This window comes from Plectropomus leopardus, chromosome 7, assembly GCF_008729295.1.
Source record: "Plectropomus leopardus isolate mb chromosome 7, YSFRI_Pleo_2.0, whole genome shotgun sequence".
Classification (NCBI taxonomy): Eukaryota; Metazoa; Chordata; class Actinopteri; order Perciformes; family Serranidae; genus Plectropomus; species Plectropomus leopardus.
The window spans coordinates 19,623,526-19,906,840 of NC_056469.1; the positions used below are offsets into that span (position 1 = coordinate 19,623,526).

Consider the following 283,315-nt stretch of genomic DNA (forward strand, 5'->3'; position numbering starts at 1 on the left):
TAGCATGTACCGGTTAGAGATGTTCCTGTTGTGAGTCCATACTCCCTTCACTCCCTCCCTCCCCCTCCCCTCCTTCCCTGCACTGTGTCTGTTTTACTCTGCAAGGTTACCTGCTTTTACTTTTTTGGTGTTAATAATAGTACAGATGATGATGATGTTAATAAGTATTTGAATAACTATGAATAGTAATTTCATGTGAGAAAAAAAAAGAACAAATTCCGATGGTAATGAGCCGTGCGTGGGAAAATAATTTTTGTACTTTACTCTGAGAGGTCATACATGCTGAACGACTACAATGAAAAAAATGAAAAAAAAAAAAAAAGACATGTAAAGTTTTCGAAGTGATGTGCTCTATTTTGCCATGACAAGCTTTTTAAAAACGCATTTGAAACAGTCTGAGGGATTATTTCATCCAGGTCCAGAGGCAGTGAATGATGATCTAATTTATAATTTGTAACAGTTTATGTACTGGACTCTTTTTTGCCATGCTGTTAACTGCATCACACACACACACATTTACAGCATATTTGTCCACTTATCATAGTGTGTGTCTCTCCGACCAGCTAGATAAATGATTTGGATCCATGTCAGTCTCTGATCGTGGCTGTTAGTCGGTTCTTGTTCGGCCAGACCGCGGGGAGATAAAGATGTAATTAGCCGTTACCTGTGGCTGGCTAAGTGAAGGAGCCTGGGCTCCACCTGTCCCTCCTGCCAGCCAGTGATGGCCCCCATAAATCAAGCTCAATCCTGCCACTGACAGGAATCCGCTTCAAGGACAACCTTGCCTTGGTGCAACAGTACTCCCTCCGATGTGTACCTGTGACATGCAGGCATGGGCACTACAAACCCCTGTGGCACAATTATCCATCCACTGCTCCCACACAGCACAAACAGTGGGAGGTAAGCCCATATTTCAATACAGTGGTTTCTCCGCTGAAACACTGTCCCACTCACATGCAGCGACTATATGCAAATTTGCCATAACGAGCCTGCACGGAGAGATGAGTTTACCCCGGCTGAACCCTTACTACTGCGACCTTAAAGGGGAATTACTCAGTATTGAATCAATTGTCTGAATGTGTTCTGTTTGATTCTGTTTCAAACCAGCAATAACCCCTAACTCTACTGTGCAAGAGGTATCAGATATGGTTAAAGCTGTGGTGTAATATCTGAAAAAAATTACATTAACAAGGTATATCAAATAAGTCTGTTGTTGTACTTTTACTGTGTACAGTACTCTGAAATGATTGTGAAGCTCTGTTTAAATGGCCCTTAATCGAAAAACACTACATGTTGTACTCAAAAAGTCTTGCCCTCTGCGTTGTAGTCGGGTCGTCTGTGTGACAGAGCACACTCTTTGTGCATGCATCTTGTTGCTCCAAAAATAATGATGGATTCCATTTCAAGCACAAGAGCAGGTCGTTTTGTACGTGCTTCTTTTTTTTCTGTCTCAGTCACTTTTTCCATCCTCTCTCGGTCTTACATGCTGTTTTTGTTTCTTTTGTTTTCCACTCAAATTCTGTACACTGTTCCATGTCAGCGTCCCACTGGGTCTGTCAGTGGCATATAACATCTGTATGTACATAATCTGTCCTTGATGAAGAAAAACAACAAAAAATAGAAGAAAACACAGACAAAAAAATAACACACTGTCATGTTTCTCAATGTGGGTTTGAAAAAAAAGCACGTCAGTGTTCGTGTATGGGTGGATTTTGAAAAAAAAAAAAAGAAAAAAATTAACATCGTATGTTGTGTTCAGGTTTATGGGTAATGGGTCCAGATGGAGGGGGATATATGACTTGAAATAGTGGAGTGGTGATGAACAGAATGTGGGCATTTATACAAACAAGCAGCAAACGAACATGTTTTCATGAGTCATGATGTATCATGTAAATGTATCACACTTCTGGTGCGAGTGAGAACGACTGGAGAGGGTGTGGGCACGGAGGCAGCAGATCTCTTGGGTGCACAAAATGAGGGTAGAGGATGATGCTGTCGAGAGAGAGAACTCAGTCCGACGGGCCTCTGGGAGGATACGCTGACAATGCAAATCCAAAGGGGAGAGCCAGAGGGAGATGGGATGACACTAACCAGACTGTGAACCCTCCAGTTAGGGTGAAGAAGACAGACAGGCGCTTATATTGCATTTCCAAACTTGAGCGCTGTGGTCTTTCCCAGGGGAAGGTGTACCACACTCTATTTACGGTTTGCACTATGTAATATGAATAGCATTAACATAGCCTTGATCACAAACACAGTCTGGCCTACTTCAAGTATATAAATAACAACCCGACTGGGGTTCAATGAGTTTACAGTGATTTAAACAAGACGTTTGCTCTGCCCCTAATTGCATTCGGCGCACCCTGATGAGAAAGTGTTGATTGGCTCCTGCAGCTGAAGGTTGTGATCTGTTTACAGAATTTTTGTTAATAAGGTGCAATGAAGATGTTGTTTTGAGCTCACATAACAAGCACGTAGTGCCAGTTTACAGTACACAACATAGCGCTGCACTTTATCTGTACTTTTGTTCATAATAAGATTTAATCAGTGGGTGATAGCTGGAAAAGGAGGTGAATGTATATAGTTTTTTGTTAACATAGTGCAATGTTTAGACATGGATTTTAGGAATATGGTTTGTAAATTACCTTGAAATATATTTAACAGTTTTCAGAGCACTGTGCCTTTGCAGACAGGAGTCATGTAATTAAGCTCTAAAGGTGTAAGGACAGATACCACACATCGTTTCTGAACTGTTGTAGTAAAATAATTACGGTGCTTTAAAGCCAAGGCTGTAGAAAAGCAAAATAAGTGTAAGCCTCGGACGAAGGTTTGAATGTACTGCTTATTCGCTGTAGCTTTTTCTACAACACCCTCCTTACATAGAACAGATCCCGGACCGACTTTCAATTCAGAATGCAATGGTTAATCAATACATTCGACTCAATGGCTTTGGAATAGAGCAATTTCTCCCCGGCCGGCCGTACCAGGTCCCCAGAAGCTGAATTGATCAAGTGTCTATAGACCAGCGTTAGAACAGAGAGCATAATTCATCATGCCTGATACAAGACACCCCTAATTGCGCATCGATTTTAAACCCTTCTCTGAAACTATTTGGGCAAGCTGTAATGTCAGCTCAGTAAACTATGTGTTCAGAGCTGCGGTTCAGATCCAGGGAATGAAGAATTAATCATTTGTTTTTCTTTTCAAGTCAATCCCGGCTGGTATTTGTTTTTGCCACATAATAAAGTGTTAACCGTACATTCTCCCCAGGGCTCTTACACTCTATATGCAATTCAGTGGGTGCTGCAATGTTACATTTATTCGTAGGCAGAGATGTAACCTGGATCATATCACAGTTGCCAATTTCAGCAGCTATTGACACTGTGTATCTGCAGGCTTATGTCTGGATGTAAAATACACAAAGATAAGATGTGAGCGCGCGGTGCAATAGGAAGAAATCATATATAACTGATTATAATTTAATGTGAGAAATTGCAAGCATTGCAGAGTCAGTATAATAAAAGGCTTGTGTGACAATTATATATGACTGATTATCGTCGTTCGAAATCCCGTTGCTCACGTCCTTTACAGCAAAGCATGCCTAATTCTCATATATTATCCTAATTATCCATTGTTTACCAACTATCTACAGGCTCATTCACTTCACATGGGCAAAGTCCATGTTGCAAGTCTATTAAGGCCCAGTACTTTTCCATTACCACAGCTAATGAGTGCATTAGTATACAGCATGCTAGACAGGACTGTGACGGGGTAACCGTGAACACGAGCACACTTCAGGTGTTTGAAAATGGCATCAGAACTGTTAATTAAAAAGTCGCGTGACAGTTGCAGAGTGAAGATCAGGATTCATGTTTATTGATTAATTGCTGTAATTAGACAGGGATAGATAAATAGATAAATAGATAAATAGATAGATAGATAGATAGATAGATAGATAGATAGATAGATAGATAGATAGATAGCTGTAATGCTGCGTTTAGTGATATTAGTAGTTAAAAAGATTCTTTAGATATCATTCAGTTCAGGTGTTTTGTACATATACAAAACCTCAGCTAGCAGCAAAGATGTTGGGCCACCGAGACAGCAACCTTGCCCTCTCCATTACCGTGACCACAGATGGCGTCTTGTCAATCACTCACCTCCCGATGAACAGGAGCGTCTGGCTAATTAACAGCGTGCTGCACTCCACCAGCTGAGCAACAGTAACGCTCGCATGGACCGGGCGACACAATGGAGGCATCTCGCCCACCACGTCTCCCCTAGTCATTAAGTCGCCCACCTCACATCTCCAACATAGAAAGAGTCCCATTACTTGGCCTCTCTTGAATCACCAGCCCACGCCTGGCATTTTCCTTGTCAATCAACCGAGGGGTAAATATTGGTTGTGATGCTGAGAACTGACAGGGGAAACTTGGATTTCTTTCACAAGTGACAGCACCAACTGGTGTTTTTGTGCTGATTTATATTGCAGTTATGAGGTGGCGGGGCTGCGGTGAAGTCACCGATGCGGGCTACAAGTGTCTTATTACTGTGCAAGGTGCGCTGGAGGCTGGGATGACATGACAGGATGTATGATAGGGGCTGGTCATGTGCTGTGTGCCTCAAGAGGGGCAATAACAGCGAGCAGGAACCTCTCGCTGCAGACTAATGGAAAATGTCTCATTTGGAAACTAATAACAAATTTGACCAGAAGAGAACCCACCGTGGATAATTGAGGGAATGAGTTGGATTAGGTTAGTGTTGAATGTGGAACCCATCTGTCCCTCTCTACGCTCCTTCTCTCGCTCTCTCTCTCTACACACACACACATTTGGTTCCCTTCATTCTTCCTGTCCTCTGTTTCTTTTTGTGTGGAGATAACCTGTAAAAAGTTGTGCCCTCCACCACCCAGTAGTCCAGGTTTGCTCACTCTGCTGTCGCTGATTTAAATGATGTGTTTGTGTGTGTGTGTGTGTGTGTGTGTGTGTGTGTGTGTGTGTGTGTGTGTGTGTGTGTGTGTGTACCTGTGAGTCTAGGCGTGTATTGAGCTCCAAAATGAGCATGAGTAATTCAAGGGGCTTCACATGCGAGCATTAAACAGTAAGCGCATGTATGTGTGTGTGTGTGTGTGTGTGTGTGTGTGTGCGCGTGTGTATTCTGTGAGCTGCACAGAGCAGGCATGTTTGGTTCATTCATAACCTGAATTACAGGCATTATTGTGTTTCTCAAAAATCTCATCAATGTAAACACAAGAAAAACAATGAAAGGAACAAAACATTTGTCTTCCACCCTGACAGATGTTCAGTGCTGTGAAGCGATGATTGTACTTCTTTTTTGATCCGTTTAGTTTCTGAACTTGTCTTCTTTGACTTTTATTTTTCAGTGTGTTTTTCTTTTCTTTTTTTTTTTTTTTTTTTCAAAATCCATGAAGTGGAGTTAAAAATCATATCAAGTGGAGGGAGACAAAAAAATAAAAATCAGTTTTGTTTTTAACAGAACTCGCCGTGTGTGGTTTGTTGCTGGGAGCGAGGCTGTGTGTTGGCCCCTGTGGTTAGAAAGGAGGTGAGGTCAGGCGAGTTGCTTCAGCTTGCTTTTTGACTTCCTGCTGAGTAAAGAGCCTCAGCTTTTGTTGTGTCTGCAGGTTTGAGCTTTTTTATTAAGATGTGTGAATGTTTGGTTTGATCAGTGTCTGTCAGAATAAGTGGACAACATGGGATTTAAATGCTATTAGTGGGTGATAACTTCACAACAGAAATGATCTTTTGTCATTGCACATCATTAATATGAAAATTACTCATTTTAACCAGTTTGCCTGGGTCCATTTTGATTAACACTGGCTGTTGTCATGTGGTTAGTGTTAATTTCTCTCTGGGAGGAAACTCTCCACTTGTCCCCCGTAATGTTGATGACAAACATCTGTGTCTCCTTATCTTCAACTTCAACACAGCTCCACATGTTTAGTCATTTATTGTCAATCAAATCAGCTTTTGGGAGCTAATCTTCTCTAATTCATTGTAATAGCAAATTTCTGTTTGTTTATATCTGTCCAGAGACGACTTTTTTCAGTCTAGGGAGGAACACAATCAAGTTGTATTCCATTCAAATTGTGTGGGAAAAAACAAACAATCAACAATAATCCCTGCATAATATTTTGACAAAGGTTTCAAAAAACAAGAAAATAAGGGAATGTCAAGAGTATCTATTAGATATTTATAGTTAAATTGAGTTCAAACTTCACTTACACACACACACACTAGACATTGAGCCAACACAGGCTGTTTAAGTGTTGTTTGATAAAATATACTATAACACGGGTCCACAAAGAAGGAAGTGTATTCATCTGATATGTAGGATCAGTGGTATAGGTTAGTGACGACGGGCCTTAGTGCAGGCTGTTAGAGCGGCCCTTTGGGCTCCTCAGTTATGAAGCACACACGCATATACCTACACACTTAAAGATACACGCACAATTATACATATATATGATGTACCAACCATGAGTTGGATTTTACAGTAGTAATATGTTACCTCGGCTATTGTTTTTGCCAAGTCCAGAGGTAAAAGAGAAAGTGATCAGGAGCACAGACAGTGCTGTGACAGTCAAAGTTCTACAATGTGACAACAAGCGTGCGAGCAGAGGAGCTGTCCACTTCACTGTCGAGCTGAAATAACCGCACATTTTTTACAGCATTTTTAGTACAGAAACCTCACGACTCACCACAACCACACTCCTCTTTGACATAGAGGCAACAGAGTATAGTAAATAAGAGAGATGAGCGCTGCAATACCTATCAACAAACAACACCATGGCCCAAAAACTGGCCAGCTACAGCAACGCACATAAACAGTTTGCCCAAAAACGAACATAGACACAATGAAACAGGTGCTCGGCGGCGACCTGACTCTGAAATAATAACAACCGTTGAAACAGGGGCACAGCGGCCACATGATAGCCCAAATCCTAGGGATGCATGATCACATCTGCACGTCATCAGTATAGGCAGATACTGGCTTTAAAATATTGGATTCGGCCAGGGTGCTTTTACTTAATTTGCATAATAAATGAATGTTACATACATGGAAAAGCATTGCATTTTATGTCTCAATCTGCTGACGGGTCATCATGATAAGAGTATGCAAAATATGACGATAATTCCACTTCAGAAAAGACGAATGTTAGGTGGGAAAAAAGTGGATATATTGATATCTGTATTGATTACCAGCCAAATTAGTTGTTATATATCAGCATATCGGATATCAGCAGAAAAAAACAATATCGTGCATCCCTATAAATAACAGAGAAGAGAGCTGCAATACCTATCAACAAACAACACTATGTCCCGAAAACTGGCCAGCCACAGCCGCACACACACAATTTACCCACAAAAGCACATACACACAATAAAACAGGTGCTCGGCGGCAACCTGTCTCTGAAATAATAACAACATTTTAAACAGGGGCACGGCGGCCCATCAGTTACCCCAAATCCCAGGGATGCATGACATTATTGGCACAGTATTGGCTTTAAATATCACAGTCGGCCAAAATGTTGATTTCTGCCGATATCACACAACACTTTTTTTTTTTTTTTGAAAAAGTGAACATGTAAAAAACATAAACCCTACATTTAAGTTGTTTTTTTTGCACAGTTAATTAATATTACATCCATTAAAAGCATTTTATTTAATGCCTCCATCTGCTGGTGAGCCATCACAATAACAGTATGCATAACATGATGTTAATTCCACTACATAAGAGATTTGATGATAATTTAAATTAGGTGGGGAAAAAGTGGATACACCGTTAACGATCGATTATCGGCCAAATGAGTAGTTATATATCTGCATATCGGATATCAGCAAACAATCCAATATCGTGCATCCCTTTTAAAACCCCTTGGAAAAGACACTTGTACTCACCTATTTGAATGCTTCTGGCTCTGTCTCTGACTGTTTGGGCCTGCAACCGAAAGTAATTATCAATATATGTAACGCTTATCCATGCTAGGAACAGCCAGCATCTAGGCCGACAAGGCTATTAGTTAGCTTACCATAATAGTTCACAGGCTGACTATCCACCTGGCAGAGGCATTAATTTACTAGTACCCAACAACGTGGGCCTGCATAATACATGTATGCCTTGTCTTAAAATTTCTAACACAAGAGCCTAACGTTACATTTTCAGACCATCGTTATCCAGCTTGCTGCTAAAGTGGTTAGCCTACCTGCATGTTTGTTGACATACACTGACGGCAGCGGCGAGGGGGTTAATCCGCGGCGCTGGCGACTGTTTGAAAGAAATCCAAAATAGCCCGATTTCGGGAGCTTTGCAGCCCTCTCCTCCTGTTCGTTTCTCTCGTATCTCTTCTTACATCCGCTTTGGTGTTTAAATGGCCCGACGGCTCGCTTCGCTTAGGTGCGCGTCGCTCCTCAGGCATTTAAGATTTAGCGCGTCACCTGGCGTGGGTCCTGTCGTCTGGTCACGTGATCAAACAGAGACTCAAATTTGGACTGGTGCACTAGAAAAGTCTTAAAGGGCTCTGATTTGGACAACAGCATGCACAGATTATCCAGTAATCAAGCATTTGCACAAGTCAAAAATACCAAAGAAAATATGAAAATATTCCTTTGATAAATAGTTTTCAATAGTTTATCCGTAGTTGTTATAATATATGTTATAGTTTGCTTAATAGCCTACCGACTGACTGACTTTTTTTTTAGGGTAGCTGTGGATCTGAGGTGTGGTGGATTATTCTTTGACCACGAGGTTGGAGGTTCTCAGCTGTTACAGTCAACATGTTGTAGTGATACTGGGAAAGTCACTGACCCTTAAATTGGTTTTGATGGCAGTTCCATCAGTGTGCCAGTGTATGTGAATGGCTAAAAACTGAGTAGCGGGTTGCACCTTGCACGGAGGCTTTAGTCATTAGCGTGAGTGTGTGTTTGTGTGAACAAGTGAATTTGACTCTTAGTGTAAAAGCACATTGAGTGGTCAAAAATGACTAGATAAGCGCTTTACAAGTGAAAGCCCATTCATTCCTGCCAAAAGTCCTGCATCACATGCTCCAACATGACACAGGGCCCAGTGCAGTCGTACAGTCTATACTTATGCCTCTGTGTAGGATTTGTAAAGGTGACACTGATTATTGTCATTTTAAAGGGCAATCTGAAAGTGAGAAGTATGTACAGTTAACTTTACGGGCTCTTTTATTTGAAATAATTCTCTGTTGAAAGAAATTTGACTGATTGTTCAAGATTGGTTGCTTTTATCACTGTTTTTTAACCCCCTTAACTTAAAAAGCAAGGAAATATGTTACAGAATGCCCTTTTAAGAGCCAGGACACCTGCCAAGTTTTTTACTGCTTTTAAATGGGAGGTCAAGTGCTGGGTGGTAGTCTTGTGTTTACTCTTAGCCAACTGTTAAGGGTGCGGGACAAGTTGTACCTGACAATGCTAAACCACTACAACTGTATCACAGTCTAACCAGAAATATTGAGTTCAGAGCTGATCCTCTTTCCTAGCATTATTTTAGTCATGTACAGCTCTAAGTACCTGCACTAAAATAATCAACACCTCCTCCATATTTATCATAGACTGATATTTGCAGAAGAAAGCAAAGTATCTACCAGCAGCCATTTGTTTTCATGTCACACAACATGCAGTTCACATTGCTGCACTCAATAAGTTCAATTTTATTTATCTCAGGATGCTTGTGTGTGGCGACAGTGTCACCCTTGCTTTTGAGTATAACTTCCACGTGTCTACATTGAAAACAACAGATTTGAGGACGCCAAAAATAGGGTATGTGTACGGGCCTTAAGTCTTGACAATTTTCGTGTTTTTACATAGTGGACCCTTTGTAGTTTTCAGTTTAAAATGGCAAGTTTTAAGCAGATGTAGATACTTTTTTTTTTTTGGAAAGTTGAACTCACATTTTAAAACTTGTGTGTGTGTTTTGCTTTGATGGTGATGATTACACCTAGCATCACAAGTCTTCTCACCCCCGGAGGATGCAGATCTGAATTAATTATATTGTAGCTCATTAGACCACTCAGGAAATTCATATTTACAGCTATCACACAAGAAAAACTCAAAAAGCCTGAATCAAAACAAGAGTTTGGAATACATCAGCACAATCAGTAATATGCTGCAAATCCTCTAAACCAGCAGAAAGAATCTATTAACGCCTTCAAAAACATTTGGTTCAAAACTCAAACTGTGTTGTCATTTTTAAATTAATACTTCAATAATAATAATTAGTTGTTTCTCAGGTAACTGGATGTGAATGAAAACCCTAAATGTCCTAAGGAGAGAGAAAAAACAAACACTGCTTCATTTATAATTTCTGTAAGTACTTAAAATCTTTTACTTATTTACTTAAGATCTAAATAGTTTTGAGGATTTAAGGAGGCTTGACACTACTGTGCAGGGAAACAGAAACCTGTAGACGACCGCAGCAGCACTTGCTTATGTTGCTCTGTGGTTTCTGTCAACATGCAGACAAAGCGCCTGTTTGTTTGCCAAGACACTGACATATGTAGTTTTTTCACCCCAACGAGCTCTGAGACTCACGTTTCTGCTGAAGAATGACCTATTAATGAACCATCGCCTAACCATCGAGTGCAACAACAAAACAAGCTGACACCATCACATTTTTAAAGCACAACGAGCTTCAGACTTTCAGAGTGCCTGAGAAATTATTTCACCTCTCAAGCTCATTGTTGGGAACAACAGCAGCATGGTGAAACCGCCTCACCTGTGTTTGCTTCTTTTGTTGGCAGGTCAAGTACCAGGTCAGTCTGAATGCAAGTCAGTGGTGTCACAAAGTGTCGAATCTCTGTTAAGCTCGTTTGATATGACTGTTTGGACAAACATTTATATATATATATTTATATCATAAAAATGATTGAATTAGTGCATAAGTCTCTCTTCTGCTCCTCCTTAAGTGAATATAAGTAAAAGTTATAAAAATGCGACCTGTTTTTGGATCATCATTTTTGTGTTTGCTGGTCTTCTTTGTCGTGTGCACTCCAATTGTGAGCGTCTGAGTGTTTTGCTTATCTTATCTGCTGTATTTCATCATCGCACTTAATAATCACTTCATCACACTTAGCTAGACAAGCGGTCGCCACAATCAACTAGATACTCCAAAGCTGTTGAAATCTTTTGTACTTGAGAGTGCATGCATTGTTGAAAAAGAAAAAAAGAGTTTTAAAAAACAGCATTGTTAAGTGGAGTTTATCACATCAGGAGCCATCGATAAGTGTTTTGCATTATAAAATTGTGCTAAATTGACTTCCAATTTTATGCTTGAGGTTGTTCGAGTTTGCTGTCTGTTGCTCTCTGTCCCAGCTGTCACCGAGGCATACTAAACGCACATTTAAAGTATTTGTAGTTGACCCGCAGGTCTGCTCTGCACTTTTTTAAAGTTCCTTGTATGACACGTTGTATTAATGGCTCTGTCTTTAGCCCTGACAGCAACCCCGGAGGGACTGAGGGTTAGACAGTACCCTCCCTCCCTCAGTGTGATGCGGGGTGAAACGGCAACACTGTCCTGTCATTTCAAAGTTGAATCCCTCAAGTACGGGGTTCAGTGGTTCAAAATGAAACTGGACAAGCAGCTCATCCCAAAGTCATCGAGGCAGTCGGTTGTGGAGAAGAATCAAACGTCTTCCCTGGTGATCTCTGAGGTAACACTAGAGGATTCTGGGTGGTATTACTGCGAGGTGAATGTCCTGCAGAAAGACCCAGAGTGGGGCAACGGAACCGAGCTGGTCGTCTTGGGTGAGAAACAAATTGCTCCTTTCAGAAATTCATTAGAGTTGCTGTGCTTGGGTGATGTCGCCATGCTGGTAATTATGTCTCATTTGTATCTTTTTGTGCACCACAGCCGCAGCGTTTAGTGGAAAGCAGCTCAATACAGCGCAGGGGTGGACCATGCCTCACCATAACAGGAACGGCCAGGCTCAATCTATAAAAATTCAAGTCTTGTGAAATTCCCTCAGAGTTCATCTTTTTGCCTGAGCAGTTTCATGACAGATCTAGAAATAATCACCTCGGCACCATGCGCAGTGCCTTGTATTGATCTTGCCCAGGGAATTGAAACTCACCAGAAAACAAGGCAGGGAGGGATGGCCAAATTATTATGTGGAAATCCCTCATGCGGAAGAAAAGCATCCTTTTGCTTTTCTCTGAATGCAATGTTGCAGTCAACAAATGCTTTATATTTCATATTTTTACCCATTTTATTCTTGTTTAAGTGCTTAATTCCAAATTTACATTCTTACATATGATTTTAATTATTTTTTAAAATGTATTTAATATTAATGACTTTCTGTTTGCTGTAGGTAAAAAAACAACATTTACCAAGAATGACATAAAGTGCAAATTGTGGGTGTTAATCCCAAATTTCATCACAATTCAATATTATATCAACTCTTTGGACAGCAATACAATATATAAAGAAGTCTGCTACAACATGATTTTGACTTTGATTTTAACCCTAACCCTTTTTTTAAATAAAGGTGTGTCTTAAAGATAATGATGTATATTAAAGTTTCAACTATGCATCAGTAATATTAGCTTATTGGCCTTAAAAACAATATTTTGGTCTAGATTCTTGTTTAGAACACCTCAAGTGCAAATGGTCATTATAGATATTTGAAATAGTTGGAGAAATATAAGCAGTGAGAGTGATTGCAGGAAATTTTGGAATAGTGATGTAGTTATGCATGTTTTAATTTTTGTGCTCTTTTATATCCTTGTTCTTCATGTCTCAGAGGCTTTTGCCAATGCTCATTTTGTGCATCACGCATGCATGCTTTAATTTATGTGTTCTCATACTCTTCATCAACATATTTCCTCTTAATCCGACCTTGTTTTTAAATAAATGGCTGCATTATGACTAATACCACTACATTCGCTCTTTTTGTTTTTCTGTCCTATTTTCTCTTGCTGCATATCATTATTTGATGCTGCAATGACCCACTTTTACAGTCTGAATTATCTCATCTGACGTGTTTACTTTGTTCCTTTTCAACTGCTAGCACCACCTTCCACTCCTAAGATTTACCTTCAGATTCCCTCGGACCCCCAGACTGGTCAGTGGGCTCTCTTCTGTCTCACCGGGGGATTCCACCCCAGCGAGCTTACCCTCACCTGGACCTACCAGAGCACAGCGGCAAATATCGACCACCTGTCAGTCAGCAATTGCACCCTCCCTGCAGTTAACCCTCATGGTTACCTGTCTGAACAGCCGGCTGACAGAGCCCTGCTGTCCTCAGATTGGTTGGTGGACTCCAAGCTGCCGAACCATCCAAAGTGCTTCCAGGTGATGGACAGCCACAGCCAGAAAGCGTATCTCTTCAGTGTGTTTTTCCTCCCACAGAAGGAGTCATTGGAAACAGGGATCACCTTCACCTGTGGGGTGCAGGACCACCCTGCCATAACCACGGCTCTGACTGCCTCCTTCACCTGGGGTAAATAAAAAAGAGGAATCGATTTCATTTCATTTTCAAAATATTATAATTTTATATGGTAGAAATTTGTCTTGGAGGCAGTGGTGCAAAGAGCCGCTGACTGAATTATTTTTTTTCCACCTTTGATTTCCGTTTGGTAGTTTTCTTAAAATGATATCATAAATATTCTGCAGCATTAAAAAAAAGGACTATATGCAACTATATAACAGCCACCAGTTTTTTTGTTTTAGAGAAATCATGTTTTTTCTTACATCATTTTGGTATGACAGCTGCTTCTAAATATCACAAATCACTGCAGTAGAAAATGAGGAGTCATTGCGAACTGAAAAAAAACAAACAAACTCTGGACGTACTTGCTGAATTCATCTAATTGACCCAGAATCTGAAAGTGAACTGATTTGAAATGCTGAATGCATTTTCAGGTTTATACAAAGTCTAACCTTTGGCTTCAGCTTGCCATTAGCCCGCTGAAATATTCATCCAAAGTTCTCCTTAAAAAGAATTAGTGGGCACCTTGGGGCAGTGGAAACAAGTTGTATACACAACACTGACACATTATCTCCAAACGGCAACCTCCAGGGCTGAAAAAAGAAGCTATAGTACAAGTGTCAACCTGGGTGCAGTTCCTTGAATGGCCACTTGAGTTTTAAGTTTACTTTCCCAACTTTTCAAATGGTTATGGTCTCACTAGCTAATTTTAACATTCATGACAAGTGTATGGGCATAACATTTTTTATAACTCACCTGTTTAAATTTATTAGGGCTCGAATTTACTTATGTAAACATAAGTAACTTCGAGGTTGGGGCCCAGTGGCATAGTGGAAGTTGATGAGGTGGGTGTATTACTGGGGAGATGGGTGGGCTACCGAGATGGAAATAGATGTTCTTCCCTATATATTCCTATGTCTTTTTGGCTAATACTCAGGTATACTGCAAACAGCCAGAAAAGATGGTGGGTATGCCCCGTACACTTGCGTATACATTCCACTGCACCGCTGGTGGGGCTGTCTGTGAGGCGTCTCTATGGTCTTTAAGGTAGATCCACGCCTTGATAATCCAACTCCACGCCCTCTTCCAAATATGGCTCCAAAAAGACAAGCTGGCAAGAGTCAGAATGTAATCTCAAGGCTTCAGTTGGTGACATCACTGTGGCTATATGTCAGTTTTTTTTAATGCAGTCTTTTATGATCTCCTTTAAAAATTGATAGTAACAGTTGATAATTTCCACATCCAGCAGCTATGGAGCACCATTAGCATTCACGTGGAGTTGTGATTTTAGCCTCTTGACAAAAATAGGTCAATTATTAACCCTCCTTTAACTCTTTAACTGTAAAACCCAAGACTATGCTCACTTGCTAGTTGCTCATTTTGTCCGTCTGCTGTATGTTGCTGGACAGGTACTATAAACTAAAAGTTGATAAAGAAACTAAAAGGTTTTTGATAATTCTGTGTGGATTTATCAGTACATTCATATTGTACGTCATTCGTCTAGTCACTCAATCCATTATTAACATAAAAGTATTGATCAGAGGAGCTCTAAGTTTTTATGTACACAGACTTGTTCCTTTGACTGTATAATCTCATGCAGTTGCTCAACTCTTGCACTGATAGAGATTTTCTTGCCTTAGAAGTGCTACAACTGCAATTCACCCAACCTTGTAGAAAATAAGCAGGACCGTTGCTTCTGGAAACCTGCATGTCCAAAACACTTCTCTCCACTTTGCTAGTCTACAGGCAACTTCTCTCCAAATAACGCAGTCTGTACCGACACAGAGTTCAGGGACGACAGGGCCTCACATACCACAAGCTGCTTGTTCAGTGTTTGCCCTACTTGACTGTTAATGTGGGTCAGACATCGATCATTCCAAGGCAACAGATTGCCTGCAATACTGCATACTTGAACAAATTAATGATTTTCCCAATCAATGTTTAAACACCTCTCCTCCCAGCGAGGAGGCGAATGTCCATCAACCAAAGCCAGTTCAACCTTCCTGATTTAATTCTGTCGTGCTCAATAACGTGATAAGTCAGTGCTAATCAGTGTTGCTCTTTCCTGTTTTTTTCTTTTCGCTCTACTTTCCAGATGCCTCCCCTAACGAGCTGATTGTGTACTTGAACATTCTCAAGATGTGTTTCCTCTCTGCAATGACCGCCATCTTTTTATTGGAAGGTAAATGCGAGTAAACCTCTTAGCATGAATTACAGGAAGTTGTTAAAAAAACAATATTTAATTTATGTCATCTTGCTCTCAACAGCAGTCAAACATTACTGTGTGCAGGGAAAATGTGAGTACAATATTCCTCTCTGCCTTTGGTAAACAGACACACATACGCATACACACGGGGCTGTTTTTTGTACTGCCTTATCCCTGTAACCTATCGTACATTGTTAGAAAAAAGTCAACACTGACGCAATAACCAATTATTGTCTTCCAGGAAATACAAAATTAAATGGGAGAGAAAACAAAAAAAGCACCGCCGGGTGCTCAGTGCCGCTGATCTCTGCAGGCCAACCTTTGACAAACAACATCGCACGAACCAAGTCGAGAGTCATCACTGAAAAACGAGAATTAACTCTGACTGAACAATTAATTCTGCACTATCAGTAAATGTTTAGTATAATCCCCCTCTCTCTGTATTTGAAAGTTTCTAAACCTCTTGCTGTATATTCTGCTTGACTTTCACATACTGTATATCCTCTAAATATCGATGCAGTGCTGATTTCTTTCTGCACATCAAAGCTGTTTATCTCTATAACTCTTTATCACTGTGGCGTGCTGACTAGTGTGTTTTTGGATCTGTTCATTGTGCCAGTGGCTGGTAGTTCGCACATCTTAGTCATTCACTTGGGGTCTGTGTGTCAGAATGAATGCTTCATGCATGATCCACCTGTCAAACTGATACAGTGATCAGCTCAACCTCCGCACAGGCGTAATCCTCACAAAACAGGATTACAGCCGATGCCAGTGCTTGCTTGTGTGATAGCATTGTTTACATGCTCGGTGTGTGGGGTAAGATCTTGATTCACGTGTTGGGGGAAGTTCATTTTAAATTTAGGTCTGCCCACACTGCTAAGTGCACCACATCCTGCCAGAATGAATGACCTTTAGATGATGTATCTCATAAAAAACTTTTTGCCTAATTTAGTTGCTAATGCTCACAATTAATCCTTCTTTTAAGAACTTTTACTATTTTTTACAAATGTTATTATGTATTAAAACAACCCAATCACCAGAAAAAAATGTTGCCATTGTACGTTTCTCCAACTTTGGGTATATTACATGTGAACATTATTATGTAGATACATGAGATACACTGAAATGTAAATTCAGTGTAAAAACATCACTGTGGTTCGTGTGTTGTCAAGTTTGGGCACAAAAGCCATTTGGTTATAATTAGAAAAAAGTCCTGTTTTGGCTTAAAATACCCAGGTTTAATGGCACTATCCTGGCAGAAAACACAATGATTTAATCATAAAAAAACAAACACTTTTTGGGGCTCTATTGCCACAGGAAAAAACAGCAACTGGTTGAAAAAAAACACCCACGTCTCGAGGCTGAAAAGCCACAAGGTAAATTATTGACAAGGTGATAAAACACACCCACATTTGGTGCCCAAAAAGCTGCTTTAAAAACAGAGACAGTTGGTTAAAAAAACACCAGTGTTTGGGGGCTAAAAAGTCACGAGAAACACAGCAATCATTGTGTTTTGTTGTTTGTTGTTGTTGTTGTTGTTTGTTGGTCTCAAACGGTGGTAAGCAGCTCAGCAGGCGTCTCGCTGAAGTGTCATGCCATCCACCATCCCCTCAAGTCAGCTGATAAACTATGTCACTTTAAAAACGTTGATATGATATGTATGAACCTTAACCCGCACCCCAAACCCCTGAATGTACAATGCCTGCATTTTCTTCTGGTGACTGGGCTGATCAAAAAGGTATACATTTTAGACATTATTATCTTGTGATCAATTCTACATTCAGTCAGAGCAGTAGACATTTATACATACAGAGTTCACACTAGTCATTCACTCTTTCTGAAACAAAGTTATAACCATTACATGATTTGCTTATGAAAACAGTGCATCTGTGGTTCGTCTTTATGTTGTTACTTGTTTTCTTACTTTCTCATGTTCCCTGCACACAAATATTATCTGACAACTGCCTTTACAAAAGAATCTGTGAGTCATAAATTATGCAAAATACGTGTGTTTATGATTTGCATATGAAAACAGTAATTCTGTGTTTTGTCTTATGTAATTACAACCCCTGTCGTACAGCTTTCAGACGTATATTTCATGCATTCATACATATATTCATACATGTGTGCTACTTTAGTGGCGCACATGCTTCAAACAGGACATATATAATCAAAAGACAGTATAAATGTAAACATGAGTAATCTGAAATCTGCACGTCAATAGTCACAGCCCTGTAAGACAAAACACAATAAATGTTCATATAAAAGGAAAAATGCATATTAGCCGCATCCAGTGTGTGTCTTTGTACAAAGCCCTGTCATTTTCATCACCTTCTTTAAGATCACAAATAATGAGCATGTTGTTACAAACAGACGACATATGCTATTCATGGTCAAAGCTTTATCTCTTATTGCTTAGAGGTGACGTCTGAAGCTGTTGCTTGGATATTCATTTTGTTGGCACAGCACTCCACAACACCTGACTGCAATGATGGAGATCTTATGAAATCCTGCTGTTATGTAAGAAATATTTTTTATTTGAAATATGACGGTTCAAAGTAGCCTGTCTCGGTGGCTTTTCCATCATGCTGCATAAAAAGCTGTTGTGGCCTGCTCAGACAGGCAGAAAGGTTTCATCTGTTGTCTTGTTTCCAAATAAGAAGTTCATCTGAGAGTCAAACAGAGACACGTTTCATTGTATACAGTAAGCCAAGTCATTTTCTCACGTGTAAAAACATAAACATGACATTAATTTCCTGCCTCCAGGGATGAAGAAATAAATTAGTCAAGACAGCTGCTCACAGCTTTCTTTGAGTCCGCCTAGATAGCATTGATCTCCTCTTGTTTGTGTTCCTTATCTTTCGCAGTCTTGTTAAGCCCCCCCCACAAGGCCCAGAGCATGTGACAGGACATGCACCTGTTTATACGTCTCTTAACTCCTTCCATTACACTACCCACAGTCTTTCTCACAGCAGAGGAGGAAAAGTAGAAAATGAGAGGGTCTAGACAAGCATTAAAGGTGCTGCACAGCAGAGCTTTGTCTCTCCAGTCAGGACTTTTCCATGTAATATAACCGACAATGTGAGAGACGTTATAGGGGCCAAAACATAAAGCGAACACCAGCAGTGTTCCTAAAGCCATGCCAATGGCCCGCAGCCGCCGGCGCCGGTCAATGTGCTGCAGCTTGGACAGAATCCTGATGAAGTTGATGTAGCAGAAACTACTTATCAGAAAAGGGATGCAGAAAAGTACCACGCAGAGCTCCAGACGCACAGGCAGGAGGACCCTCAGCTGAGCCTCTGTGAAATTCTCATAACACACTTCATTCCTGTTGTCACCACTGGCAGAGCTAGCTGAGTCATTTTGGCCTGAGGTGGCGTTTGGAGAGTTTCCAGAGCCGATAAAGGGCACGATGAACACGATGCTCAGGTGGAGGAAGGAGAAAATCCAGAAGAAGACGCTGGCGGCGACAGCATACACAGGTCGCCGCTTCAGGGTGTGCTGTATGGGGAAAGCCACACCGAGATAGCGCTCTACACTGACTGCGGTGAGGAAAAAAGTGCTGTTGTAGATGGTCATGTAGAAGATGAAGCCAGACAGCGGGCAGAGGGGGTAGGGCATGTCCCAGAGCATGTTGTTCATCACTTCCTGCATCTTGAAGGGCAGGAAGAGGAGGAAGAGGAGGTCGGAGATGGTCAGGTTGAGGAGCAGGATGTCAATGGGTGTGGGTTTCTGCCTCACTTTCTTGCAGAAAGTGTAGAAGGCGAGAACATTGGCTGGGAAGCCCAGCACAAAGGTAATGATGTAGACAGACAGACAGAGTGCGGTGTGGCACTCCTGCATGGTGGCCTCGATGGAAGTCAGTCAGTCAGTCAGGGATCAGGGAGTGTCACATTATGTCCTTGACTCTGGGGGGAATGAAAACACCACGGCACTGGGAGGTTTGATCTGTCAGGCAGTCCGAACCGCAGGAGACGAAGGCTTTTTATTGGGTCAGTGGCCTGGAACAAACCCAGTGAGACAGCGTGGTTTTCCTGTCCCTACCGATAAACCAACGCTCATCGTTTCCTCGAGGGCTTTGAGCTCTGCTGATAATAGAGAATGGAAAGAGATTATCACACTGTGCAGCACAGTATTTCTACCTACTGTCCGTTTGACACTTGGTTTAAAAGTGCGCCGCTTTACCTTTTCTACTTTTAATACATTACATTTTAGCTTACAAGCTGAATCAAATCAAATCAAATCAAACTTTATTTATAGAGCACTTTTCATACATTTAATGTAGCACAAAGTGCTTCACAAGTTAAAAACATAAAACAACATCTAAACATATAAACCAACCCCACCTGTGGACAAGGACCCCCCCATTCAGCTGAGACAGGGCGACCCCCACGACGATGCCCCCACAGCCAGAACAAAAGGAAGAAGGACGAAGCCAAAGATAAACTCTAATTCCCTTTACTTCTATATTTCCTCTTAATGTCCTTCTCTCTTCCTACTTGAGAGTTCATTGTGGAGCTGAATTATCTCTTAATGAGGAGCCAGTGTTTGGGTTTGGCACATGGGTTTGTATACAAACCATAATGCCGTGTTATTGCTTCCTCCGTGTTGTAAATACAGTACAATGGAGCTTTTATCATTAACTTCCAGGCCTTGTTTTCAGTATATGCACAAATACTGGACATGTTGTTGAAAATGATGACCCTCATAAACATAATGACTTAACTACATCAGGAGTGAGAACGTCGAAGCTTTAGCTGGCACACCTCAGTCAATAAATCCATATAGAAATGCAAAATAAAGACTGAAGAAAATTTGTAGAACCTAAAAAACAGCATTAATTCAAGAGAAAATAACAGTTTTCAAAGCTTGTGATGTTAAGAAAAGTTTCTTACCCGTTATGTAATGAGCTGCAGCACCAAAAGTGAACGTGTGACAGTAACTCAGCTCTTATAGTCCAGTAACAAAGTGAGGGGGAGTTTTTTTTTTTTACACCGCTACAGAGGAATGTTAAGAAACCAAAGAAGTGCCACCAGCAACTTCCTCCTCGTCTGCGGTGGCGGCGTGTCAGTTTGCACCTTTTCTCACCACCTCAAGCTTCCTACTTTAATATAGTTTTAAAAGAAACCGCGTCAACAAAAGGAGTAATTGTGGCTTACCTTCTTCCACTGCGTGCTTCTCGGCACACCCACGTGTGGTGATTGCTCAACTGTTTTATTTGATCTTCTCTATTCACCAGCCTCCAGCTCCTACCTGTCGACCAGCACGTCCCCCTATTTACATGATAATCTAAACATCCAGCACAGATAATAGAAATTATTATTAGGGAGATACTGCTGCAATTTATCTCCCACGCTCACCAAACACGGTTTCCGTGGTAACAACTGGCCCTTTTGCAATATGAGTGATGCGGGCGGTCTCTGCAAGCCTGTCTGATCATAGGTTATTAAATCATATTTAGTTATCCGTGCCCACTGCCTGTACATGAAACGCCTCTTTATTATGAGAAGGAGAGAAAAAGGCATTTGACACAAAGCGACCTGCTGGCAGTGCACTCCCTCCCTGCACAACATGTGATGAGAGCAGCAGGGCCAGCTATATGGTTAGGAAAACAGGCACCAGTTGTTTGGATAGCCATATACTGTACACAGTAATAAAGATGCGGTTTATGCGGTTTATTGATGAGATTTTCTGCTGTGAGTTCATTCTGTATGTGGCAGAAAAACACCCAAAGATCAGCGACCTTTTCTGTTTTTACAGCCTAATATCACAACAGCAGGGTCAAGTTTCTATTAAATGGGTTAAACAGGTGAAAACCCAGGTAGTCATGGTTAATTTCACAAAGTGTGAGAAACAAGCTTTTGAAGTAATAATGACTCAGAGGTGTACAAAGAGCCCTTTTGATGTTGCTTAATGTATGTAAATCACTCCGAGGCACCTTCACTTGAGCTTAAACACTTGATTCCCATGTGTGAGTTTGGGATATTTTGTTTCCGTCTGACATCAGCTCGTTGGGTATTTGTCCCCGTTACCATGCCAGGCACTTCCTGCCCCTGCTCTTGATCTCATTCAAACAGCTTCTTTCAACTTCTTACATGCCTCTGCACCCCAGACGAGCGACCAAAGAATAAAATGTTTGAGTTTCAGGCGCTGTGTGCTCCTGTCTGAAATCATCACATTTGTATTCCACACATAAATGTGGATGATCACATTGTATTATGCAAGCCGTTGTGTTCCACTGTAAGAGCTGTTTTTACAGAGTGACATCAGGGGTTTTCTAAGATGCTGTTTGAGCACAAACTTTCCTGTAATGCTTGGTGATGTTTCATCACTCCAGGACAAACTTCTTCAGCAATTAGCCAGAGACAACTCACCCTCCTGGCAAGAGACGGAGGAGCAAATCAAAAGAGAAATGTAGACAGAAGCCCATTTTTGCACTTTCACATTCCATATTTTACTTGTTCTTATCATCTAAAATGATATCAGAGGCAGAATAGCATTTTTCACGAGTCTATTAAAGTTGTCTCCACTGCCAAAGGAAAACTTTACATTATGCACAGAGCTGAATGTGTAATATAAAGCATGCTAGGCTAGATCATTAAATATTTCCTCTTTTAGTTAATAGATATAAAGGAGGAATACTCAAGATTAAATGGCATCTGGCAGTTAGGATTGCTCATTGCAAACAGCTGAAACTTCTACTGTTTGCCAAGTGTGAACTCCCTGGTTGGGATTCCTTCAGGGTTCATTGTTCAGGAGGTTTTTACTGAAAGGCAAATTATTCACAGAGGTCTCTTTCTCCCTATAACAGATGACGAGTGACCATTAAGACCGGTATAAAAACACTGAATAAAGCTGTTTCATGTTAAGAAATCTTTGTGTTTCTGATACTGTGATACTGGCTCATTGCAAGGGGCTGACACGAAAACAGTGAAAATTCAAATTGCTTGATTTAGAGTCAGTGGTTGGTTTGTCCACTCTGAGCTACAGTAGAAACGTAACGCTGGAAGATGGCAATCTCTCTGGACGAGGACCTGCTCTCTATGGACATATAATTGGCTCATAAAGTAACAAAAACACAGCAATGTGATTATACACTAAACATATAAGTACTTATATATTATATACAATATTCCATGTCTGCCAACATATCCCCCTAAATCCTACACATTGGACCTTAAAGTGCAAAAATTAATGTCAATGTCAGCAGGAAGAGGTGGAGCAGTGCTGAAGCAAGGATTTTGGAAGGAATGAACTTCTCCCACCCCCAGACTCAGACAAAGTTTGGATTTTTCATATCATCCAGATACTGCTCAGTGAAAATATAATGGTTCAGCTATTTTTTAATGCACATTTTCTTTTCATAACATGAAAGTCCAAACGTAGTTTCAAATTCACCCTGCCTGAAAAAAAACAAAAAACATTCTAATGGGTAAAAACTGACTATTTGTCTTTATAAAGGCCTGGAAACACACACTGACTTTGTGGTGATTTGCCTCCTTTTGCTGTATTCTTTCTGTGTCTTTTTTGCTCATCTCTGTCTCTTTTCGGATGTTTGGACTCCTGTAGTTATGTTGTGACGCTTTTTGGTTGTTTTGACTCTTTTTATAGTTATATTTTGTCTTTTAGTAGTCTTTTTGTGTCTGCTTTATTTTTTTGCCCCATTTTGTGGTTATTTTGTGTCTCCTTTGGGTATTTTTGTGTCTCTTTGTAGTCCTTTTGTGTCTTTTTTGGTTGTTTGGTTGCTTTTTTTTGTTTTTTTTTTGTGTCTCTTTGCAATTCAGTTGGTATGTGTTAATGTAAGTGACATTTTGCAGATGAACTTTGGGCCCCTGGGCCTGTGCCCAGCAGGCTGGTGTTGGAGAAGCTGTAGTTATAGAAGCAGCAGCAGCAGTACTAGGTCACTACAGGGGGCACTAACGAGCCTTGTGGCAACAAACATGGCTGACTCATCCTTCCTGTTGCGTTATGTGTGCTTATAAATGCACAAAATAAACAAAGATGGAGACAGTTGTTGCAGGTAGGTTTGTAAAGGGGATATAAGGGCCTTTCCCCAGCAGTGCCAGACAGGTTGAGTGGTGTGAAAACAGGTTGTGAATGGCAGCGGCAGACCCACAACCCTGAGGTGCTTTTCAGAGTTTGGGACAGTGGGAATGAAGTCAGACAAAGCTGATGCAACAGGACGATATTTGTGAAAGAGCACACAAAATAGAACAAGGACACGGCTCAGATGCACAGCGTTGAGGTACAGAGAAAAGCCTGCAGAGCAGAAGTCTGTGGTTACTGAAGCAGTAGGAATAGAATCATACATTAAAAAAGCGACGAGTACAAAGCTTATTGTTGTGCTGATGTATCAGGTCCCGAATAAAAGAAACAAACTGCAGATGCAGGTTCCTCTCTCCACATCCAAACAATCCATAACACATCTTTTCTTCTTAAGTTTTCCATCATTTTGTAATTTTAAGTCAGTGTTATTTATATAGTCAATCACATTTTGCATCTGGGGGCTTTAAATTTGTACAGCATACAACACCCTCTGTCCTTTCACAACCTTAAAAACACCCAATAACAGGGGAAAAAATAAAAGAAACCGTAAGAAGAGCAACTGAGGACGGATCCCTCTCCCTGGATGGACAGATGTAATAAACATATAAATGAAAAAGATGAATTCAGGAGGATGTCAAGGAGCTTTTTCTGTGTTGCCAAACAGCTGAAGTGTGAGCCACATGACCTTCTCTCCACAGTGAAACCTGGAAACAGGACAGGCACACAAACACACAGGAAGCAAATTAATAATTTACTTTACCAAAATAGATCTACTTTATTGCCCCACAGATTTTTTTCCTCTTAAGTATCCCAGAGGTTAAATAGAGAGGGTGGGCAATAGTGCTTAATGGGGCTGCTAAATGAATTACATTAGTGAGTGTTTTAAAGGAGTGTTTTAGTGTCCCGTGGAGTCTCTGAATATTTCATCAAGGAATAAAATGTGGCGGAAACAGCTAATTGTTTTCTGTATTAATTAATAAACTCGTAGAAATTATTAATTGAAAAATAAAAGAATAAGTGTTGGCCTTCAGATTCCTGCCTGGAACCCTAATATGAGCCGCCATACTTTAGCACAATATTACCCGGGAAATAAATTGTCCGTCACTGCGTGTCTCTGCTTTGTGCTCACTGGGAAAGGCCACTTTGAAGTTTAATTGACATGGCTGTTATGAACAAAGTGTCAGACTGCTTGTGTTGTTAAAGAGCACAAACATGGGCAGCGTTCACAAGAGCTGCTCTGGATGTCCTCGAAAGCCTTTTGAAGAGCAGGAATGAGCAGAACGAGGAGGTTGGAGATGATCGAGTGGGAGAATAAGTGGACATGATTGTGTGCTTCCCCTCCTTGATTTACCGTAAACTGCGTGAATACAAATAAACTCTCAGCTTCCCAAGGTCTGTGAAAAAGGGGAAGGAACTTAAAAAAAAAACAAGTTTCTCTTGAAGTTGCTGACAGCATTTGCAACACCATATGAAGCAAACAAATACTCACATTTTTTATCATCTGCTAAGTTCTGCTGCTGTACTAAAGAAACATGAGAGGAAGAGTATTCATATTAGCCTTTACTTAAGTAAGCATGTCATACAAAAGAAATTCTCCATGACAAGTAAAAGTCCTACACTTAAAATACAACAAAGTGTCAGTCTGAAAGTACACATTCTGCAGAAAATTGTCCCGTTACTCATATGTTGTTTTATGTTACAGCTACATTTTTAGATTTTTGAAAGAATACTGATCATCAACTTGTAAGCAACATTTCACTGTTGTAGCTGCTCAAGATCAACAAATTTTAACTAGTTTACAGGTAGTTTAGTGCAGTGGCTCCCATCTTCAAGGTCAGGCCCTCGAGGGGCACAAGATAAATGTGTGGGATCATGAGCTGTGTAAAAAGCGATACTTCTCAAATATAATTTGAATGTAAATTTTTAACCCTGTGTCATGTTGCAGTCACAAACATTGTTTTTCTTGTGTGCATCCTGTGTGACTGTAGAGCCTAAAAACCGGAAAAATTATAATGAACTGAGGTAATTGGGGGCCGTGTTTTTTAAACTAAATCAAAACATCCATTTACAAACTCTCCCACAACTCTCAAAGTCCAATTTATGTTCAGACCTGCTTCCAAAGAATGCTTTTATTTGCTACAGCCTTACTATTCAAAACACTTTGGCATGACCAGTCAAACACAGGTCACCTGGGTAAGAACATGCATTGCTCATGCATTTTATTGAGCAGTCGTCATTGATGGGGTAATTAATACGAATGATAATTTTGTGGGTGAGTAGTTCCTTCAGTGGGAGAGGAAAATCAAAACAAATGGTTCTCCGACACAAATGTGTATTTTTTTTCTGATATGTGCTGTGAGTTTTCTGTCTTTGCATCCGTTTAGAACTGTTGAAACCCTCTGAGAAGTTTAGGAGGGGGCATCTGAAACATGACACTGCTATTTTGTGAAAGGTCAAACACAAAAAGGCAGTAAACTGGTCCTCTCTTTAAAAGGGGCTCTATGTAAATTTGGAGTGTATGAGCTGTCTGCACACAGTTCTCATATCTTTACATAGCAAAATAGTGGGGTTTTTTTCAAATAAAACTCGAATCTGAACAGTATCATTCCCCACTGAATTGTAGCAGAAAATTAGTAAAAAGCACCATCTCAATTACAGTATATTCTTTGCAACCAACTGTCAGAAGTCAGAAGTTGCTCTACTTTTATTTAGTTAGACACAGTAGAGACAGCAAGTCTTGCTAGCTCATACAGCTAATTTGTCCAGGTTCACAGTTTATCTGACCAGCGTTTTGCTGTGACGTACTCAGCTGCCTGTTATCAGCAGATTTGTTTTTGTCCACATCAGGAGAGACTAACCTTTGTCTTACACAGGACTTTGTTTACAGACACAACAGGTCAGATGCAATACACAAATAGAATAAATGCCTCCAAAATCCCCTTCCATCATGCCTCTATAAGACCTCAGCACATTTGAAATAAATAGTTAATTGTGTTACATCAAGTAGATATCTCAACAATGAAGAGATTGCGGCTCTGTGCTTCACGGACTTGAGCGTCCCAGAAGCCTCCCCGCTAATCCCTCTGTTAATACCCAGAGCATGAACCTATAAGCTTCCTTATATTTGTGGCGACAAAAAAAAAAATAACAATATAATTCTCCCATCCCGACAGAGGAGTTCAGTGGCTGCTAAGCCACCATATTGCTATTTGAAGAGTGACTTTGCTTCCAATATAGCTGGACTCATTTTATTTCCAGTGACACATTCATAAAATAAAGCTTGCTATGTTGAAAAGATAATCTTGTGCATTTGGCTGGCAGCCTTATCAAGTCTGACCTGAGTCCAAAGAACAACTGTTGGAAATCTGTGAGAAAAATAGACGACAGCGTGAAAGCCATGGAGGCAAAATAGATTTTCAGCCCCTGGCTCCCCGCCCATACCGACTAATCAGTTTTATAATGATCACATCAATTCCTTTTACAGAGGAATACCAAAAGGAAACTATCGTGTAGTCTCATTTCAAAGTGCTGTGCACTCCATTCACATTGCCAACGTGTGCAATTATCAGCCAACAACATGTGGCGAAGGCCTGCTTTATGTAAGTCCTGTTAACATGGAAACCAAGATTAATTTTCACTTTAACTTTGCTAAAGCTTGTGATCAATGTGCAGATTTTTCAGACTCTCTAATACTGGGAACAAGGCCAAGTCACACACCTGAACAATGTATCCAGGTCGTGGGTGTTTATTGGGTTATCTGGTGTTGCTGGGAACTCACAAAGTGGTTGTAAAAGCAAAGCTGATATCGAGGCTGATGGATGTATGGGCGTGCTTTTGAGAGTGGTCAGAGACTACGGTCGAACACAACCTTAATGTTTGCGGTTCCTATAAGCAATAACACTCTCGCGTCATCTGCCCTCCATAATGAGCCTGAAAATGATAAATATACACAAACAAGAAACGGCTTGTTGATTGTTTACAGGGCTCGTTGAACTGTGCTTTGTGCCAGCCATCTATTATGTCGCCTTTATTTGAAAACCCGGCCTCCATTATTTGTCCCCTTTTTATTTACAGTACAATTAGACCCTTGATTGCCAATATTTTTTAGCCCTGGCTTTCCCACAAAACCTGTCTCAATTAATCAGCAATGGTTCAAGGACTTGAATACAAAATGCTTTTAGTCAGGTCAGATCCAATAAAGGGAGTTTAGTTTTCATTGTACAACTGCGGAGAGCGATAAATATACTAAACTGATGTTGAAAAGCTGCTGATCCTCAGACTAGGAGCTTGGATCATGGAGATAAAAATGTCTTGAAAGATCAAAAAGCATAGCACTTAAAATGCATCTCATTATTGGAGCAAAAGAGACTTGAATCAATGGTTTTGTCAAACAGTGGGTGATTGGCGAGATAAAAGGAGGCCCCGATTGGTCTGGAGCCATGAGACGGCGGCATCACACTCATTCTTGGAGGTCGATGAAACTTGAAAGTCACTGCTTCCCTGATTAGAGTGTAAAATTGCTTCATAGATGCACAGAATACACTGCTTTAATATCTTAGCGGTGTAATAGAAGAGAGCGAGGAAGCAACTGTGCTTCAGTGTTCAGGTGTGATGAAATTTTAATGATCGCCATGGGGAACATTTGCTAACATTTGAGAGCATTTAGATGAGAAGTCAGCTGCTGATGTCTTCAAACCAACACCCTTCTGTAAAATAAGTGTCTCTAATACCAATAATTGCTCTTCATGATTTCCTTCCTCAAAAGAAATTACAAAAAGGTAATTGAACTGGGAAAAAAAGCTTGATATTATAGGGAAGAATGTTGGATATAAGGTACATAAGATTGCTCTTTTATTGTAGTGGCTCCACATTATCCAACATGTGAAAACAATCAGCATCATAATATGTTTTTTAAAATACATTCATGAAAACTACATTCAAAAGGTCACAGGAGAGAGAAAATCGTTCTGTAGTTTAGCGTGTGGTGATAGCCTCAAACCAAGTCGTTGCATGGACTGTGCACCTTGTTAGCGTTGAGCTTCTAGTTGTAGTTAAGCTGTACAAAGATTTATATTCTTATGATCAAAAGGCTTTACCATGTAGGAGTTACCTTTACATTAAGTTGAATATTTTTGTCTTTAAACCTGTAGTACTACTTATAATATACAAAGAGATTGATACCATTAAGATCAAATTACAAACAGTAATACTGGACTACACACATTCATTGAATTCTTTGATCCATTGTCAGAAATGCAATGTGAATCCAGATCGAGACAATAAAGAGATGTAATTACAGGATTAAAGTACTTTGAAAGACTATTGTTTTGTTTCATTTTATCAATAACAGGGATAACTTTAAAGTAGTCTGGGAACCAGACAAAACTGTGAGCTTATGTTTTGTTTGCTCTTGCAGATGCATCTGGTCCCCCTCCCTTTCAGACCCAGTTCTGGCCAATTACAACCATTTATCTAATATGGCGTAGGTTTGTTACAACAGCTGACAACTTTTAGCCTTTGCTGCTAAATGCAAATTACGTGATGATGTCATTTTTGTTTCACACACCTTTGCGCAGGGGACTCAACAGTGACAATAAACCTATCTAGGTAAGTGAGGGCATTGTCAAAAACAACCAAAATGACTGCAGCTGATGTGGAGCTCTCTGTTGAGGATTAGTGCAGCTTTAAATAAATGTACTGATGAATCCTTCATCAAAGTGTTTACACGAAAACTGGCAACGCCAAATACATTCATAATGTCATCTGCTAACGAATAGTGCCTTGTAAAGATTAGGGATTTATGTACAAGCTTTTAAATCCTTTCCACTTCAGGATGTAAAGATGAATAAAAAGATAATGTATGTTACAGTGCCTTTTTGAAGTACTTTTGCTTACTCAGGCTGATAGAACAAACAGCCTTTTTTTTGGGTCAGCAAAAATGTAATTTCCAAGAGACCCTCAGCATTCCTCAGAAAATATTGTCCTTATCAAAAGCTGTTCAAAAATATATGATAGTGAGCAATTTTATATAAGCGAACCCTGCCAAAAAATGTTGTAAATGTCACTGTTAACTCCCCCAAAGGCTTGCTTAACATGAGGTCACATGGCACAGCGGTGGCATTTTGAAGAGCAGAGATATTCCAAGGCTCTCTGGGCCACATTTTGTAACATAAGGTCAAGTAAAAAAATAGGCAGGAACATGTTGGTTCTCACAAGGTCTGCAACCAGTGTTTCTTTTCATCATCAGTTATTGTTTCTGAGTAATCATTTGTTATTAAATGCCAGAAATAATGATCACTGGTTAGCAGAGCCTAAAGTGATGTTTATAAATGACTTTGTCTGATAATAAAGTAGGCATAATTAATGGTTCTACAAATGAAAAGCCAGCAAAGGATTGGTAGTTTTTATGCATGACTAAAACATGAATAGATTCTCAAAATTAAGCTTTTGAGCTTTCACTTGAGTAACTGGTAGTTTCAGCAAAGTCACACATCAACACCCACCAAGTCTTGAACCCAGAACCATCTTATTGTACATTTTGGGGCCATCTAAACAGTAGCAGTGTTTACAGCCAGAGTTACTGAACTGAACGTCAGCCCGAGGATTCACATTATGTCTGTTTTGTTTGTTGCATCTTGTAATCAACAATAAATCCTCTTGTTCTCTGTATATTATATGGTGTGATGCAGATGGACCCATATGTAGGCAGGTACATGAAACAGGAGCTCAAATAAGTCATTTTTTTGGTTCAGACTGATGCAATGAAACAGCAAACTGCAAATCACACAACCAAATCAAAGATCAAACAAAGACTGAACTAAAAGCCAGGCCTTAAATACAATCTAGTCTGATGAGGGGATGAAGTGCAGGTGGGGAAAAGGGCCAGATAAGCTCAGGTGAGGGGAATAAGGTGATGAGGCAGAAGCTCAGGCAGGGAGCTGATTGTCTGGGGATAACTGAGGAGCAGGAAGGGACTAACGAGGCTGATGCACTTCAGGTGTGTAGACGGGCAAGAGAGGGGAAATGCAGCACAGGAACACAGCAGGGGCAAAACAGTGCACAAACCCCCCCAAAACAAGAAAACACAATCTACGGAATAATAAACTGAGTGAAAATAAAGACTAATACAAGTAACTTGAATGAGTCTTTTACTCTGTCCACAAGAGTCTGAAGACATTGGGACACAAACTGTGACACTCTAAGTGTCGGGTTATGCAAGATCAGAACTACTTTCTACGCCATGTTGTTCAGCCATGTCAGAAATCAGAGGAGTTTTGTGGTGTCCGGTGACTCAGTGGATAAAGCAGGCATCCCATATATGAAGGCAGTGTCCTTGCTGCAGCGGCCACAGGTTTGATTCCAGCTCAGGGCCTTTTGCTGTATGTTATCCCCTCACTCTCCCCCTTTCACGTCGTTGTTTCTTAAGCAGCAATGATGTGTAGACGATGAAGAAACCTCTGCTGACACTGACTTAGTTGCATAAGAATCAATTTATTACAACAAAGTTCAGCATCCACCAGGCACCATGGTCTGCCTGGGAGAAGATTCGGGACCAATGTGAATCTCTCTCCCTTACAACTCATGCATGTGTCTTATATAGGTACAAGTATCTACACATTTATCAGTCACCCATTGTGTTCAACCACAAAAACCCCAAGGGGACACATTCCATGTAATTTAAGCCATGTGTCCGTACTCCAGACATCAGACCCCAAGGCCTAACCATCCCTTAACCTTTGACCTCAAGATAAGACCCCTATAAACAGAGCATAATACACCTCACACACTATCAAACTTCTGCACTATCTAATAAAGCCAAAATTGCCAAAAAATCCTCTTAAAAAAGAAAAAAAAAATCAGAAGTGTTTATGGTTGCTTTGAATGGCCATACTCAAAGGTGGATTGAAAAGCCAGATAATTTTGAGAGGGGGGAGAGATGTTATCATTTGTTGTGTATCATATTGTGTATGTGGGGAGAATGGCACTCTTTTTTATTCTCTCCTGGAAGGCATTCATAGTGTTACACCCACACATTACTCACATGCAAAATATCAGAAATTATTATATCCAGAATGGAAAAAGAATGCTAGAAAGAGAGGTTCAAACCCTGGCTTCTTTCTCACCTCCATACAGCTGATGCAGAGAAATGATCGGGCACAGCCCATTGAAAAAATGTGCGTGGGGCTTTTTGTACCTTATTCAACCATCCAACAATTTCTGCAGAAAAATACTGGCAGCTTCAGGCCCTTTCCAAGTAGATCCATTTAATTACATTTTCACTAGATTTTTGTTAGTAACACTTTATGTACTGCTTTTGAATGCTACATAAGAGGGTTAAAAATAATGGTTGAAAACACACTAAAATCTAGATGTGAGCAAATAAAACAGCAATTAGGTGTTTATGAAGATTTTGTAAAATATATATATATATATATGTATATTTATATGACTTTGTCTTTGAAGCATCCAAATAGTAAATAAATTATTGACTGTACTCATTCGCAAGAGAAATATTGGCATTTTTTCTACAAACCACAAATACATTACATTTGGACATCATGTAGCAGATGGGTTGAAACTTAACATTTCAGCAACGCTGTGGTCAGGAAAAGATCATCTTCTGGCCTAAAAAATAAACTGTTTTGGTTGCTAAAAAGCAACTGAAAAGGCAGCAATGTCGGAGTAAAAAACAGTCACTTTTCATGATACTACCTCAATGGAAACACAGCAATGGGTTACAGATAAACACTCATTTTAGGTGGCTAAAAAGTTTCTTGGAGACGCAGCGATGACTCAAAACAACCAGTTTTGTTGTTGTTTGGTCTGAAGCAGTGGTCTGTAGCTCGGCAGGCTTCTTGCCATCAGTCGTCCCCTCTGCCTCTCGCTGACACAGTTAGTTTATGTAATGGAACTATGTCACTTTAGAAACGTTGAAATGATGCATATGAAACATAGAAATGTAACAGATCTGTGGTTTGCAGTTTGCAGTGGTTTGTAGTTACAATGCCAAGATTTTCCTCTAGTGACTGGGCTGTTGACTTCACCGTGTGACACAGCTGTATTCATGTTTATTGATATTTGGCATTCCCTTTCAATCAGGACTGTAAAGTCAGTGTATATATACGTCTTATGAATGCCAAATATAGGTGTTAAAACAGTGTTGCCACTTTGTTGTTTTGTTCTGAGGATCAATGCTTGTCATCGTTGACATGTATTTTTTGTAATTTGTTGTTTTCAACCACTAAAGTTTGTAGACTGAAACTGTGACTCAGAGCAATGCAAATAAATGTGACTTGATGTGATACAGCAATCAGACATGTTTAATGAGTTGCTGTAACTGAGATAAATTCATTACGGTTGGCAAATCTGCCACTCAAATCCATTCTCTATTCCTCCTGTGGGTGTAAAAAGATATATTTAGAATTTAAAAGTAGTCAGGCTGAGCTGCTGAGCCCCAATAAGTAGGGCAACACATTCATATCAAATAACACACATTCACACTCATACTGGGGCCACATACTGTATTTAATGAGGATGCAGGGATGTCCACAAGAGCCTGACCAATGCTACTGGCTATTAGCAGGTTAAAGATATCTGTATTAGCATGGATGATGGCTGGAAGTACATACAGTGCACAGTGCAGGAAAAACACACAAGCACATCATTATTGTTCAGCAGAATATAGTTCATAGTACTACTATAGCACGTGAGCTTGTTGAGCAGCTGTGCAGATATTGGTGTAGTCACACAGTACTTCAGAGCTGTAAAACACCCTTCCTTGAGTACACACACTGTGTCTATGTCATGAGTATTTTTGATTGTGTGTGCTCCACTTTACAGTCACAAGAAAGTAGGCCGACCAGTGAAGAAGTGACTGAAATCTATCCAGTTGCTGTCATGCAAATATAAGTCAAGTTAAAGCAGAGCATAGCCTGTGTCATACAGTTTATTTAAAGTTCACTGACGGCCTTGTGATAAAGGTATATGGGTCTACACTGCAGGCATGGCATGTAGGACAGAAATGCTTGTTTAATCGGGCTTCTGCCAGCACCATTACTCATCATGACACTGTCAAAAGAGTACGGCTAGGCTGAGCTGATAGATGAAGCAACTTCTGTGTTTCTTCACACAATTATCTGCACAACAACAGCACACAGCGAAACACATGCAATTTATCGACACTCATCGGAGCTGCAGGTTTGCTACTGGAGTCATCCGCTGATCTCTGTCACCTCAGGCTGGTATGTTGGCATATTTTAATCTCTTGTCTACTTTAAACTGTGTAGCTGGAGTGTCCAGTGCATGCATCGCACACAGATGAAATAACACATCGGAGGCTACTTCCCTACAAATGAAAAAAAATGTCTGCAATCAAACAAACTCTTGCTTGATACACTCAGTGGTTAAGCTACTACTGGCAAACTCGGTCCAGTGTGACCAGTAGCTTATAGTGGCTAATGTTACCTTTTATGTCTGATTCAGTTCACTTCTTCGCTATCTGTATCTGTGCTCAGAATTGGCAGATTTTAAACTGGAAGTACTTGTAGGCAGGACTTATACTGGAGATGGGTTGGGCTTAATCAGAAGTTATTTTAAGCCTAAAATTGATTTGGGTTGATCAGAAGTTCATTAATGCATTATCCGTAGGAGACAGACAACCATTCATACCTACGGGCAATTTAAAGTTACCAAGTCACCAACATACAAGTCTTTGGACTGTAAGAGGAAGAACCAAGAGAAAACCCATGCTCACATGGGAAGAACATACAAACTCCACTCATTAGAAAACTATTTACAAAGCAATTTCAGGATTAAGCTTTGGATCATTTTTGATCACAAGAGTTCGAATACAGCTAATGCAAAAGAGGATTTTCCCTAATCGTTAGTACAGATATCGATACACTTTATTCAGATGAAACTTGTGCTACTACAAAAAAGCTTATCATCCATACTGAAAATTTGCTTCATCCCATTATTCAGCTCAACCCTAGTGTTTACAAACAACAACCGGCAAACTGACAGTCCTGAGCGGTATTCCTTTAAATAAACAGCTAACAGAAGTGTAACATCCATCAACTTGTTTTTGGACATTAATCGTCTATGTGACAACCCTTATCTCTCCTAGAATCATTAAATATCCATGTTAAGCCTCCATAAGAGTCATAAAACTAAATTTGTTCAGAAGGAAACAAGTAGACGGACAGAGCTGAAGCACACAGTGGTCCAAAAAACACTAAACAGAACATAAAATTCACTATAAATGGAACCATTTATGACAAAAGCCATTAACCCCATTTTGTTAAGTATCCCTCCTCTTACTGCACTACGATGCTTTCTTTTCTGTTCTTGGCTCACATATATTTTTAGTGACTTGTGCATCTGCTCCGTTTTGTATGATCATCTTTCTTTCTTTTGCTGACTTTGGATTTTTATTGCAACACATGGCTTAATTATGTGAGGAACTATCTGTGCTGCGATTCCAAGAAAGTGCTCTTTCTATGAACTTCTGACAGGAGATGTGTGTGCGCTGCGCTTCTTCTGGCTGCTCATCTGCTGTGGTTTCAGTCTGTGAACCTCTGCTTCCTTTAAAACACTTGGTAGATGTCAAGTGTAGTTCCATTACAGGCGGGTATGACGTTAGTTTTATTTTTAGTCCTTTTTTTTACGAAGCAGCCCCTGTTCCAAGCAAAAATTTATGCTAAAGCTATGCATTCTCGTTTCTTTAAACATCTGTGTCTAAGCAAGGGAAACATCTGTAGTACTGATGTGTACCTACACCACATTATCCAGGACAAATGAATTTTCTCTTGTTGTATTTTATTGCCACAGAGGATATCAAAGATCTGTTGAAAAATGTTGAATCCGAGAACTCCTCGGGTTGGTTTCTTATTTATTTTACTAAGAAATATCGGCAAATAAGCCTGTCTTTATTCAAAAGAGAAGCCGCAGTGACAGTATGAAACACAACATGATACGCTCAGCCGAATCAACAAAAGATTACGATACAACACAACGCTCTTTGAAGTTATTGTGTTTGATATGTATCCCTGAAGGCAGCAGTTCACCTTTAAGCATCTATAAACAAGCTTGTGACAACTGAGGATTTCCTTGTTGCTGCACATGACTGTATTTTTCTCCTGTGCTTTTTATGTGCGCTGGACTACAGAGAAGAATAACTTTGCCGATGGCTTGTATTTTAATTTCAGCACTCACCATCAAAGTTGCACAGATGGTGAAGGCCTTGAGGAGAAAAAATGGAGGGGAGTGATCAATAGATAACCTCAGCAAAAACCCTCTCACATGGCTCCCCCTTGTGGGATGACGGGGCCCTGGCTGCCACGGTGCAGTTTGGGTACATGATTTACATTTTATGCACTCCCATCGAGAGCGATTTACAGTCAGTGAACTGTTGGGGATTCACTGTCCTGCTCAAGGACATTTTGATTGGATAGATGGCTGTGGCACAGACTGAAGCTATAAATTCAGGGTCATGCTGTCACACTTAAAAATGTTGAGGGTTTTTTTGTTCAGCTGCCCCTGGTGTGTTAAGTTAATCATAAATTTGTTTCATTTTATATTCCTCTGAGACTCATATTCATGTGACATTTCACTAAAGGGGGTCAGTGCACAGAGGCAGCGGTTCAGTGTCTTGCTCAAGGACACTTTGCACTTTGACAGGGGTGGACACATGGATCTCAAAGGACTTACCAGTTCACTTCAATGATGATATGGACTTATGAGGACTATCATGCCTGACCTTTTTCTTTCCCCTGGTGGTGGAGAAAAATCGCCATTATGGGGTGAACAAAAGAAAGGCAGCATCATGAATTTGTATTCACGTGGAGCCGCTAAGTAATTGGACTAAATTCTGTCTGGGCCTTATGGCACCTCCTGTGTTATTTCAAACAAAAAATGCCATCAAATCTATAAAAATATGTGTGCCTGCTGAGCTGGACTGAATTTAAATTAAAATTGGATTAGGATTATATTGGCCATCTTGTGGTATTAAGTTTTCCTGTGCAAATCTCTTGAGTAAAATCAACCCTGGCTGTCTGCACACTTGAGGCAAGAAAGCTCTCTGCTGCAGTTTGACACGCACCAAAACGAGCATTCATCAATACTAAAAAATGCCCTATTTGCACACACCGCTCTTGAGCTATGTTTCCCTTTAATTTATGCCTCCAAAGGGATGCGTAAACAATTACAATTACTTGCGGCAGTCACAGTAAATCATGGTAAATCAGTATACTAAAACAACACGAGGAGATTTACATGCAAATTGGCTCAGGGAAGGAGGCCACATCAGCGTTTGAGGTTTACTGGGTTGTGCGTTTCAAGACTACAGAGGGTCTTGTAATTTCAGTTGTTTGGGCCATAAACAACACACTTCACGCCAAAGACAGCAGGAGGAGTATAGTATACAAAGTGCTATTCGTAAATCGGCTCCAAACTTTTCATAAATCACAGCTTTCATCTGGAACCAGTAGGCAATGCTGCAACCTTTTCTAGTACCAGGTACTCAAATACACTCCATCTCCACTCATTACAGTGCTAGACTACCGTGAAGTGTCTCCAATAGTGAGCAGCAGGACTGTTCATCAGAGGTGACGTACAAGTGGGAGCAGGGGATTGGGAGACTGATGAAGCTGTGATCCAAACACAAGCTCTGCACCTCCACAACAAGCCGAAGGAACAGATTCATCTGAGGAAAATCAACAACAGTGCTCGGTGTACACAGGCGCCATGCATAATTAGCACTATAGACACAGTGAGCAGAAATATGCTCAGACTGCAAACAGCTCTGTGATTCAGAGGAACACCAGAATAAATAGGTGTTTTTGTGGTTTGACTTACTGTCAACATGCATGAGGATGTGTTTTTTGTGCTGAAAATCAAAAGACCGTCATGTTTGGAAGGATGCATTCATTTTGAAAGTAGAGGCAGAATAAAGTCTTGATTCTGCATTCTGCTGTGAATAGTCTAGTCGACTTTCAGTGTGATGGAAATGAGGCAGACAATGTGCTGAATTTGGTTTTAGCAACAAACTTCATCCAGGTTTATATGCAAACATCATATGATCGTAATCAAAAAATCTTTATTATAATTGAGAAAATAAGAACCCAAAAAATGTACAAATCCATCCCAAGGAACAACAATAAACACTGCTTTTAGCATCTCACGTGAATATTTAACATCTGTATAATCTATATACAAGCATTCATTTTCCTAAAGTTTCCTCAGTTTTTCAACTGAGGAAACAGTGAGGTAAATCTTACGCTCCAGATGTTTGGCTGAAGCCACCAGATGTGCTGTGTATTTGTTCATGTTGGCTTTCAAATTTGTTGAGTTTATGTATTTTGATGTTAAAGGATCCGTTTTTTTATTAAGTCCCACAGATAAAAGACAAGTGTTGATGGCTTGTAAAGGCAGTTAAGTTTAATCCATAGACTGTAATGTTCGTGGACTGCCATTTTGAAGCCTCGAATTTGGCATTTCAGCTGTCACCATCCTTTTTTTGGAGCCAGAAGTGACCACTTTTGGATGAGAGGGTGACACTTTGGAGGAATGAGAAGTGGATCTGACTGAAGGCCCAGGCAGACAGCTTGTCACTCACAGTAGCCTGCCCTAAATTAAGCATAGTTTTAAAACTTAATTAAATGGAAACAGATGAGTTATATAAAAATTCACCCTCATGCAGTTGCCATGAATGTTAAAATTAGCTTTAGAGACCAAAAGAGTTTTTTGTAATTTGGCTGCGAACAAGTTAGTTTCTGCTGTAACGCTGAGCTTTTTAATATCTAAAATCTAACATCTATGTGAATTGATTCACTTCTGGAGCCAGCTGCAAGTGGTCATTTGATGAACTGTTTTTGGCACTTCCTATTGGCATCCTTTATCTGCCTCTGAGGCTGATGCTTGATTTTTTTTATTTTTTATTTTTTTACACATTATTTTTTAGACAGAATTGTTGACAAAAGTTTGGGCACTTTAAGATAGGGGTTTATTTAGTCTGTTTTAGAGTCAGCCTCAAGTGGACATTAGAGGACCTGCAGTATTTATTACTTCTTTAGTTTTTGGCATGTTTTTCATCCCTAAAGGTTGCTTGGTTTAATCAGGCAAATTTACTTTCTAACCTAATATTCATTGACAATTCAACTGTTGTGCCTTCAAAGCATCAAATCCATTTAATATTAACAGCTTATTAATTTTAAAATATATTTCCACATCCTTACACTGTAGCCTTTTTTTCATCTCTCTCTTAAATTTCCCTGAGTGATAGACAGTAACTTTGATGAACGCCCCACATCGGCAGGCCCCGCCTTAAAGGTCCAGTGTGATTTAGGGGCAGACATTGGCAAAAATGACAAAAAGGGTAATATTCATTACTATGTTTAAGTTTATATTAACCTTAAAAATGGGATATTAGCATTTCATGACCATTAAATAAGCTGTTTATATCTTCATACAAGGAGGTCCTCTTCCACAGAGTCCACTGTGCTGTTTTACAGTTGCCCAGAACAAACAAACACCAATAGCTGGCTTTAGATAGGGCCATTCTCATTTTAGCATCGGCCATCCTTGGTGTCCTAGATGCTTGGCACACAGGAAAGGTTTCAGTTGGTTTCAGTCTACAACGTCACTGCTACATGCCTCCAAATCCTACACACTGGAGCTTTAATAGAAAATAGTGTGTGCCGCAGCCTGCAGTCTTCTCTCTCTTTTTTTGTCTCAGTCCTGACAATTTGGATGCTATAATGCATGAAGTTGGCTCCTAATGAGTTGGTCTTAAAAAATCCTGACCCACACATCACTAGTATATCACTCTTAGCCCTCTCCTTGCTATGACAGGGCAACTACAGAATAGCCATATTTTTTTAGTAATATGTAGCAAACGTAATGACTAGTTTTTAAAATAAAAGCCCTATGCTGCAGACAGACAGGGTATTTTTATCTTGTGGTCATCCATCATGATATGAATCAATTTCAAGAAACATAAACAGACATGTCACTCATGGCTTTTTTCGTGAATACATTTGAGCAACTTCGGGTAGAATTACCACACTATCTGTGCTTTCCTGTAAAATGTATTAGGATTTAGGCACATCTCTGGTTCTCAGCCCATTTGTTGCTCCTAAAGATGTAAATATTTAAAGAGGTTGAGAATAAATTGTTGGATTTTTTTGTTTGTTTGTTTAACAAAAGGCGAAGTGATTTCTTGCAACAGCTGGACTGCAGCTTTTAGCAAATGTTGCTTATACGGCTGTAAATACTGCATTATGTTCAAGACGATTTCAGATGGGGATTAATACATATTTGGTGCTCTAGTAAGAATTTACAGCAGTGGGAGAGATAAACTACAGTGCCCATGTTTACAGTAATGATGGACTGTGTCACCTTGTGCGACTGTGAGGCTCATTGATGTGTGTTTTACTTTTTTGGATAACGAACGGCACAGAGGAATAAGATATTACATTTTGGCTGCACAGAAAATACTTTTATAGTAAAATATTTAGAATTAAGGATTTGTTGACAATAAGAGAAATACAGAATATCACCAAACATCCAAATTAATTTGATAATTTCTTTTCCTGGATAATATTTATACCTACTGGTGCAACATAAATAATTATTTTTTTCTGTGCCCTGAGTTAAAAAACAAAAAATCAACGACATTATAAATCAATAAATACTTAAGCTATAGTAATAAAAGTAATAATGACATCTCATCAGTCGTGCCGTTTGTGACCCAGTGCAGACAGTAAATTGTTACATTGTGCTTTTTCAGCAGAAAGCATGGCAGCTGGAGTCTTTGTGCTGACCTCATTCATGCACGGGTGTGATTATTTTCCAAGTCATTTAAGTCACATAAAAGCATTTAATTAATAAGCGCCCATCCATTTGTGGGATCCCCTTCATAGTTAGCTGAGCATTACTTCTGAGCGTCGCTGAGGCGAATCCCCTTAATTGAGTAGTGTCATAAGAGGCATGTGTAAACAGAAGGCGCAAAATAAATAGTTCGATGTACATGAAGACCACCCCTACGGCTAATTTCTTCTTTTATAATTGTCACTGCTCCCAGAGGCCGAGTCCCTTCTCATTTATTGTCTATTAGATCAGACACAGATAGTCATGCAGGGACATCAAGGGCGTTTTGTCAAGGTAGTGTTGTTTAGTTTTGATGATGAATGGATTAGGGGATGTGGGCTTGGTCAAGAGCTATGGATCACTGAACTTGTCGACTCTGAGCAGGCTCTTGGCAAAGTTTGATGCATGACCAGTGCTTCAGAAGTAAAATTGTACAATATGCGTGTGTGTGTGTGTGTGTGTGTGTGTGTGTGTGTGTGTGTGTGTGTGTGTGAAGAGAGAGGTTGTTGATGTAGGGAACTTTTTATCGAAAAATCCTTTAGTATCATTTAGCTTGTTAAATTCAGTACTTTTTAAAGAGAGCAAATCAAGCCTCTTTTCTGACATAATTTTGTCATTTCTTTCTAAGAATGCAGGACTGATTTCTGAAAAGTTACATTCATCATTCCCATGGGAGACATGCTCATTTCTTTCAAATAAAATCTGACTTTTTGACTGAGATTCCAGGGTATGACAGCTTTTTTGAGAGCAGAACCTTGTGCAGTCAGTCTCACTCGGTGGTATATTGGATCACGTCTGTCAGCTGTTTGTTTGTGTCAGTGGATGCGGGACAGTTGCAGAGTGTAGTCTGCTGACATCTGTCATCATCTCGGTCTCCCTCTGTGAGCCTGATGCTGGAAAGACACAACAAGCCCTTCATTGCCAGCATGTCATGCAGAAGAGGCAGAACCTCTGACACACAATGCTACTTTTAAAAACTGCCACCGTGTCACAAACACTCAAAACTAAATACATTTTTATGGCACAGAGAAGACTGTCAATCGTAGAAATGCAACATCCATTTACAAGAGCTGTCAAGCATCCTTCAAGAAATGCAAACTACAGTCAAAAGCACAAACTGTTGAGGAGACACTGCAGGTAGAAACGAGTCTGTAATGCACACATGCACAGGAAGCACAACATGACATGACAGCCGTAACTGCACATCTGAGAGAGAAGCGTGGGCTGTCTGTAATATCTATAAACATATGGCTACTGTTGGCTACAGTTTGAAACCATCATGTTGTGTCTCACTCACCTGCTGCGGGTGGGTGACGTGGGCAGGGTGCCCGTGGCCACGAGCATGCCTCTGTGCACTGACATGCAAGTGGCCGTTTCCAGGATGGTGATGATGGTTGGCGTGCCGCTGTTGTCGGGGTCGTTGAGCCACAGGTATGTTAACAGGAGGTCTGGGGGGCTGAGGACCCCTAATTGGGGATTTGTGCTGGGTGTGTTTCTTGGGGAGGGTCTGAAACGTTGTGAGGGGAATGGCAGGAGGAGGAGTTGGTGGAACACGTGCCTGTGGTCCGGGCTGGAGCAGGGCGGCCTGGGTCTGCTGTCTCCGATTCTGAAATGTTTGAGCCCTCTCAGTGTGGGCTTCAAGTGCAGCCTGGGTTAGGTTACTGGGATTATGCTGGGCAGGAGAGTGTGGGACTGGAGCAGTGCCTCCTTGGCGAGGTTGATTGGCACCATTTATGACAGGCTGTGTCTGTTTGCCCAGACCTTGTGGTGGTGTTTGGATCGGTACTGCTCTGTGTTGCTGGGCCATGTGTGCCTGTGGAAGGTGATTAGGATCAGCCAAAGCTCTTGAATCCGCACCCCGCGGTGCAGTCATACCCTGTTGTTTCACCGGTCCTTGTGACACAGCAGAGCGGCCTACAGAAGCCTCCTGGCTCATGAGAGGCAGCGCCTGGGGGTTATTTCTGTGTGTGGCTTCCTGCCTGGGGGCAGTCTGGCTATGAGGCAAACCACTGATGTCTCGCTGAGCACTTTTCCTTTGTGTGTGGTGGCTCCTCTGTGTGTGCCGTTCAGCCTCAAACTGTGTTACACTACGAGTGTTTGGGCCGCGAAGATCAGCTGAACGGCTCCGTGTCTGTCTGTCCACCGATGGTGTATCCCGTCTGCTCGGAGCTCTGCTGCGGGAGGTGGTTCTGCTCTCAGGTCGTGGCTGAGATCTGTTTGCTGCTCTTGGCTCTCGTATGGGAGGATGGGTAGTGTAGTCTGTGGTGTCAGAGGTATACTCTGATGATGTGTGTCCTCTTTGAGGAGTGCCGTTAGGATACGCTGGTGTCCCTCGGAGGAGATCCCAGGAGTTTCTGTCGGGCCGGCGTTGAGGCTCTGGCTCCCGCTGGTATGTCTGTGTGTTGGCGTTTCGCTGAGAAATGTGATTATTGTTATAATGCGTGTATCCAGTCGGGATAAGTCCAAGCTGATCTAGTAGACCTTGTTCTACACGACCATTCAATCGGGGGTCACTGGGATAGGACTGCTCGCTTTGTATTCTGGGATTTGACTGTGCAGTTTGTGTCAGGTTTTGTTGGGTTTGTGAAGCATTATTACTGGCTGTATTGGTGAGAGGAAAAGAGCTGTCTTGCTGAGTCTGTTGGCCATTGGTTGGGTACGAGTTAAGATTGACATGAATGGTTGGCATTTGTGCATTGCTGTTTTGTTGTGCTGATTGCGGCAACGTGTTGAGGTTGACATGGACCGCTGGCGGCTGGACGCCGCCCTGGGCAGTGCCAGTCTGTATTAGAACGTTAGGATTCTGCTGCTGTGTGTTCGGGAGCGTGTTTGCAATCTGAGCATCAGTGTGTGTGAAAGCCCTGTTGTCATGGCCATTGTGTGGGTATCCATTGGCGTTCTGAGGGGCATTGTGTAGGAGTCCATTTGTGTGGGTGGGACCATTGTGTTGGTGTGTGTTGGAGTTATGCAGCCCGTTCAGCGCCAGTGTCTGCGGGTTGCCGGGGCTTTCACGTGGAGCTGTGTATAAGCGGTCGTGGTGGCGTGTGTGTGTGTTCAAGTGATAGAGGGGGGGGTGGGGACCTTGGCCCAAATCCCTTGCACCATTAGGTTGTGGATCCGGAGGCTTAATGGGAGCAGATGAAAAATGAGGCGAGGGAGAGAAGAGACAGCAAAAGAAAGATGGAAGGAGAGGGTTAATTGGTGAAAAGCCCTGTAGCACCATCACATGGATGAGATAAAGAAAAAATCAATAGTGAATCATATGTAAACTTCACTGCGGCTTACTATAGGCCTGGGATTTGGGTTTGACTTCTGCACAAGCACAGTCCTGTCATGTTGTCTCCGTCGTCCTGTAATGATAGAAATAATAAAAAGAAACCACTTTAGTTCAGGTACACATGGAAATACCGATCATCAAAAAGCCATTTACAAAGTATTTGAATTAGGGCTGTCAGTGTTAACGCGTTAATTGCAATGCCTGTACATAAGGCATTAATATTGTTTAATTGTGTTAACTGCCAGCTGACATTTCTGTCTATAAGAGGCTGTACCGGGCTGAGTTTTAAAGCTACAGTGATGATAAGTCATGATAGCTTTCTGAAGGAAAATAGAAAGAGTTTTAAATAGCGCTTCAAAGTTAGGCTAAATTTTGGTGACGGTCCCTTGACCTCTGACCTCCAGATATCTGATTGAAAATCAGTTCTATGGATACCTATGAGTCTTCCCTTAAAAGTCTAAAAGTTTTTACTGTCATTTAATTCCTAATCAAGGCAATCTGGTAAAAATTTCTTTACATTGCCAATGTGAATTTCTTGTCCGTTTTGTAACGCGAAATAATGGAACTGAAAAATTAAAAACTTAAATTAATCAAAACTGACTATTTTAATTCACCGATTAATCATGATTTTAAAAATGCGTTATTTGAAAGCCTTAATGTAAATCAATCTAATATGCAACAAAATGAAAAAGTTGACAAACAAGTTATTGCACACACAGACTTACCCCTCCTACGCACGAGGAAGACAATGAGCACGATGAGGAGGATGATGATTAGCAGCAGCAGCAAAGAGCCAATCACAATCCCCACCACTTCCCCTACATTTAGACATGTGTCTGAAACAGAGAGAATAATGTCAAAGGAGGAGAATTAATAAAGATAATGAGTCTGGAGCTCAGACAGACAAGAGGAGGGGAAGATTGTAGAAAAGGATGATAAATAGCAAAGAGAGACAGAGAGAGAAAGAAATGAAAATAAAAAAGGAGGAGAATGTGTGTGTGAAAGTCACTGAATGACTTTGACCACATTCTCACCAGATCAATCTCCCAGGATACTTTCTGTCCCTCTCCTGTCCTGAAGACAGATACAGGGACCCAGTCCAAAACCAACCGTCATCATTATCAGTCACAGAGAGGTCAGCGCCCACCATAACTCACCTACAATGGCCAAGTCTGTCCCCTGCTCAGACGTGCCTCCAGTGATGCTGTTTCTGGCCGTGCAGACGTAGCGGCCGCTCTCGTTCGTGGAGAATGTCTGAAGGCTGAGCACCCCACTGTCCGGCTGGCCAGATGCGACCGTCTGTCCATCACGTTGCCATGTGAAGAGGGCAGGGGGCAGCGAGTCAGACATACAGGTGAGACGCACCGTCTGTCCGACCAGCACATCTCCTCCCCCGACGCACTCTTGTGAGGTGTCCTTGGTCAGCACGGGGGTGTCAGGGCCATCTGGTTTGTTGATGATCAAAGGACATCGTTATCAGCAGCAAAAACATTTTGTTTACGACTACAACAAAGAAAATCTGTATTTTAAAAAAGCTGACACATGCACTGATTAAATATCCTGCGGAGGAGTTTATCAGTTTGTCAATTTTGAGGTTTATGTCACCTCGTCTGGCTAAAGCATTTAGATGAGACCCCTCGGTCGGTGTATTACTCAGCTAAAGAGATGTGTACTTTCAGGTTGAATGTTAAATCTAAAATCCTGATGGCTGCAACCTCTTGGATAAACATGCATCTCAACAACTCATATTTACAGAAGAACCTGATTGGCAGGCTAGGAGTATTACTCATACAAAATCCTGCAGACTGAGGAAAGTACTGCATAATGAGGACACTTCACAGACTGCTGTTAAGCACAGTTTGGTGTACAATTTACATACAGTATTAATCTTTGTTGAAGTGTAGAATTACTGAAAAGTTTGACATTTTGAGAATTACGCCTGTTCATTACTTTTCTTGAGTCTCTGCTGGTTGCCTTGCAACCTCATAGTGAGGTTAAGGTTACTACACAGGACTGAAAAATAGTCCAGCACATAACTCTCCATCAAACCACAAATTGTAGGTATTATACTTGAGTTTTTTTAACGAATGAAACAAACAAGAAAAATGTGATAAACTGTTATGTTTCCCTGTTTTTTCCTCTTTGCTGTGCAGAGACAACGGTTTTGGAAGAAACAGGAGGTGCTAAAGAATGCTTTTACAACTCTACTCGCTGACTGCAACTTGCGGTTGTCTATTGTGAAAACAGAGCAGATGTTGACTAAAATTTTCTCTTTAGATTTCCACAGTGTTTAAGTTTAAAAAGTATGGAAAAGCTACCGAACCAGTTACAGAAGTTATGTTATTATAATGGCAATGACCGCGGCACACACATATACAGGCACAGCTGCTTTCACACCTCCTGTGGACTGTACCCCAGCACACATGAATTGTGCCAGGGACCGCCTTTTCAACTTGATTTCGGCACAGTTTGTGAGCCTTACAAGTTGGCACACTCTGGTGTCACAGTCTGCACTTTTAGTGTCCCCCGTCCACCCTGACCGTCCCCCTGCGATCTCTGCATGATACATATATTTAGAGTTTCATTAAGTCAAAGACACATTGTCTCTACATCGTAACTAAGAAAGTAATATAGTAATATACAAACAAATATCTTTTGAGAAGGCAGGGCTGTCTGGATGAGCGAGAGATGCATTTTTCACTATTTTCTGACAATTCATAGACTGTCAGAAAGCAGGACTGCACCCTGTAATGGTGATAATACAGGTTCACGCTATGTGAAAAAAAATTAAAGTCTGGTGTCTGGGATAGAATAATACTAATACCAGAATACTTCTGAGGCAAAAGGAAGTGGTGACTCAGTGTTATTTGCATTTCTATGAGTGCATACTCTTTTGGCATGCAAAGATTTAACGCCTACGTTCTGATGTGTTCTTCATCTGTGTGAGGAAACCTCTGTTTGATGTTAGAGGACAACAATGTGGAGCCACTGTAGTTTGCTGTTGGGCTGATTGTGTGTGTTGGACATTACTGTGAGACTGTCACATCAGAATTAAGGGTGCGATCAAGACAAATCTGGGAGCAGCACAATAAAGCTTATGGAAGAATGTTCTGTGCAATCTGGGTGCAATTCAGCACACTGTAAGCAGTGCAGTGTAGATAGAGCAGATAAGCTACTGCCATTTGCAGTGGCTACAGCAGATTAGCTGCTGCTTGTCTTGATCAGTGAAAACTCACAGTAGACAGTGAGGCTCTGTCTGGCAGTTTGGGCGCTGACGGGGTTGCTGACGGTACATGTGTACTCCCCAGCATCACCGCGTCTGGCTGGGTTGATCACCAGAGAGCCATCGGAGATGGTGATCCTGGAGTCGGCAATGATGGCTGCACCTTCTTTGCCCCACTGGACAGTAACCTCTGTCCCAGACGTCCACGTACACCTCAGAGACACATTTCTCCCCTCCACCGCCACCGTGGGAACAAACAGACTTACCCCAGACACCGCGTCTACAGAGAGAGGAAAAGATGTTTTACCAGAGAGCTGCAAATTCAGAGTTACTCACAAAAGGTTTCTAAATTACCATAGGTAGAGAGCATGAGAGTATGAGAGAGCTCACTTCAAAAGTTGGAGTGACAAAACAATAGAGGGCAGTTTTATGTTTCTGTTGAGAATAATTTGTTGTAATCAAAGCAAGTGAGAGCTGAGAAGGGACAGGATTCAGATAGAGGCACAGATGGCGAATAAGGGGGCAGACGGTGTGAGTAGTAGCTGAGATGCCTCTTGGCGGCCAGCCTAAGTTAAATAATTGGAGAGGGAGAAGAGGGGGGCGTGCGGACGGAGAGGGCTGTGACTAAAAGAGAACTGCAGCAGCAAACAAACAAAATCTTTTAAGCCAGCAGCTCTAATCACTTGAATTTCTGTGGACTTTCTGCTTGCCTGTCACTAAGCAGAAGCATTTTATAGTTTAAGATATTTTAGCTTTTACTCATTTCCAGAGTTATGAGTGAGTAGGTAGGAGGTTGATAGTCGTGCTCAAGGACGCGGATGTTCTATGACAGGAACTAGCTGCTGTGAGTTTGGAGGATGTGACCTTTCGGCAATAATAGAGTAGTGCTTCTAACAGTTTGGTCACCCTGGCACCCTATTAGCGCTGGTGGTAAGAGAAAGACTGAAGCGTCATTCTTCCAGCGTGGGCTGAAAATAAAGAGACACTCAGCTGTTGAGGCTTCATCACAGTGCTGTATGTACAGTATGTAAATGTAACGCTACATTTAGACAGCTACACTATCAAACATCTAAGAGCATGAGCGCTGCATATCAAATGGGTTTCATTAGCATAAAGCCCTGAGCCACTAGCTTCATCCCCTCCTCCTTTTTCATTAATTTTACCTCGCCCACTATGGGTCACTAATTTCATTATACCTCCCAGACTAATTCTCTTACTCCCCAAATCCTCCCTCTTCTCTCTTTACTCCCCTCCGTTCCTCCTTAACATTATCGCTTCCCTCAAAACCATCCTCTACCGCACACTTCACCACCCCTCCCTCCTCCTCCTCCTCGTCCTCCTCCTCCTCTTCTTCTCTCCTAAGTGAACTCCCTTACAGACACACTTCTTTATCTCTTACCAAACACCCTCAGCTGTATTGATCTGGAGTTAGTGGTCAGGCCTGTTGTAGCGAGGGGGGTCACCACCACCGTGTAGTTCCCTGCATCTCGGAGCTGGGCGCCTACGATTCGGAGCTGGGTGGCAGTGATGGTGACCCGACCCTCGAACTGGGCCACGGGATTAATAGATGGGGATCCTCCACTCCACACACCCAGAGTGACTCCTCCTTGGTACTGCCATTCCATGGAGAACACCCGGGACACTGTCAGCACCGTGAACACGATCTCAGCACCAGTTTGGACCAGTACTGGATCTGTCTGGAACTGGATCTGGATCTGGTCCTGAGCCAGCACATTGGCAGACAGGAGGACTACACAAAAAATACGAGAACCAGAGGTGGATAGTAATTAGTACATTAATACACTACTGTATTTTATGCTCTTATTTGACACCTAGGTTTCTACTCATACTTTCCTAATTAAGATTTTATATTAAAAGAATGTAATGAGTTTATAAAATGTATTATCAATGATCAAACCACTGACTTTTTGGTTTCTAACCCTTTGACTAAATTTGTCTTGAAGGTTTTTACTGGGAGCCAAATTACCTGCAGAGGTCTCCTCCTCTCCAAAATAAATGGAGACGGTAACTTAAACTGGTATAAACACTGAATAAGGCAGTTTCACGTTAAAAATCAGTGTCTTTGCAACACTCTTCAGTTGAACCGGCTGCTGCAAGCTCACATGCTCCAACTTAGCTTTTCCTTCACAACTTAAGATCCACATGTCTAACGACTAAATAATGGTTAAAGACAGTTAAAAAACGACCCAAATCTAAAAAGTGACGTGTGATGTGACTTGAAACTGTAAAAAAACAAGTCAGCTGAAAGGGTTTTGGCTAGCAGGAGATGCACATTCCCTGCCGGGTGATACAGTTAGCAGGAGTAGTTCAGTAGAAAGAAAATAATTTCTACATGAAACCGCTCACAACAAGGTCTGTGAATTATCTTGAGTAAGTGGGTCTCTATTTTTTGAAAGATTCATTCCTGTTGAGTTTTTCAAATTTATTTTTTTGGCTGTTTGAGCACCTCAAGACTAGTGCCATCTAGTTCCATTACACTGGAGAGGAGGGCAACATCTATATGGCCAATAACACCAAAACAACCTAGATTGATAATCAGCACTACAGATAACTGGGAAAACACATATTATTGATTTTTTTTGGGGGGGGGTTATCACCTCAAGAACATGTTGATAATACTTCTGTACTTTATTTGTAATGGAGTGTTTTTAAATTGATGCACTGGTACTTTAACTTAAGCAAAGGATCTGAATGCCTCTTTCTTCACTGCAGAGAACAAAATCTATATATACACAGAGGCTGGGCTCAGGGGGTAGAAACCCATTAGTAAGGTACACACTCTTTTCTCCCTCGTAAATTTCACACCATGTTTTTTGGATTGTAAGTGATCCCAAGCTAAACATCTATTTTGTGTTTTTGTTGGCCTGACTTAACGTAAGCCGTGTCGAAATCATATTTGCTGTCTCTCTTCTCAAGAGTCAGTGGTGCATAGGCAATTTTTCAAAAACAATGTTGTTAGGATGCCATTGATTTAACAGGCATTTAACCGTTGTATGCTGTTTGTCCATCTGTAGTCGGTATGTGAGTGAAGATGGAAAAAAAACTCTGTGTTTTTGTATTTGGCTGCCAATCCTACTCCCCCTTGTTTGTGTTGATATTACAGATTCAGGCTGAGAAACTCAGGCTGAATTTTCAATGCCCTTTTACTGGCATATAAAGCTACCACGCAAGAACGCTTTGGCCAATGAATTACAGTGAATCAAATCAATATGGTCCTGATCAGTCTCACTGGACTGCCTTTACACGATTTTCACAGGGGAGCAGAGTGTAAAATGACAGTAGCCAACAGCTAGATGGATTGCGTTCAGCTTCTCACACTCTCAGAGTTGTTCGAGACATCAAAAGTGTTTCGGTGCTTGATTAAAAATATCACTGGCCTTGCTGCCGTTTGAGTGGAGACACAAAGATAAAGAGTTGTGACTCAGAAGTGAGAAACACCCTTGAATGACGCAGCACAGTGCCGATGCCTTCATGTGCTGTTGGATTGTTTTTAAAAGGCCACAACTCGAGAGCAATTCAAATCAGTTATGAGTTCAGCAGAGACAGTGACGATGGCAGAGAGCCCAGAAGTTATGCCAACAACTGAACTGATGATAAACAGAGATTAACTGGCAGAAAAGTTTTTCTAACTTTATGTGGCTGAACTTTAGGTTTCTGGTGGTCCAAATAAATCACCTCCTGTGCACCAAAGGATGTTTGTCAGAGACACGTCCATCAAATCGCAGGCGTGGTCTAATTACAGTTTTTTTTTTATATCAGTTTCAGATAGACAGCAGCAAAATGGATATTTAATTAAATGAAAATGTTGCCGATCATTACTTTAATTATTATCTTTCATGCATGACCAAAAAACGCTTAGTTAATGAACAAATTAGAATATAATTTACATTCCTGGTGCTAATTCTCTGTGCTCATCTTGCAGCACAAATACCTAAAGTAGATCATTTTTATGCATCCGACACTGTTTTATACCAGGGTAGAGAGTAACGCATTTGTTAGTTTGCATGGAAAAACTGATAGATACCCTCCTCATGTGATACGCATTATGAAAGATCTTTACAGACATAAAATGCAGTGCACTTCAGAGCACAGGAGTCATCTGGACACTGTTCTTAACATAAGAGTGGCTGAGCTAGCCCTGAAAACTGTTTTACAATGGCAGCAAAAGGGTGGACGCTACACTTGCGCGATGACACAGTCCCAATATCAGCCTCAACTGCAGTGGCATCGATGTGCTAGCCAGTGTGATATACACATGCACTAATATGCACATGTGGCCGTACCGGGCCCCCAGGAGGTGCGCTAGCCATTGGAGCCAATTTTTGTAGTGGCCTGACAGTGTAATTACATTCTTTATGTAATGAAATGTGGCATGACTTACATGGCGAATGAGGATTCTGTAAATCAGATTCCTCCCATCGCCCATCATTTCACCATAAGAATTTGATCCATGTGGACCGATAATACTGTATTTATAAAGTCTGCAACAGCTGCATAATTATATAATTTTACCCAGTGTTGTAGTGGCTTGTATACCCATCTCTCTTTCTGGCTGTTTACAGTGTACCCACCTATCAGTCAAAAAGCCAGAGGAATATATAGGGGAGCACTCGTTTCCTCTTTGGTAAATATCAACCCAATAGTACACCCACCTCATTGACTGCCACTACAACACTGATTTTATCTCCATTCAAGTAAGCTGATTGCCAAACCTCATGTTTCTAGGGCGTCTAGAGTACCAGATTATCCAGCTATTTTTATATGCGGCAGTTTAACTTTTTTTTTGCTTAATGCACCACCGATTCCCCTTTTCCACCACATGAAAGCTCTGGTTTTGGAACTGGTTTCATTCAAGATTTTTGGAACCTGGGTGCTATCTCACGAACCAGCCCGTGCTTTTAACAGTTTTGTGCCGATCTACTGCACAACAGAAGTACACAGTAGTGGTTGAATCGTGAATTACATTGATTACTTGCAAACTTTTGTCATGTTATTACAGATATATGTTTTTACCCAGAAAACAAGAGTGAACCAACTGTTCATGAAACCACTGGATGCTTTTTTGTCTGATGATTTTTCACTTGACCTCTACACTGTTGCCTTCTTCACTCTCTTTTTCAACCTGTAAAGAAGGACATGCCCACTGATGTTGTCATGGTCCAAACTTTAGGTCAAGGAAAACCTGAAGGAATAAACTTTTCATGTTCCAAACACATTTATTTTTGGTTGAAATGCTCTAAACAGTTCAAAATTGGGTGCAGGAAGTGATTTCATTTTGGTGGAAAAGGGTATACGAGCAACTTTTTTCTTAAGATAAAGAGAGTGGGGAGCGAAAGGAGGCGTCATGCGGCAAAGGGCTACAGGGTCAGAAATTAACCCAATGACTATGGGCCGGACCAGCTTACCACAAGAAGCCACAGAGAAGCTAGAAATACAACACACACAAAAGTGACTTCATTCTCCTTTCAGGACGCCATCACTCCACTACATTTTCACTTAGCAAATAGTCCTCTGCTGCCATAGAAATGCTCTGAATGTCTTATAGCGACCCTTCAAAGAGTAAGGCTGCCATTATTCTATATTTTCATTACTGCCAACAAATCCCATTAAAAAACAAAAAACAGTAATGTGTACGTCTGTCTCTCAGTACTTTGTCTTCCTTGTTTGTGGGACTCAGCAGCAGCCCCCTTTGTTCCTACTGAAGTCGTGAATCATTAAAAACTGCTCACAAATACATAGAGTTTCTGCAGGGGTAATTTCCCAGCAGCTGGGCATTGTGGTTTTAACAAAATGTTACTCAAATAGAAATAAATAGTGCATCTGTGGGGGAATATTTTCATCTACAGAGTAATAAACATTAGGTACAGGACAGCAATGACTGTTAATGGCACAGAGGAATAAAGTTAACAGGCTTTAGATACAAAAACAACACTTGTTAGCAGGATGAAATCACAGCCTTTGTTTGCGTGCATAGTAATATTCCACTATTATTAAGAAAATGACAATATTCTGAATATGATGCTGGCAAAGTACAATACAAGTGGGATGTGCCAGTATTATTCAGGTTTAGGGAGCATTACTTGGACATGTATACTGCGCATTCGGATTTGATCCTCAAGTGGGGTTTTTGGATTGGTACAAATATTGCAGCATGCTTCTTTTATTCTTTGTCTAATGGAATTATAGAGGAATGCTGTGTTCAAAGTCAAGCAAGTCCTCCAACAGTGGAAAAATCCTATTTTGATGCATAGAAACAAAATGGCACAAGCGGCTCCAGCCTTTTCACTTTTCTATATTTTGACATAATGAACGACATTTTAGGGCACGTTATTTGGAGTATGTCAATAGAAGTATTAGTTGAATGTTCCTTATTTATTAGCCATGCAAACCGCTCAGTAGGAATATTGTCTTTTTTGGAATAAGGCCAAAATTGGAATATTTTGTGCATCTGAGATTCTTGGTTTTGGTCTTTGCTTGAGAGATTATTTGAAAAATAAGAACAATTTAAAAAATCACAAGCTTTTTTTTCTTTAAAATTGTGCATTTTGTGCCATAAGAACATGAAAAAAGTTGCAAATATACAAAGTATTTATGTAAGCCTCATGATCATTAAAAAGTTGGGGTTTTTTTCCTAAACAATAGCCAAGTATCGGTACTGGCAGTAGGCCCATTGTCCATGCATGTACAACCAACAGCCAAAAACTGCAGTACTGCCCATCCCTATCAACAAATGACTAAATGGCATGTAAATATAGAGACAATGACTGAATCACCACAACTTCATGATATCTCGGAGCCTGGGAGGAGGACCTGAATGCATCACGTCGTTCAGTAGTCGGTGCACAAACGGGAATGCTGCCGCGCAGGTTTAAGAGCGGTTAGCTTTCTGCTTCAAATGCAATTGTTTTATAAACGTGCTTTGAATACCACATCTCCCCCTCCCTGGAAAGACAGTCGATACTCTTTTTTTTTCTTCAGAGACTTCTGTGAGCTTGTTTGAATGTGAAGGCTGCTGCCGGAGCAGGAGGAGGAAAAACCTGCCAGTGCAAATTGTTTTACAGTACCTGCCAGAGACAGACTGATAAGGAGTAAAGGTTGTCTCATGTCTTCAGTCAGGCCGGTCTGCAGAGAGATGAAAGTACAAAAATATACTAAATAAGTTTTGTTTGGTCATTTTTTTATAACAGTTTTTTAAACGGACTTTCTCCAATACTGTCTGTGCAGATTATTATTGTGCTATATGCTGCGAAATTCCCTTTAAACCTGACAAAAACAAATATTTTCTCCTGAGCAGCGATAAGAAGACGCAGCTGTGTGAAACTTACCAAAGTATTCTCCCCCTGCCTTCATGTTTGTTTATGCTGAAAAAAGGCTCCGTGCTCGTTTTTGCTCGATAACAAATGAGTCTACTTCCTGTTTCTCCGCTATTACCTGTCAAGGACGCACCTGCTCTCTTAAAGAGACCGCAGCCCTCAGCAGGTCTGACTAAACAAACTTTAGTTGGTACATTTCGGCTAAAAGCAGGCCACTGCACGTTTTAATACATTTTTATTTGATAGAATGTCACATTTTGGATTAAAAAAAATAAGTAAACAACATGTAAAAAAACCCCCACAAAACACAGTGCATTGATGTCGATTTAAGTACAAAATAAAATAAAATAATCTTCAGCTACAACAGCAACATGTTTTTCATACATTGCGGCATTAGTCTATAATTATCAGATATAATAATATACCTAAGTACCTATAGTATCCAAGCAATTGAGTGAAGCTATAGCACTTTTTTTAAAAAAAAGTTACAAAGTGCTTCACGCACACAATATTTAAACATATAAATAAAAATTAATTACAATGTAGAAGGCAGCACAATAAGAGACAGGCAAAATAAAAACAGACAGATAGAATGTGATGTGTAATAACGAAAAAGTCACAAAAACTTTTACTTTGATATTTCAAGTACATTTTGCTGATAACACTGTTGTGCTTTGAGGGTAGTAGGGTTTTGAATGCAGGACTTTTCATTGTAATGGACTATTTTCACTTAGTTGTTGGGGTATTTTTACTTAAGAAGAGGCTATGAATATTTAAAACAGCATTGTAACACCACTAGGCCTACCATTGTTTGTAGTACTTTGTAGTGTTGGTGTTATAAAAGAGTCTCATATTACAATTTTTTTTGTACAAATCATTTTAAACTCTAATTTAACTAGTAATTAAAGTTGTGTAAATGTAGACGTACATTAAACACATAAAGCATCACGTAAAAACCTCAATTTAAATTGATTCTTTATTGTCCTCAGAGGAAATTTGCTTTTACAGTCTGTACAGTCAAACAATCCTAATAATAAACACACAGGATATAAACAAACAAGAAAATTACAAAAACTCAAGTCTAAAAACAGTGTCCTCAGGCTATTTAACGCTCTAACAGCTGAGTACTTAAATAAAGTACAATTGTATTTGAGTACAGTGCTTGAATAAATGTGTCTTGTTTCTTTCCACTGCTGCGTTTAATGATAATGTAATTATTGAGGAGCAAATAATAGCGCAAGTAATATAAAGTATATATAATCTCTAAAATGATACAGTAATTATAGAAAAATGTTTCATATTTTTATATTCCTTGTATTACAAATACACTTTCAAGGAGTATCAGACCATTATAAATGTAGTGGATTTAAACTTTTTTTTATTTTACTTTTTTTTTGGAATAATGAAATTCATACTGATGAGATGATGAGATACAGCGCCACACTGATGGCAGTTATGCAGATCACTTTTCAGAGAATAGAATGATTTTATTTTCTCAACATGCTGATTATTTTCTGTTTGACTTTTATGGTTGAAGGTCATTTTTATTTGCTCTAGTTACAGAGTTACATGCCAGCTGTCTGATAAAGTGGTTGATATCAGGTAACGACAACTTAATGCTTGTTTATTCACTTGTGCAACGACATGGATGTGAAACGAAACCAGACTTTGCGCATAGAACCAGAGGCATGCGATGATGCCCGATGAACTAAAAAACAATCTAAAGTGGGAGCAAAGTGTTGATGTTTTTCAGCTGATGTATTAGTGCCACCCACTGGTTAATCCCAGCTAACAGCACTCTTCTGTAGTCAAAGAGCACAGTGGGAGCCACAGCTGTGATTCCTATGATTATTCATAAACCCTCTGCAAATACAAATGGATTTATAATCAGCTTTAAATCACTCGTTACATCTGTGCCCCGGGATGCGTTTCATGAAGTGAGAAACCGCGGAGCCGACCCCTGAATAAGTGATGTCATTATGTTTCTCTGCTCCAGTAGTGTAGAAGAGGTGTGTGGCTGACAAAACAATCTCATCTCAAAGTCTGTTTAGTCTCTGTTTGAGATTTACATAATCTTGTTCTGAAAGTTATTGCAACCAGCTGAGGTTCAAACTCTGATTTGTGTTAGAAATTCCCAGAATATGAACTAAATCAGCAGTTCATATATCATCTATAAACAGGTGCTTACTCGAGTCCCATGACTTGGACTCGAGTCAGACTCCTGTCTCAGATTTGATGACTTTAGACTTGACAAAATCAAACAAGACTTGCAGCTTGACCCAATGTTCAACACTAATGACTTGTGACTTTACTTGATTTAAGCCTTCTAACTTGACAATACTTAATACCCTTAAAAAAGCTTTTTTGAAAAAAAAAATACAGTTTTCATGATTTTTGTAAATTCAATATTTTATTACAACACGTTCTCATTCAAAATCTTCACATGTTGCCGCTTTGAAGTGGACTTTAACGTCTACATTTTCTGGGATGGTGCTACTGTGAGTGAATCAGCTCCTTATATGACGTCATTACCAGCAGCGTCTCAACCTGACGCCGTCCTTCTGCATTTCATGCAGATGTTGCGGCTGCCTGTTCAGTTGCGGCTGAACAGTTCTGTCCAGCCTTGTTCTTACCTGGTACCATCCAACGATTTTATGCACACATCAAAGCTGGCACTGTCAAAGCGGCCGTATTTTCTGAGTTTGGAATGAGAATGAGCAAATTATTACACTGTTATTAAAATGGCATTTTGGTGATGAGTGCATTTATGACTTGTTTAGAAACTGAAACGCATAGTTGAGTACTCAGGACCTGAGTGCAAAGACTTGAGACTTACTTTTGTCACCCCATACACCTCCATCTATAGAGCAGATTTTTTTCCCTCCAATTTTACAGAGACTGCATATTTCTACAGTGAACAAGAATAAAATCATCGGCATTCCCCTTTACATGCTTGAAGGTGTTTCTCAGTTGCATGCAAAAGACAATTATTGAAAAAATAATAAGAAGAATAGAGTAATTCATGTATTACCCCCTCTTTACAATCCAAAGCCAAGGCAGTGTATTGTGTCTGCGGGGCAAATACTGTTCGAGCTGGATAAGAAGCCTTCAGTACAAAGCCTATTTCATAATGAGCTCCAACATTGTCGTGGTTTTCCTTCAACAAGAATACCACTGCATTTTTATCTCTGTTTACAAACAGTGCAATAACAGTGGTGTGAAAGTCCAAATCAAACATGGTGTATTGTTGTGCTTGTTTGGACACAGGTCGGATGAGGAGGAGGGGGGCAGGTTGGGTTTTACAATGGAAAGTTCTTATTTAAAAACACAAAGCTGAGAGGAGCCTTTACTGTACAGGAAAGAGGGGGAGTCAGGGAGGGGAGGAAACTGCTTAAAAACAAGGTGACGCCTAAGTGACTCACTGACTGGACCTGACAGGCAGGGAGAGCGCAGCAGAGACAAAAGTCCTAAAACTTTAGCCAGTTTGATTTTGTTTTGCAGTAACAACTGTAGATCTGTCGTGGATCTGCGAGAATAATCTAACTAGATTATTCCCGCGATGCAATGCTTTGAAGACATTGTTTTATTTTGGGCCATAAATCTACTTGCAGAGTGAACAGGGCTGCACCTTAACCTCAGAGAGTGAAGTGGCTGGACTGCATTGTTTGTCTCAGTTTTGGAGAGGTAGGTGAATACCACTCTGGGGGCTTTTGATGTGAATGACTTCAAGGTAAACAGCAAAGGGAATTCTGGAGACATATTTAATGCATGCAGGTTGTGTTCCTGCACAGCTATCTCGGCTTCTTCTCACTGTGTTTTGTTGTAGCAGCTGTGCTTGGGGGGGTTCATTTTAGTTTTGGCAGTAGACTCATCCCTATTTCGTTCCAACTTCTGATTCAGTCTGCAGTGCCAATGCTGTTGTTGTTTGGATAGTTCGCAAATAAATTAAGAAGCAAAAACAGAATACCCTAAACATTTGAATTACAGTTTTCTAATAGAGGGACACGCTGCTTTAATTGTTTTTTGCTCTCATTTTAATTTCACATTTTCTCTGGAGGTAGTGTTATTATTCTTGCTGTAGTGGCACCCCTGCTGAACAAGTACAGAGGAAATGTGTGTGTTGTTGCTGAGGTCATGGACAAATTCCTCTCTCTGTTCTCTGTCTACATCAGCAGGTGTTATGGATCTACAGTATTTCCTGAGCTGGAGAGTTGCCCTGCTGCTTCTCTTGGGTAAGCCTTTTTTGTTGTTGTAACCACCATCCTAATGATTTCTGTTAAAAAAAAAAAAAAGCAAGACCTGCTTCAGGAAGAAAACAAAATATATGCAGTCGTGCACCCTGGCACAAATGCAAAAGAACTCTTGTAATCTGCCTTTTGTGTTAATGCCCACACTGGCATTATTTACATCTCCTCCATCCTTTGCCTATCAAGTGAAGACGCTTGATTAATACTCCTCATGGTGCATGCACAGAGGCGTACCAGGTCCGCTGCTGATTTGACACAGATTTTAAGATAGTGATTTGGTTTGATGGATATCACATTAGGCATGGATGTGATGCGCCATAAATCATCTCTTGACATTGTTTGACAGAGAGCAGCCATACATATTCATAAAGTGCTTGCTGTGGATGGAGATGAAGCGTTATGCTATATTGTTTGTGTTATTAGCTTCCTGTTTGGCCAAAACAATGCAAACCCTCTCAAAGCCAAAAAGGTCAAAACTGACGGATCATTCTGAAATACAAACTGTAAACTGAGGCACCGCTGTGATGCAATAACAAATGGTCCGATCTCTGTCCTCAGTGCCGTGTGGGCTCCACTGTATGACAGTGCACATCCTCAATAAGGAGCCTGTGCATGTAATCCCAGCATCCAGTGTGACTCTGAGAGCTCGGATCGAGCATGGGCCCTTGGAGGAGGTCTCCATGGTGACCTGGGAGCGGGAGCCTGAAACTGGAAGCAGCCACGAGGGAGTGACGCTGGCCACGTGCCCCGGCAGAAGCTTCAAGTGTGCTCCTACGAGGCCAAATGTTGGTGTGAACTTGGATCAGCAGGAGACGACACTTCAAATAAATAAATTCAGCGAAGCGGACAGGGGGGTGTACTCTGTGACTGTGACGGATCACAAAGGGGCCAAGACCCGAGCACAATGCATCGTCAGGAAATATGGTACAGTATGATGCACAGCATGTAAGCTAATTAATTGTGAAATGTTACGTTACCATTACAGATATTGCTGAAACAATTAGTTAATTCATTGATTTCTATCATTTTGAGAAGCATACAAAAAGAAGTTTACTTTTCAGGGTGATGCTATGAAAGCAGAAATATTTCAAATGCTCATCAGCTTACTATGTCCCGGCCTTTCTAGTGTTAACTTCAACAATTACCACCAGTGTAATGAATTTGTTTAATTTCACGCCAGCAGACATTGTTTCTCTCTGATTGTGGATGTCTCATTTAACAATGAAACACTTGAAATTAAATTTGCCTATAGGCTTTGCTTGCCGGGTCTTCCTTTTGTTTCTGTTTTTCTCTACAATTCTGGTTTTATCGTAGCTTTCTAGTTTTCTGTCAAAGCTTCTCAGCATTTACTCTCATCTGTCTGCTCTAACAGTATCAATTCATCAGCTCCACTCTCCTCTACATCTGCTCTCTCAGCTTCCAGGGCTTTCCATCATCCCATTCTCCGACATTATACCTCACTCTCTGGCCTCATTATTGTCTCTGAAACTGAGCCAGTTTCTCCTGACAGCATTAAACGTCTCTCATGATTCTTTGTCTTAGACCGTCTTGGATAGTCATGTGCCATCATTCTTATTTTATAACAGAGATGCCTGCGGCTCCTTTTTCTATCTGTCTCTGAGTTTTTACCTCTGTCCTCATCACCTCTTTTCATTCTTATCCTCACCTTTCCCATCTGTCTTTGCAGAGGCAGTGCACCACGTCTCAGTGAGCATCAATGTGTCTCACTCCTCGCTGGTTTGTGGTGAGGCTTGGGGCACAGATCCCCACTTCAGCTGGCTCCACGAGAGAGTCGCCATCACCCAGACTGTGGGTACCGTCTCCAAAGACGGAACAACACTGTTTGTGACCAGGAGTCCTATCTGTGGCCACTTCACCTGCATGGTCAGCAACGAGCTTGGCTACAGCTCTGCCACCTACACTGCAAGTATGAGTTGACCCCATATTGCTTTCCTGTTCTTCTGTATGAAAAGAATAATAGTCTTGCAAATGTATGGCCAGCAAGATAGATTTGTTTACCTTACTCATAGCTCACTGATCAATATTTTTTATATTAAAAAAAGATTAAATGTAGTAAGAAAGGGCTCACTTGTAGTAACTCCCCCTTTTTCAGCTTTACTGTTTTGTTTTCATTGTCACGGCTTCATTTCCAGTTTTCAGCTGAAAAAGCTCTGACAAGAGCTCACTGTACACCTGACCACCACCAATGGGCAGTCATCCAAGGTTAGCAGCTAGCTGATGAACATAGTGGAGCATTTAGCAGCTGAAAAGCCACATATATCACTCAAGAGTTGGTGAAGACCACAGCAATGATAAAATGCAAGTACATATTGGACTAATATTTTGCCAGGTGGTCAAAAGCGTGATCTAAATGAATGATGTGACATGATAAAGTGATGATAAAGTGACATCTAATAGAATTCATGCAAATCGTGCTTTATATTCATGTAACTAACCAACCATATATGAAGTAGTACATTTTAATTACATCAGTAATATAAAGGGACGGCTATCAGCACTTGAGCACTTCGATATGGGCCAAATAACCCAGTGCCAAGTGGTATCAAAACGTTTCCAGTCAAACAAGACCTGCATTTAATGATTTTTACGCCAAAGGTCTGATCACGGACCGTTTCAGCTCCCTGCTGGATCAGCAAACTTTCTGTTGCTGCTTTCTCCAGTGCCACTCTCCTCCAAATAAAATATTATTTTCAATATCATTTTCAGGGTACAGATATTGCAGTTTTTATTAAATAATACCCAGCCCTAGTTATATAATAAACATAATAGAACAACTACTTTGTAAAGTAGACAGGCATGCCTTTTTATACTTTCCATTTTGATAGAGTAAGTTAACTTTCCTGATAATACATCTGTACTTTGGCTTGTAATGTATTTTAAATCACTGTATTTCCACTTTTACTCACAAAAAGTATCTGAATTCTTATTTTACCAATAGAGATTATGAGATCATGATAATCCTCATCCGTCTAAACTAACTGATTGGATGAAAGGTGGCTGTGGTATCTTGTTTAAAGTCAAGAGACTGAGTTGTGTCGTGGAGATTCAGAAATCTGACTGCTTTATACCGTGCCTTGTGTTGATCTCGAGCCGTGTCCCGATGTGCACTTTGCTCTCTGTATTGTATCACAGGTGGTATTTCAGTGATAAAGGATTTTCCAAAGTGCGATCAATAAATCACTATCACTACTAACACTGCTACCACTGTTGCTAAACAGGCGAGACAAATGCAGTTCTACAAATCTGCCAAGAGGCGTGATGTTCCAGAGACAGTCGGGGTATTTTTAGGACACCTCCTGTTAGCTCCTGCTGTTGCAGGCAGTTTAGTGACTGTACAGACTTGTTGCAGGGGACCTTCTCGGCCTTTTAGTGCAGCCATGTCAGATGATGTTGTTATTTCCCCCCTCATCGGGTGTGTTTTTCTTGGTTGACAGCACCTTGTGAGACAGAGGGCAGAGGGACAACAGCAGCTGTAGTGTGTGCCGCCGTCCTGCTGCTGCTGTGTGGAGGAGCGCTGGCATTTCTGCTGTGGAGGTACAGTAAAGCACGCAGACACTGGCAGGCATAAATCTCATTTCGGGCTATGCTCTGATAATAAAACCATACACTGATAGAAAATAAGACACTGGAAGGAGCTGCTTTAAAGGATATAAAAAACTAAGGGTATAAGACAAAAACAGTAAAATGCTACACAGCTTGCATCCAAAGCGATACACATATGGCCTGACAGGCCAGACTGTGTCTGCTGACAAAACCATTGTCATGTTTACTCAAGCCGGTGTTTGTCACTGCTGTTTGATCTAAATTTGACACTTATATTCTCTTTCAGGCGACGCAGTCACAGTTACAGAGGAGAGAGACTGCACGAACATTTAGATGACACCATCTGAAACAAGCTCTAAGGCCCACTTGTGTTACTCAGAGAGAAGAACAGGAAATAGACTGGACGTGTGAGGCTGAAACTTCCTGCCCTGTGAGCAGTATGACCTTACTTACACTGCACTGGAACAATGTGATGAGTGAACTGCTTTCTGGGAAATAAAAAAAAAATGTCTAAAAATGGATATTTAGCTTGAAGTGCCAGCAATGTCTTTACACTGCCTCCTGCTGGGCTGCAGCTGGCACTGCACATTTAATAACCATTTTTGTAAGCTTGTATCAGCTGTGCTTTGTATTAAAATGTTACTTCAAATGTTGCCTTCATAATAAAATCCCCTCAAAGAATGTGAAAAAACTCTGCAGTTATTTGAATGATTTTTTAAAAAGGTTTTAAAAGACAGTTTTACGTCCAAGTATCATTGGATAATCTGTAATTCATTTGATATTTAAAAACAAAATACATCAAAATATCATGGTTTACTGTTTTAGTTTGAAAAGTTTTCTGACAGGGCTTAATTTTTTTCTTTAAAGCTATACTGGTTTATTGTCCATTACAGTTCATAAGCACACTAGGCAGTTAAAGTGAAAGTTGAAGCCAACTTTCAGTCCTGTGTCTCTTGGATGCCTGCTACATATGGTCCAGCGCCTTGTTGCTACCTTTTCATAAAGCTCCAATATCACCTGAGTTCTGTGGGGTTACACGCCCACAAACATCCGAACACAGAAAATAAGAAAAAAAAAAAAGTAGCAGCTCTGTAAGGAGGCAGGCTGGGGTAGTGGGAAGACACAGGACCTTCCTCTGGATGTTTGGTACTGTGTACTGTGTAAACTTTGACAAGACTCTGAGTCATTTTAACTTATGTCCTCACCATGTTTCTTTTCCTAAACCTAACCTCCACAACTTTACATTTATTACATAACTTAGCATAAAGGACATAACGTCATCTATAGGTTATCATACAAACATCGGCATTTTCATCACATAAACTGTTCCATTTGGATACATCCGCAGGTCATAAGTGATGATTAGGGAGGGATTCTGTATATAGTTGTTAGGAAAATCCTGCATAATGGACTGTAGCTTTAAGGAAGACACTTGTTTTCTCTATTATTCTTTTGCTCATCCAATGTTAAATGTTCGATTGGTCTGATGCCCTCAAACTTATTCAATAAAGGCTGAAGATAGTTGGCGATTAAGAAACTGTGACAACAGTATTGCATAACAAAATTAATGATAGGGGTTACAAATCTGAAAAAGATTAGATAGAGACTATCACATTGTCCCTCTTTCCAGGATAAAACAAATATCACCAGTGAAAGACGCATAGTATGGTGCAATGCAACGGTATGGTAATACCTTTATTTAATCTATGCATGTAATGGAAATAAATCTCAGATCAGCTGTATTGATCTGGAGTCACAAATCAGTCACATGGATCAGTTGCTCCCCTGATTAGGCTCAAAATGTGACTTGATATGTCCCTGCACCACTACAGATACAGCTTCAGAGATTTATCTTGTGGGATCCTGTTAATTTCTGTTTTGTTCAAGTGTCTTTACTGTTCATCCAGGAACTGCACATTGTGTGTGAAAGATAACACTCTGAATACACAACCATCTCTGGCAGTGTTAACTTTCACAGTACACCCATCACGCAGCATAAGAAATGAACCGCCTAACCCTCAGCATTGTTATGGCTTTGCTGCGTGGATCTACACTGGACCACATGGAGGAAACGGGACCACAGGAGCCAGAGGTGAAATGCAGGACACGTTGTATTGGGTGTGGGAGGAAAAAGCTATTGAACATCTGCCATGAAAGTTTAGGTGTGCCTCGGAGAGTTTTAGCCAAAGATCGTTTCTGCCTTCTGTGACAGTAATTTGAAATACATCAAAAGAAAGACGCTCCATTTGCGGCTACAAAAGTCTTCAATACTGCCAGACCTTAAACTAAGAATAGTAGATACAGCTTATAGCTCCCTGAGGCTATATCCCAAGGTGGAAAAGACAATGATGAAATATTATGAAAATGGAATAAAAAATGTAAAATGATGGGTGCTGAATACAGATCATTCACCACAGAAGACTGCTTAAGTTTATATGCACCTTCTAATGCACCTAAATGCCAGATTCATGGGAGTGTGTAAAGGTGCAAATGTGGACAATACATAAAACGTAGTGTGTGCAGAATATCCCCTCTGACTGTATAAGCATTAAAGAAATGGCTCCCCCACCCAGATTTGTACCCTCGTCACAAGCCCATTAGCACAGTCCCTATTGTATTGTTAGTCTACCCCTGTGACCCCTTGCACTCACGTGCCTCCTATCAGACTAGATGGAGATGTACAAGAGGCTCATCCATCATGTGGAGCTGCCTGCACACTGCAGAACCTCCTCTGAAGCTCGACTCTATTGCTGTCCAAAAACTACTAAACAAGCATAGCAGAGTCACATTGTTGTAGTGGGTGGCAGGCTCCTGCATTATGATGAACACGACCACTTTAGTTTATTTTGAGTCAGTCCATCCTGCTGCTGCACAACAGAGCATCAAGTCTGTGTGCGAGTAATGTTTGCTAATAACCAATGCTCTTTCAGGATATGAACATTTTCCTTGTTATAAATCATGAAAAGTACATAATCATGACCCATTTAGGACTTTTTCTCTTCGGTAAAAACAAGCTGGCTTGGGTCTAAGCAGTGGTGGACTCAGGATATCAGAGGAGCAGGGGAAAAAGTAACAAAAAGGCAATAATGTGCATGTTTTCTTGTATGTAGTGTCTTTTGTCAACTGCAAGAGCAACCAAGAGGGCAGTTTTATCATATCTTTATGTACAACTGCAATTCTAAAAAATGTTTAGTCTCTGTTAAGTGTGAATAAAAATGAGCTCAAAGATTTGCATTTGAAATATGTTTAATTGAATACAGTACAAAGACAAGATACTTAGTAATCTGTGTTTTCTCTATATTCACTGAATTTGATCCCTGGAACATGTTTAAAAAAAGTTGGGACAGCGTCATGTTTACCACAGTGTTACATCAGCTTTCCTTGTAATGGCACTTAGTACATGTTTGGGGACTGTAGATACTAATTGTTTACATTTGGGAAATTAAATTCTCTTCATAACAAACCACACATTCAACGGGAGACAGGTCTGGGCTGCTGGCAGGTCAGTCTAATACCTGCAATCTTTCATTATAAAGGCATATACGTTGTAACGTGCAGAACATGGTTTGGCATTGTCTGTCTGGAATAAGCAGGGACGTCCCTGAAAAGGACTTCATCAGGATGTCAGCATATGTTGCTCTAAAACCTGTATGTACCGTTCAGCATTCATGTGCTATTGGCACTAACACACCCCCGCACTATTACAGATGCTGGCTTTCTTCGTTCTTTCCCTCTTTACCTCGGAGGACACGACATCCATGATTTCCAAAACTAATTTGAATTGTGAACTCGTCAAACCAAAGCACGCTTTTCGACTTTGTGTCAGCCTGTTTCAGATGAGTTGGTGTTTCTGGATGTTTTGATAGATGACTTTCACTTTGCATGTCTTCGCTTGCATTTGTATATGCAGTGATAAATTGTGTTTACCAACAATGTTTTCAAAAGTGCTTTCGAGCCCAGGTAATAATATCCTCAAAACAATCATGTTGATTTTAAATGCAGCACTGCCTGTAGGATCAAAGGTAGCGGGCATTCAATGTTGGTTTTCAGCCTTCTCCCTCAGGAGCAAAGATTTGTCCTTATTTTTTGGTAACAGAGATGTAATGATGAGATATACTGTCTTCAGTGAGAAAAGATTTATGCTTGTATTAATTTTACATAATATCTCAATTTAAAATGATCTGTATATAATCAAATTTATTATAGATACATTTACAGACTCTGAGGACTGACAAGTGTACAATAAGTGAAGAATAGCTGGGAGGGACTAACCGTTCGAATGGTCTGCAATAATTCACACAGTCCATAAAATAGAAAACACTGTCTGCTGATCCCTGACAGCTCAATAATATCTTATCACCATCTCTGCTTTCAGTCGCACATGCACGCACACGCACACACACACAATAGCTGATTCATAGATTCAAATTCTTGTTTGTGGGGTGCATTGTTCTCCAGAGCCATAAAGAGCAGAGCACTGATTCATGACACATCCATGAGAAACATCAGCGTCCAGCCTTCCCTCTGCTGACCCTCGATCATTCAATGTCTCTGTGCATTCCAGCGTGTTACTCTTATCACCGCTGCGTTTCCTTGCCAGAACTATACGTATTCATGTAGATAGAGATAGAAGTGAAGGGCTGACAAAAGGAGAATGGGTGGCGTGGTGTGATTAGAGAAAAACGTGATGGCTATTTCTATTCAGAGTTTCATAATCTAAGCATGTTGTTATGAGCCACTCCGCTCTTCAAGCAATAGTTCAACATTCTTTGCAAAATTTTATTTGATTTTATTCATTGTTACATTGATAGCTACCACTCTCATTTCTGTACAGTAAATATAAAGCTACAGTGAGCTAGCTTAACTTAAGTACAATTAAATACACAACATGTATATCTTTATGATAAGGTTTTTGTAGCAAACAAAAAAAAATGACGTACGTAGTGCCTCTGAGAAATGCTCTGGGCTTTTAACCAACTCCAGTGGCACCCCTTCTACAACATTTTTGGATTTTCCAGCCAATGTTCCTTTAGTTAATATCATGCCAAAAGTATTCACTGCACAGAGCTACGACAGACTCATAATTTGAACAGGGAAAAAAGAGGTTCAGCCTAATTTTAATAAATTCAAACAACGTTCAGTTTTGAAGGTCATCAGTTATTGAATATCAAACCTGGCGTCCTGTCAATCAAATTAAATAAAAGAATAGAGGGAGAGATGTAAAATGTGGCCCAACTTTTTTTTTAGATGGAAACCACCCAAACACAAAAAAGTGGTTAAATAAAAATAATAGTAATAACATTATATATATATATATATGTGTGTGTGTGTGTGTGTGTGTGTGTGTGTGTGTGTGTGTGTGTGTGTGTGTGTGTGTGTGTGTGTATACACATATATAAATACATACATACATACATACGCACACACACACACACACACACACACACACACACACACACATACATATATAACCTTTAAAAACAGTTGTGCCGGACAAATTTTTAAAAAACCCTCAATTTTAAAAAAAAAAAAAAAAAAAAAAGGGAGGGGGGCATAAATCTGCACAGACAGCTGTTGGCTGCAGCCGTATATTTATTGGACAGACATGAGAGCGGTATAGATCTTTCCATCCAGCGCTCAGCAAGACAGCAAGCAAGCATTTTCCACAAAACTACTCCATAGGTGATTGTCATTTTGGCTCAAATTTTTAAAAAGTTCATGAAGTTTCAAGTGCATCACGACAGATCCGGGTTACTTTATGACTTTTTTAGGAAAATTTAAAAAAGCCAAATATTCCCTCAGCAGATAGTCAATCACAAACTATGCTTACATAACACAAAGACTGTGGTATCATTAATTCAGTATTTGTGCTGATGGTGTCCAGCAGGCGCCAAGTCCTGTGCTGGGATGGTATTCTGGGTGTCTTCTGCAGGTTGACATCTGTGATGATTCCCTGTGCTACAGAGTCATTTTTCATCTTTGGGACAGAGCAGATAGAGGCGTGCGGCCCATGAGTCACGTTGTTTTCTCCTGTATATCATCGCACACCCTCCTGACAGAAGCAACGATGGAGGTTAGAGGTAAAATAAAAACGTCACAGGCACAAGATACAGCGCTGAAATAAAGACGTCAACATCCTGTGATGTTTAGGAAACGTGACATCAAGCCTACTCTTGTCCATAAACATCCTTCTGTCCTTCTGAGACCTTTTCATTCAGACCTCAGCGTGACTTTTCTCTGGATTCTCTTCCCAAAACACAGGCACACCCTTTACATCCTACTGTACATGTTATTGATGAGCCCTGACAGAGGACGCAGCACCTCATGCTTTTCTTATCAAGCCACACTTTGTCCTGGTGCAGTGCTCCCACACCTGGTGAGAGCTGAAACTGCAGAGCATACTTTCAATCCAGGGTGAATTAGAATTTAAGAAATATGACAAAATGGTCAAAATTTCATACTGGTTTTAAAATGAGCTCTGTTAAGTCTAGGAGAAATAGGCTCAACAAAGAAGGGATCTTATTTTGAATTGTCCTTTCCTCTGAGAGTCAGTGAAAGGTTTAGGTCCAAGATACATGTCAGATCTTCTGATCCAGTATGAACCCAGCAGACCTCACAGGTCAGCTGGTTCACAATAACTGGTTGCTCCCAGAGTATAACATAACATGGGGAGGCTGCTTTTAGCTTTTATGCAGCTCAAATGTGGAACAAATTGCCAGCAGAGCCAAGATTTGAGACAATACTGAGCACTTTCAAATCTAAGGCCATTTTATAGTTGTTTTTAATTCATTCGCATTATTTTTTTTTTTTCATTCTGTGTGCTTTTGCATTTGCCTTTGTTTTTCTTCTGTGCTCTGCTTGCTTTTATTTTTTTTATCATGTGTTTATTGTGCTTTTACCTGTGTAATCTGTAAAGCACTTTGGGTATGAAATGTGCAATATAATTAAATTTGCCTTTTAATTAAAAGGTCTGAAAATGTGATGTGCTCTTTTGTGACTGGTTCATCTTGTAGTAAAGTAAATGCAAATTGTTCTCAGGTGTTTCATTCTTGTAAAACAGATTTTAATCTCAATGAGACTTCCTTGTGTAATCATCGAACTGTGTTCACCGGGTCCTCTCAGAGCCATCCTCATGATGAGGCCTCTTCGCTGAATTTTAAAGCAAGTTTTGTTTTGATTGTGAATCCACAACCTGTCACTCAAATGTGGCTTGTTGCAGTGTGATTGTGAATATAAATGCACAGAGGACCTTTGTTAAACTGCAGCTAAACTGGTCAGTGACAGATCAACAGTCCCCATACGTTTCTGATTTTCCACAAAACACCATAACAGATGTTTTGCGACAATCATTTTTAAGGAGCTTTCTGGCAAAAGATACTCTAAGTATGTTTTCTTTTTCATACATCCTTGATGTTTTTTTAAGAGAGAAAAGGCAAAGCCTACAACAAAACAAAATTGCAGCAGTTCTATCACACACAGAGTCTTGCACTGCAGTGCTTCCCTTTATAACCTCCAGGTCAAGCTGTTTCAGATGCAGCTAATCATCGTTACCTAATCATAGACACCTGCAGAGATGTCAGCTGGAAGCACACGAGGAACAGAAAAGAAGAAGAGAGAGCACAAAAATGAACACCAAACAAAACTAAAAAAACTACTAAACTATAAAAAAACTTTAAAGAGAATAAAGATAAAACAATAAACTGAAAAATATGTAGCTGTCTGTGTCATTCACCTAATCAGCGGCGTGAGACACCTGTGCTGTTCAGTCAGCTTTGTTTGTTAACTCATTTATAAAAATGGTGATTCAGAGGTGTATTAAAGCTGACACATATTTGCAGTTGGTATTTATTTTAATTAGAACCATTTGTGTAGCTGCTTTGGTAATTATGATAAAGTGCTGCTGCCTGAATTGCTGTTGCATCAATATTTGACTTTGCAAAATGCGGCGAGTGAGAATAGACATGACAGATCCTCCGCACGCTGACCGAAAGACTTTAAAGAGATCTGAATTCAACAAACCTCTGCCTCAGAAATTATGAAATTAATATCTCTGACAGTCTGAAAAATAACATCAATATCTGTCCCAAAACAGCAGCAGGGTTGGCTGTGATTTTTATTTTTATTTTTTATCTTTTAATCAGAGTGGTTGATGAAATCAGGCCTGACTTATATTTTATGCTGTTCTACAAGGCAAAACTAATAGTTTGTGACATCTCCACTGATTTGTAAAATCACTAATATCTAACAGCAATACCAGATTTTGTTAAACCCAAAATTCAATAATTTTATGTTAACAATGACAGAAAATGTGCGCCAGATTATCCACAGATGTCTCTTACTCTTCCCAAAAAGTACCTGGTTATTTCAACCAATTAACAAATACAAACAGCAGTTTCATGTAAAAAAATAAAATAAGTAAAATGTTTTTCTGAAGCTGAATTCTTTTCATTTGACTGTTTTGAAGGCCAATCTCAAAGTGTTATTTTTACAGCTCACTCTGTAACCCTTATTCTCATTGCCTCTCTTTTAACTTAACCAGTGAACCAGGAGATTGTTTTGGTTTTGCTTGTTTGTCAGCAGGATGATGGAATAACTGCTGGCTCAATTTTCATGAAACTTGGAGGAAGTTTCTGTCAACATTGATAAATAAGGCATTTGGCCGTGCTGAAGGTCTGTGCACTCTAAGTGCCCTTCTAGTTTCGCCTGTGCACCATGAGCTACACCCAGGAGTTCCACATGGATCTGTACTCGGACCTGTGCTCTTTGTTGTTTCTCAAGTATTTGCCAAGTGTGTTAAATCTGATGCATATTTTTTTTTGCAGATAAGATAAAAATATTTAGAATAAGTACTAAGGACACTGGCATAACCCACCTTCAAGAAGATCCCTGCAGCATGAGTGATTTGTGTGATTGGTGGTTACTGAAATTAAACCCAGAAAAATGTCAACATTTACACACTGGAAAAATCAAATGACATTAGAGTTAATTAAACAATTGAAGATCTGGTGGTACAGCAAGTGGAAGAGGAAAAGGATATAGGTGTAGTTGTTGACAGTTCACTTGAATTGCACATGCACATTTCATAAAAAGAAAAAATTAAAAAGGCAAACTCTATGCTGACGATAATCAGAAGACGTTTTCAAAATGTATGCAAAGAAGTATTTTTAGATCTCATCTTAAATTTGCAAGTTCAGTCTGGTGTCCTTATAAATTAAGATATGTGGTAAAAATGAGAAAATTCAGTGGAGAGCTATGAAACTAAGGTCTGGAAGAGATGTCATATAAGGAGAGGTTAAGAAAATTACATTTATCATCTCTGGTACACCGGAGACACAAGTGACAAACCAGCGCTTTGTTTTTGTTTTCTGTGAAACACTTGCAGCAAATTTGCAAGAAACTAGACACATTAAGCTACAGCTCAGCAAAATGAGAGTACAATAACCAACAGCAAACAAACATCACTGAGCAACAACACTTCCTGTCACTGAAACACGGAAAGATGGATGCTCTGTGTGAAACCAGATTCTCTGCAGGGTGGGACTCAACACTGATTATCTTCACTTCCTGACTGTCATAAACGGCTCAGTCTCCCTGAGCTAAGCTACGTCCAGCTGACAAAATGATGGTGTTCATTTCCCTACATCATTTAAATAAGGCAGAGCCACTGTTTACACAAACAGACATCCCTCTGTGGGCCTAAATGCAGCTGCCAAAGTTTCTTGCAGCAACATATATCACTGTATGAGGTACAATATCACAGTGACCAATCACATCACATGAAGCAGAAAAGTGACTGCCTCTGTCATTTCAAGCATTTTACACATTAGTCTAGTCAGTGATGTCAAACCAGGTTCTCAGCTCTGACTTTTGTCAAATAGTAAATAGTTGTGCACACAGCAAGTGTTTCATTAGAGGGCGTAAGGTTAGATTTGAGTTTAACTCTAACTCTGAATCCAGTGCAACAACCTTAAATTACCAAAAAAAATCAACTTTTTGAAATTTAATAAGAAATTGTCCAGTAGATGATGCAAATCCTCCACAACAGACTCACAAACTCCATACACAAAACACATACAACAAAAATATATAATACAATATAGTGCATATGAAAATTGCACAAATAGTCACAAATCAGCTTTAAAACAATACAAATCCTCTGTTGATCAGATTTTATGCAATCAATTTCTAAAAGAGTTCAAAAGAGTCCATCGAAAATCCATTTCAATTGAGTTAATCACTAATATAATTCTGGTACAAGAGTGAATATGGATTTAGCAGTAAGTCCCAATTCCAAACTTTAATAAAAGTATACAAAATGCAATTTAGTCATTTTTACAGGGCACTGTTTAAGCACTTGACACAAAACCGTGCGGAAAAATAACAGAAAACGTGCCAACAGACACTAACCAAACTGGGATTTCTGGATTAAGATTCACAATATATTATTTTCTAGTCATTTGTTTTGTTTTGTTCCACTGAATTTGATTTTCAAGTCAGCGTGGTACTCAGTCTATTCCTCCAACTTGATGGGAAACCTACAGTGAAATTTAGAAAAGGAACTATTTTATATTTTTTCTTTATGTTAAATATTGCAGTGCTACAAATTCTTAAACCTATGACACTGACATTTATTGATAAAACCTGTGGAGATATGAAACTGATTTAATTAGGTTTCAATCATTTAAACATCATTCCAAATTCCATTCAAAGCATCTTTGCACATTTTTAAAAGTCCCACATGCAAGAATGTAGGTTTTGTGTCATCACTGGGGGTGTGTGTGAAGCTTTGTTAGGAATTACAGAAAAATGTATATATAAAAATGTGTGTGTGGGCAGGGGTGGGCAGAGTGAGAGGACAGGGAGAGGTCTAATCAGGCAAAACAAAATCACCTGTGTAAGTTCACCACAGCTGTGCAGAGAGGCTTGATGAGGCCTCACTCTCTGCTGCCACACATATCACACCTGTAATCACTTGAGCTCGCTAGTGGAAATCACTCTGCAGACCAGATTGTGTCTCTTTGGTTGTTCATGTGTGTGTTTGTGTGTGTGTGGTGAAGCCTCCTCTAAAATTACATGTGTCTAATCAGTATTCCTTCATGACAGAAGACATTACACTCTCTTTGGACTGTAACGAATACAATTAATAAAGTAACTGTTTTATTCACGAGAATGAGTCGAACAGACAAACAGTATACGGCCTCTGGCCACGGCTGTAGCCGGCGTGGAGGTATAAAAACTGCTTGATGGATTGCTGTTGAATTATGTGCTGACATTCATGGTCTACAAATAAAAATCCGAATGAGTGACTTTTCCTCTAGCACCACCATGTGGTCAATGTGACTTTAATGGTGTCTGACCAAATACCTGCAAAACTAATGTGATTCCCATTAGAAATAAATTGTGTTTAGTGCTAAGTAGCAAATGTTAGCGTGCCGATACAGTAAACTAAGATGATGAACTTGTTAAACATAATCACAGTGACCAAAATCCATACAACATACTGATACTGATGAAGATTTATAGTAGTGTGTTTACACTAGAAAAGGGACAAAATAAATGACTCAGAGCAGACAGTAAACTAAATGAAGCTTAATGAGGGTCCAGTCAGGGAGACCGTCTTTACATTTAATCAGTTAACAAATCATTCTGCTACAATCTCCAGCTTCCACTTTATAAATTAACTAAATTAAAACAGCCAGACTTTGCCATAATCTCCCTGAGGCAATCATAACATTGTTGTTACATCACCCCGGCCCTCCACAACCTCCTCTGGCTCGTGGTTAAACACAGAAAAAAAAGATTGTTTTCACTACCTACAACCGCCTTCAAATCCCCAGCGCAGAAGCTGGGCTGACAGGGTGTTTTCAGTCCCACATTTGCAAAGCATATAGTCTGACCTTCATTCAAAAAGTTTGGACACCCCTGATGTCAAGCATCTTTGAGGACACTGAAAAGTGCAATGAAATCTGATGTATTATTAGAAATAGTATAATACCCTTAAACTTGTAGCAGTCCTTCTGTATTTAGTATTTTTTGTCATTTTCCTTTTTTCAGTCGATTGTTGCTGGATGTCACAGCTCCTCTGAGCTGATTGGAGGGTGATTCAGATCACCTGTTACGCCGGCTGTGGACTCCTAATTGGGAACTTAGAGCAGCCTGGTGCATTTTCCCTCTGGGCCGATTAGAGTGTGACAATTCCTTTTCTGACTGTTTAAAGAGAGGTGAAAAATCACGTAACTACGTCATTTTGACCCTTCCTCAATCAAATGCAGACCCGATGTTAGCAGAGCCAGACACTATGGTCTCTGGGCCTTTTGAGACTTTAATGTTGTCCTGTTTGGTTTTAAAATGCAAAGAATAACTCTCAAAGAGTTGAGAATATTAAAGAGCCCTTAACACTCAGTCACCTGCATCTGGGCTGATTTTATGTAAGAGTCTGCTTGCCTCACCATCACCCAACACCTGCAGACTTTATAGTGATTTTGGTCACTGAGGCTCAATATGACACCTAACCCCATATAAACACATTTTTTATAATTCCATTGTGAAGGCTCTCCTGAGATATGTCATGAGGAAATATATATTTAAATATATTTTATTTTTGGTACACTGACTTAATACAGCATACTATGAAAACTAGTATGTAGTACTTATGTGCAGAATTACTATGTAGTATGGGTTTGGGATTCAGTATCTCGGTTTTGTAATTGTGATGTGCTTACATGTCTTCTGCTACTGAATACATTCCTAAATATTTGGTTAGAGACTGTTAGTGTGGTGCAAAAAGTTTTTGAGCATCGAGAGGGACGTTCAACTTGTAGAAGATGTTTGTGGTAATATTTTGTATTCTTTAAAAAATATTCTCACAACCCGAAAACCTGCAAGTGGGTTTGAAAAATCTCCTAAATCACACAATTTATCTCAGCCAGAAACTGTGAGATATGGTCATTTATGGATCAGGGAAAATTATTTGAGGCTCTGAGAGGGTCATGATATAAAAAATAAAAGAGTTCACACCCTAGCCACCTCTCTACTCTGATAAAGTACAACACCTTACTTTGAGTAGTTTCTCAAAATGACCTTAAAAATCTACAATTTCACTTTGTAAACACAAAACATTGATTTATTTTTCAAACACTATCCCACCAAGACGCCCAAAGTAAAGCAAAGCATTTTATTGCAAGTATTAGTCAAAGATACACTTCAAACTGAAGCAAAGCAACACTAAAAGGCCAACAACCTATAAGAGAGAGTTACAAAAGAAAGAGACATTTAAAACTGAGAGGAATAGAGCTGTTGGTACAACAGAGCCTTTGCAACATACAGAGAGACTGAGACATGGATCATCTGGTGGTGAAGGTTCGACTGTTCAATACATCCGTTTGCTGGTGCATCACTCAGAGGTATCAGAGTCCAAGATCTTAAGTTTGAGATAAGACCGACACAAGAGTGATGCTGAAAAGAAAAAAACAAAAACAATCAGCATACACAAAATCTTTTAAATCCTTGGCCACTGTCAAATATCTGTCTTCAAAACCACTGTGTGTATACAAGGGAACGACGGCACCAGGGGCCTAATCTCTTGTGCAATATTTGGTTCAAAGTCATTATTGGAATGCTAATGGGATGAAAACAGGTGAAACGTGAAAACCATGGGAGTAAACATTACAGTAAACATGTTTTAAACCAAAATGATTTGATTTATAAAGGACAGAGGGCCTGTTTACTTTGGGACACTCAAAAGTTCCATGTCTCTGATCCTCCAATAGGGTGAGGGATGACCAACAAAATAAAAATAAAATTAAAAAAAAGAACAGCAATTCATCACAACGCAGTTCATCCTTGGTTCATTGTACAGGCACAGGTCTCTGTAATCCAGCACTCCTGTCAGGCCCGGCTCAAACTGGATCTGGAAACGCTGTTCTTTGGATTCGCCATCAACGGCAACATAAGTTTATCACTAAAAGTCAATTAGCAAATGTTTCCATGTCATTCGGAATATTTTAACTGAATTGTCCTGAGACAGTAAGCACTGCTCATCTGGTTAACCCTTTCAAACCTGGATCAACATCAGTTTCTCTTGTGCTGCAATCAGATGCATTTCACAAGTATTTTTACTTTTGAAACCGAGCAAATATGTTAAATTCTCTTCAGAAACATAGGGGAAAAATGCAATGTGCAAATTGCAAGAAATTGATAAAAAAGGAGACAAAAAAACAACCTGAAAATCAATGTTAAAAATAGGAGAGAGCAAGAACAAAAGAATATATTAGGAAATTATCAAAAAAGGTCCAGAAACTGTTTATGATTATTAGTATTATATATTCAAAATATGTTTCAGAACGTATGTATTTAAATTTTTAGTCCTTTTTTTTTCCAGGTCATTTCCTTGTTGTTTTTTTTACTTTCCTTCTCTCGCTAATTTTTAGGTAATTTTCCTGTAACTTTTTACTAATGTCTTGCTATTTTTGGGTTCATTTCTGAAGTTGGTCATCGCCTTCCTCCCATGTTTTTGGAAGAAATCAGGCCAATTTGCTCAGGTTTCAAATGGTTAAAACAAATGCCAGGAATCGTTTCCACATGCTGTTTGACCCGGACCTTGTTTCTGTTCTGACATCAGTACAAATGGGTCACAGCGATCTCTGAAAGCTTGTTCGTACATCAGTAAGTTCTGTAGCAATGTTAGTGGTTCACATGAGAAAAGAGAAGAGATGAGGATGCCGGTTGGGGAATCGGATCAAGTATGTAGGCTTGTTTTCTTGGTAGGCCACCCAACACAGGCATCGCAAAGTCACATAGAAATCTGACGATTATGTAAGAAACGCACTTAAGGCTGAGGCATGTTTTTTTCTTGTGGAATGAGACCTGTTCCTGCTGTAAAAATATTCTGGCACAGGAAAAAATAATTGACAACTCCAGAGGAAAGAAGCGACACTAAAATTTTCACCGTGATCCAGAGAATTCTGCCCTTCCAACACCTTTCTTTCTTTCCTCCACAGCTTTTTCCATATATTTTTTTTTTAACTTCACGTTCTCCCACTTGCCTTTTTGTTTTTTACTGGCTCGGGGACTTTACATGGCTAACGTACCAATTAGCAGCTTGGGATGAGAAAAAAAGTCAGCTATTCGACACTCAGGTCAGTGTGGTTCAGAAATGGTTCCCTTCGTCAGAGATGAGCTGCAACATGTGGGGGTTGGCATTTGGCCTTCTCAGGTGGTAGCAGAAGAGTGGAGGGTAAAGAATATCAAAGGAAAGGAGGAGGGGAAGTTGACTTAATGTCGCCAGGTCAAATCCACCCCGTCCCTTTCCTCCACCTCGTACCCCCCTCCATATTGTTGTGCTTGCGTGTCTCGGAGAATAAGGCGTCAACATGGAGGGGGAGGGGCTTAAAAAAGGCCTCATCCTCCTGGCTCCGCCCCCACCATGCTGCAAATATGATGCGGAGACTCCAGCCGCTTGAATGCACTCTCAATAAATACACCATAAAATATTCCGCATATATATATTTCATATATAAATTTAAAGAACGACACATTTAAATAGGACAACAAAATAAAAGTCGGCTCAAGAACAATTTTTCAAAATCGGATAAGTGTTAAGACAAAACAGAGAATATTTTTTACAGTTATACTTATTTTGACTCTAAAATAGTTACCGTATAAGAATATCGCAATCAGGCATTACTCAAGCATTATATGTCATAATAAAAGCAATTTGCAGTTTTTCTTTCATGTAGTATAACATATGCAGCATACCAAGGTAAGTGAGGTGCAGTGTTTTTTGTTTTTTTCTTTTGAGATCTCTTGTAATAGAAAGATTTCACCCCCTGGACTGAAAAGGTACCCACAGAACTACAGACCACCCTTGGTTTTCTTCTTTTTTTTCTTTTTTTTTTAGTCGACACCCTACCGGCTCAAGACAGGGATACTGCTGGGCACAAATTCCCTCCATCGGGGACAAGACACACGGCAGGGCATTGCACTAAGATGAAAGAATGCCATGAGCTGCTACTAGGGCTGGGCATCGTGAGAAAATACTGACACTGGTTCTGTTTATTTCATCTCTAAACCTGCTGTAAAATGACACTTGAATGAGAGCTCACTAAAAGGCAAATTATTTTCAGTCATTCATGCTTTTTCAAGGAGTTTTCTATCCCACTTGTGTTGCTTTCTTAAGTAAAAATGCCCTTCAAGAAGAAAACATTCCTCAGTGCAAGAATTGTAAAAACCTCTGGACTGTTTTTTTTTTTTTTTTTTTTTTTTTTTTTTTGGGGGTGCATCAAAAGGTTGCCAATATCTGGGAGGTACTGATATCGTGTTTTGACACCCAGCCCTAGCTGTAACAAAGTGTCGAGTGGTAACTCCAGAGGGGAATAACCACCACCCGAGAGCAGGCTGACTCAACCGAGCCACCAACAAAGTCACGAGAGCATGAGGCACACTTTTAACGACCGACTGCTTTGTTTGGTAACACACATCCCTTCAACTCCTCGTTTACACTGAGGTTTGGATCCTGTCCTCCTCCTCCTCCTCCTCGTCGGGGGAAGACTGGAGGGACAGAGATTAAAAACCTCTTGGCTATGTGTCTGCGTGAGAGTGGCAGTCTCTAAAGTGCTGTGCTATGTTTGTCATTCGTGGGCTGGGCCGTGTTACACCACGCTAGTGTCAGCTATGACCCCCAGACCGCCCCACCACCCCCACCCACCCCGACGCACATTCCACTGTACCAACGACACCATTGGTCCAAGACACTAAATGCACTAGGAAGCGAAAAAGCTCAACCACAACCATAAACTTGGCATGTATTCTATTTCTATGCAGGCTTAATGTCTAAATACATGAAACATGAGTTTGCATTACCCTCTCGATGAAACAAACAGTGAGTGTGTGTGTGTAAATGCAGCTGTTCCTGCACTGCAATGTGTTCTTGACAAGGAGATTCTGCTTTTTTGATTTTCCATTTTATCTTTCAATTTAACAGCACCATCAAGAGGAAAGGCACTTTCTGTGGACTTTTTCTCACTCCATTGCTACCTTCCACTGCAAACTAACCAAAATCAGGGATACTTATCGATTACTGGAATACACCTTCACTTCCATTTAAAGAGGGGAAAATTGACCTTTTTCAAGTTAATTTAGCTATTTTTCATCACCAGACAGTTGTCACTTTGCAGGTTTGATGTTTGATCCTTCCATAAAAAGACATGTCTGTATCATTAGCGATCCTAATTGAGAGCCAAAGGCCACAGCTAGCTGTGAGCTGAGTGTACCCTTTCATTTCAATCACGTCTAACAAGTCATTTTAATAGAACTGGAAAGAAAAACAAGTCTGTTCTCCTGCTTTGTATCACAGATGTCTGCTGAGGACAAATTGAGCAGATAAATATTGTCTTTGTATCCCTTTGAGCGTTCTGCACTTCCACAGGCCCCAAATGGTCTCGCTCATGTTAGGTCACTTCTCTACTAGCTGATATTTGCAAAGCAGAGCTGATGGCATTTCAGTTGTAAGCGAGGCAAACACATCTGCTATGTAAACATGTGTTCAACTGCCGTCGAGTTTATACACAAACTGAACATCCATTACCGTCAGCACTTAGAGTTAAAAATGGATTCTCGCAATCAACCTATAGACTTCCAACAAAACCTGCCACATAAAGTTAGCGTTGATCCGCCTGTCTACATCACACATACTTGAATGAAAAACAGAACCCACTGTATCTTACAGACCAGACCACACTATTGTCCTTCAGCTCTAATCTTTCTCACGCCTCCCAGGGGGATCGGATGGGATTGTACGGCCTAGGAATGTAGTCCTCTGGCACCGGGGAGTAAATGTTCGGGAGCAAAGGGGAAAGAGAGCAACAATGAGATTACAGGCTTTGTCACACCGCAGATTTACCGGCAGGGTAACTCTTTGTGTTTGCGAGCACATGAAGTGGCTCGTGTAAGGAGAGGAGTCTGTGAGGAAACCAACAGAGGTTGCAATACTACGTAAATCCCCCCGAGGCTTTAACACAAAGGAATAGAGAACTACTACCCTTGTGACGATATTATTTGATCACACCTGTCCTTGAAATGGATCAAAACTTTCATAACCACATTCCTTTTCACTCTCCCGCCTGATAAGGAGCAGGCGTCAGCACCAGTTGAAGCGAACATTCAAGAGCAGAAACTCAATACATCAGTGGACTCTTCTTCTATTCTACCGTTTGTCGTCACAAAAGCGTCTTAATACAAAGCCGTTCAGAGTACAGTATGTAATATTCTCTTTCCCGTGTTTCTCTCCTCTACAACAAACCTCCGACTGTGCGTGCATCGACACAAAAAAGGAGAGAAATAAGCATTCAACATCTTGCGTTTTTTTTTCTCCAAACATCAAAGCAAGAGGCTGTTTTAAGTCCACATCCCGATCAATAACAGTATGACAGTCCAAACACGCCACTAGTTTCAACAACCCAACCACTGTTCACACATAAACTATACAGTGACACAGGAACAAGTCAACAGTCTATTGCAATAATAAAACTTTGTTATTATACCTTTTTAACCATTACTTATCATGATACATTTATTACTAAGATTAATAATTAGACTATTTTTTTCTGTTAGCAAAAATAAGTGGTGTGCATTACATAATTTAAAATGTACAAATATACTTTCGATCTGGCTTTTTAAAAAGGCTTTCAGACACTAGTGAAATTATGAAGGCTCAAACCCACTGGCTTCTACGCAGGAAGGCTCGCCTGTGAAAAGCAGTCAAATGCAACAGCTGATGCAGGACCTGACGTGAGACCTCGCAGTCCGAGGGGACGTCTGCCACTGTACCGTTAACAGATTCTCAATGCTGATCATGTCTACAGAAGGAAATCCTAAATCTCCAGCACCAGTCATAGCAGTGGGGCCTTCTCCTGTCCGTAAGTGAGTGAGGTTAACCGTTTATTTACTACTTTCCTACCCACCTGCTCATTTAGAGTCTCATAAAGAGGTTCAGTTTCAGATTCTAATTCAGAGTAGCACCACACCTGTGTTCAGTCCCCAAACACAGCTTCTTTTAGTGCAGATAACTTTTAAAAACACCCCCCAGACGAGCTTCAGATGTGCAGAGGAGCCAAGATGTGACTACAATCATTTCATATCAACAGTCAGCTGTACGTCTGCTGCAAATATTGGTCACTAACTTCACTCCTCAGTGCTGTTCTAAAGCCAGTCACAACTTTGGGCCGGATACATGGACAGGAGTTAAACACGTCCTGGATGCAGGATTTCTACTGAAAGAAACAGATTATTGAGACAATTGGTTGACGAGGTTGACTCCGTGTCCATGAACCCAGCCTTTTAGTTACAAACACACTGTAGCAGCTGAATCCATGTCTGAAGATTAAGCAAAAAAGACGACTCGGCCTACTTTGCTTGAACGCTGCTCTGAAGCAATGCCAACAGCTAAAACAGCTGTGGAGGCTAACACAATAAATATATTCATCTTAGCATGAGTTGAATGAGATGCACAGAAAAGTCGGGAGAAAAAGAGGCATCGGGTGAAACTGTCTTGCTTTAAACCATCTTATGCTGTCCATGTTTTGGAATATGCTTTTTGATTATTCCACCCCACTGAAATATCTTATGCAGCTTTTAACACTTCCACCAGGCACTTGAATACAGCCTCTTTGTGGCCTTTACACTCCACTTAACTGCTGTGGGGCGAAAACCTTTTAGGAATTAAGAAAATCAGCCTCATTAGCAAACTGAGGATCAGGAATTATGAAATTATGCCCATTGGTGATAAAGTATCCTCAAACCACAGAGGCGCATAAAATCTTTCAATTCAAGTAAAAACATGAAAATCACCAAAACTGCAGTTGCACCATTTATGCCCAACAGCAAGGGCAAACTCATAAAACATGCCAATCAATCGTCTCACAGAGGAGCAATACATGAAAGTGCCTAACAAGTGGCAAACCGTTCTCCTGTCGAGGACACTCACTCTCAAATGAAATGTCTAACTGTTCGTTTGAACCATTAAGTCCCCTAAAATCCACTTCCCTTCGTTCAACTGATTATTGCACTAGAGGAAACCATCGACGTGATCTCTATTTACCCACCATCTCAAACTCAAGACAGGGAAAGTGAGATAAAGCACTGAGGGAAACGAATGCATGACGACGACTAAGATTAAAAACATAAGCTTACATGATTTTAAATGATTAAAAAAAAAGTCATAACATGTTTCACATAATGTAGAAGAAAAATAACAACCAGAATCAAATAACAGTGTTATACTTTAAATAGATCCATAGAAGGCTGCGATTGATATATCAGCCAATATAAATTGCCCCTGTTTAAATGTGACAGCTGACTGCTAAAGATGAATCAAAACTGATCTGAAAACTTAGAGGACAACAACTCCGTGTTGTGACTTTAAAGGGGCATTTATACCTCGTCGCCAACAGGTGGCAGTGTGCTCAAAAGAACATGTTGCTCCGTGCAAGAAACTGGTGATTTCACACACTGGTGAAAAAGTGACAGAATAGAGGAAACAAGAGGGAGAAGGAAAAATAAAAGTGGCAACTGGGAGGACCTCAGGTCCACTGACACACCAACACAACAACTCCAGAGTCGGAAACTCCGTTCTCTGCTCCCTCGTTTCAAACACTGGTGAGAGTCAACAGAACGTAAAAGTTTTGCTGCTCCAACTGACTTGAGGTACTGCAGATGGCAAAGGAGCAGACTGATAAACTATAAGTTTGCCAAAGGAAGGGAAAGTACAAAAAAAAAAAGGAACACCCACGAGGCCACAAGTAAAGGATACAAACAGGGAAGAACAGATAGGAGGGGCGATGAGAAGGGGGCCTGATGAGGGCGAAAATAAACTGGTTGGCTGGTTTAATATTGCATAATAGTGCTGAGTTTCTCTCTTGTTTGTTTTTAAAGCAGCGTTTGCATCCTCAGTCCAGTGTGGGGGTGCCTCCTCCCCTCCCTCCTCCCTGCTTTCCTCTGCACAGTGTCAGGTCCGGATTGACTAGGCGTGAGTGTGTGTGTGTGTGTGTGGTGGGGGGGGGGGACTTGCACATATGAGGACTCCTTGACTGGCGAGCCAGGTGTGCATGTTTGTGTCTGTTTGCGTGTTTGTGTAAAAGGGTGGCAATGGTTGGGGAGGGTTGGTGTAGCTCAGGCGAAGTACATGGTCCTCAGGGTGTCGTGGTGAATCTGAACAGCTTTGGCCAGCGCCTGGGGGTCCCGACCGTTACTCTGACCAGACACGTGGCTGCCCTCAGCGCTGCAGAGAGGAGAGGAGTGGTTATGGTGCATGACAAAAACATGCAGGAAAACAGCGCACACGACTGCTATGAAAACACTTTGCTATAAAAATAACACTTCAGAGTTCAGGACCTTCACATCCAGAGTCAAAATAGAAGAGCCTCTTGTTTACGCCACACACACACACACACACACACACACACACACACACACACACACACACACACACACACACACACACACACACACACACACACACACACACACACACACACACACACACACACACGGGGCTCTGTTCAGTCTCCCATGTCTGTGGTGTGTTTCCAAATCCAACCCAGTTCTGGGCCATTCACGGTGGATCGCATGACATTAGCGCCACACACACACACACACACACACACACACACACACACACACACACACACACACACACACACACACACACACACACACACACACACACACTTTCTCACCTGTCATGTTCTTTGTCCACCAGATGGTAGCGGGCACGGAAGGCCACCAGGTGGGCGTAGTAGGCTGGCGCAGGGATGGAGACTGAGCGGGTACAGCGCACATAAGTGTGGCACAACTGGTAGGTGAGCAGCTGGAACTCGTCAGCGGTAAAACAATTGTCGTCCCACAGTACATGGTAATGGGAGGGCCGACTGGTGCCCTGGGAGGAGAGAATTAAATGACATATTTGTATTATTTCTAGATTCACGTTTAAGAAATGATACGGTAAGTTTTGCCATTTAAACATGTATTTCACTGCTTGAAAAATTGTCTTTTCTGTGCCTCTGCAGTAAAAAGGTGCAAATACTTAAATTTCAAAACTTAAACTTTAACCTAAGAAAAGAGAAGAAAAGGGCTTTGGCTTTTGATTTTGTTCAAGAAAAAAAAAACTACAACTACCACAATGCAGTGTGCTGCACCAGACCAACAACGGTCCCGCTGTCAATTGTTAGGGGGCTGGTAACAAACAATCGTGTATTACAGTTAAACAGTAAGTTGAAATACGTTTCTGAAAACAATTTAGGCGATTTTGCCCGTTTTATAAGCACTGCCTGATTTTACCTTTTAATCTGAATTTTTAAAGTGAGAAAGGAGGGAGGCTATCACTCTCAGTCCGCTTCTATAATGTTTGTGTTGGTGGGCTTAAAAAATGAAGTACAATGAGCTGAGCTGAGAGATGAACAGGGTGATCTGTGCACTGGAAAGATGGAGGGAAGTTAACCACAGTTCATTTACACATATTAAGCACATTGTCATGATATAAAGCTGGTTCAAAATCGGCAAATTATCTAAATCAAGCAAGTTCATTTTGTCTTATTTTTTAATTATTTGTTCTGTTTCTTTCGACTGACAACTACAGTCATTTGAAACATGTCAAGGTAAAAAACAACATCTGCAAATTTTCTCTGACAGAAAAGAAACAGAACAAATGACAAAGTATCTCTTTAAATGGTCGATTTGGATTTTGCTTTGGTGGACATAAACCTCAGGACATCATGACTACGGCTAAGACATAAAGCAAGTCGCAAAGAAATAAAATGACAGTCTATCAAACACATAAAAACTTTTCTCAAAATATGGATGAATAAATAAAACAAGCACTCCCTTAGGGATGCTATCAGCAGCTTGAAACAACTATGATTTATGTCCCTGTATACATCCCATTATAGTGTCTTATAAACATGAAAAACAGCACCATGGTGATTTATGAGTTAAAGATACAAACAGCTTTTGGGTAAGTGCTGTTACAGAACCTTGCTGTCCTAGTTCTGATACTTCCAGTCTTTTAGAAGATGGAAAAGTTAAAAAACACGGTTAGCTGGAAGACAAAAGTCTTGCATAAGCTTGTGTCCTGTTTTTCTTGGCATAATGGTGTAAATACCAGCAAGGGATGGTAGCTCCTAGCATACGATTCTTGTTGTAGTTGGCACCACTTTGTCAGTTCCTGGGGATCTAACTACAAATAATAACAGGAAAGGGGGAAAAAAAACACGGAGCATTTCCTCTCTTCTCTTGTGGCCATTTTTTTTCTGAATCCTGTTTACTATCTATTTGCAAGAATGCGTAGCTGTGCAAAAGCACACAGTCTTCAAATGTGGAGATTTTTGTGAAGGAGAGCGAAAAAGAGCAGGCTGGGCAGAAAAGACAGGAGGTTGGTCTGACCTGTATTCCAGCGTGACTGCAGAGGTAAAAGTCAAACTCGTAGGGATGCGTGATGTCCGTATCCACAGTAGTACCAGCAGGAATGTTTCCACTACGTCCAACCTGACAAAAGCAACGTTAAGGTCAGTTAGTCCCTCCTAATGCGCTTTGACTGTTTTTCCCCACGTTTCACCATAAACAACAAGAACAGAAAATGGAAGATGCAGAAAAAGAGCAACAGGAAATAAAGCGTTTAAAGCCCTAAACACTGTCAGCAGGTAAAAACTCTAATCACAGGAAAAAGAACTAGTTGATGTACCGAGACAGGCAACAGTGTACCAAGTGCTTCCCAATCAACCAATTAAAAGCCTAATGCTCTAGAGAGCCTAATGCTCTGCTCTGAAAATAAGGTTGTTACTAACTGAGTCTTACTCTAGGGGCCTTGAGTGCCACTCCAGAGCTCTCGGTTTGCATTGGGCCCTAATGCTTTAATCGAATGTAATTACAGGGGTTAGGAGGGTGAACAGTCCAATTGACAACAAAAGGTAATTAAGGAAGCCCATTTCGAGTACTTAACGTGCTGGCACAGAGCATAAAAAAGAATATGGACTAGCATATAACACTCTGTACTGACTTTAATGGGGATCCTAGCTGTGTCATATTTAAAGAGAGTGACAGTGAGTGTGTCTGTGTTTGTGTGTGAGTGGTGGTAACTCACTCTCTCGTTGCGGTCGGCACAGAAGAGGCGTGTATGGTGGCGTTTTTGCACAACAATGTAGGTGATGCCTGGCTGGTACTCCTTCTCCAGGCTGATGCAAGCCTCACGAATGGCCAGCAGCTCATAATACAGCACCTGAGGAGGAAGAAGAAGAAATGTTCAGAGAAACTACCCTTGAAGAAAAATTTTTTTTCACAGCATATGTATCTATCTGTGTGTAATGACAGGGACATGAATAACCCATTACTGAGACTTATATTACATGATCAAATTCAGGATATGGTGTTTTCATGAGCTCAGAGAAGTTTTTCATCTTCCTGCATACATCCCAGTTTCTTTCAGAGTGCTCCTGCTAGCATCTTTGGATTACTCATGAAGGGAACATGATATTTATACACAGATGGGATACTCCAAAACCTGACCATAAATTGGTTATTCATGTTCCTGTAAAAGCTGTCTCTGTGTCGTTTTAGTTTCATGTTGACCTTCTCATCCAGATCTCCTAGCATTACCAACGTAACACTGCGAGTCAATTCAAATTCAATTTTAAAATATCGCAACATATGAGAGCCTCTGTCCTTAGACCCTCAAAGTAGAAAAGGACATTTCCCCCAAAAGTGAAGTCTTGTCGTCTGTACATGTTGTGAGAAATTAGGTCCATGACTAAAACAACTGTCATCTTGTTTTTGGCCGAGTGAGCAAATGTGCTGAGTATAACTGTCTTTTATATTTCAGCTCCATATAAAGATAAACCACTGTCGGAGTAATGTTACTAGCCAAATCAACCACAGGGCTGCTGAAACAATGTTTGATTTGAAGTGAACTAGAAGTCTGAACTACAGAGCAAAGAGCTAGCGAAATGAACTGTCTCTGTCTAAAACATCTAATTTCTTTTTTTTTATTTTTTAAATTTTGGCTGCTGTCTAGTTCCCCCCCCCCCCCAATATCAATCAATTGTTTCCTGAGACAAAGTGGGAGCTGACCTGTCTGAACTGGCCTTCTGAAACTCCATCCCTGTAGAAAATGATCCTGGTCGGCTTGTAGCGGGTTGACTTGTAGAACTGGATGAGCAGTTCCCGCACCATGGAGGCCAGGTCCTGAATGACCTCCTGCCTGGGCCTCTGGACCCGCACAGTGGCACAGTACCTACTGGGGTGAGCATCCATACTGCCAACCACCTGAAAGAGCGATGGGGGGGTGATAGATTGCAAGTGGTCAATCAAGGGTGAAAATCAGACAAAACAATCATAAGTCAATGCATTTCACCAACAGGTCAGGTGTGAAATGAAGATAAAACTCACTGCTGCAATAGAAGGCTTCTTCCCATCTCCAGCAGGTGGATGTGTAACATCTGCTCCCAAGAAGATAACTGGCTGCTGAAACACTGATGGTCTAAAGATTGAGACACATAGCAAAAATGTTGTTTATACTGAGTTGCAGTTTTTTTTGTTTTACATCTGTAGAAATGTCAGACAAAATCTTTACATTCACAGCCAAAGCTACGAGAAGTTGGCGTCACTACACTAGATGGTTATTTATGTCTATGTAAACACACTTTCTATGTGTGGTGATGCTCACCACACGAGGAGAGAGAGAGCATGACTAACCGTTGGTGAGGCACCAGGATGTTGTTGATGCCTCCCAGCTTCACATTGATCTTGAGGCAGAGGTTGGAGAGCGTCTGAGGCGACGTCTTCACCACGTTCTTCACCTGAACACACTGCGTGGCCATGCCCAAGAGGGTGTCCCCCACACGCTTTACCTCCGCTATGGGTAGTTAGAAAAAGTGAGTGTCAGTAAAAAGCAAACAGCTATACATATTAAAAAAAAAAAACTTGCAAAAGTAGCATGGACATTATAATGTTGACGTCAGTTCTCAATATCTAGCACTCAAAGCAGTGGAATATTATTCAACTTATGATAAGTATTTGAGTATAACAGACGCAAGTGAGCAGTCAAACATAGGAACACTGCAGGATTTAAGAATAAAAAACATGTACGTACATACAGTCTGTGAAAAATATTCAAAGACAGAAAATATAACAAAATGTGGAAAGAATATTTGTTTTAATAGAGCATAAGGCTGTTTCACTGAAATGCACTTGAGACAACGCTGCACCAGCACTCAGTCCCAGAATAGCATTAGTGTTTCCACACAGTCAGTCTTGACAACCAGCACATATCTAGGCTCTATTATGATATTTATTGTAACAGTTTTCTGACCATAGACAGGGGTCTTTCCTGGCAGAATGACGATGATGAGCTGCAGTCCGGCGTAGGTGTTCTTCAGGTGTCTGAACATGGGCTCCACGCTGTCCGCTCCCTGGGCGTATTTACAGAAACATGGCTGGCCCTGGATGGGCATCCCAGCGTCCTTAGAGATCTTACGGAGCTGGTCTGTGAAACCCCTACAAGAGGAAGGAGCAGGTGGTGAGGATGACGAATCAATAGAATGGTAAAATCAACTACAATCAAAGCTGCAATCTTGTGCATGTTTGCTTGGAAAATAATAAACACAGGCAGACACCTGCAAAAAAAGCTGTCAGCACAGCATAAAATACGCTTCCATGTTAACACACATTTGTTTAGCAAATGGTATATCAAAAATGTTTTACATTAATCAGTAAGCTTAAGTAAAGGTTTTAACATTTTGAATTTTATTATCCTATAATGCCAAATATCTATATTAGTGTATTGTGTGGTTTTTCCATGCAGCATGAGGCAGTTTACGGTTTTTGGGGTATGTTTATAACATCTGACCAGGGACTAAAAACAAAAAATATCCCATCTCTACCTTTGACATAGTTACAGTTATCTTCATGATTAAGTACTCTTCCTTTGGTATTTAATCATAAAGTGAAATATAAACAAAACTGTCAGGCTCACTTTAGAAACACTATGGCTATCTGCAAACTGATAACTGAGATAAGAAATGCTATCACTTTAAAACAAAATTATAGATTAATGCAGTTAATCTATGGAGACAAGAAAATTCAACTAAAATAATCTTTTTCATCATTACAGGTAATGAAAGGAAAAATTAAGTGATTGGAATAGTCATCTAACAAACGTCTGTTTAAGTGAGCACCATCACTGCATGTACAATGACAGCAGAATCTCAGAAAAACACTTATGAAAACGGGAACTTTTTTTTTTTGCAAATTATCGTACTTGAGTATTTCTTCCCGACACTGCCTCTGTGTGGCGAAGCAGGCGATGGCCCACATCTTGATCTCCACCCCGGTGTGGAACTGCTTCCCCCTCATGTCCCACACCCCGTGGCTGGGCGTGGCTACAGTGCGGTTCTGAAACAACATTGCAGTCTCACCACATGTACTCGTGATTATGTGGGCAAACACTCACATTCATACTGTTCATACACGCTCGTGCTTGAACACGCAGACAGACAAGTGTGCACTCACTCACTCACTCACTTACACACACACACACACACACACACACACACACACACACACACACACACACACACACACACACACACACACACACACACACACACACACACACACACACACACACTTACTTTCTGAAAACCCAGAGAACCCAAACACACTTCATCCATACCAAAATATATTAACTCATATTTGTACATAAATTCATACTTTGAAAGAAAGAAACATCTCAGTCAAAGAAACATGCATTTGAAAAAAAGTCTTTGTGATAACTTTGGAGTAAAATAACAGATATCAAAGTTAAATTTCATTGCAAGGGAAGTGTGATGCACTGTGACGTAATCTAAGGTGTGTAGATGAATTTTGGGTGTGTATCGTGAACAACATAGTGTACGTAATGGTGTCATAGTTCTCACAAATACACACAAACATATGTATAATATTACTGCACAAGTGTGGTTCTTTAAAGAAGATAAACAGACAGATGTTAATCAACCCTGTGGTTTAGTCTCATTAAGTTGCTTCTTTATGCAATTTTTGACAACCTCTTCTTTAACCCAACTTTACAGCTTCACCGAGGAAAATTTACATTGGGCAAGTTCTGGCTATGGTTATATTTTAGAAGATATCCAAATGTGATTTGTTTCATGTTTTAAAGAAAAAAAAGTTTCCTTTTCTGTTTTTCCCTCAAAAAGGAAATGCCACTTTTTGAATGGTGTAATCAGTGTTTAACTTACTGAGACTCAACCACAAAAACAAAAGCCAAAAAGACTGACATCATGAAGTACAAACAGAAGCCGGTGTGTTAGTTCCCCTCAGAGACGGTGGAATAAAGGCTGAGGAAGGGGAGAGCATGTCAGACAAACAGAGAGAATGGGCGTGATTTAAAGGAAGGGTACCATAAAGTGCTCTGTGCTCACCCTGCCGCCGTACTGCAGCATGGGGGCGGGTAGCACTCGCCCCGTCACGTGGGCCATCTCGTCGCGCACCTTGAACTGGAATTCCTGCACAAAAGGATCTGCCTCGTAGTTGGCACTGCGCACCTGCGGGTGAAAAGAGGGGGGGAAATGATTCAGGCCACTGTAGTTAATGACAAAATGAGCAGAGGATGTGTTAAAAAATCCGAAGGTCGTCCATCATTTTGACATATTAGAATACTGAGGACAATCGGACAACCGTAGCTATAAGTACATCACACACCTGTTCAGTTTGTGATGCATGCACATTAACTGGCTATTTATTAATTAATTAATTTTTTTCTGTCTCGATTGTGTTTAATTCTGTTATTAGTACTATTATTTCTATGTTTACTGCCAATATTCTTGTGTTTATAATATTCTGCATTTACTCTTATTGGTGTGGGTTTTTATTGTTATTTTTGTTTCTCTTCAGCAGAAATGAATGAGGTTATGTCCATATATCATACGATATTGCCCTTGTGTTCACATGTGGGTATATTTACATAAGAATGTCACTAATATTTTAGCCAACATAATGCCAGAGCAAACTGCAGGGTTTCCTTCACCATGGATTCATTTTTACAGTGCCTAAGCTGAAGGAACAGAAAAGAAAATATGCTGAGTTTTTTCTGTCTTTTCTGTTCTTTTTAAAAGTTAAGTGCTCATTAAAAGGGTGTACCTTGCATTTTAATGCTACTATCATATTATCATTAAATCAGTGGGATCAAATGGTGTTAAAATAACAATAACATTGTTTATCACAATTAATTCTGGGACAAGATATCATCCAACAGAAGTAGTTAACTGTGAAAAGTCTATGCACTGTCACTGTCCTGTTCATGTTTTCTCTCCATTTATAAACGAGAAATCTATAAGCTTGTTCTGTCCATTTATTTAAGGAAAAAGAAAATAAATTAATGAAAATTAAATACTGCTATATATATATTATAATTTTAAAAAATGAAAATGACCGATAGTAATAGATTATAACCGAATATTTTCAAACTTTAACCTTTGTGTAAAGGTAAATACTACTGCAGTACTGAAAGGTTTTAGTTTATAGACAATGTGCTCTACAAGTGTCCTACACCTGCTTACTCATTGTGACATTTTGGGAAATAAGCTCATTTGTTTTCTTGCTGAGAATCAGATTATAAGAACAATATCACTTTCATATGTGACAGTTACTATTAGCTTCTTCTTCTCACCTAACTCTCAGCCAAAAAGTAAATAAGTGCATTTTCCCAAAAACTGAACTATTCCTTTTTTAGTTTTTATGTTTATTATGCTTGTAAAGTTAATGAAGCATTGCTTTTCTGCACTTGCCGGTGTATGTATGGTTATTAGTGTTTCTTTGTGCAATCCATCCATTGGTGTAAAGGAAATGTAAAAGGTTAATTATTAACATGCCAAAAACTGTCAGGTGCCAGCACCTTAATCCAAAATGATGGCGAGCATGTGGTACATGATCAGCCCAGCTGGTATGACATCCAAATGTATTATAGAATTAATTATGCAGCTCTGACAGACACAGCCTATCAGCTTGTTTTGTCCTTTCCTGTCTCTCAACCTCTGCTATTCCACCCACACTGCCCTGTCAGTTTCAAGCAACTGTGCATCTAAATGAAAACGCCACCACAGTGCTGTCGACAATGATTTCCTGTGAGCAAGTCCAGTCATTTTGCTCCTGAGTGAAGAGATAGGGAGACGTGGTTTAATAAGGTAACAGCAGGTACTAAATGTGCATTGCTTATCTGATGGTGACCAGAGGCAGTGTACAGCCTGTCAGTCTTTCCATAAACAACACGCTGCAGACACTGGAGCAGCCTCACACACATTAAAGCCATTACCACTCTGGTATTTTGTTGACCCTACGTAGTCTCGCCTTGTAATTGCCAAATGCAATGGACAAGCACGCAGACATGCCTCTGTTAACAATATAAAATGAGGATCTGGGAGAGGTGATTACAAAACAAGCAATTTGATATCAAGATGAGCAAGATGAGCAACATGGCAACCAAGTGCTGATAAGCTTAGCAACGCAGACATTGGATGATGCACAAACACTACTTGTTTTTGTGTTCTGCAACTCTGTTTTTTTGGGGGGGGGGTGGGGTGGGGTGGGGTGGGGGGGTTTACCAACAGTAGGAAAACACATTACATAATGGTTACAATTTTAACCATACTACTTTTTTCAAGCATCTACTCAAGCTCATCAAACTCAAGAAAATAAATGTCACAGCCTTCAATCTATATTATGTTGTTGCCGAGGAAATATTTGACATCTACAGTGTACTAACTAACAGATGCCTTTCAGTGACTACGTTTACATGCACAAATTATTCTGACTTTTCACCCTTATTTAGAAAAAGACAATATTCCTACTAAGCTGTTTGTACGGCTAATGAAAATAAATATTCCTCTAACATTCCTATTTACATGCAACCCTGCATACTCTGATTGATGTGCCCTGACATGTTGTTTATCACATCAAAATATGGAAGAGAGGAACGTCTGGAGCTGATTTTTGTCACTTTCCTCTCAAAGTTTTCCAATGGCGGTGGACGTGTTCCAACATGTGAACACAGCCTATCTCTCTCATTTCTTCAACCACAACATCTTTGTATCGCTGCATATCCAAAAGTCTGTTAATATCTAAGTCTTTTAAATTATTAAAAAGTATGCGTGTTTCTCCTTCTGACCAGAAATGTGGGCTTTTCATTTGTGCATGCATCTTCACTCTTGCAAACTATTGCCAAGATTAACTGTGTACAATGCATCCATGACAAAAGCTGATGTAAACAGGCCTTATGTCGCAATCTGCTGTAAAACCCCCAATGAGATGCCTATTCTGAATGCGCTCTATACATGTCAAAAGAGTGCTCCTAAAACTTATACCAGCAAATATATACCAGCATATCCCACATGTCCCACATGTCAAAACAGGATGTCCTGTTTACATGACCCAAATGAAATTCACAGTATTGTCATATTCGGAGTAGAGCTGGAACATAAATACGTAATGTAATATTCAAACAAGTATTCAGGGCATCTCTGGAGTGATAGAAAAGTTCTTGATCCAACTCACCAGCCTGCTGATCTCCTCTTGTCTGTCAGGTGCAGAGCGAGCTGTGGCTTTGATCATAGTGGAGGTCTGATTATCTGTCAGCTTCTTGATGCACCTCTGACCAGCTACAATGTTACACACCTGCAAGAAATAAAGAGCCAAAGTTTGATCATTTTAGTTATTATTTAGCCAGCAAACGACTGCCTGGTCACAGCTGAGCTGATCAGCTCCATATTCATTCAGCTGATACACACCTGTGGATTGCCACATATACCTTACACTACATGAGTTATGTTTCAATTTAAACCCAATAAAAAAATAATAAAATGGATAGTATCTGGTTCTGACTGACCTCTAGGGGCAGGTAGGTGTGCTTTTGCTCCTGGCCCACTTGTAGACAGGGCAAATGCGGGTACTTAAGCTGCAGGTTGTACTTCTCCCTGAAGTACTGGGCTACTGTGCGCTCTACAGTCTGACCATTTTCCAATTGTAGAGGGAACCTGCAAAAAAAAGAGCATCTAATGTCAAAAACTACACCATGACTGAGCACAATGGAATTAGACTGATTTATTTTTAAGTATGAGTAGGATGCCCTTTGCTGATCTGTACCTGATTAAGCAATGTTTTCACTGATTGATAAAAGCTATATTAAGCTAAATCAATCTAATCTTTATTTTTTATTTATTTGCTTTATATATTTAAAACAAAAAAACACGTAAGGAAAGCAGCGATGCAGAGTGCTTCAATTCAAAGGTATTAAATTGTCAAGCATATCTTTTCTAATCTACATTTTTTAGTAACTTTAAACTACTTTTAAGTATTTACTGTGTGGTAGAGACACTGCATCTCTGAGTCAGATAAGGGGCAAAAAAGATGATAAGAAGTATTCATTTGATTTGTAGTGGCACGGGAATAGTTTTGGCCAGCTGCCATATTTCTATCAATAACAGATGAGCAGGAGCCAGCCCATACTTATAGGATAAGGACAGGAAAAGGCTGGAAGTCTCTGTACAGAAAGCCCCTTTTAGACATTGAATCTGTACTGGAATACTGAATTACTTAAAAGGGATATTCTTCATCCTTTATGGGGATGTCCAATCAGTTTTGATTGTAAATGTAGTCAATCTAAGCAATAAATTCCTCATTGTGCTTTATTGACAGAGAAAGCTGTGTTCACAGTTGCACATCTAGCCCTGTCAGTTAATGTGACAGTGACAAAGATGGATGTAGCTACAAACTACAAGTTGGGTTTTGCCTCCAGGTAAACAGGGGGTTTGCTCTCGATAACACTCAAAAACAGAACTTCCTTGTTCTCTTTACATGTACTGCATACTAGTTATTTTTCCAAAATCAGAAATGCGTCCTCCTACCCCTAACCCGCCGCAAAAAAAAACAAAACAAAAAAACTTAGAGTATTTTATGGATGAGGATACATTAATCAGTGTTTTGGCCGACTCAGATATTCAGTTGCATTTACTTGAGCCAGCATACAACCGAAGAAATGCTGTCAAGAGAAGCCGAGGCTGTGGTTGTATTAGCCATGCAGGAGGATACAGACAGCAGGGACCCTCCAGAACCTGAGCTGCAGAGAGCAAACACCAACTGATGGTGCCTTGGCTCCAATTTCCCTCTGATGCCAACAGAAACTGAATCACTCTGCTGCACTGAATGTCAGTGTGGACAGTTTTTGTTGGATGTAGTGGGCGACAACAACCCTGCAGAAGCCCATGTGTATGTTACTATGCGTAAAAATTTTACTTCTCACTTGGGCAGAGGTGTGCTGAAGACTTTCTTCATGATACAGAAGATAAACTGGAAAAGATAACCAAGAATAGTGGGGCAATCTCGAAAGACAACCATTGAGTGAGTTTAACGGTATGTTTTGGAGGCACTGTTCACAGAGCTTAGCCAGCAGGAGACCTTTGTTGGTAAATGAAACGCACACTGAGGAATTAATTGCTTTAATAAACACTGACTGACATCCACATAAAAAGTGGCAAATTTTCTCTGTAATGTAAACAAACAGTGACAGACTTATAAACACACTAATCTGTCAGTTTATAAAAACTAATGCACTTTAATAAAACAGTCCTCCAATAAAACTTGTTTTCATGAAGGTTAAAATGCTCAGCTTTTGTACTGTTTTAAAGTGGTGATAATTCAGCTTTATGATCATCACTGAACATTATAACCTTCTTGACAGTAGGATTCATTGTTACTTTGGTATTGCACTGCATTAGTTTTAACTAGGTGCATCTCAACCTGGAAACTGAATTTAAGTCAGTTACTATTTATAAAATCACAGCCAGCACGCATTAACAACAATTTAGAAGTGTGTGGCTACCGTCAAATCTCACAATTGCGGCTAAAATATCATTAAGTACCTTCACTCCTAGTATTCTAAAAGCATGTTGTTAAATGGCACACTGCCTTAGATATGGACCATCCTTTTTAAAGGCAATATAGTGATGTAATGCCATTATAAGGATAACACACAGCGAGGTACTGCTGTTAAGTCTGTGGAAACACTGAAGATCAACAGTCACACAAACACAGGGATACTTCACTAATAGATGACTAATGATGACCACATGGTTATAAGATGAGTCAGCTATTATCTGGTTTGTTTGGTGGTGAATTGGTGATCGCATCCTCTGCGCTCCCCGCCCACATCCCATCCACACACTCCGCCCAGAGTCTCCTGTTCCCTCGCCCGCCCGGCGGCTGACTCACGTTTGATGGCTGGCAGGCCGACGGGTCACGTTGCAGACACGGTACTTCCTCCGCATGGTTCCACAGTGCGTCACCTCCACCTTCAAACCTGGTGAATAATAGAAAGTGCTGGAGTAGCATTAAGACTGTGTGTGTGAGTGTGAGTGTGAGTGTGAGTGTGTGTGTGTGTGTGTGTGTGTGTGTGTGAATGGCTGCGACACGTGCTCTTCCTGTTCCTGCTAAGCTCTCTCTCTACCCCACACACATAATACACTTTTATTCATCTAATTTAACTCTCTTTCTCATGAGCACGCACACTTAACACCCCCGTCTCTACCTTTGATTTCTTTGGTGAATTTGACCCGGTGTGAGTCTGTGAGAGGGCGAGGCTGCTCATCTATGTTGTGGATGTCCAGCACTTCACACATGAACTGGATAACTGGCTGAGCCTTGTAGAAGGCAGTGGCAGACACTGCAAGATAACATGAAAGAACAACAGTCATTTAAGACAAAAAAAACACAATATATTGTAACATAATATACTATAACAACACACTGTGACAAAAACTTGATTCTGTAATGCAACAGAGTTGTACCACTGGCTGCAGTCACATGATAATTTAAACTGGATGGTATACACATTGAATGTCTGCCTGAAGAGAAATGTAAAACTTTTCTGCAGTAAAAAAAAAACTTTGACATTTGAGGTGAATGTGCAGTTTGTTAGGCTTTTTTGGCATCGTGCAAGACAATGTGATGTCATGATTGACAGCTATGTGTTTCAATCAGTATGCCTGCTATCTATGACGCTGCTCGCGTTTGGTCAGACAGGTGTATGTGTGGGAACTCGATAACGCAAGGCTCACTAATGTTCAAACTCTGGCTCCAAATGACGTTATCAGCCCAAGATGTTCTTGGCCTTATCCGGGATATTTTGGCCAAATTACTATTACTATTATTTTACGTTTAAAATCATATCAACATTGAAACTTTCACACAATGAACGGACACAACACTTCAAATAAAGGCAATGCATGAATACCAACTGAATTGTTACACAGAATTGGAATATGTCTTTTTAAATGTGCAGTTATTATGAAGCTTTTGTAGAGGCGTATCACATTATGTTTGTATAGTCAGACCACCATGTTAAATTAATGTGGCAGAAACACTTATTGAACACAGGAAGTGCAGTTCATGCAATATGAAATGTGGAGATTGTCCCATTATCAAACGTAGGCAGGTTCCTTGTATTCTGATACAATACTTAATAAATGGATAGACTGAGGCACTGAGAAATAAAATTTGATAGCCAAAACAGTGGAGCAAGAATAACATCAGAGATAAAAATCTAGGGGAAACAAGAACAGGTAAGATGAAAATAAATCCAAAAATGGACAGGAGAGATAAAGACAGCGTGGTGTTGAAGAAGTTGTCGATGAATAATCCGGCTCAGCTGTAGTGATGTAAAACAAAAAAAACTCTATCTGACGGTGTGTTTAAAGAAAGCACTGCTGGCGCACATCCATGAGGCAGATGAGTGCATTGTACACAGACTGGTTTGCATAAGCGACGTCACTAACGATTGTCCTTCCCACGCATTGTGATTTAATTGCTATGTATTTGGAAATGTTTATGAGTCATTCTTACAAATGTAAAATTGAAAGGCCTTGTTTTCTCTCTAATTGCAGTTATTTTGTATATAGGCTTTTGATGACCACGATACCGAGTGTGGGAAGCAGTGTTTGTTCATGCACATGTATTCGAACAGGCTTAACAGTTTGGTTTTTTTTTTGTGTAGAGTGCTATGCGGAAGAGTTAGAAAACAAACGCTTTGCAAACACTTGGAGTTCTAGTTTGTCATTGGAGAGCAGACAAGAGACTTGAGACGACCAATTGATTTCTAAGGATGAGAGGGCGGGAAAAGGACACAAAGAGAGAAGCAGAGAGGGAAAGATTCAAAAAGAGACAGAGGCTTCAAACACTTGGCACAAAACAAAAGCTGTCTCAAGGAAATGCTCCACGCAGCTACCCTCCTGACCCAGGCAACACCCACCAGTCTCACTCATGCAGGCACAACCCCACACACACACACACACACACACCCACACACACCCACACACACACACACACACACACACACACACACACACACACACACAAGCTGCCCTCTGTCTCCACAGCAACCGGCTAGTCAGTTCCCATCCAACCAAAAACCCACCTTCCTCCAAGTTCCTCTCACACTCTCACACACAGTTGGTCTCCAACAACCTCCTGCAGTGTGCATATGGCAAAACACATTCTCCATCACCCTTTCTGCGACTTTTTTTCCACAAATAATAACAGCTCACTACGCCAACTCATCAGAGTTTTTCTACTGACAATGGGCCAGCACTAAAGCCAATTACCAAACTGTATCTTTAACTTTTCCACTGGTTTCCCGAAATCTGGTTCTCAGCCAGCAGAACTGGCTCCACTCTGACAAACTGGTCAATTAGTAAATAACGTGATGTCAGAGAAGGGCAATGCCATTGCCATGTAAAACTACACTCATTTAACAGCCTTTACACTAAACATAAGCAGCATGTGGATATTTGAGTTTAATTTGTTGAAATATTAACCACATTCAAAAGCACCTATATCTGATTGTAGGCTTGGGCAGTATCATTTTTTTATAGGGTAGATATTTGTGTAAAAAAACAAACAAACAATCAAACAAAAAAAACCCCACACAAAAGCAACGCTGCTGGTGATTTAAGTCACTGTATTATGTATGACAGATTGATTCTTTATTTGGTGTCATGCACACAAACATGTGCCCAACCCGAACGGATTTACAAAACACCAATACAATACCGTTGCAGTGACAAATCCAAAATACGTTATCTGATAAAATGCTCAGCCTTCTTTTTCAGGCCCAGCAAAAATAAGTGCCACAAAAAAGGTTTCCCTTCTAAAACATAAGTTAATTTTTTTTCATGGTCATCATCCTTAAAGAAATCAATATAAATAGGGGTCATTTTAATGAAAAGTACACCCCTTTTGTCTTCATAGGTCAGACAGTAAATCAAAAAATGAACCTCATTCTCAGATACTCCTAAGTTACACAAGAAACAAAGTCTATCCTCTGGAGTGGCATTAAACCTACTGCTCTCTGAGGCTAATGGTAATGTTCCTCAGTGTAACTGTGCAATGAACAACCTTGTTTAGCCTACAATGCTCTTTGCCTAATATGCAGTTAACCTACTTAAACAAGTCTTGCTGGGTTTAAATACTTGTGATAGAATAATTGACAGATAGCAGCTGAGCGAATTTCTTGCTGGGTGACACCAGATACCGACACATCAGTAGGCTGAGTGGAGATGTGCGAGTGCTTGAGGCAGAATGGCAGCTGAATGAAAAGCATGTGGCATTTGTAAACTGCTTTTGTAGTTGAAGAAAGTCATCTCAAAAGGGGGGGAAATTTTCATGATTGCAAATTTAGTCATATTTAAATTATTAGAGGGACCTACCCTTTTTAGGCACAACTTCTGTAATGCCACCTGAGCCTAACAGATAGTTTCACTCTCAATCCAATGATGGTGTGCTGCCTTTGAGAGTATCCTGCAGACCTTATTCAGCTCCAATGAAACAGCATTCTTATGGGTGTGATACTGTCACATTAGAATTATGTTAAAGCTATTTAATTTCCCCAAACATAACATCACAGAAGGTAAAATGAACATGCACAAATCTCTTTAAAAATAGCCTGTATCATGGAGGATCCATGGCATTCTAATCTATCTGCTTAATTATTAAAATCTCATTCCCCCAGCTGTGAAAGAGGAACAGACGTAACTATTTCTGTGTGACCATACAAGAGAACACATCTTTTTTAAACAAGGACTGAATTACAAAGAAAATATTGAGTCTTGAACATATTTCGATATTTGGAAAAATGAACAACTGTATTAGAAAACATAGTTTTTACTGCGTCTGAGTCAGCTGGCATTAAAAAAGCAGCTGTCATAGCTTTCTGCTGTATTTTATCCTCGAGAAGGCATCGCAGCAAAATAAATGCAAGGTGGAATTTGGTTCTCACCATCAATGTTAAGCATCATCTTCCACATGGCGGGCCGCACAGATTGATGAAAGCCGAACCAAACCTCTCTCCCGCCTCCAAGGGGATGGTCATAACCCTCTGGAGCAGAGAAGAAGGATCGACCCACCGGAGTGTACCTAGATGGAGAAAAATAGCAATTATTAAGGAGGAAAGAGATTGAAAGAATGAAAGATAACAGGGAGGTTCAGACAATTAAAGGATGTTTAAAAAAAAGGCAAAGATAAAACATGTGACGCGAAGGAAAGGGCGCAGGAGATGACAGGAAATGTAAGGTTAGTTCAAACATCCTGAATTGTGAATGTAGGTCAATAAGTGCTTTAACAGTGTCATGTTCAGCCGTTTTTCAATACGGCCTGAAACTACATCAGAGAAATGAGAGGGTAGTGACACTATCTGGACACATCCCGTCCCTCTTATTACTATACCCATGAGACACATCAATAATCGTACATGGGCTACATTTTTCTCGGTGAATCCTGGACTGACACTGTGTCATGATGCCATTGCAATGCAATAACGAGACCCTGGTGGCTGCGAACAGGGCTAAATGAAAGGTGTCGATGTAACTGCTTTTTAATAAGGCTTTGAAGAAGATTTTCATTAAAGTACTGGTGATACTGTGCTAGACTGCACTCTTTCTGGGGCTTAGGAACATGATATCAAGGGGAGGATGGTATGAGGTCAAGTATGGCGCTCCGTGAAAGCCCATATAAGCTGTGTTTGATTTCCGTTGGGATCAGAGTGCTGATATTGGCGCTGCTCTGACAAAACAAATATATAGTATTTACTATGAGTATCAGAGAGATCATTTTGTGCAGTGTGCTCTATCTTTTGACTTTATGTTTGCTGAGTAAAAATGAAGGAGGGGAGACTAGCAAAGCATAAATGGGTTGTTCACACTTGACTGGATTTGCTGTTAGAGACATTTAAAGATCATTCCTTCACATTATCTCCCACTTATCTAATAACAACGATAAATGGTCTATTTAAGCCTGCAGCACTCACCAGGAAGTCTAAACCTTTGTGAAAAAAACAAAAAAATAAAAACATCATCAGCTCACTTCATGGAGGGCAGGTGTCGCAGAACCACATCCACTGCATGCACAGGGTTGGTGCTGATGGGCTTGTCCAGCTCCAGGGGATCAGGCATGCTGCGGCCAGTCAGCACCTCGTGGAGCATGTGCCAGCTGACCAGGGACACAAACTTGATGGAAACTTTGAAAGGTCGATCTTTCCCACCCTCACCTGGTAAAGTGACATCCAGGTCCACCTGGGGGGGGGGGCATGACAGGACAATGAAGGTTAGACTAAGGCATAGTGCATTTAGTGAGGGTGGATTTTAAGTTGTGGTTGTTAAGATTTAGTTTATTTTTTTTCATGTCTGAGTCCTTTTTCAGCTCACCCCTGTGGGGGCCACAGGCAGTGGGTTGGCTGTGTACAGGCTCCTCTTTCCATCATACACTGGCCTGCGATCCCCGAAGATTGTCACCTTAAAGTGCTGCACCATAGAATCAACCACCTCCCTGTACGATGAACACAAAGTCAATTTCTGTGATACTGAAGGCAGTAAAATGTTGAAAAAGTTTAAGAGTTCATAAACAGCGTTTAACCTGCCAAATCAACAGTTATCAAGAAAGAAATTATTAATGAGACCATCTCTAAATCAAAGGTCATAAATTTAATTTTTTTGCAATCTTTTTGTCCATTTGCTCACTGCAACATGATTTATATTGGATGTTAGTTTAAACGGCCATTTCTAGATGTAAATACTGTATTATTACTGACAAAGGGTGCAGAAGAAGAACTGTTGAGATATTAATCAGAGGCTCCAGCCTACCTGTTGACTCTGCGGGGACACTTGTCAGGCTTGATGTCCACCTCGTAGAGGTAGACATCCATCTTGGGGATCTCCACCTGGAAGCAGTTGGCCAGCAGCTTGATGGGCTTCCCCATGGTGCCATAGCCAGGCCGCCGAGGCATGGCGAACAGGGACTGGGCCCCAACGGCTCCTGAGAGAAGAACAAGTAGGAGAAGAAAAGAAAACTTATTGTGGAACCAGTTTAAAGTCATTCAAGTTGAGGTTGTGCTGAATGTATGCACACAGTGAGTAAGTCATGTCATGCTAAGCAAAAAATTTGTAAAGCTCAGGTGATACATCAGCACACTGACATCAACCGGTGCTGGGTTTGTCACAGATACAGTAACAGTATCTATAAGCATGTTTATTTAATAAAGACAACTATTTGTCAGCATAAAAAAATACCAGTTGTTGGGCTCTGTGTGGGGAAGCAATGACGTTATACAAAACTTGGAACTGAATGATGCCAGCTGACTTTTTTTTTTTGAAGGGACTGCATATATTTTGTCATTTTCAGTTACCCTGTCAGTGGCTTGTTAGCACTGGTCAGTGAAAAAAAACACACACACACTGTAACAAGATAACAAGTGCATGATGGTGGAAAAAAACTTGACAGTGAAGTTCCAAGCAGGGGGAACAAACCAAGTAGCAAACCAACCAGGTAACAAACCAGAAATAAACATCTCACATCAACATTATAAAACATAAACTCACCCACTAAACTCTCAATGAAACGGTTATGTCACACTTTCATAGAGTGCTCCCAGGAGGATGTTTTTCTGTGGCCGACATGGAAGTTAGGGCCCCCTGTTTCTATCACCAAAAAGCCTACAGGATTTTTCCACTGGGTTTTGGATTATTGTAGAAGATAAGCCCTGTGGCAAATAAACCCTTATGATACTTACATGTTTTATTCAGCTAAATAATTGTCACAAATGAACACTAGTTTTATGATTTTTGAAGCCAAAATGCAATCACCAGAAGTAAAAAGCTAAAATTAGTCTCAAAACATAGTACACCATGGGCGCATGATTTAACAACGCCACCACAAAAAGGCGGTAAAGCCTTGTTCAGTGTGATGAAGTTCTGTAGTGGCATTTACCATCACTTTTTTAAGACAAAAGAAACCTTCAAAATTCAAACGTGGTGTATTTACTGACATATGGTGTACAACCAAATGTTAAAGTCTCTTAAGCTTGTGTTAACCACAGAGCTTATTTCAGGCATCTAACCAAAAACCCATTGACTCTGAGATGAGGTAAGCCAAGTGGTAAGTGGCAAAATGATCATTTGTCTCCAGGTTTTAGGACTCATTCCTGGGGCACTCTATTATAGGAAGGAAAAGACAAAAGCACGGAGATTATTTAAACTGATCAGGGTTTAAAACCAGTTTCAAAATGAACAACAGAATGGAAAATCACATCCAGAATAGTAAACACTGACGTGCAGGGTTTCATGGCGCACCGACTTTGGACATTACACATGGACCGACACAAACACTGAAAACACCCACACTCCATATATGCAGCATCTGAATCAGGAAATACACTAACTGACAAATGAGGATAATAAAATGAAATTACTGATGAGAGAGAAATGCTTGCAATGTGCTGATACGGAAATTCTGCCTAAAACCACAAACATCGTCACTGTCACAATTTCAAAAAGAAATACAAGAGCTGAATCATACTGAAGAGACCTTCCACTGAAGCTATTACATTTTACTGTGAAGCAAGTAAAAACTGTGGCCCTCTAAGATGACGGATGTGAAAATGACACATTTCAAATGATGTAACCTCAATAACTGTGTAGAAAACGTAAAGCTAATTTGTCATGATAGGATTTTACTATTTGAGAACCAGCAGGCAATCAATGTATAACGATTAACCTCAAAAATATACTGCTTCACACACACTCGCTCAAGCAGTTGTTCTACAACAGAGCAATACAGGGCAACTTTAATGACTGCAAACCGTGTAATACTACTCACAGCAAAGAATGTGTTAAACAATCTACTTACTGGGTTACACAGTTCTTACATTTGTTCTAAAAAATGGTTTTACTGTATATATATGCACGCGCACGCACGCACGCACGCACGCACACACACACGCACACGCACACACACACACACACACACACACACACACACACACACACACAATGACCATGAGATGTCTTGAACATGAGTCACTTTGATCTAGAAACAGAGTTCTGTTTAACTTCATGTGCCACACTCATGTCCCTGCTATTTTTGGGTCTGCTGCGGCTTGCCTTCCAAATCACACTTGACAAAACAAATGGCCTTGCTGATGTGCTAATACAGTGCTTGAATTATGTTATTGAAAGTTTTGCTATTGTTATGCACTTGCCATCATAGCTTGGCAAGTGTTACTTTGTTTATGCCCCCCGCAGCTTTTTCTTTTCTCTTTCAGTTTTATTCAACTCTCGTTCTGTCTCCACAGCCGTGGGCCTCGCACTCTCTGGTCTCTACTAAAAAACTGCCCCAAATGTGTCATTGATAAATGAGAGTCATGGTTGAGTGTGATTCATCACCGATTTGACTCATAGTCTAACGTGTGGGTTGATGTCGGGGTTGAGGGCCCTGCTGAGGGGAAGTTCATAAAAAACCTCCCCACAACAGAACAGAAACCTTCTGTGAGGTAACAGCAGACAACATGAGCAACCCTGTTTGTTTACAGTCAGGCTTTGGAAGTGTGTACTTTCTGCCCCGCACCCTTTTTCTGTTTCTCCTCTGGTGGGCCGCAGAGCAGAGGCTAACAGGGTTGATGGCAGGGTTAAGGCCTCATGTTTGAAAAAGCCTGCTGGGATAAAATGATGAAAAAGAGAGGGAAGTCTGGAATTCCTGCCACGGCTGTCCCTCTCACACTAAAGCAAGTGCACACAAACTTTTGTGATGGTAATTCACATGGGGCCCTCAATGAAACCTGTGAGCTAAGCCTAATTTCACACACACAGAGTGACAAAAAGAGGGAAGACAGATATTCTGGTAAATCTTCATTAAGGCTACAGAAATAAACTTGTCTGCCACGGATTGTGATCTGTCCTAATTCAGTCCCCCAGAGCTCACTCAAGAAGCCCTCGATTCAAACTTCAAGAGGGTCTTCTGCTACCGAGAGCACCTTTTTCTCAGATGGTCCTGGTGAAGTCGGAGCAGCTGGAGGATTGCAGGGAGTGGCGGGACTAAAAAGTGGGCAGGGCTGGTGTTTTCTGGCTTACATCTGCCTCTTAGAACTGGCTTCCATTCAGCATGAGTCACAGAGCCACCACGAGCAGAGAAACACACAGTAGAGCATCTTTAAGGCCATGCTTCGGGATTTAGCAGTGGATGAACTACAGCAGGGATACTCAACTTAATTTGCTTGGGGGACACTTTTGCAAATGACAGCAGGCCAGGGGCCAGTCGCATCAGCCGCATGAATGTTTCCATGTTTTTCTAGGATTTTAGCGTCTTTCTCGAAAAAGAAAACCTGAAGCAAACAGAAACACACCACACACATATGTGTTTTGGTATCCCACCCACCTACAGAAACATACAAACACATATAGCCAGCTAGTTTAGTTTCAGTATGAAACCCACACACAGAGACTTACCGGAATTTATGTTTACTTACCGGATTTATTTAATCTATTTTATTTAATCTAATTTATTTACCGGAAGCTATGCCTACACACAAATAGAATGGGCTTATATTCCCCATTTTACACCCTGATTTTTCAAACATACAAATTATTTTTGAACCAGATCAATCTCCAAAGCCAAACTTTCAAAAAGGTGCCAGATCGCACAGACTAACCTATAAACACAGACGGAGCCTATGTCACGCACATGGTGGGCAACATGCAAAGATATTTAAAATCAACCAGGCATGTCACACAGATGTGTTCTGCAGCATGTTCTGAATAACCAACCTGACCTCGATCACATCAAACACCTCCCTCTTATCTGCCCTTCTTGGAAACGGTGTGTGTCTGTTCCTTTCACAAAACAGACATAACAAACATGCTTGTCCACAGGTGGGAGCGAGGGGGTCAGAGAGGGACATTTAGCTGGGACAGCACAGTACTTCAATCTCAAGCCTTTATAAATTTGAGGTCTGTCCTATAGTTCTGCCACCTGCAACAAAGCAGATTCAAAGTCAGCTGTAGTAATTACTGAATACTGAATGTTTGAGACACGTGAGCAGAGTTATTACGTTATGACTTAGATAAAATAGCCACGGCTTGTTCAGTGTGTGGAAAGATGTACAACCCTGACACAAAACAAAGATGCCTGCATAAATTTATAGCAACATCCACATTCTGCAAGACTACTTATCAAGAAAATGTCAGGGATACAATGACCTCAGCTGTTGGTGGTTGACATATTACTGTCGGGAATGACAAATAGTGAAAACTCAACCAAACCTGCACAGGCACATCAAAGGCTTACTGACTGTTTGCACAGTGAGTGGAAGAGTTCAAGGAAACCTTGTTGTGTTGAAAAATGCCGCACTGAGAGTGTGTGTGTGTGTGTGTGTGTGTGTGTGTGTGTGTGTGTGTGTGTGTGTGTGTGTGTGCACGTATGCACTTTCAGATAATTACAGGAAGGACATGCTTTAACTAACAGAAGAGAGTAGATTTCATCCTCTCCCTGTCTATCAGTATGGTTTTCATTTCCTGAGCCTGCACATTAAGAGGGTGAGAGACAACAAATGAGGGCTAATCCCTTTTTCACTCAATTAAAATTAACTCTATTAGTGTATTTTAGTAAAATACAAAAAACAATTCATGGTGTGGATGGAAATTGCCCCTCAAACCTTGGGCCTATTTTATCCCGCTGAAAGAGAAGCACAAGCATCGCTGTATCCCGTTATTGCAGCAAACCTATAATTCTAGTTCTGGCTTATCATTATTATTATACAACCTGCTATTTGATTAAGATATGCAATAGCCTTTTAAGATACATATGGGTATAACCTATAGTACTTTCAAGTGAAACAAATATTCATAATGTAATAAGACAAAATCTTTTAATGTTGCTAATATTCTACAAATTCTCTGGATCTGTGCAGAGTAAGCTCTATGTTTTAATATCTATGCCTAAACTCTTTGGGCTTTAAATGTGGCAGCCTCAAAATTTAGGTAGTTTCCTCTTGCAAAAATAAGCTACTGTGGTCTGCTTGAATCTTTGCCATATATACTGTACTCCAACAGTAACATGGTTTCATGAAATACAGTATCAAAACATCCATAGAAACTTCTCAAACTGCTCCTTCAAGCCCTGCAACATAATCCACCTTCCCGCTGTCCAGCAGCATGCCCAACATGCTCCAAACACTCAAATTTTTGCCAATCTTTTGCTGAAGCCACAGCTTCAGTTAGCTGCTTAAGCACTGAGCTGATTTTGTGTGTCACTTGTGCGGTTAGCTGGCAGCTGTGCTTTTGTACAAATTCTGCCGCTTTTTATTGGTGGATCACTCTTACATAAGTCAACTGGTTAGGTGAAGAGTTGCTGGCCTCCTTTGCAGTTTAAGCAAACTTCTAAAATAAACAACATAATCAAGGTTAGTATCAAGGCTTGTAACTCTGTGTGGCAACTGATTAATGTTTAGTATTAACGTTTTTATGAATTTGTTCAATTTGATCCAAGTGCCGCTCTGGTATACCTGTGCATTAACACAAGTAAGTTTGAAAGTCTATTTCTCTTTTTTATGATTTATCCATAATTATCAGGACTTAATAGTTAAAAATTCACATGCAATTCCATGGTATGTGCAGCACATAACATTAAATAAGTTGTGCGAGCAGTTTACAATGGAAAATGTGCAGTAAGCACAAAGCAAAAATTTAACATGTGACACATTATGGTGCTGCATAGAGACACCAACAAATCGTATCCCTGATGTTAGTGATTCATGCTCGTCTGGTACAGACCCCAGCAAAAATGACGTCATCATCATTTTTATTTATTTATTTTTTCCATCATTGAAAACTGAACGAAAAAATGGCTATTCCTTTTAAAATCCCAATGCGTAATGCAATATTTGTCACAGAACTGCGATATGATTTTTTTTGTGCAGCCTAATTAAGTGTAAACCAAGCTGAGAAATACTGTTCAGTAAGTGAGGCACCAGTGCTACGCCAACATAGTGCACATGGAATAAATAAAACGAATAAATATTATATAACACACCAATTATTGTGATGTCTTTCTTAGCTTATAAATATTTTGCAGAAACATCTCAGCAATGTGAACTTGTTCCACTCTGCAGCCTTGCAACACAACACAGTCACACTGTACAGAGTAGGCTGGGAGCCAGAAAAACTGGATAGTGAGAAGCTCGGCTGCGATCCAGTGCCTGCAAACCCCTTCGGCCACATCCCCCCAAGTACACAAACGTCCACGTTGCTAACGAGTGCACATGTCCACACATATACAGGCCCACACACCAACACACGCACACACACACAATACAGCTGTTGTGTTTCTAATCCAGAGAGGCCTGAGCCGTAGGAACAGGCTGAGTGCTCAGCGGCGGGGCACAATGGCGTCAGTCACAGCAGGCAGGTCCTAGAAACACACACACATGCACGGACATACACAGACAGACTGATAGCTGGCGAGGAAGGACTGATGCATGTCACACACTGTCAGACTCCTCCCTCTTGTTCCCCTGATCAACCTCGAGAGTGTTTCATGATGGCACTCTCTGCCACAGGTAAACACCGGCAGACAGCCACATACTGACAGGCTGACGAGGGCCTGGTCAGTCACAACAACATGCAAAAATGTTGAAATCCCCTTCAGGATGAACCTGAGGCTGAGTGATGGAGTGCATGTGTGAGAATGAAAAGAGTGAGGGAGAGTACAAGACAGAAATATTTTCAGAGAACAGGAATGAAGCGGGTGGGGGGATTTGGAGGGGTTAAGAATCAACTGTAGTGAGAGGCTGCTCTGACTCAGTGGCATTATGGAGGGCCCTACAGTCTTACTGACACATGTAGAGGCTGGATGGATGGATGGATGGACACACACACACACACACACACACACACACACACACACACACACACACACACACACACACACACACACACACACACACACAGTATTCAGTTTACACATGAAGTGGCTCTGTTGAACTGAGCAGGAGATCCTGCTCAGGCAGGTTAAATGGAGCCTTCTGTCCTCACAGTCCTGCTAGTCCGGCCTGAGTGGAACAGTGGACGGGGGCCAGGGGTTGTTGACTTTTTCTGTTGACTTGGGCAGGATGACTGCTCTGTCAATCTGAGAGTTTACATGCAGTCTAATAAATTAATTAGAACCAAAACAAGGTAATACTCAGATTATATCAACTGTCATGTCAGCATCTTAACAAGAATCTTACATCGATTAGTTTGCCTAAATCAGAACATTTGCAAGATGTATTTGCAGAGGATTTGAAGTATCTGCTGCCTCTACCTCGGTCCCCACCCTGATAAACTGGAGTCAAAGAATACGTTTCAAATTGATGCTACATGACAAGAGATAACTGAGAAAAAGGCTGATTTTGCTCAAGAGGTAGAAAACCTACAACTACCAGAATGCTACGCTCCTGCATGTGGATGATGGAGTGTGGATAATAATCTTGACATTATCTTGATTTTTGTGTGATCAGCTCTGCCTAGTTTTACTGTTTGATTTTGTTCTGAGCTTGAGAGAGAGAGAGGGGCAGGTGTGTCTCTTGATCAGCTGTATAATCTTTGAGTTAGCGGCTGGCAGCAGGCAATACGAAAATGCGGAACTACAGCATGTAGTTCGAGTAATAGCCCCAACAGCTGGCGAAACTCCTCCAAATTATGTAATTTACATCACTTGGAGGAGTTTCTCTGTGGCGGGGAGAGGGATATCTAGGTTCTGGTTAGATAGAGGAAAGTCCACCACACTTCCTCTATACATACTACCCACAATGTTTTAATACAAAGTTGGTTAAAAATTAAAAAGTATCTCTTTAACTTTTTATCTATAATGCTCAGTTGATTGAAAACAAGTATCAACACGTTTGTACAGCGACAAAGTCCCTGTTTCACTAGACAGTCTGAACCCCTGACTGCATACAGATTTCACTGGGATTATTTTCTTCATGAGAAATGAGAAAAAAAAAGTTCATTTTGACTCACTAATCTTTCAACTTTTTTTTACAACTGTGTATTATAAGCATAAACAAAAAAGGATTTCAAGTCTGAACTCAGAGACAGACAGCTATGCGAAACCAACTTTAAACTTTACAGAAAGAACTCGTGATGGGATTGATCAAATCAAGTCGTGTGCTCATTGCGTGGCGAAGTGCACTTGTTTGCCACTTTGGCAGAGAGACAACCGCTCATAGTGTTTGATTAATGGTTTGGCAGACTGATGAAAGGAAGACAATCACTAGCCTCTTAAATGTTTCCCTCTGGTTTTTGTTTGTTGCTGTTTAAACCCTGTCTCCTAAACACAGGAGTAAAAACAGGGCTACATTTTTAATTACAATCAGCCCAAAAACATTTCAGCCAAACTCTTTAATTATATACAAATATACCTTTAATTTATGTGGAGCAAATGACTGTTTTCCCCTTTAAATTATAGAAAATGTAGTTGCTATTGAACTCTATTTGAAATATCTTCATTTAAAGACTTTGGTGAGGAGATATTTAAATCTCTGCCACTGATAAACAGACAGACTTCTGTCTGTCCTTCAGTAAGCAGCTCGACAAAACACACAGACTTCCCCCTCCAAGTCCCTCTCTTCCTGTCCATAACCTCCCCCTAAATGAGCCCCTTGCAGTTCCCCCAAAAAACAGATCTCAGGGAGGGGAAAAGCAGGAGGAGGAGGAGGTGGAAAAGAAGTGTGGTCTGGCTGCACTGGCTTCTAATCTCTGTGACACATCACAACCTCCAGCCTTCCTCCTCCTCTTCCTCCTCCTCCTCCTCCTCCGTATCCCCCCTTCTCCAACATACTCACTCCATCCCTCGACTTATCCCTGTCTACCCAGCCCACTTGTAGGAGTTTGCCGTCAGCCCCACGCTCTGACAACAGCATGCGTCACCCAGAGTTGCCTCTGTCTGCTACACCAACACATGATGAAGACTTTATAGGGAACTTCAGAAATCCATCAAATATACTAAACAGGGGGGCATAAATCCACAATACTAGAAAATACATTACAAGTATTTTAGACTTTTAGCACTTTTAGACAGCAAAGAATACTATTACTAATACTAATACTAAGAAACTATTAGTGGAGAGTCAAAGTCAAACAGCACCTGCCCAGGTTCAATTCTAAAGCCATTTTGGATTTCAAAATTTAAAAAGACAAACCAAAGCTTGATTGTCCACCTCAACACCAAAAGAAATGAGGGAGTCCAGAAACAGTGATGCTGGCTTTATTAAGAAATATATAATTAAATACTTGACTCAAAACTGCCTTTATGTTCAACCTAGTATGATACTGAATATCACTAAAAGCAATTATTACGCATTTGTTAAATAACTGCAATTAAAAAAAAAATGTAATACATTAAAGAGCTGGGATACTTAAGATGATATCACATTGAGGTATGATTTATGTATCAGCAGCTCCCAGTAGATTCTGGTCCATAATAGCTTGTTTGATAGAATATTATTGCCAATATAAAAGCTAAAGCTATTCAGTTTATTATCATGCATGAAAAATAAAAGCATTAAATTCTCGCATTTAAGAAGCATGAAACCAGACAATGTTTGGCTAAAACTACTAAAATGATTACATGATTAGCTAGATGTTTGCCAATTATTTTTCTGTCGACTGACTCCTTGGTTAATTGACGAATCATTGCACCTCTATATTTCATTTTCTTCACTACAAGAAGAGCAAGAGCAAATCTCTCTTTATTACAGAAAGCCTAAAGAGAAACGACAAACTGAATTCTCCATAGAAACCTACAACTATATGCCAATGGTTAGCCTTATGGTTGGCTGGGGTTGAGGATGGGGGTTGTCTATTGTCAACGGGCTGCTTGAATGAACTGAGTATTATGGGGAGAGACTGCAAATCAAGTACTAAGCCCTACCACAAAGCCGACCTCACTGTCTGTACAAAATCCACAGAGAACAAACCTACATGGAGAATGACAAGGAGGACAAGGAGTTTCCCACTGAGGCAGAGAGGGGGAAACAGAGGCAGTAACCAAGGGCAGCAGTGGGGGGGGGGGGTAAAACTGCCTGTGAATCAAAAAAAAAGAGCGGGAAACACAGGAGCGTGAGAAGGAACTGGCTGAATAACACAAGTAAGACAGCAACAAGACAAAGAAAAGAAAGTATTTTTCTGATATCCTCAAAAACATCCAAAAAAAGGTGTTAATAAATAAAACTAGCACCATTCCTCTCAAGTGTTAATGGGCGACAAAACCATACTAATACCAAGCTGAGTCATCTCCAGCCAACTCAAATCCCACCTGGCTACAAAGTGCAGTGTGACAGGTGGAGGGTGGGGAAGACCCCCTGCTGTTCAGCATCTGCCATCTCATTGTCTTCCAGTAAGCTGCATCTCTTAATATAGTTTGTGTGTATTTGTGGGATTCTGTGAGAGGAAAAACCTAGTCTCTTGTCTCACTGACAGTCACAGGCTACCCATCTATACTGCTCACTCAGCTGGAGAGGAACACCTTAATAAGGGCAATGATCTAATTAAAAGAATAGTCTGGCATTTTGGGGAATACACGTATTCTATCGCATAACCCCCGTACAAGTTGACATTAACACACAGTCTTTTGGATTCAACAAACAAGATGTTATTGGTGAACATTAAAGGTATTAGCAGCCAGATTTGTTTATATATAGACAGAGCCAAGGTAGCTGTTTACCCCTTGTTTCGAGTCTTTATGCTAAGCTAACCTAAATGGCTGCAGGCTGAAGCTTAATATCATAGAGCAATGACTACTGAACAATTTCTTTAAAAGCTGACCTGCCCGTGAATCAGCATGACTTGCCAATAACTGCATTCTGTATACGAGTCAAAAATTGTGAGCAAGAAAATGTTAAAATATTTCTTTTACAAGATTAAGTCAATAATTTGACATTTCTGACCAGTTCTGATGTTGCAACTAAGCCATAATGTAACATTACATCAATAGCAAAGGACAAGCTATTTGTGGGCATACCGCTGGGTTAGCACATCAAAATGGATTTGGTTTGCTTAAGGCTCAAAAGCCTTGCTCTCATTATATCCCCAGTGCTAAGCTCTCCAGAGCCGTGGTTTCCATGCCACATGTGCTGCTGCTCAGACGACTGCTGTGGAGAAGAGTGACTGTCAGTTTCTAAGTGGGCTGTGTGATCAATTTGCATTTTCTCACGCTACTCTCCGGGCCACTGACTGACTGATGGAGGACCCCCTTTTAATCATTCACCCAGGTATAGGACTCACTGGTTCGGCCTATGGTGGTTTGTGATATGTGATTGTGAACACACAATATCAAGGGGACCTATGTGGACAAGCCACAACATTATACAGTAAAACATGCGTCTGTCTGACTGTATTAATGCACTAATGTCTTCCAAGTGAAAGCATCCACCATACTCATTAATACACTTAATGTAAGACTGGTTAACAGCATGTTCCACATGAAACTGCATCTGTTGCGCTCTCAGAATACTGTGCTGCAAGCAAAGACCAATACACTCATGGCGAGTCCCCAGGTCTATGGTGTCTCTGCTGATTGGGGAGCATAGATGTTATGATGGAAGACTACACAACTAAAGTAAATATATATCTATGATAAAACTAGAACACTGTCATTATAAGCGTAAAATTTAAATATTTGGTTGAAGCAACTCAAAAGAGTGTTGGCAGACATGGTCAACAAAGCTATGCCAAAATTTAGTCGAGGACATCCTTTTCACGCTTTGAAGAACTAGGTTAAATCTAGAAGAGTGGGGTGAAAATCAATACAGTATAGGATGGGTGCAGTATTTTATGTGGCAATATTGTATTGATATACAGATGCCAAGTATTAATATTTTTACAAGACGATTGATCCACATTGCAAATACAAATTAAAATTTCAGAGGCTACTAGAACGATAAAATCAATTGCTTTTTCAGTCCAATAAATACAGTTTGCATGCAATAAAAATGACTGAAGTGAGATGAATGAACTGAAAACTTTATCTTTTATTACACAAAACAGATGTTGCAGATGGGACATTATTCTGCAGTTGAAAAAAAAGGTTAAAAAAATTGCAATATATTGCAATATAAAATATGAATTTCACTTGTGAGAACACTCCACATTGAGTCTAGTGCAGAGAATACTGTATAAGTCAGAACTAGGAAAATTTAAGAAAATCCTACATCATGGTGTTTTTGAGACTTGATATGGAAGTTGCAGCTATATTGCAGGGCTGACAATTGGTGCTCTCTCAAAATATTTATAAAATAATATTTTAGTCATCAGTAATGGGGCTATAATGACTAAGGGGGTGAAGGCAACTAATAAAACAGCTGGAACAGTCTGGCAAGTTCAGAAAATTACATCACTTTACTGTAATGCAGCCTTTAAAGCCAGGGAAGCAGAGCACTTACAATATTATGATATCCGAAATCTAAGACCTTATCTAGTCTCATATCATGATATTGATATGTTGCCCAGCACTGCTATAAGCTTAACTCACACACCTGCCCAGGTGTCAGTCACATAACTGTTTTAGTCTGTTTGACTTCAATGTAGATGCTTGATAACTGGGAAAACACCTCCTGTTCCCTTGTGCTACAGTCGATGAGAAATGTCCCAACTGAGAGGAGCAGAGATACTAATGAGACCGTGGGCAGCAGAGAGGGATCTCCTCTTCAGAAGGAGGGTGTGGGTACTGTATCATGTGTCACGGGCTGATCAAGAGTACCTGGCATTCAGTTCATGGTCACACAAGTGGAAAGCTTCCGTTACAGCTGAGACAAAGCCAGGCGGTTCGGACTGTTTAACTGCCACTGTGGCCAAAAAAGGGACAGTTTTCTGGCCATGGCTTAGGGCTGACCATTGCTATCATGAGAACAGGACAGGAATTTGTCAGGATACATGAGATTACTGCTGCAGATGAATATGTCAGTTAGAAAGTTTGCAAACTAAAATTGGCTTAAACTTACAGCTAATTTGTTCCAAAAACAAACAAAGATCCTGTCCATGTTTTTAGGAAAAACACCTACCTACTCACTCGGGGGATTAGACCAGGGGTGTTAAACATATGGCCCGAGGGCCATCCAGAGTGTCCAGTACGGTCCACTGGTTAACTTCTTCACAACTAAGATTGATTCACTCATGAAAGCAAAGAGTTCTTTCAGGAGTAAGTTAAACAGTGAGTGGCCTACTTCATGTAAGGCTTTTCCAGCCTGACCAAAATACAGTTCTCTGACAAAACAACAAATACTTATTATGGTCAAATTTAAAGATATTGAACACTGTGCTAAACATTGCGAATCAGCAGCTGCATCAGATTTCTATCTTAGAACAGTATTGATGGAACCCTACTGCTAAAGCACTCCCAAAACGTTTGATTTGTAAATGGTCTGTAATCCAGGAGACACAGTAACTTCACCTCCTCCTCGATAACCTCCACTTTAGTTTGGTGTTGTGATGCCGGCATTACTACACAGGAGTGGAGATGTATGCACATGTGAGTAGTAGACTTATTGGATGTGGAAAAACAAGCATGTTGTTGAAATTGCACTTATTTTTCTTAAGATATCTCAGGCCGTTCATCATCTGTTTTGTAAAAGGATGAACATTTCAGAATGCACTTGTATTTCTTTACACTAAAAGAAAGGAAACATTTGGAAATGTTGTTATTTATAGGTTTTCTGCAAAAGTTTCACAGGAGATTAAATTGGGCTGCCTGCAGGCCATGAGCTATAATGAGTTTGACATCCATGGATTAGAAAATAGCATTGGCTAAATGTTTTATGCGCAATGCAGGTGCATGGCATAATATGTTCAAATCTCAGACTGTAGGTAGTGTGGGAGAAAGTAACTGCTAAATATGTCGAGGTCAGTGTGGGGTGACCAAAACCTTGGGCCATGAAATGACAGAAAGTCTATCCACTGTCACAAGTTCTCAGTTTACTAGCCATGCTAGGTTTAAGCTGAACACATCTCATTTTGCACCATGAAATTATTTAACAGTTTGGGAGACTTCCTGATAATGCAGGGGAATACCAGACTTAACCTCAGGACTAGTTTTATGAAGCCCACACACACTGATGATACTAATGTCTTTACAGTGAGTGAGACAGAAAGCTAACTCGTCAGCTCTCTTGAGGAATGACTTATGAATTCATTATAACAGCCAGATATTTAACTATTGGGTTCAAGGAAGTTTAGTTCAGTCTTGCATGACGTGGAATATTATTCACTGTTTCAATTGTGACTCATGTTTAGGCAAAATTACAGCATAGGCTGGGAGGTCAGTCCATTTTCCTTTCAGAAACGGAAATGAAAAAACAAAAAAAAGAAATAGTTCTTTGATTTCAAAATCCAAAAATGAAAAATAAAAAACAAGCTATTTACTTTTCAGGATTAGAAGTGAAATACATTATAAAAATGCCATCTAATTTTCTTTTTCTCCTGTCAAAAAAATAAAATGCCAAAAAAAAAAAAAAACAAAGAAAAGAAACCTTCTCTATATTCTTATATACATGTTCAAAATAAATTTCCAAATCAAATCAAAATGAAAGTACTGTTCCTCTCAACCTCTGGTATTATGATGAATGACATTGCAAACAGGAGTTAATGTATTCTTTGCCATCACTGTGATGTTAGCTACTGTAATTACCAGTATTTTCATCATCTCTGCACATAGAAATACCGATTATAGGTAGGCAAAACTGGCCACAAAGACACAAAACAAAAGACCGGTCCTGTAAACAAGGCTGGAGATGCAATTTCATGGACTATTAAGTGGCATATTTATTCTGTACCATTTCTGACCCCCAAAACTAAAAATGGCTTGTTTGTCATTTTTGGATTCTGACATGATAATCAAACAACTGTTGTTTTTTTGTTTTATAATAGTTGTAGTTATAGTTATAGTTATGTTATAGTTTTATAACATTAAAAAATGTTTGAAAGGAAAATCCAAAGCCCAAATAGTACGCTGACCCTGAGAGACTCCTTGGTTTCAGTTTAACACCTTCAAGCTTCAGCAGGGTTGGGGGAACTTGTTTGTTTTTTTAGGGGTTTTTTTTCTGTGGTTTAGGTGAGGGACGTACAAATTTGAATGGTAGTATTTTGCATTTATTTTAAATAACCTCTGAACCTCAAATCCTGCTAACAGGTTAAAAATGCATGTTTTCTTAAAAAACCTGCAAAGTCATACCATTTATCAAAGCCAGCAACTGTAAAAATTGAAAAACAAAGTTTCAGTGTTTTTAACGCATGCTTTTTAAGGAAGATTTGAATTTTGCTTGAAAAAAATTGATGTTTTTTTTATTATTGACAACTAACGTAGTCAGTTTGTGATCAGCATTGGCTCCAATCCTACCTGAATTTGAAATAGCCTAAATACAAAAAAAAATATTATTTATGGTGGAGGGAGGGTGATTGATTAGGATACACATTTACAAGATGAAAAAAGACCCCCTCCTCTGATCAATAAAGTACAGTCCCTTAGAGGGTTAGGTCAGGTTTAGGTAGGGGTAACACATATTCAATACAACACCGGTGTTTCATCTCAGCAGCTAATGCAATGAAATGTAACTTCCACTGACACATGCACTGTAACATTGTCGACAACTTGACTTAGTAAAGAGACGTTACGGAATAATTTACCTGTAGTTCCGATTTCCATTCATGAGGTCTCTGCCCGGTTCACTTCCCGGATCACAGTAGTCAAACGTTAGGGACTCTTCCTCCGTTCAATCCGGTGTCTCCTTCGGCAGTGCACCGCCTCTGCCGCGCTGGATGGCCGAGTGTCCTGCTCTCTGCTAGCACCTCTCCCTGCAGACTGTTAACAGTGGCCCTTCGGTACGGTCGTGTCGCCGGCCGGGGGTCTTCGGCGTCCCCGCGTCCGCACACCGCCGCTCGGTCAGCGTATCTAATCCGATTTTACTGCCACGGCGAAAGCTACTGGTGGCTCAACGCGACGCTGTGGCAGTGAAAACCTGCTAGTTAGCCAAGTTAGCTCGCTAGCCAGGCTTAGGAAAAGTGTCAGGGACGGACGAGAGGAACTGTCAGGATATCATCACAGCGGGGTCACAGAGTCCAGATGAATTCCTACTGATGGATGAACACTGACAGAGACGACATAAATTGGTGTCTTTTGCACAGCGAGCCTCGGGGTAGCTACAGTAATTAGCTAACAGGCTTGCTCGGCTGTTGGACAGTTGGAGTCTGACAGACGACGGCTAACGTTACTTTTATCGCGTTAAAAACAGCCGTCGACGCGGCCACGGTCCCTCCGCAACATATCACAGCGACGTCGTCTTCCGTAGTTTGTGTCCCGGTGCCAAAATAAAGCTGTCAACACCGGGCAGTGTCCGCCGAGAAGTGTCAGGGTTTTCAGTCTGGTTGACAGATCAACTCTGCGGGGCTTCGGTAAGCCAGCTAAATATGGTGAAGTTGCCTTTCTGACACCGACAGGAAGAGGTGGGCTCTGTGTCACCAGACGTCAGAACAAACAACTCCGCCCTCACCTAAAGGTAACCCGGCGTTTAAAATGCTGTGAATAAATTAATGGATGAAAATTGTCTTTTTTTCATGCATAAGACTTGCTTTGAATTATAGGCTACATTTGTGGTAATTCATAGTTTAGGGCTACATCTCCTCTGTAAACTGTGTAAGTTGAATTTAATTAGGGACTGTTCGTTATTTATGAGAGCGGAGGGGTGGTGCAAAAAGGGGGAAGCCTGTCAAATAATATTTTAAGCACTATGGCAGTATTTATGGGTGTTTTTTTTGCTTAGAAAGGGACATGCAACCTTTAATGGCTGTGTTTTGTATTTATTTTGTCACCAATTTTAAAGAAAGGCATGTTTTCTTTAACCGTGTGAAACCTAAAACGACGTCACTTTTGCCTTTCACAAGTATTTAAACCTTTGAACCCTCAGCAAATTGGTGTGATTTCTTTCAAAAACATTAGGGGGTGGCAATGGGCAATTTGGTAGAAAATGTTCCACAAATTGCAAGAAATTAGTAGATTTAGAAAATAATGTTTGAAAAGCCAGAGGAAAAAAGAAAAAAACCTAGGGAAATAAATATATTCATTATTATCATAATTAAATATTTAATGGTGTGCTACAGAATTATTATAATTTTTAAAGCAATTTTTCAAGTCTTGTTTGCCTTAATTGATTTTTTTGTATTTCTTTTAATTGTTTCTGTCTGTTTTGTGTGTGTGTGTTTTTTTTATTTCAAACAGATTTTTGAGTAATCTTATTTTTTTTTACTAATTTCTTGCTAATTTTTGGGTAATGTCTCGCTTCGCTGCTCATTGCCTTCTTCCCATGTTTTTGAAAGAAATCAAGCTAATATTCTCAGGTTTTAAAGGGTTAATAATCACACAAATTACACCATTTATCACAGCCAGAAACTGAAAAAAAAAAAAAAAAGATAATTGTTGGATGCTTTAATCAGAAAAAATAACCAAATCTAAATATTAAATAGTAATATTTGACAAAAATCACTTTATTCTACATGCTTCTTAAAATGTTGCCAAAAATAAACTGTTTGCATTAACTAACCAGCGTGTATGTTGAGTTATAAGCAAGTACAACAAACAACAGAAGTAATAAAAAACAATTTTATTTTCTTTAAAAAATAACCCGCCCCAACAGAGTTCCCATACTATCACATACAGAGCCAAAATAATATGCTTCCATGTCCTTTCATTCAAATCTATTGGGAAGTGCTATGACAAGGACTGTTCTTGATCAGTGGCTTCAATATTGCTTAGTCAGACAGTGAGGCTGTGTGGAGAGGAGTAAACTCTCCAGTGTCCACATGATGCATTTCCAGGGTGACTGCCATTTTGTCTCCCCCCTTTGCAAGGTGCTTTGTGGCTTCAGTGAGTGAAGAACTGCATCTGGTTTCAGTGGTACTGGGAAATGCCCCCTGACTGATTTTTCTATTTTTTTTCCCAGCACAGAATGAGGGGTAAAACATTGGCCCCAACTGTGAAAGGCCCGGCAACTGGTGAGCCAAAATACATAACAGGTTAATATTATATATTTATATATACAAATCACCTTGGACACAATGAAGGATCAGTAAAACGGTGTACAAAGGCATTTTGATTATGCAAGTTAATAAACATGATTTAAAAATCAAACTCATCTGATCTCTTATCTTTTGATCCCTTTCAGCTCAAAGGGGCTCTGGCCATCAGACAAGATTTGAGGCGCTTAAAGGGCAACTGAGGTGGAATTTTGAGACCGTCTCCACAGTGCCCTCTTGAGGATACACTCTGACACTAGTCACAATATTCATAATAATAATGACAAAGGAAAAAGCAGTCTTTATAACCATTACACAATCGAGGCAAAACAACTGACAGGCAGTGGTGAGCGCAAAGGCTCCTACCTCTAAGGAAACCAAAATAAGGTGGCTCAGAATATCCAGTCATAAAAATAATTACATGCATTTTTTTCCATAAATCCAGAAAGTGACTTTATGTAAAGGCAGGGCATATTATGTAACATTAATAGTGGCCCGTCCTGTTCAATGTAGCAATCCCCTATCTGTGCCGCCCATGCACACAGAGCACCAATGGGGATTGGCTAACACAAGCTAGGGGATTGGGGCAGGGGATGCTGCAGGTGTGAGATTTTAAAATAGTCAGCGAGGATAGAAGGTGATGATGGAAAGAATGAGGAGTGGTAGTTTGGCTTGAAGGGAAATTAATGAACAAGTGCATTTGAAGAGGTTGGTCTCTACATGCTTAGAAAAGAGACGGAGAGGGCAGAGATGCGTGTGCTTCTGCTATTCAGGCGATGAGTTGTAAATGCCTGCAGAGGGAAGAGCTTTGTGTAAAAATGTGGATAGGTGTGTGTATAGGTACGCAAAGAAGTGCATGGGTGGAAGTTTAGAGTGCACTGCGTGGCGTCATCTCCACTGATACATGTTGGAATGTGCAGAATGATCGTAGCAAGGTCGGTCGCTGAATGCAAGTTCAGCTTTGCAGCACTTAAGTGTTCACAGACTTCATATTTGCCTGCATTCAAATCTACAGAGGAGTGTTGACCTTGCCTATTGCCGTAGTTACCTCTTTGTTCTGAAAGCTATGCAGGTGTGGGTGTGAATACTTCAAACTAGTCTGTGTCAAGCCTCCGAACAGGCAAGTCTCACCATTCTGAAGAAAGACAAATCAATAAGTAAATAAAAAAGTGCCTCGTAAATCCTAAAAGAGCATCGCATACAGAAATGAAAGATTATCTTCCTGTTTAAGTGCCCCTTTTCCATTGGTTGGCATTACTTTTGGCTGGTTAATAATGCTGGTTTAGGTGCATGGGGTGCAAGTATATTTGATACACTCTATGCAAATGGTCCCTCTATTGTTATGCTAAGCTTGCCTCTATAGGCTAAATCTCTAAGGGACTGACCAACCAGCACAGAGAGTGCGGCAGGACTTCTCTCCTGTATCTACGATATGCTACAACTGCTCTCTCTGTCTCTGCTAAAAGAAAGACCAGAGGACTAGCCTCACAAGTACTAACAAACTCTTATGTGCAGGACTGGTGGCACCTACATGCTAACACTAAGTGCTAATGTACCATACCTCAGACTCCTCAAGGCCGTTTAAAAAAATAACATTATTCAAAAACATTAAAAACATGAATGTAGTTCATGATAACGATAAAATGATATATGTAAGTGTGCGTGCCCAGTACCACCCTCTGGAGGACCCCCACACTAAGGGGCTTGGAACACTGGCATCCGGCATTCGGATGGGTAGAGAGGCAGCATTGTGGTGGCAGTTAAAAAAGTTTTTTTGTGAATTTTTTTTTTTTTTTTCATCGCCTACTTTCCTCCCATCCGTATTGCATACTTACATACACAGGAGTGTGAAGGTAGCGTACAATACAATTACATAATCATAATACCACGTTTAAAAATTCAACATAAAAAGAGCAATAGTCCTGGTAAAGTAAAAACAACAAAATGACAATAATAATAATATTCATAACCTTTTGAGTGCATGAGGCTGTAGAGTCTGTGTTTACAGGTGAAGGGCTGTTTGTTTCTCGGATGTTGGTGAATGACTGGCAGGTCTGTGGAGTGTGTGTGGTGGGCAGTCATTGGGAATAAGGGATGGGGATGAGGTGGTCGTGAGCCGTGGGCCCACTCAGGTAGAAATGAGGTGGGAGGGGTCAATGGTGGTGATAGTTGGTGTAGCTCAGGCGAAGTACATGGTCCTCAGGGTGTCGTGGTGGATCTGAACAGCTTTAGCCAACGCCTGGGGGTCCCGACCGTTACTCTGACCAGACACGTGGCTGCCCTCTCCACTGCAGAGTGATGACAGGGGGAAAAGTTTTAGAGAAAGTATCGGTGACACTTAAGCTACAACCACACTAATATATTTCCATTTTAAAACACTGTCTTAAAACAAAAAAGATCTCTGTGCATACAGGCGTTTTAGCAGCGTTTCAGAATGAACCTCTGTCCACAATAACACAACTGAAAACGCATATCACAAGACCATTCTTTTACACTAGGGATGCGTGTTCCAGTATAAACAGAAAGCAGATTGTCTCCTCTGCAACTGGTTGCTTAGCTGCAGAAAATATTACGCAGATGGCTAAAAGTGTGACAAGGGATTTCTCTGCTTGAACCAATTTGCAAGGTGGAACTGCTTCTAAAAGTAACATGACTGTAAGGATGTCAAGGAGGAAAAAAACAGATTGTATCGTAAATGACAGCAAAATTCAGCAACAAATTAGAGCGGTACTGTCAGGGAGCGTTATCTATCGCTGAAGAAAGTGTTGGCAATGGAAAAGGAATAACTTTGCCCAAACAAGAAGGATAAAAATCCCAAAAAGGTATGTAGACCTTGCTATAACGAGTTGACGTGACAAGCTGAGACTGATAGGACCCTATCAGGAAGTAAACATGTGTCTAAGTCATTGTTTCCAAAAGTCTTTTACTGAAGCGCAACCGAAGAGTTTTGAAACTAAAACAGAGTCAGCTGTGTTTTTAAAGGTTTCGGTTTCAGCAGTTCCAAAATGCTGGATGCTAGGCCTAGATGTAGCAATAGTTATGCCTTAAAAACAAAAACATATCAGTGTGTATGTATCCATTATGTGTGATTACCATAATAAAGCCATCAATAGCACCGTTTCTCAAACCCAACAGTGCTACAGAAAAGCTCATTAGACTGACAACCATTAATATATTACATAACTGGAAATTTACAATTGCCGTGGGTCCAGAGAATGCTGGGAACAAAAAAACATATTACAAGCAATCAGCATCTGCGAAAGCCTGTGTAGCATCTTTCATAACCACACTAACCTGTCATGTTCTTTGTCCACTAGATGGTAGCGGGCACGGAAGGCCACGAGACGAGCATAGTAGGCTGGCGCAGGGATGGAGACTGAGCGGGTACAGCGCACGTAAGTGTGGCACAACTGGTAAGTTAGAATCTGCAACTCATCAGCCGTGAAGCGATTGTCGTCCCATAAGACGTAGTAATGAGACGGCCGGCTGGTACCCTGGAGACGGGGACAAGGCAAAACAAATGAGATGAAACATACTCAAATAACTGGCCGTGGGAAACAATTTAATGTGATAGGATGACTTTACGGGGAAAAGGCTGTTACTCCTATTATAAGCACCAAAACGCTCTGTTTCAGTTATTATTACCTGTATGCCTGCATGGCTGCACAGGTAGAAGTCAAACTCAAAGGGATGAGTGATGCTGGTGTCCACTGTAGTCCCTGCAGGAATATTCCCACTCTTTCCAATCTAGCAAAACACACCAGATGATCATTATTAAACATGCAAAAACAAGAATTTAAAAATAAAAAATGTTAGAAAATAGAAAGCTTACCCGTTCAGACTTGTCAGCACAGAAGAGGCGTGTGTGGTGGCGTTTCTGCACCACAATGTAGGTGATGCCTGGCTGATAGTCCTTCTCCAACTTGATACATGCATCTCTGATGGCCAGGAGCTCGTAATGGAGAATCTAAGCACAAGAACATTGTTGATTAGCACTCTAGCTATAAAAAAATGTTTTAACTTTGACAGCATTGCATCATAAACTGATATTATATTGCTATCGTGATATGAGACTAGATTTGGTCCTAGAATTTGGATATCGTAACATCATAAGTGTTGACTTTTCCTTGTGTGTATCTCTTGTGTGTCTCCAGGTGCCCCCCCTCCTTTGGTGGCTTGGTTTGAGGAGCCAAGCAGCTAGTGCCAGTGGGCTGATCAGCAGGCATGTAGACTGTGTGTTGGATGGTTTTTGATCTGCTTAAATTGTGGTTCAAAAATGTTTATTAAAATCCCGGGTTGATTTAATATTTAATTTGTGGACTTCTTGGGTTACTAGCACTTTTTGAAAAGGTAGTTTTCAATTAAGATCAGCGTTTTGTAATCCTGTTTCTTTATTGTTCTTAAAGTCCTTTTTTTTGCTTTTACTTCAGTTTCCCTTGATTCTTTCTCACTGATTTAATTTTCATTTTTATTACTCCTTGTCCCCGAAGCATAATCAGCTTTAACACACCTGGTTTTAAAGGCTGCATTACAGTAAAATGGTGTAATTTTCTGAACTTACCAGACTGCTCAAACTGACTTTACCCACTTAGTCATTATATCCACAATTTGAATGATTATTTATCAAAATTCTCATAGTGTAAAAGTTTTTTTAGAAAGCACCAACAGTCAAACCAACAATATCGTCGCAATGTCAATAGAGATCTTTGGTCAAATAAAGATTTCCTCCATATCACCCAGCCCTATTAGTACATCAACCATGAAAGAACTCCCTTCAGTTTTGACTTCCATGACGCCACATTACCTGCGGCAGCTGTCCCTCAGGAACTCCATCTCTGTAGAAAATGATCCTGGTGGGCTTGAAGCGGGTCGACTTGTAGAACTGAATTAACAGTTCACGCACCATGTAAGACAAATCTTCAATGATCTCTTGCCTGGGTCTCTGGACTCGCACTGTGGCACAGTATCTGCTGGGATGAGCATCCATACTGCCTACCACCTGGAAGAGAGGGCAGGAAGGGATTGACAGAGTGTAACAGTGCACTGTCAGCATAAGTGGTTTGATTCCCACCAGTAACACATATGGAAAAAATGCATTGGGTATTATAAGTTGCTTTGCATAAAAGCATTGATCAAATGTATGATAGAGAAACACAGAAGGTCATGTTACTGGACTGCATCTCAATCCACTGTTCTCAGTCCTTTGTCCGCATGTGTATATTTGTATGTTAGCGTCCCCTAGAGGCCACCACTGGGAAGTGTGGGAGACTCATCATTATATTTTCCTTTTGTCAAATTCTTCCGCTCACTACAGTCCTTATTTTCGCCAGTTTTCTCCTCAGTCAGAAGAATCGAGACAGGCCCACTTTCCTCTCCCATCCTCTCTACGTGTGACTCGAGGGTTTGTCATAATTGCTAGGCAACAACACAGCCAACCACAGCTGAGCTGAGGTCAAGGGAGGACGAGGGTTGACGTCATTTCCTTCTTGAATGTGAGTCAGTGATGAGCCATTCGTTTCCCTTTATCCCTCACTAACTCCTCTCTTGCTACGTTCTTTTTATTCGCTCAGCTTCACTTATTGTGTATCCGATTCAAAAACGAAAAGTCAGACTGACTGCAGATTCATGACAGACTTCCAGTGCAGGGCGTTTGCCTCTGATCTAACGTATCAGAGAAGAAACAAAACAAAGCACTTCAGTTCACTTCACAGTTCTTCAGGCTAAATTGCTTGTTTATTGTTGCCTTAGCACACAATACTTATTAAAACTGTAAATTAGGGCTGTGATGATTTTAATGAAAATGCCAAAATCAATTACAAAAGCCTATCCTAAATTACCACAGCTCAAGGTGATACAATAGCATCTAATTTCTATTGTGCATTAATGATACTATAACAGTCCAATTCATAGGAAATGCTCACATGAACTGAATGTGATGACATTTGCCCTACAGTGTTTTAATTAACCTCTCATCTATGTTAAATATTGAAGGTGTTAAAGCTCTTCTGCCTCAAACATACTGCTTTTGGCTGCAGGATTCTTCCTTTACAAGCAATGCTGTGCGCCATAGCCTCCTACTGCCACCGTCACCAAGCAACAACAACTGTGTATTTGCTTTTCTATGACATCTTGAGGTCATTTGCATTATTTACATGCCCTTGTTGTTTTTTGATTTGCCTATAAAAAGGAGTGCCCCTGCCAGCTTAGCATCTGGACTGCCATCAGTGATGCTACACTGTGGCAATTATCAACAATTATTTTGATTTTTTACCATGCATAACTACTTATAAATGAATAATATGTCTTTATGGCTTTGAAAGGGATAGAAAAAGAGAAAAAGGTTCAAATCCCTGTGCTGGCAACCATCCATTGTTCTTGTTTTGATGCTTTTTTAGCCATCTGTGTGTCGGAGTTGGCACAGAGCTGCTGCGTCTAACACAAACAGCAGCAGTGGACAGAACCTGTAGGACATTTATGCAGATAAATTCTGTGAAATGTATAAATTAATGACTTTGGCTGCCACTTATTATAGATACACCACCAAGTTAAATGTTTCAAGCTGCTGTTCCTCTATGGTCACTACCATAAAAAACTGACTATATTGAAGTCAAAGAAAAAAGTTCTCTTGAACTAGAAAGTCAATATTTTTCACAACAAAAATCTGTGTCTCAAAAGCCAATTTCTCTTCTTTTAATGTGTCTTGGTGGCAGTTTTAGAGAAATATTAGATAGAGACTTTATTTTGATCAATTAAGCAATAATTTAGTCTTTAAATAATAATTAAAACTGGTAAATGTCCTCGACAAGTTGCCAGAGCACAAAAGCTCTCCAAAGTCCCCTACACACAATTTAAAACAACACGCCCTCATTTGAAAAGTGGCCTGTGTGACATTGTGATGAACTAGGGCTCTTTAATGAAGGTGTTATATCTGAGACTCACAGCAGTAATGGAGGGCTTCTTGCCATCTCCAGCAGGGGGGTGCGTGACGTCTGCTCCCAGGAAGATAACCGGCTGCTGAAACACTGCTGACCTGAGAGAGTGAACAGAGGAAGAGATGCAAATTGCACATGCTCATAAAAGCAGTGAAGATTTTGACGAGTTATGTCATCATCATCACAGGCTGCGATGCTGAGATGGGTCAAAATACAGTGTGTCATCCAGCAGGACTTTGAGGAATTCAAAAACTTTGATTGTAACGTGTACATTTTTGCAATAAGAGAAAACAAATACATTTTTAGTAGGGAGACCAAATGAACAATAAAAAAACTGTGTCTTAGCTGTTCATATTGCAGCCGCCACTTCAGTCAATAGATTCATAAATATGACAAACTTTTTATGAGACAGTTATAATTATATGCACGTTGCAATTTAACAAGCCCAAAATAACATCTTCAAATGGCTTCTTTTGTACAGCCACAAAACCTAAAGAGTCTTTGATTAGTATCATAAATGATTATGAAAAGCAGCAAATTTTCTTATTAAAAAAAGCTGGAGCCAGCAAATGTTTGACTGAAACAGTTAATTGATTGTCAAAATGGCTGGCAGTTAATTTTCTTTCTATCGATTTATCGATATATCGACTAATTGTTGCAGCTCTATGGACAGCAGTGATCCATGGCAGTAGTCTGGCATTGATAGGTTGCACAGTGTTTATAAATGTAACTGTAGCATTATTAACATTCTCACTTTTGTCCTCTTGCCATTAATGTGGACAACTAATACAAAAGCAGCCCAAAGAAAAGCTCACCTTTGGTGAGGCACCAGGATGTTGTTGATGCCTCCTAGCTTCACATTGATCTTGAGGCAGAGGTTGGAGAGCGTCTGTGGCGACGTCTTCACCACGTTCTTCACCTGAACACACTGCGTGGCCATGCCCAAGAGGGTGTCCCCAACACGCTTTACCTCCGCTACATTGACAGTTTGGAAATGGCACAAAAAGCATAGTAGTCACGCACACCCAAAAACAGTTTGAGGCAGTTGCTGGACCAAATGCTCAGAGATAACAATTAAACATGAAGAAAGGTCCATGCACTGTAGCTTCCTGAAGTGCAATTTATTAGTACATTTCCAGTGATGCTCTTCTTCAGACTGAGGAACTTCAGCTACACCCGCCAACCGCATCACCAGGCAGAAGGAAGTGCTTCCTTCTGCCTGGTGATACAGCTGGTGAGTGTAGTTCAGTAAAGAGAAACAAGTTCCTAAATGAAACTGCTCACAGCAAGGTCTGTGGTTTGTCATGAGTAACTGGGTGATGACTTTTTTGAAAGAGGCACTGCTATTGAGTTTTTTAAATGTTTTTTTGTGGTTTGAGCATCACAAGCCAAGTGACATCTATATTAGAGAGAAGGCAGACAGTTTTACAGCTAATGTCTCCTGAGGTATTATCTAGCGATACAGGTAAGAGTAAAAATATGGAATTTTGATTCGATTTGACTCCAAAAGTACAGACTCTTATCATGACAGATTGTATATAAAGGAGAAAAAAATAACATAGCTTACCATAGACAGGAGTTTTTCCCGGCAGGATGACGATGATGAGCTGCAGTCCAGAGTAGGTGTTCTTCAGGTGTCTGAACATGGGCTCCACGCTGTCCGCTCCCTGGGCGTATTTACAGAAACACGGTTGGCCCTGAATCGGCATTCCGGCATCCTTAGAGATCTTACGCAGCTGATCTGTGAAGTTCCTGAAAGAAAAACAGCGTAGATGAGACACAATTCAGCAATAAATGTCATACTTAACCATTGTTTCGTACGGGAGGATATATTATTTATTATATCATCAAAAAATGAATCCCCGTGTTATAGGGATTCATACCAAATGTAAGCTACATATGGCACTGTGGATGCACTTTTTTGTCTCTTACTAGCAGCAACATTAAAAGTGGATCTAGTGACTCACCACTTTTCAATGCAAAACAGCCAAAGAATGTTGTGGGGGGAAAATGATTTAATTCCCTTCCATGACTTGCCACTGTTACTCCTCATTAGTACTTACTTGAGCACCTCTTCTCTGCACTGTTTCTGGGGGGCAAAGCAGGCAATCGCCCACACTTTGATCTCGATGCCGTTATAAAACTGCTTTCCCCTCATGTCCCACACTCCCTGGTTGGGGGTCGCAATGGCACGGTTCTGTGGAAGAGAAGCAGAGAAGAGAAATTTGAACCAAATCAGGTCAGATCTACTGCAAAAATATATATGCTACTGTGTGTGTGGGGGGAAATGCAACTAACGCTGTCCCTACTTCAACCCTCTCCCATCGTAACTCAAAATCTAATTTCTTTTTAAAGACAATAAATGAACCATGTATTACCCGTCCTCCATACTGCAGGATCGGGGCTGGAAGCACCCTGCCCGTCACCTCAGCCATGTCATCTTTCACCTTGATCCCAAACTCCTGGATGTACGGGTCCAGGTTGAAGTTGGCATTCTTCATCTGCGGAGAGTGGAGGACCATCCATCATATCTCAAAGTCTATGTGTCTGTTACACTGTAAATCACTAAGTCTTACACACACTTCTATTCACTGCTGTTACACCAGTAGTCTCTCCAACTCACCAGCCTGCTGATCTCCTCTTGTCTGTCGGGTGCAGAGCGAGCTGTGGCTTTGATCATAGTGGAGGTCTGATTATCTGTCAGCTTCTTGATGCATCGTTGACCTGCTACAATGTTACACACCTGAAAGAGTAAATCAAGAGCCACTGGGGTGTAAACACTGGTTATTCACATCAGCTAATCCTGGATGTATCTCAAAACAGTGTTTAAGTCAGTGCATATGGTGTACATAAAACAATAATCAAAACTTTAAATGATACACTTAGTGATCGTATCACAGTTAAAGGCTGTCCAGACCAAGAACAATAACTATACCAGCAACTAAAAATGTTAAAAACAGTTCTAACTTAATTGTATTGTGGAGTCCGCATCACAACTATAATAACAACAGCTGCAGCGATATTATTTGGAGGTTAAAAATTGCACCACTGGATCATAAAACAGTCTAAAAGACACTACCAGGATGCAATCAGACACACCATCAGAATCAGAAGTGTTTTTTAATAATAGAGATGAGGAGACGGTTATGAATGGCCAACACTAGATGGTAGGCTATCTAGCTTGACCTGCAGTAGCCTAATGCCAACTGTCAAGGAGAATGAACCCCTCGTGGCTATCACAGGAGTTTCTATCAAACAAACTATTCACTCTCCTACAAAAGTGCTTGAATTGTACACAGCAGGAGGTAGGTACAAAGAATGTTCATGAGTGTGGATGCTCACATCTTTATCCGTATAGTTATCATTCTTGGTATGGACAGCCCTTTATTCATCCTTGAGCCCTTCCTTACCTCCAGAGGCAGGTAGGTGTGCTTCTGCTCCTGCCCCACCTGTAGGCAGGGTAGGTGGGGGTATTTTAGCTGCAGGTTGTACTTCTGCTTGAAGTACTGGGCCACTGTACATTCTACTGTCTGCCCACTTTCGAGCTGAAGGGGAAACCTGGTAGAAAAGACGAGAAACATAAACTACTGTGTGATCAAATAAAAAGATGAAGACGTTTGCTTTGCCGTGAGATTTTGAGTGGAACCACTCCTGCAAGGGCATGAGTGTGTGACACATCAGTGACCTTATACCAACAAATGTCACTGTCATTGCAATGCATCACTGGCCAGTTCCCGATCAGCTGATTCATCCAAGTTCATGTTAAAATGTTGAAAGGCGAAAATGACAATCACAACGTGTCAGACTCCAAGGTAACATATTAAAATTACATCCTCACGTTGAACAAAACCCTAAAAGAGGGTGATATTAACTCTTTGAAACCTGGAGCAATATCATCCTTCTTGTGCTGCATTTAGATGCCTTTCTCAAATATTTAAAACTTTTAAAACTTTTACTTTTTTTCACAAACATGGGGAAAAAAGCAATGAGCAACCACAATTTGCAAGAAATTAGATTTAGATTTTAAAAATTACTATTATTATTAGTTTATTATTAGGGAAAGGACATATTTCTAATTATCATATTGCATGAGAAAAATTATGTTACAGATTTTTTAAAGAATCTTGTTTGCCTTGGTTTTTTTTAACTTTCTTTTTTTTTTAAATTTTTTTTTATTATTATTTTATTTTATATACAAATTTTCAAGCAAATTTCTTGTAATTTTTTAGTAATTTCTTGTCAATTTTGGAGTCATTTCCTCTTTTGTTGCTCATTGCCTTTTTGAAAGAGGGTAGTTATGCACACATCAATTTAACAGTCCTCATTTGACCTGACAAAGATCCAAGCAAGACTGAAACGTCTTCAATTAACTTGTGTGACATGGAGTAAGTGTGCAGGCGTTACCTTTTTCCTTATGTAAACTCATTGCCTTCTTCCCATGTTTTTGGAAAGACATAAAGCTATTTTATCTTTTCTTACTTTCTCTTCCCACGTCTTATCTGTCGAACTATAATTTAACTGTTTTTATAAGATGAATCTTTGTTACTTTGTGATGAGGCGTACCCAACACAGACACTTAACCAGGTAGTCGAGAACCTTTTGAGGAAATCGGGGACTCAACATGCCTTTTTCAACAGCAAGAACTAGGGATTAATATAGATCCTCTAGCAGAGTTCCAGGTGCAAATAATTGGCGGGTAAAGAGAGACAGAAGTAGAAACATTCAAGAAGGCCAGTGAGCACTTTTTTTTTTCAAAAACAGTGCTGAGTGTCGACTGTGAAGACAGACGTTCAAACAGTATCACGCAACAGTAACTACAGAGAACAACAGGATGACTCTGTTGTTCTCATGTGTGAAAATGCCTTTCAAACAGCACCTTCATTTTTTAATCAGCGTCACTTCTCCAACTTGCTTTTTTTTTATTCTTCAGATGTGATGGAATCATAACAGGATTGTGAAAAAGGGGAATTTGTAGTTCATATTTTACTTCCTGAAAATATCTCCTGTAGCTCCTCGTACCTGGCACTATTTGGTCAAAACAAGCTATGAGATTATCTCTATGGCAAATTGATTATTCATATCTGAACAGAATATAAGAATCCATAGGGCCAATTTGGGGATATTCTACAAATGCAGATATTTGCATAAAGATAGATAAGACTATGTGATTAGTAATTCGATACTGTCTGCGTACTTACGTCTGGTGGCTGGCAGGACGTCGGGTGACATTGCATACTCGATATTTCCTCTTCATTTGGCCACAGTGGGTCACCTCCACCTTCAGGCCTGGTAATACCAACAAAAAAGTGATGTAAGTAAAAATTAACACCATCAGATACAGAGGAACAGACATGACAATTAAAAGTGCTTCTCATGAAATAACAAAGCACAATAATCAGGCGTGAGCAAAGAACTGGAGACAGCGGCATGACAATGCACAGTCGCCCACCTTTAATCTCCTTGGTGAAGCGGACCCTTTGCGAGTCAGTGAGAGTCTTGGGCTGCTCGTCAATATTGCGAATGTCCAAAACCTCACACATGAACTCAATTACAGGTTGGGCTTTGTAGAAGGCCGTGGCAGACACTAGAGGGGGACAGAGAACAGCAATACATCCATCCAGGTCACTGAAGAGCAATTGAACTTCATCTCTGAGTTTTTATATCAACATTTAAAGTGTTTTCAAAAGCCAATTTAATATTACAAGCCTATATTTATGATATCAGAATTATAAATCATACAATGGCTGGCGGTTTAGATACTCTTTGGTCCCAGAGAAAATTTTACTTCTCACCATTTCTGACCTAACAATATGTCTGTTTGTGCCCAGTCATGCAATGTCAGTAAAAAACAATGAGATCACTGGCTGACTACACACGTTCGCTCACTTCACTGACTCACCATCAATGTTAAGCATCATCTTCCACATGGCGGGGCGCACAGACTGGTGGAAACCAAACCAGACTTCCCTCCCCCCTCCCAGTGGGTGGTAGTATCCTTCAGGTGGGGAGAAGAATGAACGGCCCACTGGAGTGTACCTAATTGGAGAAGGAGGTGGGGAGGTGAAAATGATGAATTTGCAGAAAAAAATGGACTTGATTCAAAGCATGACCTCAAAGTGACTTCATATCCTGTAAAGTTGTCATCTCATGTGGATTCAGAGTAAGTCAACTCATACAAAGATTTGAACAAAACAAGAAAACTGCATGGAATACCCCTAAAATGGGACAAACAAGAAACAGTGGCGTATTTGTCTGAACACACACAATAAATGAGAAACATCATCACTGAAGCGACTACTTTTTCACAAACTGTGGCTCAAAGACCTCTTTTTTTGACCATTTTCAGGTCAAGTCCTCAAGCCAATTTTATCATTATTCCTCTGCTCAGCATTGTTCAGCGAACACTTTCACACAGGTCTCAGCTAACGACTTTTGTTTAGTGGCCCTGACCCCTGGAGCTATGACGGTCTGATGCATGTGAAGGGAACAACCCAGTGAACCTTGCTAGATTGCACGCTTGACAAGAGCATGACTTTCCGATCTGCTTTGAAGATAAACATGCATATAACAGATTATCCAACTAAACAGAGAGTGTGACAGGGTGTTGCAGTATGTGTATGTATGTGTGTTTGTGTCTAGAAAGGGTTCCTGTGGTGTGCTGTACCTCATAGAGGCCAGGTGACGCATGGCTACATCCAGGGCTTGAACCGAGTCGAGGGGGACCTGCAGCCGACCGCTGACCAGAGTCTCCTGCAGCAGGCGCCATGACACTTTGGCCAGCCAACGGATGGACACCTTGAAGATTCGGTCTTTACCCTCACCTGGGATGGTTACCTCAAAATCCACCTGGGAGAAATAGGAAAGGACAGAAACGGAGAGGAGAGGTAAAAAAACAAGGCTGCAGGGGAGGGAGAACAGTAACCAGGAATCAAATGAAGACGTGCTAGCAAGAAAAGCAGAAAGCATACCAGAAACTGTACTTCGTACAGGATTTATTATTCAAGAAGGTATTTTGCACTACAGCGTGGTTCAAAAGCACCGTGCCTAGGTAAGGCAGGCAGCAGCCCATTAGCTTTGCTTAGCATAAAGACTGAAAACGGAGGAAAACGCTAGCCTGGCTCTGCCTTAACATAACAAAATATGCCTACTAGCATCCATAAACAGCACTAAATGGCAACAGTGCTGACAAATCAAACAGCATTAACCAGGAGGGTGGGTGATACGGTTTACCAGTGACATCATTCTGATATCAGCAGTCACCGCTGTATGAATGCAGTGCAAAGCGGTGGCAATAAGCAGGCGACTGGGATACACTCATGCACCAACATGCATGCATGGCTGAATCAGCTCACCACAACAAACCAAAGACAAACTCAGATCACAACACGCACATAGGGGAGCGTAACTTAACTCTCTGCTCAAGGCGCCATTACTTCACTCTATCTTTACATAGCAAATTGTGATTATCTGCTATATTAATGTTCTGAAGGTTGCATAAAGAAGCCTAAAACTTGAAGTCTCCAACCAGACAGTGTTCCATAAAACATAGATGTTTGTGGTTGTTATGAATACAGGGAGAGTCATATGTACTCTGCAGGAGATAAATAGCATTTTCTATTCAGAGCTTTTTTTAATATAAGCCTTCTTCCTCTAGGGAAATAGAATAACTCTCATTTGAACCGGGTTTAAGATTGACTTTATTGATCCCTGAGGAGAAATCAGTTGGTGATTATGGTGTGGTAGTGTAAAGCTGCAAACATCTACCTTCTCACTCCCAATTGGAAGTGCTAGCACCGTGTAGATGTTCTTCTTGCCGTCGTACACTGGCTTCCTGTCACCAAAGAGCTGGGGCTTGAAGTGTTGCACCATGTATTCCACCACCTCCCTGTAGGAGGAGACACACACAAACACAGTTTGGGGTTAACATGCGCCAGAAACAAGAGGAGGCCCCCACTCTGCCAATTAAACGCATCGCCTGATCAGGATGCTCTGTCGTGATCACAGGCGGGCGGGGGGCTCTCAAGATGATAGAATATTGATCATGCAGGATGCAGCTGTTGGGTGCAATATCTCATGGTCACAGGGGGAAAAGCAAGGACAAAAAGAGCGAGGGTATGGGCGGGGGGCCACCCTTCAATGCACGGTGCCTTGGCCTTCATATAAGTGTGGGGGATGAGGAGTCATTCTGAAAGGAAAAGGTCAAAGGGCTTGACCTTTGCATGCCTTCTTTAAAGCGTTTTCTCGCTCCCTCGAACCAAAAGAGACCCTGTCCCGTTAGAGATGTTGGTACGAACACACGCAACTTTCAGGGAGTCTTCTTTAGAATTTCAAGTTTTCAGAACAAACAACTCCGATTACAAATAGGAAATTACTGATTTGTTCATTTGTTTGTTTCTGTTGACATCCTTGTTAATTAGAACAACAAAGCTCAAGGACTCACAGAGCGCTCTCTTTTCTTTCTGCTGAGATCTTCAAGGATTTGAACAAAAAGATTGCTTGTTTAATCAAAAAATGAATGAAAGGCTATATGAGGACACTAGTATTGGCTCAGGGCTGTTTTAATAGACAGACATAAATAATGTCAAGTTATTTCTTTCAGGTTTTGAGGAAAGTAATTACTTGGTCTTGAGGAAATATGCAAAGACAAACTGTTAATTTATTAAAGCTGCGCAAGTCCAAATAAGACACTCAACAATAATGGCTACTCCATGTTTGTATAATAACATGTGCCTTCTAATAGCCAGATGCTATTTTTGTGCAGAAAAAAAACACAGACTACCCAGCAAGGTTTTCTAAATTGATTTTGATGTCAACATTTTACAACAGATCTCTCCACCAGATGTGATTACTGATGATTCTCTAAAGGGCCAGTGCTGTAAGTACGCCACATCGGGGCAGTCATCCTGAGAGTTCACAAACTGAGCAACTGACAAAACAAAGTTAGCATCCTTCCTGCTTTTAGGCTGTTCCTGATAACTGACACACCACTCAACACAAAAAACATGGAATATGATAATAACCAATGAAATCTTGTTGACAGCCACCTCATAGTGTGACACTTTAATTTCAATCTAAAACAGAGAAAGCAAAGTAAAAGAAAAAAAATTCAGTCATGCCTTCATAGAAGGTTAAATTCTCCTGGATCAAACATGACGAAACAAGGCTGCAAGACAGACTTCCACAAGGAATTTTGTCATTTATATTTATGTATTGTTTGTTGCTTGGATCGAAGTACTAACATTAACAAATCATAACAGTGGCAGCTTCTTTTGTTTTTAATTTCTTACAGCTTTTAAAAAAACATGGATGGGGCCAGTAAAAACTGTCAAGGGATTAATAGTTTCATGGAGAAAAAAATGCTGATGCTTCCAGTCAAGTAGGAAGTAACACAACAATCCCTGCTAACCTGAATAATTAAAAGGGATCCTAAAGGAAAACTCTTAAAAAATGAATTAATGTATTTGAATTACTTTTTTGCAATAAACTTGCTCCATTCTATTTTTTTGTCATTTACAAGATACCTTCATGTTCCTGCATCTTCTCACAAAGTTGATTGGAAAACCACTATAGAATATTTATTTGATTCAATGATATCAAATAAACCATCTCAAATCATCGACTTTATCTTGATTTTTCACACAACCATTTTGATTTTTCCTGCATCGGACAGCCATGATTCAGCCGCCCCAATACAACGCTTTCTTCAAGCACACTCCGCAACATAAACATCATCCAAGGTGAAAGGGTCAGTTAAGTTAAATTCACTTTTGACTCCACCATCTGTCCAGTCCGGTCACTGTGGCAGAGCTACTGCAGGAGGAGAAGGCTCCCTGCTTCATATGACCTGAAACCCATGCATACTTAAAGGGAAACGTGGCTATTTTTCAACCCGGGCCCTGTTTTTCCATGCTTTTGTGTCTAAGTGACTAATGGGCACTGCAATTTTTGAAACTGGCCCAGCATTGAGAAAAAGGGCTACAGCTTGCAGCTGCAAAGTGGGCCGCAATGTAACGACTCGGGGCATATGCATCCTCAATGAACATCCATTAGAAATTGCTTGTTTTTGTCCATGACAGGCTCAAAGTATTATAAGTATCCGACAGTATCTTGGAAAGGACCCTGCAGAGAAATAAAACATTTTTCTTTACCCTTTGCTTGATCCAGCCAGTTTGTTACTGCTTTTCTGCAACAAATCAACCATTGCAAGACTACAGAACAAGACTTCTCCTTAAGCAAGATTTAACTGGACACAAACAGGACAGATTGCTTTTAATGGACGTACATTGAGGGTACACTATTGCCCTGAAGGATTACATTGCAACTGCCTTCACAGCTGCCGGCTGCAGCGCTCTTGACCAAAATTGTTGTTTCCATGAGTCAGTTAGGGTGCTTTTCAACTAACTTGTTTGATTCCTTTTCTCTGGCCATTACGGTTCATTTGGGCTGGTGGGAAAACTGTAAATCGAAATCTGGTGCGGAAAAAACAACCCAACCAACACCACTTAAAAAGGTGGGTCTTGGTTCACCCCAGGTGGACTCTGGTGCAGTTTGTTTGTGGTAAACCAGCAGAATCTTATGATAGCAGATGTGAAATTTTGGATTTGAATTTGAATTTTGGATTACTTTCCTTGATTAAAAATCTGTTAAAACTCATGTGCTTGTATCTGACTCTTTGTACCCTGTAAGATCATTGAGTCCATTAAAGTTCGTGAAATCATTCCCACAATAACAAGCCCAGAATCATTACTGTACAAGACGCCTCCTTTTTGTCCTGTCTCTACCTCTTATTCATCACTAACAATTATGCTGATAATCAGTTATTTTTTTTGTGAGCTCTTTGTTGTGCCAAAGAAGCAGAATTGGAATCTATCGGCTATCAGTCTGATGACAATAGACATTAAATGATAGCTGCACACAAATGCCGATATTTAAGTCTTTATTTTTGGCTTGATTCTGCACAGACGCATGGACTTTTCACATTGCTTTTTGCTCTTCAATGCCTGACGAACAATTACTGTAGGTATGGGCAAAGAGTATAACGTTATCTTTTGGAAAATATCTAACATTGCCTGGAAATATCAAAAGCATATCACAAGGTTCAGGTTTTTGCCCCCAATTTGAGTAATTTATGACTTAACATCTTCTTATACTGCATCCTAATCAAAAATGAGTTTTCCTACATGACAGAGTCCCATGATGCAAACATAGCACATTTAAGCTAATAAGACCAATCTATGTAAAGCATACTTGAGCGCTCTGCTTTATCTGCACCTGATTTATTTGTCTTATTTTCCCCCACATAAAAACATCGTAATCATCCTTTAAAAATAAATAAATAGTTGTTACAAAGCTGTTGTTGCTGCCTCATAAAAGACTGACAACTTAGTGATTACAAGTGAATGTTGGGCTTTTATTATCCAGTTTCAAAATGTTCCCCACTGCAGACATTTCAGCTGCTTGTTAACAACTTAAAATGCATGCCTTGCTGCCACAAGTTAATCACCACTGGTGACACATGACAACTGACAAGCACTGATCTTTCAGAATAATGTGGGACATCACAGACAAGACATACAAGAAATACCATGACTGTGATCAGACGAAGGCGCCACATGTTCTGTTACCTGTTGACTCTTCTCGGGCACTTGTCGGGCTTGATGTCCACCTCATAGTGGTAGACGTCCATCTTTGGGATCTCCACCTCGAAGTAGTTCGCCAGCAGCTTGATGGGCTTGCCCACGGTACCCATGCCTGGCCGGCGGGGGGCATGGAACACCTGCTGCAGGGGTGGGGGGAAGACCCCCATGGGCACTGGACAGTCAGGAGGTAGGGAGCCATCAACAAGGACAGGTGACAGAGGGGATGAGGTTCATAGCAAAGGGAAGAAGGAATGAGGGAGCGTAGAAGAACAAGACAAAGCAGAGGACAGGCACAGGCAAGGCAGGCGCCACAGGAGATTAAAAAAACAGTTAAGTGAGGAGGTGGCAAAGGAAGTGGTTTTAAACAGCAGAGGACAGGGCAGAGAAGGCCGAGACATGTGGCATAAGTCGGGAAGGAAGCGTGGGCAGGGGCCAGAGGACATGATAGGTGGACACCACAGTGGAAGGCAGGAAGAGGAAGAGGGCGAGGGAAGATAGGAAAAGAGAGAATGGAGCAGTTAAATAGCAAAATGTGCATTTGGGGCCGTGGAAAGGGAGAGAGGTATGTTGAATAAGTGGTAAGATAAAAGGTGATGGAGGTGGTTATTGACAATGCACAAGGGTGAGGAGGAGGAACAACCAGATGAGGTCAAATGAGGACAGACAAGAGGGATAGGAAGATAGAAAGAGACATTTTGGTGGGGAAAGAGAAAGGGATACATTAGAAAAAACTCTGATTTATGTAGCAAAGAATGATTTTTGAAGATTATTCATCAAATGAATTTTTGTTGCGCTTATGATCACATCCCTGTTATACATATTACCAAAATTTACAATAACTGATGGACTTTTGAGCAAATTAATCATTAACCCCTATTACACTGCCTCCTCAAGGCAGACATATCGTGCCGTTATGACGCCTCGCCGCCTGTGTTAAAGGTATGACTATGATCACAGAATCAGGGGACAGAGGTGTCTCACCTTTGAGCCAGCACGGAAGATAACATGAGTGCCAAAATGATGTCTGTGTAAACAGGACAGGCAGCAGGACGGGACTATTGGCTATTGTATTGGACAGGTGTGGCAATGTGTTATAGGTGCGACCCACCACAGGAGATTTACAAAGCAGATAGCAGCAATTAGTGGCTAACCCAAAGTACAGCGGTCATAAATGTCCGCAAATTGGGAAAAAAATCACGTCCAGGAGCTCCTTTCCCTTCGAGCAGAGGACAAGATCTGCCACCATATAACAGAGACAGTAAAAGATTGTTTTTGTGATGTTATGGCATTGTCATTTTTTACAAAGCGCTTATGTTGTATGTCACACTTGAGACAGATGCTGCTGTGTGAAACGACACCTCTGCGATGCCGGCATTCTATCTAAAAACTGGAGCAGCATCATGCTGCCCTTGTTTGGCTCCATGTAAAAATGCAAAGGCAGTGCAAAAAAGGGGTTTACTCCCTGCCCTGTAGTACAATCTCTGTGTGAGAAGGGCTATACTGAAGATGTCAAAGAAGGCTCTCAGAATGCATTATGATATTTCCCACTATGATTTGAAATTTTGGAATATTTAAAAAATTGAGACAGTGATTTGCAGATTATATTGATAATGAAAGTAATAATTAGTTGCCTTAAACACGTGTTTTTCACATTTAAAAAAAGGTCTCATTCTAAAATATGTCCTCGTCCAACATACACTTCATTTGTCAGATATTTTTCAGTGGGGTAAATTTAGCATTTTTTTGTATTTTAAGGTTTTAAAAAGCAGGATTTCCCTGGGATAAAAAAAAGCAACGAGTAGCCTTCAGCATACAGCTTAAATTTCACTGATAATAAGTCACCATCAGAAGAATCCATACCAGCATCACATCTTAAAAACAAGTCTAAGCCGGTCAGGAGGTCTAATACAGAGAGGATGCTAGACTGGGTGCTATATGTGACTGTGACTCCTGCCTGAGAGGGGCCCAGTGCCTTAACCTCTGGGTCCCCAGAGAACAGCCCTCCTCCACAACAAAGACCCCAGCTGCCCTGCTCCTCCGTCACACACACACACTCACAAATTCACGGGTGTACGACAGAGGGAGCGCCCTTGCTACAGCGAACGCACACCCTCATACACACAAACACAGGGGGCCCCCTCTACATTCCCAGCCTCACCATGGAGACACCACGGCAACACAGCATTGTCATGGATATCAGGGGACCTGTGTGTGTGCGTGTGCGTGTGTGTGTGTGTGTGTGTGTGTGTGTGTGTGTGTGTAGAGCTGTTGGAGGAGATGGGAGGAGGCAGGGTGCTGCTGTGGTCATGTTGAAGAGACCTTGGCCGTTTTGGTCTTGCACTGAGCGTGTTCCCACATTGGGCCAAGGCTCCTGTGTATCCCAAACTGGAAAAGCCCTGCTTTAAATAGCTGCTATAGAAATCCAAACATACCACTCAGTCATATGTTCACTAAGCCTTCGGGAGATACCAAACTGACATATACAGTAACTTTACCCAGAAAACACTGAAAGATGCTCTGCTTAGTGTGTGTGTGTGTGAGTGTGTGTGTGTGGAATCACACCTCGATACAACACATCTGACAAACACCATAAACACAGACACCAGGCATGTGTTGACTACACATACAGTATGCACAAGAGAGCATGTATGTGTGCGAACACGTTGAGTGTCTAGAGTGAGTTGTGATCGTTGCACACTCACACAATGACACACACATTTCGCCCTCATGCCAGTGAAGGCAGATGGTGAGAAGCGGAGCCAGCGCTTTCACATATCCCAGGACAATAGCAGTCTTTCCCAGGCGGTAAGACTTAAAGCAGAGCTTTGGTGCTGCATCATAACATGAAGACACTCACTACTTACTGTCTTCACAGTGACGTAACAAGCAATAAGCCCGAGTCACATGGGAATGACTACTTTAAAGTCATAGGGGAGCATGCACATTTTTGAACATTTTACTTTGGTACAAAGATGGCTAAATTTGCCCGTTTCATGATCCTTTGGTCCGCTCTGCGATACAGAAAAATTTAAGCACATTTTCAAACACTCTTTGGGGGCAACAGAAGATCCCAAGTGTAGCTAATGATAAAGGATGAGTACTACTCAGCTTAAATGCAAGCACAGACTGAAATCGAAAAAATCCATCACAGTGAAATGAGCCTCAAAACAGGGAACAGTAATGAATGTTTACAAGGAGACCCCTTCCCTTATCAGGAGATCACAACAGGCCAAGTACGTGAATGAGAAGGAACAGCCAATTATGCATCAATTGTTTTGGCCAAACTATTTGGCTCTCTGAATAATTGGCTGTTGACCATGAGCTAAACATGGCAATCAGCTCAATCTTGGAAAATAGCACATTGAATAATCACACTTCAAACACAAAGCAGACTTTGAGATGAGGGGCCTTGGGGACCCTTCCCCCACCCTAAAAAATAAAAACAAGCCTATTCAACTGAATACATGGTTCAGTGTCTGGATTGACAATGTAATTTCAGGCCTACTTATAGTAAAAAAAAAAAAAAAAAAGAGGATATCTAGAGAGGGTTCAAAGACAGTTAACAGGGTGAATTAGTTCACAACAGCACCTCTTAACAAAAAGATATGATTTAATATATAAACTCTTCAGAACAGATTCAAGGCTGTATTATAAATGCAAGAGTTCAACATTTTCCACAATAGGTGGACTTCAGACCTCGGCATGAGGCCAGCATTACCTAGTTTGTGTTTTAATTGGCTGCTTCCACACCTCAGTGTCATTCAAGAAAACTGCTAAATAAAGCTCATCACTGGCCCTGATAACCAATTGCTGTAGATCTGAACATGAAGCATGCAGAGAAAAACCCCACATTTAAATGTAATGCGCTGCACGCATGCCTCCCTGTCTTACCAAGTTTTAAAAACAGGTTCTGTCAACTCTAACAGCAGATGTGCACATACCCCAACTGAGGATTATTTTTGGTTTCACATAAATTAATAATTCATCTGTCTCCGCAGATGTTAGGCTTGTGTCCCTCATGTGTGCATGTAATGTGTTAAACACTCTTTAGACAACCATAATCTGTGTGCAACCATAACCTGTCAGTGAAAAGGGAGGCTGGTCTGCTGTGTGGGGGCCTGTCAGCTGCTGCCTGAAGGCGGGCTTCACCTCCATTGTTTCTCTGTCGGACTGTTGGATTTTATGCCCATTATGTATTCCTTGCAATGTATGTTGACATTTTCTGTTATATACTTAATTTCTATCATACTAAAACTATACTGCATGTACTGTATTACACACACACTGTTTTTATACTGTTATATTTGATGCACTTTTCTATCCCTGCCTATGTTATATTGCTGTATCCCATATTAGGGTTGCAGTGATATACTGGTTGTTAAGTTGACGGTTATCATATGATGTGCATTTGCTTATGTATGATACTGGAAAAGAAATGCAACTGGATGGAGAATCTCTGTTTTATTTGAGTTATTTTCAAAAGTGCGATACTTCCATCAATAAAGGATTTCCAGTTTCAATTGTAGAAATAAGATGTTTGCTCAAACAAATCTTACCCTTCTGTTTAATGACAATAATAATAATAATAATAATTCTGTAATACTGTGATAGTGCAATATTTTCTGAGATGTTTATTTTGACGTGAAGATCTCATGCAGATGCAACCCTAACTACAACTACACTGCATTTACTGAATTACACACAGTTTTTATACCATTAGATATGATGCTCTGTTCTATTCCAGCTTCCATGTGATATTATATTACTATTTTTCACTTTATATTATATCTCATGTCGCATACTATCATAAGCTACCATATTATACTGCAACATGGTAATATATTCTTAGATTATTTTTGCATCATATTCTGTATTTTTCAATATCACATCCCACCAATAATACAGACAAACACCAAGTACCAATATTTTTCATCTTGGGATGATAACAATAATAAAAAAATAGTTTAGAATTTAATCAAACATGTGAAATGTAGTCGAGTAATCAAAAAGCTATGCAACGCTGTCAAAGTATATGCAATGTGTGGCTGAGAGCTTTGATAGTAAGTAAAAAGTAAAAAAAAAAAAACTCATTTGGTATTGTATGGAATGAGCAAGTTTTTATGTTTGATTTTAAAATCACAATTAATCGATCGTTAATCTCACCAATTGTAAAGCCTTATTTAATCATATCAGTCTGGTGTTCACTGTTAACACTGACTTGCTGCTTGTACTGTCACTTTAAGCATACTACTCTCACTTTACCTTGCAATTTCTTGTTTTAGTTTCATTTTATTTTCATTTTAGTTTAACGTACCTCTTGTTATTCATTCTCTCACTTTTCTCAATTTTACTTGTGCTTTCTTAGTTTTTATCTGTGTCTTTACCTCTTCCCTCCTCACCCTGATTCCCACGACCTCCCTGCCCCCGCGCATGGCTGAGGATAATGTGAGCCCTCCAAAAGGCTTGTCCATAGCAGTAAATCTAGATAAATAATAACGCTCTCTACAAAGTGGTGTGCATGCAGACTGCAAGAGAGCCCCCTCCATCTCCCACTCTCTCCTCTGTAAACGTTGCGATGCAACAGACGGGGTTGTCACCAAGCCTCCCTCTAACATCCCCCTGACGCCAAGGCCAGCAGGCTCCGGTGCCCCGTTTTTCCAGCTGCAGCCTCTATCTGCAGCCATAACTCAGGTATCCGGGCTGATAGTATGTTAAACCACTGAAGTAAGAATAAACCTACCAGCGCCAGACGGTCCCGGCTCCATCCCATTCACTTAGCCGCGCGGGTACAAGCTAGCTTGTCCGGGGTGCTGTGGCCAAACCGCCGGCCCCTTCAGGCTGGAAGCGTCTCAGACTTCCAGCCCCCTCCTCACGGCGTGTAGGCTTCTCCTTTCTCGGTGTACCCCCGCCCCCTGCCCCTGCCAGAACCCCCCAGACCCGCAGAGGAGTTGAGGCTAACGGCGATAGCTGCCAGTTGCTTGTCTGCCCGCTGACCCTGGAGGTAGTAGCGGTGGGGCTGGAGGGCGATACGGCTTTATATCCGAGCTCTCTTGCCTCCGCGGGGCGGTGCGGTCCCTCCCGGCGCCGTGATCTGGCCGATTGTCCGCGGCGCTGTGGTTTCTTGACGGTCTGTTGTGCTCCTGCTCACCGTTCAAGCAGGATTCTCCAGCGGAACAAAAAAGGCCAGCCCCTCACCCCCCAAAAAATCTGAAACTTCTTCTTTGCCATTAGAAAGTGCAAGGGAACTGTTGATGAACTTGCTGTCACACCCCAGAGGTGGAAGACGGAACTACACTGCAGATATGCAAATATATGGGCAAGTGTACCCAGTGTGTTCAAAACCTGATGAAGATATCACGAAATTAATGATCACACTAATTACTACATACAGAATGTATAACCATAAAATTGTGGACTACTTCATAACATTTAAAACTATTCCTCTCTCTTAATGTTTGAAGTTAGAATTAAAGTTTGATTATCTCAGGGGTCTCCAAACTTTTTTTGAATGGGGGCCAGATAAGGTGATGTGAGAAAACCTGGGGGCCGGCCACTTCTTGCATGATATGGGTTATTTTAAAAAAAAAAAAAAATCACAATATAATGATATCGACACATCTAGTTATTCATTTTTCTCCTGAAAGCAGTGTCTCTTTCTATAAACTTTATGCTTTTTTTCTTCATTTATTTGCTCATATATTGTCTTTTTAATTAAAAAAAAAAAACACTAGCTCTCACTGCATAGTCCCTACGTGATGCATGTCTACAAACTGTATTATAGTCTTACCATGACGGAAAAAAACAGAAAAAATGCAAAGTAATCTTGTGTGATTAACCACTTTTGTGAGGCTATTATATTTTGAAAGACAAGCCATGGGGCATTTAAAATCTGTCTGGGGGCCACAATTGGCTCCCGGGCCAGACTTTGAACATAACCGTAAGAATTTAACCACTTGCAATTTATAGCCTACATGGTCGTCTTTCTCCTTTTACATGGCATTTCTGCCTCTCATTTTTATTATACTTCGCACATATAGGTTCATTTTTTCGATCAATTTTCTTAGTTGTTGTATGTGTTTCAAAATTGTTTAACTGTTCTTTCTTTATTTAAAAAAAAAGTTTTAGGTGTTTTATTAGTCTTGTTGGTGTGATGTTTTTGTCTTTATCAGCCCCTTTTCAAATAAATAGATACATTTAATCAACACAATCCCTTTTTAATCCTTTAATTATTATTAATTTGTTTGTTTCTTTGTTTTTTTGTGTGTGAGTTTTGTTACCTGTGCAAATATATAGGTCTAGATTATACTAAACTTTTGTTTTTAGACCTAAATCCATAGGGCCTATAGGTGATGAATGTCTTAGTGCTGCATATTTATCCAGCAGATCCTTCACTGTCTCCATTGGCACCTCTTCCCCCAACTGAAGCCTTCAGCTCATGTGATGTTCCACAAAAAATGTGTGTTGGTCCCATCCTTTTCTCCATCTCTATGCTGCCATCGGGTCAAATTGTCCAAAACAAAAACTGTTGTTTTTTTTTAATTGTTATGGCGATGACACTCATATTATTATCCTCCCTGAGGCATTACAATCCCAACAAACTGATAACCGTCAATCACTGTCAGGACACAGAATCCTGAACGGCAGAAGACTTTGATCAGCTTAATATGAATATCTAAAATGTCATTACTTGGGCCATAGCAATGAACCTCCCATCTTATTCCTTATCTGACCATGTTAGTCACTTTTGCACTTTTGTTCAGTCACATGATAAAAAATCAGTGAACTGCTATTTATGCATTTTTAAACACGTTTGGGTCACCATACATTATTTGTTTGTCAATACTTACAATGTCCACGCAAATCATTTAAACTTCATGACAACAAAGCCATCTTGGTACAGTATACTAAAAAGTAGACTACACAGCTACTAGGCTGTGAATATAAACATATAGGCCTACGTGTCAGTATTAACCCTTTGAATCTCTGTGGTATGTTCAGAGGCCTTTCAAAGTATTTGAACCTTTGACCCATGAGTAAATTGGTCATTGGTTTCAGAAACATGGGGGAAAATTAGCTTGACAAGAAATGTCCTGCAAAGTACAAGAAATGACTAGATTTACAAAATTTGACAAAATTTAAATTTTTTTGGGTAGGTTAATGTCTTCTTAATTTACTCATAGTCTTCTATCCATGTTTTTTTTTAAGAAATCCATTCACTTTGCACAGGTAAAATAAAAAAAATATGTGTAAAATAACACATACAGGACCAGTTTTTCTGCATGAGTATTTTTAGTATTTAGTTTTGAGTAAAGTTTCAAATGATATTTCCATAGCCAGGCCACCTCTGAAAACACTGATTTTAAATCCAGGATTTAGTGATGTGTAATATAATTTATTTGTTATATTATTTTAGGGCGTGGTATTTTCAACTTTTACTCCTGATATTGACTGTTAGTGGCATTTTAGTCAAATAACGGACTCAGATCTATCTTTGACAACAGGATGGACGCTGCGCTCACGTCCATCCACATGGTTTGAAAATCTAATAACGTCTGACAGGAAGTCGTCACAGCGCCTCTACGTCACTTTACTCCAATGCGGAAGAGGTCGTCATCGTAAAAGCTGTGAGTTGGAAGGTCTGTGAGATGAGATAAAATTACAGTAATTTTGACAGTAAAACAACATGCGGTTCTATAGTTTGAATGAATGAGGCGGTTTTCATTAAGAGTTGGAGTTTTCTAAACGATGTGTGACTCGTTTTGGGCTTTTTCAGCCTCACAACAGCTAAGTTCATTGCATGTCTCGTGAGCCAGGCTGGCAGTTAACGGACAGTCAGTCACTGGCTGCAAGGAAAATGAATTTGTATATTAATAAGACTTTTTTTTTAGATAATCTCGTCGTATAAACAGTTAGTTGGACAATTTTTTTCTGTGGTGTACACGGTCGACGTTCATAACCCTTTAAAAAAACATTTTAATTGCCTATTTCCAGATCCTTAAAGCCTGAAAATGTCGTGGATACGGGAAGGTGAATTAAATCTGCTTGAAAAGATTTCAGCAAATATCCTGAAGGTAAGCCTAAATGTACATATTATCATCTACCCTTTTGTACGTACCTCTCAATTTTGACGAAAAAGAAATACCCAGCGATGTTTGGAAAATCCAGAGGCTCTTGAGACAACATTATACACTGGTTACAGAAAAAACCGGGATGACCAAATAATCAAGTCAGTTAAAACGATTCTTAAATAATGTCTTAAGTTGCTCCGCCGATTTCAAAATTGGAGCCAATATAACTGGAAATTCTATTATATTTTGATATAGTTATTGTCTTACACAAAATGAGAAAGGAGATGTCATTTCTTGCTTTTTTGTCATGCTGCAGATTTTTTGTTTTTTTCATCCAGATGGTCACAAAAGGCTTTGAGGACTGTGCAGGTGTGTTTTGTTAAAAAAAAAAACTTGCTTAGCTCTAGGACTTGAATATAATAGTAACACATTAGAAGCACAAAGTGGCTACTTCTATGCCTTTTCCACCAAACTACAGAGAACAGAAATAAGCAGCAAAACCACAGATTGCATTGATATCCTGTGCGCTTTTGTTCAGTTAGTACAGAATCCAAAAGACAATTATGCACCAAGTATTTATGACACTGCAGCATGCTCTGACGATTTCTCACTTTAATTGGTCATTTTAGCCCCCGCCCGTTCCTGCAGAAAATGACACATTCACTAATGCTGACGCGGTTTGCAGAAGGTCAAGGAGAACCTGTTATTATTTTGTTCCAGCTGAGAACCAACCTTTTGCTTTCTGAACCAATTTATTTTGGTCGAAATGCTGTGAACGGTCCAAAATTAGTTGCGGGAACTAGAACGGAACCATCCCATTTTGGTGGAAAGGGGATATTTGTGTCACCCAAAAGCAATCAGCTCCACTGCAGGGCTGAGACCAAGGATTATTATTTTTAATAGTGCAAAATACTTTAACAGTTTCCGAGAGCCCAAGTTGACATTTTTAAGTTTGTACAAATTATCCAAAGGCTTCATTTTGAAAAACTAATAATTTTTTCCACAGCCTCACAGAGAACGCGTGTTTTGGTTTTGAGTTATCAAAAACTTGACCTTTAACTGTATTTTGCAATCTTCATGGTCCATGGATGGAAGCTGAAAGATGAAAACTGTGAGATGCAATTGTTAGCTTTGAAAAAAGCTTGCATTTTGACCTTGAGCTAAGATTTCTGTGGTCAAGAATGAAACTAAAAGACAAGGAACTTGTAACTTTTTAGAAGCTAGAACGAGAGAATGTTTGGCATATTATCACAGTTATTTCCTTACTAGTTTTCTGTCTACAGACTAATCATTTCAGCTCTATACAACTGTGTCTATCAGTATTACCCAAACCTCTTGTGTCTCCCAGGCTGGACCCATGCCTAAACATGTGGCCTTCATCATGGATGGTAACCGTCGCTTTGCACGGAAGAAAAATATGGAGCGTCAGGAAGGACATATGCAGGGCTTCAACAAGCTGGCAGAGGTGAATTTGCTTGGCTTCTCAAACCTTATGTCACCTGGGCATAAAAGAGTTCACTCATATATATGTTTAACCTCTTGTCCTTTCTGCACCAGACATTACGCTGGTGTAAGCATCTGAACATCCAAGAAGTTACAGTGTACGCCTTCAGCATCGAGAATTTCAAGCGCACTAAAAACGAGGTGGATGGGCTGATGGAGCTAGCCAAGCAAAAGTTTGAAAAGCTGTTGGAGGAGCGGTGAGTTTCAAATTAAGGATTTAAAAGAGCACTGTGCTGTTGCTTGTCACATTTTATGCATCATATGATTCATAGCTTCCTTAAAGTTAAGTTGAGACGAACCAAATACAATAACCACTCTGAAGTAAGTTAAGTGTCTTTGGAAGGCTGAAATGAAATGGGCTTCCTCTTTGTATCAAATAACTGGTCTGAAGTCTGAAATCTGAGGCACACAAGAGGGTAATTATTTAAAAAAGCCTTTAATATCTCATGGCTATTTAGTCAAAGTAGCAGTTAGAAACATGCCTGCAGGTTTCATCCATTACGGATTTATCAGGGCAAGTCCACACTTGTCAAATGCTTTAAAATCAACAAAGATTAAGGTTGTGTTTAAAAACATCCACGCTGAGAAAATATTGTCTTTTTTTGCTGCTGCTGCTGCTGAACACTGCAACAGTTGACAACTCTGACACCAAAATACCTTCTACTACATTTTACATTGAGTGAAATGCACTGCAGACTGATGCCAGAATATCCAAGAGGAAGAAAGGGATACTTATAAATAGGAGTGCACAATATCAGTTGTTTCCATTGCTATTTTTGCTGCAATACAACCAGAATATAAAGAAAAACTAGATTCTGCCTAGAATTACTCTGTACTCATAGTCCTTAGTGCAAGTATAGACGTCCAAAAACACATTTAAACCAACCAGCATGGTGACTGTTAAGGTACATGAACTGCAGTTCCTCAAATGGCCACTAGATGTTGGCCAACGAAAACTTTTGAATGCTTTTTCTTCATGTTTTTCCACAAGGAGGAATATTTTACAGATGACTCATTTCTTGCCTTTTGAAAAATAAGCAGTCTTTTGTCAGTCATGTGTAGCCTGTTAGCTAAGCTGATCAGTTATAGTTGCTCATTGAAAATACAGACTCTGTAGATGCTTTCCAGAAGACATTGTGGTATCAAAAGCTGAGTACACTAGTTCATATGTTTGTCTTGGAGGCAATTTTTAAAATACTGTTTTTGTTGAAAGCACAAAGGCTGAAAGCTTTGCTTGTTTTGTAACATACTCTCTTGAATGACAAGAGTAACAAGTTGGTGAAGATTCTCAGTCATCAAAGTCGTGGTAATTCTGCTTCCTGTGATTCCTGAGAGTCCCAACAAATCTGTCAAAATTAAAGTAGGTTCTCGAGAGGTGAAACATCCTCAAGAAACTCAAGCAAGTCCAGTTGCCTTCAGTATAGCACTTAGAAAAAGTGTAACCTGTCACGCCCAGTTGTGGTGCAGCACAAGGTTCTTTGTTTTGACTAGAAAAAAGAAGTACTGGAATACTTTGAAAAAAAAGCACTTTTTAGCAAAGGTCCTTGAAATTCAAAAAGGCTCATAATGGTGTATTATGTTTTTACCAAAGTTTTGTCATCATGTCAATTTACTAAATTGCTCAGCTTTTTCGTTTACCAACACATTTTTTAAATTCTACCAACACTTATACCAACATGCTGGTTATGGGCTTTTGAGCTTTTAGTGTTTTCTGCCAGATGATATTTATTAGTTTGGTGTTGTTTGTGTTTCTGTCTGTAGCTAATTTTGCATACTGGACCCATCAGCCTAATATTTTCTGTGCATTTAGCAGGGTTTTCTCTGCCATTATACAGCTTGGCCACGGTGCCTTAGCATTTTTGCACCGCACCTATGCCGTTATGAACGTAAAACTAGCTGTAGAGAGCTGTGGACGAGCCAACACATTGGAGGGGTGATGTCCTGCCCACTGTCGTAATTTATTTTTAATTTGTCCCCAGCCAGTAGGCCTGTGTTGGCATGGCTGAACTTAACATGACCTAATGGAAAGAGCCGGCTTTCACTGTGGTTTATTTCCTATCTCTTTAGCGGTGCGTTGATGTAATAGCTCCACCAAAAACTAAAAGTGACGCCAAAGTTATAGCCGGCATCATTTAGTTTCACTACTTTCAGATGGTTATATTTTGAAAATGATATTGAAAATAAAAGTGCTTGAAAAAGTCACCTCAAAATTGCACTTTTCTCTACAGCAGTAACACTGTGGAAATTAAATCATAATTATAGGGCATATTGGATATGATCTGGAGTAGTCCTAATACCAATAACATCTAATTTAACATTTATGCAACTAATCCACAGTTTCAGTATCAGGACATCTTGCAGCTTTTCTTATTATAACGGTGGCTTGTTGTGTTATTGTGTTGAGCACAAACACTTGACAAACCAGCTTTACACAGAACTCTGGACTGCAGAATGCTTCCGAAACTGCACTCACTGACTACTCACTGGGGGGGAAATGCTGACAGACATGTTTCAGCAGCTGTGTCTGGATGGAGTGGTCGGCTTGTTCTCCCTGTTCTTCTTCATGCTTTTCTTGATACATTCACACACCTGTCTTTTCTCCTGTAGGGACAATCTGGAGAAGCATGGTGTGTGTATCCGGGTGCTGGGCGACTTGAATATGCTGCCACTAGACCTTCAGCAGCTAATTGCCAAAGCTGTGGTCATAACCAAGTCGCACAATAAGTATGTTTCGTTCATTTGCACCACTTCTACTGTGGCCCTAATAATTAACGACTCATACGCTCATACAAGCTACATATATGTTTTGCAGGTGTTTCCTGAACGTGTGCTTTGCTTACACGTCAAGATATGAAATCACCAACGCTGTCAGAGAAATGGCTTGGGGAGTGGAGCAGGGTCTGATCAAAGCAAGGTAACAAATGGCAAAGACAACACTGAGTTGATCTCTCTGACATCTTGTTTAAATCCATAATGCCACATAGAATATAAAAATCGACCTGCGGAGCGATTGCTTTTACAAGCTGTGTTTGTGTTGTTCTGTTGTGCTCAGTGATGTTTCAGAGTCGTTGCTAAGTGAGTGTTTGTACAGCAATAATTCTCCCAATCCCGATCTGCTCATCCGCACCTCTGGAGAGGTACGACTCAGCGACTTCCTGCTTTGGCAGGTGAGGATCAGAATGACCGCGTGGAAATAATGAATGAAGATTATAGTTGTGGCCTTGAGAGATCTCAGTGATTGCTGAGTCTCATTCCCACATCGTCAAATGCTGAATGCCTTAGATTTGGAGTTGGACTAAACTACAGAGCCAAAAGGGTTGGTTTTTGACAACCTGGGAATGAGATCCAACAATCATATGCATTTCTTCAGAATTACATACTGCACTGCCAACTCTGGAAATATGATTTCCCAGGCCTTGTTAAGTGTTTGGCGATCAAAATTAGGTGCAGGAGGTCATTTTCAAGCACAGTGGCAGTCAAACTTGTATTTCAGGTTGTAACAGGTAGCTCAAAGTATTCACCTCCAAGCAGATTTTATACAAGACTCATAGTTTATATAGACGTTGCTGCATTTCTATCTTTGATTCCAACAAAAATGTCTCCAAGATCTGTGAATATGTGTCAGATGTAGACCAAACAGCAGACTTGAAACAAGTCCATTTTTTCCATTAAAACTTATGTAGTGATCTTCATAGTTGGGTAGAGTCACATTATGTCTGTCATTTTTATCTTTATCTGCTATGTAGCTCCATCAAAGGTGAGAGCTGAAAATTGGATTTTACCATCAGAAATTACATTTCTAACAAAGGTTTACTTTATGAAGCTATTTGTCTTAAACACATTATTTGGCCAACAATGACTGCCTTATTTTAATTAACCTTAACCAAATACAGGGGATTTTTGTCATTTGCATTCTTAATATTAATTATACAATAGACTGTAATAGACTTCTCTAAGAAATGCGGGTTATTTGTTTTCACTGATTTTTCTGCATTTATGACTTTGTTAGCATGGTATTATCCAACAAATCAGGATTGCAATGTATGATACAAAGTATTAACCAAGAATTAAATGCTTGGATAATATTGTCAAACATTTTACAGCTTCTCCTCTGAGACTTACAATGCCTTTCTTTTGTTTTACGCTCTGCAGACTTCCCACTCCTGTTTAGTGTTTCAGTCAGTTCTGTGGCCGGAGTACTCGTTCTGGAACCTGTGTGAAGCCATTCTCCAATATCAATTAAATCACAAGTCCATTCAGGTAAGGCCTCTATTGTGACGCAGTTGTCATCAATATGGGACTCTGCATTTGTTAGGGTACACAGGGTAAATAATAACATCTCAGAGTACAGTGTCCTTGAAGCAAACATAGCTTTGGAGAGTGTCTTAATGACAAAGAACTGCATTCCTCTGTCATGTATTAGACTGTAATGTTGTAAAACAAATATCTGATAGACAACTTTTCAGTCAGTGTAGGAGAGGATCGATGAGTGACCCCAGTTTTCCTATCTTTGCCATATACATGTTTAGGTTTTTCCTTGCCAGCTTTAAAAAAATATTTGCAGTTACAAGTGTTGCACAAGAAATTTAGGCAACCAGTACTAAAGCACATAGTCGTGAGTCTTATCTGGCCTCAGTGAGTTGCCATATATTGATTTTGGAACTCTCCAAGAAAAAAGTTTTGGTTATTTTGGTGCAAACATAAATAAAAAAAAGTCAATTAAAAACTATTGCATGCATTGTTGCAAAGCAGCATGCACTGTGATAACTTAATTACCTTGTCTATAAAGCTTCAGCATGATATAAAGCATAGATTCTTCCCCACTTTTTTAACAAGCACACAAATATCTTGGGCTATTATTATTTGGTGAAAGAGTTTGTGTTGCCAACCATCTGTCACATAACTTGTACTGTCTGTAGTGCATGTAATGATTATTGCGAGTTAAATACAACTAAAACAAATAAGGGCAGGCGTGTAATGTTTAAATGGTAATAAGTAAAGCTTTTTTTTTTCCGATACATGACTAACTGGAATTTTAATATGTGTTGTATTTTAGAAAGCCAGAGACCTCTATCGAGAGGATCAGGCCTTACAGCAGCTAGAGGCAGATCGTGCCTGTGTAGCAGAGCACCTGCAGCATCATGGGAATGGTAAGCCTGCTGACGCCCAGAGAAGACAAGAGGCGCTGCTGCACTACACCACCTGCCGAGAAGAACGGATCCAGGACTTCCTAGACGCACTGAAGCACAAGAGAGACTCTTTCTTTAATGACTTAACGAGCAACGCCGTCTCTGCCTAGGAGGGCGAAGAACAAACCCCATGTTGAAGTGGGGATGAAACCTCTCCTGTCCTCATCCCAAAAGGGCTTTCTGTGGAAAAGTGAGGAACGAACAGTACCTGGGAATGATGTCATTGTGTTACTGATCTGTATGAGATGAGAGGGTAATTTTACCCCTATGGGGCTGTAGAAAAATGGATATTTATGATTGTAGATTTAAAAAAAAAAGTCTAATTGTGGAAATGTCTGGTCAAGATGTAGTTAAGTAATTGTGTAAATTGTCTGTGAAATGCATGCCATTGATTGGAAGATGACATATATGAGTGAAAGCCAGGGATCGCGTGTTTTCTCACACGTTCACGAATCAACCGTCCAGATTAATATAGATCAGTGCAGTTTTGCATTTTTGTTGTGGCTTAAAGGAAGTGTTGTTTTTTGAGTGTGATGTGTGTGATGACATAACTAGATTTTGACCAGCTTTCTTTAACAGAATAAAGCAATTACTGTATGTCAGATATGAGAAAGTAATATACAGTTCACTCTTTTGTACTTACAAATGTCAGTGCTATGGCCATCTTAACTTGTGCAGCAGAAAAATAGCACATTTTAAGGTCCATGCTGCTGTTGTATACCATTTTAGGGGACACAAAGTGACTGTATTTGGTTTCCCATGAGATTACTGAGGAAAAGCTTTCAGCAGATACAGACATCAAGTTAACCTTTAATTTCTGTGAGTACCTGTTGTAAGTATTGGAGCTCTTTACTAATTGACGTAGTAAATATGCCATTTAAATTAAGACATTTATTGTGTATACAACATCAGTCTGATTATACATAGTTTTGATTTTTCTCAAAGCAGATCTTTAGTTAACAGTTGTATGACTTCCAGTCATCTATCTAACTCAAGTAAAGGAACTAATATTTTTCAACAATGTTTATTTTTTTTATGTTCATTAAGGAAAACAAAAGACTTAATAATTCTCAATCTTCAATTTTATCTCCAATTTATGTCAGTCAGTTTTTCTAAATCCAAGCTGCAGAGCTTGATCCACTTACTAGAATAGGGAATATTTATATCAACAAAACTTAACTTATATTTTTAGACAGGCAATCTTCGTGCAGCTGATGGCAGTTTTATACAACAGAGGAAGTCGTATTGAAACGTTTTATACTAAAGGTAGTAATACCACAGTGTAAAAGTACCCCATTTTAAGTAAAAGCATGTAGGTTTTGATACTTAAAGTATCAAAAGTATTTATACACGGTGGTATTGCCATTTTACTAAAGTAAAAGGTCAAGGTACATCTTCCATCACTATTATTGTCTAATGCAGTGCCTTTTTTCGATGATAATTTTAAACCTCTGAAACCCAGAACAACATCAATTTACCTTTCCCAAGTTATTTGACCCTTGAAAGCAGATGGGTTTGATTTCTTTCAAAAAAACATGGGTTCAAAGGAAATGTCTTGGCAATAAATGCTCCACAAATTGCAGGAAATTGGTAAAAGGTGACAAGAAAATTTCTTAAAAATCAGTTTAAAAAAAAGATTAGAAAGTTATCAGAAAAAAAATGAATAAATGATGGGAAAATGTTCAGAAAATTGTATTTATAATACAATAATGTCAATACAATATAATAATGACAATAATTTTATAAAATTATGTCAAAGAAAAAATTAGAATAAATATATACTTTTTTTTTTTTTAACTTTTTTTTTTGTTCCTCATTTTCAGGTAGCTTTTTTGTAACTTTTTAACTTTTTTTTGCCAATTATTGGGTCATGCGTTGGTAAGCTGATGTGGCCTTCTCGCCATGCTTTTCAAAAAACAAATCAAACCTATTTGCTCAGGTTTCAAAGGGTTAATCAATAATCAATCACAAAACCGTCGACTCAGCGCCCCCTCGCGGCTCTCAGCGATGCTTTCCAGCCCGCCTCCTGGCGCTTTAGCAGATGGGCGGTGCCTGTGTGCACGTGACGTATTTGCATCCAATGACAGGCATCGAAACACAAAACTGGTTCGAACCGGTTTCGTTCTTATATTTCAGCGTAAACTACAAAAACATTCGTTTGCATTATACATTCGCCATTTTACGCTACGACCGAACGGTTGTTGTGTGTTATCTCTCCGGAGAAAATCACGTTTTTACGGTTCTATTTTTGTGATCTTTCTGTGCATTTCCTATCAACAACATGGGCAAAACGAAGGTAAGATTTTTTTTTACAATTATTGTTGTATTTTAAATCACTGCACTAGCTTATTGACGTGGACTTGTTCCCGTCAAGCCGCGTTTGATATTTGCATCAGAGGAACGTCATCATCCCTAACAAACGGTGCAGCCATGGCGGTCAGAGAGAAGAGACCTGGGCGGGCATCCTCCCGTTCGTCGAAAATAAAAGTTTCTGGACTAGATAGTCATGTGAATTATATTTTGATATAAAATACACGACTGATAACGCGTACTATGATATTTTCACGCCCTGCGCCAAAGCTCTGACAAGTGCAGCCGTTGACATTGCGCTGTCTTTTGGCAGCAGGTTGAGGAGGAGGAGGAGGAGGGGGAGGGGGGATTTTTGACAGGGTAAAAATCCACGTTACTTCGTTAAATGGTGCGGTTGCCACGTTAATGTGAATGCATAACTTTATCGAAGACGTCACTAGGGGAGGGATTAGCAAGCAAACAAAGTAAGTTGAAGTACAACCTGCCAATTTGAGGAAGGAGTTGGGGGAGGGGTGGTCGCATTTATTTTTTTTTTTAATTTTTTCACTCTGTTTTGAAAATAAAAAGTCACGCTTGCCTGTGCGTGTTGATTAAAAACAGGTTTCATGTTTCGTCTGCTAGTTTGAATTTATTAAACGTTGGCGTAAAAAAAAAAAATCAAATCGATAGACAATTTTGTCAGACAAGTGCGCATGAGGAAATCTAATGCAGCGACGTGAAATGGTGTAATATGTTGGGGTTTGTTTTTCAATCATGACGAGGTTGTGTGTGTGTTTTTTATTTTTAAATTTTAATTATTTATTTTTAGCAGGAGCAAGTTAATTTCGAGTATTCATTTTGCAGCGTGCGACAATATAATTAAATTTATTTTTTAAAAATATATCTGACATTAAAAAAAAATCAGAAAAACGTGTGAAATATCAACAGAACTGTAATTTTAATTCGTTTGCAGCCTCTGCAGGCTTACGTTTGGCTGCGCTTATTAAACGGCGGTAGCTACAGATTAGTAAAGAAGTAATCTTATCAGTTTCCCAACAGCTGTATGTCGGCGCGCACTGATACAAAACAAAGGAAGCTGTCAGGGCGCCAAGGCGGTGTCATGGTGACAGCCCAAATTTGAATTCAAATATGCGCGGGAAGTTCTTTGTGACGATCGTCATTATTTCTTAATTAGTCTTTAGGTTTTGTGGGTTTTTGGTTTTCTGCCAGTGCATGATCATGTCTGCAGAAATATTTATACTCTGTGATTTTAAAATTATAGTGTTATTTGAGTTGTCATGTGAAATGCTGGTATTTAAATTTTAATAATTTGTTTTTCTTTTTTTTTTTGTCTTTCAGACTAACTCTGAGGTTTGTATAAAAAAAAACAACACCTATTTACTTATATTATTAACACTGTTTTGATATTCTGTTATTGCAAGAGTATTAGGCAATTTTTAAATTGATTGATGACAAAGATTTGTTGTTAAAAGCTTCCTTTAGTGTTATTTTAGTGTGTAAAGTAGTTTTGACAGAAAACGTCTGATGCTTACTTTAGGACTGTCATTTTAATCTTATTTAGAGTCTCTTTTTTTGACTACCTAGTAGTACATCTGCAACTATCACTGATTCTTTTCTTTTTCTTCCTGTTTCAATAGCCAACAAGATTCTCCGAACGGTTGGCAGGGGTAAGCTCCTACTTGTGTACTCTTAACAGCAACTTTCCTGAGTCTGTGTGCATTGCACTTACAGTCTACAGTCTGTCTAAATTATTTTTTATGACCTCTTGTGATTACAACATAAAACAGGGGGTCTGTTCAGATTGTCACAAACTAATGACATGCTCAGTGTCACTGAAAACTTTTTTCACTGTAGCCCATATTCTTCTGTGTAATCTGCAGTTACTTGATACATGAAATTTCTGTCTGTTTTTGCAGAGACCTAAAATTACGGCGGAGCTGAAGAAAAAAGCTGCTGTAAAAGTATGAAACTGATAACACTCGCTGATCTCAACTGAACATCTCTGTGTGCTGTATAGTTTGTCACATGTGAAACTGATTCATTGCCTTTGGTTCCCTGAAGGGAAAATAGGTGTGGTTTAGTTACTGGGAAAGGGGAAAAGACCTTTGAGGAACAATGTAGATGTTTACATTTTTCTATCACTTCATTTTTCTGAAATGTGATAATTATGTACGAGCCGGATCTATTTGTAATCAATTGTCATGTTGTTTTATAGAAGGCAGCCAAACCAAAGAAGGCCAAATCAGCTGAAAATGGGAGCACCAAGGCTGAGGTTTGTTTCTTTAATCAGAGATAACTTACACAACTTTCATTTCTGGTAATCAGTGCTGTATGTCTATTAAATAATGTGTGCAAATGAACAGAACGCATGTTTTTTAATCTACGTAAAAGGGGGCTGATGACTGAAATGTTTATCCAAAGTTTGTTAACCTGTCTCAGAAGGGTCGATGGGATGAAAACAAATATGAATATGATATGATAATTGATTTGGAGAAATTAAGTTGTGGATTTCAAACCTAACCGCTAGCCATCACAAAATGTGTTATTCTGACTCCTTTTGTTGTTGAACTTAATTTGAGGATGCAAATGAGAAATTCAACAACACAGGGCACAAAAGTTGCTAAAGTTTTCCTAATATGGAAAAGTGCAGATATATTTGGATAGTCTGCACCTAAATGGAATTGATTGCATTTGTACAGCACTTTTCCAGTTATTCAACCAAAGTGCCGCCTGCTCCTCAGTTTTTTAAAACACGTCTTCAAACACTGAAGGAGCACCCACCTGGAGAAATTTGGGGTTCAGTAATTTGCCCCTGTTGACTAGAGGAGCCAGGGATCGAACCACCACCCTTCTGATAGTGAACGGCACGCTCCACCTCCTGAGCCGTGACCACCACCTGTATCTGAGTGTGATAGCCAGTGGAAACTATAAAAATGAAAGTTTCATTTCGGCACAAGGTGTCTGCAAATTCTGAAAATATGAAGTTTTAAGTTGCGGTTTCTTGGTACACGTGATGTTTGTCCTTCCTCTGACAGCCATTTGCAATCACTTTGTGACTTGTATAAACAAAGCTGGTCATTTTTTTTCTCCCCACATTTTATTTGATATTAAAAGCATCTGAAAGGTGCGTGTCTTATATATTATATATTTCATCTTACATATTGCAATATATAAGATGAAATTGTAGCATGGTGATGATAACTGAAAATGAATGCATTTTTCATCGCACCAAAACAAGCAGTGCAGATAACATGCTGCTTTCTTTTCTTCTATCCGCAGGAGAAACAGGCTGAAGCCAAATGAAGGACAGCTGATGTGCTCACTCTGTGTACTTGGTGATTGTACAGTTTTAAATAAGTATTTTTACCAAGTTTTATATTACCAATGTCATTTATAGGTTTGGTTTGGGCTTGCACTTGATGTAACAGAAGTTTGTTGTCACATTCATATCCATTTTATATCCATTTAAAAATGATTACCGTCCATATCTTGTAGAAGTGGCATTTTCAGTTTGTCTAATCCCGTTTTGTTTTTTATTTTGAACTGCTGAATAATATGTTTTTTTTTTATCCAGAAAGTTGGAATTTGAATCTTATTTTAAACATTATAAGGCAGCTAAAGCATATTATTAAAATTTGAAGGTTGGGGGGGAGGGGGGTAGGAATTCTCTCTGCTATCTCCTTATATTTTAATGTTTAATTAATAAGAAATTGCTTACCAAATGTTTTGAAACACTGTATGTAGACACAAGTTCCAGTCAGTGATTATACCACAGACAATACCATTATTAGGTCAAATGACTGAAACATCCCAAAAACATGTATGATGTGAACCTCGTCATCTGATGAAGTCCTGTTAAGTTATGTTTCTGCTCTGACTGAAGCTTTTCTGACTTTAATGGTTGATCTTAATGTTCTTGAATAAAATTTGTCAAAATGTCCTCTTGTTTCTTTGTGTGTGTGACATGAAAACCTCATTGAAAAAGCAGGAAAAATGGAAAAATCTTTGGTTAACATAGATGTACAGAGACAGTCTTGGTGTCCTTTCAAGAGCTGGTGCAAAATGTTTAAATACACTGATTTTAGCTAACAAATCCTCATATTAAACACAGGCTCCTCCAGCTGCGTAGGACTTTAATTTTAAGATAATTTTAATTCTATTTAGATTTTTTTTCTCCTTATCTTTACTGGGGGGCACGATTAGTTATGATTGCAAATGTTTTTTGCTATACTCAGTTGAACAGAGTTAAAAGAGAAGACCTTTAATGTTCAACTGATCAGCTTTTTTTCCCCCAAAATATACGGGTATTTCTGTATTTGATGCCTGCAATACAATTCAAAAAAGTTGGCACAGGAGCAACAACAGACTAGAAAAGTTGTGAAATGCTCGAAAATCCCTGTTTGCGACAATCCACTGGTAAACAGGTTAATTGGTAACAGATAAAATTATTGGGTATGAAAAAAGGCTCCCTTGAGAGGTGCAGTCATTCACAAGCAAGGATTGCTACTTTGAGAAAAACTGTAAAAAGTCCAACATTTTAAGAACAACCTCAGTCAACACACACTTGCAAAGAAATGAGGGATTTCACCTTCTTCAATCCATAGTCTGTAATAATGAGACAATCTGGAGAAACCTCTGAATGAAACGGACATGGCTGACAACCAGTACTGAATTCCTGTGACCTTTGACACCATTAAATAAATTACTGACTATAAAGGATATTACTACAGTTCAGGAACACTTTAGAAAGACACTGTTGGTGAAGAGTTCATTGCTGCATGATAAGACTACCATGCAAAGTGAAAGCCAAATAAAATCCAGGAACGGCACGTTTTTCTCTGGGCCTGAGCTCATCTGAGATGGACTCGTACAAAGTGGGAAAGTGTGCTGTGGTCTCACAAGCTCACATTTCAAACTGGTAATGGAAATCATGGACCAGTGCAAAGTTTATAAGCCAAAATCCCTGATGGTATGGGGATGTGTTTCTGCTCATGTCATCAGGGGTCGCTTGCAAATCAGTAATGGCACTGTTTATGCTGAAAGGTGCATTCATGTGTTGGAGCAACGTGCTGCCATCCAGACAATGTCTTTTTTATTACTGCTTACTTCAGCAAGACAATGCAAAACCACATTCTGCACGTGTTACAGCGTGGCTTCATAGAAAATGATTATGATCATCATTTTTAGAATAATAATAATTCAACTGAATTTAGGTCAAAACAGGTTTGTCAGTGCATTGTTTATGTTTATGTCTTTATGTTTTGCACAACTTTATTGGAATCGGGGTTGCATTTGAATGCCTATGTATGTAGCTGACAGGAGGCCACAACTTTATTTGAAGCAGTAACCACAATGTAAAACACACCTGCATGTGAAATGTAATTTACATTTGCATTTTTGTTAAACTCACAGCACTGGGTATGAACTGCATTAATGGTCTTTTTTTTTTCTTTTTTTTTTTAACTTTAGCGTTGCATCAAATTGAATTTTTGAGTTTGTCCAGGTGCTTTTGAGTAGTTCACCCCAACTTATACTCTGCATATGCCAACACATAATACAGAAGCACAGTGTGAAATACTAAAGTTGACTTGACGCCTGAAAACTGAATTATTAAGGTGTACTACAACTGTACATCTCAATACTTGAGTTATAAGTGCTTTATTTACTTCTCAGCTGTGGGGAACCATCCGTGTCTCTGCTCCATTAGTACCAGTGGAGGGCAGTGTCCCCTCACTGCACACACATGAGATACTTGTACTTCATTTCCAGCGGGGGCCTCTCCCTCCTGCAGCATGTGCAGCCTGTGAAAGTCGGTCAAATATGACGCGTTTTGTTTTGGATTCTTAAGCCAGCCTATTTGCTCAGATAGGCTAAGGGACAGGGTTAAGGTGCCGCTTTTACAAAAACGTTTTGACGTTTCCTGATGTATTTAACATCCTGCGAGCTCTCATAGTCTCCTGAAACCTAGAAGAAAAAGAGTTTTCATAGTTTGAGGTTTTTTTTTTTAAACAAAATAAACAAACATATTTGCAGTAACTGGATGTAAGAAACATGTCACAAATATATTTTATCCCCCAAATCGTTACTTGTGTTTTATAACATGTCCTTTGTAACTGATACTGGGTCAATCTTTTAGCAAAAGTTACATTTACAGAGATGAACACCACTGAACACCACAGTCAGTCTTAATGTGGCAATCATCCACTTCAGGTCGAGAGAGGCACAGCAGAGACAAGAGGACCGCTCTCTCTCTCTCTCTCTCTCTCTCTCTCTCTCACACACACACACACACACACACACACACACACACACACACACACACACAGTATCTTGTGGGACTCTGCAACAACGTGACTTAAAGGAAATAATGGACATAATCATGAACAGTAACAGGGATAACCCATGCACTCTGTATTCTCTGCAATGCAAGAAACAAAAAAAGGTCCAGATAAACTGAAATACATGTGAAATGTGACAAAAACCTGTACTACAAGTCATGTTATTTTCAGTCCTCCTTTGGTTTCAGATTAGTTTTATTCATCGGGCAGCTGAGACAGAAGTTCACAACAAAAGTATCAAATGATCTCTGAGGATCAGCACTGAAAGCAAGGTTTAATACTAAAGGTGTAGATTTTGTTGCGGGATGCAGAGGACGTCCCCACTAAATATTTAGAACATGTGCTTCTGTCTGCCCGAGTAAATACACGAAAGTAGCGGAGGGCTTTTATTTTGAAAAATAAAAGACATTTACATCATACATTTATGCAGAAAAGGCACAAATGAGTGTTTACATAATCAGCAAAATACAGGATGGTAAGTGTCTGATGCTGGTGATCTTACCTCAAACAATGGGTTGTGGGCTGGTCTGATCAAGAGATCTGAGTGACAACAAAGGTGAACAGACCTCATGAAATTCTCAACAAACTACATAACAATACAATCTGATTCAATCTGTCCCAATCTCTTTCACACCTCTGCTTTTGTAACATCTCTGTCTGCAGTGGGGGGGGGTGTCGGGGAAATTTAATTCACATGTAAGTTCGAGAAAGCTTCTCAAAGATGTCCTGGACGAGTAGCTTAAAGAATTTACACAGCAGTCTGTTAAAATACTTTGTCTCAGTACACAGCTCGAAGTCTTAGGAAACAGCAGGAACTTAAACAGCAACAAGAAAAGACCAGATAAAACTGGAACTGCTCACTTATTTCTTCTGAAATATATTTTGATGTATTAAGCTGGCATTTAATTGCCCTCTTTTTGTTTGTTTATAATGTGTTGTGCGTTGGTTTAGTTAATATATAATATATATAGATATAGATATAAATATTACAAGTACACACATACTACTTTCCTATTTCTGTGGTTTTAAACTTTGATTTTTAAACTCTGGAGACACTAGTTGTTGAGAGAAACATCGTAGTAGCTGATTCAGAGCTTTTGGTCAAATTACTCGATCTTTTAAGTCACATGGAGTTTACTGTAAGGTTGTTATGGAAATGTAGATTTTTAATTTTTAATCTCAGGATGTGAAAAATCATACAGATAAAAGGTCCTTAAAGTGTTGAGGGGGGACAAAGGGCAGATTTGAACATGTCATCCATCTGCAGAGGAGGATCATGTGATTCGATCAAAAGCTCCAGAACAGCCACGATTTGAGACTGTTTTATTGAGACTGTTTTAATGAGATTGTTTTATTGAGATTGTTTTAATGGGATTGATTTGTCAACTACTCAGGGGTTTACAAAACACAGAGAGCTGCACTTTAAGGCATTTTCATATATGGTCACTTTACCAGATATTTACTAATATTTGAACCAAACAGGAAAATATTTAAACGCCTTGTATTTCTGTCAAGGTGACTGGAGCAACACCCTTAATCCTGCTGGTTGGGGTCAGAGGGTTCATCTGCATTCCTGAACCAGCAGAATTTGATGTCCAACACCTTCTGTGGAGTAAACACATACTTTGAGTCAGTTAAAGGGTTATGTCACTTCATGTGGAGGCGCTGAGGGAAAGGTGACACTAAAAGCATGTAAGGGGTGACAGAGGCAAAGAACTGCAACATAACTATGACACACAGGTCTGGTGTTTTACCTGTATTAAAGGTCTACGTCAAATTGTTTTAGATAATAATTTACAAAAACAATCTCAACAAAAGGTGCACCCAGTTGCTGTTGTGGAGCTTTTCATCGTGTCACACAATGCTCCTCAGAAGTCGAGACTGTTTTTCAGCCAACATGGACGAGAAGTCCCCCGAGTATCACCTTTCACCCTGAGTTTACCATGTGTTGTGACATGTGTTTCCTCTGCAGTAGCTTCAGTGTGGACGACACCATCCTCTCTCCCAGCTTAGAAATGAAGAGACTCCAAAACAGCATTTTCTCTGCTTAGTTCAAAGACTCTGGTAAAAGTGATGGTGGTTTCTCACAGTCCCCAATAAACAGAACACAAGTCAATACTCATCCAGAAGAAAATGATGGCATTGTACCCATCACAGATTTTCACAAATAAGACCAAAATGGTGCTACAACTTTGATTTTAAGTTGACGGGTGTACATGGACTGCATTTATATAGCGTTTCATCATAAGCACTTTCAAACAGACCCTTTTCACAATAGACATTTTGACTTGTCATTGTAGAAAAAGCACAGGTGTATTTTTTTGATGTCTGCATTCCACCATCGGTAATGTTATCAGTTTCACTTGCGCTTTTCCAACTATGAAATGTCAAAATGTCTCCTGTGAAATTGTTTTAAAGTCAACATGGACAAGAAGTCCTTAAGTGCTTAGAGAAAAAAGAAATTTTAAATCTGGCAGATTATTATGACAGATGGCACGTGGCCTCCATCTGCTGAGTAACAAGAAGTGATATTTAAGCTCAAAAATATCAAAAAATGGACTTTGTTTGTGTTACGATTGTTTTTGTATTTGAACTTTAAATCTCAACTGATGCAAATATATTATATCAACTGTAGTCAACAAGCACTTTTGTATATCTGCAGTTATGATGCTCACTTACCTAGAGCATTCACAATTCATTTTTAGTCCAGTAACATTTTGTAATGAAACCGTACTAGTTTTCCACAACTGCTTTGACTATTTAATGTTCCAAATTTCAGCTTAATAAATAAATGCATTTTAGCCATTTAGCCTACACTTCCATAGTGTGCATAAGACATGGAGGCCTATGGATCTATGTGTTGGTATTTTGCGATATTATGACATAAATACTGTAATCATGAAGGAAAAAGACAAAATGTACCAGGATGCCACCAACACGTGAGCGCAAAAACGTGGACGAGTCCATTTCTCCCAGACGTGGGGGGGTCTATGTATTTCACATGCACACTGGCATGCGTTGTGTGTGTTGCAGGACTCAGAGTGCCCCACCCCCCAGTCCATACAGCTCATGTCCCGGCTTCCTATAAAAACTTTACATCGCGGACACGGTGTACCATTCACCCCAACACCAGCCGAGCGACCCCAAAAACCGTCCCAAACCCCGCGGCAGCCGCAGGTAAGCACTTTGCACTTTCACAGAAGTACCTATATGTAAATAAATAAATAAATAAAGAAGTAAGCGGCGAGGGACACGCGCCCTAAGCTGGTTCTGCATCCGTGACAAAGAGTGTCCTTTTGTCTCTGTGGCATGTTGATGTGGCAGTTTTTACTTTGCCTTTCACAACTTGAATCTTTTTCCTTGTTGCAAAGCTGTTGCATTGAGCTGCTGCTGTTCATGTGGCCTCTGAAACTACAGAATTTAAAGGGCTAACACACCTGAAATGGAGAACTGCGAGGAAAAGATTAGCCATTCATAAATTGACATTTTTTGGTGAAAAAAAGGAGAGAAAAATCAAAGTGTGACTCTGCTATGATGTATTATGCAAATAAATGGGACCAAACTAAGATGAGCACTGTATTGGAGATTTCTTTGTTTTCTTGAACAAAATGTCCAGGATTTTTTTCTTTTGTTTTTAGCAGTTTGTTCAATTGGTATGAATACTGTTTTTTAAAATGTCCATTGTGCAACATTTTCATTGTCTAAATTTAGTCTTTAATGGAGATTTTTTATAGTGACTATTGTAACTGTAAAAACTGACTTGCAAGTTTTGTTGCTTTTTGCATCCAAAAATCATGAAAATACTCAGTACTCTTTAATAATAATCTTTGCATTCAGTATGTTTGTGTAGTCAGTTGGTGCTGATTTGACTCAGGCTGTATGTGGAGCCCCTGAGCGCATGGCATGTCATCTGTACATTTTGTACCCTGGCAGTTTGAAGACTGGAAAACAGAGTGCGCATCTCATTTTAAGGTGTTTTCTTGGTAGTACAGCCAGTTTGAGCTCGGAGTGAAAAGGTACTGCTGAATATAGATTGCATTTTAATTTCTTATCTGGTTTTGATGAAGAGGTCTGCAGGCATTTTTAACGGCACAGAGAGCCATGAATGTTTACCTTTTTGTCCTGCTGTTGGTCAGCTGTTGCTGTTTGCATCACAGATTGGATTATAGTCTGGATTTTTGGGTCACTTTACCTATTTGATTAGATTAACACACAGATGTCAGTTTCAGTGGCTTTTAACAGTAGGAGGGCAAACTGATTTTTGTTAATGCTAATTTATAATCTTGAGATTTGGCTCATTTAACTGACAAAGCTTCATTCTTCCACTTGGTTTTCTCCCAGTTCGACTTCTTTCTTTGTTTCTGCAAGTCAGCCATGTTTGCGTCCCAGCTGGGGCCCAAAATGGAGGTTATGTCTTGGGTTACACTTTCAGCAACTAAGGGAAAACACAATTTGACCTCTGACCTTCATATCTGAGTGCCATTTAAGGATATAAAGTTATACTCTATGCAAAAGTATTTCCCCTTAACGCACACTTATGACCTACTGTAAGTGCTTGGTGATGCGTTTATCTGCAAACTCTGCCCCCTGCCCGTACTTTTCTGTATTTTCTTCTAATGTGCTGTGGTCGGGACGTTCCTGGGCACGGTGCTCAGTTAAGATTTAATAAAAAGCACAAACAAAACACAACAAGTATAGGGAGCTGAAAAATCAAATGGACAAATACGGAGTTGGATTTACTTTTGCTGGCGGTTACAAAAAGTATCTGAAAATCCCTGCATAGTGTACCTCTAAATGGTGTTTAGGAAGACCGTTTGTACACCAGAATAGAATAGAATAGAATATGTTTTTATTGTCATTGCACAAGTACAACAAAGTTACTCATATTATCTGGTTCCAGCTTGTCGCTTGTGATCAGCTACATTTTCAACCCCAAGGTGCCCTTTTAATTGGCTGAATCATAATGGAAACATGTCTCGTGTGTTATTTTAAGAGCTGAAATGATGTGCTGATCAAAATAAAATAAATAACTCTTTTGATAATCCGTCAGTCATTAAGATTATTTTTTCTCAAGCAAAATCAGGAAACATTAAGCTATCACTTTGAACTCTGTGTCGTGAACTTGCACTTTTTCTGTCTTCTGACATTTTATTGACTAAACTATTAATTGTAGAAATAATAGATCATTAAAAATCATTTTCAGTTGCAGCCATAATTTTTTTTTTACAAAATTGTATGGAATTCAGCACAACTTTGTGTCTTTGGGTCTTGACAAGAATCAAGTGTTTTCTGAGTTAATAGTGTGTAGTGACACTGTGTTTACGCGTTGAAGTTTTAACATTCATGTTAAAGGCTTCGATTCATTAGTTTGCAGTTACACACATCAGAAAATCTTGTGCACACTAGCGCCGCACAGAGAAACCATGGCAACAGTGGTGTACATGCCACAGTCATGAGTGTGGCGGATGCCCAGACAGTGAAGCGGAGTGATTGCACAACCACACAGGTTGATGATGTATTCCTGAGCTGTCGTTGCCCGGCTGGAGATGTATATTTTACTGATAGTCGTGCTGCATCTCCTGATGAATCTGTCTTTTCACGCGGCTGTTATCTGCGCTCACTCGCAGGAGATGCCCTGCTGCAGGCGGGTGGTCTGCACGGGGAGTAAAGAGTGACACGGGAAGGCGGGACTAAGAGGAAGCAGGGAGTGATGATGACATTTCATTGGCCGTGTGGAGTTAAGTACACAATGTACCCAGTAGATGTTGTGGCTCCGCTGCAGGCTGATTGACATCCTCCAAATCAATTTTATTTAACAACCTTCATGAGAGAGATAGAGGACATTAATTCAGGTTCCAACCCTGTTTGTGTTTTCACCTCCTCTCCTGATGGGAAGGAAAGATTTCTGTCGTCTCGGCATTTCTCCTCTTTAAATCATCTTTAGACCAGTTTTGTAACGCTTAAAAATAACACGCTTTCTCCCATTTGTAATAATTATGAAGTAGTTCTGCCAGAAAGAAAGAGTCAGTCCTCAATGCCTGAGTCAACAGTCCTTGTGTTATTCATTGAGTCTGTCTGCAGCTGGTGTTTGAAATGTGGTCACAAGTGATACAAACGTGGGGCGCGCCCTCCTGCTGTTATGTTAGTCCTCAGGTAAACCGGAATAGCTCACAGGTGATTCACCTGGATTCCTGCCGAAGCATGTAGGGAACCACTCCTAAACACTGAGCCACTCAATCAGCTGCCACTGACGATTTTCTGCTCCAGACTGGTGACTTAAGACTCTGAACACACATTACCCATGAAGATTATCGTGGTGCATCGTGCTACAAACAGTTGAGACTGTGAGCAAGTGGAAATCATGCAGATTATTAACCTCACCAACATCTTTGTTTTTGCATCCATTTTTCATGAAATGAAAACATCTAAGACTGTTTCTATAAACACAAAGGACTTCTCTCAAACTTTGTTAAAATTAGTTCCTGAGCACTTCTTTTCCAAGAAAATCCATCCGGCATATCAGCTTCCTTATCAAACAGCATGATTACAGCACAGTTGCAATAAAAGGTCTGTCTAAAGTGTGCAATTTTATCTTGAAAAAAGAAGTTATTAGGTACGCTGATCTTTGAATTTTACAAGACTTAGGCTACAGATATGCATCCCTTTGGTCACGTAGGATGCATCCATGAAGAGGATGATTAACCCTGAAAGGCGAGCTTTTTCCTACTCAGTTTGGTCACGACAACAGACTGCAGTCAGGTCAAGACCCTGATGAGGACGACAAGAACACAGATTAACTTCTCTGAGACAGTTTCTTCGGTTGCAAAAACCAATCGTTGCATCAGCTAGCTGCTCTCGGGCGATCTTGCAGGTAAAGGCGCTGGATGTAGATGTCTTGTACCACCAGATTCCTGGAAATAACATTGGAGAAGAAGATGTCCGATTAGAGAAATGAACATTTAGATGACCAACAACAACTCTGGGGGACGTTCCTGCAGTAGCCTTGTTTTGTCTGATCAAACACACATTTTATATTGACCTTTTATTGTGACCATCCCAAAGCACACGTGTGTGCTAATGATGGTGTTTTTTGGAGTTGGCAGAAACCAAGATATCTTGACCACTAATCTCTAACATGTGTCAAACTCTTAAAAACATCCTACAACTCCCATAATGCACTGCAATAGCATCAATTTGCAGAGAGTCATATTCCAAGCTTTAACTTAGATCTTAATAATAGTGGTGAAAAGACTCCCAAAAATTATCTTGCCTTGTTTTTTATTTTTATTTTTTTTAATTAATGCTAGACAATGAAAATTGAATTTTGCTAAAACTAATTTTTGGTATGGAGCCAATGTTTTGACTTTGGGTCAAAGTCTTGTTGTGTTTTTTTAAGGTGTGTTGTGTTGTGTTTGTTCAAGTGCTTCACTGTACGACTCCAAACAGTATGAACACCTTTTGTGATGCTGTATTTCGGTTTGGATTTTAGGAGAAGCTAAAACTCGGAATTGCATCACGTAAACATTCGCTCATCTCAGTCTTAACTGCAACTATTTGTTCAGTGAAATGGAAACAGATTATGTAACACAGACAGCTAAAAGAGCAATCAAAACACAACTACAACAAATAAATGTTTATAAAATAGGAATGTACTGTCCCATGTTTCTAATCTGAAGCTTTGTCAGCTCCTTGATGTACAATCTGGAGGTCTGGGACATTTAATTTCTGCTCCAGATTGAGATTAAATGGACACATCAGGTCAGTTATGTAACCCCATACTTTCACATGCATTCTGCTTTAAGAACGCACTTGTGACGCTGTATTGTTTTGTTTGCATTACTCCTATTTACCTTGAGCTGACTTAAGTGAGCAAATCATATCTGACACTCACAGTGGGTTTTTCTTGTTTTAGGAGGCAGCAGGAAAGGGGTGTGTTTGGGAAAGCGACCTACTGAGAGTAATGCATTTCGACAGTGTGTATGCGTTTTTCAAAGTGGGCGTGTGCTGAGGGCGAGCCCGCAGATCTGGTTGGGTGAGAGAGGGGCTGTATAAAAAGGCGGAGCACAGCGCAGGAACACTCAGTAGTACAAGTTTATCACTCTGTTGGGCATCCGATTTTCAGCGTGGTGAGGAAGTAGAAGCTCCTGCCGCTCTGTCTCTGGCTTTTTTTGCAATCAGAGGGTTTCTGGAAGGTGAGGACTCCAAACCTGTTTGGTTTACACACAAGACCGACTTTTAATGCACGGGGTAATATTGAAAGCTTGGATTTCTTTTTCTCGTAAGGGGTGTAACTTTAACCAGGTTGGCACTTTAAAGCTTCACATGTTTTTTTTCTCCTCAGTCTTCCTCCTCATCTTCCCTTCGAACCTCGATCACAAATTCAGTTATCAGTCCCAGCTGACTTTCCTGTTTGTTTTTCATTATAAAGACCACCTGGAGGTTTATATCTTGTAATGCATCCTTGCACCAGTGAAAACCATCCAGTTAGTTTAAAAATGTTAAATCTTGGCTTTTCTCAATGGGGATCATTTTGTTCTTTAAGTCATAGTTGGATAAAAATTCATCAAGAACTTTTTCTTTGGTGATTTTATTCAACTATTAATGTCCAACAAGTGTGTTAAAACACCACTTTATTCATCTGTTAAACATGGGACTGTCCATGTGTGAATGAATGAATTTGTTCTTTGCTGCGCCATCAACTGACGCAGTGTGAATGGTCGCTCTATTGCTTTGGTTCAAACATGATAATTTAATAACAGAGGGGCAATCTGGGTGGAAATGGTGACAAGTAGGTCAGATCTAAAATAATTATATAAGCACTTAAATGTTGGGTTTGTCTGCATGGCGATCATATCGGATCGGTGCGTGAAAGTTTTGTGCCATGGCTGCAGGCGAGAGATGTTCCTTCCTCACGCATAGATCAGATGGTTTTGGTTTATTTGCAAGTCAATAGCAATGTCCTCGTCCTCTTTTGGCAGCAGTGCTCAAAAACTCTATTAAAAGTTTGGCAAGGAAAGTATCTGATGCTTCTATAGAAGCTGAGTAATGGACTTCTCATGTGTTAGAGACTCAACTTCTGTTCACTTTTGGCAAATATTAAGTTTTTCAACTGCGTTTTTCTGTCAGATTGCTGCGTAGTCACTCAGTGAATTCTCCATTTTCTCTGCAGGTCTTAAGAGCCGCCCTCCGTGTCGACCCATCTCACACTACATCCACAGACATGATCATCAGACTGGGCAGGCTGACACCTGGATACTTCCGCCTCCTCCAGGTATGTTTCACCACACGAGATATACTGTAGATACTCTATTTGATGCATTTCTGCTGAGTACTTTATACTGGCACACTAATCTACGCCGAGCCATCTGTAGGAGCGCCGTGAAGCTTAAATTCTTGATGAAGAGCTTCACAGCCCTCATTTTCACTTTTAGCAGGTTTTATTTTAGCTGTCAGTGTGTCCACCCCTTTTCTTTATCCCTAACGAGCAGTTCTGCTTCCAGACAAGGGGCCCTGCGCTGTCCTGTGATCCACAACCCGCTTTCATCACTAGTATAATTAGGGGTGACACTAATCATTGCGATATGATTTCCTCTAAGTTTCCTTTGTTCGTCCTACTGTCATCATAATCTGCTCATCAGTGGTGACCGCCCGTGTGTCTCGACCATTGTGTAAAGTCTGTGTTCGCTTATTTACACTAATTCAGACACAAAGGCTGTCCCCTCATATAGCTTTACACCGACTCAAACGCCTAACAGACCGGAGAAAAGTGACTGGCTGTTACATAAGGTTTGACATGATGGCGGGACGGTAAATTTTTTAATTTGTTAGTAATGAGTAGGTATACCGGGAATTCAAATTTTAAATATAGAAATGATTAGATTTCAACATATGGTTTGACTTTGTAAAACATTTTAATGAGTGTGATCACAAAACCCATTTATGAGGTCCCTGGTTATGATCATTATCATGATATGGTGTTTACATGAGCAGAGAAATCAGGTTGTCCATTTCCAAAATACAACCCGGTTTCTTTCTTTCCAGTGAGCATATTTGGGGTTCTCATAAATGAAATATGCCATTAACATGCTAAAAAACATCAACCGGACACTCCAAAATCCTGATCATAAACACGTTATTCACATCCATGTAAATGCTGTTTGCTTCATGGCAGCATTTCCTCAGAAAATCAAATACACACAACTGCTAACAGCACAGACTGAGGAGTGAAAGACTGACACATTAGCACAACACTTCATCTTTTTTAATCTTAATCTACAGTTGATTTTAAATTCGTATAAAAGAGAGAAGGTAGCTGTTTGTACGTTGTGCTCTACAGTCAAATCTCCGGGAAAAGAAAAAGTGTTTAAAATGTTTTAGAATAAGGTTGCTGGAAATATTTCCTTGTTAACAAGCTCTATAAGATAAAACAATAATCCTCAATGTTCCAAACATAGTTGACAAAGCTGCCACGAGCTCTGAAAACTTAAACTCCAGCATTTTGCTGACAAGCCCACTGTGAGTGCATGTGTACTGTCTTCACATTTAGGGCAGTGTTGGCACATGCCTAACCTTTAAACATTCCTGTCTCGGTGCTCCGGGGTCTACAGGGGTTATGGAGTGCAAGGAGGAGCTGCACATTTAGAAACACACAGTGAGGTATGATCCTCTGTAGGCGGTCATTCTATACGATGCGTGCTGTTGAAGTCTGGGAGCATGATTTGCTCCTTATACTGTGTGCACAGAACATTGTGTTCCCCTTTTTGTTAACTTACTCCCCCTCCTAAATTTTTAATGACTGTTCTTGCCAAATGTTTGGTCACATGGCAGCAAGCTTTGGAGCTAAAGTTTGGTCTTTAAGGGAGAATCCTCTTAGGACAAAATATTTGCTTTTTTTTTTTAAAGGTTAGTCCCTTCGGGCTGTAGCGTCTTTATTGACAAGAAACACGTCATGAAAGGCTCATTGTTTCCACCAACCTTTGACCTTCGCCCTGTTTGTTTATGTCTCTGCAGAGGCAAGTGGCCGGTGAGGTGCAGACACAGCCGCAAGACCGCGCTGTCAACCAGATTGCCATGATGTTGGCCATTATGGGCCTGAGTTTGTCCTACTACAGTGCCAAACAGATGACAGAGAAGGTTCACGCCCAGCCGGCACCCTGAAGAGTCTTGACCTCTCTGATCGTGGAGATAATGGATGAGCCAATGAGGAGTGGAGGAGCGAGGGGAGCAGATGCAGTGGCACAGCAGTGTCTTCCAGAACCGCACTTTTTCTCACCTCACAGTCACAGTCGCACTCAGACACAGAATTTCTGGGATCCCGCAGAGACTCTGGGGCTGCTGTTAAGAGTTTTCTATGCTTTCTGTTGTCAGGACCTTGAGGGGTTTGTCGGGGTGTCTCACTCGGGGTTCATGGATAAGACTGGTTTAATGGACCAGTTGGGGGGGGTGATCAAAACCAGGTGACTGCCAGCTGGGTCTGACCGTTAGTCGTTACAAAGGTGCATGCTTGCACGATGATGTCAATACAGTTCTGAGCTACAAAAAGGGGAATAAACTTTATACTGTGAATTTTGCTCCAAACCTGTCCAGATAGTGTAAATAATAAATGAACAGTAATGCCTTTTTAAGGAAAAAGCTCACTGCAATAGAGATGTACCTTGTAACGAAGTGATGACAGACCCAGAATATGGCTAAAGAGGATGAACAGTTAGCTCAACCCTTTTTAGATTTTCTGTATTTTTCCTTCATGAGAAAACCTTGCAGAGCCTCGTGAACAGATCAGGAGCTGTATTCACAAACTGTCCATATATACTTGTGAAATGTGTCTGTCAGGTGTCAGAGATTCAGTGACTATTTGCGCACAAGAGCAGTAACTTTTCAAATACCACAACAGATCTTAGGGACTAAAACTACTCAAGACCTTTTTTATGATGTTGTTTTTTTTTTTCTTTCCTGTGATTTCAAACTGTTTTAATATAAATCGAAGAAATCCTGTTAAGAAGATGTGTCATGACTTTAACAAGTTGAGAGCCCTTCCTGCAATATCTACAACATGTTAATGCAAACATTTAACTTTACTGAACATAGCATGGGTGTGCAGATGTTGAAATTGAAGCTAAATCAATGAGTCTGTCTTGTTTTTATTGATGAATGAATGTATTTCTTTATTTTGTAATGATTTAATAAAGCTGTGAATATTTTGAAATGACATGTATAGTGGATATTTAGTGATGTTATTAAAAACATTAACTCTGATTAATCAAAGCCACAGTTTCTACGCAAACCGAAAGAGTCGCTGAGTTGAGTTTGAACAGCTCCCTTGTTGGTGCCAGAGGCTGCAGAGCCACAGCATTTCCTGTATCAAAGACTCTGTGTTGTCTTCTGCACGCAGTAGGAAATGGTGACATCACCTGCTAGTGTGCCCTCCTCACACGCAAGCCCAATTTTATAGTGAATTTGCAAAAATGTGCCTGTGTAGAGATGGCTTTGTTTGTGCTAGAAGAGGAAACCCATCCAGTAAAGGCATGTGAGGAATGAGAAGGCGTGAGAACGTGCTCATCAAGTCTTGAAGTTTAAAATAGACTTTGAATGTCCGGTCTATGTAAGTATGTTGTCGTTTGGATTACAGACAAGAAAAATTAAAAATGGCAAGTGTGTCAAAGGGACAGTTGGTGACTGTTTGATAAAGCAATAAAAAAAAAAAGCCTCACATAGCAGAACTAATGAGATGACAGAGTTCTTAAACAAATAGATGCTGGAAGAGATCAGAATTCAGCTGGCGAGCTTGGGAACATGCCTTAACGTGATGTCTACGGTTTAAAGAACAACTTGCAGCTCGGGCGAGATCATTCCCCCACAGTGACTTGATGAAGTGGCAGCCATTTTCATCACCTCACAGAGTTTATTTATGAAACATTCATCATTTTTTAAAGATTTATTTCCTCAGTGCATCAGAAAGTGTGAGAGAACTTGTTGGCCAGAAAGAAACCCAAACACCTGATTCCCATGTTCCCCTGCAAAACCTAAAGGTTTGAGGCAGATTGGTGACGGTTTTTCCGCACGTCCGCCCTTCCTCTAGCAGGGCGTGGAGTCTTCACAGTGCGCATGCCTGTTTACTGTCTGATGTGATGCCCTGTGACAGGCTGAGACCTCGTTGGGTTCCACGTGCCCTCTCTGCCCACGCCATAAGCTCCTCCCCATCGTCCTCGCCCCCATCGCACATCACTGGGCAAAAAAATCTCACTTTGCCGTCTCAGTGATGCTCGGCTCAGGACACGAACCTTAACGAAGGGCGCCCATTGGCTAACCGGTGATGCGTCACCAAAATCGGCCTGCTTCTGAGCCACAGAGACAAAGGGATGGGGATAAGGTCATTGGTGGGGAATGTGGGTGAGGAGGGTCATTATTTGTGATGGAAGCAGTGGCTCCATTTCCCTTTGTTTTAGTTCGTGTTGACATTAATTCTCACAACGAGGCTGAAGATTACGCTCAGCGAGAGGTGGTCTTAACTGTCAAAACCAAGTGAAATTCAGTCAGTGAGATGGTTTAGTTGATGTTTTAGAAAGCTCTCGGGAAGCTTTTTGTGAAAAACGATTATTGAGGAATGGGAGGAATTCAGAGCTGCAGGTGTAAACACGAGACACCAACAGAACTGTGAGGCTCGTTCTCAGACGACTGTCACTTTCAATTTTCACACTGTCAGAAGAGCAGTCATGGAAACGTGCTCAGGTTGTGTGTGCATGATGAATATGTATGCCAGGATTTGTTGCTTCTGTATGTATCATCTTGTACATTTAACATGACCTTATTATTTACAAGCTGTATAATAATGAAGATTTTATATATTTGAACTTATTCAGGAAGCTACCATTAGAGGCGTTTTTAGCACTTTAGCTCTATTTTTTGTCAAAAAGAACTGTACTGTAGTCCTTTTCATGGGGGGTGAAGTGATTGTACCCCACGAGACACCCTGTGAACATATTTCATGTTTTGCTGCTGATTTTTGTTCAATAAAGACATTAAGACATTATATTTGGTGAGTGAAACATTTTCGTCCAGTCCTCAGAAGAAAATGTTGGCACTGTACATTTTTTCAAACTAAGAATATGTTAAATTTGCATGATTCATAGTATCATATCAATGTCTCTAAAGTAACGTTGTCTTTGGAAGGTAGAGGGGACAAAGGATGGCTTGTCTTTTTAGTGAGGCACTTGCCAAGCTAAAACAAGCATTTTTGTTATTTGTTGGTCTCTAACAGTGGTCTGCACTGTTAGAGACCAACAAATAACAAAAATGGTTGTTTTAGCAAGTCATGTGTTTCCATCAATTTTATAGGCCACAAACTCAGGTGTTTTGATGTGTCAAGAGACATCATTGCTTTTCCAGCAGGGATTATGCTCCCAAAACAGGGTATTTTAATTTAAATTATCATCTTTTCCTAACCATAAGTTTTTTTTGTACCTAAACTTTACCTCAGGTGCGGTTGTTGAAACGTCACAAAGTACCCGCTATGAAATAATGTTCAAATGTGTATTTCTGGTTTACAAAAACATATAATGCCAACAATTTTTTCTGATTAGATTGATTTTTAACCATTGTCTTGTCATAAGTATGCTCCTGGAAAGTCACTTTCATCATATAGATTTATAAAGGTTTGGGTTAAGAACTCGTGGCCTCGGGCTATGAGCATTTGAGGCCCCTGTTTGGTCGATTCAAAACAAACGGATAAACACTGAAGTCCACGTGAGTTTTATCACCATATTTGTTAAACCATAAAGGACAAGTTAGACTACGTAATCTGACGACAACAAGGGCATCACAGAGAAGCAAAAGAAACTGGTTACTTTACATGTTAATGCTAGCTACTGGTCGACCCAGTTTCCCAACCGGAACCCAATTTTTCTAGTCCACGGGTTGTTTCAATGTTGCACTCAACAGCAGTTGTTATCTTGAAATATGTAGTATGTTTCACCATCTTTGATCACTTTTGACTATATTTAGCAAGCGTTTTGACATTTCTGGGCCCAAATCTGGTGTTTAGCTGGGATGATATCTGTGGGAAGTGTCAACTATGAGACTAAAAAACACAAGAGATGTGCAAGGGAAGGTTAAAAGAACTAATCTGTACGACGTGTTGCTGTTTATAATTTTGGTAACTGAGTATAATAACGGTGCACATATTTTAGATCATTCCTGGATGGTGATACTAGCTATAGCACTTGGTTGCTCATGAGAAAAATGATAAAAAATAGTTGTACGATGAAAAAAAAAAAAGAAAAATTTAAATCCCAGCTCCTTTCTAACCTCAAGAAAGCTGTGCAGCCACGGTGAGAAATAGGTATATATGTCAAATTGTCAGTTGTAGAAAATTAAAGAAATGGTTGGACACAGCCACCCTAAATTCAATGCTTTAAAGGTGAAGGGGGAGAGGATTTCCGATGCTGTTGGATCATCAATCTATCCCCACTGTATACTGAATATGACATATAAAACAGTATATCTGAATCATTAACAGTCACACAGAAAGAGAGTCAATCAAAGTCTTGCAGATTACGGTCGTGTTTATGTACACAGATCACTTCAGGTCACATCTCAGCTGAGGAGCGTGCACGTGCCCAGCTGGAGCATGTGCTTGCCGGATAGGGGTTCACTCTGTGGTGTCCTCAGGCCGGGGAGCCGCTGTTGTGACTGGCGTCCAACGTGCCGACTGCAGAGAACACAATGTCTCTTAGACCTCAGACACCCCCATCCCCCCAACCCCTGCAGCACAATCAGCAGCATCCGCTTTTATTCGCTGCCACATCAGAGCCAATATTTAAAAATACGCTTTTACATTTAAAAGGCACTTATAATAACTAAAGCTCCATAATTTAGAGATCAGGACATTTGTTTTGTATTTGGATTACTTGTACAGGCCATAGGAAATCTGTCATGACCCCAAAATAAATCCAAAAAAAAGGTGCTATATGTTAACCTGAAGCTGTAGTCATAGTTTTGCTTTAGCTTTTAGCAGTTCTGTATCTCAGCCCTCCAGGTCAGTGATGTAGGCTGCCATGTTCTGTCAACTAATCTCACTGATTTTTTTTTCCCTATCTCCCTGCGGCTCCCTTTTCATTAGGATTTACAGAAAAGCAGCTTATCTCTGGACTCGAAGGCTGTTTGTTTCTCTATTTATGGGCTCAAAGGGTTCTTCCTACTGGGGTTTATAATCATTTTGCTGTATGACTGTTGCTAATTGATGTCAGCCATTAAGAACAAACTAAAAAAGGAAAGAGTGCGGTAATAGACATCTGACCAATATATCAAATTATTTTTAAACATGTTGAAATTACATGTTGACTACTGGCCTTTTAGTGATAGTCAGAGTTTTACAATATTGAATTTGACAACAGTGTACAATATTGTCATTTATTCTAATATTCTGGGGAAAAAAGACAGCAATATAGACTAAAGGCCCTATTTGCCACCACACCACAGATATTGACTGAATTACATTTAAACAAGTTGACAATAATACTTTCAGACATGTTTTACTTTTTTTTTTTGCTTAGAAAAACCTTTCTTCCACTGGTTCAAGTGTATGTCAAGCATTTTGCCACACTAACGACACAACTGGGGATGGATATGTTGGTCAGTCAGTTGCTCCATCAATAATGACAGGAGTCTTATTGTTCCATCTGTGAGTGGTGTTAATAGGCAAAAGTTAGCAACATGCTAAACCAAGAAGGCAAACATGGTAACCTCAGTTAGCGTCATCACTATGAGCATGTTAACCTGCTGTCATTGGCCTTTAGCTCAACCACACAGAGCCACTAGTCTGGCTGACTAGTGAATAGACTTTTAGTCATTTTTAAACCTAACCAACAGTGTGTGTGTGAGATATTTTTGCCTCTGCACCAGCAGACCGTCTGTCCATTTGTCTGGCCCATTCTTGTCAATGTGATATCTAAAGAATACCTTTAGGGAATTTATTCAAATTTGACACAAACACTCACCTGGAGAGTTGTGTTCAAAGGTCAAGGTCACTGTGACCTTGCATCTGTCTCATTTTCATGAATGCAATATCTGAAGATGGCATTGGGGGAGTTTCCTAAAATCTGGCACAAACATCCCTACGGACGTCAAAGGTCAAGGTCACGGTGACCTCATACAACATGTTTATGGACATAACTCAAGAATCCTGAAGAACCACCTTGAAACTGTACTGATTGTATTGATCTTCTGATTGTGAAGTTTCCATGTTTTGTCATGTAAACTTTATGACTGTAAAGTTTTTGTTCAAATGTTTGTGACCACTTCCTGTTTTATTTTGATATGTGTTCTCATTGTGTTAAGTGCTACTTTTACTTCCTGAGTTTTCCTGCCTTTCTTGGTTGCCTCATGTGCTTCACCTGTGTCTTGTGTCACTCACCTGTGTGTAGTTAGTAATCAGCCCTTGTGTATTTAAAGCCCAATGTTTTACTCTGTTCAGCTGCCAGATTGTCTTTGTCGCCCTTGTGTGTTCATACTTTCCAGCCTTTTTCTTGTGTTTGTTTACCTGTTTTTTGACTGTGCTCAGATTTATGGACTTTGTTACTTCTGTGATTTCCCTAAATTGATTTTTCTGCCTTCGCTGACTGCCTACACATAAATGACCCCTGCTTCCTTCAGTAAAGATTTGGATTTGATTAACTGTTCATGGTGTTTGGTGCTTTTCTCTGCATCTGAGTCCCATGTTCGTACTACATCATTACAAAGTGTAACATTACTGGTACATGACTGGGGGTTTATATAATTTTTCTTTTAAAAACCTTATAAACATTCCTGCCCAGTCACACAACCTGGACACTACCATCTATTCATCTGCCCCTGTACATCCAGGAAACACATGGAGGGAATCATTTGCACAACATGTTTCAAAACTTTAATGGAAATCACGAAAGGAGGAAGTCGTGACTTGGTAAACCGCAATTACTCAGCAGCATCACGCAAATTTGTGCCAGCAGGATCATGAAAACATATGATGCAACAATCTGAGTTAGGCCTATACAGCATTTTATTTCAGAGCAGATTTTGAGTATTTTGCCTGTTGGATGTCGTCCATCCGCCTTTAAAAGATCAAAAATGGGAAGCAGCTTACTTCACCACAACTAAAACAAAGAGCAACAACCTCACTCAATAAAAAAAGGATTATGATGTAATTAAAGACTGCTTCCGCAATGTAAAAGCGAGCATCTGAACAAATGTTTAATGTCTTGAATCCAGTCTGGAAATTAACATTTTCTTACATTAAGTTGGTTTGGTAATTCAGTTTCAGGAGTTTCCAATGTAATTGAGCCTATTTGAAGAATGCACCGATATTAAGTGACACCTTCAACTGTTTTGAGTGAAAAAGTTAACTCCAACAAGCTGATTAATGGTGGAAAAACTATCCCATCATATTGTAACATGAGTCTAAACATTCTCAGTGTTTTCTGCATTTATTTATCCCTCAGTCTGAGTTCAGACCTGCTAATGAAAACCCTCGGCATGAGAATGTTGTTTCAACTCCCCGCATGCTTTTCATGGGCACATTTTTTTGCTGAGCCGCTGTAAGCGAGGTGCAGGGACAGTGAGCTGCTGATTTCCTGTCTGTATTGGTGGGGAATGCTTGTAAGAATACCAGCGGCTGTGGGAGCAGAGCTGGAAATAGATGGTGGTTTGGGAATTATAGACAGCCCTGTTTTTAACTCTTAGTTCTGTCGTGAGCAGATATAGAGTATTTAAAATGGTATGATGACTGATTTTTAGTCATAAAGGCCTTTTTAAGAGCTTCATGTGTTGAAATGTAAACTCTATTTTTATAGACAAAAGTGTGTGTGGGTGTCTCTGTTCAGTTTGTCTCTTTTCTTTTTCCACTGTACAACCTCTCCAGTATTTACACACCTTTTCCTCCCTCTTTCTCCCCAGCATTGCAATACTCTGACCCATTTTTTTTTTACTGTAAGGGAAAGCAGTACCTTGTTAGGAACAGGTCACCTTCCTCAGCTACATGCTAATGTCATACTTTGACATACATCACTGAAAGGGTAGGTCTATACCGTAAGGCAAGTGACCTACTTTTCAATTGTAAACAGGATCTTATATATGTTGTTACATGACACAGACTCACTTGCACTTGTCTGCACACTCACTTTACATACCTTTTGACTTCAAATGACTCTGTCTTTGATATCAGTCATTATGACATGGATCAAGGGTTTTGCTTAATTAAAAAAAAGTCTCAGCCGGTCAATCTAATTATTTATTGTTTCAATGTTTCAACTCTAGAACTATCTCTTAAATCCTACACTTATTGTAATGTAGTAGGAACTTTTCTGGGAATCGCTCCATCGCTCTGCATTTTCTCCTAGTTTTTGATATCTCATTTTGAGAGTATAAATTAATGTTCTACTTTATATTTACAATATCCTTCTGAAATGCTGCTTACTGTATCTTAACATTAACTGTACCTTCTTGTCCTCTAAAATGTATGTTTATATTGAAATAAATTCTACATAATATCATTACAGTTGATATGACTTACTGTTGAAGTGCACCTGTCTTATCCTCTGCTAATGAGCAGGTGATGATGCTTAAACACAGAGCCAATCGCATAAAGTGATATGCAAAACACATAGCTTGCTCCTTCTTTTGTTTTTAAAAGTAGTTACTATTACTGAGGTTCAGGAACAAGACCATGCTTCTCTCTCCCACTGATTCAAATCACCTGCACCTTAACCTGTGCCTCATCAGTTAAATTACCTGCTGTGATGTATAAGTGTCAACCTGGGCATGCTGGTGTTCGCAGGAACTTACATTTCCTCGATTCTTTGTATTTAATTTTTTTTTTTGCTCTTTGAGCACCAAAAGCCGAGTGCCATCTATTTCCAGTATATAAGTGGGAGGGCAGACATCACTACGAGCGATCTCTCCAGTACTCAGCAACTCACCCCAAAACAATCTATATTGATTAACAGCACTACAGGTAAGAGGAAAAATAAGTATTTATGATTTGGAAGCGAGCTGTCCCTGAGATCATTATTCTGATATTACCTGGTTATGGGATGTATGCCATAAAAACAAAAAACTCCTTTTTTGTCTGACAGCCATACGCTCAGGGTGGGAGTTGTTAAGTGCAGCAACAGTGTTTCATAATTTGCCATGCTGTTGCCACATGGGAGCAATTGGAGCTAAAATGTTTGGCCCATTTGCAAAGGAAGGTTTACTCAGTAAATCTCAGCCCAGATTTTTGCCAGTAGGTTGGGGAATTTGAACCAATAACTGTCAATAATGTACAAATTAAATACATAGTATGTAAGCCTTGGGTTACTTTTTGCAGTAGTTTAGTTTAGTTTATTTGTTTCACATAATACAAAGCACAACAGGGATAAAACATATAAAAAGTACACGTTTGAAAATATGAATAGTGAAATACAAGCAATCAAAATATCAGTACATTTATTTGCTAAAAAATAAAAAAAAGTATAGGGTTAAAAAATTGCAAATAATCATTTTAAATGTGTGAATATCAGTTCATAAAATAGTTGATACATTTTTATCAAAATAATAATTATAATACTGACTATTTATTTTGTCCCTGCATCAGCACGTTGGCCCGTTTGTACCTGCATCTTTTGGGCTTTTATATGTTTTTGCATGCTACAGTGTTTATAAAGCAAATTCAATAACAACTTGTAACCTGGTTTACATTAAACAAACGTCTGTTTGTTGCTGCAGATGTTGCTCGTGTTCGCATTAGGCATCCACTGCTCTGTTTACTACAATCTCTATTCACAGCCCTTTCCCCATTTCCTTTCCTGTCACGGCTCTATCTGTAACTCGCCCGGCACCTGATAAAGCTCCACTTACATTAGTAGCTGTAGAGCTCCTCATCCAACACTGCTATACAGAGAATGCAGAGTTAAATGAGAGCTGCAAACTTCCAATCCTCTCATCTCATCGTCACCATCAATCCCTGCATCTAATCTTCTCCTGGCAGCCTCTTCTCCTGTTCACTGATACAAATATGCAGGTTAATTTTGGAGGGAACATTCAAAGACAGTTGTGGATGGATATTTGAGAGAGTCATGCCACGTGGTGCTTCATATGGATACTGGTCGTAAACTGCATCCAGGACTCTCAGTACAAGAAAATTTACAGCCGTGCACTCTTGTAAAGTTTGCCCTTGACCAAAGTGGCTCCTCATTGGTCAGAAGAGCTGTCTGTTAATTGATAAATTAAGCTCAAAGCTTGGAGATAGGTGAGGACGAGAGGAGGCAGTTGTGCATGTTCCATCATGGCAGTGACAGTTGATGCTGTAAAGTGAAGGAGGCTGTGACTGGACGACACTGAGGTCATTTGGCTCTGTTGCATAACATGATTCACGGCTCTGTCATGTATACTTCACATATTTGTAAACTGAGATATAGTGCATATGTGTATTGCACAACATACAGTGTGCCAATGTCTAGTACACATGTATCCTTGTGAACTACATTACAGAATGAGTTTTTTGCTTTTGCAAAATGTTTCGTCTTTGTTTTGTTTCCTTAGGGGACATGGCCCTGGGGCTTTTAGAAAGGCAACTGTCAGAGAGTCAAAGTCAACATCACGAGATCTGGGTTGTTTTTAAGTTAAAGTGGAGACAATGTCATCCTATGATGTCATATTTTCCTAATAGTCAATCAGTTGTGATATGTTCTGCTTAGATAAAAAACAACTACTAACTGTTAGTGCAGATACATTGAAATTTACCTGTGTTGACTGTACACTTAAGTCTGCATCTATGCATAATGAGCCATGTGATTGTCTGAGTCTATCACATCTGTATGAAATCATAGTTTTAAACTCCTTTCTGTGAGCCTGTCAGTGTGTTTTCTTCTTGGTCTTAAACTTTAAATTCCTGTCGAGCAAAACAGCAGTCCTGCTGTCGGGGAACTGCCTCCAGCTTTGCAATAAAAACCCGCCTATAACCGCTTCAGAGCGGTTTGAACAGGTTAAATCCTGGAAAAAAAAAATGCACAGAGGAGCGCACAGCCTCTCAGTTTAAAGAAGCGGTTAGGACTGAAGAGGCTTTTCCTCAAAAAGAGCCCCTAATGTGTCTTCAGGGTACCTTGTGAATTTCAGTATACAAACTAAGGCACATGTAATCCCACGACACGTGAATGCAAATGCAATATTTTTCCCTGCTTACCTGTGAGCGTGTGTGACCCTCTCGAAAGTAACTCCGCCTGTGTCATGTTGCCTGTGTCATTATTTGATTAAATCAAAGAACAATAAAAGGTGTACTTTGGAAAATAGTATTAATGAATATAATGTTCTGTAATGGTTAACAGTTAGAATTAAAAAACAAGCAAAACCAATTTAATTGTCCTTATATTGATGAGACCTGCCGTGGCTTGGGACCCTCCAAGACAACTTCAAGATGTGTTCTTGTGTTATAACTTTATGTATGAAATCAATTTTATTGCAGGGAAAAAGTTACTTTATTTCAATATATCCTCATAGTTTAGAGTCTGTCGTCTCATTAGGTAATGTAAAAATCATGTAGGTCAAATTTAGAAAAATGTACATGGTTGGGCTTTGTCATGTTACGTACTTAACGTCAAGTTACATACTTGATGTAAAGTTATATAGGTTAGATTTAGGAAACGAAAAGTGGTGACAATGAACCTAAAAATAACTCATAGCTCACTTGGTTTCACACAGGGCATGATCACCAGTCTCCTGTGGAAAAGTCCTGTGTTTGTTTGACCGATTCACAGCCCAACCTGCCTTCTTTTTTAGACCTTTGCTCTTTCCACTAATTTTTTTTTTCCACTTACTCTTAGCGTTTTGATTCGGTTCTTCGACATTCAGTTTTCTGGTGCCAAATCACTCCAAATCCTAAAAAATGAAACATTGAGAAGTGATAAAATGAGATAAGAAAAAAATGTTTATTTTGAACTTCATCATCTTAGGTTTACCCTTATTATTGAAAAAAAATCTTGCTCTGTAAATACTGAGCAACGCTCTTGTGAAAAACAAGAATGTTTGATGAATTTAAGAGTTTAATCATCTTATGTCAGCACAAGAGGCTGGCTTTAGCTGATTTGAACTCCTCAGCGGACTCGTCCGTCTTTTCTTTGCTGGTGATCTAATCATCTGTTATAGACTCAGTGCCTTTGGTGGAGTGAAGTGGTGGTGAAATGTCGTTTGTGTATGCTTGTGTTTGACAACACAGAGGTCAGGACTTATGGTTCTCTGTAAAGCTGAGGCTCACAACAAAGACTTGAGTGATGCTGGTGAATTCACTGTGCTGATCTAAATATATGACATCACAGTAATAGTGTATAGCCACACATGAAATGACAGCCTGGTCCACTAATGTCTATTTTAGATCATCATGGATAATAATAAAAGCATGCAAACTCTTAAAATGGGCAGTATTTCCCTTTAAAACAATTCTTTTACCTCAGACAATGAGTTCTTGAGCAGATGTTTAACAAAAGAGTATATATAATAGTGACCCCCGGGTGTGTTTAGGAAAGTTGTGACTACCAGCCTTGAAAGTTCTAATAAAACCAGAGTCAGGAAGCCAAGATGTTGATGGAAACATGACAACAGTAAAATCCTGTTTTGGGAGGTGAGAGAAGCTGTGAATCGGCATTTATTGTGTGTTATGCAACAGTTGGCACAATTAGAAGCGACTCTGCCAAAACTTGCACGTCTGCAGGGTCTCATAAAACATGAGAAGAAAGTAGAAGGGTGTGTGATGCGTGCGAGTAAGTGTTTCTGCAACGTGAACTGCACTACATTATCTAACGGCTCGTTTTTACACATGCATTCGGTACACAAAGAGACAAACATATGCTGACACATGATCACACATACACACATTAGTGCACATGTAGGGTGACGGACACTTTTCAGAAGTCATGTCCATTATTTCTGTCGCAATTAAGGTGCTCTAAATACACAATGGGTCAAATATGGGTTTACACAAATCCACATGTGATGTTTGATTAGTTCATTGAGAACCAGTCTGGTAACTGTCATGTGTACTTTTTGTACTTTCGTCTTTGTTGTTTAAAAATGATCCAGATCACCAGATCTTACCAGCAGTCCATGTGACATGCTGTATTTACATTTAGGCTTTGTTTTTATTTGCATAAACAAACTGCACATGTTCCAATATCCACCTGACTCTTCTTAAGACATGACATCATTTTAACAAACACACAAAACAAATAAATAAACTTTGTTGATGTTGCTGACATTTTGCGGGAAAACTTTGATGGTCTCACTCTGGCTGATTATGACCCTGATCTTAATCCCACAGAGGGGAATATTTCTCAGCACCTCTGTCCCAATATATTATTCATCAATATTCACTGTAATAGATAAAGCTTCAAATAAGACGAAAGTAAACAACAGTAGCTCTTAACTCAGGAATGAAAGTATGTGAGAGATCAATACATGATTGGTAGGAAACAAACTAAGAAAAATGTTTTTTATTGATACATTTGATTCTAATTCTGGCCTTTGTCTCATCCGTGTTTCTTTCTTGTAAAAGTTTTACTTCCCCAGAGCTCTACACAGAAATTGAACAGCTCATAGATATACCATATTCAGCCTGTGAGGAATACTGTATATCTATAGTGAATATGAAGCTGCAGCCAGTATGTGATTAGTGGAGTTTATCATAAAAACTGCAAACAGGGTCATATCTTGTTTTTTGAAAACTGGACGAAAAGTTATTGTTTTACAGTAGATTACATGTATGTCTTGGCTAGGGGCCAAGTTACCTTTGGATACAGTAAGTCAAACTGTTAAGGGGGTTAAGGGGTTAAGATAAGAATCAGGTAGCCTTGCTCTGCCCAAAGTTAACAAAATGGTCAAGAATTAGTAAATGTACAACCTCATTTATAGCCCGCACTTTGGTTTTCCCAAAGTTAGATGAACATTGTCCGGCGCAGTCACCAGATCAATTGTTGGCACTTTACATTTCTGCATACTATACATTTCCACTATGATATTGTTGCATAGACTGTAAAATAAATATAGATGTCACAACAGCTCCCCAAATGTTAGGCCAAAACATAGATCACCCGCAGGTGCCTGGCTGCAAAGGTCATAAATCCCACCCTGTTCATGTTAGCAGACGTGACATGGGCCAAACTAAAATGTCAAAGAACACATTAAATACATTTTTCCCAAAGATAGTTTCTGTCATTTTAGGTAGTTATGTGTGTTTGTTTTTTTAATAACTTTGGTTTTTAATTATTTATTTAATGCTATTAAAATGCGGTTTGACCTTGTGGGGCCATATGTACTAATCACAGTCAATGATGCTACTTCTTAGCGATACGATGGATGTATGGGCAGGAACTCCATAATGCAGAGATACATGACGTAACCAATGAAAGATATTTTGGCTTAAATATTATGCAGTGGGAGTAAATGGAGATGCTCCCATCTTTTTATACAGTCTATGTGTGTTCATATTACAGGTATATGAGCTGACTTTGTTATCAGGTTGGGGGGATGGTGGATGGCGTGACACCTTGGCGGGATGGATGCCAAACTCAAGGCCACTGTTTGAAACCAACAAATTACAAAACTGGTGAGAATTTCTAGACATAGTTGTAGTGAAAAAATCAAGTAATTTTAGTCAAAACCTGATCGTTTCCTAAACTTAACCCTGTAAAATTTTAACATATTACATATAAAACATACAGAAGTTCGATATCTGTAGTTTACATAAGTGTACAATGCCAGCATTTATTCTGATGACTATGTTGCCCGTTTATTCTTCTATACTGAACTTAATATGTTACTGTCTTCGCACTTGTTGTATGCTCTTTCGAAATCATATACAGACTTGTCATCTTATTCTCGGCAAGAAAATGAAAGCATAATTCTTCAAAAAATGTCGAACTTTTCATTTAATCTTCTGTATTACATACGACATACGGTACATGTACAGCAGGCTGAGCAGCTGCTCCACAGTCTGACATACTGACCTGCATACTGAAATTCCATCGCGTCAACAACTGATAAACCCACCTATAGGTGGAAGCAGATGTCAGATGTTTTTAAACCGAAATGTTGAGTCACATTTGCTTTGACCTTCAGCAGTACAGTATAGCGCTGAGGTTTTTCTGACGCGACACACAGCAGAATAAGTAGAGCAAAGTTCAGCAGAACTCTTGACTCATGTAACACATGGCTCTGTGTTCGAAGACCAGCTCGTTCTCATCTGCCCTTGGTGCTGTCTTTACATCCAGGTCTATTTCGGGTGGCAACATTCTGTTCGATGAGCTCTTACACACTTACATCAACTTAATAAAATCCCAAGCCCCCACAAACCTACACACACACACACACACACGCACATTGGTGGAATTTCTTCATCCAATCCAAGTCGCTGCGGGAGTTCGGAAGACAGGCTCTTAAATGGACGAGCCTCACCAGGACGCCAGTGGACATGAGCGGGTGGGAGGGGGAAGGGAGGTGACATGATACTGTACATGGGGATCTGAGAAGAAGGACGAGCACAGATGTGAGGTGGTCCTCAAGTCCAAATTAGCAATGCGTGTGATGTGTTACTGAGGAGGATTGCTTGGTGTTTTGGTCACTAACATAAATGCATTTGTAGAAACCAAAGTCAGCAATGTCACTATGTACAGTTATTCCAGTACAAATCTGAGCTACTTGTACTTTACTTGAGTACCTGAACATTATGCTACTTCAGACTTCAGACTTCTACTCCATTACATTTCAGGGGCAAATATCGCACCTTTTGCTCCACTACATATATTTAACAATTTACTTCATCATTTCAACCACAAACATGTGATGTGCTGCTAAAATCTGATGGATAATTAGGTTTAATTAGGTTTAATTAGGTTAAATTACCAAATTATTCACAGAGGTATCTTCCTCTCTAAAACAAATGGACCAGGTAATTTTAACTGGTAAAATACTGAATGAAACAGTTTCACATTGAGAAAATCATTGTTTTTTCAAAGCTATTGTCGCGAAGCGTTGGACAGTGGCGAATATAACAATGCAAAAACATGAAAGTGTGAAAGGCCTTATCTAGAGCCAATGTTTGGTTCGTCCACTCTGGGCCACTGTAGAAACATGGCGGTGCAACATGGCGATCTCCGTAGACATGGACCCACTCCATTTGCAGGCTCATTCTAAGATAACAAAAACGTAAAAAAAGCATTATTTCAGGTGATTGTACGCCAAAGAAAACATACTTATTATACTATTTTCCATTCCTGCCGGTATATTCCCCTAAATCTTACACACTGGACCTTTAAATTTATTGGTGGGTACATTTACTCATATACTGTAATTAAGTACAGTATTTAGGCGCTTGCGCTTAACTTGTATATTTATATACTAGTTTATTGTCTGCCACTTTGTAGTTCTACTCCATTACATTTCAGAGGGAAAACACAGTACTGTTGCTTTTACATTTATGGAAAGATTACTTTGTTTTAAAGTATGTCAACTTCATTTCAACTTTGATGAAAGATATAGTGCATCATTACAAATTAAACTACAAAGTAGCCCATATTCTCTACCTCAACCAAGTAAAGTGCTACTTGCACATTAAAGCATCAATCTTAATGGCAAATTAAATATATTATAACCACAGAATGGGCCATTTATAGTATTATTATTATTATTATTATTGCTACCTTTACATCAGTAAATGATCTAAGTACAACTAATAGGTTTCCTTTGAGAATGTACTTTTTTAAATGATTTTTCTTTGGCTGGCATTTCCCCTTTTTATTGATAGTACAGTTTAAGAGAGAAAGAAAAGGTGGGCGAGAGAGGGGAAGACATGCAGAATAGAGCCGCAGGATGAAATTAAACCCGGGACGCTGCTGAGGCCTCAGTCTTTATGGGGCCCACGCTCTATAAGATGAGCAAGAGGTCGCCTTCTGAGAGTATACCTTTAAAAAACAAACTGTCTATGTATGATTTAACATTTCTTGTGGATTAATCCTGCTGATGTCAGCCCTTTGATGGACACTAAGCTGGAGGGAGACACTGTGCAAAGCTCAGTTCAATGAATGTAACTTGTGTCTTTTTAAAACTCATGTGATAATGAGTTTATCTAATGAAATTCCTCTGGTTACATCTTTTGCTGCTGGTCTAGATTTATTGGAGGGTTGGCCAACCATGTGACAGGTCAGCAAAGACTGCCGCCGTCTCCCCTCCATCCCCATCCCCCACACTGTTCTCCCTGTTGTGCTGTTGGGAGACAAGCATGTACAATAGAGGTTGAATTGATTTGCTTCAGCCTTCTTGTCTTTTGTCCACAGGAGTACCTTTCATGAAACCAAAATCTTAATTATTTCTTTCAGGAGTGATCTGTCTCTGGCATGGTGACGTGCCCAGAACCACACAGCTGTTGTTGGCCTTATACATCCACATGACCAACAAAAAGTTGAAAGGAGGTTGAGAAGTTGTTGATCTCTCAGGTGACTTTGGAGCGTGTGCATGTATATAATAAACATGATGCATTTGGACACTCTGTTCTGTACATTCAGTTCCACATCTCTGAAACACAAAACTGGAGCATAGAGTTGTTTCAGTGTCACCCCCCAGTGGTCAGAAAACACAACAAACACAAACACAACACCAAGAAAAGATGCGTCACATGCATACCATGCACATGCACATGTGAACTCAGGCACCTACAGCCACAGACCCCACAGAAACAAGCATGGACTTTGGTTCATATGTCAATGATGGAAAGAAGTAAATGTTTGCTTAGCACCTAAAAAGAATCCTTCTTGGCTGTCATGAAATTATATTATTTTTGTCTGACCAGGTGTCATTGACAGTCATGCAGAGGAAACTTTGAGAAGCAGAGCCTGCAGATCAGTCATCAGTATTTAAAACTATCTCACAGTCTCTATTCCTCTCTCCTGCCAGATTCTGGAGTGAAAATTTGAGCCCATGTGTCGGAGGAGGAGCAAAAAAGGTAAATATGTGAAAACTCTAGGAAACATTTACATGTCAATAGTTAGCGTGTGCACAGATAGCACACAAGACGTAAGCTGCTGTGAGACATAGGTGTTGACCCAAATTCACAGAGACCTTTAAAATTAAAGAACTCAAACAACTACACACTATTACTGGATACTTTAAAGGGACAGTTATCCCAAAAATGAAAAAAATAATAATTTTTTTCTCTTATCTTTAGTGCTGTTTATCAGTCTATACTGTTTTGGTGTGAGTTGCAGAGTGTTGGAGATGTCGGCTGTAGAGATGTCGGACTTCTCTCCAATATAATGAAATTAGATGGCACTTGGCTGGTGGTGCTTAAAGTGCCAGAAAATTTATTCAAGAAACTAAACAGCAATGCCTCTTTTTCCAGGAATCATGATCCCGATACTCAAAATAATCCACAGACCTTGTTTGAACTCTTTCTTTCTACTGAACTACACCCACAAACTGTATCACTGCACAGAGGGAAGCATGCCTCTACTGCTAGCTCAATGTTACAGCTCAACTGAGATGCTATTAATGTTCACATCTCGTGCTGTCACAAGCCTCTTGTCAATAAGCAGATAAATGCCTCCTTTTGCACATTGATACTGTTGCTCAGTAGGAAAAAAATGTATTTTTTGGTGCTTTGAGCACCACAAGCCGTGTGCCATTTAGTTCTATTATATTCATGAGAAGGCAGACATCTCTGTGGCCAATATCTCCAACTCACACTACACACGTTCAACACTGTGAAGGACTCTTGAGCCACCTTGTGGAAATCTAAGGCTATGACATTTAACAGTATGTAAACACAAGTTATTCTTGAAAAAAAGAAAAAAGAAAAAAACAGAGTATTTGTATTGTAGCTCCAATGTGGTAGTTCTACTACTCCTAACTCTAATCCTAACCTAATACTACAGTATATATCAAACCTTTAGGGGACAGAAACATAAAACTAATTTTCTCCCTGTAGCATGACAAAAAACTGGTTTGGTACAACATATTTCAAAATATACTGAATATAAATATAGTCATTTTTTTCTTTCCAGAGCTCTGTTCACATCTGAGCTTTCATCTCACATGCTGAGTACACAGAATACCTCATCTGATAAAGATGAGAATATATGGTATATAAAGAATTTATGGTATAAAACCATTTTATAGTAATGGAAAATAAATTTGCTTAAGTACCATACTTGAATACAATTGTGAGGTTCTTGTGCTTAAATAAGTTAAAATTACATCATCAAACATACATTACATCAAAATTAAATTAAATCACCATTTTTATTTCCTACTACCTTTTACATCAACACCACTACATTTCAGAGAGGAAATATTGTTTTTCACTCCACTAAAACATTTGTTTGGCACCTGCAGTAACTTCACACATTAAGATTTTCCACACTAAAAATAATTCTCAAAAATCAAACAGTATATAAAATAATAAAAATAAGTTACAATATTGTAAACATGCTGCATACATATTATTACTTTAACATGAATATAATAATACAAAATATGCAATAAAACACACTGAGAGGTGCCATTCAGTTGTGATTCTTCAAGTACAGAGTATTTTATAATCCTTGTTGTATCTACAATAGGACATGCAGTACGTAGGTCTTTAAAGAAGCCGTGCTGCATCTATAACAATGCACTCACTGCCTCGGTTTGGTGTGTTAACTCGGGTTAAGACCTGGGTGTGCCTTTTCCACTTTGAAACATGAGCCACTCTGGCCACAACCGACCTGGCTGCTCTTCAAATAACAGACATCCATCAGTCTGCATGTCGTCCACAGAACTGCATTCATAATTGATGTTGATCCTATGGATCTGCTCGACCTTTCAGCTGCATTACTGTCCAACTGTAGGTAATTAAAACCAGGAACAGGAGAGCTAAAGGAAGACTTAAGTCACATGTCTCTGATTAATCAGGATTATCATAAAGGCTACACTTCATAGTTTTACATACATGCAGGGGCGTAGATTTTGTTTGAACATTATAGGTGCAACACATAAAACCTAATTTACAGCATTCTGATGATTGCTTAATGCACCAATTTGTGCAATTTCTTCATCAGTTTCTGCGTACACGTCTGCATAAATGTATAGTAAATGCTACATTCCAACTGAAATAGACATTAAATAGTTTTGGCAATACTTTATTTATTAGTAAAATAAAAGTGATAATTAGGAGGAAAAGAGTTCACAGGAATGCTTCTTTTGTTAATTTCAAGCAATTAAGCAAAACCACATGTATCTCTGTACTCGTCTGTATTGTTGTGGGGTGAAACCCGATCAGTCATCAAAGCTTTATACATCTCTCTTTATCTGCGCGACACTCCCCTCAGTCCTCTCAGGTTGCCAAGTGACCAGCCACAAAAAAACCCGACTTTGCTTTGCACCTGAAACTGATTGGTGCTCGACTGATATGGCTGTGGCAACCAATGAGAGCAGAGGAGGAGGACTAACAAGGAAGTGGCCAGGTAACAGTGAAGCTGATGCTACAAACTTGTGTTTCCATAAATAAACTGCAGGTTTGTGTGTGTGTGTGTGTGTGTGTGTGTGTGTGTGTGTGTTTGTAGTTAATTCATAGGGAAACACAGATAAACAAGTAGTTAGTGCATGTTTCAAAAAAAGTCTTCCTATATCCTATATAAAAATCAAGCCATCTGAACATGAATATTGTCAGTACTGTGCATGTGTCTCTGTGTGCGTCAGGGTTACAGGAGCCAGTCTACCAACACTGGCTGACAATGGACCTCTGGCTCTGGGAAAGAGACCCTCTGAAATATGCATGAGGAAATCCACACCTGTTTCCAGGTAACCAAGGCAGGGATTCTGAACCGTGACGCTGAATTTAGTCTGTGTGTGTGTGTGTGTGTGTGTGTGTGTGTGCGTGCGTGCACCTGTGTGGGCGCATGCACGGACAGCACAGCTTTTTAGCTTTACCTGTTCAGACACTCTGTGGGGACGAAAGCAGCTGTCATCTCCGCTGGCTTGACGAGACGAGACATAATCTGCGAAACGCTATGAAACAGTGCAGCCCTCTGTGCTGAACTGACCGTGTTCCCTGAACTGCTGAGAACGTTTATGCATGGAAACAGGTCAAAGTTGGCCCAACTGAGACGAGCCGAGGCTGGAAGTGGAGACTTGGCTGGAGGGTGGACCACAGAGACATAAAGAGGTCTTCACAGGTCTGCGGCCTGAGCATCTAACTGTGCAAGTATGAATCCAATGTGGAAAGTTTACAAGAGCAAAGTGCTGAAGACTCTCAACCCTGAGTATGAGGAGGGCACTGCTGATGAGGTACAGACTCTACAACTTTCTCACTTTCTCCTTCTTACTGATTCATACACATGTATAAAAGTGTCAGAAAGTTGATGTGGTTGTTGGCACTGAAGTCAAAAGGTCCCAAGGTTTTGTTGCTCATCATTTTTTATTCATCGCAGGGTCAGATTAACTCAGGATGTTTTGTATTCTCTGCAAAGGGAACTTTGAGGCAGAAGTAAGGCCTACACGAGACTTCCTCCAGTGTATTTTGGTCATTTTGAGTCCTGACAGCAAAATTATTAACCAATAAAACCATGTTCTGGCATGCAGATCTTCTGTTTCCAGATATATTTACGGCCCCAATGAAGCATATTATAACTGAAGTGTTGTACATCACATCACATTTAACTAAATACTTAGTACAATTTCTAGGTATAGTTAACATCTTATGCTGCTTTATGTTCCGGCAACAATTACATTTTAGAGGACAATATTGTACTTTTTACTACATTATTTTTATCCAGTACTGTAGTTTCCAGGTTATGTTTAAACCAGTGGTTCACAATCTTTTTGGCTGGTGACCCGTTACAAACACTTCCTTTTATAACCTTCCCAGATTGTTTTATTTGAATACATTTTCAAGGCCCAGTGAGGGAAAAGTGTCCAATTTTTCATTGAAAAAGACAAAGAAAAAAAAAAGAGAGAGAAAATTCCATTAACTAACACACATTTGTTTTACAGAGCATGGTTCTTCTTCTTTCAGCATTCATTATCTCATGATGTACCACTTTTATTTGACATCTCTTTGGTTGAGAACCACTGGATTAAACTACCAGACAGTATGTGAAGTAAAATTAGCTCCATTTTTGAGAACTACAACAGTTAATGCTGCTTACACATTGATGCATCACTGACAGTATTTTTTCTCATGTAGGATTTGAACACAGGACTCTAACTTGTACTTTTATTTCAGTATTTGACTTCTTCCTTCACTACTTTTCCTAGCTACGCCCATACTCCATCAGAAGTTTGATAACAGCCAAACAGACACAGTGTTGCGTTGACCCAGATCTCTCGAGGACTCAGAAACTCGATCCTGCACGGGAGATGAACAACGGATTAGTTGGCATTCCACTGACTGACTGACTGACATGGCAGAGAGGAGATGCACAAACACCAACCCACCGACAGCTTCAAATTTAGTTGACAGGGGAAAACTGTGTATGTGTTTGAAGAGATAGTTTCCAATTGGATGCATGTGCAGAGTTGTCATTGGTGCTATTTGAGTCGACATTGCTCCACGCGCACTTGTGAAACATGAGACAACAAAAGCGTATCACTGTGACCTCATGATGTCAAAACATACACATATGTGGAAATAGTGTAAAAAAAAATCAATTTCCAAAGACTAAATTACTTCAGGCTCCATGTCTTCTATATTCTTTATAAACATGTCTTCATGTGCACTTTTAGGTCCAGTAGGTTTTCTATGGGTTGTAGTGTCCATGTAATGCACTAGATGGCGACATATGTGCACAAAACCTGTGCATCCGTTGTCACATCAGGAGACTGCTGTGTGGACAGGTCCACTTTGTCTTTTATCTCTGCTGTCACAGGTCACAGAAGTGGGGAATGATGTGAGTCCAGTGCAAGAGGATGAAGGACCCAACGCAGTATCCCAGCTGGCCAAGAAAGTGTGTGAACATTTGCAGCTCTTGCTTAATGTTTGGACATTTTATATATGTAAAAAAGCATCAAAGTTAGACCTATGAGACAAATAATGTAGTCATTAAAACTGTTAAATGTATCCCAATGCACAATATCATGATAAGTGGTTGTAAAATCATTAAAGAAGTCGTCACAGTTGTTCAGCTGAAACAGCCTTCACCTACTTTGACCTTTGACTCCGAGTGTGTGGTTGTCCAGATGCAGGGGGCCGGGACTAAAAGCTGGAACAGACTATCATCTCTCTTCAACAAAGACGATGAACACCAGCTTCTCGAGGAGACTGAAAGCCCTCCAGTCGCCGACCAGTGAGTGGAAATATTGCTCTGTTGTCGTCTGTCCTCCTTCCTCCTGGACAGATGTTGAGCTTTCACCTTGTGTCATGTGTGGGGTTTGTATACATGGAATATTTAGCTTTTTTTTATTCTTTTTTGAGGGGTGAGGAGTCTGTGTATGATATGTGTTAACAGTTTCAAAAATATTGGGCACTTCAAGAGACTCCAGATAATGTTGTAGGTTGAGATAAACTTCAGTGACAGAATTTGACTCACTGACAAATCAGATGACAAAAAAGAAAATTTGATCTAAAATCAAAATAAAGTCAAAATTTTGCAAGACTTGGCAAAATGACCAGGGCTAAATTTACTTGAAAGGTCATTGTAATAAGTTTATGTTAGATTAGACTATTTGCTTCATGGCATAATTAACTGTGAAAGTTATCTGTCCGCTAAATATGAAGCTACCACTACTCAGTTTAGCTTAGCTTAGCATAAAGACTGAAAACAGAGAAAGAGCAAGACTTGCTTTGTCCCAGGCTACAAAATCTGATGACCAGCACCTCTAAAACTAATTAAAATTAATTCACTTCTAATTGATCTAAACAAAATCTAAGTTTACAAAATCAGATTGTGGTATTTCATTACCTTGGATGAAGCCATTGTAGCCATATTTCCCTGTTTCCAGTCTTTATGGTAAACTAAGCTAGCCAAATGCCAATCTCACTCCCAACTCTCAAATGCCGATGCTTGTTCAGCGGCCCTTGAAGTCAGACAGCGGCGCCCTGAGGCAGCCTGTAGCAGGTATGAGATGCACCACGCAGCTGCATTTCTGAAACTGTGGGTAGCTGTCACAGTATAAAGAGCGAGAAAATCCGTGTAGGACAAGCGGGGGCATAGGTAGGTGGATGGGTCTAAAAACCTTCGTATATAGTGAACATATAGGCAGTGGTATCATCCAGCTGTCAGCAAGTGCAAAAGTGTATTTCCCACAATGTCGACCTGCAGGTGACCTTATTTTCAACCAGTTTGTCCACCAACTTATTTTTGCTGTTTCAGTCCTCAGAGCAGTTCTACCTCTAAGTAATGTTTGTTTGCCTGAAACTGTAATTCTACTTACTACCAGTGTGTTAAAAACTAGAAAAATAAACTAAACTAACTAAACTAAAATGTAAAACCTACATACTTAACATCTGGTTGACAGAGGTGAGTCCCAAGCCAAAGCCGCCACTTATAATTGACTCTTAAAAATAACTCCACCACTTTCTCTGAATCCTCAGTCCACTTGCAGTAAAGCCGGAGGAGCCTCCCCCTCGACCCACTAAGCGCACAGCATTCTGGGATAGCTTTGCAGCCAACTGGGCTGCCAAGAAGCAGGCGGAAGCTGCAGCCGCTGCTGCTGCAGCGAACGAGGCGGCAGCAGCAGGTCAGGGTGAGGAGGGGGCGACACAGGCCGGAGGGGAGGAGAGCCAGGATGGGCAGATCCCTCAGGGAGAGGGGAGTGAAGGAGGAGGAGGCGGCGGAGGAGAACAGAGCAGCAACAACAGCTTCTCCAAATATGTCTCCCTGGGAGGAGGAAGTGAGAACGCATCATTCAAGTGGAACTTTGTCACCAGCAAGCTGGCAGAGCTGAAGACCAAGAGCAACTAGCTGCAGTGATGAAGGAATGTGGCGAATATAAACAATATGATGAAGGAGTTATGTAGATGAGTGTGCAGAAAGTTTGAGAAAGAGGCTATATTTTACACAGGATGTCCTGAAAACAAACTCCGCAGCTATTGTGAAAGTCCCTTTTTATCTGAACTACTGAACTCATGTTCGGGCTCCATAAATGTCTTTTTACAACCAGCAAGAAACATTCTAATAAATCAGTTTTTTATAACCGTGACCCCTCAAGGAGGAATACTATTATGTATGATGAAAAATAAAAACTCCTCTGTCCCTGTGAGACACAAAGTTAGGTCCTGGATTTACTCTGTAATATACTTATTGAAACCTCTATTCCAGTATGAAATAACAATAAATTTACTTCACAAAGGGGACTTCAACAATGGCTTGTATGACAAGAGAGTTGCATAAATTGATGAAATTGTTATTATTACTTGGAGATAAGGGGGAAGTACAATGCAAATCTGCCTCCAGAGTTTATAGGTGCCTCTTTACCCATTTGAGATGCATCATGTAGCCGACAGTAGTGTGGTAGAGGTATATACAACAGAGTTATTACTTTATCCAGAGTTTAACCTGGTATATTGGCAGCAGAATACAACCTACTCTCTTGGATTTGTATGGTGACTTTCCTTAAGTGCTTTTTAAACCACAAAAAGGCGCCCTCACACCTGTCAGCAAACTCGATCTAATCTGTCGTTTAGCAAAAACCAGATTAAGAGATTAAAGGCTGTGATAGCAGGATTAGTTCAGGATTATCTCACTTAACCTGCACAGAGGGCAGGGGATTTCTGTGAAGAGATTTGGCAGAGTGACACAAATATTACATAATATTTATAAACCATTTTTTTCCTCTCCTCGGACGTCAGGGAAAAAGTGTTGCACAACTAAATGAAATGTGTGAAATGTGTGTCAGGTCAGGTGCGCTGACATTGATGACTTATCTGACTTTAATTTTCTGATTGTGACTGAGACTGTGCAAAGTGTGAGTTTTTAACATTCCTAATTTTGTGACATAAAAGGCCTTACATATTATTTTATCTCTGATTTTGGTTTATGTATTTGATGTTTGTTTTATGCTGTTTTGTTTCTGGTTTGCTATAATAAACACTACTTCAGTAAAAGTTCCAACAAAGCATAATAATTAATTCACAGCCCCTCTGCAATGAGCAGCATCAGAAAAACACAGATTATTTAACGTGCAACTGCTTTACTCAGTGTTTTTACCATTTTAAACAGCATCTTGCAATCTGCAATTCTCACTATTTGCCAACAAATGCACCTAAATTTTACACACTCTTCCTTTGACTAATGTGAGGGACAAGTTTTCTTGTCCACAGAGTTGCTCAAACATCAGAGTGAAAACAACCTAGTTCACCTAATTAGTGCATCATTTTTTTTCATTTTATTTTATCTTTATGTTCATCAGGGAGTCTTACAGAAATCATTTTTAAGAGAAACCTGAGAACAAGAAACATTCACAAGAACACAATCAGAGAGACAAAAATGACACAGGAGCAACACAACAATGAACAGAAAAACAACAGATGACAAGGCTTCATAATCTCCACTGGGATAAACAATATTTAATTAAAGCACTGATAAGTTTGTTCTGAAACGTGTAAAATCTTGTTTTAAATTCTTTTCCCGAGCCACAAATAGCATGACTAAACAGTTTTTCAAATTTTCTTAATTTTATGTAACATACTTATTTTTAGTTCCCCTGTTTTTTTCTTCTTTTTTTGTCCAGTGCATCTCCAGACCCTCTGATGCACAAACAAGTTGCACCTGAGCTGATTGACTCGTCAGGCTATAAAAGAAGGCAGGTGGCGAGGAGCACGAAGCCTGCTGCCTACGAACACCACAGTCATTGTTATTTTGAAGCCCTTTGATTTGAGATCATTGTTAGCCCTATTTTAGGTGTTATTTTTGGTTCACTTATTTTGATAGTTTTTGGGGGAAAGGGGCTTTCCTTGTGCTTTTCTTGAATTTGTTCTGGGCCACAGTTTCTCTTTTCGTTTGAGGTGCAGATTGGCTCTTCAATACAAAATTTAAAAAATGTGACAAAAGCAACAGAAATGTGAAAAGTAGAAGGCAACACACACATCACTTGCTTTATTTTCTTTGAGGTGCAGGGAATTTATTGACGCTTTAAAGTGCGGTAATCCCCTTTTCTTCATAATAAAATCAGCAAATACTAGAGCATGATTTTAATCAGTATCCAGTTTGTTGTTCCTCTAACCAGCAGGGGGCTCCCTTTACCCTTTAACTACAAAACAACTGTCTCCAGTATGTGTCTATCTTGTCTCTATCACATATACACCAAAGCCATCCTTCATAAAAGAGCCAAAAATATGAGTTTCAATAAAACTCTGATCTTTATTTTCCTTCTTTTCTTTTCTTTCCTGTTTTTTCCCTGATCTACGCCCGTTTCCTCTCTCACTGTGCCATGTTTCCTCAGATACAACACAGTTTCCTTTTCATTTTAAGGGCCTTTGTTGACGTTTCCATTTGAATTTGACGATACGCCCTATAAAAGGTGGATATTACGTGAGCAAATGCACCCAAAGCTCGAGTTCATGCTTTTTATATTCGACTGGCCTCCATTATTTCCATGTGCTCCCGGTGTCAGTCAGATTTCAGGGCTGTCATCGTGGCTCCTGTGAATCTCGGTGACTCTCGGTAGTTTGGTCCAGACCTCCACAGTTGTCAGTCTCTGTTTGAGTCAGAACAGATCTCCCCCCCGCTCGCAACTCAGCGACATGTTCAGCTTTTTGAATATATTTATGTAACTCACCCAGTTTCTGTGTCAGAGACCATAAAACAAGCCCGGGAGGTAAATTTATTCCACAAAAGCTTATTTTCATCATGAGAGTGGCTTGTTTGGGGGGAAAGCTGATGAATGCTGCCGACTATCTGATGCCTCTATGCAGAGCTGAGGTCCACACTGCAGCTTTATGACACCAAGTGAGCAACGCTCAGTGGAAATGGGGTTTGTAGAGCATGAAAGCATCAGATACTGAACAGTTATGGTTTGCAGTCTGTGCAGAGGGAGACTGTGGTGGATGAAACGTCTGCCATGTCTTAAATCACATTTAAAATGTGTTTGCTTTTTATTATCAGTGGGATTTTTTGTTTGATTTGTTTATAAGTGGAGATAAAACAAAACCAAAGACTCTCAGCAGCTTTTCACATACTATATTTTTCTTAGTAACTTCCAAATAGGAGGTAAACAAGTGTAATTCGAGTATAATACTTTATGAGAATACTCATAAAGTAGAAGTGTTAGACAATAAGTCTCATTCATCATTACCAGGCAGCAACTAACTTAACTACAGGCTAAAAAATGAAGCCAGTGCGAAAATGCCAAAAGCTGCCGTTCATCAAATGGCCTTTGGAGGCTGGCTCCAAAACAGACAAAATCCCCCTTAACGCCCGAGTTAAAAGGCCCAACTTTGCAGCAGACATAAACATGCCACTGGAGCTGAATTTTATTTTTATTAGTCACCATCACAAACCGCAATGTATTTATTTTTGTGGCACAATCATTTGATCCATTGTCAAATGTTCTGTATATGACATTAACATAGAAGTAAACCACATATTTATGATTTAAAGACATAGTGGAGTAATGGTGTCTGAAGCAGATAATGAAGTGACGCTCCCTCTGTGAGTGTTGTAATCTGAACTTCTTTGTGGTTTGTTTTAGTATTTCGGTCCAGCCGTGCGTAAATCTTCACTGATCTGCATTACGTCCACATGGCGGTTACCGCTTATATTTAAGACGACATCATCGTCCAGCCTCCAGTTCCCAAAAACATTTTTATTTCAACTCATCAAGTTCCGCCTCTTTGTCAGTGGACCTACACGTCAAAATATGATGCACTGTGTACCCTCCTGCATCTGGTTTGGATGTTCAGGGATGACATGCCAATTATTGTGTCTTTTCAAAAATCAATTCTATTTTCACAGAAAAGCACAGTTTCTGCTCATTAGATGCATACAGTCCTTTTTAAGGACTCAATGTAACACTTTGTGTTTAAGGTTTATCTCTTCAAGACAGGCTACTGCACCAACTGTGCATCATTCGCAGAGTGCAAATTTATAGAATATCATGCTGCTGTGTTTGCATTTTTGTAGGATATCATACGAATCACTCTACAAGGATATGTTTTTAAGTTAGGTTTAGAAAAAAATACATACATGAAAACATCATGGTTTGTCCTAAAATAAGCCGGCTGATGGTTGTTAACAACGTCATGTCACATCACATCCATGATGGGTTCCCTCCTGCTTAATTCTGAAATTTCAGCATTTTGTATAGAGCCCCTTTAACTTTTAATGAGGTAAAAAATGTTTACAAAAAAAACATTGACATACACAACATAAATAATCATGTGGGAGTATTTTTACATTTTAACACTTTACACTGAAACTTATCAAATTTTGATTAGGTGAAGCATTTAAATAGAAAGTCGTACAGTTCTGCTGTTGTGGGACAATTGTAAAAATAAAATGATGGAGATTAACATTCATATTTTGTCATTATGATCATGATGCTGAATGACTTGTATCTGTTTCATATTTATCACATGTGATAAATGTTACAAAGGTTAGTCTTCAAAGAGCATAATCAGTCTTCATTGTGTGCAGATTGTTTCCATCTCAGAGGTCCAAACACACAGACACACACACACACACACACACACACACACACACACACACACACACACACACAAATACACTTAATCTGCCTGATTAGAGCTCGTCTCAGGACTGTGCTTGATTGAGCTGTAAACCTCACCTGCAGCATGGCTGTCAGGATAACAAAAACAGTGTGCAAAGTTGTAAATTACGGAGTTTGATAAAACATTTAACCGTCATTAAGCTCAGTCGTTGTCCTCACAGCAACCACAACACGGTTTCCCCTCTGCAGCTTGTTTTATTTAACCATAAATATATAAAACAAACAATATTTCCAGAGTGAGAGGTCAACCCTCTCTGAAACTGGCTGCACTTTGGAGGGCCTTGTGATTTTGCAGGTCAAATTTAAATCAGATTGAAAATTCAACATATCACTTGAAAAAAATGTTGGCATTTGATATTTCTAAAAACAAGTGATACATTACATTTGGACTTTATTTTGTAAAGGACTGGTTCCCTTCTTACTCTTAAGGGGATTAAAAAAACACACTTAAACTCAACTCAACCTTTCTTTCAAAGATAAAACTTACAAATTCATCTAACCGGATAAAGACACTGTGAAGACTGAAACACAACCAATGTTCACAGTGCCTTCACCTTTTGCTAAACTCTTGCTCATCTTGCAGTAGAAAAATATGCAGCTGATCAACCAAAGAGCTAATAGATGCCAAGCATCAGGAAGAAGAAAACCCTGAACATTTCGTAAACAAAGCCTATTAAACATGTATGATTAATAAAATAAATAAATAAAATACACAGAAAAAGAATCATATAAAAGTTCCTAAAAATTAAAAAAAAAAAAACCCATCACTGATTCCAGCCTCACAGGAAATAATCTGCTCAAAATTCACCCAAATAGCTTACAAACATCTTGCAATTATTCTGTTTACTACTTAGGTTATTTGTACAGTTTATCTGTTGTTCTGCAGTGTTGTTTTGAAATATTCATCAATATATCACTCAGACTGTGATCGTCAATTTACTCAATGATAGAAAAAGGGTCGCTCAAGAAAAAGGTTGGGACCCTCAGATGTTACAGATACATTGAAACTTAAAATGTCTTAACAATACTGTCGCTAACATTTGGTTATATTCAGGCCCAAAAAGCACTTAGTTATGATTAGGAAAAGGTCATGCTTTTCAAGCTTCTATCCCAGCTGGAAAACCACCTATCGATTGTTAAAAAATTACCCTCATTTGGGGGGCTAAAAAGTCGCACTAAAAACAGCAATAATTTGCCTAATTACTTCTAGTTCTGCAGCTTGGCAGGATTCAACAGTAGGTGACACACCATCCACCACCACCCCCCCTCCACTGGCTGATGACAGGCTCATATATTACATCACTTTTTAAATGATGATATAAAACATGCAAATCTAACACATTTGTGGTTTGCAGAAATGTACAATGCCACATTTTCTTCTGGAAACTGGGCTGATATTTTCCCAACATAGCAACACTTTCTCATCCCAAGTCATCACATGTTGCCGCTTGGCAGTAGATCCACCACTTCTGCATCTGTTGTGTACGTTGCAGGATGCCACAACAGAGATGTCAACAAATGCATATGGTGGGATGATGCAGAACGTAGTTACGTCAACACACAAGCACATGGCAACCAACTGGACGTCAACAAATGCACATACTGGCACGGATGGTTAGGATTAGGTGACAAGGACACAGATGGTTAGGACTGGGGGAAGGAGACACATGGTAAGGTTAGAAAAAAAAACCCATCACATTCAGATGGAAGGTGAACACCGGACTCCTGCATGAACGCCCAGGGTTTGTTAGATCCAGATCCTTATAGTACTTTGTTACCAGCAGCATTTCATCTGATGCCATTCAGCTGCGTTTAATGCAAATGTGACAGGTTATTGCCGGCCGGTTGCCAAAGGAAAATAACACTGCAAATGGTTCTGTCCAGCTGCATTTCATGCGCACACGAAAGGTGGCGCTTAGTGTTGCAATCTTACACCAAAAGCAAAAGTATTTAGTATGAGTAGCAGTATTTTACACTTTTGGATTGAGAATGGACTGAACATACACACACATTGGCATTAAATGCCAAGGACATATTGTGTCAGGAGGCGCCGGGACCTTTTTCATGCGTATTCATTAGAATGAAAGCCCTTAATAAATCTATCTCCATCTCATGTCCCCACCAACTCTTTTATCACTGGTGGCCTTTTCAAACAGGTGTGTTTGCTGCCCTGACTCTCTGATCCTGTGGCCTTTGCCATTTGGCTTTGTAGCACAAACATTTCCCCTCCCCTCCTCCTACACGGAAAAACATTCAGACACGTTACTTTCTTTTTTTCTGCTGATGAACAGGGATGACTAAACCACTTCACACCTTGCCCCGGGCTCTGTTCCACACACACACACACACTGTAATTACATCAAACAAAAGCAGCCCACAACGCTGTGTGAGCCTGCGTTAATTGTAGCACATAACCCACAATGCTTTTCTTTCTGTCTGCTGCCTCATCTGGGCAGGAGATGGTCGGAGAAGATAAGATAAATCTGTTTACATCTAAGATTAGCTTTTGTGGTGGGAATACCTTTGTCATTATGGTGATAAATGGCAAGGTAATCATGGCAACAGGTTAATGCTTCAAAGGTGTAGTGATTCTGAATAACTTTTACATCACATTTGTTTAAGTTAAGTGCATGAGTTTAGACAAGCTGAAATATACTTTTAAAATTAGATTTGTATTATACATTTCATAATCCTCTGAGGGGAATCTGGTTATCCACAAAACTCATTTCTTTGCTGCTGAAAAAATAAAAGAAAAAACATCACATGAGGTCAGTGGGACCATTTTAGAGACATAGTGCAGTATGATGAATTTAGGTCAAACTACCATGTGATTATGTTGTAAGTTGAAGTTGCATTTCCAGCGTCTGTCCCTTTGTGACTCCTCTTGGCCAGCTCGAGTCATGAATTATGCGGCCAAAGAGACCGGACTGTGCCAGCTTTGGGAGAGTTTGTCTTTAAGATTACAACCTCAACTTCTCAGAGTTATTAAACTTATAAAATCATATTAGTCAGGGAGAAAGGTGCGTAAAAATGTAGCCCCGAGATGTCGTTTTTTCATCGTCTACTTTGTTTTGTCTGTAAAATCTGAGATCAGAAGTGAGCTGTAGAGAAGATTTATGGGTGAAGTTACAAAAAACTGGAAAGGTGATATTTGACTTTAAACCTCACACACAAATTTCTGACATAAAAGCCCCTCACAGACAGACAGACATGTCTGGTAGCACTCAGGTATGACGACTGCGTCTCAACAGACACGCTGACTCACGCACTTACAGCAGCAGTCCCATCTGGAAAACCGACCTGCGGGTGCGAAGATGTACACAAAAACATGCTGTCTGAGGATTTTCAGATACTCGCCTATAACTGCCACACCTGCTCGAGGCAAGAATGTGGCAACAAGTCTGTGGAAACACACAAACATACACTGCAGTTTGGAAATACTAGTGAATGACACACTTCGTCACTGTTTGTCTCCCCTGCAGTACATTTAATTTTAAATGAAAAGTCTCTGAAGGTGGAAAGACATGAAGTTTATTTGTTAACTTAAGTTTGGGAGCAGGACCACGCCTCAACCACACCTCAAATTACTGTACCTGCCTGCCTACTTGATCAACCCATTCTGCTCTGTTAGTCTCAGATCTCTTGGCCCACCCTCCCTTTCCCTTGTCTATTTGCGTTCCTGTCTCGTCCATTCCTTCCCCTCTCCCCGTCCCTACGTTGTTTCCTTCTCCCCCACGATTCTTGTTGTTCATTCTTGTCCACGCCTCTCCCATGTCTCGTTCTAGTCACGTCTGGGCTCAGAAATCAGATCGGGTGGACACGCGTCAAGACGGTACCCCCACTCTGAGTCTCCCTCTACCCGGCCATCAAGACAACCTCCCAGACCGGCCTGACAGTAGACGTCCCTCTTCTTCCACCACCTTCCCCACTCACAACAACCATACCTTCAGTTTACAATAAACCTTTGAACGACATATTGTTGCGGCGTGGTTCTTGGTAATGTACTGATTTTAAAGAGGTAAGCCCTCTTTATACAAACCCTCCTATTTTTGTAGCAATGCAGGGCAATTCTTCTAGATTAAAAAAAATAACCAGGGAGTTTTCCTCTTAACCGGCCTACTAAGCCAACTGACCTCAATTCAGCTGAGTGTATATTTCACCTGCTGAAGACCAGACTCAAAAGGAAAGTTCCTTAAAACAAGCAAGAAGTGAATATGGCAATAGTAAAGGGTTAGTACAGCATCACCTTGGGGCTATGTCACATGTATACACATACATTTCGTTACGTTTAGGAATGCGTTGTAAAAAGGCTACAATGCCAGCACTTTTATTTTGTAAGCCTCTATGCCTTTTAATGTTAGTACAGCTGAGGAGAGACAGGAAAGGTGGGAGAGAGGGGGGGGATGACACGCAGCAAGGGGCTGCAAGTCAGAATCGAACCTCGGAGGCTGCAAAGGCCATATGGACGAACAAAAACCGAGACTTTGTCTTATTCCTCAGTGTATGATACCAACCCTGAAAGACAGCCTGGGCTTTCAAGAAATTTCAATGTAAAGCTATCTGTGGCAGTATTTGACACCCAGAGCAGCTGACGTAGTATAAAGTAATAGTATAAATGTGTGAAAGTCCCTTTAGGGTGAGTTGTGGTGGATGGGACAAACAAACACAAACTTTCAGCCAGGACACGAATGTTTGTCTCCCATGTGAAACCAAAAGTCAGTGCTGTTTTAACATAAACACTGTGCTGTTTTATGTAAAGTTATGTAGGCTCTCTTACATGATTACTTTATTTAAGACACATTAAGTACTAATTGTAATCCAATATGTAATCCAATTTTTTATAAACCTATCTACGTAGATTTGTTGCCAAGACATAACTGTGACTGTTTGACAACTGTAACCACGTGTTACAACAGGTTTAACCCAGGCGTCTGTATCTCATGGCAAAGACACAGTGTCGAATTTTGACAACCTCGGAGCAGCACGTTGTGGATATAAGCACCTTCAAATGAGTAGTGACAGTCAGCATTTCAGACTTAATTTGCAGGACTACAGATCCAACACAAATATTGTTCATGTGCTCACATAGAGTCTTCAAGAAAATATAAGTTATTAGAGTGATTCCTGACATCTAATCCTGAGACAAATCTACACCACCACCAAGATCATAACTTGAAGAATTGACTTTGCAAATGCTTGGCAGCTTGGCCTTTTTAGAGGAAGGAAGCTTTGTATAAGACCTCTGCCAAGGGACTATGCATGAAAAATAGCCTCCTGGTTAACTCTGGTATTTTTATACTTTATGTATATATTAATTTGCACTGTCCCTTTTAAATAAACTAAACCTTAAAGATTAAAGCTCCTAAATAAGGTGTTTACCACACTAATCTTGCCATATTCTTTTCTCTTGATTTTCATTCAAAGATTAAGCTCAACATCACAAACAGTGCTTCATACAGCATTTTAATGCAATGTCCATTTGTGCTGCAATTTGACCACACGATCTCAAGAGGCTGCTAATCTCCTCTCTAATGGTTCTTCTTGTTTACAGTAATTATACTAATGTCCCGAAAGTAATGTGGTCGTATTTAACTGACTGGACGTTTCAGAACTGCACAGAGGTCACATTTTCAGGCGGAGGAGTGTGAGCGATTAGCTGTAACTTTTCACCAGACAACACTCTGATAGTTTTATCAGCTAAAAGCAGGAAATCCCCCAAACAAACATGTAGTCACAGCAGTCGTCAGAGTTAATCTGAAATGTTTGCCGTCTGCAGAGATAAGAAGGAGGCGACTTGATTTGTTTTTGAGTAAGTCTAACACTCCACTGGGTTATTATGACCTCTGTCTTTCAACCTGTTAATCCTCGAGAGATAATTTGTGGATCCCTGTGAACGTGTGGTTTAATTATATGAAATGCTTGTCACTTGATATTCAGGTTAATCCTCAGAAACATTTCTATTTTGAAGTTACGGAGCTTGAAGTTGTTTAAAATGACAACATTTAAAGATGCTTAATTGTAGATGTCTTAATTTGAAGTGAAAACTCATCACAAAATATAAATAAAATCAGTCTTTTTTGGCTTTTTAAAAGGAAGCAGTGGTGATTATTTAACTGCCGTGTCTGAGAGGTTTTCAAGGAGAATGGAGGCAGGGAGGTGAATTATTCAAAGACTCACAATTCTCAGTCCCTCACCTCGTGTTAAGGAGGTTCTCACAGGATGTTTCATCCTTCTAATCTAAAGGCTCAATCTCAGTTTTGTAATCTCATGGCTCTTTAGGAACGGATTTAGGACCCCCTTTGAAAAGAAAACCTGCCTATACCCCCTCTATTTCCCAGTAGAGGGGTAATCTCTCGGCTAAACCACCCCCCTCTGGCCACCGAAAACACAAATACACACAGGCATGGGCACGCAAACACACTCACACACACACACACACACACACACACACACACACCCTGCGACCCATCATCTATCGCCATCTCTGCTGAAATCTGATCAGCCATCTCCAAATGTAGGTCTGTCTGCTGTAAATAGATTTTTCTTCAGCAATTGACACTCTAACAAGAGCTCAGGGCTTAACGGACTGACCACAAGTCGATACACTGCCAATCAATATGTGTGTTTTTGTCTCGATTCATGTTTGTATGTGTTGGCTGTATTGATCATTTCCACAAAACGGGGACCACCTACCCGGAACAATGCTGAGCCTGTCGAACATGAGCCTTGGCATTTCCATACATGACAGAAAAAAAAGCAAAGCAGCTGAGATGTTTGAGACTCCGAAATTATAGTTTGTGAAGTTATTTTAAGGGAGCAATGTGCCAGAAGGTTACAGTTTTTCATCAGTCACACTGCTTTTCAAAGCTTTGTAATGGATGTCATGGTTGTTGTGGTTGCTCAGACAATAAACATGCTGGTGTGTGTGTATATTTGTGTGTGATCTTCGGATTGTATATTTAGGTGTTGTGGTGTGCTGGAATGCTAATCGATTCTTTAGCCTTCACACACACAGTCCCTGTCAGGCTCGAGTTACTGTTGCTACAGCTGTTTGGGGTCGTTGTTCTTTGCTTTTGCTCCCGACCTGCAGCTACAACCTCTAAAGCCTAAACACACACTCACACACAGAGCTCGCCGTGAGAACCGACTCCAGAAAGACACTGAGAAGGCATGTAGAAAATGTATCTGAAAAAACACTATTTCTGAGGATGATAGAGATAAAAAAAAATATGTCTAATGTGCAATATTTATATTCTAATGATTTTCACAATCAATTACAAAGTATATGAAGATTCTCTGTTATCCAGTAGGATGATGTAGTACTAGTATAAATACTAAGTCAATGGTAACTGGATATACTGTTTTGTTGTTTTAGAAGTTTTGCCATCTGAAATTTTTTCAGGTGCTTTCAACTTGCAGCCTCTGTATTCCTAAAAAAGTGCTCATTATATTGTCAAACAGTATAAAATTTCCTCAAATCCAGCACATTCTCACTTCAAACTCATCAAATCTCAGTGCTCAGTCAGCTGCCTTACACATCAAACTATGACGCTTGAGGTATTATGTTATGAGGTTATGTTTTTTTTAAAAAAAAGCTTAATGATTTAGCTTAAAATTAGTGTTTGTTACCGACGTTATGTGACTTACATCACATATGTCACTAGCATAGTGCGCTACACATATTAAAACAGCATTATTATTTAAATAACTTGATTGACTTTTGAATTCACATAAGACACAAACAGATGTCTCCTGGGTGAAAGTCCAGAGTTTGTTTGAGCCATCCACCCCCACTCTTGCCTATCCCATGCAGAGTTTTTCACTCTCAGCCCAGTGCATCTCATACCGACACTAAAGGGTGCCTTGGTGCATTGATATCTGACCAAGTGTCCAGATTTGACGAGTTTGGAGTGAGATCGGGTTGCTAAACAGTAAAACAAAAAAGTAGCAGGTGGTCAAATGTGAAGAGGTGTTAAAAGAAAAACTCTGGAAACATTTTGGGAACAACTCCTTAGTCTTCTTGCACAGAAAAGATCAATACTACTCTAATGTTTAAAAGTGCTATCAATCTTCTCATCAAACTCTTGGCAAGACTATAATAACAAAAAGCAACTAAAATGCTTAACTGTTCCTCTAAAGGTCTTCTGTCAAGTCTTTTTTCATTCTTCACATCACTTCTGCATATTGTGCAACACCATACAAGCCTTCATGACCCTCTGAAAGAGTGCACTCTTATCACCATACGATAAATTGTGTTAAGTCAAGACATGGAAAAGATGAAGCACGGTTCACAGTTTTACTGACCAATTAAATTTCTTATTTGAGAAATATACAGAAAACAAAGAAGAAAATATATTTGCAGGGTTTTTCCATCACACAGACCTCATATACCACAAACTCATCATGCATCCCTGCCCAGCAAATCGAGCCTGGAGGAACCAGTGGCCCGTAACATAACTAACCAAGTCGGAAATTACCCATTGATGCACAGCTGGAGACTTCACTGCCCCTGTTTCTCATCATGTATGATCAGTGCAGGTATGGAGACACACAGGGTTAGAGCGTAACCCAGCAGACATCTATTCACAGATATACATGCCCATATGGCTCACCTTACACTCCTCTCTTTCTCTGCTCTTGCAGGAGTCGTGCATACCCCAATCCAGCCTGTCATCAAGAAGTCATTAAAGCCCCTCCGTCTCTCCTACGACTGGTCGTTCCTTTGCTTTTCCCTCCCAACAGAAATTCCTCCATTCCTTTGCATGCTGTTCTCTTGTCCTTCTGTCCATCTCTATTTCTGACATGGGAATCTGGGGTGTCACAGCCTGTCTGGCCGTGGAGGCGGTGGGGATGCAGAGACGTGGCGGAGGAGACAGTGTTACTTGATGAGGAGTTGATAGAGGCTGTCAGGAGGCAAAGCTAATGTGGGACAAGGCTATTAAGGGGAGCTGGCATTTATGAAAACTTGTTTGTGTGAACATAAAACAACTAAATGAAGAATGTGGTTAATAAAAAAAATACTAAAACTATAATCTGACATGATTTCGTATTGGAGGATAATGCACAGGAAATGTGTAGATGAAACAAAGCGAAAGCACAGTGCAAAGGAATAAAAGTCTGATGGCAGGTGGGGCACACACACACACACACAAACACACACACACACATTTTCACACAGATCCATTCACAGATCTACGTTTTTATGCATTTTTCATTAAAAGTTATATTTTTCCTGAGAGAAGAGGTAGGAAGAGAACAACTGACATTACTGAATGCAAGCTGGATAAATTACTGAAAAAAAAACTAAAAACAAGTAAAATGAAAACGCTTTAGTTAGCTTCAAGCCCTTTGGGTCTCACCAAGACACGACAGGGTGCCCTTGGCGTCAATATCACAGACGAGGGGCATGACAAAGCATCAGAATATGACAACCTAGGGAGGGAGAAAGGGCTGGAAATGTTGTAGCCACAAATAAAAATTCAAAATATTTAAATTAGAATAAACAAAAAATATAACAAACTAAAAGTAGTACAAAAAGAAGAAATAAAAAGGAAATATACGTACACTATGCACAATGTATTATGTTGTTTTATAACTCTTCTCAGGTGCAATATTTCAGCCGCCAAGCCTCATGTCTGTCTGCGCAGGTGGAAAAACCTTTTGGAGATTCACAGGATAGCAGGCCTAATCCTTTCATTCATCTCCACTGGAAGTCTTCATAGGAATGACTAATTGTTCCTTTCAGAGTCTCTACACCTGTGTGAGTGACACAATAATTGGCCGATCAAACACCCTATTCACTCACGCTTCTTCCTGCGAAGACGCCACTGTCAGAGGGCATGACCTCAGTCCCAAAGCTGGGTGTCAGATACAAACATGTTTTAGACGGTTCAATTCAAACTCAGCTGTGGCCTTCACTCATTGAGTCACTCACGCTGCAGAGCTTCATGTATCACCTGAGGCAGTTTAGATCAAAATGCTTCACAAAAGAGGGCAGTCTCCTTCCTGTGGTTCTATAAAAACGTTTGTTTTATTTTTAAGAGGATTACTTCAGGCCACATTGTGATTTAAAGTTGAACATCACAGCCAGTGTGTAAATGTGATCACACCACTGCCACTTCTTTGATTCACACGACTGCTGATGACAAAAGTTTGCTTTCGTGAAAAAATATGCACTTGGATCTCAGCTTTTCCATGAATAGATCTACTGTACGAGGCTGCAGAGTTTGATTTAACCTCTCAGCTCCTCTGCCTATTAATAAACCACAAAAAAGTAAACTTGTCTTTACATAACTCAAATACGCTGCAGCGTGTTACGTCACGGAGCTGCATTCCTCACTGGACTTTGTACAGTAATTCAGGATCTTGGCAATAAGTCATGGGAGCTCCTGCTGATGGACTGAAGAATGTAATTAGAGGAAACAGTCTGTATTAGACCACATTAGACTATGCTGGCTCAGTGGGCAGTTCACATGCAATTTGTTGACAGATAATTTGTTTTCAAGTTTCTTTTCTGTCAGTGGTGATCAGCAGTGTGGATAGTTACCTTCAAATGTCATCACTTCAGTGAGTTTATTCTTGCGTTTAATTTTTTGGCCCTCTTAGAAATCTTATAGGGTGTCGTTGGTCATTTAAATAAAAAGTCTGTTGCTTTGCTTTTTCATCAAGACAATATTACTCTTAACAATCTTTGTTTTTTCAAATAACGGGATCACTGCTTTTGATACTTAAAAATAGCTCTGTTAGCAGTAACACTGTAAAAGTAAATAAAAAGTTTGCCTTTAGATCTTCCAGTCAATCAAATGGGACAGGTTTATGATTGAGTTACTATAATACTGTTGAGTCAAATCAAACTCCCCACAGAAGATAAAAACAGCAAAAATGATTAAAACGAATGTGAAACCTCCGAGACCTCTTATGTTTGGCAGGTGTTCCCTGGTATGACACAAACAGACCCACAGAGGATGGTATGTCAGGTGGGGATCCTCTGTGGTTTTTGAGTGCTGTCATTGGCCGAATCCTCAGGAGAGGTCCTGCCTAGCGTGGCGCCATGATGATGGGCCTTCCCTTGCCCTTACAACCAGACTGAGGTTAAATTAGGAAAGGCTAACCCCAGAACTGTGGTGGAGACGAGGGCGAGGTCAAACGCTCTGGTCTGCTTTGATGATGGTGGAGGTTGGAGAGAGCAGCAGACAGACGCTCTTCATCTGGAGTCGGAAGCACCCGGAGGAGACGGATCACGTGCTGCTGCTCATTAATATCGCTTCTGTTGTGAACATGCATGTGGAGATCAAACTAATTCATGTGCATGCGGGGGAAAAGTAAATATCACCAATCATTTTTGTGTATCCTGTGCAAACAGTTTGCATCATTTGTTTGCATTTAATTCTTGGGGTTTTTTTTCTTTAATTTTTTTGACGAATTGTAATTACTCCAGTCATTTTTACCCATGTAAATACCTTTAAAGGGCCAATGCAATGCATAAAATGCAAGTCAGAACATCAGTCACTTTTGCAACCAGACCTGGGAACAAGATTTTATTTAAATTTTTTTTTTTTTTTTAAATGGAAACCAGTACATCTAAAGGTGAAATGGAGGCATCTGTCATGATTTGAGGTTCTGAGTATATTATGGACTTTGTTTTGGGGTGTTTCTGTTTGTTTTCCATGTTTCTTGCTTTCTTTGTTTCTTGTTACTCTTGTCCTGTTCCCTGTTTTATTTTGTATTTTCAATCCTCATGTGTCATGTCTGGTTGTACCTCCTGTTCTTGTGTTTCCGTGATAAATTTCACCTGTCTTGTATCAGTATTGTTTGTCCCTCCTTGTTAGTCTTCCCCGCACACCTGTTTCTGTTTTAGTCTCATTTTTCCACCCTTGTATTCACCGCCACACCTTCATCTGTTAGCCAATCCCTTTGTTTCCCTCCTGCTCCTGGTGTCCACTTACCTCAGCTGTGTGTCCTTGTCTTAATTAGTTCCCTGTGTATATATACCTGTGTGTTTCCTTTTGTCCTGTGTCAGTTGGTCTGTTATCATCACTGTGATTCTGGTTTGTTTGGTTTTTTTTGGACTTTACAGTCAGCATTAAAGGTCACCTTTTGTTTGCACTCCTGGATGCTGTTTTTGTTCTGCATTTGGGTCCTCCTCCAACATCACCCCCTGACAGGCATCAGTGTTCAGCCAGATCACACTTACTGCTAATAAACTGGCTACAGAAAAAAAAATCTAGCAGGGACTGTCCATCTTTTCAGACAATATTCTGCCATAAAGGAGAATCCCTCAACATTAAATGAATGAATGCTTGACCTGCATGACCACACGGGAGCAGAGTTTAGCAAACAGTCATCTAAAGAGACCTGATGAGCACACAGTTATTTATTCCTGCCGCTCTCTGTGTCTGCATAGCTCCTTTTATTCTCTCTACAGCCTGAAGGTTACAGTCTGGACTCAGTATGTAGCTGAGCTCAAAATTTAATCTGCACTGCTAAAAAAGTTTTCACCTATTTGCTTGAGGAAGAAACATTTTTGTCATAAAAAAATACAAAAAGGAACTGAAACTTGAACAATAACGGACATGGGAATATAGGCAGTCGACACCCACCTGTAAAATATTTTCACCTTGATGTTCTTAACATTCAAAATAACAATTAGTTTGTTTGTGTTTACAGAAATGTCATTTAGTAAAGTAAAATACTGCCACTGGCATTGCTTCTAACATTACACGGCATAAAATATGTTCAGGATTAACTGATGTGAAGTTTGCCGTAAACTAATCCACAAACTCCAGACTGTCAAAGTCAATGGGTCTCATTCACAACCGGCGAACGCACAAACTTGTACTTAAACCGTGCCTGTGCACGTTTCACGCACAAATCTGGGATTCATCAATATTTTCTTATGTAAATTTTTTAATACTTTGCGAACAAGTTTAGAATTGTGAACACACAACAAAGGCTGTTGTAAAAAATGTAAACACACACCTTTTAACTAATCATTCACTAAAAAATACTTTGACGGACAAAAATATGAAAATATTAAAACCACTAATTAACTAATGCTTCAGCCAACTGAGTTTTAAAAAAAACTATGAAAATGTCATCCAAACTGAATGTCCCAGCTCCAGCTTACAATTAAGTTTATAAGAGTTTCCATACTAAAACATAACAGTTTTGGTTTCCATTGTTTTTATTTACTGTTTCTATTGTAAGCAACTTCCACTAATTTCTAGTGCCATGAAATATATAAAAGTATGTATTTATACATGCGGTACACACGCGCTTCATTGTTGCAGAAGCGTAGCACCCGTCCTCTGATTCCCCCCTGTTAGTACTGTTGTGTGTTGTTTATGGAGTCAACACAGGTAGCTGCTAGCCACCAGCTCAGCCACTTCCATGTTGAGAACTGTGCCCACACAACTCATATACTCTAAATTTCACTGAATATTTCCACCACTGAATGTATATGCATGTTTTATAAAATATTGCTGCTTCCTTTGAAATCAATGCAAATGGAGCTGACCCAAAAGTAACTGCATGTATGAGGCCTTAAGCTTGTCATAGGAGGTTGTGGTGAGGGAGACAATGTGAAGTTGCGGATGATTTGTCTTTCCAAATATACATTTTCCTAAACAAATTTAACTGGCTGTGGCATTAGAAACACATCAAAGCTGCCGTCTAAAAAGGAAAAAGGCCTGTCATTGGTTGTATTGGGGCCATGTTGTGAACATATGGCCCCAGGAGACGCTTTTGGTGAAAACATCAAGACCTGAAAGTGAAAGGGAGTCCATGAAACCATAGTGGTACAATAAAGTGACCGATAAAGGGACTGTATCGAGCAGTTTGGGTTATGAACTCTGTGCCCTCATGGGAGTCAAATATCAGAGCAGGGGAGAAGTGTAGATGAAATGTTTTCATGGATACAGACGGGGAGCGAGGGCCAGCTGTCGACCTGATGTTTTCTTGTTCCCACATGACTGGGAATAGATCTGACTATGTGATTAGGCTGCTTTCTTACTACGCAGTGGCCTAAAATGCCTTCACAGCAAAGAGCTCCGTGCTGTGTTGCTATACAAGATGAAGGATGGATCTGGATACAGAACGTAATGAAATTATGATCATTTCCAACAGGAGTAGAAAACATTCATTTTTGAAAATCTGCACACGCCCATGTTTTTGGATTGTGTTGGGGTGGCATGTCAGGGGGTAATCATAGAGTCTGTCTGCTCTGTAACTGTAAGTTCTCAAGTTTGAATCCTGGATAGTTATTTGCACACCAACAGCTGTTTGGTCACCAGGTCTTTTAGCTATACTTTCTTACACAGCTATTGCAGCTGAATGCACCGTATGTGTGTAAATCAATCAGAACTGGAATCAGGAAAATATTTTATTCATGCCCGGGGTAAATTGTGATTCGCTGCAATTGCTCTAATGTAAAGCATAGAGAATTATAAAAAATTGCAGAACTAAGAAACATGTAAAATATAAAAAAATGTATGTAAATGAATGTAAAAGGTTTAAAATGTAGAAATATGTGCATTATGTATGTAATGTTTCAGAAATATAAAAATATGTATTGCTACAGTGTTCAACACAATATATACATCAATAGATATAAGAATAAGAAATATGTACAGTATGCATCATACATTAAATATATATCCAAGAGGTGATGTTGAGAATAAATTAGAATATTGCACTGTTGAATAATGGCATTGTTGCAGTTTAATTATTGCACCAATTATTGCACAGTTAAAGCTGTGTTGCAAGGTTTTATTGTACCTTTAAGTCTCTTTTGCACAATTGAAATATAATAGATAATTATGAAATTAGAAATGCTGACAAGTGAATGACGTCCATGCTTCTTTTGACTCAGAGTGTGCGACACTTCTCAACTGATAATTTGCATGGAATATATCATGAAATGGATGAAAGTAACAATTTCGTTGTTTCATGTGGAATTTAGATCATTGTTTTGTTCAAATGCTGAACATTAAAGTTTTTTTACAATTAATGTGAGTGATGACTGGCGGGATGCTGTTTAAATTAAATTTAGTGTAGTCTTGCTGCAAAAATACTAGTCTGCAACCAAAGGAAAGTTGACTTTGATCGCTGCTTGCCGCCCAGTTTAACCAACATTATCATCTAACTGCTCAAAAATGTGATGTGGTGGACTGTGGATTTTTGATTTACCACCATAGTTTTATTATAAATCTGTTTACTTCTTGTTGCGAGGAACATCTGCTTACAGAGTATCTGCCCTCACAGGGAATTGCAAACTTTTCCTACTGGCATGGCTGACTTCTAATAATAAACCTGTAATCATGCTATTCATGTATTTGACAGCAGGAGAAACAAATGTGACATTTATTCTAAATTATTTTGAAAAGTAATTTTTGAATCACTGAACTGGCATTTTTGTCATAAAACAGCAGATAACCTTACAAGAATCATCTTCAAAATAAAGCTGCATGTTACTACATGACTTCTCCAACATTCGTCAGAATACATCTAAAACCATCACTGCAACGTCTTTGCAAATTTGTTTGTTAAATTCTTCTCATTCTTCAGCACCACACAGGAAGGATACAGTATGTAAAGGGGGTACACAGTTTAAATATTGGTTAAATATACTTTACAGTGAGAATTTTCCTGTTTCTCATAGCAGAACGTGCAGTAAACCCTGATAATCTGCACTCAGATCAGGTGAAAATAAACACTGAAGATTATTTGCAGCTATGTGTTTGGTTGTTGGCAGAGCTTTGCTGAGCTCTCCACCACACAGCCCCAATCCCAGCTATCCAAAACACCAGACTTGTCACAACAAAGAACATTATTTCTCGTTTTCCTGTCACAACAAATAAAAGTCTCATGTTTGAGTGTTATATCAAAACACGCACAAAAGAGTCATAATAAGTTATCTTAGATATACAGTAAATTGTGGTTTATTTACCAAATGTACACATGTAATCAACAGACAGAAATACGAAAAAAGTCGTGCATAGTCAAAACATGAGATATGACAAAGATAACCATGTCTGTTGATAATGATTCAATCACTTCGTATAACAATGTTGGGTTATTTCATTGAGACACAGACTGAATATTAAAATCAAAAGTAGGAGAGCAACAGGAAGAAATAGAGAACATACATAATGAATTTATACTTGATGGTAACTAAAGATATCTCTGACATTTTAGAGATGCTGCTGCCTGAGGAGAGTTTGACTTTTTTTGGCAGTCTAATCCATTAAACATAAACTTGTTCATGAAAAAAGTACCCTAAAGAGTTGATAAACAGATTTTTCTGCTGACAAGTAACGCAGCCTGTTAGAGATTAACATGTTGTTAGTAACCTGAAGTATTTTACCAGAGCTGATTCAGCGAGAGAGAAGATCGCCTCTCTATAAATAACACTGTGTTTTTACTTTTAATCAGTGTGGAAAATAAAAGGAATAAAGGCATAATCACTGAGGTATTCATACAAATGCAGATTCTTCCGACAGCAGTGGTGTAATGGCTGAGCAAATTGTCCAGAAATATGCAATACATTATTTAAAAAAAAGTCCCTTAAAAATGTATATTAAAAAAGAAAAATAAATAAATAAATGAATGAATTAATTTTTGAATATGTAAAAAAGTAAATGACCTGGAAAAGGTGCTTAAACATTCATAATAGTTCTGTAGCATAATAATAAATATGTAATTACATAATTTGCTATGAATGCAGTTTTTCCCTTTGCCTTGAGATTTTTCACCTAATTTTCTAAAAAATAATTTTCTGACTCTACAATTTTTTTGCATTTTGTAGAACATTTCTTACTAAGTTGCTCATTGCTTTTTTACCCATGTTTTTGAAAGAAATCATGCCAACTTGCTCAGAGATTTAAATACTTGTGAAAGGCATCTGAAGCAACACAAGAAAAGTGATGTCAGTCCAGATTTCAAAGGGTTAACCTTACACATACAGCAGGCAGCTGTCAATAGCTGGAACATTTCCTGAATAAAAACAGTTTATATTCAGTTTCAGGTCAGCCCAGCTGCAGTCAGTCCCTGCCCCTGTTCTACAATGAGGGTCAGCTGACCTCACTGCTCACTGAGAATAAAACTTGTCCTCTCTCTGTAAGTTACAGCTGGGGTTGAACCTGGGGCCCCGCCGGCACTCCTGCCGTTGTTCTGCTGCGTCTGTCCTGACGTCAGATGGTTATTTGAAGAGGGTCCGTGGCTCCTGGTCAGGTTTCCCTGCAGGCCCGAGGCTCAGCCCATCTCCCTGACCCCCTGGGAAGCAGAGGTCACGCATGAGAGAAGGGAAATGAAAAGGGCCACTCCTCTGATTTATGACCTGACGTAGCTATAGGATACCTCCAGCTCAAGGATGGTTTTTGTTACAGAGGTGGGGGCACACCAAATCAGATTCCTCCCAGCACCTCCTGCCAGCGTTGGTTTAAGATTTCAGTCCTTTAGAGAGAGAAGTTTGGCATTCAGAGTCAGAGAGGCAGAAGCTGAAAATGCTCTGTGGTGCTTTCAGACAATAAACAGGTACAACACAGTTACTGTTTGTTTTTGACTGATTCTCTGGTAGGCTGCGTTACCAGATGTGGGACAGGTGTTGGATTTTTTGGAACGTGTTACGTAACTGATTCCACTGCTGCTGTTTCGGATCATTCCGGTCATTCCTTGGACTCACTTATGAGGATTTTATTTTAGTCTCTCAGTCGTGAGTCTGCGACTGTATCAAATGAAAATGCGGGATAAGGTTCTGGTGCCTTCTCACACTCTCAGTTAAAGACCTTATAACTGCCCCTTCATGTTCCAAAACATCAAGCTTGAACAATTAAAATCAACACAGAAGTTGTTCCAATTCATTTGATCACAACCCCTGTAGCCTTATGCTGAACTTCGTCGTATAATTAGTGTTATTCGATCATTCACGGTGCCTCTTAATGACAAGCAAACAGACTGGCTAGCTTAAATTATGCTACGTCTTTATCAACATTTTTGAATCCAGCTTTGGTAAAATATTTCCAGTGACAAACAGCCAACCAGTGTCTAACAGGCTGCATTAGCAACCCGCTCTCGCTCCCAGGTCATTAAATTCCTGCGTTTTGTCGTGCCCCTCATGCAGCATCTCAAATCAATGCAAAGGGATTGCATAGTAACGTGCTTAATGTTGTGAAATGGTCGACTAGGCAAAAAAAGCACTTGGTTAGGCTTAAAGAAAATATCAGGTTTATGTTAAATGGAGTATGTTTGTTATGTAACGTGACCTAAATACATCAAGCTGAAATATGTCGTAGAAATGGCGTTATTCAATCGTTCACGATGCCCCAAAATAACAAACCAGTGACTATGTTATGTCTTTATCAACATTTTTTCCATCTGTAGTTGTTAAATTCGAAATGATTCCACTTATTACTTCTCACATGGCTTGGTGCCATGATCATCTGTTCAAGCAGAAAGTGGGAGTCTCTGGCACAACTTCACTTACGTCTAGGGTGCACAGAGAAGGGAAAGAAGTTTAAAGAGGTCAAAACACTTATAGTCGGCCACAAGCCAAAACACACTGGACTTGCAATAAAGTTGATCAGTGATTATCCCTTCCACATAGGTTGCTTTTCTCCATTTTGTGTGAGAAAAGAGAACATATTTCAGTTAATTTTGTGGTAGAAACAGCAGGACAGACCTTGCATTCAACAGTCGGTCCCCACAGGAGTACAAATCACAGCTTGTTGCCCTCATACACAGTGAGATTTGAATTCTGTTAGATCATTACAGGTCAAATATGATTTTTTCCCCAACATCCAAAAGAAATTTACATTACTGGACATTAATATTTAAGGATTTGCTTTACATTTACTTTACCTTTAATTTTAAGGAATAATATGCTTACAATCAAACTGTGCTTTTGAATAAAGCTTTGTCATAAAGAGAAAACACATTTGTTTCCCTTAAAATTGCATACCTAATTCATTACTTAATGATTACCTGTTCCATATTCCTGGAGCCGTCTCTGCACCATTCTGACATGTTTCCAGCTCTGATGGATTCTCAAGTTTCTGTTTTGTATTGCAATGTGGGACATTTGTGCAAGCAAATTTCTTATGCATGCTGACACCTTTTAGTATTCTTCATTTTGCAGGTTTTCAAGTGTTTAGGAACTCCACTTAAAATCTAGTCAGAATCTCAAGGCTGTGTAGCAGGTTTTTGGAACTGGGACACAGCTCTTGTCCTCACCAGTAACTTCAGTCCCAGACCACCACTGCTTCTACAAAGTCTCCCCAATGCTTGTAGCTTTTTGATGTTTTGAGCACATCACTGATGAAACTGGTAACAGCTGCTAATTGACTATTGTGTTTTATTCTTGTTCTGGCAGATTATACAGACCTTTGTGCTTGTTTCTGTGTGTTCAGCCTCCCTGTCCCTGAGTCATGAGCTGAGCTTCTCTCAAGCGTAGACATCCACAGTCTGCTGAAGCTGCTGGCGCAGAAGAACTAGGCCAGATTTGACACACTTCACAACCCATGCTACCCCTGACACACATTAATGCTTCTCAGAGCACAGAGGGGGAAAAAATATCCCAGTTACAAATGCATCACAGTTTGGGGCCACTCGTAAACAAAGTGATAGTATTTGACCCGAGTTGTTGTCAAACAGCTGGACTGGAGGTTTGTAGCCCAAAAGACACTCATGTTCAGCCGGCCTCTGCGATGTGACACTGCAAAAGTCTTGTTGTGACAGTGGCTCGCAGCGTTCAAGACCACAGTGAGTTTAAAACTCCAGGCAAGAAGGGAATCAGGTTTGTTGCCCTAGAAATAAGTCTGCTATGCTTTTGTGGCAGTAATAACATAAATAAAGTAAAACTCAACTACTTGTGTGAATTACAGTTCTTACATGAGTGTGTTGATTAAAATTAAATAAAGATAGTTTTGCAAAGTTTCAAGAGATGCTTTATTCAGTTAAACCAGTTTCAAGTCATAATTGGGTCAAAACTTTGCTGGACAGGATTTGCTGGTGGGCAAAAGTGTAGCGCAGGAGGTCTTTGGGACCCCCCTGTGGTGTTTTTTTTAATGTGAGTAGAGAAAACCACATCAGCAGCATCAAAGCCTAGAGTGGTGGATCCCTGCCAGTTTATCATCTACTTTTCAAACTAACAGGCTTTTTCTGCAAACACATCAATTTCTTAAACAGGTACACTAGCTCTACTTTTACCCCAGAAAAGCTCAACAAAACAAAACCACGTCAACCCTGTAATAATAAAATGGGAATCTTCCTCTACCAGCTGTTGTCTGTTTATTTCCAGGCAAACTGGGAGAGAAAAAGCCAAACCCAAAACATGACCATATGTTTAAACCTTGTCCTATGAACCCAAAACAGGATGTCACAGCAGGCCCTCCGGTCAGAGTAACTGACATAGACACAGCTCACAGGAGGGCTATTGTTTTCTTCTGCTTTGGGAAAGACAGAGAGAGGGAAAGGGAAGTGTGATGAAGGGATGGAGAAACTGGATGTGTGTGTGTGTGTGTGTGTGTGTGTGTGTGTGTGTGTGTGTGTGTGTGTGTGTGTGTGTGTGTGTGTTGCTGTTTGAGACTTACAGACTTTGGAGTTATCTGAGCAAACAAACCAGCTTGCAAAATTTTGTTCAGTGTCTGCATAAAAGAGCCCAGAGAATATGTTGATACGAAGCTTGTATCCTTAAACGTCCTTTAACCATTTTGGGCTTCTTTGAAGATAAAGTTCTTCCTAAAAAATAAATCATATATCGCAGACTTTGTGACTTCAGTCGCTCCTCAAGCTGAAGAGCTGATTAAGTCATCTTCATACAAACCCTGGAGCTGCTCTATGGACAGCTTACAATGTAGCCGAACAGCGCACACAGAGATTTTAATGGGATGTGGAGACATTTTGTTATTCACATCTATGAGCCCTGTAGGAGTAAATAAAGCTTATTATGATACCTGAAGGAACAGCACTCTAAAAGTTAATTATTTGGCTCAACAACAACAACAACAACAACAACAAATGCAATGGTTTGCATCAATCTCCTTGAGTTATGACAACTTATAATGAAATCACGTGCAACCAGCACATTGAGTTAGGGGGATTGGCTTCTCTTCTACAATCAAAGGCATTTTCAAGTAGCGCTTACTTAGTAACAGATAGTAAAATACACGTTGTATTTTTTGTCCTTTGTGTTGTAGTTGTTTGACCTGCAGGTCCCTAACACAGTCTTAACTGCTTGGATGTGTCCAGGCATTTTAAGTGAAGTTGGAGAAAAGTTAAATTATCAAACCAATTTCATTACCTCAATACAACTTAAATTTTGTTTTAGATCAATTAAAACAGAAATCTGAGTTTAAAATGCACAGTATTAAGTTGTAATTGTCTGGTATTACCTGTAAGCAAATCTATAGAAAAACATAGTTTTATGAAGAGTTATGTGCTGGATTATTTATTGGTTGGGACCAATAAGGAGTTCCCATTGGTTGCCTGGCAATTAGCCAAAGTGTCACTTTTACACTTTGCTTTTTGTATATATTAGCCAAACAGAACCGTCATGTGTTTGTGCTAAGCTAACAGGCTGCCAGCTATGAAAGCTAAAAACAACCCAGGTTTAACTTGTATGGTGAAAAGATTCTTTTATTGTGCAGCTCTAGACTTTCAAAATGTTATCTGAGTGAATGGATTAAAATGCGTTAGAGAAACAAGTCTTTTTGCAGGTTTTGTGTTTAAAAAACGTTTAGCCACTGATAAACCTACATCTCTTTCCCATTGTAGACAAAGTCTTTGGGAAAAAGCCTGTTTGGGCCCCATGGCATCATGTGAAAGACTCTGAAGTCCTAGTGACTTGGCCACAGTGTCAAATTGGCTTCAAAGTCTAGTGCTGTTCCTGGGGGCCTGGTTGCAATAGATTTACCATAAAAACATGAGAGTGGTATTGATCTTGTCTTCTAACTCATCTAGAAAGCTTTTTTTAGTATGGACCCAGAGCCAGCAATTAGCCTAGCTTAGCATGACAGGAAACAGCTTCTCTCAAAGTGCAAAAATCTGCTTTTCAGCACCTCTAAAGCTAACTAACTATCATTTCGTTACTTGTTTATTTAAACTGTACACAAATAAAATCTAAATACACTAAGAAGTTATAAGGGGAGTTACATGCTTTAACTATTTCTTAGCAAATAGTTGTTGGGCTGGTAGGCTAGTTGTTTCTTTGGGCCATTAGGCTAATTGAAAAAAAAAGCTCCATGCTTTATGGATAGATACAAGATTGGTAGGCTAACGTTCAGTGGTGATTAAGCATATTCCCCAAAAGGCTGAACTTGTCTTTAAACAAAATTACTGAAAATAAATGTACCAATTCCAAAAAGTGTCACCTGATATTTTCACTTTGCTCGGACACTGGGGGACTTGTCAGCATAAAATAAAAATAGTTTAGGAGGTTTTTTTCCCCCTTGATATTGTACACACTTGAGCTGGTTGCCCATGGAAACAAAAGCTGACTCAGGTCTGAGACGGAGAGAAAGAGTGTCAGGAGGAGTCTGCAGACAGGGTGGAGGGTCGGTTCTCGGATGGCGTAGACATAGCATCGGGCCACACAGAGACTTCCTTGTCTGTAAACACAACCTGTTGCAACTCACTCAAGAGCATGCCATGCAGGGAATGCTAAAAGGATTAGCGCGTAGCCACTTGAGATAATGTGAAAAATGACACCTGATGTGGTGCAGGGAGGCAACAAAGGAGTCAAGGACAAGATCACGTCACAACACTGACTCAGTCGACTGCTAAGAAGATTAGAGAACAACAAAGTCACCGCTTTATCTGCATGTTTTTGTATTGGCTGTGCTATTTTGTCTAATTTAATGAAAATAAATGAATTATGTAATTGAAAAGTGTTACAAGAGTTACAAGAGTATCATTTATGCAAAAACCTTTGCATTGTCTGCTATAATTCAACACTGAAGTTTCATCAAAAAGAACAACAAAGACACCAAAAAAAATACTTTCACACAAATATTTCTTTCTTCTTGTTTATTTGCTGTGTACATCATACACAAACTTCTTTGGAATAAAAACTAAATCTCTCATATATATATATATATATATATATCAAATAAAAAAAGAGATTCAGAATTTCATGGAGCCACTTTGTAAACATGCAACCAAATGGTTAACAGGGAGATCTAAAACAAAAAAGTCCAGGTTGAAGGAATTTCAGGAGTGTGCCATGCTGAAGATAAATACAGAAAATAAAACATATCAAAGCTGCAATTAACTATATTAATTTATCACATGTACAAATTTATCGTGCCCTCAGGTTCAGTAATCCTCAGTCCAGAGCGCCTGTCAGTCTAATCTCTGCATACCTCGGCAGAACCCCCAGTTCATATTTCAGAGGCATCCTCCAGGTCAAGGAATGGAAATGACCTTTCATGGAGATAAAGTGAGAACCACTGAAGGATGGATGACGTGAGGTAGGATCTGTGGTTATCAGAGAAAGGAGGGCGGCTTCAGCCTTCCCTGCTTGTTTTGATGGGAAACGTGCTGACTGAGCCAGCTGGGAAGGTTAAACATCCAGATGGTGAAAGTGACATCCTAAAACATTTTGCAGTAAAGGTCTTCAATTTTGGATGTATTTTTTGAATGAAATGTTTTAAAAACTCCTTTTTGTGAGATTTTGATTTTCATTGTGCTTGTATTTGACAGGAATCTATTACTCCTCTTGCAGCCATATAGCTTACACAACTGTGAGCACTGAACACACATGAAGCATTAGCAATCAATGTTTGTGTCACAAGTGACTACTGGACAGTGTTTATACTGTGTGAGAATCTTTAGGGTTTACAAAATGAGATGAAAATCATGGAAATTACTGGCCTGGCATGGCTCCTTGTCTTCCACAATGCAGGTGCTCCTTTGAATCCAGCTCAGTGTTAAACGTTATGTGAGATGAATCTCTTCAAAGGATCAAAGCTTTATCTCTATTTCTCATTTACTCTCTCTGTCCAGTTCAGTGCATTTACAACCCCACAGGGGTGCCTCGCATGTTTGTTCCAACGCCTGCGTTTAAGTAAAAAAAAAAAAAAGCAACACACAAACCAAACTGGGACAGATCCGAATGAGGTACTCATGGTTCACTTCACACTCACACAACAGTTTTCCAGTTTAGAAAAAAAAACATAGCTTAGTGGTTTTCCATTTTACTTTAGTCATTACGGGAGAGTGTTGGTGTCAAGGACACACAACTGTGTCCGCTGTGTCATGACAAACACACACTTATGTGCCTCGTGAGGTGTCACAGGGGCTGATTTCAGATCAGTTCTGTTAATCACTGAAAAAAAGCTTCAAATGGACAGGACGGCAACATCTACACCACACACAGCCACACACACACAAAACATGTTGCTGGGAGAAATAGTTTCATTCATCAGTAAGGTCTGTTCATACTCACTCAATAGGATCTATAAATACAACATCAATTTGACCGAAGATAACTAGTAGCAGTTGTTGTCCTCTCTTTTGAAGAAACAGTCTCTTTGGAGTCAGGGAGAGTGAAGGACTCATGTGCCATGGAGTGCTAACTCTACATGCAAACAAACTCTACGTCAACTAAAAAGAAGTCATATTTTGCTGGCAGCTTTGACTTGCATTGATGCTTGCGGCTCAAAAATAGAAACAAGTCCTATTTTTTCTTTCTATGACGGATTGCTGTGAGCTAATAACAGCCTGTCCTGAATGTTATTTTGAAAATCAAGTGAAAGTCAGTCATGATTCAATGCTTCAACTTTTGGTTTGTAGTGCATCATAACTGCAAATTTCTGCACAAGGGTGAAGGTCTGAACCAGGTGATTCACTGATGAGTTCCCTGTCTCTCAGTAAGAATGTCTGGATCCCATGGCGGACTGTTTTATCAAAAAACAACCAGAAAAGTTTTAAAAGAACACCTTCAGACCCTTAGCACTCCATGTCACATGGTCCTTTGTCCCTATATTAAACAGTGGACTCTTTAGGTCCTTCTCGAGCAGCGTTCTTACACCCGTAAAGCCACTTGATGACACGAGCGTTCCTCTCGATAATTGACACACCAGTGGGAACCTGCTCAGCCAGCTCCTCCTGAAACAGCCCATCTCCTGAGTGCTGGGAGAACTCGCTGGGCTCTGAGCCGCCGCAGCCGTCCCCGCCTACACTTCGGAGGGCCAAAGAGAGTGTGTCTATGGAGCTGGCACCAGAGAGGAAATTCTCTCGACCCAAACGCTCTATCATGTCCCCATCTAGTCCGCAGAAGTCAAAGAAATGCTCCTGCTCTGATAACGCCACTGAGCAGCGCAGACGCAGGTCAGACTGGGAGCGCCGCAACTCCCCAACGTGCCTTCTGGGCGTTGGTGTGGGTGACGCCCGCTTCCATGGGTCATTCTCATCATCGTGGTTACTTGAGTGGTTGCCATTGGTGATACCATCACTGGTACCATTTGTAAATCCATTTTTAGTCCGTTCAAGCACACAGCCAAACCCAGGACTGGGGATCGACCCCGGGCTGCGTTCTTGGTCAGTTTTACTGGACCTCCTGCTCCCTGGTCCTCCATCTAAAGCGTCTTTGTCATTGGTCCAAGACATGCGGGAGTCTCCATCCCGTGATTGTGCTTTCTCTTCACCAATCACCATCTTCTGGATTCTGCCCTCACCTCCGCTACTCTTCTCCCTCATGGAGCCCTGGAAGAGCCGGCGGACAAAACTGTAACCCTTCACCTCCGTGTTGTTGTTCTCTCCCACTGCTGCACCGCTGGGGCTCTTGCACTCCTTCTTCTGCCTGTAAATGACGAGGGAGTCTGGCCTCAGCATGCGTTTGCCTGTGCTTCTCCTGAGCACAGGGGCGCTGTGTGGCGCTACCAAAGTGTTAATTCCAGGAGTCCTGGGAATAGGAGGCAGTGCATTGCTCACATTGCTCCTGTTATGCGCCTCAACGTCAACAGAAGTCCGTCTGTTCTCCTTCCTGGAGTCGTCATTTTCATTCTCATCTCTCGACTTGAAGGAGAGTGTGGAGAAAGGGGTGTTGGATGAGCATCGCAGGGGAAGATGAGGCGTCAGGCTGCCGGGGATGGCAATAGCTCGTCGTGGTTGTGGTGGTGGGGTGGCACAGGGCACCAGCACAGGTTCCTGCTTGGTGTTGATCACCTGCTGGCTTTTTACATATTTGGCTTTGTCCGCCTCGAGCCTCTCCACAGCGCTGATTGTGCGACCGTGGCCTCCACCGTCTATCTGCCTACGCAGGTAGTCTGGACCCTTGTTGAGGAGTCTCAGAGGAGAGGGGGATCCAGCTGGCGTTAGGGGCTTCATGTTGACTCAGTGAGCTAGGAGAGACATCAAAACTGCAGCCCCAAATCACCAACAGCTTCTGGTGTCCCCCAGAGAGCAGGTGTTGGCCCTTTGAAAATTTCAAATGAGTGAGTTTGTTAGAAGTATTTTAGAAAACTGTGGCAGAACTCAATCCTGTTCTCACAGCACCCAAGTCTTCCTTGAGGGGGTAATAGATAGGTGGCAATTCGGGAGACCACAGAGTCCAAATTTGTTGTAACGTTTTCTATAGATAGCTTAGAGCCTCTTTGTTGGGCAACGTCAGAGCCCAGACAAATTGATATCTCTATCCAGTATTTACACAGGCATTTGGATAGGCAGGCAGGGCACAGGGAAGTCCTTTTTTTGTCAGCCAAGAGCACTCCCAAATGAGACGCTCCCTGCCCACAACGCAGCAGAAATAGCAGGCAGGGTGCACTTTGAAAGGGTTACTTTTTCCTCCCCCACTTTTTCTTCTCTCTCTCTCTCTGTCTCCCAACAACACCCTTCACTGTTGATCTTTTCAGTGACGGCTGCCCGGAGAAATTAGATATAATGGCCTCAAATATTTGCTTTGCGCAGGCTGTCTGAGGGACGCCAGGTCAAGACTTTTGTTGTTTGGCGTCTATCGTGGTTGAGGTGACCTGAGGGTGGCCGGCACTGAGGCACTTGGTTTGTTGATGGACAGATGGGGCAGATGCAGATCCTGTCCTTGTCTTCACCTCACCTGTGTGGATTCCTGGGAGAGAGAGAGAGAAAGAAAGAGAGAAAGAGAGGGTTTTCAGTGTGTTCTTCACTAGGGCTAGCCACGGAGACCAGATGGCAGGAAAGACGGTGGTCCCCAAAGCTCAGCTCAGCTTGAGCTTATTTTAAACTGAAGGGAGTTACATATCTGAAGCAGACGGCACTACAGAGCTGACATGTGTGTACATTTGATGACACTATATCTTGCATGTAAAAACAATAAGCATAATACTTTTAGTCAAAGAGTTAATAATTAAACAGATAAGGGTTCAACTACAGGCTACATTAACATGCTGCAGCTTGATCAGTAACATTTTAGAATAACGAAAAACCACATAAACAAAATGTGTTTTCCTTCGTGATATAAGTAATAACATAATAAATAATAACATAACATAAATGTGAACACATATATGAAATAAAAAAGCATGTGGGTAATGTTTCCTATGCAAGCATTTCTTCATAATTTGTCCTTGATTTGTCTGTCCTTGTCTAATTTATGTTTATTTTTAAAATGATAGATGTCTGTTGTCCAGACAGTATCCTCTCGGATGAAAGATGAATGGATGTTGTCTCGGCACATGATGACGTGTCTGCCTCCATCTGTTTTCTGAACGGGAAGTCGTACTGAATTCATTATTTTTTTGTGGACATCATCTTCGATAAATTGTTTCAGTTTTGCTTTAATTGGCTGCAAGCATCCTGTATGACCGGTCACTGAGAAAACCTGGCAAACCAGCTGACACCAATAAGACGTTAGAATCTTTCATTGGACAGTTGTTAAACTTTGGTTGGAATGGAAATCACGTTGACGATATTTAAAATGTCAAATGACATTTGAATTTCATGTTGCGTGAACATCATGACACTCTGCATCCGTTGGGTTCTGTTCTCCATTCTTTCGACTAAATGTCAATATTTTACATCAGACATGTCCAAAGTCCAGCCCAGGGGCGCTTGGACAGATTCGAAATGGCTGTGGCTTGTCTCTAAAAATATACTATATGTGGCCTGCCAAACAATATGGGTTTATCCAGCAAGATCACTTTGCATTTTTTCAGTTTTTTTCCACTCATGGTAGGACTATCATGCAGTTGTAGAAATGCACAAAGTAAGAACTACGCCAGCAGAACTAGAGTCGATAAAAAACAAGCACACAAAAAAGAAACAAGTGCTACATGCTTTTGTTGCCTATATAATGCAAGAAGCAACTGGTTTTTTTTTCACATTATCTGATCTGGCCCCAATTCAGAAAGGTTTGGACACTCCTGTTCTACATGAAGACGAGTGAGACAATAAGGCACATGAAAAGTTTGGAAGAAGTTATATTGTGGTTACTTAATAACACAACATTAAAATCAACAAAACATCAACAATATCTGTTATCAATAGTCTGTTAACTTGCCACCGGCATAAGACATTGTGCTGACACTGAATTTTGGTCACCCAACATCACAACCTAAATTCCACTAAATGTCAACATCTATCAGTGCTTGTAGCCAACAGGGAAGCAGAGAAAGTCTGGATCAGTTTGTATTTTTTAAAGAACAGCATTCAGACAATTATGTACATTCAACAATTGGCACAATTCATTAATCTGTCACAGCCACTGCATTGACACACCAAGACACGTAACTCAATGGACGGAGAGGAAAATAATCATTGGTTTATAGTTACAAAAAACAAACATCTCAACTGAAAGATAGACTGACTTTGTTTTCACTTAAACACCCTATAGTGCTGCTTCATTAAACCAGTATACTTCTGAAGCTATAACTCTTTCACAGTCACAGTTAAACAGCTGGTTCTTTAAATTAACAAGCCACTTTAAAGGTTACACGACACTTTAAACCAAACATAAGGCATGACTCTGTGAACAGACACATTTATGATGTGTTCTATGAAGACAGACATTTCATATCTTTTAAAGTTTTCACGCTATATGAGGATTTTGGAGCCGGGAGGGGGCTGCACGTGTCTATAATGGGATAGGCTCTACACCAAGGAGTATTTATAGCATTGAAACAACCGAGCACAGTTATCATGTGTCTGTGTATGTGTGCATGCATGTGCTTGGGGTCATGGGTATATTTGTGTTTTTGCTCTAGTTCTGCACCTGAGGTTATGCATGTGTGTCTGTGTGTCAACAGGAGGCAATAAGAGGCTTCCCTGTAAATGAAAGAGGGTTGTATGCAGAGCTTTTCTCTTATTCTGCACCTTGTTCATATCTTTAAAAAGGAAGCAATGAGTTTGCCACGTGCAAACTGTGAAGACAAAGAACACGTCTCTTAAACTTGAACCCAGAGGCACAAGCGGAGCCTGTTTTTCATTCACTTCCCTTCAAAATGTATTAAGAGCCCATCTGGAGTGATAAATGCTCCGTGTGCTGCGCTAGACAACAGGAGGGTGTTGTGCTTATTGTTCCCTCAGGTTGGCCTTAAGCTTTATCAAATGCTATTTTAACTCTTCCTTCACGTGAGGTAAAACAATGAACAACCGCCTTTGGCAGGAAAAAGGATCCATGTCTCATCATTTAAGGCGAAACATATGATACCAATGATAGTGTAAAAACACAAGTACACACTTAACCCCTGGTTTTCTGTGTTATATTTATAAAGCCTTCCTGATTTGTAAGATAGTGAAATAAAAGTGTGACAGAATAGCATACTGCAAAGGTCATAAGCTATATTTGAACCTAAGACAACATGAAATGAATGCACTTTAGCCCACTGACATTCAAATCAAAACAAAATTACTTGAAATAAGCAAAAAATAATAATAAAAGCCATTGATCTCTCATAGAGCTGAAACAATTAATCAATTAGCCATCAACTACTGAATTAATCACCAACTAATCTGATAAGGCATTAATTGGTTTGAGTGATCTTTCAAGAAAGAAAAAGTAAAAATTATCTTGTTCCATCTTCTTAAATGTGAATATTCTTGAATTTCTTTACTCCTCTATGACAGTTAACTGAATATCTTTGTGTCGTGACAAAACAAGACATTTGTGAAAGTCATCTTTCATCACTAAACTATTGAGAAAATAATCCATCATCAATCAAAACAATCCTTAGCTGCAGTCCTACACTCGGAGACTTGGTTTCTTAAACCTATGACTACTCTGCCACTTAAGTGAGATACTTTCACTTAGTCCCAGTGCAGTTTCTCATGTTTAAGTGGAAGTGCTATGTGTTAAGAAAAAGCATTAAACCAAAGAAACCAGACTCAAACACTTCTGTAGATCAGCAAAATTCCAGCTGTGTGTTTATGGATATTAATTTACGAAATATATGTGTCAAAATGATAATGTTTCACATTATAGGAGCTGAATGTTTCCTTTAGCTGCACATTTCTTTTATTTGGCTCACAAATTAGGACCATTACAATACCGAGAATTTTCTCAGTTTGTCTACCAGCTTCAGTGTGACTATTAGTTTAAGTCTCTACTTTATTGCCACTTAATACTAAGCTACTACTGACACATTAGAAGGTGACATTTCACGTTTGTAATTCTACCTCATTCAGTCTGCACCCCTCACAGAGAAGCTCCAGTCGGTCAAATGGCATGCCACTATAAATTCACTGAGAAGGACAGGTAGAGGCAGGAAACAGCTAGCTGTTTTTTTTCCAGATGTCGACCCGTCAGAGCTCGGGAAAGTCAGCCATTGTTTAGGTTTAAGGAAAATGTCTTGCAACAGGTGTGGAGGGGGGGGAAGGGCGTGAAGCGAGAAAAATGGGCAGAAAATGAGAAGGAAGTGGGACTAGCGGTTACAGTGTGCTACTTGGGTTTTGGTAGAAACCTTTCTTCTGGAACAATCTGTTCCCCATATGAGTGTAAAATAAAAAAGGTGCAGGCTAATGCTATTGAAGCTTTAAAGGAGATTATCGTATTAGGAGCCTAAACAAAGTCATTAATCCTGATGTTGGTTTTCCATTGAGGGGGTTGAGAGTATGCAAAAAATTATATGAATCCAACAATGGTTAATCCCAAATGACCTGACAATCATAACCTTGAAATCCACAACAATATGGAAAATATTTGTCATACTTCTTATATATCCGTGGTTCTACTCTAAATGGCAGTGTGTACTTATTCAGTCTGACATTACAAGCTTAAAGGAAACCAGACGCTTTTAGAGGTCATCTTTCGCTTCGAGTGCTATCTCAGCCATCATATGACTGAATCTGAGTCAGAATGAAAACTGACGGCTGTTTGGGACAAAATGTCTGAACCAGAAATGCTTCTGAATATAGAGGACTGATAGATGTGTGCTAAGAATTCTTCTAAAATAATACAATCTTAAAATAGAGAAAGATGGTGCATCAGGAAGAAGAAATCTGAAATAGTTACACTTGAAAACACACACACACACACCCACACACACACACACATACACACACACACACACACACACACACACACAAAGAGTGAACCACTCAACTGGGATTTGCAGGAGAACAATAGCCCCCATTAGCTCCATTGACCATAATGAGCCAGATTAGTACTGAGCACCTTCTCCTGTGATCTCGAGGTTTGAGAAAACTGTGAGATGGCTGCAGAATCTTTCTCCTTGTCTCTCACTGTAGGTTGTCATTAACCCCTAAACCCTCCGCTTCTCTCTCATCTCTACAGTGAACAACCCCCCACCTTCTCCTCTCTAATGCTTCCTAACCTCTGCCTTTCATTCCCCCTGCACTCTTTCCCACTCCTCACTTCTCTACATCTCCTGTGTGTGCCACAGGGCCTCCTTGCTCTTTCATTTTCCTCCCTACTCTATCAATTTCATCCTGTGTACACCCTGTCTCTGTCCTGCTCTATTTACTGAGTACTCTGAGTGCAATGTTCAAAAGCATTTGCCAAACAAGATGTCTTATTTATGAAAAATGTTTTTTTCTTGTAAGACCTACATTTTTATAGGGAACAAGGGTGCACAAACTGGCTTTCAAGACACATCTTCACAATATGATAAACAAAATAGGACAGAAGAAGAAAAGTAGGCCCGTGTATTTTATTTTCTGATATCTTTGCTAAAAAAAACTCTTCTGGGCTCTAAAACGAAGCAATTAGAGATGTAAAAATAACACCAGTTCCCTGAACTGTGACCAGCTCAGAGTCTTGAGCAACCAATGCAGGGGTCAGAATAAGCATTGCTTGGATGAGTAGCAGGTAGCACCTTGTATGGTAGCCTCCTACACCAATGTGTGAATGAGATTTAGCTGAGACACACCTAACCAGCGCTGCTCACGCAGGCACTGAGTTCCAGGCGTCAGGCTAACACAGCAAGTGCCATCCAGCCATCCGGTGGTGTATAATAACACCATAAACTGTTTTGTCCAGTCGTGTTCTCAGCTGATGCCATCCAGACACCAACAGTGGCTTTTGGCATCGGGATCTTATGCCAAAATACTGCAAAAAGCAGCTGCATTTTACAACTTTGGAATGAGAACTGGCTACAACATTACATGTGAAGCATGTGACCGCTCTCTTGCACCTTCCACCTCCCTGTTCTTTGATAAAACTCCTCTGTCTGTTTGCCTGTCTGCCCTCGATCGTCCTTCCCTGCCTCCCCCGTGTCCTCCCTGTAAAGCGGATGGCCCAGCCTGCAGGGGAGGCTTAGCCAGGCGGCCCCATGCAGCTAAAGAGGAACCAGATGTTTTGTGTCATGCTACATCAGGATGCTCAGGCGTCCCTAACAGAGACCTGTCATGGGAAGGGACAATTTGCCTTTTAATCAACAGCGATGTTTGGGCTCCTTACATTTGACCCCTTGAAAACACAAAGCAGACTTACATTGCGTTATCAATTACACTGCCACATACACATATTTGACAGTGAAAAATGCAGTTGTGCTTATTTTTCTGATGTGAACCCCCAGAAAGAAGCTAAACACACAAAAAAACCAGGAAGTGTTTGTTTGCTGCAAGGGAGCCCGCAGAAGAATAACTTCATCTGGGCGTATCCAAAAACAAACCAGCTGGCTCTGGATCAGAAAGTTAAAGGAAGTTCCAGTGTGAATGATGTATTCAGTGCGGTAAACACAAGATAAGAGGTTAATAAATTCACAAGGACCACCTTTGAAGCTCTTGGGAATGAATTCAGCACGCTTACCTGTCACATTAATCTTTGGACAGATGAGAGGCATCTGCTGCCAACAAGGAACCAACTGGCCACCTCTAACGTATTTCCTCTCTTTCTCTGTCACCTCACTTTCTTTATACTAACATCTGGCCCCACTCTTAAGGATGACACAGACTAACGATCATCACTAATGGACTGAAATGTCTGAATGTTCAAATGTTAACTCAAGCTCTTTATGTCATGACGAAGCATCTGTGCACATTGATTCTCTACAGCGTGAATATAAAGAGCCCGTGTGGCTACTAATGAGCCTCGATTCATGAGTTCGTCCAGTTCGGTCATTAACCCACACTACAGACCTCAAGACGTCTGTTATGGGCCAGGACAAAGGAAGGGAGGTGTCTCCTCTATTATCCAAAGGATAAGACATACCGGCCTTTCTTTGCATTATTGATGACACACAACAATGGTCCTCCTGCAGGTCTACAGATCAGTCTTGACCTGGTTGCTCTGCCTCATTAGCCATGGAGGGAAAGGGACAAATAACAACATGGTGACAGTAAAATGTAAGAGATGGAGCCACTGTCTGCTCAAAGACAAAGCCTGGTCGTCAGTTGTAAATCCTATCACCACAGTGAGGCCTTCAGCGTCATTAGCTGCTTGATCTACGGTGAGAGGCTACCACATTCATCTGGAGCAGCAGTAGGCCACCTGGGACGACTTAAGGGACCCCCGACCTGAATAGGCCTCCCCCCAAACCGTAAAAATGGACAAGATGGGCTCTCAACTCACTGCTGCCGCTCTTTTTGTCATTCAGAGCAAATCACTACAGAGACAGCTGAGCTCTGGAGCCACAATGAAAGAAGCCTAGCCATTACAGAGTTGAGATGACAGTAATGTGCCACTCAGGAACCTGCTGGGTGGTTACAAGTAACCTACGTGTTAATGTTAGCTAAAGATGACAGCCAAGAGTGGAAACACAAGTCTGCAAAAGGCAGCAAGCACAGTCTACTTACAGTAACCAAAAACCTTTATGTATAACAACTAACTAACTACTAAGAAGGCTAGGTCATAGACTAGGTGTTATAGACTAGGCCGTACATTACAAATCAATGATGAAAAAATCACCACTATAATCAGTAGCAATAATAATTGTTAATTGTCTATTCTGATATTGTCTATTCTAATGTGAGGTAATGATTAATACAATATTTCATTCATTACTTTCACGTGTGACACAGTCAACTTTTATTACCCATTACACTGTAAGTCAGGCCTTTATCACCACTAAAACACCCATACAGTGCTAACACAGATAATGTCTGCTGAGATAAGACGTTCACATTTATTCTTGCTTTTATCAACAGACTAGGCAAGTTCCTTTTTCTTCTCAGCCAAGGGCCCAGGTACAGTGCCTGTACTGTCGATAATTAAACAGCTCTGACCTATAAAGTTTTATGAGTCACTGTTTGCTTTTTCAGCCACAGTTTTTCAAGCAAAGAGAAGCTGAACTCAAACTGCCAAAATCTGACCCATCATTTGACTTGAACATGTATGTATCCTAAACTCAGTTTTATATCATGAGAATAAAATGAAAACTATCATTAGAATCCAGCACTAGTTTCAGCTCAAAGTTTGAAATAAGTGTCCTAAACTTCACTGAAATGATCTCTACTCTAGGTGCACTGTGCCAGAAAACCTAATAATAGGCTACACTCTGTAACTTAGAGACACCTGAACTTGCCTCCTGGTCCAGGAATGTTAAGCTGCGATACCTCACTGTTGAGGAGTGACGGGTGAACTTGTGCACTTGCAGACAGATGACGTATATGTGGATCATATCAAAAACTGTGCAGACAATGTGCTATTATAAAAGCCAAACACCCAGAGATAAATTAGTGGGAGATGTGCCTATGTATGTATCTTTTTTTGGGAGTCTCGCACTACATCTGCACTCATTTGTGGAGCATGGCTCTATTAAACAAGGAAAATGTGTCCTAAAATAGTAGCTCATACATTGCAATAAAATATACTCATTTAGAGAATATGCCAAAAAAGTTTCTCTCACTTAGGTGCCCATATGACATGCACATCAGTTTCTGTTCTGTTTGAACCTGCCTGACTACCCACACATGTAAATGACATAAAAATGTGAGCTCTATCAAATGTGGGCTCAGCAGGAAATTATAAGCAACTATTTGGAAGATAATCAAAGTATTTTTTAAAACAAGGTACTAAAAATAGCTTTAAAAAGTTATTATCAAAAGTAAATATTTGCTATTTTTCTTTGTCCTTTCTTGGTTCCTGTTGGCTCAACAAAACAAGTAATTTGAATACATCACAGCTAATTTACTACTCATTTCTGACTTTTTACAGTTAATAGGTAAACAAAATAGTAAGTGACTAAAATATATTTATAAAAAATAGTAAAATAATCATGATTAATGGCCATAGCCCTCCTATGGTTTCAAAAAATTGGACATGATGGTGCATAATAAAAAAACCCTCAAAGGTGCAATATGTAGATATGTGTACAATGTTCAGGATAGTTTCTTATTGGTTTTAAAGCTGTGTCTTTAATATTGATATATATTTCAAAATCCTTTCATGTTGTACGGCCTGCAATTCCAATTGTAGCCACTAGGGCAAAAAAACTATAACATTGTTTCTTCAGCATGATGCAAGCCGACATTAGTGCAAAAATTTGAATTTTCACTTAAATCAATGAAGTGATTGGTCAAAATCTTTGACTGTGGATCACCGAAGTGTGCAGTGTGTCATCTGAATGTTTATGTGAGAGAAGACAGAACGAGAGGGTGTGTGCAGGATACAGCTGAGTGTGTGTACCAAATGTCCAGATCTGGGCTACCTCAAGTAAACGTCCCAGCTCTGGACAGCATTGTTCTGCAAATTATGACCACCGCTGCTGCTCCCTCCACATACCAGCCTGGCTTATGTGACCAGCAGTACAAACCGCAGTGACCTACTGTGTGTGTGCAGCACAGCCCTGAACAGGGAATTCACTTCTTTGCAACGAAGAGTTACACAGATCTTCCCCCTGAAAAAAAAGCCTGTCCCGAGGCTGTTTGTGCAGCACAGTGCATAGGCAGAAATCTGGGCACATCCCTCAATCTCCCAGAGTCTTAAATTATGAAGGCCTGTTCCCACACTGTGCACCCTCATTAAGCTCTCAGCTGGTGAGAATGCTCTGAAAGACAGCACTGTCTGGCCAGCTGCCAGATGTTTTATTTCACCAAGTCGGCACATTTTTCACTCTGCCAGGCATATGTCTGCTCCAACAAAGTGATAAAAGACGATCCGATGGATTGTAGCTGTTAGAGCAACTTAAATGTCAAAACATAGTTTGCAGTATTAAATCATACACTTCTGTACCTGCTTTTAAGCTGAGTGAAACCTCCAAAAAAACAACATAGAAGTAAGAAGCTGTGGTACACTATGATGGATAAAAGAAGATGGTGATAAATGAAAAAGCTGGAAACCAGAGAGGAGTTTTGGGTGATACTACGAAAGCACAGCTCCCAGGGCAATTTAAAAAAAGAGAAAATTAGTGTAACATTTGTGTAACCCCACCCTCGTTTCACACAGATACTCCAATTTGCCAAAAGGACATTCACACAACATTTGCAGAATTATTCTAAACACATGTTGCTGATGTTAGCAGTAAAAAGTTAACACCACCTTGTGAGCACTTGTGTCGTTGTGTGTTAAAGCTCCTCCAGCTGTGCTGTGTCCCCAAATACTGGGTCGTCTGTGACTGTGGTGCCAAACCCCATCCAGCGCCCCCCACTGTGTTACTACATACTCTCCCCCACTTTAAATGTTCCAGCATTGATTTCCTATCTGCACAGCTGAGTACTGTTTGGACAGGTTCATTTAGTACAACTCCTGATGAAATAATGTGCAACACTTCTTAAAACTGTGTCCTTTATATAACAGGACGCATCATCCAGTCCTGTTTTTTGAGGCAAAAGTATTCAATACATTTAAAAGTATTTTTTGCAAGTTGGCATGAAAGTGAAGAATCAAAGCCCCTGAAAATGTTTGTATTTTCAATCAATAAATATTAATGAGTTAATAACTAATGCTTAAAGTTTAAGCTTGGGAGAAACACCTTTGTTTAGTATTTATAATCCAGGTGATGCAAGTGCTTCAGAGCTTTGAACTTTCCAACAACAAGAAAAGAAAGACTCGACTGAGCTCCTCTGTTTTTCCTCGCTGCCATCTATGCTTAGCTGTTAACCTCCCCTGAACCTGCCAGCTGTCCTCTCTCATTACCGATCGACCGACCTGCTTCTCAGCAAACAGCCCCCGTTCCACAGTGGCACGGAAAGAGACCCCCGCTGTTCGTCCCTCCTCTCCTCCCTCGCCTCCTGTCAGAATCAGAGAACATCTGGAGCAGCCGGAAGAGTTTGCGGAGCTGCGTCGACGGTCCCCCTCCTGCGTCGGAGGGAATGTCCAGGCCTGTGTCATCTTCCTCACGGTTGAGCGGACGCAGCACAGCAACGGCTGAGTGTGATGGGATGTGGCAGAGCTACAGAGGCGCCCGGTCGGACTGTGAACAATTACGGGGATGTGAGAGGCACGGAGAGAAGGGCTGCTCTCACAGCTGTCACCCACACACAGGGGACTGTCAGGAGATGGAGATCTGTCAGATCATGTTTCATGATTTCATTGCCCACAATGAATTATGGATTGAGTTATGAGCCCGTGGAGATGGGAGCGATGTAAGAGCAGACTTCAGGCCTCTGAGAGTGACAAGACTGATTATGATAATGATCATATCAGCCTAAGTTAGATACAAACATTTGGTGCAAATTTTGATTTCTGCAAATAAGCTAAAACGCATTCAAAGACATTTACTCGAGAATTCATAGATGTTAAGCCAACAAGGTTCACTCCAAAAAGCTACAATCACTTGGAAAAATGTCTCTGCTCATCAAATTATCGCTTCAATGAATATGACTCCACACGCTGTTTACAAAACACAAGAAATACTAGCTTGACACACTTGGTAGATGGTAGGTTTTACTTCTCGTTTCAGCCAATCCTTTCTAAGAGTGGGTTATCTGTTATCACAGGGTGGCTGCCTCAGTCTGTTGTTTTGCTGCTAGTTGTAACTGAGAAACTGAGATTTTCCTCTGACAAGTTCTTCCTCTTTTTCAAACAGTTCTTCCTGAAAACTGCCAGCAAGGAAGTTCCCAGAGACGGCCTCCATAACGGCCCAAACAAGGCGACAAAGAGCAATAAAGCTAAATTATAACCCTGACGGTTTGTGTGTGTGGTGAGTGTTTGAAGTCTCACACTGTTGTGAAGCTCACGTCTAAAACCAGCTGCTGTTCAGTAACAAACACACACACTCCTTTAGCCCCGTGCCAGGGGGAAGATGATGTCATTAGCAGGGTACGTTTCTTCTCTAATTAGAAACTTGAGCTTCCCGCCATAACTTGGGGGTCTTTATATGTAACCATGCAACGAAATGGGGATTAAACAGTACAAATAATGTTTTCAAGACTGCACTCTGCAAGAAGGCATAACTATGCCTTGAAAGTGACTGTGGTACGTCTGAACTTTAAGTGATAAGAAACACATGAGCGGTCCATTGTAAACTAAGACCATGAAATATCCTGTGGCTTCCGCTCGTTCTCCGCAGTCAGCACTGATGTGGCCCAAACCCATCAGATTATACACTTGTAGGGCCTCAAAACAAACAGTGATGAGTAAAAACAAAATCGTTTTGGGGGACAAAATTGGAAAATAAAAGACTGAGAGAAATCCTGGTGTGCTATTATATCCAAAGAGATATTTGTGTCTTTGACTTGTGCAGGATCACCTAGAGGCCAATGTTCTAGTGGCTGCTTGGCTTCTGTTTGGTGTGGTGAGGGCATGAATATTCATGAGTAAGTTTGTCTCTGAAGTCATAAAGTCAGCATGATTCTCCAGGCTTTTTTAAAGTGTTGCACCACCAACACCATCATCATCAATATCACTGCTGGTGCTAAAAGCCAAGCGGGAAGGCAAAGACCTAAATTATATTTCATTTAGTCATGTTAATGATGTCAGGCCTCCTGTCAACATCCCAGACGGAGACTGCAGCGAGCAGCGCAGCACTTGATGCCCCTGGGCTCACTCTGCTCTGTGGCGGGAGGAAGTATTCTCGCCTGCTCCACTGGGATCAGCATCAAACACAGATGCAGCCATATTACAGCTGGAAAATTAGCACACTGCCACATGAATGGGGGGAGATAAAGAGTGGGACTGTTTACAACCGCTCACCACAGTATTTTTACAGGTAGGAATTGAGTCGGGGATGTTTGTATCCTGCCTTCAAACATGCACAGTATGAAGGACTGATGTCGGCTGGAGGTGTTTATGATCTATGAGTCACTGTAGCTTTCAGGCAGGGATGCAAGCTGGGTCAGATTTGTGGGCTTGAACTCTCAAGAAAAAGTTGAATCACGGAAAGGTAGAGGCGTAATGGGCTGAACCTACCTTCTAGTAATTCATTATATGTCACGCAGAACCTTCATTCACTTTCACAAGTGCCTTGAGGGTAATCACACCCAAAGCTATGAGGAAAGCAAGCTTATGAGTTTATATTTCCAGAACAACATGGAGTCCTTAAAAGGACAGTTCGGATATTTTGAAGATGTGATGGATGAGGTATTTAAATATATGTACTGCTGTGGAGGGGGGCAGCAACATATGTATTTCAACCACCTAATAAAACAGTCTGTATCAGCTTAATTGTACATTGTATTTACAATATTCTCACTACATTACCTGTCAGACAGCCCTTTCTGATGTATCCATCTGTGCTGTCATTTTACCTTGGACTGCCCCCTGAAAGTCGGAGATTCGAATCATCAGTCAGAGACCCTCAGTCGACTCCAAATGCTTTGAGCAGTTCTTTTTTTTTTTTTTGCTAGTCGGTGTGCTGTGCAGTGTGTGATTTTTGCTGCAGAGTGAACGCTCTTCACTCACACTACTCTTTGTTACAAGCAGAGAAGAAAGACTCTGCACTTTGGGCTCTGAGATAACATTATCTTCTCTCTTTTGCTAAGAAGTGGTGAATTTAAAGCTCAGAGCAACTTAAAACTTAAAACACAGTCTCTGGCTTTTGTTTGATATCTAGTGTCTGCAAAAAATGTTGTGCATATCTTATTTGCCATTAGCTTGTCTATGTGAATGCAACAGTCACACTGAACGTCCAGCTGGACCCATTCAAACTTTAAAATCGTTGAATATTCGTTTGAACATCCAAATCTGATTTGACTGACATAATGCCAAGACATGTACAGCCCTAATTTTACCTTGCAGAGCATAGTCGCTGCTTGTCTACCGCTGCCTTGATCAGTTGGTTAGTTTTTGGTATTGAAATGATTTTGGTGAATTCAAAATAACAGTTTGATAAGGAAAGTCACTCAATAACACGAACATACGAACCAATTGAAGCAGTAGTAGATCATAAACTCCTGTTTTCTAAAGGTAAAATTATGAGTCTGGATTAGAGGAGAGAATAGATAAGGACTGATAAGCTTCGATTTATGTTCAGTTCCTTGTCGGAAAGCGCTGTCTGATGGCAAGAGAAAGCAGAGAAAATAATCTAAATACAGCATACACTTACACTGACTATGATTTAGGTTTTTCTGCTGCCCCCATCCACAGCAGTACATTGCTTAGCTTTGTTGGTGGTAGCCCACTCCTGTCTGCTTCTCCAAACTGGGGGCTCTACCACCGCCATCTACTGTAGGAAATACATGAATAAGTACCTTCTACAAGCCCACTTTAAAAATCCAAACTATCCCTTTAAAGTGCTCAAAAAAATGGTACCTAAGCACTTTGTGCTGCAATTTGTCAGTTTCTTTGTGTTTTCTTTTTTATCTGTGTCTCATGCAGAGAACTGAAAGATCACCTCCTCCATCTGGAAAGCTTCATCACTGCCAGTTCATGATCTGCATCAAAAAGCATGAATTAAACCTCCTGCTGCTGCACACTGGCCAAACCAGCACGTGCACACCTATGAATCTCAGGGTGAATGTGTTTACAGGACATGTGTGGTCTGTTTAGTCTGGCTCCTGCGTTGTTTATGCTCCTAACCCCACACCGATCACACCAGCTCAGGATGCATGAAACATATCAGCTAGGGAGGAGGAGGGGTAGAGGTGGGTCAAGGTGGAGTTGACCCCTGAGGGCAAATGATTGTCTTCTTGGAGGAGACAGTCTTCTTAGTTTTTGAGTGGGCGGGTTGCATAATGACCCCTCAAATCCCCAACTTAATTTGTTCCTTTGTAGGTTCCAGGTGACGCTGTCTTTATGTTTTTAATAGTGTGACTCACTATAAAACAAGACATGTATTTTTCATAAATGTAGTGACTGGTAGGAATAAACTTACTTTAATTCAAGATTACAAAACTTTTCTTCCCTGATTAGACGTCTGCAAGCCAGAGCCTCATTTGTGCCGCTCCTCTGATTTCATCCAGATGTAAATATTTAGTGTAGAGCAGAGTTAAGATGGGATAAACCTGCTGCCCCGGGTCAACTGTATCTGCTTTAATCAGAGCACAGTGGTCAGTCAGCCATCTCTCCATACCATGCAGCTATTACTGACCTGACTTCAAGGCTGAGTTAAACCAGGGAGCTGACATATAGGTTTACATGGCAGATGATGAATTGCTGCACTTGTCAACTTCTTAAAAAAATGTTTAGGGTCGATATATAAACCTGGTGTGTTGTTTATGGATTATCAACCTACAAAAAGCCTGACATCCATCACAGACATACTGCCAAGGAGCATTCGCCTTATAGGGCATTGACCATAAACACACCATAAAGATCTCAGGCAGGACTTTGGAGAGGACAAACTGAGCAGTAATTTTTTAAACGGCAGAGGCGTGTACAGTTTCTTAGGGTAGAAAACTGTTCTATTTAGGATTAAATTATTGTGATTTTATTCTAAGTAGCCATGAAGTCTGGTGAAATCACCAGTGAGTGCCACATCCTCTCAGTGCCACAGCATGATACGGTCATTTTCAGTCACCAGGCTGTTGGTTATTTAAGAAGCTCTACAATGTACACAAGATCCAGTTGATGCGCGATCTTTTTTTCTCATGCAAATCTTTTAAAGCTGCCACATCATAAAGCAAGAAAGAAAAGTGAAGAATAATCACGCAAATGATCGCATGAATCAATTAATACCCGAATCCACCCCGATCGGCACCCGGAAAACTTCACAAATCAATCGGGACTCACACATCCACTTATAACGGAACCATTAAAAATGACAGTCAGCTCCTCACTCACCTTGTTGGTTCAGTTTATCCACTCTTTTGTCTTTGAAATCCCGTAAAGGTGGTGGAGCTCCTCTCGGTGACAGCCGGCTGTGCGCTCTGCGCTCTGAGGGGACTGCTGGCACACTGACGGACCGCTGCATGGCAGCAGCGCGATAAAGAGGGAGTCCCTACGGGAGGAGGAGGAGGGGGAGGAGGAGAGGGTGGGCAGGTATGAGGCTGTGTAAACTGACTCCTGTGCAGCCTGTTGGGAGCTGAGTGGAGTTGTGGGGGGCTGTGGGTTGAGGGAGTGTCAAATATAACATAATAATAGCTCATTTTGCTTCCTAAACATTATTATAGTATCAATATAGTGGTAGAAGTTTAATTAAATCAAGCGACAAACAGTTTAAAGTTTGCCTTGAGGTGTCTGATTGAAGTAGGCAAGCAGCTACATATTTCTAATAGAGCACTCCTTTTAGAGTGCCACCTGGCTCTTTTAATAATAATAATAAAATCCACCGTTAATAAGCTGTAAATCATAGCCAATATAAGCTATTAATAAGAATAATTGGGGTTCCCAGTTTGGCAGCAAATCCATAATTACTATGGCCTTTAATTCATCAGGAATACTCTTTTGCTTTTGACACGCTTGTGTTTGACATGTATGGTTTCACATTCATATAGCCTACTATAGGCTATAGGACCTCTCCAGGTCACCTGCCACTTCTTTTCTGGTGAAAAAGAACAACTGAAAAAAAAAAACAACAGTTTATCAGCCTCTTAATTTATGAGGACTTTTTTTTGAAGTAGCTATGCGTGATGTGAAAGCCCGTCAAAAAGTTTACTAGCAACTGAAAACAAGCATAGGACAAAGGGCCCTGACACACCGTGCCGACGGCTGGCCGTCAGTCAATGTCGGGCGTCTGCTGCCCTAGTTTTCGAGGTGTATCCTGCATTGTTGCCAGCAGTTAGCCCTTGTTAGCTTTTTTCAGCCAATTTAGCATGTTGGTTCTGTACTGGAGAAAGTGAAGCCTGTCAGTGACTGAAAGCTTGAATTGGCAGTTCAGAGAAACAGAAGTGAGGAAAGCAAACAAAAGTCACAAGGGCATGAAATCTGCAATATCTGCATAAATCTGCAATATTTGCCAAGATTGTATTATTTCCTCTCACGCAGGCAGCACCTACAAACAATGTGAGCCAACATGAGCCCTGCTTCTTTGATGTCAGTTTGGTGTGTCTGGGCCTTATGAGGAGGCCTACAGCCATGCTGGCAGCTTCATGCAGCTGTACTGAGTTATATGCTAGTGTCAGCATGCTAACATGCTACCAGTGATAACCCTGACAGTCTAACACCAAATACCAAGTAGGCTACAGCTACAGTAGTTTGGTCATGAAAATAATTTGACAGACTAATTTTGACCTGCTGATGATGTTAGCTGGAAGGGTTTTTTTTTACATTTTTATTTTATTGTAGAATTAATAACTAATTAGTTGCTCATCCTGCTGAATAGTTTGAAAGTCCATTCATCCTGATTGTTTGTGCTACTTGTTAACTAATCTAAAATCAATCCAGTGTTTGATTGAATGGTTGTACTCCAATCAGTATTGTTCTCCTGTTGTTGATTAATGAATCTCAACAGTGCACTTCACAGATTATCTTTGGGAGACTTTAAGCTTTCAGGTGCCTTTCACCCCTGATCTGAACAGTTTATTCACTTTGATGTTATTAAAAGTTACATGTGATGCAGTCAGATTTAAATAACACAAGAAAATGTTCCTTATGTATGAGCCATGAGGCTGAGACATTACATTCACGTGACTCAAGTTTTGCAGTGCTTTTATTTTGTATCCTGCTGCCTTTCTGAGTCAAACTTATTTGTTGATATCATTGATTAAGCATCATACTGCTGTCCTCAGCCATTTTTTCTGCTATGTGGTACTCATTCTCAGTGATCACCTTCTCTCCTTCTGTGATTTCTCTGCTCACCCTCCTCTCCCCCCCCTTTGTCATAAAACACAGCTCAACATGACTGGCTCAGAGAGGTCGGGATCGAGGGGTGAAAGAGAGATAAAGGAATGATGTGCACATTTCACACACACCTGTTTCTCATTCTCAAGCTCATCACTCTTGACAGGGCAGACAAGCGAGTGAGGAAGCACAGCACACACGCATATCCACTGGAGATACTTTACAGAGAATAAAAACATGCTCCAAAACAGAGCCATGCTTAGGCTCACATGATCAGCACATGCACACTCCTTTCCTTATTCTGCAGATGAGGAGCATTTGTGAAACAGCTCTGTCTGTAGCTCTCAGCAAAAGTGTAAAACTGATGTCTCAAGTTAGAAAAGTATGTAGAAGTGAAGTTTAAAAATAGCAAACACGCTCAGCAAAGCCTTAAAAAAATACAGGTTTTAAAAAAGAGATCAATGCGTTCCTGTATTATCAGAGAAATGGCATTTCTCAAAATAGAAGTTCCTGTTTCTGCAGTCACGCTGCATTTGGGGCACCTCCAGACTGGAGCCACGGCTGTCCACGGCCACATCTGGGTGCAGAAACACGATCTGCTGGTCCCAATGCCTGACCTCTGCCCCCGCAGCCACGACTCAAGGAAGCCACACTTCCTGCTGAGCAATGTGTGAGAGGTGGCAAGCAACCTCAACCTTGTTTGACGCCATCTTTTTTGCCCCCGTAGGAGGTCACTTCCTGTGTGGAGAGTTTTCCCCCTGCTGCTGCTATGTGGTTATGGATGGTCGAGGTGGCAGGTGGCTAATTCCTGGCACGATTCCTGGTGCCAGTCAGCTGTTTAAGACCCTGTTAACTTGGGGCGATAATCCTGTAAAAGCCGTGACAGATCACGTACTGAGAGAGTGAGGGAGACAACCAGGGTCCAAAAGGATCTGTGGTGTTTGAACTGTGAAGAATCGGACTGAATGTTGTGCGGAGGACCCCCCCCCCCCCCCACAACACACACACACACACACTCACACCTACACTAACTTCTTGCTAAGTTAGTAAAAAGTAATTTCTTCATTTCTTGCTCACTGACTTCTTCCAAGTCAAGTCATCCAGTTTGCTCAGGTTTCAAAGTTATTAATCTGTTTTCAGTACAAACAAATTTTTTTCAAGTATATTGGAATATATCATGAATAGGTGCAGATTTCAGGGGGACACAGGGGGCCGACCCCACTCATTATTTAGAACACGTGCATTTGTGCCCTGTGATAAAAACATGAGAATAGCAGAGGCAAAATTTATGACATTTGCACCATAAATTAAGTAGAAAGGTACAAACTGGTGCATAAAAAAATCATCATGAATGCAGGAAATAAAGTCTTTGATGCTCACCCTTGGTGGAGTGCTCCCCAACTCTCTTGTTTCATATGTGTCTCCCCAAATGTTGAAATGTACTCATGTCCATGATATCTTGACCCGAAAAACGTGCATTCTCCAGTTTCTGCAGTTATCGAAGCGAGCTTCTGATCAGCAACCTTAATAAATGAGATAGTGAGATGAGCTTTTTTCCCCCAGCACCTCCACCAGGCCTTTATTTGATGAGCAGTAATCTTTATGAAGTTGGATTTTAGAAAGATGACAGAATAAGGCAAAAAACAACTTTATTTGGTAACGGGTTGAAATAATCTCTCACTGCCAGGTTATTTAAACCTGCTTTAAGAAAGCAAGTTAAAAAAATGGATAAGATGGCAATTTTTGCAGCGTGCATTAACCTCTCTTAGGTTAAGTCTTTCTCAGTTTAAATTTAGGTATGATATTTGCTAAAATTTAAGTAGCCTATCTTTGTAATGTGACTAGCAAAAGCAGTTTATGACATGTGGTGTTAAGCAACAGAAGTTTAACAACACTCCTCAAGTATCTTCTCTGGCACATTTTAAGGGATTGATGGACAGAAGCGTGTGCATTTTAAAGACATCTTCTTATTCAAATACCTCAGCACTTTTAGCCGTAAGCCGTCTTTGAACCAGTTTCCTCGGCGATAGGGATGAAGGCCTCTCCATGCAGCTTCTGTTTACATGTGTTATCTAACACGAGGAAACCAGATACCCCAAAAATATCTTAGGAATATTAGAAATGAGGCTGTCTTGTACTTTCTGTCTTTCCATGATGTCTAGAAACCTCTAAAATAATAATTAAAAAAAACACATACTGTACATGGCCGTAGTTAGTTTATGCTTTAATCTCTTAATAAATAATTTCTTATAAAAGAGTTAAATATTCATATTACCATTTAGGTGCTACAGGGTTGAGCACACCAGCATGTGCACATTTGGACTAGTATAAGGGAATGCAATGGGTATGTCAGGAAATACCCCATTGTGAACATTGAAGCCTTTATGTGTCTTAAAAAAGACAGCTGCTAACAAGCGGCTAAATAAAATAAAATATAAAATAAAAATAAAATAAAATAAAAATAGAGTCGCACCCAACATGACTTTGCAGCCTTGTAGCAAAATAATAGTGTAGTTCGTTGTAGCCTAACAATAGCTTTTTATCTCTAGCAATCTAACCATTTTGGCGTCAAAAATCCTGTAAGTGGTGTTCAATTATGAACATTATCTTGCTGACCAAAATGTGTAAGTATCATAAACATTTGTTTGCCACAGAGCTTATTTTCTGCAATGATCCAAAATCCAATGAAAAAATCCCACAGACCTTTTGAGGAGGGAACCAGGGGGACATTAGCTTCTGAGTTGGCCTACAGAAAAACGCCATCACTGGGGAGAAAAGTTAGGACGATTCTAATGGCTCAAGGGTCCTAAAAATATAACATTAAAAATGTTAAGTTCAAGATACAGTTATTAACCCATTACCATTAACAGAAGATACAAAATATTTTATTTACATTGTGCTAACTAATACTCAGGGTTTTTTTTTCTTTTTTGTTTTTGAAAACAAAAAACAAACAAACAAACAAACAAAAAACAGTAAACATCCAGAGAGCCTCTGTGAGGCCTCTTCCCCCCTGCATTTTCATGAAATGGTGCGGTCCGACCCCTAAACCTGGCGCACACGGAAGTAGCGAATCAGAGCGGCGTGTCAAAAGCATGAATGTCTGTGAAAGAAGTCAAAAGTCTGAGTACCTGAGACCAAAAGAAAGACAGGAGACAAAAAAGACAGAGCGATGTTATGTCACCCAGCTCTTTACAAAGACAGGTGGGTCACCGTGAGTGGTGGAAATGTACCTGTTCGTAGTGAAATAAGCTACGTTTGCTCCCCTAATATTAGCTAATATCCACACAGAAATGTGCTTTAACCGTCATTGAAATGTGGACACACTCTCAGCAGGTTATGCAAACTATATCAGCTGTCCCTGTCCATGCCTGGTGTCAGGTTAAAGTACAGATGCAGCTTCATCCTCAGCAGCCCTGTCTCCCCAAAGACGCAGCACCACTCCCTGCTGAAGAAGGTGAGCAGCACTCTGTCAAATGACATGTCAGCTCATACAAGCTGATTTTTTGGTTATGTTGTTATATCAAGTGGTGGAAGAAATACTACACTTTGTTTAACTTCAGTAAAAGTAGAAATACTACGGTCTAATAATAGTCCATTACAAGGAAAAGTCCTGGATTCAAAATGTTACTTGAGTCAAAAATAATTCAACACAAAATACTCAAAAGGTCAAAAGTGAAAAGTGAAAAGTACTCATTATGAAGGATGGTTCCTTTCAAAGTATCATAACCATAAAAATATTTCTATGATCATAACATTAGCTAGTTATGATAGAATACTACATGTTAATGTTACAATTTGTCAAGCCAAGCCAAGTTGATTAGTAGTATAATGCTGCATCACATTAAGCAGATAGGGGCCAACGGATATTTTTTGTTAGGGCCCGATACCGATTATTATTAGTTAATGAAACTGATATTTGGAACCAGTTTGCATTTACAATATAAAATAAAAATAAATAAAATAATTAAAATATTTCTGTCAAAATCTAGAATTATATAACAAACAATATAACAGACTCCAACACAAAGCTTTGTTTAAATACATTTAGCAAATGCTTAAATAAATGTTTAAAAATTAAATTAAAAAATGAAATGTTCGACATCATTTACAGCAAATTCCCAGCAACTTTCTTTATAATGTCAAGTGAAAATTTGAATTAAAAAATGAATAAATAAAAATAGCTCCATTAGGTTTTACAAAGCAAAAGTTCCTCCCATGCTGACACTTCCTTTGCACTTTTTTGATTAATTAATTGTATTGCCGTCATTAAAATAAAACGCTCATACAGATAATTGGCAAAGTGGGTTGATTGAGTTCAGGAGGTGTGGTTAAAGTATTTGCGCAGGATTCGTGTGGCATTGGCAGTGGGGCCCAATATGATAGCTTTTCAAGGGGCCCAAAATGCGTGGTGGTGCCCCTGATCTCAGGCCTGAGGTTTTTGCTCACAGGGATAACTTTTACATACATTTACTATCTTCTTCTTCTCCTTTTTTCCCATGGCTCTAATATTACAGTTATATTGCCACCTGTGGGTTTGGCATGCTCTTGACAGCATATCGATTGTGTTTTTGCATTTTCATTTGGATAGAGATTTTTTTTATAATAGTATGTGTGGATGGGAATTTTTTTTTTTGAGAATGAAGAAGGGAAAAACCCTGTTTTCAAAAATACCCATGGTCGTGTGGACTTAGCTTAAGGGTCACATTGGTGCTCACAAAAATAGAAATACAAGAGCACACATACACACACATATACACACACACACAAGCTTGAGGATTAATGACACTTCAAAGGAAGGAAGCCGCACTGTGGCCAGCTTCCTGCCCTGGCCCATCTTGGACCATTTTCTGGCATCTCTGTAGCCGCTGACGGCCTTGTGAGCCATGTGGTGGCTATTTGTAGCCGCAGAGGTAATCGTCTGTAGTAGCACTTTGTCTTCCGCAGGTTAAGTTCAATGATAAGGGGCCTGGGGCGCCGTAACCTGTTGTGGTATCGCTCAATCTTGATGGAGCCCATTTGTCTTGGAATGAAAAATGCTTCCCGGGTTTGATTGTGAACGGAGTGAAAAGGTTAGGGTTTGTTTTGTTATTATTATCTAACTTTTTTTTTTTTACCTGTATATGCATCACCATAGGTGCAGGTTTTCCTTATAAAGATATCGTGCTTGGGCTTTCCTGGTAATATTTGTCTCCATCATCTTCCTCCTTATGTTTGTAGAAATAAAACCTGAAATTCAGTACTGCTGCGTGAGTATGTATTGTCCCAGAGCAGCAACTGCCACCACCCATTCATGCTCCTGCCAAAATTGTTTAATTTGCTTTGTACCAGTTGCCAGGACTATATTTGCTGGCAAAATGTCTTTAGTATCCAGGAATGGTGACTTATTTATCATCATTTACATCATAAGGAAGAGGAGGTTAGGTGGATGTTTGGACTTAAGCTGCATTAATAGATATATTTCATATTAACAATGGATCACATCTGATGAAATTAACTGATAGTTTTGGTTTTGGAGCACAGAATTTTGCAAAAAAAGAAAAAAAAAACAGTGGAAACCCACAGAAACCCACAGAGCACCACATGTCTTGCACCAAATGGCAGGTAGACAAAGTTAGCAACTAGCTGGTGATCATTTTGGAACATTTAGCAGCTGAAGAGCCAGACATTTGGACTCAGGAGTTTGGAGACCAAAGCAGAGCTAAAAGGAGAGTGAATATGAGACATAAGTTTACCAGATGGCCAAAAATACGACTCCAAATGTATGGTATTGATGCTCAGTGGCTCTGCTGAAGGTTTGAACAGGTAGCTGCTAACACAGTCACCATATTAACTTCATAAGATGAAATACATATGTCAGTGTTGTCTTTACAGCATGTTCCTGTCCTCTGTGGTCAAATTCAGTCAATTTATTCATCATATTAAGTCATATGACTCCAATTTCAATGTTCAGTTCCTTCAATTTGTGCATTTTAAGTAACGTAATATTAAAAAAAAGTATGTCATATATCAGCGCAAGCCTTATGTATTCAGCACCTTCTTTCCAACCTCAGCGGGGAGAAAAGCCTGGTTTCCAAGTGGTTGGGTTTCGTAATTATTCCTCTGGCATAATTTTTTGCAGCGCTGGTATAAACATTTAAAATATACGAATATTTCTGCTTGGTAAAAAAATACTTCTACTTAGAAAAAAAATATCCTAAACATGATTTTCCTCAAACGATGTACAGATGTGTAGAATTCCTCTCAATCATCACTCATGACCTAATAGAAGTGTGTGTCGTCATATTGTTCTGCAGTTAACTGCCCTCTGTCTGTATTTTTTTTTTATTATTTTGCTGTGTGCAGGACATTCCCAAACACAGGGCGCAGGTGAGGTCAGGACTTCATAAAAAAGCAGCAACCAAGTGCCAGACGGTAAGCAGCGCACATCCACGAGAAAGCAACAAACACTGCAGACACATCACAAAAAAGGCAAATGAAGCAGTTGAGTGAATGCAGGGTTGGATTTCAGTTTCGCTGTTTCCTAACAGTACACCGCATAGTGTTCTGAATCTGTCCCAGACTTTCTCCAACCTTAATCAGGTGTTTTAAGTTGCTTAACGTGTCCCACAAAACACATTCTCTAACGCAGTAACCTAATTCCTAGAAGACATCATTGACTTTTCTGTAGTCGTTTCTTCTTCAGTTCTGCTTTTATCCAATGAGAGATCTGGCAGAGTGATAGTATCCTCTCCTCCTCTTCTCATCTCTTCATCAGTGCAGTGACACAAGGCCTGGATCTGGTGGTTGATCTAAACATGCTCGCACCGGTGTGTCCTTCTCCTGTTTATCTTGCCCTTTGTGCTGACCTTTACCCCCCTCCCCACCACGCTCCTGCCAGTTACGACGCCTTTTGTTTGGAGTTTGCATCTGGTCAGGGAACAGCATGCCCCTACATTGTTTGTTTTAGCGCTCACAATCTTGCTTAAAGAAGAAGAATAAGAAAAAAATAAAAGGAGGAAGATGTCTGTAAAATGTCCTGAATATGTCAAAATTGTTGACCCGGCGCCAAAGTTGTTTGGATGTACATGAAGCATTGTTTTGTCGGAGCTCCAGCACACCACAGCTCTGATTGATGTCTGGGCTGTAGTCAAGCGAGGTGTGAAGTGCCGTGTTGTGGATCGGAGCCATCTGCTGACGTGTCTCTGGGCAGCTCACAGCTCTTATTGTTTGCTGAAGAAGAGTACAATGAGAATGACAAGAATGCGTTTGTAATATTTCCTTATATTAAAGATCAATATTTGTGGAAGTACAGAGAGGAGCAGCTCTCTCATCATATACAGAGACATTCTGGGTATTTCCACTTGGCTCAGGGAGTCATAGCCTTTGGCAGAACATCTTTCCTGTGGTGAAACAATACCAGACGTCGAAGGGCCTCGCCAGAGACGGAGCGGGCATTATGAAAAGCACACCGCAGTCAGACTTAGAGGTCAGTCAGCCAATAGGTCCTCACATAAACATCAAACCAACACATTCAGGATTTCTGTGAAAACAAACACTGGAAAGTAGGGGATTAGTTTCTGTATGTGGGTCAGTGTGTGTCAGCTGGAAGACTGGAGAGGTTGTCATGTCTAGATGGCAGCTCTGCCACCTGCAATAATATTAAACACTGTAAAAGTTTGTTGGAACAAGACGAAAATGAGGACAATCTTGTTTTGGCACAACAGCCCTTCTATGTTGTCCTATTAAAGTAATGACATTAAGATTATCAAACATTTGAGAGTCAAATACTGAGAGGTTGAAAGGTGACTGTGAGAGGTTTTAGTAGTTTGTTTTGTCATAAACTTTGCAGCTGTGGTCAAACTGAACCTTCAACTTGTAGCCAGGAAAAACATAGATCACATACGTGATCATAAAACATAACGATTGCTTATTATACATAAACTTATTATAACTATGTAGATTCCAAGTCAAGAAATCCATAGTTTGCGCATATTGAATTGTATTTATATATATCAAAATCACAGCTTCACCTTAAAGGGATAATTAAAAAAAAATGACGTAGGGCTATATTGAGTACTTATTCATACAGCGTACAGTAGATGTAGGTCAGCACACTCCCAGTTTGAAGAATCAAGCTGGAGTCCAACATGGAAGCTAATGTAGTGTGACAAAAATACATTTTATCCACTTAAAAAGAATAAGTTTACAAAATGATCACTGTTATATCTTGCTGTCAGACAGTGATTTGGAGAAATGACACTGTTGTATTGCTCTCTTTAAAGCCAGACTGAGCACAGGAGTTGCTGCTCTACCCCGGCTTCAGTCAGTTACATGTTTGTCATCGTGTGACTTTGGCAGTTTTTAGACACAAACCAAATAACCGATTGAAGCAGCTATAGACCAGTTGCTCCCGTCTTCAGAATGCTAAAATTACTGTTTTTGTCTATGCAGTCTGGTGGGTTTGATGAAAGATAGATGGGCAGCCGAAGCCGTTAACAGCTTCCCCAACAGAACGAAGAACTGTTACTCATTTTTTAGTTGGAACTATTTTGTGGTAAAATCTCTTTAACACACTAAATATGGAAAAGTACCCAATACAACCCCACTTCAAAAAAAAATCCAAACTATCACTTTACAGGGCCTCACAATCTGTGCAGCATACAACATCGTATATCTTACAACGCTTGATTTTCACAGCTGAAAAAAACCCCATCAAAACATGAAGGGAAAAACAAGATCAATAGGGTTAAGTTAGTTCTTGGTAACAGTTGTTGTTTTGCCTCAATTGTGTCTTCATTATTTATATATATTTTTTTAGTTGCTCTCTTTGTATTTGAACTCTGTCCGACTTTGTACAGCAACTGCTGCACAACAGATTCCCTTAGTGACATAGAACCAGTATATTTAGCTTTATTTGACTGATATCCACAGATTAGAGATGGTGCCGGTGATGGAGATCTTGCTATAGGAGTGAAAAGTTTCTGACAAGATATTTTTTCTTTTTTTTTAGGCCATAAAATTAGAGTAACCAACAAACTAATTCAAGCTAAACTTAGCTGTTTCTCATACAAGAGAAAAGTACAAACTCTTAAAACCATCTATAAAGTTTGAATAGTTTAGGGTGTGGCTTTTGAATGAATCCATCATGTAATATTTTCTCTTCTCATGATCTCACTGTCTGGAACAGGGAAAAAACACATTTTTTAAGATGTTACCTTGCACACTTATAGTATTTCACACTTTTCAGACTTAGACTTCTGGTCTAAACTCCAGAATCATGTGAGGGTGTTTTTTTTTAGTTGTGAAATACTGTAATACCCTGTAAAGGAGGATGAGTCTGGACAGTCAGCGCTTACTGGAAGCAAGACAGACTTCAAAGGTCCGGATCACAGAATAAACGCCTGCCCATGTGCTCCAAAACAATCTGTCAAACAGCTGGCACAGACCAGATGTGGATCTACGTTCAGGCTCATCGCCTCAGTACAACCTTCCTCTCAAGACACAATAGCTCAGATCTGTAAACCTGTGCCTATTCTACTTCCACACCACCAATTAGTATCATTATGGAGCACTCCACATCCTAAACAGGCCGCCTCCGCCTCGACTGCACCCCTACAGCAGAGGAACCAGGTGAAATCAAAATGGTTTCCACATGCTGGTGATGTATGGCTCCTGTATGTGAGCTAATGAGCTACACTGAGCGTTAGGGTCATCTGGGCGAGACGGTTTGCAGATTGGGTTGAAATCCCACAGTTAGCGAACAAGCTAAATGAAGCCTCATCTAAGAAAAGACACGCTCCAACAGCTTTTCCTGTTGTATCTCACCTGCTGATGAAGTCCACTGAAAAAGGATGTTGTCCGTCTCTTTGTGGTCCCATACATCTCTCTGATTTATCCTCGTCCCCTGCAGGAAGTCTCATCACCTGTTCTGTGGCGCTGAGGTGTTGAGCAGTGTAAGTGTCCCTGTGACAGGCCCTATTGTCCCCTCAGGGATGGAAGTTCGTCCTTCCTTTGTGCTTGTCCCTCAACAGGAGACCTTTTACCATGTGGAGGTCCCAGCCTGCGGGGACATGCATGGTTTCACTGCTTTTTGAACAACGCGGTGGTCGGATGTGGACAAACAAATGCTCGTCAACACCTACGTTGTCCCAAAACATGAGACTAAGTGGACATATCTTGTAGGGATGTGAAGTGTGGTGACGTGGCGCAGTTTGCTCGTCTCCTGTTTGCTCCTGATCAGGCTCACACGAGTTTTTCTCTCATGAAGAGATTTAATCTTTAACAGATAATTTGGAGCGGGACTCTGCATACTCAAATGGTTTTTGGTTTGAAAGACAGCAAGCACACATTATGATATAATTTGAAACGTGTGGTGTAGTTAAGCACAGTTCAGAAATTTAATTAATGGGGCTCTTGCAACTGTTTAGATCGGCCATGTGTTCACCAAACGGCGCTCGGGTTAATGGAGGCTGGAGTGCAGCGGCTTGAAGGTTTCACGCCCAGGTGCCAAAGTGTTTGGTGCCTTTTTGACGAGGACGGAGACAAGCAACTGGCATCTGTGCCGAGATGTGAGTTGTTATTCAACCAGTGTCCAAATGACCATGAAACCACAAATCATGGATCAAAGCCAAGTACGTATATGAAGCTCTTTGATATCGTCCTCTTGATTTGAAATGACAGCCATTTATCAAACACACCATCAGAATTTACAAGTTTTTATGGTGTTAATTCTTTTTCGGGGAATGTTTGTTTGTATCTAATGAGTTTGTGGCCCGAGGGGGGAACAAATTCACAGTCGCTTGAAACAATGGCAAATGTTTCATGTTAACTTTTCATCTCAAACATGTGGGCACTTTTCATCATGTGTCCCAGTCTGGCATTCTGTGTGCAACCTTGCAAGAGCTCACCACGCTCGCAGATCTTTGATTCTGTCGCCGGCAGTTTGTGAGCTCCCATGTTTCATGGCTGTCAGTCACAGAGGTGGTCTCAGCTTTTAACCCCATGGAGGTTCAAAGAGAATGGATTTTCCCAGTGCCATCAGCCTTAATCAAAATCACATTGTCTCCAGCTATTGGCCCACGGTGAAACTTGAAGGCTTATCCTGAATTTAACTTTGATTAGCCTGCGTCCTTGGACTGAGTTGCCCACCGTCCTCTGCTCTTTGATCTGCAGGAAGCTTTAGCACCCCCTAATCAGCAGTTTGTGGACCAGTCCAAGCTTCCCTGAGGGGTGCATAGAAAAGACCGACCCACTGTGTGAGCATTAAGAGGTGAGACTGAGCGGGAAAAACAGGTCCAGATTGGCAGACGCACAGTCTGGCTCCAGCCAAGGATCACCTCAGGGTACTCCCATGCCTAATGTCACATGGTCATTAAATCAAGGAGCCTCCATTAAACTGGACACAACTGCTTTTGACGGCAGAGTCTGACACACTGACACCCTTTATGTGACCACCATTACAGGGATCGTTGCCCGGTGCACAGTTGTTGACATTAAGGGGAAGTTTGACAATGCTTGAGGGCAGTGGTAAACCCACAAAACACTCAGCTTGACCTGTGGCTTAACCATGTAATGTACTGACCGCCTAGTGCAGTGATTCAAGGTTAGTAATCTTCTTCTACAGGTTAACGTGATAAATATAAATTATGGTTTTAGATAGATATGTGCGCCTATTTGTGTTTAGGAAGACAATTAACTCAATATGTAACCATTAAAGTATCAGTCTCCATAAACTGATACGTAAACACGCTCATGGGTCGTTTGGGTGTGCTACAATTGACTATGTCTGTTATACAAAATGTATTGTAACGTCCAGTTTAATAGAATTAATATCAATTAATCCATTCAAAAGTTCATATTTAGAACATCTGCGGAGGCACATTAGATTAAGAAAGTTGGGAACTGCTGCAGTAGTGTCTCCATATGTCCTGTTTGCTCACTGGGTTAATTCTGGGACTAAAAGGCAATTTGTAGTTTCTGCGTCTGTGTGTTCACAAGGGTCCCCACAGACTCCTATGCAGATGGCGGCATGCAGCCCATTTTTTACTGCATTGTACACATAACAAGTGTGCCAAATGTACATGCCCGAATTGCAAAAAGTAATCTCTTGTTCCACACTCCAGTCCAAAACACTACAGTCAAGCCAGTCGCAGCAGTGGCACTGAAGTTGGTTTTAAGTTAGACATTCACTCCAGACCCAGTGTCATCTTAGTTTCAGTTTCACCAGATGTCGGCAGTAAGAGGACAGTAAGCTCAGCTCCCAGCCCTTCTGTTTGTTGCTGGTGGCTGAAGTGATTTTACTTTAAGTGGGTCCACGAACGTGGACGTGTGACCACAATTTTTCGTAGATGTTCAATGCGGAAAGTATATCCGAGCCTTAATACTAAAACCGACAGTTACAAATTTTATTCCAACTGGGACTTGGGCACTAAAACCAAATCTACATGATATTTTTTTTTAATTGTTTAATAAATTAATTGTAAGGTTTTAGCAAAAAAAAATTCATTTCATTCATTTATCATTTCATTTCGAACGTGTAATGCGAAATTACAACAAATTCCAAAAATACAAAAGACAATGGTGGGTTTTTTTTCCCCTTCTTCTGAAATATACATAAAGGAAGAAGCGTATGCTTATTTAATCCCACCCCTTCTCCATACGCAAATCAAAGTTTATCTATTCTTATGCGTCCCTGTAAAAGTTGCATGTATTTGGGAAGTATTGAGCATAAGATTGGACGAGAGTGTAGACTTTGTTTCAACATTGTGTGTGTGTGTGTGTGTGTGTGGCGGGGGGGGGGGTGACTTCAATTCACCAAAACTTATCTTAGCGTTTGTTAGCCATGGAGGCATGAGAGAAAAACGAAGTTTTCTTCACCAATTCAACATAACATGGGACGAGCAATTGATACACAAATTGTCATTTTCTCGGTGAAGTATAACTCTAAAACTGAGATGTTGCTTTTTTACTGACATCCAGCAGCTTTTCCTGCTGGTCTGTAAAGCATCCTTCAGAGGTCATCGGGGGTCAAACAGTTCGGGTTAGGCCTTGGTTGGAGACCTGAGACCTTTATGCCCCCAAAACAGTCTCAAATGAAGCTTGACCTCAATCTCTGCCTTTTGCCTCAGACCTCCCACTCGAAGGTTTTCAGAGGTCACAAGTTTGCTTTGGTCAGTGTCTTCTGTCATTTTGTGCAAGAGCTTTGCCCTAATTGAGTCACAGAGGATCCTCTTTTTTTTGTGTATGTAGATTTGCTTTTTTTTTGTGATAACACACCAACAATAGGTTCCTGGTTTTGTTTGACAGACTAATATTTCACTGGTTTTCTGTTGCACCTCGTTCCATCAATCTTTAGTTGATTTTTACTGTAAGGTGAAAAGAAAAGCAATCAAGCCCTCACACGTTTAAACAGACTGTAAAAGTTTCAAGTTGGCGAGTAACTGCATGTTTAAAGATAGTGCTACAAGACTACTGTCCTGATATCACTAGTAAGAGATTAGCTGTAGTAAAAACAACACCATTGTAACTTGAAATCAGTTTGTCCTCTTGTTATTCTTAACCCTTCTGCTCCTTTTATCAGCTGGAGGTTTCGGTGTTGTCTCTGGGGACAAAGCATTAACAACGAAGACGCTATAAAGAGGAAACAGGGAACCTCTCTGGTTTCGTTAGCTCATTGCTCCCAGGAAGAGACACGCCCATTTCAGTGAGTGACACAAGCCAGAAGACACTCTCACAAACACAAAGTCCTCAGCGTCTGTCAAGTATCAGGCTTTATTTACCTACTTGACACCTTAATCCTCAACTTGTCTACACAGAGAGGAACTTTACCCAAGTTTTACCCTGAGAGCACTGATCCTGAAAAAGTCCAAGAATTCATAATCCTTTTTGAAAGAGACGGACATGGGCGTGAGACATAGTTACTGTAAGGTCCTGACTTCTGGCAGTGATCAGAATTTAGAAAGATGGGAATTTCATTGGAAATCTGGTGATTCCCGAATTTTGAAAATAAGTCAGTTCTTTTAATTCCTCACACACGTGTTGCTTATGTTACAGGAGTCATGTTTTCTTTGGATTTTCTATAGCTGATATCTAGCAGAGGGACAATAACTTGAGTCTGAACAATGCCTATGAATCAGCGGGAAACTTTGCCTTGATAGGATGCAAGATTTACAAGGTTATTTTAACTGTGTAATATTGGGAAACCCAAAGGAAATTTTACTTCACAGATAAGACACTTCAAACTTTTCCACTGAGTGATAGCGTGCGGCAGATTTAATGCCTTTTGCTATCGGGAGGAATTTGTCTCTCTGTAGAAAAGCCTACCTCTTCAGCGATATCACTTGGACAAACACACGCCCTCACACAGATGAGGACCATCAGAGTGGGAGTCCAAGCTGACTGACTTGCAGCTGTGTCAGCAGGAGTTGGAAAAATCCAGGAGAAAAAAACACAGGGGAGAGAGTGAGGGAGAAAAGAGATAAGGGAAGGAGCGGAGAGGAAATGCATGTGTTTATGATGGCCTGCCTTCACTTCAGTTTTACTTGACATATGTGTTAATATGGGTCTGTAAGTTGTGTGATTAAGTGTACCGTGTACCTGCATCATGATTTGGAGTGAGTGAGTCAGTGTTTGCAGGTTGGTGCTAATGGGACTGATAATGCTGAATGATGAAGTGCCTCTAACTGACAGACCCCCGTGGGCTGATGTGAGCAGGACTGTCAGGCGTCAGTAAACTGTGTGATGATGACTCATAACTCTTCTGATTGAGTTTGACTATGTGACTGTGTTTGCTCTTTCTGTTACTTTCTTTCTCTACATTTTTATGTGGAACAAGTGACAGCTAGGCCAACATACATGACATGGTGAGCTGTAGATTTACACGGAAAAACAGCCAGATTGTCTGACAGCCCGATCATTTATCATTCTGACACCTTATAACTGCACATCCTGTTGTACCTCCAAATTTAACCCATTCTGGATAAAACTTAAAGTGTCCACTCTTCATAAAACTCCTTAAGCTTTGGGAGGCCGGCATGGATGTGCTAAGTCAGAGGTGAAAAAACTACTTATGCTATAGTGCTAAGATTATCACATAGGTAGCTTGTAGGAAAAAAAATGTTGAAAGAAATGTTTATTGATTGTGTTCCCACTTGCATTCTGTCCCTGTGCATCTGCGTACATTTACAAACAAGTCCGGAGTTGCCTCTTGTTGGTTGAAAAAAGTCATAGCAATCTTGTTGACTAACAACATTCCTATGCAAGGGTATCAGTACTCAGACTAATTAAGTATTGCATAACAAAATGGAAACATAAAGTGCTGAATATTAGGGGGCCCACTGTGGTGCACTTTAGGTTAATACCACATTGGAGGACGAAACTGGAAAAACCGCTCTTCTATTTTCACTTGAGAGATGTGGCTCATCAATAATTTGTGCATCTAGACTGAGGCTCCTATTACACACACAGGCTGAGTGAAATGAACAGAACAACAAGTGTCCTCGAATAAACTCTGCAGGGCTACATGGAAAACTTATCGAATATAGAAGGTCAAAATGAACATTTTAGTTCATGAGATGGGTTTACGTGGAGCTGTTTAGTGCAGATTTACTGAGCTGGAAAACTGCTGAGTTCATGCTGAACACCTGAGGGAGTTTCTTGTATCTACCTCTTACTGTTCATCCCACTGTACATATACTCTGTATTTGTAGTGCATTACTCTAAACTTTACTGCTTTTTGCATTTCTGGTTTGATGTTAAACTGCATTTTCTTGCCTCAGTACCTGTATACTGTGTGAAGTATACAGTTGAATCTAATAGGATAAATCTGTAGAGCCGTGTCCTCTAAAAGGGTTTTTTTTCTCCCCAGGGCTACATATTTAATATTTAAGTACTGTATAGCATCTTTAGTTAGCATTTAATGTGCATGAATATATAATGTGCTGCTATGCTAGCCATAGGGCCTGACCCTAAATTAGTTATTTATAAATAATTAATAGGTAGGGAGCTTCAAGCTTATGCTGTTTTCACACAGAATCAGGCAGACGGAAAACGACTTTTGGACTGAACGCAAAAAACAAACAGTTTGATGGAAAGGCAGGACAGTTAAACATGCATAACAACAGTGGTGGATGAAGTACCTGTAATTCATACTTGAGTAAAAGTTCAGATTTCTTACCAGAAAATGACTTTGGGAGAAGTAAAAGTCATCTATAAGACTATTAATTGAGTTAAGTCTTTATACATCTGTTATTTATTGTAAATAAGTATCATAAGTAATTGTATTATATTAAATGCAAGTAAGTATTAAAAGTAAAAGTGCAAGTAAATGCTATTAATAAAAATCAAGCGGTCAGAGGATTTAAGGATTAAAAGTGTCTTTCTTTTTAACATGTACGCCACCTTAAAAACAGAGCGTACATTGTAACTTATTGCATTCTCTGTTGGCCTCTCCTAATTTTTATGTCCTGCTCTCATGCAAAAATATGATGTCGGGTATGTCATCTCCCTTATTCCATGTGAATGCAGCATAAAGCCTGGTAGTTTTCAGTTTGGCAGTGTAGACAGAGAGTTTGGGGCTCGTAATGTCAAAGTGTGTGCTGTTGTTTCCTTTGTGAGGGGTCATAAATGAGGCGGCATTTCGCACAATGGCAAATGTGGCCAAAGAAGTGTTGGTTCTAAAGTTGCTTACAGGACTTTTTAAATGTTTTCACACAAATTTACAGTTACTTCTCCGCAGAGGCGTTTAAGATTACACTTAAATGTACAGTTACACTTTCACTATGTTGAGGAACAGAGGCGTCAGAAAGCGTTACTGAGATAACCGCTCCAGGAAGCCTTCTGGTAATAGCTTTTTTCAGGCCACTGATCAACATCTTCTTCATCTTCCTCTTAGCATGGCTTCAGCATGAGGGTTGTATCACCATCTGTTGGTTTGGCATGCTCTTGACAGCACTTAAGTTGTGCTTTTGCGTTTTCGTGTGGACAGAGATTCTTTCACAACAGTGTGTGTGGATGGGAATTTTTTTGAAGACAGAGAAGGGGGAAAACCCCGTTTACAAAAGTTCCTGTGTCCATGTACACTGGGCTTTATCCTGAGCTCAGAAAAAGCATGCTATATATACTGTGCAGTATGCAGTAATCTCAAATTAGAAAGACTAGCGGAGCTTTTTCAGGACATGAAATACAGACATGCATACATTTTCTCTCCTTTACATAATGCAAACATCAGCCCATTAAAATGTAGAACTGCTGTGTTTTCTTTGTTGTTGTTGTTGTTGTTATAGCATGGATTATATTAATGTGTAAACTCATGTAGACATACAATGAAGTTGACACACACACCCCCACTCTGCCCGAGAACACACACATGCACAAACCACATCACACGGTCCCCCCTTGCTCTCTTCTTATTAGGGACTGCGGTTCAAGTTCTACCCCAAATGGGCACCATGACATGTTTCTTTGTTTTTCTGCCCCCCTCTTCCTCATGATCGCTGACGTGGAGAAACCCAACAATCGCTCACTTTTTTCTCCTCTTCCAAAAACAGTACAATTGTTTTTTGTTTCTGCCGTCTTCCTTTGCTGCTGCTGTTGTTGTTGTTGCTGTGGACCAGAGACTAAAGACAATGGCTCATTCAGAAGAGGCCTTGTGAGTGTATCGTCTTGTACGAGACCAAGACGATGTGGTCCAGACAAAAAAGGGTTTCCTGTGGTGGAGATTAAATACATCTGTATGACCTCTTTCAAAGGCCTTTTCTTAACTCCAACTAACTTTATTTTGGTAGATCTTTCCAGAGCTATTTCTCTCCTGAAACAACTTTCACAGGCGTGTTTGGGATTAAAAATAGCACCTTGACTGTAACTGTTGAGTGTTAATCATCTACTTTCCCAGTCCAGATTGAGTCAGCTGCTGTACTCTAGTCATCTGCCACTTCTTCCTACCTTTAGGCTAATGCTTCCTCTACTTTGCACCAGACTTCCAGTTCCTGTCAACATTATTGTTTTGCACACAGACTTGTGTAGTAGATGACATCTTCATTTGGAATCCATCAGTGGGCAGGGCTGATCACAGAGCTGTGTTTGTCTATTGTATTGTTCCCCCTGGTTGCCAACACGTCTGGCTTTCCAGCGAGCATTGTTAGTGGCTGTGACTCAAATGAACACTCAACACAGTGTTGTTTTAAAAAGCATTACCGTATGTGAGCGTCGCACTTTACAATGGCTGTTGTGGTTAATGGTTTAATCTACTGTAGCTGGAGCTTTGTACTCATGTTCTGTGGCCTCTTTTTATCTGGTGAGATCATGTTGAGTTGAGCTGCCAGATTTGCCCTCAGCATCTCTTTTCTATATTTTGGAGGTGGTAGATTTACTCTCTCCTCCGTTGCCCTTTTTTGAGAAATATTAGGTATATAATTTACATTTTGCATAGGCTAGATTTGATTCTTGATTCCCTCCACTTTCACTTGTTTATAGGTCTGAATAATCTGTACTGATGTTGTTTTCCCTCACGTAGCAACACCTTCAGGGTTTAAAAATAAAGCCAACATGGAAATACCCAAAACTGCAGTTCCTCTGTCAGCTACTTGAAGCTGGCTCCGAGACGAATCAGTCCCCATAGACCCCCATATTAAAACGACCAAACTGACAGCAGAAATAAACATGTTTACAGTCTGATTCAAAAAATGATTTGGGTATCTTTAGCTAATTTATCTGTTCATGATAACTGCACTGCAAGTTGTTAAGGCTTAACATCACACATTATTTAGGGTTGCAGGTGGGTGCCGTCCATTGAAAAGGTGCTATCACTGTGACGATCTTAGGGACTGTAACCTTGGCATAACCCCAAAATCACAGAGTATAGGTGCCACAGCTGTTGCTATTTCAGTGTGTAGTCAGTTCATGAAAGTTTGGTTGCTTAAAATATTTTGTTCAGCATTTGGTTTTTCCATTAGAGCCAGTAAAGAGTCATGGTAAGAAAGTAATTACTTTCAAATACATTGAGAAATATGAGACACCAGTTTGTCCTTTTGCAGGCAGAGAGGGGTTATCACAGACCATGTGCATCATGAGTTTCATGTTTCTGTCACATTTCTGATTGAAGCAATTTGAGATGTTACAATTGTTCTCGGTATCCCCTACTTTTGTTTAATGCTTTTAAGCCTGTTTTTGCAAGTGAAAATTAGCATTATCACAGTTACTGTGGTAACCAAGCTAGCTGCTAGTGGAGGGGTTAGCTCTTGCTCTCTCACACTCTTGTCCAAGTATGGTCTCTTCTGGCTCCAAAAATCCAATGCAGCGATGGCCAAAATGTCAAACTCGAGCCTTCAGAACAGGAGTTCACAAACCTAGGGGGATGTCATGGTAGCTGCGTTCATTTTTCATTTTATCTCTATTCTACAATCCTGCAGAGTTCAGCAGCCCACGCTCCCACCTTCCTTCACTCTGTACACATTGGGCTTTGTGGTTTTGGGTTTGGCCCAGAATGTCACTATGTGGTCGTCAGCTACTTAGAAAGGCTGAATGAAACAGGAGCTCAGTTTCCGTCTCCTCACAGTAGCAACTCCATATAATGTCATCACATTTATCCAGACAGACACACGTCAGCAAACTGTGGCTAACACTAAACCATAGGAAACTATTGGTGAAACACACTGAGGAAGAGTCTGGTCCAGAGTTCTCCGGTTTGCTGAGGCTCTGTGTTGCCTTTACCCAGAATGAGGGTTCAGGACCGGGCTAGAGCTCCACAGGGCCTCGGGGGCATGAGGAGACAGCTCCAGTGCTCTAATGCAATATTCAAATCCAGCGTGTGTCTGATGCTGCAGCGTGCCCTGCTGCTGTAAAGCTGTCCTGTCTCATCACCGTCCGCACTGAGTCACGCTCCCCACGCCCTCGCTGCCTCCACAGCCTCTTGACATTCTTTGTATTGCTGGAGGGCTGCTGGGATGAACACACATGCAGAAACACGGACAAAACGCACACATGCAGACATGTGCTTTGAGACAAAAGAAAGCATGCACTGTATGCACCTACAAACATGTGTAGACTGAGACACACTTTTCAAGCTGAACACTAATAAAGACAGCAAAGTGTGAACACCTATCGTGTTGACCCAATACGATGTGTAATTATAGGTTAATATATATTGTATATTATCCTAATGCTAGTAACAATGCGACTAGATGCAGATTTTTAATAAATATATTTATTTTTAATGCAGAAATAACATATAAAGAATCTGTCATCGTGGTGGAAAGTAAGTTAATATATTTAATCAAGTGCTGCACTTGAGTACAATTTTTTTAATTGAGGACATTTTAGAGAGAAATATTTAGCTTATTACTCCCTTTCATTTGTCTGATAACTATAGATACTGTCTGATTAAGGTTGTGTGTACAGTACCTTTAAAATGAAAATTTAAAATCTGAAATAAAACAGGTTAAGGTTAAACAGTTCTAATCAGCTCTGTCTGGACTCGTGTGTATAGTGTATATGTTTTTTTTCCACCACAGGAAGCTGATGATGAACATTATTTTTATGCAAATATAAAATGTTTATATAGTGGACCCTTTTTTTCCCCATAAAATCCTATTTAAGTGTTGATGTTATATGTTGATGTTTTCCCTTATATGGTTATCAAACTTTTAAAACTATGATTAAAATGCTGCTTAAATTTTAATGCATTAGCCACAATAAACATAATTATAATATTTAGCACTCTCAAAGGGACCAGTCTGAACATATAGGCAAAGATTTCAGGGGGGACACAGAGGACACGCACCCCTCAACATTTAGAATATGTGCATTTGTCAACCCCAATAAAAACATGAAAGTTGCAGAGGACTTTTATTTGCACTGAATTGGAGACCTTAACACCCTAAATTGTTGCAGAATAAGCACAAATTGATGCATAAAAATCACCAGAATGCAGGAAATTTAGTGTCTGAGGCTCAAAATTTATTGTCAGTGGAATCCCAACCCCCTGTTTCATATGTGCTTTTAAAGACTTATAAAACAAGTAACTAAATTAGACCACAGAGCGCCCTCATGTCATGACTTTACAGCAGAAAATGTGATCATGCTGTAGTTCACTTTTAGCCATAACTACCATAAGTGTTATACTCAAAAATCATCAAAACCTTTTTTCATGTGTGAAGATTATCTTGATGAACAAAACGTATATCATAAACTTTTCTTTCCCACGGATCTTATTTTCTGTAATAATAAAAAATCCAATGGAAAATCCCATAGGCTTTTTGTTACGGGAACTATAGCAATGCTAACTTCCGGGCTGGCCTACAAATAAACATCATTCCTGCAGCACTCTATTGTACAATGAAATCACCTTGACTGCATTCAAATGAGTAATGCTTCTCATTAGGTTACTCATTCTCGTTCCAGTAGCTCTTCAGAGCCCTTGTCCTTGCAGCTGTCTCATTTTAAATAAGTATACATTAATGCTCTGTGGCTACTCCCACTGAATTACTACTCAGGAAGTATAATTCAGATGTACAGTACAATGAGAGCCAGGAAGGATGTGGCCTCTCTTGTCCTGTGCCTGCTCGCTCTTCCTGCCTCTGTCCGTGTACCAGATAATGTACATTTAGGCAGGGTTAAGCTTTTACATTCCCTTTCACTCATAAAGCAAGTCATCACATTGTAACAGTGAGTCTATAAACCAGTTTAAAGCATGCCCCAATGGGTCCCATAGCTCCCTTTTGGTATAAACGTGCTGTCTTCCAGAAATAGTCCCTGCATATTTTATGAGGGACCTTTATTTCTGTCGTTCCTGAGCTGAAAATGGGGTGAAGACGCAGTTTTGTGGTTCTTTCTCAGCAACGGGCTGCTCCCTTTATAGACTCTATGGTCACTGTGTTTCTCTCATGTGGTTTCACTACGAGGCACACTGGCAGTGAACTCGTCACCCTGAGCTGACACAGTGGCAGCGGTTATACGACTAAAACTGAGAACTGCTGGACTGATTAAAGAGGGTGACATATTTAGCAAAGCAAAAGTAAATGACAGTTTACTTAAGAGTAACAGTGTTTAGAAAAGTGTCTCGAAAGAAATGCACAATATCACAACACAGTGACCCAAAAGAGTTTGTATGGGTAAGACAACATCACGATGGAAATTACAGTTTCCCTGCCCAATCAGAAAGCATCTTGTGTTTGGCAGGACAAAAACAAAATACCACTGGGAACAGACTGAAGCCAAGTCATAACACTGCCATCTCACATAATCATGTGGCAGCTGTATATTGTGCAGAGACACTTATGCCTGGTGATACAAGTGACTGGTCTTAAAAGTTTCAGTCAAAATAGGATTACCTCAGATGATGATTCCCTTTTAGCTCGTTTATATATGAAAATAAAATGAAAAATTTATATGTACAATATTCTAAAGTGCTGTTAACAAGTAAAAAATAAACTTCTACAAGGAAGAAAATGACCTGTAAAAAAATGCAGACAATTAAAAAATATATTTAGAATTTTTTTCTTTAACATAATTTTAAACATAGAAGTACGATGGTTATTAATTTAGTTTTCTGATTATTTGTCAATAGATTTTTCATAATTTTGTAATAATTGTCACCCCTTTTTAAAAAAACTAATTTTCAGGTCATTTTATTTATCAACTTTGACTAATTTCTCGCAATATGTGGGACATTTATTGCCAAACTGGTTATTGCATTTCACCCCATGTTTTTGAAAGAAATCAAACCAATTTCTTCAGTTTTCCAACAGTTAAATAGCTTGTGAAAGGCATTTTTAAGGTAGCTAAAAAAGCCATTTCTATCCTCTTAAGGAGCGGATCCTCTTCCACAGTGTCCGCCAAATTGTTCCAGCATAGCTCAGAGCAAATATACCAAACAGTAGCTCTAGATATGGTCATTCAGGGTTTTTGGGTTTTTGCACAGGCCACCATAGTTTCCCTACACACTTGGCACACAGGACAGGTTTCAGTAGTTTGTAATGTTGCAACCTCACCACTAGATGACACTAAATCCTGCTCACTAGAGCTTTAAGCCAAAAAAATAAAATCACTTTTATTCACTAAAACAATACAAAAAAAGAGATGCTTGTGGTAAAAGTTTCCAAGATCCAGGCCTCTGGGACTGCTGTAGATTGATCTCTTATCTCGAGAGCTACAGTTGTATATTTCTACCTAATAACAGTTTTAACTGTAAACTGTATATAGCTAACTGCAAAATCTATGTAAATGCAGATTTCAGTCATCTAAAATTCCTCGCAAAGTATTATAGTGCAACAGATGTCCAAAATAACAATTACAGATACATAAACAAACTTACAGCAATTAGATAAAGTAAAATTACAGCTATATAATCACATGGTATACACAGGTTTTATAGATTTATCAGCTAAATTTAGTGTGTCGTGTTTCTAGACTGAGACCTCCCACATTAGAAAGTCTGCCTAATAATGTCCTTATTCAGTTTAACTGTTCGAAAACTTTCTCAAACAGTCAGTGCTGTGTGGACGTAATTGCACAGCGAAAACAGTGCTGAGTCCAAATGACGGGTTACTCTGTTTAATAATACATGGAAGAGGAATTTCTTGCGGTGGTAAATTATACATGAAACCTGTGGTGGTGAATTACAGAGCCGCAATGTCAAGGTACATGCTGGAACATCTCCTCCTGGCTGGCTGCACCTAGCTCAGAGGATGATTTGTGTTCACACTTGTAGGCTGTGAGAGGTTGAGTCAGAACATTGTTGAACGCCGACATCTTTGTGAGTGGCGAAATGTGTGTGTTTGTGGGTGGAGTGTGAAGGGAGCAGCCGATAATGCCTGTGGTGTCCGTGAATTTGGATAATAGAGAGTGTTGATGCTCATTTATGTCTTGCACTCTGTATGTTCATTTTTCTCAGCCTGAAGAGGAGCTGATATACGGTTCATATCACAGCTGGCCTTGGCTGGTGCAGTCTGAAGTCAGCCATTCGCTGTCTCTGTCTCATCCTCGGCCTTGTGGATGAAGTCATAACTCTAGCAGATGTTCACTGTCACTTTGAGAATTAATAGGGCCCTCTACAGGTTCAGTAAAAAACTGACAAATTGTGGCATAAAACAAACTTGCTGGCTAAAATAATTCATTTCCACAAAGATAATCAGAGTTCTGTTTTGCTCTAAATTTTCCAGTTAAATATTCGGAGATGGAAACAGATGCCTCACCTCTCAAGCGCTCGATCTCCGCCTAATACATTGTATACAGTGGAATACCTCCAAGCAAATTTTACCGCCTGCTTTGAAGTTCAAAGTGGGCTCCCTTCCCCCTCTTCGTCTATTCTGGGTGGTGCCAGATGTGACCTGGGCAGAATCGCTGAGCGAGCGCACCTTTCATGGTAATGAGGTAAGAGTTATGGTTCGCCCCGGAGCCAAAAGGTCTGCCTGGAACACAAAGAGAAGAACACCTTGGCAACCTCGACCTGACAGCACAGAGCAAAGTCTGGCTCCGCTGCACTGAGCAGACTTTTATTAAAACAGTGTGTGTGAGTGAGGAAAACAACATGTGATGTTTCATTTTGGGGAAGGCCACATGGCTCCCATCTGAATCTGATTTACACCGCTCAGATATGAAGCGCATCTTTGCTCAGGGATTCAAGCCTGTCCTCACTCAAAGAACTGAAGTCATTATTCTAAACCACCACGACAGACAGTGAAAGATAGTTAATACAGTTGTGTACTTTGCCTTTGCCCCGGCTGAACCCTGTTGACAAGAATGCTAGTGAGCTCAAACTTAAATTTTGGCAACATGATCTTCCAAATTTAAATCCAAAACATCATGACCAATTTTACTATTTTTTTTAAACCTTACTATATGTTTGTTAGTGAGTATGTGAACAGAGTTTGACCTGCTCGCTGTCACTTCATATTTACAAACTAATGGCACCACCATCAGGCAGAATATTGTAAGTACACATTTCATACTTGGAAACAATTACTCCTGGTTGACTTTGGGAGGTGGTGCTGCATTGTCAGAGGACAGTTTGAGTGAGTCATTTTTTTTTTTTTTAGGTAAAAATGTCTTTTGCATGTAGGTGTCACTAGTAGGAGACTGGGGGGAGAGGAAGGAACAAAAGAAGGAGATGGGAGGAGCGAGAGAAGCTTGCAGTCTAATTAATGACGCTCATGCTGCAGTGGAGAGGCGGTGGCTGTAAACCCATCACAAATTAAATAGAGAAACCATGACGACACATCAGCCTTGTTCGTTTTGTTGGTTTTGTAACTTCTTGCTAAATTTCCTTATTTCTCATCAATTGTTATCCTCATCTGGCAGTCAGTTTCACAGTGCATTACTCCATCTTGTAGTTTGAGCCGAGAACAGAAAAAAAACCATTGAAGGACGTTAAGTAAAGAGGAGAACGAGAGCAAGACAACCCCACGCACATTTCACAGTGATTAAAAGAGAGCTTTTGCTGATGTAGCATTGTACTCTGTCAGACTCTTTTTTCTTTCAGTTCCACATATCATTCTTTCTTGCCAAAACCTGTTGCCTACATTACCCACAATGCAACTTGATCTCTGACAGTTTGGTCACAGATTTGTGTGTGACAGGCTAACAGCAGCAAATGTAATCTCATGCTGCACTCCACTGCAAGTCATAAGTCAATAATTCTGAGTGTCTTCTTGACTTCTTATCTAAATGTGTGCCAGTGTATCTGCTTTGGAAAACATTGATGCCAGAAGCAATGTGATGTTTTATATTGCAGGCTTCTGAGCTCAAATAACTAAAGAGGAGCTACATCAATTACCATCAGTGAAGAGAAATGGGGTATAAAATAAGTTAACTGTCCTGCTCGTCTTTGCTCATTCAGATAAAGTAACAATTATGGAAATGGTTGCCAAGCAAAATATAAGTCAGAGAACTGAGCATTTCTGTTGCTGCTGACAGAGACAGAGATACATGTGCTCACAAAGCTGTCCATCAAGCACATATCAACTGATTGGAAATAGAAATTGCAGCTACAACATTATTACAGTACTTTTTACAGCACAAACACATAAAACACTACATTAAGTCAAAATATATCTAAAGGCCATTCTGTTTGATTCACTGTATCTGCCACCATGTTGCTAGATTGTGTTTATGTTAGCAAGCTCAGGCTAGAATTTTGACTTGATTTCCATTGCACTTTTCGGTGTCTGAGGTCGTGTTTTTTTTTGTTTGTTTTTTTACTGTGGATTGCAGCAAGAGCTTTGGGTGTCTTATGCTAGTTGCTAATGTAGTCTTGATCTGCTTTATTAATTTAATTTATCTTATTTATTACACTGTGCACAATCAAGATATGTTTTTTAATGATCAGACCCCATTGTGAAATAGTATATTTAGGGGTAAGAAATGCCAAGGTTAGTTCAAGAATATTCCCCCAAAATGGAGTTTAGATGATGCTGGTGGTGCAGGTGAAGAAATGAGGATGATAGGATGTGGAGCAGGACTCGGGAGTGCATGTGCTCGAGGTATACAGGGTGGAGGAGGGTCACATCTGTTTGTCCTGAAATGATAACTAATGACAGCAGAGAGTAGAGCAATTTTAAAGTTTGACAGCAACGATATGATTGGTTTAGGGAGATTTTGTTATCAAGCTGAGGTGACGCCCACAGCCGGCTTATACAGTAAAAGCTGGAGTGGGGTAGAGAGATTTCTGAATGAAAAGAGAAGTGAAGAGTCTTCATTTGTAGTCTTTCAGCTCCAACCAACACTGACTAAAATGTCAATTTCTCTGATTTTGTGCATTTCCCTCAAAAGTTTTTTTTCTCTGCATATGTATTCGTACTCTAACAAGACTATGATGTGTCAAATCTGCTTCCCTTTAATAAAAGGAATTAAATATATTTTTTTGCCGAAACGTGGATGCTCCACACAATCTTAAACAGGGAAGCACAGAATATTTATACAACCACCACAATCTCAAGGTGGACCCCCGAGGATAGTGTCACCAATTCAGTATCCGACCAAATGCCTCCCCTTCTCCTGAGTTAAGGCATTGAATAATGGCCAGAAAATATTATAATGTTGCAATTGAGTTGACCTTTGACCTTTTGGATATAAGCTGTCATCACTTTATAATTTTATCCAATTAGACATTTTGGTGACATTTGGTCATAATAAGCATATGAACTGTTGAGTTATGACCAAAAATGCATTTTGCAAATTCACAGTGATCTTGACCACCAAATTCTAAACATTCAGTTCATCCTTGAGTCCAATTTGAAGAAATTCCCTCAAGACTTTCTTGAGATACTGCATTCACAAAAATGTGATGGTGGGACACCCTGAAAACATAATGCATCCAGCCAAAGTCTTGGCTACATTTATTAGATGAGTCTGGACAGACATTGATGTAAACTGCAACACTGTGGTTGTATTACAGGCGTTTAACCACAAGGTTGTAATTTTAGTTACTATTCTTCACAGGCACATTTAAGTGAAATAAAGACCTTCTGTATGTGGCCTTTCTACATGCTCTCTATGCTCTCTGTGCTTTCCTCATATTCTACGACTTTTGGTCGTTTGATAATGATTGCCTCAAGCATACTACCAGCTACAGTAAGCTATGGAAACCTTTTACGTTTCACTGGTCATGTCGATTTCCGAGCAGCCACCAGATTACAGCAAAGACATTATGTGGATCACTGTCTGACCCTTAGCGTGCCATGACCACATGGCCATAATTATGAAAATATACCTTTGCCTTGATCTAAGATGATAGAAATTATACCCCAAGGACACCAGTGGTCTGCAGGAGCGACTGTGTACTTATTAGGCATGATGTGATCTGGCATCATTTAGAGCAGTGATATTTGCGATGGCTGAAAGGAAATGGGAGTGAAGAGGTTTGCAGCAAAGAGGAGAGAGAGGGACAGCTGGACATAATCCAGATGCTTCAGCTCCATGTCAGAAGTCACAGTTTGCCCAGCAAATTCTCAAAATAACCACCTCTGCCGCAGGGTAAACTGAGTGCGTTTAAAACCGTCAAAATATTTTGCTTCTCTCCCCCTGCTGACAGACATGCTGTCAGAGCCTGTCATCATTTGCAGAGCTTAAACCAGGTGGCGTCATGTCACCGTCGGATTTGTTTTTTCATGTTTCATTCTAGATTTCTGTTGGGTCATCATCACAAATCCAGGAGGCGACAGCTCTGGATCCTGTGGCTAGCCTCTAATGAGAAGTCATGTTGATACATTATAGCCAAGAACACATCAGCATCACTGACAGCTTCTGAGCAGGGGACTGAAAAAAGCAGTTTGCAGATAAACTGTAAATTTGGTGTATGATTTATTTAAACTGCCTCTTGGTAACCAGCAGCCTTATGCAAAACAGGATTTAATGTCTAATTTAGCCTTGTGTTTGTGCTGTTCAACACTGAATAAATGTGATTTTATACACCCTGCAGGGTTTAAATAGTCACTTTTTCCAAATAAAACAGACAAAGGACAAATTAAAAAAAAAACTCAAAGCTCATAAATCGCCTTGTTTTAAAATCCAGTGAAAATGGTAAAAAATTACAGCCAACTTTTTTTTGTGAATCTGTTGGCTCAAATGCTGCCTGGTAGTAATTGACTTGTTTTGTTCCACATTGCGTGGTTTGTGGGAGAAGACACAGTGACTAACTCCATGCAGATAAAGGCAGAAAATAGAAACTTCAAAGCAGACATATAAACCCGTTTGGGGTCAGGGTGAGCTGCTGGAGTTTTATGATCTGAAATTGTGTAATTGCACAGTTCAGACTTCTATCACTGAGACTTTCTTTAGCTTCGGGAATATGAAAGGAAGCCTCCAAAAGAAAATAAGCTTTGGACAGCAGGTTTGGACACTACTACACTTAAGTAAAGCTGTTTGTGCCTGATCTAGGGTGAATACAGAGCTTTCAAAGCGCAGCTGATTTTTCCTCAGGCTAGGGATTTATTTTTGTAGAGTGCAATTTATCTTTGATCAAATCTGAATTTCTGGCCTCAGCTGTAGGGTGCTGAGAGGTCTTGACTGCAGTAGTGAACCCCTCTGGCTCATGTGGCCTTGGAGCACATACTCTGTTTTGCTATAAGTAGTCCCAGCATAAATACGATAGGCCAGGCATGTGTTTAGCTCCGTTCTCCTGAGTAATTTCCCTCATATCCGCTAACCACACCACTGTGCCTCCTATTATTTTCTCTAAGGTTTGATGACGTTTGGAATCATGTTGGAGAAATCTGGGTTCAGCGCAGCAAAGCTCTTGGCATCACAACATTACCACAACAGATCAGAGGGGGTTAGATGAAGTTTATGCATGTAGTACTCCCACATAGACCTTACAGAGGTTACTGTTCTGTATAACTTTACATAGGGGCATAAGTTTTGTTTCAACATTTAGGGGGACACAGGTGAAACTGGGGGTTTGGGGTTCCTCTGCCAGATAATTTTATCAGTAGTATCAAATGCTTAATTTATTGCATTCTGGTGAATGCATTAATTAGTGCATTTTGGCATCAGTTTAAGCCACAAATGTCTTGATGTTTACTGCTGCTCTAATGTTTTTATTGGGGGGGACAAATGCACATGTTATTAAAGGGGATTTGTCCCCTGGATCCCCTCTGAAATCTATGCCTAATCACAAATTGATTCCTGAAGTCACGCTAAGTGCTATGTACATCATGTTCTGTGCGATAGCAGTAAGTACAGCCGTAACTCTGTTTACAGACTGAAATTACAGAGGAAGCAACTCTAAAAAGGTTGCTATGCGAGAGAAAGGAAGAGACCTTTGAAATTCATTTATTATCAGATCATTATCGTAAAATGAGTAGGAAACACCAGCACAATAGACATGCATGCCATACATAAACACAATAACATAATAAACTGGCAAGATAAAAGTTAACACAGAAGCATTTGAGCAGCTAACATGCACGAGTGTAAATAATGCAGCCCTCCTCTGAAACTGTGCTAACATCTGCTGATCCTGCAGACATTAAAGCATGTGTGACACATCTCTCACAGGACATGTGCTGAACCCTGAGGCATACCGCAGCTATTACCTTGAGTACAGCCAGCACGTTCATAGGCCCCTCACCTTATTTCTATGGGTCAGCAAAATGGCTAACCTCGCCTTCCTACACGGAAAGTGTTGCCGTGTCAGTTGTTATTTGCTGAGTACACAGGAACCAGAACAAAAGTTCAAAGACACTTAAGCCGACCCACTTAAACACTGTGGCCTGTTGAAAGCGGGAACAAATCGAACAAAAAGACATTTCTTATCACGTGAAAAAAAGTGGCTGTTGTCAACAATTTTCTTACTGTATAAAAATCCAACGCACGTTTTGAGCGTGTACTGAAATGACACTGGAAAAAGGACACAATCAAATATACCCACATCACAACATAGTGTATACTAAACTTTTGTCCAACAAGACTGTACACAATGGACATAGATAGACATCTCACAGCTGAATAAGATGGAACATCTTGACTTTGCATAGTATGAAAAGCACAGCTGTTATTAATAACATGAACAATGGCTCTGCTCTATTCGAGTTTCCAGTAAGCCACTGTGTGACAGTAAGCCAGCACGCGATACTAGGTCCCTGAAGACGAAGAGGTTCAATGACACCTGTGCCAACTGTGACATATCAAAATGCCTACTCTGGCAGTGCCAAAAAACCAAGAGAAAAGTATTTTACCTTTAAAAAGACATTTTGCTTTCTCTTTGTAAAGCTTGGTTTGCATTGGCACTCTGATGTCTCGATGTTACTGCTGTTTTTTAATTAAGTCATTTCCTGTTCTAGCACTATTGCCTCACAGCAAGAGGGTCCCTGGTTCGAAACCCGGTTGGAACAGGGTTCAGTCCGGGGGCCCTTCTGTGCGGAGTTTGCATGTTCTCCCTGTGTCTGTGTGGGTTCTCTCCGGGGTCTCCGGCTTCCTCCCACAGTCCCAAGACATGCAGGTCAGGTTGATTGGTGACTCTAAATTGCCCTTAGGTGTGACTGTGAGCGTGAAAGGTTGTCTGTCTGTATATGTCGGCCCTGTGATAGTCTGGCGACCTGTCCAGGGTGTACCCCGCCTTCCGCCCGATGACAGCTGGGATAGGCTCCAGCCCCCCCGCGACCCTTACAAGGACAAGCGGTTACCGAAACTGACTGACTGACATTTCCTGTTCTGTAACTGTATAAAACAATATGGTATGTTGATTTTTTTTCTATGCTTATGGCAAAAACAGTATGCAACAAAGATCATAATGTAGTACTGTATACAGTTAGTAGATAAAACATGGATGCCTATACCCACAGGACCTTGGGATGGAGTTTCCCTTCATTACCATGCAGTATCTCCGTCTGGCGGTAGCAATTTAGCCAAACAGCAATAGAAGGCTGTAAAACATCATAAAGAGTTATATATACATAGGTGGAGACAGAAATGACTAACAGCAAAGACAGTTTGTGGCCTGAACTCTGACGCTTTTTAAATGTGTGTTGTGCAGTACACTGTTATCAACACTGACCATACCTTATTAATGCTGCACCCCGGATCATTCTGACAGACTAGACATGATCTAATCCATAATTTTTTTTGCAGTTTTGCCTCAGAACGATTATCACTTTAGTTTTCTCTTCACTGGCTAATCTCTTGTCTAGAAGTCCAGAAATCAGCTATTTCAACACAAAAGACTTTTGTGCCCAAATTGTTGCTTTCTGGACTTGAAGACAAGAAATTGCCCACTTAAGAAGAGACTAAAGTGATCAACATGGGTTGATTATATATAATTAACTCGTTTTTCTGTAGATTTCTTGTGTTACTACTTGTTGAGGACTGGACAGAATACATTGGTGGAAAAAAAAATGGACTATTTATTACCATCAATTTATGTTAGATTACAGTAGAGTCATTGGGTTGTATGCATTGTTAAAAATCCATGGTGGGAACTATCTCTGCAAAACCTGATCTCTCTGGCATTCATTTTCAATACATCTGCTGTATATTTTCTTATTGAATTGTTTAGTCTGTGAAAAATGTTTATATAAATGTTTATAGAATTTTTTTTTAAAAAGTTTATTACAGTCGATCCCAACCCCAAAGGTATTTTATATACTAAATGACACAAAAAGTGGCAAATCCTCACCTCTGATAAGCTGAAACCAGTAATTGTTTGGCATTTTTGCCATTCATTTTCTTTAAAACAATTAAGCACTTCTCGAGAAACTATTGCAGCTTCACTCCAGGTTTGCACTTGAGCTGACAAAGGGTCAACATTACTGTTTTGATAAGCCTGTCAGTTGAACCCTTGTAAAATGATAGGCCTGCTTCAAGGGAATTTTATCAGGAAGTTGCGCTTGGAAATGCATTGTTATGTTGAGTCATAATTTTGAACTTTCAATGCAGGTAGTTTCCAAGGCCACTCCTAAAGCCATAGGCCAGAACTGAAAAGCAAACAGTCAACAGCATGGTCATTAGTGTGACTATCTCTGAATTAAGCATCTTGGTTTAATATAGCATGTGTGTGCTCTACTGAAGTATGTTTAAACAATATATTGAACCAGCTGTAGGGCCCCTGCCTCTAAGGAAACATAATGTCCTTATAGGATATTAATAGCCAGCCCTCTATTCCAGTTAAAGTCAATTTCTGTAAATGTATGCGCCCCCACTCCTCAGCTAGCCATGGTGAATATCACTGCTCATCATGCTCAGTCACATCATACTTAATAAGTATTCAGATCATGGAGTGATCTGGTGTCCTCAGGCATAATTTCTACCATCTGATATTAGGGCAGGGACACATTTCCACCAGGAAAAATAACAAAATCTAACCCTATAATATTGACATTTTATCAAAATAACCTTATTCTACATGTAGCAATGAAAATATTTTGCCCAAAATTAACCAGATGTTTTGAAAAATGTTAAATTCTGCCATCCTACATGCCTAACAATAGTGGAAACCAAGGCTTTCAACTATGGAATTTAGTTTTCAGCTTTTATTTGTTAACTTTCGATAATCAGAGTCTTAAGTTTTTTAAATCTAACAACGGTCGTTGTGCCAAGTTACTGATATTGTTCTGGCGGATGTTGCTACTATTGTGTATGCTGGGATTTATTTAGAAAACGTCATTATATACACATGTTAGTAATGATGGCTCTATGCATGTTGTGATTTGTGTGTGTGATGTGTAGGCATATTAAAATTTTGTTAGATTTGTGTGACACTAGGATGGGTGACTGCCATGCTCCCATATTCTGCTGAAGTGAACACAGCTTGTGTGATGATGCCTTTCTAAGGAGAATTTGCATTTTGCTTAAGACATTAGCTGTTTGTTTTGGTGTCAACTTTCACTCCCTCCAGGCTGTTAGCGCATTGCATTGGCTCCACTAACTACATTTAGTGTTTATAGTTTTAAAAAATATATAGTTATTTATTCATTTTCTTCCAGTCACGAAGGGAGGCACAAGGAAAAATATTGTAGCTCTGAGGAGGGTCAAGAAAAAAAAATAAAACTCAGTCACACCCAAACCACCTCACCTCCTCTGATAAATAATGAACAGTCCCTAGGAGCAAGATAATTATCCATGTAATGACACTTATGTTTCCATGGGTGGATTTCTGTATGGACCTTTTGGGTACAGGTCCAGGCACCCAAAATGTCAGGGGCCCGTGGCCTTAATCTGCAAAAGTGTCATTTAATCAACATCTACTGACCAGGAAGAGACTTTTAGAAAAAAAATAAAATAAAAAAAAAAACATGCAAAATGATGCCAAAGAGATACATAACAACCACAGGGAGACACAAAATGACTTCCAAGAGGCAAAACAGCATAAAACAACACAAAATTACCTCAAAGCGACACAAGCTTTACAATAATAAGACACAAAATTACCTCAAATGACTACAAAGAGACACAAAACAATCACAAGGGGACACAAAACCATAAAAAGATGCATAATGACTACAAACATGTAAAAATAACTACAACAACAAAAACATCACAATGTCTGTGTGTCTTGCTCTAATGTAGGAAAGGTGGTGGGGCCCTCTGCATATCTGTGCCCAGAGGCCCATTGTCTCAGAATCCACCCATGTACATACCTGGCTGCTTACAGTCAGGTAACATATAGTAGATGGATGTTTTCTGTGCACTCTCGTCAATAGTAACAATTAGATGCATGTCACAGTGATTTAAGGTGGCAATATTAAAGCAGGTAACATCTGCTCTATGAGTGTTAAGGAAAAAATACTGCTCTCTGGCGTTTGGTCTGTAATAGACTATAACCTTTGACCTCTCTGTAAAAGGCAAGCAGCATCCCTATGATGTTAAAACAGCATCTGCTGCTACCATTACCAACATAGACAAAGCATTTCCTATTCAGAAACATCTGTGCATTTGTCTTAGTGGTGTAATGTAAATAAGTAACAGTCAAATACTTTGTTACATTACCAGGTATTTTTGGTTGTATCTGCAGCAGTGTTTATATTTCTATCAACTTTCACTTTTACTCCACTACATTTCGTGAATAAAATATGTACTTTTACATCACTACATTTCCCCGAAACATTTTGGTTTCTACAAAATAGGAAGGAAGGAAGGAAAAACTGGATTTCGTTGGTTAAATCC

General features: G+C 40.1%; 10 protein-coding genes and 1 long non-coding RNA gene across 15 annotated transcripts; 6 read left to right on the forward strand and 5 right to left on the reverse strand.

Moving 5' to 3' along the window:
- The first annotated feature begins 11,591 nt into the window (after positions 1-11,591).
- Positions 11,592-16,932, forward strand: LOC121946280. The gene is made up of 5 exons (XM_042490782.1): positions 11,592-11,784; positions 13,047-13,478; positions 15,562-15,648; positions 15,734-15,763; positions 15,914-16,932. Coding segments are annotated over exons 1-5 (732 nt in total). The 5' UTR covers positions 11,592-11,603; the 3' UTR covers positions 15,916-16,932.
- A 1,560-nt stretch (positions 16,933-18,492) lies between these two features.
- LOC121946222 (free fatty acid receptor 2-like) lies at positions 18,493-19,745 on the reverse strand. The gene has a single exon (XM_042490712.1). It carries the CDS (start codon positions 19,513-19,515, stop codon positions 18,493-18,495), a length of 1,023 nt encoding a protein of 340 aa, XP_042346646.1. The 5' UTR covers positions 19,516-19,745.
- A 14,170-nt stretch (positions 19,746-33,915) lies between these two features.
- Positions 33,916-62,920, forward strand: si:dkeyp-97a10.2. 3 transcript variants are annotated; one of them, XM_042489916.1, is made up of 6 exons: positions 33,916-33,959; positions 58,591-58,650; positions 59,224-59,589; positions 60,353-60,592; positions 62,121-62,220; positions 62,516-62,920. In XM_042489916.1, exons 2-6 carry the CDS (start codon positions 58,599-58,601, stop codon positions 62,574-62,576), a joined length of 819 nt encoding a protein of 272 aa, XP_042345850.1. In that variant the 5' UTR covers positions 33,916-33,959; positions 58,591-58,598; the 3' UTR covers positions 62,577-62,920. The 3 variants fall into 3 exon arrangements, with proteins under 3 accessions (XP_042345850.1, XP_042345848.1, XP_042345849.1); XM_042489914.1 differs by lacking the exon at positions 33,916-33,959 and adding an exon at positions 57,857-58,102; XM_042489915.1 differs by lacking the exon at positions 33,916-33,959 and adding an exon at positions 57,857-58,102 and having other exon boundaries at positions 58,594-58,650.
- On the reverse strand, positions 39,448-54,493 carry si:dkeyp-97a10.3. Its single transcript, XM_042489913.1, has 9 exons — positions 54,431-54,493; positions 54,170-54,227; positions 48,484-48,834; positions 47,098-47,364; positions 45,019-45,306; positions 44,587-44,697; positions 43,870-43,934; positions 41,882-43,708; positions 39,448-41,477 (listed from the first exon to the last, which is right to left on the reverse strand). Exons 2-9 carry the CDS (start codon positions 54,207-54,209, stop codon positions 41,448-41,450), a joined length of 2,979 nt encoding a protein of 992 aa, XP_042345847.1. The 5' UTR covers positions 54,210-54,227; positions 54,431-54,493; the 3' UTR covers positions 39,448-41,447.
- Positions 62,921-77,804: 14,884 nt separating the features above from the next.
- On the reverse strand, positions 77,805-119,135 carry LOC121945179 (protein argonaute-3). 2 transcript variants are annotated; one of them, XM_042489217.1, is made up of 19 exons: positions 118,290-119,135; positions 102,450-102,621; positions 102,015-102,135; positions 101,674-101,882; positions 100,592-100,728; positions 96,848-96,982; positions 96,532-96,619; positions 94,151-94,298; positions 93,820-93,939; positions 90,693-90,815; positions 89,531-89,664; positions 88,583-88,767; positions 87,967-88,126; positions 87,661-87,751; positions 87,343-87,537; positions 86,360-86,494; positions 85,663-85,764; positions 83,961-84,160; positions 77,805-83,503 (listed from the first exon to the last, which is right to left on the reverse strand). In XM_042489217.1, the coding sequence occupies exons 1-19, from the start codon at positions 118,306-118,308 to the stop codon at positions 83,395-83,397; spliced, it is 2,583 nt and encodes an 860-aa protein (XP_042345151.1). In that variant the 5' UTR covers positions 118,309-119,135; the 3' UTR covers positions 77,805-83,394. The 2 variants fall into 2 exon arrangements, with proteins under 2 accessions (XP_042345151.1, XP_042345150.1); XM_042489216.1 differs by having other exon boundaries at positions 90,672-90,815.
- Positions 119,136-120,244: 1,109 nt separating this feature from the next.
- ago1 (argonaute RISC component 1) lies at positions 120,245-145,474 on the reverse strand. The gene is made up of 19 exons (XM_042489218.1): positions 144,983-145,474; positions 139,228-139,414; positions 135,368-135,488; positions 134,268-134,449; positions 133,503-133,639; positions 133,053-133,187; positions 132,802-132,889; positions 131,014-131,161; positions 130,227-130,346; positions 129,982-130,104; positions 129,667-129,800; positions 129,171-129,355; positions 128,419-128,578; positions 127,611-127,701; positions 125,476-125,670; positions 124,504-124,638; positions 124,317-124,418; positions 123,966-124,165; positions 120,245-122,959 (listed from the first exon to the last, which is right to left on the reverse strand). The coding sequence occupies exons 1-19, from the start codon at positions 145,005-145,007 to the stop codon at positions 122,851-122,853; spliced, it is 2,577 nt and encodes an 858-aa protein (XP_042345152.1). The 5' UTR covers positions 145,008-145,474; the 3' UTR covers positions 120,245-122,850.
- A 2,353-nt stretch (positions 145,475-147,827) lies between these two features.
- Positions 147,828-156,020, forward strand: dhdds (dehydrodolichyl diphosphate synthase). Of its 2 annotated transcripts, none has more exons than XM_042490950.1 (9): positions 147,828-147,878; positions 148,234-148,313; positions 149,659-149,775; positions 149,868-150,010; positions 152,421-152,537; positions 152,626-152,727; positions 152,866-152,980; positions 153,966-154,073; positions 154,870-156,020. In XM_042490950.1, exons 2-9 carry the CDS (start codon positions 148,251-148,253, stop codon positions 155,110-155,112), a joined length of 1,008 nt encoding a protein of 335 aa, XP_042346884.1. In that variant the 5' UTR covers positions 147,828-147,878; positions 148,234-148,250; the 3' UTR covers positions 155,113-156,020. The 2 variants fall into 2 exon arrangements, with proteins under 2 accessions (XP_042346884.1, XP_042346883.1); XM_042490949.1 differs by having other exon boundaries at positions 147,838-147,866.
- A 1,069-nt stretch (positions 156,021-157,089) lies between these two features.
- LOC121946381 lies at positions 157,090-161,252 on the forward strand. Its single transcript, XR_006106008.1, has 6 exons — positions 157,090-157,298; positions 158,651-158,662; positions 158,950-158,979; positions 159,229-159,273; positions 159,528-159,584; positions 160,592-161,252. It is a non-coding gene; the product is annotated as an uncharacterized LOC121946381 (long non-coding RNA).
- A 5,422-nt stretch (positions 161,253-166,674) lies between these two features.
- On the forward strand, positions 166,675-176,799 carry LOC121945879 (putative transmembrane protein ZNF593OS). The gene is made up of 3 exons (XM_042490246.1): positions 166,675-166,827; positions 172,820-172,921; positions 174,661-176,799. The coding sequence occupies exons 1-3, from the start codon at positions 166,720-166,722 to the stop codon at positions 174,805-174,807; spliced, it is 357 nt and encodes a 118-aa protein (XP_042346180.1). The 5' UTR covers positions 166,675-166,719; the 3' UTR covers positions 174,808-176,799.
- An 18,738-nt stretch (positions 176,800-195,537) lies between these two features.
- Positions 195,538-200,611, forward strand: LOC121946282 (uncharacterized protein C1orf232). Its single transcript, XM_042490785.1, has 4 exons — positions 195,538-195,960; positions 197,541-197,618; positions 197,851-197,957; positions 199,205-200,611. Exons 1-4 carry the CDS (start codon positions 195,880-195,882, stop codon positions 199,572-199,574), a joined length of 636 nt encoding a protein of 211 aa, XP_042346719.1. The 5' UTR covers positions 195,538-195,879; the 3' UTR covers positions 199,575-200,611.
- A 26,778-nt stretch (positions 200,612-227,389) lies between these two features.
- On the reverse strand, positions 227,390-246,903 carry fam110d (family with sequence similarity 110 member D). Its single transcript, XM_042490079.1, has 2 exons — positions 246,806-246,903; positions 227,390-231,397 (listed from the first exon to the last, which is right to left on the reverse strand). The coding sequence occupies exon 2, from the start codon at positions 230,659-230,661 to the stop codon at positions 229,318-229,320; it is 1,344 nt and encodes a 447-aa protein (XP_042346013.1). The 5' UTR covers positions 230,662-231,397; positions 246,806-246,903; the 3' UTR covers positions 227,390-229,317.
- Between the last annotated feature and the right edge of the window lie 36,412 nt (positions 246,904-283,315).

Excerpts from the sequence above, each read along its gene's own strand:
- si:dkeyp-97a10.3 (XM_042489913.1), bottom strand. The coding sequence starts at position 54,209 with ATGAGACAACCTTTACTCCTTATCAGTCTGTCTCTGGCAG. Across the intron at positions 43,935-44,586 it reads CTTCCTCGTGCGTAGGAGGG|GACGACGGAGACAACATGAC; the intron begins GTAAGTCTGTGT and ends CTATCATTACAG. Across the intron at positions 41,478-41,881 it reads ACGTCACCCACCCGCAGCAG|CATCAGGCTCACAGAGGGAG; the intron begins GTGAGTGAGACA and ends GTGTCTTTCCAG.
- LOC121946222 (XM_042490712.1), bottom strand. The coding sequence starts at position 19,515 with ATGCAGGAGTGCCACACCGCACTCTGTCTGTCTGTCTACATCATTACC.
- LOC121945179 (XM_042489216.1), bottom strand. Across the intron at positions 102,136-102,449 it reads TGTCCCCGCAGAGTCAACAG|GGAGGTGGTTGATTCTATGG; the intron begins GTAGGCTGGAGC and ends TTCATCGTACAG. Across the intron at positions 100,729-101,673 it reads CGACACCTGCCCTCCATGAA|GTACACTCCGGTGGGTCGAT; the intron begins GTGAGCTGATGA and ends TTCTCCATCTAG.
- fam110d (XM_042490079.1), bottom strand. The coding sequence starts at position 230,661 with ATGAAGCCCCTAACGCCAGCTGGATCCCCCTCTCCTCTGAGACTCCTC.
- LOC121946282 (XM_042490785.1), top strand. The coding sequence starts at position 195,880 with ATGAATCCAATGTGGAAAGTTTACAAGAGCAAAGTGCTGAAGACTCTC. Across the intron at positions 197,619-197,850 it reads TATCCCAGCTGGCCAAGAAA|ATGCAGGGGGCCGGGACTAA; the intron begins GTGTGTGAACAT and ends GTGGTTGTCCAG. Across the intron at positions 197,958-199,204 it reads AGCCCTCCAGTCGCCGACCA|TCCACTTGCAGTAAAGCCGG; the intron begins GTGAGTGGAAAT and ends CTGAATCCTCAG.
- ago1 (XM_042489218.1), bottom strand. The coding sequence starts at position 145,007 with ATGGAGCCGGGACCGTCTGGCGCTG. Across the intron at positions 139,415-144,982 it reads GCCGGGACCGTCTGGCGCTG|TGCCCATGGGGGTCTTCCCC; the intron begins GTAGGTTTATTC and ends CTGACTGTCCAG. Across the intron at positions 129,801-129,981 it reads TCCTGCAGTATGGAGGACGG|AACCGTGCCATTGCGACCCC; the intron begins GTAATACATGGT and ends TCTCTTCCACAG.
- LOC121945879 (XM_042490246.1), top strand. The coding sequence starts at position 166,720 with ATGTCCCGGCTTCCTATAAAAACTTTACATCGCGGACACGGTGTACCA. Across the intron at positions 166,828-172,819 it reads AAACCCCGCGGCAGCCGCAG|GTCTTAAGAGCCGCCCTCCG; the intron begins GTAAGCACTTTG and ends TTTTCTCTGCAG. Across the intron at positions 172,922-174,660 it reads GATACTTCCGCCTCCTCCAG|AGGCAAGTGGCCGGTGAGGT; the intron begins GTATGTTTCACC and ends ATGTCTCTGCAG.
- si:dkeyp-97a10.2 (XM_042489916.1), top strand. The coding sequence starts at position 58,599 with ATGGATCTACAGTATTTCCTGAGCTGGAGAGTTGCCCTGCTGCTTCTC. Across the intron at positions 60,593-62,120 it reads CTCTGCCACCTACACTGCAA|CACCTTGTGAGACAGAGGGC; the intron begins GTATGAGTTGAC and ends CTTGGTTGACAG. Across the intron at positions 62,221-62,515 it reads CTGGCATTTCTGCTGTGGAG|GCGACGCAGTCACAGTTACA; the intron begins GTACAGTAAAGC and ends ATTCTCTTTCAG.
- dhdds (XM_042490950.1), top strand. The coding sequence starts at position 148,251 with ATGTCGTGGATACGGGAAGGTGAATTAAATCTGCTTGAAAAGATTTCA. Across the intron at positions 152,728-152,865 it reads CAGGGTCTGATCAAAGCAAG|TGATGTTTCAGAGTCGTTGC; the intron begins GTAACAAATGGC and ends TGTTGTGCTCAG. Across the intron at positions 152,981-153,965 it reads GCGACTTCCTGCTTTGGCAG|ACTTCCCACTCCTGTTTAGT; the intron begins GTGAGGATCAGA and ends TACGCTCTGCAG.
- LOC121946280 (XM_042490782.1), top strand. The coding sequence starts at position 11,604 with ATGAAACTGGACAAGCAGCTCATCCCAAAGTCATCGAGGCAGTCGGTT. Across the intron at positions 11,785-13,046 it reads AACCGAGCTGGTCGTCTTGG|CACCACCTTCCACTCCTAAG; the intron begins GTGAGAAACAAA and ends TTCAACTGCTAG. Across the intron at positions 13,479-15,561 it reads GACTGCCTCCTTCACCTGGG|ATGCCTCCCCTAACGAGCTG; the intron begins GTAAATAAAAAA and ends TCTACTTTCCAG.